The sequence below is a fragment of the Electrophorus electricus genome, chromosome 20 (assembly GCF_013358815.1).
Source record: "Electrophorus electricus isolate fEleEle1 chromosome 20, fEleEle1.pri, whole genome shotgun sequence".
NCBI classification, from domain to species: Eukaryota; Metazoa; Chordata; class Actinopteri; order Gymnotiformes; family Gymnotidae; genus Electrophorus; species Electrophorus electricus.
In genome coordinates, this window is record NC_049554.1 from 9,214,191 (window position 1) to 9,502,548 (window position 288,358).

The following is a 288,358-nucleotide window of genomic DNA, read 5'->3' on the forward strand; positions in this document are numbered from 1 at the left end:
ATTAGAGGGTTTTCAGTTTCCTATGGACCACAAGTTGGGCTTGGGGGTATTGGTGTGTGGATTTAAAGAGTAATAGATGCTTCAGTCCTGTAATACTGAGACAAGCAACCTTATTTTCAACATGCTAAAATCTGAAGTAATAAAAATGATACCTATAGTTAGCTAATTCAGGTGATCATGGAGTTGATCCATTGTTATGCGGTTCTTTAATGGTCTTTTCCATTTTTTTAAAGCAATTCCTTAAATTCAATTGCAAATTTTGCCCAAAATACCCATCCCAATAATAACACTTTGTATCACAGACTTCACATTTCTGTAAATGGCAGTGTGTATGACTAATATCATAGACAGACAGACAATGCTAGCTGCTGCTGCATTTTTTTTTTGCTGTAAATGTTGGTGTGGTATCAATAAGTTGTCATATTTTTGGTCTTATCAATATTTTTATTCTTTGCCCTTTTCAGAGAGGTTACAGATGATCCTTTTTCCTCTCTGATACTTTCCAATGAACAATGCTCTTCATTTATGCCCCCACCCACTTATGTAATGTTTGTTTTAAAAACCATGCCAGCACAACGCAAAAGGAGTAGTGCTTTGCAGTTAAATAAAACCTTATCAAAAGGAACACCCAAATGCTGTTAATTTTAAAACTTATCTGCTTAAAATGTACTACCGTTAAACCCAATCCAGATGTTTATAGAGAATCTAGATACATATACATTTATTTAGCAAGCAAATTTTCCAAGCTCAAGATCAAGATCATTGACTCGTTTCTTAGAACTTGAAGTTGCATATGATTTGCTGAATTTGAGTACAACAAAGTGTAAGAGCCTGGATTAATGGGGGGGGGGGGGGGTGGTGGTGGTGGTAGTAGTAGTAGAGGACCATTCAGATGATCATGTGACTTGAATATGAAGTCTCTTGACTGTCCCTATATTGATTATGCACGCTCACAACACTTTCACTTATGTGCCCTTTCAGAAAGAGGTGGTGGAGGCCATATGCCTTCCTTTTTGCACAATGCGCAAGGTTCATGACGTCACATTATTACAAGCCAGGCCAGTAAAAGTGGGAGGGGGTGTAGTGCCACTTAAGTGTTTTTGTCTTTTTTTTTCTGTGGGAAAGGACTGAATATTTATACACTATGTTGAAATGTTATAGCTTCAAAACACATTGAATTTTGAAGCAAGCTCTTCACACTGAAATTTGTCCCATTTTGATACTTGTGAAAAGAATATTTCTGCAACCAGATTTTTTATGTGGAGAGCACACTTAACATTCAGGAAAACGTCATTGTCTCTTATTGCGAGCCTCAGTGGGTTTTACTCATTAGTTTGAATAATAACTGTCACTAATTCAAACTGCTCTAGAATGGCTTTGTGAATAGACAGCGCAGAGGCCTTGGACGACTCAGAGAGGCCCTGTATTTGGCCCAATATTGTTTGAGGAAGCAAAATGGAAAAACATGATGAGAAAAAAGAGGGTGGGGGGCACAGTGGAGCCAGCAAAATGAACTTGATGATCTTTTGTGGATCAAAACGAGATTGGCTTGCACTGTATCAATACTGTCACTAGAACAGAGCGATGCACTGGGGGAGAGGACCCCCTTCTACCTCCTGAGCATTGGCTGTGTGAAATGTGAAGACCCACAGAGCTTTTCAGCCAAGCTCCTTGCTTAAAGAAATGCAGTCTATTTTGTCATGCTATAAAATGCCTGATTTTTCAAAAAAAGGATATGATGTAATGTTTCCTCTCCAGTAAGAACTAGAGCCCTTCTCCCCTCCCATTTTATTTCATACTGTGTTATGCTAGTTGTCAGGCATAGTTGTTTTACTTTTTAAAAATGTTTTCTCTCATTGCCCTACTCTCAGTATCAAAAAATGTCTTTAATTAAGGAGCACAGTTTCATCCAAGTCAATAATTACTGGTGCTTGAAACTAAATTAATTCTGGAACATGGAGGTGCAGATTATTTTTCCAGAGTGAGCCAACTGGCAGAAAGTCCCATCTGCATACCTGCTATTTTCATATTAAGCATGTTTTTAGCACAGTTGGCAACATTTGGTACCCTGTCTGCCATTAAAGGAATGTTCTTCGCAAAAGGGAATTTGATGTTACAATAAGTAACACCTATTTACTTTAACTGCATATTTGTGTCAATATTATTATTATTATTATTATTATTATTATTATTATTTATTTTTGCTGCTTTTTATTCTTATACATAAAAGCCATGTTGGGAGAAAAAAAAACTTTTTTTTCCACTGATTCATTGTCACAAACATGGAGATTACAATGTTGCTGAGCACTGATTGTGACTGCTTTCTTAAAGGTTGAAGAGGAAGAAAAACTTAAGAAGAGGAAGGAGAGGTTTGGGATTGTGACAAGTGCAGCCTCTGTTGGAGCTGATGATGCAGAGGTATTTAAAATTACAGCGGTAGTGCAACTATTTCTGTGTATATCTCAACATTGTATATCAACAATTGCTGAGATATGCACTGATGTGTTGTAAGTGGTATGACTATTATGCTTAGGAAAAGGGCAAAAAATGACTGCATCTATGTGAATTCCCCAGTCTATATTAAAAACACCCTGATTTATTATTTACATTTTGTCTTTAAATAAGAATTAATTTTGTTCTATTTTAACTTTAAAAAAAAAAAAATTTCATTCAGGTGAAGAAGCGGAAGCGAGCTGAACGGTTTGGAATTGTATGAAGCTGAGCCATTTCTAACTTTTTGTAATTTTTTTAAAAACTTTCATTAAAATGATGTAATTGTTGCTTGGTGTTTTATGTTTGTACAATAAACATCTCCCAAGTTTCTTTCAAATGGCAAGTTATTTTTCATATTTAAAAATCAAGGTAACTTGTCACATGTAGGGGTTACATATTGTCAAGTTAATGAAGGAACAATCCAAAAATAACTTAGCAGTAAGTACACACTGATATTTCAGTGTTTGGGGGTGCATGTCTTTTGGCCATCAAGTCTTTACAGCGGAATTAGGGTTGGATGTGTTTAAAAATATTTGTATTTGTAAATATTTTGTAGAATGTAAAGGATTATAGTTAAAACCAAGAATTTGAGTATGTCCATTCTGCTGTTTATATACATTATATAAATGTGTTATTAGAGAGCATCTTGGTAACATCTGAGACTTTAATTTAAATGAACAAAGAGCAAACTGAGAAGATAGTTTGCTTGATTCCATATTTGTATGGTGCTCAAATCTGTGGTTTGTGTTTCTAACACCTTGTTGGAATTTCAACCACTTTTTGTTACAACATAACAATCTTATAACGTTCCATATTGCCTGATTGCTGACATGCCCTACATGTACAAAAAGAGCTGTTTTGTAGCCAAATCGAGATGCTGTGTTCTGCATCGTTAAGGGAAATCATCTTTGAATGATCTGCCTTACAGCCACAAACAAGTCAGTGAGTAAGTTCATTTTTACCACTGGTTCCTCCACTGTTTTGATTTTAGTGTGTACCTAGCAATTTACCATTGACTACTTCAAAAACCATGTGCAGTTTGATGCTGGATTTTCACATATCTTGCTCCTGAAGAACATGGTAGTTGCAAGTTTGCATGGCCCAATGGAAGATTCCGGTTCATGACCTGTAAGTACGCATTAAAGGTACAAGCACTTTAAAGGTGTGTTTTATACAGAGGGTGAAATGCGATGTACAATGAGAGAAACAATGAAGAATAAATCTCTTCTAGCAGACCCCTAAAATGAAATTATAAACCTTGAAAATTTGTGTATTTAGGTCCCATTTATCTCTGGAGTATGGTTACAAAAGCGGCCCAGTAAAATGATTAAGTTTGAAGGTTACTGAAATAATTGACTATTATGGAATGTTTTCAAAGTGAAAATTGAAGACACCACTTAAACTTGAGATAAAAATTTTTATGTATTGTTCTCTCAAAAGCCCTTATTCCAGGACATATTTAAATGTGATTTTGGACAGGACAAAAACCCTTATATCAAAGTATGAACTATGTAGCCTACAGATGTCTTGGGATTATCAGGATCTGCACAATAATAACAGTAGTAATGAGTTTTATTTGCATACGCCTTTGTAGAAACTAGGACACATTACAGGTAGTGTGAGGTTAACACCAGACCACAAAAGGAACGACTAAGAGCAACCACCAATAACATGGAAAGAAGACATCACAACATCATAAAAAAAAAACATCTTGATGCTCTCGTGGGGAGTGAGTGAAGATTTGAGAATGGGTATTATGCTCACAGGATGGGGAGAGATTGTGCTGCAAACAACAGAATTCTGAACCAGCTACAGTGATCTCAGGAACTTGGAGAGGATACCAAAAAGAAAGCAAACGCAATAGTCAGGATGGGAACTGACCAGGAGAACAAGTATTGTGTGCTGAAAAGTGCAGAATATAAAAAACATTGTTCAATGTTGGGTAAAATTCATGGGAAGGGATGAGTCTTTAAGAATGTTGATGGCTCTACTGAGCCAGTGAAAGAGTTATAAAGGGAAGAAAGTAGTATGTAGTGTTGAGGATTCTATTAAAAAGTGCAATAGCATGGCAGACAATGAAGTAGCCCAGGAAAATGAGACCTGGTGTAAGGAACAGAAGTGCCATGGACACAGAAAAGTCAGTAATAAACCGCCTCTTTCCAGAGTATTTCTGTGTAACAATACCAAGGCAGTTGATTCTGAAGAAAGAGAAAGAAGGACCACTCATAAACCTCAACTACTCTGCAGTCAAAAGGAGACAATGTTGACTCCTGAAAGAAAATGCAGTAAAAAAGTGAGACATGGAAAGAAAACAAGTGTGAGAAGAAAAAGCCCTTTTTGTATTTGTATTACTGCAGGCCTTGAACAAAATGGGGTGGTTATGTATATCACATGCTTAAAGAAGAAAGAGTATCAAATACCAGGAAAGCACATTTTCATGAAGGGAAAGTAAAGCTGATCAGACAACATAGTCTCATGGTTCCAGGGAGTCCCACAAAGGATTGTGGATTTGGAAACATCATAATGATCATAACATCATAATGTAATTGGAAAACCCTGACATGGAGAGGAGCAGGATTAAAAAATTGATCCCTGGTGATTCCCTGATGATTCCCTGATGTAGAGGAACAAGGTCTTATGGATGTCAGTGGCAGCAGGAGCAAATAGAGATGACAGGGGCAGGAATCTCCAGGCAGAGAGCAGTATGGAGATGGGGGAAGGAAGAGTGATGTTAGGTAGGAGCTGCTGTAGCTCACCAGGTCATTAACTAAGGTTATTGGATCGATTCCCAGGGAGCACAGGTACTATCCTACTAACAAATAAGTCACTCTGGATAAGCGTATCTGCCAAATTCTGAAAATATAAAAGTAAAGTGAGTGGGTAAGAGAGATAGGATAGAGCTGGCTAAGGATGGGGAAAAGACAGATGTGTCAGAGAGAGGGACATGAGATGTTTATTGTTTATTGCACTTATTGTTTAAGATAAACCTTATGCAATTTGTGCTTCTAGACATATGTGGTGATCCCTGTATTTCTACAGTATTCTAGATCATTGGTATATTGGACTCTAACCTATTCTACTGGCTAGGATGTATTCTATGAGTAAATGACAAAGCACTTTTGTAAGTCGTTCTGGATAAGAGCGTCTGCTAAATGCCACAAATGTAAATGCTGCTGCTGTCATCCTGTCACTCTCACACATTCACAAAGGTTTGTTGACAGAGGAGCAGAAGGGCAAATACAGTAAATTTAGTTAGGAAGAATAAAGTTTATTGGAATTCTGACTAAACAGAAGTGAAGATATCTCCAATTTCTGTAATAGAAGCTAAACTAAAACCTGTCTCTACCTATGAGTCAGTTGTAACAAAACCTCCAACCATTTAGATTAAGTGTTCATTTATTTGCCAGGAATCACAAAATACAGCACCAGATTTGGACTGGTCCAGGGAAAAGGTAGATTCAATATGGGGCATTCCAGGAGCTACCCAATTTTGTGTGTTGATTGTATAGTCAAGGTTGTCAGGCTGCAGAAAAACAGTACCAACTGTGCTGCAAAATGTAGTATGATGCTAAAGTATGGTGGTGAACACCAAGCTGAACAGTCTTGAGGCCTTTTTGTTTTGGAGAAACTGCTCAGAGACAGACATAAACATTCTCTGCACTGGCCTTCATGTCATGAACCTGGTATACAATTTCAATGAATTTGTCAGAATATGCAAAGTTTGCAATGATCTTTCAAAGACCTTCCTGCTTGATTTTGTCAAATGCTTTTGTGAGATCAATGAAGACAAAATGGAGATCCCAGTCGTCATCTCGAATTTCGTCCTGTAATTCCTGGGCAGCAAAATCCTGTCAACAGCCACTTTTTGTTTCCTGAAGTGAAGAACCGATCTTGAAAATCAATTAGCAGAATACAGTAATTAATCAGATTAGAAAATAAGAGAAACAATATACTTAGCAACATCTTAAAAAGTGTCAACTTAATTATTAATGGGGAAAAATTCCAACACAGGTTAACTACAAACACTAATAAAATATCAGTACTATTCAGTTCAACCACCTTTCTTAACCAGAGTTGCCTTTGGTTCTCAGTGGGCCATAAAAGTTGAAACCCAGTCTAAGCCATGCCCATCCGGTCAGTCCCCCTCCACTGTGTCCACCTATTGGCAGTGATTACAAACCTTACGTCAGTGTTTGCAGGCCAGTGGTGGGTGGCCTCTCTTAATTTGCATTAGTAAAGCACTCCAGACTCATTTGTCCTTTAGATTCACTAAATTAGATTGATGAGAGGCCCTCCTATCAGGTGACACTAATTGGGTCATGCTGCGCTACATACACATGAGTCAAACAAAAGCCATCTAACACCGGTTTGGTCACTGGGCCTCCACTTCTCACTTTTCCCAATTATCCTGGAGAATTAACCAGTTGTATGGTAGTAGTCCTATAAATTGTTTGTTATGGAAAATATGATGTCATTTATGTTATCTGGAAAATAATAGGATATGCACATAATGTCAATGTGCATGATGGACATTATCTGCAGCAATGTATCTGAGCATCTGAGCAGTGGTCACCAGGTCAGAGCACCATTTGTACAATTTGTGTTACCATTCTACACATTCCATTCCCCTGTTTAAATTTTTTAAAAATGATATAGAGTTCAAGAGGTCTAGTACTGTGTGGAAAGAAATCAATGAATTAGATATTTTGTTAAGGGTTTTGCCCTTGCCCAATCATTGGTAGATCAGTTTTAAATCCCAATGACACCACAGGAACTCTAAGAGAGAATCGCTGAATGTGAAGGATGAATTCTTTACCTCTCTTTCTCTCTCTATTATTCAGGGTATAACAGCCAATCATCAGCCTCTTTTAGATCTTGCACACTCCAAGATCCATTTGGATCTGACCATTGGCCCAGCTTTATATACATCAAGTGTTATATATATATATATATATATATATATATACACACACAACAGATAAAATGGTTTCCTTTTTGCAACTGTCTCATCATTCTTGTTTGCTCACTGTTTGCCATTTGTGCTGCATCATCTGCCTCAGTCCATAAAAATAAGAAAAGACCTAGGCATGGGTTTATGGGTTTTGCAAAACTCTCATCCACATTCTATAAATCTCATAAGCATCAAAATAGCTGAATAGTCAGTATGGCTGATTCTGTCAGTTTCATAAGCCTTAGAAAAGATAAAAAATTGTGAATCCAGAGTATGCACTTCAAGCTTTCATTACCAGTATGAAAGGAAGATGTGTGGCCAACCCAGGCATGCTGCCTAGAACGTATATCAATATTGGAGTAACTAACCAGAGGAATAGTTGAGAGTAAACACTGTCCTCTCTCCTTTCTCACTCACAGAGATATACAACACAATGCTACATTGAAGCAGGAAAAGCCATCTATACCGACATGCTAGTGGAGAAATGCAAGGAGTCATGCTGGTAACAAAATACGTGTTTTAGACTTCTTGCTCAGGTTGATAGCACTCTTTAATAGTCTGGGCCTGGCTAACTGAAAGCTGGGAAGATACCAGTAACTCCACCTGAAAATGTCTGAAAAGTGCCATATCAAAAGAAAAGAAAAATAAACTGTGCAATAAACATAGGTATCAGTTTAACCCCATTTAACCTTTATTTGTGTTGTATGCTCTTAAAATGCAATGAATAGATAAATCTGTAATCCAAAGATAAGTAAATATTTCACAGCATGGATTGTATTCTTTTTTCTTTTTTTTGTATTCATTAGGTAGATTAACCTAATGACATTTTCTTTTTGTCCTTTGAAAGGCTATTTGGATATCCAGTAAATTTTTACAGTCAGGAAGTCTACAAATAGTTCTTCTTGTGCACATATAATTTTTTTGACATTACCAACACTAACAGCTGCACAACTCTCTCCTGATGAATGCTTGATGGATCAGAACTGATTACATATTTAACAACTGTGCATGTGTGATTTCACACAGGCAAAGAAGGTATTTATAAGTATAATTTCTATCACCTATCACGAAAGTCAGCAAAATCAATCAAAAAAGCATTGAAGCATTTTTAAGAGATGACTTACTAGGGTGATAACTCTTGCCCCTAAACTATATTTTTATTAAATGCAATTTAGCAATATAGATGAACTATTGTCAGATTCATTTAAACACAGAGACTGCATTAAATTAAAAAAAAATTCTCCAACAGAAAAAGGGGTTTCAGTAAAATGTCAGTTTTCTGAAAATAAAAATAATTTATGACTATTTATTAAATAATTAATATATATATTTTTTAATAAATATATTTTTATCAGTAAAATTGACAGTTTATTTTCTAAAAAGAAGAAAACATGAATTTTATATGCTGCACAAGTGATGCAGGTGGACATGTGATAGCTAAAAATGTATATTTAGTCTACAGATTGAGTTATATGCCTTAAAGAATAACTAATCCATACCCCTTCTTACATCAGAAACAGGTTGGTTAAAGCTATGTGCTACACATACTAAAGTTGTTTCTTTTTAAACGATGTTATTCTTGCCATGAATTTTGCTTCAGCAGGAAATTCCACTGAATTTGGCTAAATGTACTTTAGTTTCAGTTAAGTTTTATTCCAAATGTCTGCATACAGAGAAAGTACATTGATTTACTTTGTTTTCAATACATTTACTTAATTTGATTTAATTTGTTTTATAAGACTGAAATAGCACGAAAAGCAAAATATGTGTACTGTGTTTCGAAAGGTTGACAAATCTCAGTCAACTGGACAGACTTATTTTGTCCTCATCATTGCAATAACATGACATTACCATTTCAGAGATTATATTATTAAAGGCACCATGCATTTTGTAAGCTAAATAAATGATTTATTGTAGAAAAAGAGACCAAACAAACAAAAATGAAGAAAACAATTGATGACCAAGTATTCATTTGCACAAAATTCAAACTACAATTTTATAATTCATTTCTCTACACAACATAAAAAGTGAATGAAACAGCAAGAAAAACAGCAGGTAATTCTTTGAAGCGGAGAACCTGTTCACAGAAAGCAATTTAGAATGTTAATATTGTTTATTTACACTAAGGTAATACCCTCTTTGATATAACTATGTATGACAATGTTCTGTCAAATCATAACAATATACATAAAGAAGTCATCCTCACCCCCTCATGTTCCACTGTCAGTTCCCAGTGTAAAACGTCTCGTATATCAGTACCTACTCACACTTTATCAGATGCTTCAGGAAGCCTGTAACCACATTCAGAGCAGCTCACTTCTCTTGCATCTTCATGAGTAATTCATCAGTACAGACTCAAGCATCAATATGGATATCTGGTTCAAACGACAAACATGCACTGATGTGATAGGGGATTGGATATAAAATATATTGAACCTGTTCCTTACCCTTTCTTAATCTTGTCACAGTTTCATTCAAATCAGCATCTTGATGCCTCAAAGCCATATTTTTGCCTTTGCAGGACATTGATAGAGTAACCCTGTCAGTTGTTATTGCCTTGTGTTCTTTTTTATTGGGTACTTATACATACCCTAATGTATTAAATATGTGAATAGGTATAAACATCAAATATCGTACCATTTAAGAGAATATTGAGTGGATTAGTGTCAATTTTAAAATAAATGGTACACATGAAAGCTAATATGTCAGGAATTGTTTAACACAAGTAAATATAATGAAGAAATATCTCATATTTTGTATTTTGATGATAAATTTAGGTAGCCTTAGTGCCATCCTGGTTATAGGACAATATCGCAATGCAGAGTTTCACCCCATTTGATTTCTATAGCTAGTTCCAGCTGCTTTAAAATGTCCTTTAAAATGAACTTCTACCCCTTAAAGGATGGTCCTTTTTGGAAAACACATTAAATTTGAGTCTCTACACAATTTGCCAAGATGGTGTAAGTTTACAAAAATATACATAAATTGCCCAGTATGCACAACTCTCTTCTTCGTTAGAGTTTAACATATTGTAAACAATGTGTGTATACTGCCACCTGCTGCCAATTACCATACTGCATTGCATTTATTTGTAACTACAATTTTAGTGCCCTAATCTTCTGAATAATAATGTTCCATGAATATAGTTGATGACAAGTTTGGAAGTTTCTTGACAAGTTGGTTTCTTTTTGGTGTTTACTGATCAGATTATAAACATATAAGTGACAGCTCTTCCTCATGGGTCTTAATGATATAATGACCAGGAAGTTTGAAACCCTGCATTGTGTGACACCAGTTCATGGTTGATAGTGTTTGGACTATAACTAAAAGGATAGCTTCAAGGCTAAAAATCAGGTATTGCCATATAACTAGCATCATAACTAATATCAATTATATTCTAGCAGAGGTAGATTTCACTTTCATGCTGACTTACTATTTATATAGTGTAATCAGTCACTTGATATACAGATGACCTATTCGTACTTTATATCAGAAGGAAATGTGTTTACTGCTGTATGTATGTTTCCCACTTTGGTGGCAATGTGCATTTCCTTCCTATTCAAAGCATAGCTACTTCTTTCCACACCACAACGAACAAGGCCAAAAGCTCAACCTCCCAAATCAGGCCAGTCAGCAAAAAGTATTTGGACTTTGACACACACTCAAACTGTGGCCTGAAAATAGAGGAAGTTGGTAGAAAAAGGCATCAACCTTGGAGTCCTATGTCATCCCGCACTCTTAAATACAGTTTCCATGATATGTTGTCCATGCAGGATGAAAGTCTGTTTTCATTTGTTGAGAAAAGTAAAGACAACAGGCCTCCACTTCAGAAGGTGAAAAAGGAACATCAAGGAAGCAATATGGTAAAGAAACATGTGGCAATTTGCCACTCAACACATCTCCATAAATTCAGGTTTTTTCTTTTTTTCTCTCAATTGTTACAATCCATGTACAAGCTCTTGTGCTTGAAAAGGCATAATACAATTACAGACAACAACATGACTCCTCTTGCCATTCCCATAGTGCAAAATTTATTGTTGGTAAGGTAGAGTGCCCAGAAAGGATCTTTTGTACCCCTTTATATATATATATATATATATATATATATATATATATATATATATATATATATATATATAACATTTATATATAATATCAGAAGGCTCCTCCTTTATCCAACAGCATAGTGCTTTCGTTTCCAACAAAGGGATATTCTTATTTGCTTAGACATCTGGTGAGCATAGGACAAACATCCAGCTTCCTAATCTTTTTCTCCTTTTAAGCACTTCCAAAGTTCACCATACCTTTATTGGCTGGTAAGGGGCAGGAGTGATATTTTGTAAAACAATGAAAAATATCAAAACATGTAAATGAGATTTCTCTAGAAATACATACTTTGCCACATGTTGAACTTTAATTAAGCATAACCCACCATCTATGAACGTGATGAACTGGCCTAGTGCATTAACAGCATTAATGATGCTACATCTTATGGCCCTACAACTCAAATTGGGCAAATTCATACCATATTTGCTCGGAGGCATATTGTCCTGTGACTACATCAAATAGTAATGAGCGGTCAATACAGTATGCAGATGGGAACTGGATTGAGAATAGAAATGCGGTATTTCATTAAAGCATTAATAAAACAGAGAAAGACCGCGTAAGCATAAAATATACATCCGAAATTTATAGTCTGCAATACTCTTTTCCTGTAGTACAGTGTAGGACCAGTCCTAGTTCAACAATGATGCTCAGCATGCCATGCTCCATGTGCGAGTCGGTGCTGTGGTCACATGAACAGCCGTAACTCGATTGCCCGGGCAACCCCTTTTCCTGTTCTCATTTAAAAGTACTGAAAAACAGCCTTTCTTTTCTATCCTCTTTTTCTTCTTTTTGTCTTTTACAAGATCATGAGTAAAAAGAAGATCAAAGTAGCCATGAAAGGGTGCCTAGGCTTTGAGAATGTCGCACTGGGGTGCTAGCTGCTTTTGCAGAAGGGAGGAGGCTGCCCTACAGTTTTCAGCACAGTCTCTTTTGGCATAACTTTTGTTTCTCTAATGTACTACATGTCTGAATTTTTAGATTATATATAGAAAATGAAAATTTTGGAATCTGAAAGAAATCAAAAATAACGGAGAAAATTCACGTGGTCTCCTCAGTGCCCGCCATAAGTATTGGGACAATAAGATTTTCTTTTTTTCCAAGCTCTTTGGATTGTTCCTGAAATAAGAACAATGATATGCAACAAAAGTACTAAGTTCTTACTTTTATTTAATGGTATTTTCAGGAATATGTGTTTGATTATTATGGAATTGTAGTACTTTTTGTGTTCAGCCCTCACTCATTTTAGGTGAGCTGGAGTAGTGGGAACATTGAACTTTTGTTTTATTTGGTCTGATGCAGTCAGGTGCAGGGCTTTGAACAGGAATTCTTGGTGTTCTTTGGCAGGAGTCTTTGCTCTTGCACAAAAACATTGAATAAAACAGTAACAATAATCAATTTGATTTCAATGTCCCAATATTTACAGTGAGCACAGGAGGACCAAGATACTACAAAATGATCACTACTCCTTATTGAGTTTCACCCTTTCCACAAGGTAGGATGTATGAAAAGAGCATAAGGCTTAAAAAGCTGGCTTAAACTCTTTGGAGCCAATTTAAAACTCTATTTTACAACTAACAAACAATAAAAAACATTTAAAATGATGGAGAAACACCCACAAAACTAACACATACAAAGAATAAATTTGTATCTCTTTTCCATTAGTTTTGTCTTGCTTTCCTCTCACCAGATGGTCTTCCAACACTCAATCTTCAAAATTCTTTATAGAAATATCTTCCAATTCAGCCTCAGTTTATACTGCTTTACAATTAATTATTCTGTTATCTGTTGAACTACAGTGATAAACTAAAACTGGTATCCTTATCTTTGTGTAGATCTTCCAGAACATGAGTGGAAAGGAAAATAGGTGACACTCCAAGATTCAGGGGCAATGTGGGAGTGGATGCGTTCCTCCCCATGCCCAGACAAGCCATGCTTTTGTCTAAGAGCAGCCACAGCGATCTACCACCATACCAGGAATCTTGCCATGAATGATCTGCTGCTTGTCATTGAAGTAGAGCATGTTTATGGGCGACATCTTGGTAGGGGTGCAGCATGGTCCTGCTGAACCTCTGGGATTGGCGTGCTGCACCAGGTGGGTGTGCGGGTACTTCTGCATGAACATGTACTCACACTGTCCCGAGCAGTAGTTTGCCTTGTAGCGCTTGGGAGCAATGATCCAATCCCAGCCAAAGGCTTCGAAGTCCACTGTGAGCGGGTAGCGACAGCAGCGAGATTCGGTGGAGTGCTCGTCACAGTCCAGGCCCAGGTTCCGTCGTGTGCGCTTTGTTGTCTCGAGAACCTTCACCTCCAGGAACGGCTGCTGGAGATCAGGGGGAGGGAGAGATAGAGAGGGGAGAATGGAGATAGAGAGGTGAAACAATGAGGTGGGTCAATTCATGAGGTGACAGTGAGACGGGTCAAGTCATGAGGTGAAACAGTGAGGTGGGCCAATTTACCATATCTACGGGAGTTCTGCTAGATGATTGTAATGAACATTTGTCCTTGCCAATTTGGCTGCACCAATGTCTAACACTGTACCTGTTAATTTACTGGGCCATGGGTATGTTTTATTGATTACTCCAGCTAAGGTTTCCTGAGACAGGTTAGTCATTTAATCGCTAATTGAACAGTAAGGGATTCTTTCAGACTATGGGTGTGGTTAGTGGTTAGTACTTAAGAAGTTGACATTTTACAGGCTATACTTGACCTTCGACTTCCAGTTTTTGTCCTAACCTTGACCCCTATGTACCAAATGATTCTCAGGAGATTTTAAATCCAGTGTCTCCACATTTCATTGTTCTTCATAAAGCACAGATTTTTTCTTGTGGCAAAGCTGCTGGACATGAAAAAGAGCTGACCATAGCTCTCTGGTGAGGGAACAAATCAAGAGGCCACTGAGGTCAAATCCTGTCAGCTTGTATTCTGCTTTCTTTGTTGGATGAAGAGAAAGAGGAGAAAACCCCAAGAGGTCCAGGGGGAGTTTCATTCTTTCTTTGCTTTTTATGTTGTTTTTGTACTCTTGCTCGACTCTCTGATCTTTTTCTTTCTTCCTCCCTTTTAAAAACAACTTGCTGTACAAAAGGATGGGCTGTTACTCACTGGTAAGGAAGCATACTTGCCCTTTGGAGGGCCAACAATGGGCTGTGGTATGTATGACCATACCTGCCAACAATCCCAATTTGTTCATTTTTCTCTTTATTTTAACCCTTCCACCTGCTCCATGTTTTGCACTTCCTACCATAATTTATTATTTTGGAAATGCTGATTTTACCAGCCATAACAATAATATATGAATTTTTACTTTTGTAGTTTAAGCTACTTTCCTTTGTTGCCTTTGAGCAGTAAATTTAGTATGTCACCATGAAAGTCAGGAGCATGGACTTGGGTTATCTACAGAATCTGGAAAAATCTGCTATGTCACTGGTACATAGTAATGATCCATTTTCCAGTATTTTACTTGAAACAAGGCAGGACCTCTTGTAAGCTGTAGAATAACAGAGGAAGAGGGCGCATAAAAACCATAATTGACAGGGTTCCCCTTCATGCTGAAATTATGCTTTTAACTTGTTACTTGCCAAATTGCTAAATCAGTCCAGCCATTTTTTTTTGTGGTGGTGGTAGGGGGTTTAGAGAGGTTACATGTTAGCACTCATGTACATAACATGATTATAACACTGCTGAAACGAAGGCATATTCTTTAGCATGTTTGCACTTAACAATTTAAATAGTTCTTGAACAAGATAAAACCCAGTATATCATCAATTAATCAAGGTCAGGAGATAGTAGATATTACTGCTTAAGCAGCAGGTCTAAGGGTCCTTACCAGCCCTTCTTCTCCAGGTCTTAGAGAGGTCACAGCGAGGTCATTACCACTTTCATCGAAGGCGTTTATGTCGATCCCCCAATTTGTATGTGGCTGCTTGAACCAGTTTTGCAGGACATGCTTGAAGTCAATGCTCTGCCAGTAGCCTGATCGAGAATTTAGGTCAATCTTGAGCGAGCGGATGCGGATGTGTCGGCTGCCCTGTTCAGTGACAGGCTTAAGCCGGAGGATCTGCAGGTAGACTGTGGAGGTTTGCTGTAAGGGCCGTAGGTACACCCACAGCTGGGCCTTCAACACCTTGGTGAACATCAGCTTGGGACTGAATTTGAAAAAACAGCAGCTGGGCTTCCCATCCACCTGCACTATCGGTTCCGCTGTAGACAAATGAAAAGCACAACATATTTCAATAATTCACTAAAGCTTGACTGGCATGACTGTCCCATCTTTTATCAGTGATATAACTGTTAAATTAAATATTAACAAATATTTCAGAAAGGGTAATAACCAGAAATAGAACAATGAATCATAACAAAATTTTATAATAGTTTTTCTAGCCAATACAATGAACACAGGTAACCACGCCCCTGCTGCCTTGACCATACCCTTGATGCCACATGCTTGTTAGCAAAACAGAAAGCTGTAATGTAATATTGTCAACAGACAATATTGTCACTAACAGATACTGATAGAACTAATTCTCTTCAGCACCTTGGACAGTGACTTTCAACTTTAGGTGCTTCAACTCCACCTTAAACACTACTGTAGTAAAGAGTATACCTTGAAGATACCTTCTAAATTAGCACTCAGTCTCAGTTACATTTACAAGTTTATTCAAACACTGGAAATCATGTGGTCAGAAGAACTTACTCTTTACAAAACAAACTTAGATATAAGCAAAATGACCCCTCATTCCTGACTTCCATATCTGTGATCCAACAAAAACATGCAACAGACAGGGTAAAAGGTAAAATATGTAGCAATTGTATAGCCAGTCTTTAGTCATACTGATAAAGATGCTCTGCTTGGTATTGCTGCTATGGCATTTGGCCAGACCATAGAATTGACAGCACTACAATTAAAGCTTAGTGTTACTACTTTACTTTGAATAGTTGGCCAAAGAGGTGCAGAAGCATTTCTTAGCATGCCCAGGCAAAAGCAAATAACTGAGATGCACCTACTTTTCTTGTGGGGGCTGAAGCCCAGAAGGCAAGCATGGAGCCTCTCACCAATATCCCACTCTGGAAGATGACTCTGGGCCTAATTAGATCCAGCAGATGGGTCACATATCACCAGTATTTGAACCAAACTTGGGTGGCAGTTTGTCTCCATAGCTTTCTGAATAAACCATCTAGGTTCACTGCCTGGGAGAAAATGTTTCTTTTGCATAATCCTGATAAACTGATTTTCTCTCTGTGATCCAACTTTTTTAGTCTGTAGAACAAACAGTTGAGATAAATGCATGCAATATTATTTGGGTGGGCATTGCCCCTGATGTGAAATTTTCATATAGTTATAGTTTTACTTGTACTGTTAAAATGTGAAAAAGGTTGTTGACATTTCTGGCCTTGTTTATTCAGCTTTGCCAACAGTAACTTAATATTTAAGGGAAAATCAAAATATCTCAGTGAGGACAAAATGAAAATCCAGTGATCATCATGATCATCTCAAGTGATTGCAAACATCGAGACCAAGAGAATAGCTAGAAAAGATGTGGAAGGTGAAAGCGACAGTAGTTCAGTGGTTCTCATGATAAATGCAGCTGGGACCCCCAAACTTGGAGAGTGGCTCCAGCAGATCCCAGAACAACACACACACAGACACACACACACACACACACACACACTGTGCAAGCAAAGCCTTTGTGCTCTTCACTACAATTGTAAATATCTGTCATATATATATATATATATATATATATATATATATATATATATATATATATATATATATATATATATATATATATAGGCTTTATAGTATCACAGTAGTACTGCAATAGTAACATTGGTAATAGTAAACAATAGTAAAATTACTGGTTTACTGTGATATATGAAAATGTACAGCTATAAGCACATGAAGCTAATTACAATTTAAATGGCAAATTAAGGGGTTTTAGAAACAGTTTATTAGCTCCCAGACAGTCTCAGATGGACACTCCAGTTATTATTGGTGGGTTTTTTTGTTATCAGAGTGGAAAATGACATAGGAGCAATTGGACACAGTATAATATAGTTGCTCATTCATAGGTTTTCATAAGTAAGTTGGCTAACTTTAAACTAAGTAATAAACTAACAGTTATATTTTTGGTCAAACCACATATAATATGTTAATGTACACTACATCACATGCATGTGCTCCCCCACTAACGCTAAACACCTCTGAAATGTCCTAATTGTGAGGATAATCCTGCAATACCTTAAATGGACACCAGGGACATGTGAACACCATGTAGCTAGTAGTCCTTGTCTATCGCCCAAAAGAGCAATGAGAGGGGACAGGTACAACAGCTGTAAACACTAACTGAGTACTGTAAATACTACTGCAAATACTGGTGCGTATAGTATCACAATAGTACTGCAATAGTAACATTGCTGAAAATAGTGCTGAAGGAGTGCTGAAACATGGCAGTACAGTGGTTAGAGCACGAGGCTCCTGCCCCACACCCAGGGAGCTACAGCAGCTTGTGGGATGAGGGAGGGTAGGTGGAATGCCCCTGGGGCTCCTGGAAAATGGATAACCATTTATGCTGAGATCCAACTGCAAACCATCTCCCTACTGTTATTGTAGCCTTGAGGCATTAGGTGTGCGTGATAAGGCTGACCTACAATGTCCTTGAGATTTTATATTCTGATACATTTAATGTAAGGCATTTAATCCCAGATATGGTCCAAACAGGTTGACACAGACTCTGGCCAAATCCACATGTCAGCATCGTGATAGATGAAAACTGGAGTGTCATGGTTGGCCACTCCCTAGCATCTTCGTTGTTATGGTTTCCCTGTCTTCCCTGCTTTACTTCCTTGTTGTGGTTCCATTCCTTATTTACATTTTCTCCACCCCTCATGAGTTGCACCTGTGTCTTGTTTAGTGCTCAGTAGCCCATGTATTCAATCCCTATGCTTGTGCAGTCTTGTAGCTGGTTATTGTGAATCCATGTCGCTGTGGTGGTCACTGTTCATATTTGTCAGTGCAAGCCTCTGTAAGTATTTTCCTCTGCTCGTGGAAGTTGTGTAACTTTTTGTAGCCTGTTTTCATCTTTTCATTATGTTTTGTTATCTTTTGGTTCGCTATGTATTCCTGGACTCTACATGTTGGCTCTGTGACCCTGGACTGTTCAAACAATTATGATTCTGGATTTGCCCCAAATAAATCTCTTCTCCACACACACAACCACCTCCTAACCACTCAACGTTACAAAGAGTAACCTGAAAAAGAAAAATTACTGGTTTACTGTGATATATAAAAATGTACAGCTATAAGCACATGTAGCTAATTACAATTTAAATGGCAAATTAAGGGGTTTTAGAAACAGTTTATTAGCTCCCAGACAGTCTCAGATGGACACTCCAGTTATTATTGGTGGGTTTTTTGTTATCAGAGTGGAAAATGACATAGGAGCAATTGGACACAGAATAATATAGCTGCTCAATCATATGTTTTCATAAGTAAGTTGGCTAACTTTAAACTAAGTAATAAACTAACAGTTATCTTTTTGGTCAAACCACATATAGTATGTTAATGTACAGTACATCACATGCATGTACTCCCCCACTAACGCTAAACACCTCTGAAATGTCCCAATTGTGAGGACAATCCTGCAATACCTTAAATGGACACCAGGGACATGTGAACACCATGTAGCTAGTAGTCCTTTTCTATCACCCAAAAGAGCAATGAGAGGGGACAGGTACAACAGCTGTAAACACTAACTGAGTACTGTAAATACTGCTGCATGTTGTAGCCTGATGATAAATTCACTTATTTCATGAAGTTCCAAACACAATAAATACATATTTGAATCTAATTTAAAAGTGTACAGCTTGGTAAATACGCTGAGCTCATACGGACCAGAACAAGGAATAAATGTCTTTTCCACTCCTGAGGCCAGTTCAGCTCATACAAGCATAGCTATAAATATAAACAGCTTGTGGGTTCAAAGCAAACTAATGTGCCAGAGATGTGCGTATTTATTCTCTCGTTGTTCTCCACAGGGAAAAGTGTGCCTCTTCCATTTTACATAAACTATGTGTACCTGTCAATCATGCCCACAACTGAGGTTGCTTTGGCAACCCACAAGGGCTTCTTGTGTCAAGAGGTCATTTCAAGAGCTAGGTGCAGTTAAGAAATGTGATTATGGGTCAAAAACCACCACCCTTTTACATCCCTCGTGGTGCCGGGAGGGGTCATGCTTAAGAGCCAAATTGAGTTTGAAGGTCAAGGTCAGCCTTATGGCAATGCTAATATCTTTTTCTCCACAACACTCTTGGGATAAAAGGAGACAGCTGATGTACAGTGACAGATCCTCAACGAATAACGACCATTATTCCTGGAATTTTTAGCAGTCTCTCAGCCAGGTTTCCATAGAATGGGAGAGGAAAAGGGCTTTTTTTTTCTCAAGAGTTACGAGGAGCCATCCAAAGGAGCAGAAGGTATTCAAGCCCAGATCTGCAGGTCCAGTCACTAACAAGTGTAAATCATACAGGGTCTCACGCTAGAGGAACAATACAGCAATGTTCCTCTCCCAGGGTTGGTGAGGTCATAGCAATTAACACTGGTGGTGTTGTAATGTTTATTTACCGGAAATAAAACAGCAAGTGATCCTGCACAGGACCTGGACCTCCGTATGAGAACTAGCAAGAAAGCACCTCTAAGACAGATGTTAACAGCATTTACATATGTAAGGAATACACATCAGAGACAGCTTTATCTTAGACAGTGAATATAAACAGGTATAAATAGGTAGATACTGGAGAAGCTACAGAACTGGAATCAGGATAACAGCAAAACTTTTTAACAAATGCATCGGTAATCAATGCTGTATCACTTTGAGAAATCGTGTGAAAATAAACCTTAGGTGAAAAGGAATCCTAGGGAAACTCTATTTGCTGCCAACAAAACCTACAGTCTGTTCACCACCAGATTTTAAAACAAGCTGTAGCTGAACTGATGTTGTAAAGCTGAACCCAGAAGTTCTTAAATCTTGGTTTTTTATATATTTCACACAATATTGTAAATGGTCTGAATCTAGTGTATGGTTTCTGGCATAATCTCTGCATTGTTTGTAAAGATTGCTTGATTGATTGATAGGGAGAATGTAAATGTTTTGTTTGCATTTTGTGAGAGGCTGTTGATACCTGATGACAGATATATATATATAAGCATACCCCGAGGGACCACGGCAATACAGAGTTCCACTGCAGCACTACTTGCTCTTTCAAATGGTGCACTTGGAAGAGGCAGTTTGGTGAAACCCAGAAAACACAGTTTGGTGCAACCCAGAAGAGGCAGTCTGGTGTAAAACATTCAACCATATATTTTTAGAGGCTGAGTTTACAGTTTTCAGTAATGTGCACATAAATTAGACCAAGGAATGCTTCTTATTTCATGCCTCATGTTATTCCATGTCAGTAAACTGCAGCCATTTTCCAGAGTGACAGAATGGAAAAGACACATGTCTTCATTAAAATCTGCAGAAGTCTGCACTGCACTGAATCCTACTGAATACCATGAGTAATAACAATGTCAGAGATTGACTCAAAGTATTAGGCTCATGTGACAGAGACCACAGCATACACCCGCTGCTGCCTGTCTCTATATAAACACACACATGCACATATGCATACACACATGTACACACACACACACACACACACACACACACACACACACACACACACACACACACACACACAAATGCATACCTGATACCAATGATAAATCCAAGCCTAGTGTCCAGAAAAGGAACCATTCAATAAATGCAATCCAGATTTCAGGGGTCAATATGAAATGGATAAAAGGAAGGAGAAATGGTTTAAAATGATTCAGTCATTTTGTAGATGTTTCTATAGTTGTTTCATAATAACATATTCTTCCAGGGCAAAAGTGCAGCATCTTTTCAATACCTATCAGTCGCTGCAGTTGAAACTTGCAATGGACATTTTAATTGATAAAGTGAGTAGCAAGCTTGATGTTAATGTGATGTCATTGTAAAGCCAGGTGGTATATACACAACAGATCTGCTAACTGATTTTGATATACCACGGATTACTAATTTTGCAACTTTTAAAATATTTATTTAAATAATATTGTCAATCAATATCCATTACCCTCCTGTTAATTCATCACAGGTAATGTTATGAAAACTAATCATATTAAATGCTATCACCTTCTACAACTTGTTCCCAGGTGTTGTTTACCCAATCAGATGGTACCAAATGCCTTGAATTAAACATTTTAATGATCATTTTAATTAATGATGTTAATTAACATCATTTAAATGTTTCTTCATATAATTCATACAAACTCATGTTTCTTGCACTCAAAATTTTCAGAAAACATAATCTATAAAGTTGTCTTATATATCGTCACCTGTCATGTACATGCGCCATATGTGCAAGTGTGTATCATGTTGAAGCATTTGTATCTGCTAGAGTAAATGGACAGAAACCAAAAGGTTTTTTTCTTCGTCAAAAAGCCAAGGAAAAAAATACGGTCATCTGTTAAAAGACAGAAGCACATAATGGTACGGCCCTGGCCAAAAAAAGGGGCAGGATTGTATTTGCATATATATCTATATTTTCTTAATGGGAAATGCAAATGTGGTATTTTGAGGGCAGTGCGTGTTGGAGAGCAGAACTGCGGGATGAATGTGACTCTAGGGTATCCCTATGCACCTCTGGAAATTAATCATCCTGACACGTTCACGACCCCTCTAATAAGACAGGGGCCACGATGCACCCCCTTCCACCGGCCTCGCTTGGGCCGCCTCTGCTCCCTCTTTGTTAGGCCCCCCCTAGTCCCAGGAGGACGGAGAGGAGAAGTGGGGGAGGAACAGGGGGACAGGGGAACGGGTTGGGGGGTGCAAATGCCAAGTGAGACCCCTCATTCAGGGTGTCCCTGGGGGACCAGGCCAGGCACAAGACTCCTATCGGGGCTCGGGCAGAGCAGGGGGGCCCCCCCCAGGAGTGACAAAAGCACTTTCCGTATGCTCCCCTGGAACACAGGTCTCCTTTGAGCCGCCGGACCGCGAAACAAACCCATCCATATTCAGGAGAAGGACGCAAACATTAAATCCACATGTGTCAGGCCATGGGGTGCACACGCACAAACACACACATGGCCACTCTACTTTTGAGCGGTGAATGAATGCAGTGTCATCTGTTTGCACGCAGAGTCATCGGAGGCTGCGATCAAAAATGAGAAAGTAAAGGAAGAACTCTTTCATACAGCAACATGGTGAAGAAAAATACAGATATATATATCTGTATGGAGTTTAACTTCATTATTTATAGAAACATAGAGAAAGGTGAAGGTGTCTAGGACAGAACACTGCGCACGCAACTCTTTGGTTAGAAGATTTATCTATTATATAGAATATAAACTCTTTAAAGCTCTCTAAATGTATTGTTAAATGGGTTTCATAAATGTATGTATGTCTCTATACATCACCTTTACCTCCACAGAAAAATAAACAGTTCAGGATTGTTAGAGAATGAGAATTTACTGTAATTGTGATAAAACTTGTTTCCAAAAAAGTTCTTTCTAATTTATCAGGCACAAGTATAAAACTATTCAATTAGATGATGTAACATCTGCAGTTTAACTTACAAAGATAAATATGCATTTAAAGACAAAAAGGGTTTACATAAACATCAGCTTTTTTGATTAAAGGGATTTAACTCTTAAATGGAAAGACAAATTTCTACTATTACAGTTTATATTATGAATTACAAATTATTTTACAGATGCTCCATCATAACATTAAGTAACTCGGCACTCTTCAAACCAAGATTTTTCAACAATATCATCAAACTATACAGTTTGATAACACCATATCCTTCATGATGGCTGCCTCAAGCTCAGATAAAAATCTGCAAGAATATTTTGACACATTTACAGGTAATCCTGTCTGAGAGCTTTTTGGGGCATTTTGCACAGTCAAATAGGCTAAATCAGAGTTATAAGTTTTATTTGATGATCATCTTTTAATTTAACTTATTTGTTTTAACATGAAAATCAGTGTTTACCAAATGCAAAGTTTTTCTTAATGCCCAAATTAAAGCTAAAGGCAATATGAATCAATTGAACAGTGCATTTATCCCAATATATAAAAATATTCAATAGATATAAAAATATATAATATAAAAACTTGCTTTATACATACACAAAAACATTTTATTCTCTTAAAGCATACATGTATGGAAAGAAGCTATACCCAAAATATCGTCAGCAGTTGTTACCAATGCATCGATTGTTTCTCTCTCCCTTTACTGATTTGTTCCTACATGTTCCTTCTTTCCAAAACAATGATCAGTGTTTTGTGTGCAGCTCCAAACTCCAATATATATATATATATATATATATATATATATATATATATATATATATATATATATATATATATATATATATATATATATATAGCATTCCACTGGGAGGAGGGGAGAAAAACATCTGAGCCCAATTTTTTTTGTCCTCAGTTTGCCTCATGGAGCACTCTAGTGGGCTAATCTTAAATGGCAATCTGTGTCCAGATAAATAATTCATGAAATAAATTAATCTTTATTCATGTCATTACTTTTTTGTCTTTTTTCTGCATTGGGAAAATGAAATGACTGACAATGAGTGAGAGGATATTGTGCGACCTTTGTGTTCCCTGCTTGGCTCTATCCATCTCCTCAATACCTTGCTCACTCTTTATATTCCATACAAGATGCTATATATTTTGCAGCAATTGCTCCATTGCCTGTTTGCCAGATGATAATTACAGGCGATTCTGATCCTGACTGGCCATAAAATGACTGGTCCATGTGGAATTCTCTGAGATTATGAAAGAGGTCCTAATAGCTACTACAGATTTAGAAGGTGTGTGTGCCTATTTTACGAACCTCCTCTGAATCTTTGAGTTTTTTTTTCCCTTTCATTTGTTCTATGTAGCCTGTACTTAACAGAAACGATCTTGGCCCCCATCCAATTATGCTTCTGGCAACTGCCAAACCAGCATCCCTAATGAACTCCACGGCCAACATTAAATAGGAAAGGAAGTCTAAGTTAGCAGCTTTCTTCTTAGTGGGAAGCCACTCTCACAACACTTAAGATCCTTATTAATTTTTCATATGTACATCCAGCCGCAGGACGCAAAATTATTTTCCGGCTTCTCTGGGATCATTAATGGTAGGCCAGAATGATTCAGCTGTGCTCCTCCTGATTGAGCCTTTTAGATCTCATGAATGGACATATTTAAATAAATGCATTCAAGTCTGCAGGCAGCGGCGTTACTGGGTGGTAATAACATGCTCAGTGAAGTTAAGCGCTTTCCTCCCTTGGTTCCGCCCTCATTCCGACAAAGTGCTTAATTAGTGGAGGGCATGGAGTAATTATTTCCTTTATTAGTGAGAGCTGACATCTGTTTTCACTCTTTAACATGGCACTATAAAAGCAGGGCCCCGATAAAAAGCGTCCATGATCTTGGTCCCTTTAGAACAGGCAAGGGCTGCTTGTTGCTTCTGGCACTATCCTGAAGCCTAGCTGCAGAATGGGGTGCCCTGACTGGTACCAGGCACAGATGCCAGTACCTGTGACTAATCCGCACCATTGTCCACACACCCAGATCCCAGACACACTTGTAGTCTTCCTGCTCATTTTTGTTTCAGAGCAGGTATGTTGTAAAAAAAAAAAACTTTTATCATGATAAAAGACTTTTAAATTTATAGACTTGCTGATCATTTTGTTGGACCATCACAATTTGTCATTTTCAGTGCCAAGGCATTTTAGTTGTAATGGACATTGCATTAATAAGATTCATAATAAATTCACAATTAAATTAAAAACAACATCTTTTACAACATGCAGAAAATTCTGCAAAGCACAGAGCAGATATCTCACCATGCATTCAACAAGAGGTCAATAACGATACTTGGAAGACAATTGGTTTGGTTGTCATGGTCTCTTATTAGGAGATCATAACCCTCAGCATGGATCCCAGCAACTAACTGTATAAATGATGCCAACATTTCACTTCATTTCATGCAGTCTGAAATCCCCAGTAGTCAATAACCTAAAAAAGGTAGCACATATCTTGAACAAGAGCATCACACACAACTTACCTACTATACATGCTTTGTTGTCTATGTCATGCAATTGCCATGATATGTTGTGTGCTGTTGAAGTTTCGCATGAACCCAATCTCTGCACCATGCAATCTGGAACACCACATCCAAACTCTCCTCAGTAGCAGCTAGATAATGAGCCAAATCTTCACTGGATGTCTTAACACGCATTCACATGGTTCTCAGTTTGCAAAGAACTGCATGAGCCTTTCTCCCTTGAACAAAAACAGCGCATTCCCCACATGTCCGAAAGGTGCAATTATTTGAGTGTAGTGTTTAATTACATATGTGCATGTTGGTGGCACAGTTTCACATGATGCCCGTTAGGGGTTAAGTGTCCCTCAAGGCATCGGCTCCTTCCTTAAGAGCGTGAGCACTTTGTCAGAAGCAGGGGAAGACAAGCATGAGACCGTGGGAAGAGGAGAGAGAGGGAGGAGAGAGTGAGATTCCTAAGGGGGCTGGTGAAATTTTGCCTCAGGTATTAATGGACTTTGGTCTCTTTGAAAGTTTATTAGCCATAAAATTTGCAGCGTGTTGTGCCATCTCTACAGCCCCGCTGTGTTTGCCGTTTTTTTCTTCTTAAACAAAACAGGTAAATGACAAAAGTGGCCGCACACGTTTGCTGACCTCCCCTTCTCTTATTCTCTTGGATGGACAGGAGTAATTGAAAACAATCTCAGACGCAGGTGTTACCATGCGACGTGTATGCATATACAGTCATCAGCTTCTCACGTACTATTCCCACTGACAAAAAGATAGTCGGACGACTGTCTTGTCTTTTCTGCACTATCCCTCTTAATGTTTATGGTTCCTGCACCTTCAGGAAATGACCCTTTTATAGGGTCAACACTATAAAAGACTTGTGGCTTTTTTTAGGTGGGAGTGGTTGGTGGGTGGATGTTGTGAGTGACTATGTGTGTGTCTATGTGTGTTTGTGTGTGTGTGTGTGTGTGTGTGTGCGCGTGCGTGTGTGTGATTGACATCTTAGGTGTATGTTCTTTGGGGTGGGGGGTGTGTTGTTTAATCTACTACCAGCTCTCTTTTTGCAGCCAAAGAAAGGGACCTGAAGAGGTTAATTGGCTCTCCGTCCGATATATCACATTGCTGTGAACTCTGTGACCCCTCTTGTCAATAGGGGGCTTTTTCTCCACTGTGACTCAGTGAATGTATTAGTTCTTTTTGCTGTGCATGTGTAGTTGTGTGTGTGTGTGTGTGTGTGTGTGTGTGTGTGTGTGTGTGTGTGTGTGTGTGTGTGTGTGTGTGTGTGTGTGTGTGTGTGTGTGTGTGTGTGTGTGTGTATGCATGTGTGAGTGTCTAGTTTGTGTGTGTATGTATGCACACTCATCGGCATGTGTGTATGTAGCAATCTGACAATTTAGACATGCACTGCAAAATGCAATCTTTGCGTAGCAAAACTAAAAATTGTAGCTCAAACCCTGCAAACTCTGTGAAGAAGCTGCCAGCCCCTGCAGTTACTGCCACAGTGCAGAGGGTTTTACTCTTTTATCAAAGCACAATCAAATAGCTGTTGTTTTCAAGCCCATACAAGGCTTGTTTAATAACAGAGCCAAGATGAGAAACTACAGTCCACTTTTAAACCCCACTTTAAGCAGTAACAGTCACCAAAGCATGCACTTCAAACATGCAGTATAAACAAAAAGTATGAACACCTTTACAGTATAAACTAGATGGAAATATCAGAATCCTGAATGGGCAATGCTGTGCAAATGTATTCAAGTAAATTGCAGTAAGATGGACTGATGTCTAAAATGAACAAGAGCAAGGTGGGGGGGGGGGGGGGGCGCTGACAAATTACTGACAATCGTTCTCAAAAGCTAGTGGTTGTTAGCGTGGAACACTGATGAGGGAGGAAGGTCTGGTTTAAATATGTAGACAGGTGACAAATGAGGGCTCTAAGGGGTCAGCACCCTGCTGTGGCCTCATGCACACACTGAGGCACATGCAAGGCATGGAGAGACTCACCCCAGTGCAGTCAAAATCCCACATGGAGAGACTCACCTCAGCACAGTGAAAAGCCCATGTTGAGAGATTCACCACAGCATGGTGAAAAACCCACATGGAGAGACTCATTTCAGTGTGGTCAAAAACCCACATGGAGAGACTCAACTAACTCATTATATTTATCAGCTAAATGCCATAAATACATTTGAGTTAATGCACACCAGGGGCCATAAGCTCATAATCAATCAAAACTAAGATCCAAACAGACCATCAGCACTGACCAACTTGATTTTTACCTGCATGACCTGTTTAGCGTTACTGTACACTGTGTCATTGGACTTGACAACATGGTCGCGAAGTTGTAGAAAGACTGCATATAGCCATGCCTTGTACACTGCTGCCAATACTGCACTGCGATAGTTGGTTTTATATTAGTTCATACGATCTGGGAACAAACCCACTGAACCCTACTCTGCAGCAGCACATGAGTATAAAAAAATAGCAAAATCCGCAGAGTTTGCATGTTCAGAAGGATGCCTCTGGCGGCATCAAAGGCACATGAGAGGGATATCTCAGGCATGGTGAAGATGGAAATAATGTTTGAAGTTTTCTCCCTTCTTTTCTGAGAAACAGAGAGGCGGTTCGTGCTCCCGTGGGACCCATTATGACACCACAGGCGAGAGTGATGCAGTCCTACTCACAGCATGAGAAAAAGAGAGAGAGAGAGAGAGAGAGAGAGAGAGAGAGAGAGAGAGAGAGAGAGAGAGAGAGAGAGAGAGAGAGAGAGAGAGAGAGAGAAGAGGAGAGAGAGAGGCAGAGAGGAGTGAGAGAGAGGAGAGAGAAAGAAAAAAGATAGAGAGAGAGGTGGGGGAGGAGAAAAGATGAAGGAAGGGAGAGAATATGAAAAAGAAAGCAGTGCACTGAAAATGAAGAAAATTTGAGTGACAGAGTGAAGAGGAATATGCAAGAGAAAAGCTAGAGGAATATGAAGAAGGCAGGGGAATAGTGAGGCGAGCCGGCTGGAACGGTTAGGAGAAGGTGAAATGTGAATAAACTGCACAAGAAGATGCAAATATAAATTAAAAAAGCAAAGGTGAAAAGGATGAAATTTCTAAGTCTGAGAAGAGCATTAATTAAGTTAATTAGATAAACATTTCTATAAGGTGCAGATTCGTGACTTAAATTCTTTAGATACATGTATATTCAAGGTGCCCTTTACTACATGCTTTTAAGACAATACAGCAGATGGTGGTCAGATCTGTTGTCTTGTGGGGAGGTATTTTTGCTCTTAGGTTGAGCCCCTTCATATATGCAACCATTTTTTTTCCAATCATATATAGCTTATTCAAATTGCATATATGTCTTATTCAACCTTACCATGAGCACTTATCATTAGCGCTTAGCCCTAAGGTGGTCTTAAATACTGCAAAGTAGCTTTTTAGAATTCAAAGGGGCCATTGTATTTAAATGGTGGAATACAGTAGGCAACGTATGATTTAAAGATGCATGTTAATGCCTTTCTGTAAAGAACATGCAACTTTTGCCCAACCATTTAATACACCACCTTATACTGACCAGATTGTTCTCTCTGATTGTTTTTACATTGCTTTTTGCACATAGGTTCTTATCATGTAAACAGATAAAGGTGTCACATGCTCCATCATGCCACATACACACTGTTTTTGATCACATGGACAAGAGAGGAAACACATTTGGTTGTTCAATACTATTGTTTAATTTGCTATCATATGCCAAACCAACACTACAACACACCATTGTGATATTCCTTAATGCCTTTATCCTTCCTGAGGAAAACATGAGCAAGAGAAACATATGAATAAACTTCAAAAGCAGAACAGGACAATGAGTCTCTCCAGGCTGCTTGATTATAATACTCAACAGAAAACAGGTAACTTTCCCCACTTTAAAGCACAGCCAATCCTAATCATTATATAGCACCATGCTATGCTTTGTTTTAAAGGTAATGGATATATTCTTATAGTTTGGTAGCCAGGTAGATTGAAGAACATAACAAATGGGCTCACCACTTCACCTTAGTAAAGCCATTTCTGTTGTGGATTCTGAATAAGCAGATTTAGTTTAACACATTTAGTTCAATGATTAAATAGCTCATGAACAGTAACATGAAGTTCAGATCATGAATAAATGAAGAAGAGGTTTTGTGACAAACCCTTCAGGATAACAACTAAGGAACTAAAATCTCTGTGAAGAATTACTTACATAAAATGAATTTTTTAGAAAGTTGTAGTGGCACTAGAAGCTTAACATATGACTCAGTTGACTTACAGGTCTTTGTTTCATTTACTTTATCCATGCTGTCTGATGTTACTGTACCCTTGAAAAGGAAGCATGTCCAACAATTTTTATTGCACTTTCATGCAAGCAAGTGCAATAACTTTTCTGCCAGCATTCTGCTATTCTTAGAAAAGGCACAACCATATTACTGTATACCATTTGTTAACCTATAGGAATTTAATCATTGCAGATACCTTGTACATGTCACACCTTACCACTCACTGACACTGCCCCATAAAACCTGTAAGACAATCTTCAAAGTAGAGTATTTTGTAACTACATATTTAAATTTAATTTACTTTTTTGGCTACATGAGCGCATATAGTTTACAAGGTGATAAAGTGTTACTAATGTGATATGTGCTCAGTTTTCATCATCATCACCATCATCATCATCATCATCATCTTTAATGCATCTTTAGTTGGGAGCCTATATACTAGTATATTAAAACATTATATATACTATTTCACAATATGAGATCTTTGCAGCTGTTAAGAAAAATTATCATTGATGGGACTCTGCACCCTCAGAATCACAAGCGGCGGTTTAACTGGTGTTCATTATGCCTGCGGGAATCGCCACGACGTGGGCTGTGTGACAATCAACGAAGAGGTTAGTTAGGGGAACACAAACCTATCTTTGTTCACTCTTGGTCAAAAAACGGATTATTTGCTCGGCTTTTCGTCCGCCTTGTGCGGAATACATTATGTGTGTAAATGTTGTTGAACCCCAGCGATTCTTAGCGAAAAGGTCACACACTCCCCTCGACCCCAACTGTTCCACAGGCTTTGTGTCCCCAGTGAAAAAAACGCGAGCTGTGCCTATAAACTTCGCATTTAAAAGGCAAGTGCGGTCGTGAGGGACTGCTGCAAGGAGGAAACAATAGCATCTTTTTGGACACACTTTTTCTCACTGCGCCTAACAGCAGGGGAGCCGGTTAGGGCCCATTTATAAAGGACTGGTCTAACACAGCTGCCGAGGCTCTGTTTCCAGAATTTTTAGTGCCATTCCATAATTATTGAGGCTATCTGTTGAAATATTGCCTGTTATTTTAAGTATACTAAACAAAAGAAAAGCTTTAATACACGGTGTAAAAGTACAATTTCACAGCCTGCTTTAGTTTTAAACTGCTTTCTTTTTATAATTGTGCCTGAATTTATTGAGTAGACCAGACCGTAGGCTAGATGTGGTTAATTCAAGTGCATCTTCCTGCCAGTTTTAAATTACATTATCATTATTGATTTATGATCCCCCCCCCCAAACTAGCATAAGCGATTAGTGAAAACATAAAGCCTAAACCGTTAAGGGAACCGCAACAACGCAACAACCGCATCTTAATTTGTGATCTGGAGAGCTATTCAGCAAATAGGCTAACCTCAAGGCATCAGTGTGGACAAAGACTTAGGCCTACCATATGTTCACTCATATATATGCGTTAAAAAGCTGAGAAAGTTCACTTATAAAATGACCTCTCATAACTGCAAAATTAACTAAAAGTCATGGATTAGAAGTTGCTCGTGTTGGCTTCTTTAGTCAGAGAAAATGGAACAAGCATATAGCATATATCCTAATATTACGCTAACGTTTAACGGTTTAAACAGTCTAATAACACTATTACTGTTGTTTCTTGAGAAGACATTATTGCATTGTGTTGGTTTTTTTTATTTATCAAGTTCAGAGTCAGCCCGAACAGTTTTGACAGCAAGGCCCATGAACTGACACTACGTCATTTGTCACTTTAAAATGGGTTACTGGTGTTCATCATAATTCCTTAAGCAGGGAGACCTAAATTGTAGCCTGTATTTAACATCGTAAAAATGTTCTATATGTTGTTTTTCTGAGCGAAGCCTTGAGGAAACCACTACTCATTCCGTCGTTATAAATCATTTTAAACAACAATCACTGAAATTGAAGCATCGAAAGTTTGATTACTTACGCTCCGATGCCATTGTGATGACCGATTCCGTGGTGGCGTGATACTCGTCCGCTTCCATAAACTCTTCCTGGGATGAAGCGTCCCCTTGGAAGTCGTGGTGATCCAGGAGCTGCTGCAACGGAGGCGCCTTGGGAAGCAGTTGGTTGACGACTTCACGGCTGATGTTGGGTGCTTGTTTCAATCTCAGTTTGCTAAGGATCTGTGATTTGATAGTCTCCAGCCGCAGTACTTTACTCTGTTCTCGCCAGACGCACGCGGAACACTCACGAGCTCCAACGTCCTCCACTTCGATGAGCGACACGCCAGCATCCATGGGCATCTCGCTCACCGGTGGAAAGAAAAGGTCCGGTTCGTCGCTTCCGGACAGTTCCAAACCAATGAGAACCGTTAAACACAACAAAAAGTTATACCTTGCCATGGTGATACTGCGACTAGTTCTTTCTCTTGGGTGTCCAATATGATAGCAAACTTGTAAACTGCAAGCAGTCAAAAGATCCTCAGACTGATTTAAATGTTCTTTTGCTGAAGTATGAGTTCCATAACAAACGAAAAACTGCGACGAGTCCAAAGGAGTTTAAAATGGAAAAACGTCTCACTGCTTAATGCATCCCAATAGCCGATGTATTTCCTCTTGACGTTTTTTTTGGCCACTTCGACAACTACCTTGTTCACGTTTGGAAAGATATTTTGGTATGTCACTGACAAGTGTACAAATGCTTCTAGAAAGGCCCCTTTATATATCTTCGCTGCCGAGTGTCGTAATCCGCCTCTATTGGCTAAGATTGCAACAAAAGGCTTTCAGGTTTGTCACTAAGTCAAGAGAGAGAGAGAGAGAGAGAGAGAGAGAGAGAGAGAGACTGTGCGCATTACCTAGGAGGCCCAATGCGGTAGGAAGTGCGCCCATTTCATTATCTGATCAACCTATATATACTCATATCTTTATTGGAAAATAATTTTCATTAGCCTCAAGGTGTTTTATGTGATTAAGATGCATTTTTAATTTGCAACAACAAGCAGAGATGACTGTTGTTTCTTTATATAACCTACGTTGTGGAAAAACGCCATAAAGAAAAAAATTAAAATGAGGCTGCAGCATAACCCAGTATAATATATTTATACATTAGTAAAATCGTCAGACTTAATGTCACTCATGTACAGTTAAATACTGTTCTATGAGTTTATTCAACACACTCAAAGGATCTATCCTAAACAGACCGTGCTATGTTTCAGAGCAATGGATATTTGCGAGTACCCTGTTCAAATACAGAACGAGTAGGCTACGTAGTGCGATTCAATATTCACTTATGAAGTTATGAATGAATGACAAAAATATTATCAATCACTTTTTTTCTTGTGGATAATCTTAAAAAAAAAACTCTGTTTAAACTATCATATTATGCATTAATTTACTTATGCGTTAGCTTAGTTAATATATGTGTTACATACGCAGTAATTAATGCATAAGTAAATTAAGGCATAATTTGATGTTAGTAGCAATATTTTGTAGTGAAGAAACAATGATTTTTCCTGTTGGCCATGAAATCTGTAAAACAGAACAGTGGTTGATCATGAAGTCATATTTGATCAGAGCCTGAGTTCTACTCAGTTTAATTGTGTAATAGTTTAATAGTTTTGGCATTAGATGATATCCTGCCAGACTGATTGTGCAGTTAACCAGAAATGCTCCCTCTATTGGCCAGTCTGAGTAATGAATCACGTTTTCAGCTTTTTCTTGGAGGACATGGCCTCGTATTTTGCCTTGTATATTCGTTTCTTTGATACACGAACTTTATGACGCTACGTTCTCTTTGGCTCTTTGTCCGTAGCTGTTCATCGGGTTACTGACCAGTGTTTTGGCCACCCAGGACAGAATTATCCCACTCACGAAAGTCAGAGTTGTATAATGCTATTAAAATGGATAATTCACCTTTTCAAGATGAATGAACAAGCTGAATATTGCTTTTGTACTTATTGCAACTTATGTCCCATCAGTTGTCATGTCATTTTGAGCATTCATGTACTTCAAAGTTGGAATGTGTTGGTAAAATTTCTTCTTCATAAAATTATTGCGGAGACCAATTACATTTGTGAAGAAATCATAATAACAGCATTTTGTAATGCTCTCGAAAGTGTCTGGCTATTTGGAATAAACCGCTGAAATAAATGATGAAACATCTCCTGTGCTATACCGCCACCTACTGTCTGCTGTCGCTGTTGTTATATACATTCTTGACCTTCGGCAGAAAAGTCAAATTTAAACTATTCACATAAACCTTTATTCACGTTATTAATGACATGTAGATTCTTTACACAGATAAAGCCTTTAATTGAGAAGCTTTTGAAGAACAGTCAAGTATCCAGGTTATTCTTTTTGAAATTGATAGTCTGATAAGTGTCTTTGACATCTTGTTTTAGCGCCTAACAAGCTTTCTATGTAATACTTATCACCCCTGTATATAAAATTAATTTTAGCATTGGCTCCTACCTTGCAGTCTGCCATTTATTTGTTAAAAGTACTCTATAATAGCAACCTAGCTCAATTGTACCTCCTGCATTACCTCCTGCATCAGCCTGGTACTTTAAAGTCTGTGATGTCTTATCATGTATTTGTAAGTATGTTTTGTAATAATTTTTGTAAGCCCAAGGCTATTGCTCCTTGAGGACAATTTAAAGTTGATTCAATTAAATTCAACTACATACTTTCTATGGAGACATCTGATAAGGAATGTCCTTGAATGAAAGGAAAAGGCAGTAAATAATTGAAGATATATTTGCACTCAGATACAGGTTGATTCAGTGCCAAGACGTGCAGAGACACATTCAATCTGATTTTTTTTCTATTGTTTTAAACTGGTGCTTAATTTTCTGAAAATTACAAGGTTTGTCAAGAAAAATAAGAACCTTGAGTCACAATTTGGGAAATCTGAAGCAGACCGATAGGCCCAGAAAATTTAATGCCCTGGACTGGGACCTCTTGCCAAAATTCACTCTTGCTGTGTGGGACTACATAATTTAGCCTGCTGTTCCTGTTTTTTTTTTTTTGGTTTTTTGTACTCAAGTGAGAGAGGCCCCAGGAGGCCACCAGGAGGCATAATGAATCACATTTTCTAGAGTTGGGACATAAATAAACATCGTTGGAATGTCTATGTCTGAAACTATGCCCTATTCACTATAAACCTGTTCACTGTTCACTATTATAGGGCACTCTTTGGGGAGTCTTCCATTTTGTGGAGAATATCCAGTGCACCACAATAAGTTGTCAAATGAGGTACCTTGAAGTATTGGATTCAGAATACTTACAATATGTCTGGTTTTGAAGATTTGCATTTACATTTATAGCATTTAGCAAATGCTTTTGTCCAAAAGAGCTTACAGAAACTAAAACTAAGCTTGTCTTCTATGTCTTTTGGTAATTTGAGTCGAGCCATACATTTGGCACAAAAGGTGTGAGATGCAGAAAATGGTTTGGCCTGTGCTTTCAGGTCAGAACTGGTCTACTGTTGGCTTTGTGGACAAGCATGAGGATAAGTATGTTATGTGGAATACAGCAGAGTGATGGAAAAATACATTTACATAATTTACTTTATTTGTTTGATAAAAGCATAATTTCTTTTAACTGTGATAATTGTACCATTCGTGATTTCTAAAAGAAATCTGTTATTTTATGATTTAATTTCCTGTAAACTACATCGTAATAACATCTGGACTTTCAATGTCAGAGAATGAAAAACTTTGAGAAACACAATATTGAATTCCCAACATTAAAAATGTTACATTTGGGCAAGGGTGTAATACCGTATTTATTTATTCACTTTTTCTGAAAATGGTGTTTTATTTTGTGTTCTATTTATCACTGTGATTGTGAACCATCAGTATATAAAGCAAGAACTTAACTGAGCAGTGTAGTTACACTTAGTGGTATGCACAGTGAAAACCCAGGTTTTCTGCCTTTTTGGCCAGTGTGATCAGAGAGTTGTCAAAGAGCCAACAAGATTATGGGCAGGTGTACCCAGGGATATTCAACAGCTCTCTCTTGCTTTGGTGATAGGCTGTCATCCATGACGAGATGTCTGCTGGTCCTTGTCGAGATGTTAGCATGAGAGAAGCAAGGAAAGCTTGAGTTGAGTATTCTCAGCACACCTACGGTATAAAAACCAATGTGAGGATGCAACTTTATCAAGGGAGTAAATACATAGACAAAAGAGGACCAGTCACTAAACCTCATGGGACACCATAGAGAATCTGCATGGAGTGGCCTAAAACTATGTCACCTGATATAAGCATCCCTCAAGGTAGGAGGAAAAGTACTGCCACACTGCAGGCAGTAATGATCATGACCAGTGATGGCACAATTGTCAGCAGGAAGCTTCTCTGTAATGGTGATAATGGCAGTTTCTTTGGAGTGTACTGGTCTGAAGCCAGATGGGATGGGACACTAGAGTTAGCTCTGGGTGAGGAAGAGAAACAAGTGATTGTAAACAACATATTCAAGGTTTTTAGAGAGGAAGATTCACATGCAACTTCTTTCAGGAAGATAGCAAGCTACAACAGCAACAGCATGTCTCAAAACACAAAACACCATGTCTAACACCGAAAGCCAAAATGGGCAATTATGAACACCAGTCATATTAAGTATTTACAGAAATATTATATAATGACATCATTTCGACCAGTTGATTAAATGGCTATTAATGAATTTACAGTTTTTGCTAGCCAAAGAGTTAGCCAACAAAGGGATCTACTCCCTTCCTGGAAAGAATCCCACATCCACCAATCAAACCCTATACCTTTTCCCAAAGCTCTGCCTCCAAAGACACACACTCTTAGTGCTCAACCTTCCTTCTACGTTCCACAGACATATGCAAAATAACTGACAGAGAGAGGACTGCCTCCTTGTATAGACATTTGCTGATTGGTTAATATGGACATTTTTTACATTTTTAGTTGCTGCTAACAGAGCATATGATAATCACTAGGATTTTTTTTGTGTGATTTTTAACAAGGCGCCTTGGTAGGGGAAACAATTAGCGGAAACAACTAGGTTAGGCCTAAAACTAGATCTGAAAAGAATAATAACTTACCATCAGCACTGCAATTTAGTAGAAGACTAAAGCTTAATCAGTGTCAGGGAATTGACCCACAGTGACTACTGTTCACATTGCAGTGAAAAAAAAAACAAAGCAGAGTTTATTGTAAGAAAAAATGTGGGAAATAAATAAATAAATAAAGCATAATTGCCCAAAGGACAAAGGTGGCTTACATCAAGGTGGCTGCACACTGTTTTTACAATTAGTATGATTTAAAAAATTATGTTGATTTTTTTTATGCTTGCTTTTGAGTGTATTGAGCTAGGGGTATCTATCTTGATAGTTTAATATTAATGCAGATTGTGTTGAAGAGAACAAATTGAATTAAAAAGATGATGAAACTGAGATGTGTTTTCTCACATTTACATAAGGGTAAACAAGTGAGCTAAATCAAATCAATGAAAATTAATTAGCATACATGGACCAGAATGTGGTTCATAATTCCATACTATGCATTAGATCCTTTTGCACTAAATGTGCAGTTATTATTCATTAAACACGAATAAGTAATAACTAATAAGATTTTAAAAAAGTAAATTCATAGAAAACTATGGCACAGGTTTGATGCATAATGTGCAAAAAATCAAAAACACAAATGCAGTAAATTGTACAAAATTTATTCTGAAAATAACACATCTGATACATGCTCTGTTAAACTTTCGTGTGAAAATTATTTTTTTGAAAATCCATGCACTGTGATGAAATTGATTACTTAACATTTGAAAGATAACTGACTGGAAGTTATGAAAGTGCAAATCACAAAACTAGATACAAATCCATTTCCACAGAATGTCACTCATACTCTGTGATTTTAAAGGCATCTCTAGCTCGTTCTCTCTCTCTTTGTGCATGCATGCATATGTGTGTGAAAGACCCTGCATAATAATGAGACAAATCTACCCCATGGCCCTGTACGGTGGATGCATCCGAAACTGACTCAGCACATATAATAAAAATAAGAAATTTACAAAGACATAATGAATCTAAATACATTAGCCTCATTTAACTTTTTGGCAGATTTTTGGGAACAGAGAGGATTTAGATCTAGCTACTTAACAACAGACAACTGTAACTTAAATCTGATATTACTAAACAAACTTGTTATTCCACTCAGCTACCTGAGGGACCAAACAATGAAAACACATGAATCACTGGCCTGCAATGTAAAGACAGCTCAAAGCTTCTCCCAGTTCAGTAGGGCAAATCCAGCACATGTTAACACCAAGAGCAAACACTGGCTCTAAAGTATACAGTGGAAAATAACACGGGGCTAAGCTGGGTGAAATTTCAAAGTGTTTTTCCATAGTGTTTATCCTGGACTATACAGCATTGCAAATGCAAAGTTTTCATTAATTATCTTATCCAGCATAAGACACCAGAAAATGTTCTGATATGTAACTACCAGTGATTTGTCAATTTGTGATAAATAATAGCCAGCCATAAGCAGAAATTTATGTATATGTACATAGTACTTGTGTAATGTAATGATAAACATGGCTACCCCTTTGGTCAGTAGTACTAATGAATTGCCATAATTTAACTTGCTTGGCAGTTGTTTAGTAGCATCTTCATCATGTTAAGAGTTACAGCCTTAGCCTAGTATAAGAGTATGACCTAAGATAATGTCTGTCTAATACATATTGTTGATTGCACAATACAGTTGAACATCCAGTTCTTGGAAAGTAAAGATTTTTGTCCTGAAGGCACACATTTTAAATGCCAGTCATAGCAGCATGCCATCATAGTGTTACAGGCTGGTTCTAGAAAATTGAAAGAGTGAAAGATCTTTTAAATTTATAAAAACAGCAAGAAACAGCTCTTATGGAATTTTATAAAGTAAATGGAATTTTGTAAAGCAAGTCTAAATGTTCTCAAAATACCACATTTTTCTATATGATAGCTATATTCAGATTCATTAGAGACATTTCAAATAAGGGAAAGAAGACTGCTTGACTTATCAGGGCATCAGTTCTGCTTGACTACATTATGGCATCTCTCATGCCAGCAGCATTGTTATATCTACATCATAAATACAAAGCCCTGCCATAATTGTGGACTGTACAACAGTCGCAAAGGGTGCTTTCAAGGCAGGGGAAGAAAGCAAAGAATAGCAGTGCATCACTTAAGAAGACCAAAGCAATTTTGGCTAAACGGTTCAGGTTCCAATTCTCTACTACATAAAATTTACTAGAAGATAGTAATTACACCTAATGATGATAATAATTTGCCTCTGCAAAGGCAGTTTAAGTCTAAAGTTTAGAACTGGTTGTTTTTTTGTTTTTGTTTTTTTTGTTTTTTGTAAAAATGGTGTAAAGACAGCATGAGAAAAACTAGACTCTAATCAGTATCTGGTGCTATGTAGGAGAGATACTTCCTTAAGACAAAACACAGGAGTCTTGACTTTTGGGGCTCCTGGGCTCACTGCTATTCTTCAGTTCACACTCGTCGAAGCCCCTTACATGATCCAAGAAGTTTGGATCCAGAAGCTCATCCGGAGTAGAGGAAGCAGCTAGGAACTCTGATCGGGCATCTTCATAGCCACTACTCTCATCATTTTCGTCCCCATCCTGAGCTTGCTGGCCATCTCCACCCTCCAGACCAGCCTGTTGGGACACATGATCCAAGTGGTCCACGTCTGATCTTTGCTCAGGTTCACAGACCTCCTTGTCCACTGAAGTCCCTTCTGGAGCTCCCTGAGGCTGAATGGAACCAGTGTACCTGGAGCAGCTGGGATCTACTTTCATGTTCTGCAAGAAGTAAGCTACTCTTCCAGTGGAAAATCCAGCAGGTCCATCTTTAGTGCCTGGTGACTGCTGGCTTGTGTCTGAGCTAAGAGCACAGACAGGCATTCTTTCGGGTGCATTTCCATCTATTTCTACAGCAGGATTTCCTCCTGGTCCAACAGCATCACCATTGTTCACTTCTGCCCTGATTTTAAGCAGGTTAGATAGAGCTGATTTTTTCTCCTGTTGATAATAAAAGAAGAAGAAACAATAAAAAAACCTCAAAGTTACAATTTGCAGTAAACTTGAAACATTGAAAAATATGACCACACAGTTATTTTTTGTTTGTGAAATTAGATGAGCATTACATCCTCAATACAAAATTTACAATTCAATATGTTATTCCTTAATATGAAGCCCTTTTCAAAGAATTTAGAATATCCTCTACCCCCCTCATAAACTCATAAAGAGTTTGACTTGGTCTTGTGGCACAGTATTCTGGCATAGAGAGGTGAAAACTACTAGTGTGATCTAAATGCAAGGAGAAAAGTATACAAACAAACATCTATCTTTAACACAACACAGGAAAGGTGTCACCATTTCCTAATACATTGCTGTGTGCAGTGCGACCTTTTATAGAGAAATTTTGGCTGCCCAGTTTTGTTTTTTTTTGCCATTCGTCTCCCCATCCTAATTCAATGAATCAAATCCGACTACTAGATTCTTATTATTCTCTGGATAGTCCTCCATCTGCCAACATCAGAACAACAACAGCTGACTGAAGCCACCAGTCTGCTTGTGATTCTTTTGTAACAAGGATATTAAAAGAAAATACAATATTTTTTACACTGAACTATATTCTTGCAAAAAATGTAAGTGACCTAAACAAAAACAAGGAAACATGTGGCTTCACATAAATACAATTAACACATTGATTCCAGCATGCATGATGTGTTAGGGCTCTTGTAAACAAGCCTGATTCAGTGTCATAATCAACCATTGTTTTTACAAAAGAGTCCTGAATTGAACAGGCCGAGGCTAAATTGTAATGGATACTTCAAAGCATGCTACATAAGTCTGGATAAAATTTTTAGAATTGAATTGTTCTTATCCACCATTCTGTTTCCTTTGTTCATCTACACAATATCTGTGCCATTAGAAAAACCTAATTAACAAATCATGTGCTTAAACTACCAACCAATAGCCCACCAAGGAAACGGCCTGCATATGGTTTAGGTACTGAACCTAAATTTTTTTCAGTCTGGCTAGTCACTGGCACAATACAAATGCAACATAATCCCTTTTGTAGACACAAAGTTCAAGTTGGGAATCAGTGTTCTGTGTTGTGATTTTTTTAAACAAAAGCAAAGGTAAGCTAAATAAAGCATTAACTACATTTCACCTGGAAATTGGCAACTTCCACTAGACATCAAAGACTTTATCACCAAAATTAAATCCAAAGAACTACCTAAAAACGGGGACTCTACTTTGCAACATGTGAAATTAGCTAGGCCTTTAGGGACACCAGCAGCAGTAGTTAGTTGTATACTGGGGCCAAGTCGCCATACATTGCAGGTAATCTTAAGGTCTTAGGCAAGCATAGGTTGTCTAAGATAGTCATTCACATAGGAGATAAACACCTTCAACAGTCAGAGATTACTAAAAATAATATTGCAGAGGTGTGTTAATTAGCGAAAGCGATGTCTGATACTGTAGAATTCTCTGGTCTCATCACAAGGTAGAGTGGCGATATAAAGTACAGCTGGTAATCTTCGCTGAACTGCTGGATTTTCAAGTGGTGGTCAAAAAACAATGTGGGGTTTATAGATAATTGGACCACATTTGAGGGCAAGCCTGGCCTTTTACGGTGGGATGTTTTCCATCCTACCAGGGAGAGTGCTGCTCTCCTTTCTTGTAACATAAGACACAGTTTTATGACAGACTTAGTTAATCTATGACAATCCAGAGTGGAGGACAGGCAGCAGACAAAGAGGCTAAACCAACCATCTGCTGGTCGCTACATGACATCACCTGAAGTTCATCATACTGACACCGTGTCTGTTCCCCAAGCTAAGCAGAAATACAGAAAACAATGAAAAACATGTCTTAATAACCTAATTTTTATTAGAGTAACTGATTCACAAAACACTGCCTGCCCCATTTTCATCTAAAGATGGGTTTACTAAATGTTAGATCACTAACATCTGAAGTGCTCATGATAAATGAAATCCTAATAGAACATAGATTTAATGCACTTTGTCTAACAGAAACCTGGATCGAGCCAAATAAGTACATAGCTTTTAATGAAGTGTGTGCTTCTGGCTATAGCTATGTACACCGCCCTCGTCTAACTGGCCGTGAAGGCGGCATTGCAGTTATTTATACCGACACATTAGGCATAGACCGGAAAGCTGGTTCTTTGAAATTATTTTTACTAGCATAAATAATTTAGCCAGTGATAAGAGGCCCACCTAGCCTTTTCCACTAATTGGTATCTACAGGCCACCAGGACCCTACTCAGCATTTATTAATTAATTTGCATATTTCCTCTCTAATCTATTCACTCTAGTAGAAAGAGCCATTATTGTTGGTTATTTCAATATTAATTGTGAAAGTGCCTAAGACCCTCTGAGATCGGCCTTTAATTGAATACTTGAATCAATTGGTTTCACCCAACGTACAAGAGAACCCACACACTCTTGTGGACATACGCTACACTTAGCACTGACATACTGGTGTTGACATAGAGAACATAGTTATACTACTCCAGTCTGATGCCATCTCAAATCATTTCCTCATTTCATTTGAACTACATATAAGCCATAATTTAGTAATCTCACCTCACTACCACACCAAACACACAATCACGTCACCCACTGCATCTAGATGTATTGCAAATCTCCCAGACTTGTCATTTGCGACTAGGATACCCTCAAACCCCATCTCTGACAAAACAGAGATGGTTCTAGTAGGCCCAGAGACAGCAGGGTCCTAGCTCTCTAATTACTCAATGAACCTCAATGGTCTCCCAATCACATCTTCTCTAACAGTCAAAGATCTTGGCTTAATTATGGCTGCCAGTCTCTCCTTCGAAGCTCATGTACAAAATTGTTCTAGGAATGCCTATCTTCTCCTCAGGAACATTGTGCAGATTAGGAGCATACACTCCTTACATGATGCAGAAAAGCTAGTCCATGCATTTATCACTTCAAGATTGGACTACTGTAATGCCTTACTATCTGGCTGTACCACTAAGTGCCTAAACAACCTCAAGCTAGTTCAAAATGCAGCAGCCAGAGTTCTTACTAGAACTAGAAAATGTAATAACATCACTCCTATCTTAGCTGCTTTACATTGGCTCCCAGTAAAATATCTTATTGATTCTAAAATAGTTATAAATACTCACAAAATACATTACAAAATAATGACCTACAAAGCACTGAATGGTCTTGCCCCACAGTACCTTACAGAACGCCTAGTGCATTACGAGCCACCATGTCTGCTTAGGTCAAAAGGTGCAGGCTCTTTACTAGTACCAAGAATAAGAAAATCTACCACAGGGGGCAGAGCCTTTTCTTATAAAGGTCCCTACACTATGGAATAACCTTCCTGTAAATGTTTGAGACTCAGACACAGTCTCAATATTTAAGGCAAGGCTGAACCTCTGTACAGTCAGGCATTTTATTAACTACTTCCCATCTTAGGTAAAGGTGTAGATCTGGAGATCCATGGGCATTGAGAGTTATGGTAAACTGGGATATTATGATGCTGTCACTTCACCTTTCTTTTGTCACTCAAGTTTCTTGACTGAGAGTGGCAGAGTGCTGATGTTCCAGGGTGCCCTCGTGCCTGTGGCTCCTTCTGGTTCTATACTTTTAGCTATGCTGCTATAGCTAGACCTGCTGGAGTCCATCTTTGCACATTATAGTTCCCTAATTTACACACCCTCATACCTGGACATGCCTAATAATCTATTCTCTCTTCATGCTGAGGTACACCTACCCCGATGTCATGATATCACAGAGCCTCAACCTGTCTCATAGCTACTCCAACTACCCCCTGATGTCCCCTGCTGTAGCCTAGTACACCTGCACCCCAGCCAACTACTTCACTGTTGCCCTTGATGGATGTTCTCATGCGCGATGTGTTTCAGACATGTGCACACCTTCAGAACCAGAGTATCATTTTATTATTTGTTTATGTATCTTTAATTTATTTATTTATCTTTCACTAATTTTTCTGCCTCTTATTGTCTATATCATTATTATTTTGGAGGTTGCCCCCCCCCCCCCGGGAAAACTCTAGGGAGTTTTTCCTTGCCACTATCATGCTTGGCTTGCTCACTGGGGGCTTGGACTCAAACATCTGTAAAGCTGCTTTGTGACAACATCTGTTGTAAAAAGCACTATATCAATAAATTTGACTTTGATTTGACTTAATGTTTGCCCAAAAAATGCTGTTATGCAAGTATGGCCTACTCTCACCTCTTTTAACCAGTCCACCTCCTGTGTTAGTGAAGCAACCATGTCCTCCAATGTTCTCCTCCGTTCTCTCTCTCGCTCCAGCTCCTGTGGAGGAGAGGGAGAATCAAAGATAAGGGGGCCAGGAAAAAAAAATGAGAGAAAGAGGAGGACAGAGAGAGTGAGGAAGAGAGAGAGAAAGAGAGTTTCTGTTCAACTTCTATGCTCTTAAACTGTTTGCAGTGTAATTACAAACTGGGACACTGTCATTTATTTTTAGTAATTTTATTCATGATCTCTGATTACTTGTTTTTCCAGAGAAAGAAATGCTAGCTGACTGCAACAGATAAATATAAAAACAGAAATAAGATCTTACTCTACAAAGTGAAATATTCATGTTTATACAATCCATGGCCAAAGGCATGTGGACATCCCTCCAAATTACCAAGATCAATAGCCAGTCTCATTGTTAACTGATGTATAAGCACATAGCCATGCAACCATCATAGATAGGCACTGGCAGGAAAAGGGGCTGTGCTGAAGAGCTCAGTGATTCGGTGGCATGGCACTGCCACCAAGCCACAAGTCCATTTGTAAAATTTCTGCTCTGTTAGATCTGCCCTGGTTAACCGTAAGTGCTATTATTGTGAGATGGAAGTGTTCAAGAGCAACAACAGCTGCCATGGCTACTGCAACCCCCCTGTGATGTCCACTGCTGTATCCCACCACACCTCCACCCCAGCCAACTACTTCTCAATTGCCCTTGATGGACACACTCTTGTGGGATGGGCTTCGGACACCTGCACACCATCCGGGCAAGACTAGGACTTATAGATAAGCGGACTAGAGATTAATTGCTCGTTTTTTCACTTTATTATTATTTATTTATTTTTCTCTTAAAATTGTTATTATTGTGGTGACCGTTGTCAACCAGAGGAGGATGGGCCCCCCCTTTGAGTCTTGGTTCCTCTCAAGGTTTCTTCCTTATGCTCTAGAGAGTTTTACCTTGCCACTGTCAGCCTTGGCTTGCTCAGTGGGGGCTTGAACTTGGACATTTGCTTTGTGACGTTATCTGTTGTAAAAAGCACTATATAAATAAATTTGATTTGATCTAAGATGTTATTTTTATCTGTAATTTTAAAAGTGGCCCTGTTTAATTGATGTGTACATAATAAACAAGTTAACACTAACAAATTTACACATAATTGACCTAAGCTTCTGAATGGCTTTTAATAGTAGGCTTAGAATAGGTGCACTATAAGAAGTAGTGATTTTACCATCCTGATTTCATGAGCCTCCCTTTGTGTTTCAGCAAGCATCTCCTCAGCCCCCAGCAGAGCATCCTGGAGACAGTCCACCTGGAATAACACCACCTCCTGTTTGAGCTCAAGAGTCTGCAGTTCCTGCAAGCAGTCTTCATAGTTTGCCTGGAGCTCCATCTGCACCAAAGCAAAAAAAAAACAACAATACATTGGTGCTGTATTAAACTCAAAATTCATTTTGTGATCACCTGGTCTGTAAGTGAAATGTGAAAGTGTAGGACAGCAAAATTCAGTGGACAGTTGAAAAATGTAGATTATGTAGGGCCAGAATTCATACCCTTCCATGAAGCACATTTTTGCCTTTATAAGATTTGTTGCACTGTTTAATGCTAAGTTACTGACCAATTCCCATGGAATTTGCCTATGACTATAAAGGGAGAAAACAAACTACTAAAAATGTTGTTTACAGACTACTAGAAGTCTATCATCACAGAACTGTTTTAGTCTTTAGCGGGCTGTTAATATCAAGATATGTGCAGCAAGTTGCACAATTATTCATGAATCATTCAGAATTAGATGAAATATGATACCATATTTGTCACAGCATGCTCCTCTTCACTCTGTTGCAAAGAATTAAATAAAAACAGATGAATATCATATTGAGCAAATTATTATGCATACAAGAAAAATACAACTATGCTGAGACTGCAAGAGGTTTTCACTAGATTGTGAACTCATGATTGTATTACATATTAATATGTATTTCTTACATCTGTGACTCTATCATTGGAGGTAATTCAGTCAGTTAGCTGGGTAGACTTTGAGCTGCATTTGGGCGAAGTTGGTGCCAATCACTGCTGCACAGCTTAAATATTCCACTCACAACCTTCTTGAGAATTAACCTGGTCACTTGTTGGCAAGTAGTGGCAACTTAACACAGTAGGTTTCTGCTTTCTTGTTGAAAACTCCAGAATACACCAGTATATATTTCTCCCAAATTTGCTTCCTAAAAAAGGTGTTTTTTTTTTTTTTACAGTATAGTCTTATATTTGGTTCAGTGATGTGGCCCACAAGCAGTGCTGTTGCCAATATTTTTGAAAAGGACTGTACCAGTGGAGAAATTGGGTGAGTTCCCAGTGAGATCTGTCCTGGTTAACATCCGGACAGTGCAAACACTCAGGATTTTTAACTGTTCTAGCTCTAGTATGCCCTTAGACACAAGCTGTATGATAAAGGGCTATGTTAATATGTGTGTTACGGTGATGTAATTTTCACCTGGCTATCTCTCATTTCGCCCCTTTTGCGCAAGCCGTGTCTGCTGTCACTGCGGTTCAGGCGTTTGGGTGTCTGTTCGGCCTAGTGCACAAGCAACACAATCAATACACAGAAATACACAACAAATTCAAAACCATGACAAAATATGATGCCATGTACCTTGTCTATCTGTCTTCACTGTAGTATTTGAACTATTTTGGAATATTACACATATTTTGTATTTTGATGTACTATATAAGTGTTTGAACAAAAATCCAGTTTACGTGACCTTTCTCTTTCTCAAACAAGTCTGGAATCCCATATTTTGCCTTTTTCCATTTTCCAGCTGGAGTGTTTCTAAGCACCAATAAATGTCAGTACTACAAATAACCTGCAAATCATATTTGGCATATTTAAGTGATGTGAGCAACAGATGAACGAGAACAACGGATTCCACCATGTCATTTAACATCATTTAACAACAGATTCCACCATGTTAACAAAACTGAAGCCTAAATAGAGAAGCCATTTATAAAAAATTAAGTACACTACATGAGCATGTAGAACCACCTTTAGTAGCAATAATTTGAAGCAATCATTTTATGTACGACTATCAGTCAGGAGGAATTCTGGCCCACTCTTGTTTACAGTGTTGCTTTAGTTCTTTGAGGTTTGTGGGCATTTGTTTATGCACAGCTCTCTTAAGATTCTGCCATATCATTTCAACTGGGTTGAGATCTGGACTTTGACTGTGCCACTGCAACACATAGATTCTTTTTTTTTCCCAGCCATTCTGTTGTAAATTTGCCAGTGTGCTTGGGATCATTGTTCTGTTGCATGACCCTGTTTCAGCCAAGCTTTAGCTGTTAGATATTATACAGAGTATATTATACAGGAGAGCTCAGTATACAGAGGAGTTCATGGTCAACTCAATGACTGCTAGATGTGCAGTCCTGTGGCTGCAAAAACAAGCCCAAATTATCACCCCTCCACCACCGTGCTTGACAGCTGGTATGATGTGTTTGTGCTGATATGCTGTGTTTGGGTTTTGCCAGATGTGGTACTGTGAATTATGGCCAAACATCTCCACTTTGGCCTCGTCTGTTCATTGGACAATGGTCCAGAAGTCCTGAGGTTTGCTCACATGTAACATGGCAACTCTTCCAAACAAGACATACTTGTTCAGTCATTGTACTTGGAACAGCCATTAATTTGAACATCTAACATGCTAACATGGCCTGTAGAGTCTCAGATATAGCTCGTTTTTTTTTTTTTGTTGCAATGTCTCTGAGCATTGCATCATCTGACCATGGTGTGAATTTGCTGGTACATCCACTCCTAGGAAGATTGGGAACTTTATTGAATGTTTTCAACTTGTGAATAATCTTTCTCAGCCCCCAGCAGAATAATGGACTTCAAACTGTTGGCAAAGGAAATGGCTTTATAACCCTTCCCAGATAGATGGGCAGCAACAATTGCTTCTCTAAGATCATTGCTGATGTCTTTCCTCCTGCTTTAATGAGAGGTGCAAAAAGATCATGCTTGCCAAGTAACTGTACTTGTGCCTAAAGGGTTAGGTTAAGTATATGAGTGATTTGGGGTTTTCTATCAGGGAGGTAATGAGCAATTCAGGGTCATATTATTAGGGAGAGTATGAGTGATTCAAGGTCATCCTATCAAGGTTGTATGAGTGATTCAGGGTTGTTCTATCAGTGAGTGTGTGAGTGATTCAGGGTCATCCTATAAGGGAATGTATGAGTGATTTAGGACCATCCTGTGAGGCAGTATATGAGCGATTCAGTGTTGCCCTATCAAAAACACGGGCTGGCAGAAAGTTTTAAACCCAACCAAGCAGGAGTACATCTTATCCTACCTGCTCAAGCAATTCACAACTGTTTTCCAACAACTGATATCAGGTGTTTGGTAGTGTGAGTAGAATAAAACTAGGACAACAAGTGGAGAATTTACAGCTTGTTTACCAAGATTGAGTGAATGACTGAGTGAGTATGTGAGTGAATTACATTCCAGTTCCATGACGTGCTTCGCATCTTAAAACCTACATCCAGACTGGCACTTGGCAGAGGAGAACAGCACAGAATACATCAATCCAATGCAATCTATACAAAGTCCCTAGCAACCATGCTACTTTTAGAAACATGCACCAATCAGAGGAAGTGGGGAGGTCCTCTTAAACACACCAAAACAAATGTAAATGTTAGCATATACATAGCCTATATGCACCTATATATAGCCTATATATGTGTACACACACTAAGTAGCACCATCTGCTCTTTATCGAGAACAGCTCATTCACAAACAAGGCTTCTGGAAACATGGCATAGTTATGTACAGTCATTCTACTTGCTACCTTCCAGGAGGAAGGTGCCATTATAATTAGAGGTGCACAATATATCAGCAGCTGATATATTATTTGCCATTGAGGACAATTTCAAATTAATTGTTAATGGATAAATATTGGATTTTCAGATGATAATTACAACTGATGGTTTTCATCTATCCAACAGATTAAGCCTTGTTCAATTTAGGCCTCATTTGTATATTATTAGTTACAAAAAAATGCATATAATCAGAGGTGGTTAGGTTTTCTTTTGTGAAATGTAATCTGTGTTCTGTATAATTTCCTATCAGTTTTCTTTTTTCTTTTTTGGTGTTTACTCATTAAGCAAAATGTCTGTTGTCTGTTTTACAGTTGTGTTTTTTTCTGGGGGCTTTCCTGTCAGGTTTTCTGAATCAGTTCAAGGTATAAGATGCAGAAAGAAATAAAATATAATTAAACTATTTTGTTCTCCTTTGTGTTAAGAGCCACATATGTTTACAATAATTGTGATGCCTGATTTACCTGTGGCATGGCTATTTAAAACCAATTAATGACCCATTTTTAGTTTAACATTTCTTACACTCACTGTCCTGATTATAGTTTGAACTTGCTTTAGAATGCATAAATCTGAAATTATTGGTTAATATCAGTATTGGCCACAAGGTACTAATTACCGGTTATTGTATCAGCGTAACATGAAGGCTCTCTGTATACAGAAACAACTGGTGGCTTGGTGGTTAGCATGTTTGCCCCTCAGCACTAGGATCTTGAGTTCAAGTCCTTATCTGGGTGGGGTTCACATGTTCTGTGTGTGTGGGTTTCTTCCCACAATCAAGAAACATGGAGGTTGCTTGGATATGCTGTAGTTTCTGATTAAGAGTATGCTATGTGCAAAATTGGCTGCCACTTCTCATCAGGTTTTTTTTTTTTTTTTTAAAGCAATATTTGTAAAGTGTCCTTGAGCTTGAAATGCAACTAATAATAACTAGATAACATTTATCTTTGTGAACTTTTTGCTAGGTTTTTTTTTTTTTTTTTGGCTGACCTTCCATAATACTGATGAGTGGCCACACAATCTTCCCCTTGCAAAACCTCAAAGGCAACCATAAATGTGAACTTCCCTTCATATTAAAAATGAGAGACATAAGACTAAGTCTGAAGCTCCTGGCAATCTCAAAACAAGTCCAAATTTCATGCTGACATGCAGGGGTACAGCATTGAGATCTGGAAGCAAAAAGATTTCACATTTGGAAAATGTATGGTTGCTTACAGAACAGCCCAGGCTTGTGTATAAATGATTTCCAAATGTTCCTCTCACATCATTCCTCAGAGGCCTATGAACTTGCAGATGATATAAAAAAGAATGCCAGTAATTAAAATAGAATGTATACTACTATAAACAGATAGCTATTTATTAATTTCTAAAGCAAATATTAATTCCGGTCCTGTTGAGAACTGAAAACAGGTGACTGACAGATTATGCACATTATCTGATGGTCTACAGATGGTAATTAAACATTTATAGAATACACTTATAAGATGATCTAATGGAGGGGGCAATTAATTTAATGGTATATATTAGGATATAGTATACTTGGCCTTGCAGGGGCCAGGGATTAACTCTCAGACAGAAGCTGCAGAACTCTGCTCAGTAGAACAACCCCCACCCCACACCAGTCAATTTCAAAATGCCAAACCTTTTTGGAGCAAATACATTTTTCAGGTAGCACACCATGTTCTGGTTCATTTTGTCATGGTATTTTCTGTAGGGTGAATATTTTTAAATAGACCACACTGATATTTGTGCTTTAACATTACAGCCAGATGTGACAAAGAGTATTAGCAACTCTCTTAGCAAATTAGTAAGTTTGATGAGGTGACAAAACCAGTTGTAATGACAAAGCATGCTGGGCAAGACCAGCCAAGGGTTTTGGGGCTGCAAACCACCACTTTCATGTCCCTCTGGAAATGCATGACAGCCATTTTGAATGCCGCCCCATGAGTACCTATTGCTTAGGGTGCCTAGTCATTAAGGCACACGGATTGTAGTCAGGTACCTTGTTAGCCACTGTGTCCAATATTACAAAAATTAATACAAGACTATTATTCCATAAGAGTGCCCAACAGTTTTAAGTTCATCAAAGTTTAAGTCACAACAGCACCCAAATATATGCTGTATGCTGTATCCTTGCAAAAACCATCTGTCTTAGTTTTAAAATCAAGTCTAAAAACCTATTGATACAAACTTTAATTTGAATATTGAAAGAATGTGGTAGTATTATCTGTTTTGGGTCTGAGTTTTATTTCTTGGTACTCATCAGCTTAGTTGTGTTTTATCTATTTTTACTTATTACTCATGCACTCATACTCTTTTTTAAAATCATCTTATATGTTTTACTTGTGTTTTTACCTGTGTTGTATTTTATATGTAGTCATTATGCTGATTCTATGTACAGTACTTTGGTCAACACAAGTTATTAAAAGTGTTCTTTATAAATAAATCTTACCTACAAATTAGAATATTACAAGCGGAAACACCAAGACACCATTTCAAACTATTGTAGCCTTAGACTTTTCAGAAATATAAGGGCAATCCCAGATTCTAACCAGATACTAATTCTAGATTAGTATATGGAGTATGTATTGTTATGCCTAAAATTATACATTAGTTTAACACAATTTATAACGCAATCTAACAGATCTTTTGCGCATCAGTTAGTAACATGCGCCAATGATCCACTTTGGCAAGGTGTGTGAAAGCTCAACGGCCCTGTTGATATGCAAATACGATGATTACGTCATATGCCATGACGAATTCGAGCGACACCTAGCGGCATTTTAGCCTTAACTAGCTACATAATTTCTCTGGAAGATATTTTATAATAATGACTTATCGGCCGGCGTAATTAGGTGAACCAAAGAACAGATCGTACAGAGAGTGATCTAGAAGTGGAACAAGGTTATTCCTATCTGAATTATTCTCAGAGTTTAGTACTAAAATCATATCAAAGTCTCACCAATTACTATCTTTGGGTTTGATAGCTAAACACAACCAGGAATGCAAAAGTAATCACTCTTGGTAGCTGATTATCCCTACTGGTGAATTGCAATACGAAGCTATTCTTGAAATTGCAACTGAATTAACGTTACGCATTTGTATTTTAGTCTCTTACAAAGATATGAGATCAGGACACTGATTCGTAAGTCTCGTCATCAGTCACATCGCCACACAAAAGAGATTGCTTCCATTTCATAACGAATAAAACAGTTACAAAAAACACACCACGCCACCCCTAAAAACGCCCAAGTCAGGACTTTGTTAAATTATAATTTATCGAGTCCTCATAAGGTAGATCGTTAATATTAAACGTAAATCACTTGTAAGTTGTTTCTTTTTAACTAACCTCTTGAATGATGTGTCGAAGCGACTCTTCCTCGCTCATGCCCCGCGAGAGGATTCGTTTCTTTGGCGAATCGGTTTTCTCCAGTGTACCCGAATTCATTCTGAAGACAGGAAGGACAACTTAAACCACGTTCTAAACAGATCACGAGAAAAATACAGTAAAATTCGTTTACTGTTTAATGCGTATTTGACAGAAGGGAGGTGGTTACAGACACAACTTCAACACTGGTAGGAGGAGCCTAAGTAGTCGTCACGGAGGGATCATACAGTGTTGACACTCTTCCCAATGGTCATGCGATTATTTTATTGTGAGAGTAAAGTGGATAATGTGAATGTGCAGACCAGTGGGTCAGGGAAGATCCCACCACTTAGAAGAGAGAGGGGGACCCACTGAGACACATGAAGCCAAAATCCATTAATGGTTATCATTAAAACAGTCCAAAGTCAGTAAAACAGTTAAAAGCTTTTGGATGAATTAATTAAACCAGCAAACAGAGAACATGGATAGGAACAGACAGTAATAAGAAAACTACAATTAGACTATTTGATAACTAATGGGAACACAAGGGATCTACGTACTCAATATACTGAAGAGCCAGCAAGACAATGGGCAAGCTCTCTTCAAATGCACAACTGTATGAGGGGTCATGGGAGTAATTTTGTCATGTAGCATTAAACATACAATTGCTGGCATTATGTTCTAAGTAAGCATCTTTCCTCTGATTAGCTAAATATAAAGAGTGCTGCAAATGGCTAAAGAAAATAAATGAATGAAAATGATAATTAGCAAATTGAAATATGCCACTAATTAGTATTGTGATTAAAAACTGTATGTTGTGCATACAATAGATGCATACAATAGATGATTCTGAATGTTACATTTACATTTATGATTAAAGATTATATCCAACCTATATGTGTCCAAGACACATTCAACGCATAGTACAATATGCAAAAAATGGGAAAATTAGATAAAATTTGGAAGATAAGGATACATTCAAAATAGATCTATAAAGTTTAGATCATAAATTAAATTCTGTATGAAAAAAAAAATCAGTTGTTCATAGCATTTAAACTCAATTTCAACACACTGCTGGACAGATAGTAGTCATTTAATGGCAGTCCATAGTTTCTAATTGTGCCCAGCCTTAGATTCACAGAGATAATTACTGTTACTGTTTAAGTTGCAGGTATTGAGATGGAGGCAGTCTATCCTCTGCCAAAGTCCCAGGCCCTGTTGATCTTGAGCTTCATTTGGACTTGATTAGTAAAGATCTTTTTCTTTTCTTGTCAACAATAGCAAGCGTACAAGGAAAATCTGGTACATAAACTCAGAAAAAAAGCTAAACTGAAACTTAAAAGGAAAGGCAAAATCAAATGCGTAGTGTTCAAGCTTCATTCTGGAAATGTTTTGTGTGCATTTGTGTTTAGGACTAATTGTTTCTCAAACATGAATTATTCCATTTACCTGTTTTCTAATATCTATGTACAGAATTTGTCTGTTTGTTTCTTTTGGTTGGTAGTTAAGACCAGGCTGAGGATTGGCTATTTTAATTTGTGTGAGAATCAACACTATTTTGTACTTAAATAATGTAAGTTAAACCTTTAACCCACAGTGCAAATTTCCTAGACAGACCTAGTCTTCAGATTATTGCACCATTCGTGAATCACTACTGGATCTTTTTGTCTAGGATTAGGCTTAATCTAGGTGCAAATCCTGGGAGTCTGTCATAGGTTTACTACATTGTAGACATGGATAATCTCCTATGGTTGAGAGTTAGAGGTGTCTTCTGGTAGAGCATCAGCAGGCAACTGAATGAGTAGCTTCTATTGCTTTTGAAAGGTCTGCTGTAGAAAAATAAGTAGAATTTAAAAAATTTGTCTACAAGCACAACCGCATGTTCCATTGCTTTAATAAAGAGAAAAAAGGAGCAAGGAGTTTTTGTCTCTTGCTTGACCTATATACACACCATAGTGCTTACTGAGTAAACAATCCTGTCATCACTAACTCTTCTAAGACCTATTTAAAACAAACTGTAAGGAACAAGACCGTATATCCTGAGACTCTAGACCATGTTCAGTGTAAAAACAAATGGACATGAAGCATTAATTCATCTCAAATGATTTAACCAGTTTTTCAAGAGGAAAACGTATGTCTTCAGTACACTCAGTTTTAGATAGTGTAGTGTTTCACCCAGAATTATTAAAAATGTAAAATAAATAAATAAAAAGCACTTCACATGACCAAATAACCAACCAACCAACCAAAATGGAAAGGACAAAATACATTTCTTTCTTGATTCGTTTTTATTTCCGTTTCCGTGCATGCTTTCGCTTAGTTGCATCATTTCCTTTTTTCGGCTTCTTCTTCAGCGTCCGGGTAAAGACCGCCGCGTGTAAGTTATAAGTAAAACTTTTGCAGATATACGTACCTAAAGCATTAGTTACCGCTTATGAATATAGACCTAATTGCATAGCTACCTTTGTTGCTTTCCAGAGCTTGGAATGTGCCGTCCGTCCATACGGATGAAGTGTAAAAGTCAAACTACATTGCGTGTTCTTGTGCAGCAACGTCAAAATACAGCAAGCTAGCTAGCCATCGTTGATGAAAGTTGAGAATTCAGCTATCCCCGTGGAAAATAATTAGCTAGCTAGCAAGACTGCATGTGGAGAACGTCGAAAAAATAATGTAGACACTATGCGGAAGGCTCTGACTGTCCCATTCTTGGTGTAAATACAAATGGTGTTTAACAGACTTTTATTTTGAGATACTGAATGGAAGCGGCAGTGCACAGTTTAGCTAGTGTATGTATTTATCTAATATACCGGGGGGTCAACTGGATAACAAGCCACGAGTGAAGACTAAGAGCGGCATTTGCCTCGATTGGACAGGCTGGACTTTCAGCGCAAACTATTTACATCTAAAGCATTTGGCAGACGATCTTTCCAGAGCAACTTGCGTGCCTAGCTAATTTTATTAGAACTATTCAGTACATTTTTATCTGTTAAACAGTCTTGATGAATTAGTTAAATGATGCCAATGTTGTATGTGTTTACACTCAAATGTACTCCTTGGTGCTCTACTGTAGACGTCATGGTCGAACCAGTTTCTGAGACCATTCACTTTCCCTCTGAGGAAGAGCGCATTCTCCAATTCTGGAAGGACGAGGACTGTTTCCGAGAATGTCTAAACCAGTCCAAAAACAGGCCGAAGTAAGAGAAAGTTTAAGGAATATCATCTTGGAGGCATTTTTTTTTCACATCAGCGTAAAGTTAATCTTATTTCACTGGAATGCCATCTTGTTAGTTCTGCCTGTTCTGCTTCTCTGATCTATGAGTCACAGATTCATTCAAAGGTGTATTTATGTATACGTTAAATTTACAGGTATACTTTTTATGATGGACCACCCTTTGCTACTGGTCTCCCCCACTATGGCCACATCCTTGCTGGTACTATAAAGGACATTGTCACTAGGTTTGCACATCAGAGTGGCTTCCATGTGGACAGAAGATTTGGCTGGGATTGCCATGGCTTGCCTGTGGTAAGACTACAAACTTAAGCAAAGTGTTGCAAATAATAGTCATAGCAATTGTTTTTTCTTTCCGTGCAGTTTGGAATAGAGATTTTTTCCCCCATAGTGTTCTTCCTCTTATGTGATGGTGTAATCTGGGAGGCCAAGGAGTAAGCCTCCTGTCTCATGTCTTTTAGTCTTTTAAAATGGACTGATATGTGGTTATTTATTTATTTATTTTGAGGCCGTGTGCATCCCACAGTTCTGAGAGGCAAAACACCCTGCAGCTATTCTGATTTGAAGCAATACTTGCTGCAGTACCTTATAACAACAGGTTGGGATTCTCTCTGTATTTCCCCAGCTTTTCAGATTTTAACACTTTTCATTTTTTCCAGGAATATGAGATCGATAAGATGCTCAACATTAAAGGACCAGAGGATGTTGCCAAGATGGGTATAGCTGAGTACAACAAGCAGTGTAGGAGTATTGTGATGAGGTACTCCACAGAGTGGGAGGTAAGCAAGCATCTGGGAGCTGGGAATATGAGTCTCCACTGCTTTAATTGTAGTTGGGTGCATTGGAGACAGGCACATTTATTGAGTTAACAGCATAAATTCCTGCAAAAAAGCCTCTCATGTTTAGGATGGGATAATGAGGACCACTGCACAAATTAACCTTTAAAAAAATTACTTGGGTTGCTTAGATTGTCATTACATTGAAGGCTTGCAGAATAAAAAGCATTTAATTAAAAAGTGTAAATGTGATGTGATGACCAACACATGAAGTAATGTAAGTCCAAGGTTGTCTTTTATGAAGAATGTATTTGAGTTCATGTTATCTAGTTTTAGGATAAAATATGCACATAATTTATTGCTCCTGGGTGAGAAAATGTGGACACAGGTTTCAATTGCTAGAAGAACTCAGATTTCATTAACCAACATGTCATTTTCTGAAATGGGCATGTGCCTTTCAGGAACAGCTGCTGGTTTCACAGCATTCTGTGCTCAATCACTGCATTAGTTCTGTATTAAAAGGGGAAAAAAAACCCATTTAAAGGCAAACCTTTCTGTGCATTTCCCCGTTTTACAAGATTTGTCAGTGTCCATCCTCCTCCTCCTCCTCTGGCCAACAACGGTCACCATAATGGTAACAATTTTAAGAGAATAATAAATAAATTAATAATAAAATGGAGGGGAAAACAAAACAAAAAACAATGTCTAGTCTGGTTTTCTCGAATTCCTAGTCTTGTCCCGATGGTATGCAGGTGTCTGAAACCCATCCCATACCTCAAGGGCAACGGAGAGGTAGTTGGCTGGGGTGGAGGTGAGGTGGGTTACAGCAGGGGAAATCGGGGTGGTGCGAGTAGGCATGGCAGCTGAGACGGGTTCAGGCTCAGTAACACCATGATGTCAGGGGTAGGTGTACGAAAGAAAGAATGGATTATTTGGCATGTTCAGGTATGAGGGTGTGCAAATTGGAGAAGTATAATGTGCAACGATGGACTCTGACAGATCTAGCTATGACAGCATAGCTAAAAGGATGGAGCCAGAAGGAACTACAGGCATGAGGGCATCCTAGAACCTCAGCATTCAGTCCACTCTCAGTCCAGAAACTTGAGTAACAAAAGAAAGGTGAAGTGACCACATCATATCCTCCCATATTATGATAACTCCAAATGCCGAGGGACCCTCAGCTCTACACCTTTACCTAAGATGGGAAGTAGTTAATAAAATGCCTGACTGTAGAGAGCCTTTCAGCCTTGCCTTAAATATTGAGACTGTGTGACTCTCAAACATTTACAAGAAGGTTATTATATAGTGTGGGGAGCTTTATAGGAAAAGGCTCTGCCCCCTGCAGTAGATTTTCTTATTTGTGTTACTGGTAAAGAACCTGCACCTTTTTGATCTAAGCAGATGTGGTGGATCGTAATGCACTGAGAGTTCTCTAAGGTACTGTGGGGCAAGACCATTCAGTGCTTTGTAGGTCAATTAAGAGTATTTTAGAGTCAGTACATAATATTACTTCTGAGCCAATGTAAAGTAGTAAGATAGGAGTGATGTGATTTTCTAGTTCTAGTAAGAACTCTGGCTGCTGCATTTTGAACTGGCTCAAGCTTGTTTAGGCAAATAATGGTACAGCCAGGTAGTAAGGCATTGCAGTAGTCCAATCTTGAAGTGATAAATGCATGGACTTTCTTTTCTGCATCATGTGAGGAGCATATATTCCTAATATTTGCAATGTTCCTGAGGTAGAGAAAGGCGGTCCTAGAAATATTACTTAGATGAGCTTCGAACAAGAGATGGGGATACATAATAACTGTAAGATCTTTAACTGTTATAGAAGATATGATTGGGAGACCATTGAGGTTAATTGAGTAATTCGAGAGCGAGGACCTAACTGTCTCTGGGCCTACTAGAAGCATCTCTGTTTTGTCAGGATTAAGTGAGAGAAAGTTCCTCACCATTCAGAATCTGACATCCTTTATACATTTGTCAATGATATGTCATCTGGTTTGACTGAGATGTTGAGAATCATCAGTGTAGCATTTGAAACTAGCACAGTGTTTACACATAATCTCACCTGGAGATGGCATGTATAAAGAAAAAAACAAAGGCCCTAGAACAGACCCTTCTGGGACACCTCAGCATACAACAAGATTAGCTATGAAGTCTCCACTTATGTTAACAAACTATTAGCGACCGGCTAGGTAAGATTTAAGCCAAGAGAGGGTGATTTTCCCCTAATCACAATAACATTTTAGAGTCTATCTAGTAAAATGTGACCTATAGTGTCAAATGCTACACTCAGAGCAAGCAATGTAAGCAAAGAGCTATAACCCTGGTCAAAAGCCAACAACAGGTCAGTAACTACTTTAATTAGTGTTCAGTCCGTATTATACCCTGACTGGTTTTGATTCAGGTATGAGCTTAGCTGCTGAGCTACAACTTTTTCTAGGATCTTTGAGATAAATGTAAAGTTTGAGTTTGGCCTGTAGTTTGACAGCTGACATGGGCTGAGGTTTGAGTTTTTGATAAGTGGTTTTATCACTGTTAATTTGAATGATTTAGGTACGTAGGCATTGTTCAAGGAGGTGTTTATTAAATTTTGTAAAGGTTCACTTTCTACAGGTATATTCCTTTAGAACTTGTGTAGACAGTGAATATAGTAAAAAAAAGTGGAGGATTTTGAGTGTGAGATCAGAGATTTAAGTTCTGGCTGTTGGATAGGTGTAAAGGATTCTAGAGCATTTTTTAGCTTTGTTCTGATCTCTGTGTAGCTGCCCTATGTCACATTAATACTCTGAATCTTATCTCTAATGTGCTTAATTTTGTCATTGAATACATTTATGAACTCATTACTGTGTGATGTTGTAATCTGACCATTGGTGTCAGTTTTAGTCCTAGTTAGATGTGCAAATGTACTATAATGAAATCTAGGATTATTTTAATTTTCTTTAAGGGTCAAAAGATGAGCTGTTCAAGAGGTAATAAGTGCCTTTCTGTACTTGAGAAGGCTCTCCTTCCATGCAAGCTGGAAGACTACAAGTTTAGTGTAGCGCCATTTCCGTTCTATTTTTTGAGTGTTTTGTTTTAAACTGTGAATGTGATCATTATACCAAGGTACTAATTTTTTGTCCCTAATTTTTTTTTATTCATAATTGGAGCAACATCATTGAGTGTGCAGCAGAATACTGATTCTGAGCATTGTTATTTGATCAAGTTCAATGGTGTTTGAGGGTATGCTAATCATAAACAAGTCTGGGAAATTTGCAATAAATCTAGGTGCAGTGGCTCACGTGATTGTGCGCCTGGTATGGTAGCGTGCTTACTATATTGTCTCTCGTGTAGTTCAAATGAAATTAGGGAATGGTCTGAGATGGCATCTGACTGGGGTAGTATAACTACATTCTCTATGTCTACACCAGTAGGTCAGTGCTGAGTCAAGTATAGACCCACCAGAGTGTGTGGGTTCTCTTGTACATTGGGTGAAACCAATTGATTCTAATATAGAACTAAAGGCTGATCTCAGAGGGTCTTGGGCATTATCCGAGTTAATATTGAAATTACCAACAATAATGGCTCTTTCTACTAGAGTGAATGGAGAGGAAATTTGCAAATTTGTTAATAAATGCTGAGTAGGGTCCTGGTGGCCTGTAGATGCCAATTAATGGAAGAGGCTGGGTGGGCGGCTTATCGCTGGCGGCTTATCGCTACATCATTTATGATAGTAACAATTAGTTCAGATTACTCGAATCATGACCGGCTTACTGGTTTATGCCTAATGTGTCAGTATAAATAACTGCAATGCCACCTCCACAACCTGTTAGACGAGGGTGGTGTACATAGCTGTAGCCAGGAGGACACGCTTTGTTGAAAGCTATGTACTCATTTGGCTTGATCCAGGTTTCTGTCAAAGTACATTAAATCTGTGATGAGCTCTCCTGATAAGTGAAATCCTTAGATGTTGAGGATCTGACATTTAGTAAACGCAGGTGAATGGTGCAGGCAGTATTCTGTGAATCAATTCCTTGAATACTAATTGGGTTAAGACTTTTTTTTTTTTTTTCTGTATTTCTGCTTAGCTTGGGGAACAGACACAGTGTCAGTATGATGAACCTCGGGTGACCTCATGTAGCGACAAACAGACTATTGGTTTAACCTCTTTGTCTGCTGCCTGTCCGCTGCTCTGGATTGTCATAGATTAACTAGGTCTGTCATCAGACTAAGGATTATAATACAGGAAAGAAGAGCAGTGCCTTCCCTGGTAGGATGGATTCCATCCCACCCTAAAAGGCCAGTTTTGCCCTCATATGTGTTCGTCATCTATAAACCCCATGTAATTTTGTGAGCATTGCTTGGACATCCTGCAGTTCAGCGAAGATAACAGGCTGTATGTTTTATCCCCGTGCCGCATTGGGATGGGACCAGAGCATGCATACAGCATCGGACATCTGCTTCGCTAATTGACGCACGTCTTCAATATTCTTTTTAGTAATCGCTGACTAGCGAAGGCGTATAATTATTATACAATATCTTAGAGAACCTATGTTTGCCTTAAACCTTAAGATTACCTCCAATGTCTTGCACCCTGGCCCCAGGTGTACAGCTGACTACTGCTGCTGGTGTCCCTAAAGGCTTAGCTAATTTCACGTGTTGCATAAAGGTCCCCTATAACCAGAGCTCCTTCAACAGGTGCCTCACTGAGTGGGGCAAACCTGTTGGACACACAAATTTGCAATGTGTGGTGCTCCCGTGGACGAGCTGACGCTCGGCTATTTCGCTACAATATCACCCCTTTGCCCTACTGCGAGGTCTATAGTTGAGGGCTTGCTAACTTCACCTAGGGCATCCAGAGCTTGTACTTCTAGTTTCTTGATGGGTCTAATGCTTCGTAAGGTCGGTATGTGCACCTCTAGTGCTAGAATCTTCTTTGTCAGACTAGCAATTAATCTACACTTCTCACAGATCATCCGTTGTTAGCGATAGTTTTAAGAATAGCTAAACATGTTGCACTTTGCACTCTGAAGGAGAACAGAAGTGGCCATGGTTGTAAAAGAAAAATGATAATGTTAGTTAAGGTAGTTCTTTGGATGTAGTTTTTGATGATAATGTAGTTTTCAATGTCTAGTGGAAGTTGCAGATTTCCATTTGGAATGTAGATAAGTCCAAGGAAAAAATTGATACACTTGAAGAGCAGTAAGTGCTAGTATGCCTAAACAGTGGTGTTGATGTGAAAAAGAAAAAAGCCTTAAAAAAACATTATGTACATGGAGCTTGGCCTTAATATAAAGTAACTTCATCAGTCTTAGGTTGATTTGTCACTGTATTCTATTTTGTTGCTTAAAACAAAATTGTTACACTAACACTGGGAAATTTGTGTTTTGTGTGTCAGATTTCAGTAATGAGAATGGGTCGTTGGATTGATTTTAAGCATGACTACAAGACTCTGTACCCATGGTTCATGGAGACAGTTTGGTAAGTCTTCCTGCTGTAACTCGAATATCAATGCTTAAAGTATGATGTAAAGTATGCATTACTCCTAAATCCATGCAAACTAGATCATCAGTCTTAGCTTAGACCGTTTTTGGCCTGGTTCTAATATTCCAATGAGCACACTTGATTGACATCCCGCTGTCAGACTCTTAGCCTGCTATGCTAGTCAAGCAGACCTGAATATAATGGTGCAAGCAGGGAAAATCATTATCATACAGTCATGCATGTATGAACTCACTTTTTGCAAATATTTCTGAAATTACTGTAGTATATTTTCAGTTGGGGTGGGAATGAAACTAGACTGGAAAGTGAGCACACTGCATGGATTTCATTAGTATTGATTACCAATGAGATGTCAGTGTAGCTTGCATTGACTGAAGCTTACACAAGATGTACTCATCACTTAACCCTTAGCTCTTCTACTGGTCTTTGGAACAATATTAAGGAAAAACTTTTTAAATGTATGTTGTGTGGGCAGATGAGTAAAAATAACCTAATTAGAAAACACAGATCTAGATTCTCAGTGGAAGTATAGTTAACTGTATGAAAGTATCCTCAAAAGCAAGTGATGCATACACATTTCTATGTAATAAAAAAAAATCCCACACCCACTTGCTTTTTGTCTCCAGTCAAAGAATCGTGGCAAAATCCACAGCGACCTGTCCCCTGGCACCTGTAGAAATGTGGCAGTGTCCGAGTGCAGTCCGCACCTATACAGGCAAATAGGCTGCATGGCTCCTGTGTTTGTCCGTCAAACAGCAGGACCAGCTCAGCGACAGTGTCCCAGAGACCTGCCCTCGTTAGCCATAGCCCCCCACCAAAAAAGGAACACCATGATTTTTTTTGACTCAAAAATTGGTTTGTTTTTGTCCACTTCCTCTGATGTCTCCAAAACAGCCATTCCACACAGGATTTATGAACGGTTTACTCCTATATACATGTCAACAGTAGTAATCACATGTTCATTTTATACATGAATAGTGACTTTTATATAATGTCAACAGTATTGATCACACTGGTAGTTTGGTGTATTTATCATACATATTATCAAACATTTTGCTGCTCAGTTAACTCGTAATACTATCATGACAGATCTGTTTAAGATGCTGTGCTCTGTAACTCTAATTGGATTCAAACATAAACATGTTTTGAAAGTCACATTTCCAGTTAATTTTGCATAACCACTCCTTTGAACTGGTTGTCAGCATTCCCATTTTATCATAAACATGCATACAAAACCTCTGGGGTATACAGAGGATTGCACATCTTCTAGTGTCATATTTCCTTCTTATAAATAGACATTTTCTCTACATCACTTTCATGTGTATACACACTTTATACATATGGCCCTTGGTTTCTCCTGGTTCTGATGTCTTGCCAAGCCATGTCACCCCAGGTTCACAGAAAGGGTCCATAAGCCAATAAAATGTGAAGGGAGAGGAGGTTTCTTATTGTACTTTTACATCCAATTGGACTGCAATCTGGGCTAATATTTTGATCTGCGCTCAAAAGCAACTTTGGCTTACAGCCCGTGAGTATAGGACAGAGCATGCCTTTTTAAGAGCCTTTGACAAAGATTGCACTCAGAGTATGAGTATGTTGAACTCCTTAGAATAGCACGTAATTTGCTGTGAATGACCTCTTCCAGGTGGGTGTTCAAGCAACTGTATGATAAAGGCCTCGTCTACAGAGGAGTGAAGGTCATGCCATTCTCCACTGCCTGCAACACACCTCTGTCCAACTTTGAATCTCACCAGAACTACAAGGTATTGGAGCTAGAATGTCTAAACCCTCAGTATTGTTAGGCAATATAAATATATCTAAAGAGATCTTATGCAGGAGAATCCACAAAGATGTCTGAAGGATCCATAATGTGCTTAGTATAATTTGTTAATTATATGAAAAACTGATTGCTGTCTATGTGCTCCAAATTTCAGCATAGATTTGTTGGCGGATTTTTTTTCCTCTCCCAATAACAGGACGTTCAGGACCCGTCCATCATTGTAAACTTCCCTCTGTTGGAGGACGAGAATGTGTGTCTCATTGCATGGACCACCACGCCCTGGACCCTGCCCAGCAACCTGGCGCTGTGTGTCAACCCTGAATTAATCTATGTCAAGGTCAAAGGTTAGCACCAGGCTCAAGACCTCTGCAATGCTGCTAGATTTCAGATGGCAGGGTGACTTGATAGAAATTTAAATCAAGAATCATGTCTGATCTTTTTTAGGTAGTCTTGAATTGACTTGGTATTAATTGGTAATAATTGGTGGTGTTATTGCTTTGAGTTGTTTTGATGTGCTGCTGTGTGCATGTAGGATGACCAGTAAATAATGAAGGACTAGAAAATTTTTTGGAGGGGTATTAGTAACTGCAGCCTGTTTGCCACCCATTCTTCTTTTGCTCATTGGGGCTGGGTTATCTTCTTTATACATGTATTCAGCACTCATGAATGCTGCTGACAGTGAATCAGCATGTCATATAACAAAACTGATTAAAATAAAACTTCCATCAACATCCCCAGTCCACCCCCCCCCCCCCCTTCGCCTTTCTGTGCTCCTCTGAGAAGTGCAAAGCATTTGAAGATGTGGGTCAAAACAATTTCTCAAATCAGGTCACTTTAAAACAGCCTAGTCCTTGTTCACATATAAAAATAATCCCTTGTCCTTTTTTTAAAAGCGTCATTTCAGATCCCCTATGAAAGCTCCCATAGTAAATGGTTGACCTACTTTGCCTGGGCATGGTGCTCTGACCTTCAGCCACCAACAGGGGGCACTCTAAGCCTGCATCTGGTAATGGTGGTGGTGGTGGCAGGTAGTGCTGCATGAGAGGGATGCACAGAATACTAATACCAGGAAGTTGTCTGCTCTGCGTCGATGCTATCAGGCACCCAGTCCTGCCAGTGGTCTCCTTGGCCTGTGCAATCATTTCATGCCCCGCCTTGGGGAAGCGCAATCTTTTATTTATGCGCTTTTCTCCCCCTTTCTGTCCTTTCTCTCTTTCTGCATCTTTCTCTTCCACTCTTACCCTTCCTCCCAGTTTCTGCTCCAGCTCCGATTCTTCAGGCTCGATTATGTTCCGTGTTTTACAGATTGTTGCAATACATTCTTTGAAGTTGGTGCATTGATGGCTAACTGATGTTTACAGCTGTTGTCTGACTCTAAAGCGCAGATAAAACTTACTGAGCTGCATATTTACCGAATGCTCTTTTAAATTAATGCAGTAATTATCTCTTAGCTACAGCATAATGTCTCACTGATTCACTGGTCGTGTTGGCTTGTGCAGGCTTGTTTACTGAAGAGTGGAAGAATTAGGATGTGTGGTTTCATTTATGATGGCTTACTGCATGCTGACAACTGTGTACACCCTGCTGCGGTGATCCATGGTTTAACTTCAAAGCACTAATTAGAATCTTTGCAATTTTGTGCACTGTGTATTTAAGAGTTGTTGGTCCTTGTGCTATACCTTTTTATAGAACTCAACTTTTTATACGCTTCAGTTTTGCTCGGATGTATGTTGGTACGCTTTTAATTTCTACTTGAATTGCTTCTTTTTTTAAATGCTGACTACTTAAGGGATGAGGTTTGATCTCTTTAATGGCATCTATCTATCTTTCTTTAGAAACTAATCTGGACATTTTAAGCATTTAATTGCTAGTCAAGGAATATTCTTGTGAAAGTCTGTGCTGCTTCAGTACAAAACAGGGTTGTTTTCTGTTTCTTAAGCACTTGTTCTAAATTCTAAACTTTCTGCCCTGATGTGCTACATTTCTCATTTCTCTAATCCAGATTTTTCAAACATGAATTTTTTTTGTTGTTTTGTCCAGTTTTGTTTCCTTGCTCACTTATTTTCCATACACATGCTGCTCTGTTCTGTTTCTAGACAATGCCACTGATAAAATGTACGTCATGATGGAGGCCAGACTTGGAGCACTGTTCAAATCTGAGAGTGAATACACCATACTGGACAAGTAAGTGTTTCAAACACTCGCGTGGCCACAGGCCAAACCCTGGATTATATTGTTGTTGTTGCCTTGAGTGTTAGGGGTAAACCCCACAATGGTAGAATCCTTACAGCATCATATTGCTAACAGAGGTATACAGTATCACATGACAGGAGTAAGCACTGGATATAAAAGCAATGTACATATAATGATGAATGTGACATTAAAATTTCTAGCCACTCCTTTATTAGCAATCTTTGTAGTGGGTTTTTCCATACATTTTTCAATCACAGAAGGTCAAACTTTCACTCTGTGTAAATGAAAGTAAAATTATCTTGGATTTTGTTCTGTTTTGGCAACGAACCAAGGCGCTTTCCTTCATCTTACATCCTTTGACGACTTCTGACATAATAAATGTGCTTTCACAATGCATTCCTTGAGACTATATCTGCAGTCTCTTCTCAAACTGGATTGGCTTCATCTAATGAAAATGGTCCTGTATGTGCTGTGGTGAGAGTATAGAGGAGTTTGGCAGAGTGATATTGATTTAATATCTCTCTGCTTCTGGTTGCTCTTTCAGGCCAGTGCTTTTATTGTTGGAACAGTAATTTGAATGCAAGGAATGTGCATTGAAGTGTCTATATTAGTCATACCAGAACAAGTAGTTGCTTGAGTGAATTTCTATTTGGAAATATCTGCGCTGGATATTGGCAAATTGTCGCATGTCCTAAAAAACAATGATTGTATTGATTATGTCCATTGTATTGATTGTGATCCAACATGGAGCTGAAGTGACAAAGTTTGAATTTGTTGTCATAGTTTGTTTAATGTGGCAGTGAAACCTCCCATATTCAGAGGTTTGAAAAGCTCAGGTGAGTGCCAGTGTGGGGGTAGACAGGTGTGGTAGAAGTGTCCAGGGGCAAGAGGGCAGTCTGGGAGTGAGGTTTAGGCAGTGACGAGCATGTTCCTTCACCATCTATGTATGGGAATACAGATGTGAGCATATGGAAAGCTTGCAGAGTGAGAGCCGGTCCGTTGCGTTGCTTTTTGTGACCTCCCTGATAACTCCTGAGAAATGTCTTTGGCACCAGCTCCAATGCTGTCCACCGCAGGGGTGCTGAAATGTGACCAATGGCTGCTGTCCACGGTGCTGAGATGTCATCCCAGTTGTCAGCTGTCATGCTGGTGGAGCGAAACTGCACACATGGCTCCAGACACACTAGTAATGTTACAGATAAGGTTTTTGGAAATCTCTTTGCAGAAATTTTTCTAGTCTGTTTTGACACCACTGATGACACAAAGGAAGATACATTTTATGCTGCTATTGCTTCCCTGAAACTGATTCAAACCGTCCGGTTATACCTGCCGTTCTGCTGTGTGTGATGGGACAAACTGCCAAAAGCAATAGAACCCTTAAGATGGACACATGGGCAAAAAGGAATGAGAGAGACAGTAGGCTGTACACAGATCAGCGACTTGCCTGACCAAGTGAAGGGACCGAGGAATGAAATGTAGATTATGGACAAATAAAAGGCCAAATTACTGATGATACAGAATATAGCAGTGTTCAGAATGGTTGCAATACTTTAAAATAGATGAATTTAATGTTTTATTTGAATCTTGAAAAGCCTCTCCTTTCAACAGTTTGTCCAGTGGTCACATTTGGTTTTGAGTCTTTTAAATCAGGAATTACATTTATACCTACGCTAGTAGTTTTATGGTGTTCTTCAAACAACTCATGGTCTTGAGTGATCTACCAGTTTAATAGGTTAAAAAGTATTGGCTGACCAGTGTGTAGACTATCCAATATATTGGGCTAATGCTTTTTTGGGATATTGGCATCAGTCAGGGAACTCATAGGTGATGACTTTACTCCAAAGACAATCTCAGTTAAAACAGACAATTGGGAGTACCACCCTTGCATTTACCTGTCAAACTGGTGAAAAGATTTTCTAGTTTCCATGCTTTATTTAGGCTACAGTAACATTTTACGTGAGGATGTCTAAAATGAAATATTGAAATTGTTGTCCACGTCTTTTGCTGAATCTGGTTCACAAATTGTATTACTATTCCCCCCCCCCCCCCTTGCTAATGTTGGGTAAATTAACGATGTTTTTATGATAAATTACCAAAATAATTACTTGTAAACAAAGCAATAGTAGGACACAGCATGTCCATGAGCAGACAAGCAATGTAGACTTGGTTCTATTCATTAAGTTAAATCAGTCAAGTGTTTGCTTTTGAGGTGTTATCTTGGATGAAGTGCATTTTGTATGCCTAAATCTTCAATGTATGGTGAATGTGGCGAGGGAGGTCTGAGGCTGTGATGCTGTAGGCTTCAGACTCTGCTCTGGAGGATAACTACCCTTTTCCCTCAGATTGTTGTTCTGCTTACCTACAGTTGCTTCTCAGCATCATATACATTAAAGGTGTTAATTGCATTGGTGTTGCATTGTTAGATTTTTCTTTTGAAGAATTCCATATTCCCTATCTAGCTTGTCACTTCTGCTTGGCATTGAACTGTTGGTGAACACTTGTCGCGTGGTACACCCTGTTAAAACTGAAAAACTGCAGCAGACCATCACCTTGCAGTAGTCACATAACCCCCTGGATCATCGCTCTCTGGCACCTGTGTGCTTTTATATGAATTCAGTTTGATATTTCATTTAAGCTGCAAACCTGTTTAGCTATGCAAATTAGTGAAGCGAGGTGATATTTTTATAGTGTAAAAGAAAATGCTGGATCCTGAGTGGAAATGTTATGCTTTACACATATACAGTAGTATTTTAAATAACAGGTTGATCATTTTCAGTTGTGTAGGATATTTCAGTAAAGGAGTAGCCTATTCGTAGTGATGTTTTAGAATAGAAAATTGTTAAATGCTGATGGGTAGTCTGGTTTGTTTGACTATTTCAGATAGATGCACCATTTCAGATACCATGTTCCTTATTTCTCACTTGAAAATATCGGTGGCAGTTTGTGTAAACTGTATGCTTAGTTAATCATCAGTAACATTTCATCATTTTGATGTTGGCCCATTGTTATTTCTTTAAATTGCATGTATTGAGTAACAATCTCTTATTGGCCTTATATTGGTCATTAAGAACACCACTCTATAAAAATCAGTATTGACATTGGCCCTTGAAAAAGCATTGTCAGTCAACTACTATTAAAAATGTGCTTGCAGATGGTAGAAGTTTATATATGGAAGTAATATAGTGGATTAGAGAATCTAGTATTTAGAATTACCCTGTAGTTTCTGTAACTACATGATAATGGAGCCATGTTTTAAATGTTGAAGTGGTTTAAAAGCTTTTGTGAATAAAATTTTGTTGAATATTTAGATAAATGCTAAATGTCTTTTAGGTTCCCTGGTAAGACACTGAAGGGGAAGAGATACAAGCCTCTTTTTGAATACTTCAAGGTGAGTGCTTTATTAAACCACACTTCTCATGGTTTGTAAAGCCTGCCATGTCAGCATCCTAGGAAATGCTCCTGGCTGAAGGGATACTTGAAGAGACGACCAAAAAGTTAGCATTGCTAAATATAGTTAGCTAAACATTTTAAAGCATTCGGCTTCCATTTTCTGGGTGAAAAAGGCTCTCTATTTTTCTCTCTTTTTTCCAGTTTAAAGAAAAAGGAGCCTTCTCTATTGTTCTGGACGGTTATGTTCGTGAAGAGGAAGGTACTGGGGTGGTTCATCAGGCACCTTACTTTGGAGCTGTAAGTCTGCAACATTGGCATGATTTCACTGCTTTAAAAGCCTACAGTGTACTATAGGGGGCTTCAAGGGTGTAACCCTTCAAGAGTGCTTACCATTAAAATGTTAGACCCACATTTGCATCTTGAAGCTTAAGCAGTTTGATATCTGTTAAGGAGATGACTGAGAATGACTGACTTTACTGTCTGCTTTGAGCCCTACTGCTTAACTGTACTTCTTCTTTTTTTTCCCCTGTTTTTATAAAGATTAAAAAACCTTTACTAGTGGGATTTTTGCTGATTCTAACAGATGCATGGAAACTTTAATAGTGGTGCATTTTACTGACCAAATTGTATAATGGTTGGCCATGGTCTACTACTCTGTTGCAAGCACAAAGTGCATTTGATATCACCCAAATGTTTGCTCTCTCTCTCTCTCTCTCTCTCTCTCTCTCTCTCTCTCTCTCATATATATATATATATATATATAAAATATAAATCTCTCACCTTCTTAAGAGGAAGCACTGCCAGTAGAGATATCTTGAGTGTATTGGTGCTTAGGATTAGTGTGTGAACTCTTATCTGGAGTGTAGAAGGCTGCCCACATAAACAGCCTAATCTCTTGAAGTGAGAGGGCTTTTGGATGCATGGAATGGGTGTCCTCGCTGACTGTGCCCGAGACCAGTTTAAACTGAAGAGCACGTTACTGTGAGTGTCGGAAGCCATTGGGTTTCAGTAGAATGATTGCGCAATAAAACATGTTGGTCTTCTTAAATCACATGGGTAAAGTGGGGACCTACATTGTTTTCCTTTAATTGCAAAGAAATGTAATCACAGTACCATACCATGAGCAGTGATTGTTGTATAATATTAATAAGCAAACCCTATAAAAAAATGTACCTATGATAGTTTTATTTTTGGTTGTCTTGAAGAAAAAGCTTTAAGAAAAGCTCTGAAATATTTCCCATGTTTAGTGATTCTTCTAAATAAAAAGGGGCCCTGGTTGCAAGTCACAACACACACTAAAAAAAACTCAGTATTTAAAGGTGTCAAAGTCCATCGTGTTCTGGTGAATAAACTTCATGTGAAGCTTCTGATTGTAAATGCACTGTCAAGACCTTAGACACCCACATACATCCACACACATTTTCCTCAGTGTTGTCTGTTTTTCTCAAGCCATGAGGCATGGCAGCATTTCTCCTTGTGGCAAATGGCTGTTTAAAATGTGTTCTTGTATTTGCCCCATTCCTGTCCAGGTTCAGCTTCTATGATGAATGGTCATTTTCGGTTGTTGCTGACCCCCTCCTCTGGAATAAGTGCTGACCTCACAGCTGCTGCATTGTGCCTCTTTCTGCAGGATGATTACCGGGTCTGCATGGAATATGACATCATCCAGAGAGACTCACCACCCATCTGCCCTGTGGACTCATCTGGCTGTTTCACCTCAGAAGTCACTCACTTTGCTGGACAGTATGTGAAGGTACAGTTTTTTTGGGTTTTTTTTGCTTACCTTTCTCTACATTTTTACATAAAAATGTTTACATAAAAATGGTATATATTTTAGTCCTAATCCCAAACAACTAAAGAAAAAATGGCTTTACAGTCAGCTGTAATTTAACCATGTTAGGAATTAAGGATGCAGCATACTCACAAATATAGATATGCCCTGACAGTTATTAACATTATATTTGGGAGGGGGAAATATTCCCACCTCCACTTCTTCCCCAACGATATGTAATTTACCAGCCAGTTAGGACATCAGCCCAAAGTACTTGGTCACTTGTGTTGAAGGGATGAACAAAGCTGTGTCTGCAGTGGTTTGTGGAGATGTCTGCAGTGGTTTATGAATGCTGGAAAGAGATGGGCTTTCAAACCCACAGGCTTGTGGTAGTCTTGTATCATGGGTGAAAAGTGTGCTTCACTAGAACTTGGATCCACTTAAATGTGGAGAAACGCTCCGTGGTGATTCTCAGCAGATGCCCACACAGTGCCCTGGTGTGGTTCAGTGTTACCCGCAGGGTTGTGTTAATTGCTCAGCTGTGTTTGCATGCCCCAGTACACAATTGTCCTTGCTTGGTTTACACGTTGTTCAGTATTAACAGAGAGAGGAGCTATACTGTCCTCCCACACAGTGGACTTCCAGCAATCAAACTGGGCCTCCAGCAGCAGAACTCAACACTTGAATGTAGGAGCATTAACAGTTTCCCATCTCTTACTAAAATTTTATGAACCTGCTGCTTAGGTCATGTCGTATGGGTTCCATTCTCAGTGTTAAAACTATGCATGCTATATTGCATGGTTTGTCAACACAATGCAGATCTATAGACTGCCGGATACAATTGTAGTTTCAGTGAAAATTTAGTGGCCTACTGTTTGGATGGTCCAGGAACATAAAAAGGAAACAGAATCCCAGCTGTATGGTGGATCTTTTTTTTTTTTTTTATATAGAGGGATGCCATTTTATGCAGATAGGCCTACAGTCAACTAGGAACAGCTTGGACCAAAAATGATTTCAGTTTCATTTTAGGACCATTAAGTCTACAAAGATTACACTCATATAGTAGGCACTCTTACTAGCTATGACCACAAGAAATGATTATTTAACGTAAAATACATCAGGCTTTCTATATAGTTGCTTGCAGGAATTGGACAACAAAAGTTGAAAGTTGGCTTTTATTAGTCAGATGGTATAGTGCCTTCTCTGCATTTGGGCAGATGACCATACATACAATCCTAGGCAGGGGGGTCATAAAAAAAAAAAACTGAACCCTTTTCTGACCAAGAAGGGGCTTGAACCAAGTAGTTAAACGGCAGTGTATGAATTGTGGTTGGATTGTTTAAATTCAATACACACGTGTGGTTTTTTTTTTATTATTATTTTTTTTAATCCAGTTATTATAATAGAAATGGATGGTCAGTGCCTGCTTGCAGAAAACTGCATGTCTGTGTGCGGGACTGTGAACAGCTTGGAAACCACAGGACAATGTAATGATTTCTAACATTTTAAACACACCAGTGTATACAGCTGCTCAGGAGAGAAGGGTCTGTCTGCAAACTGCAAAACAGTACTGAACCTGGTAAACATGGCCAAAACAAACTCTAAATGGAACATTTGTTCTTTCCTTCCTGTTCAAAATTTGAACAAAAAAAGCTTATCCTTTTTTGAAGCACAATGAAATCAAATCTGTGCAATAATTCCTGGCTTACAATGCTACAGTTCTTGGCTACAATTCTTAATGCTTAATTAGACTGAAGGACACATGGAAAGGTATATGAGACCTTTCCTTTATATAGAATTTTGCAGTTCCTTCAAATTCAATTCACTGATTTCCTATTAAGTCAGAGGACTGGGATGGCCATGGCAAAACCTTGATCTTGTGGCCATTTAATCATTTTTGTGTTCATTTTGAAGAGTGCTTTGGATCACTGTCCTGCTCGATCCATTGCCCAGTGCATGTTTCTTGGCTGTGTCAGTTAGGTTTTGATTTAATAACAGGTAATTGTTGGATTCCGTGATGCTCTATATATATATATATATATATATATATATATATATATATATATATATATATATATATATATATATATATATATATATATATAATATAAAAATGTCTAGGCCTTTAGAAGATAAACAGCCCCACCACATCAGAAATCTAACATTGTACTTCATAGTGAGCATGAGACACTTTCTGCATGACACTCTGTGTCTTCACCAGACCCACTTCTGGCCATCTGACCATTAATCACGACTCCACTGAAAGCTGCGGTAACATCTGGAAAACTGGTAGATGGATGAGTTTGTGTGTCCTTAACAGCAGAGGCTTTCTCTTGGCAACACTCTCAAACAACTTGTAGTTATGTATGTGATGTGTGATTGTTGTTTGGGAGATGTCCTGACCCCAAGATCTATCTAATGTCCGCAATTCTCGAACTGTTGTTCTTGCAGATTCTTTGGCCAATCAAACTATCCTCCTCAGTGTATGTGGGGTCAATAAACATACATCCTCTTCCAGGCAGTTTGTTTGTTTGTTGGTGTCATATATCTAGTTAATACCATGACAAAGGTAAGGTTGAAGAGCTACTCTATGCAGACAGAAGGGGGAAAAAAAAATCCATGCTGCACAACATACATTAATGTACTTTTTTTCCGGTCTCTCACTTGCACATGCTCTGTCTCTCATGGGATGATCGCTGCCCCCCCCCCCCCCCCCCCATTACATGAACAGTCTTTTTTTTATATGATATACACAATTGGTATCTTCTGACTTTCTTAATGTTTTATTGTGTCATGTGACACAAATGTCTTCTATGGCCAAATGAGCTACAGGTTTGAAAATATCAAGTCACTCATTGAAAAGCAAAGCTTTGGTTACCTAGCATCAATGGGACTGTGTTCCGATTTTAGGTACCATTTTTAAGAGAATACAGAAATTTTGCAATGGCACATAAATTGTGACCTGTGTCTGTTGGATGACTGTTAAATAAACCTGAAATAACAGTTAGACCATCAGTGCTTTAAATTAGTTTACAGTGTAACAGTCCATCGTTAATGATTGTTTATAAGAAAATGTTGAGCTGCAGTGAGTGAATTTGTTCTGGGTGTGGTATCAGACCTTGCCATGAGCGTTGACGTTATTTCTGGTCATGGATCAAAACCTTCAGGTTTGATCTTGCATTCTAGTGTCCAAAATGAGCAACCACCATTGTGCATTTGCTGGTACTGTCTTTGCTATGCAATTCCCTAATTTGATCTATTTATTTTTAAAGTCAACGTGGTTCAGAATTTTTTTTTTTAAATAAATGTGATTAGAAACTGGTAGGGAAAAATTATGGGCAGGACATTGGGAGAGATTTGGAAAATCAAGCAAAACTAACATGGAGTCAGATATGAATGCTAGTCTGCACTGTCATGGAAGATAATTAATCTCTTTGCATTCTGTACTATTGCATTGTACTGCAAAGTCAGTAGTTGGGTGAAGAATACTTGTATGATTTTATAACTTGTTTGAATAAAAAGGCAGCACATTGCTAAAGGGTATCTGCATACAAAATGGTTTTAGCTATATGACAGAATTGCCATATCCATCAGTAGCAGAGTTTATGCAGGCTGCATTCTTGAAACAATAATACCTTGAACATATCCTGGTATTCTCCAGTACCCCACCTTCTTCAAAGTGACAAATTCGAGAAACCTGACCTGTATCCTTGGTATTCAAGGTTTAGGGATCAAAGGGTATAGGCATAGAAGTCACTGCATTTTGTTTTAAAAATCTCAGGGAAAGAAGAATGCATTAATTTATTGTTTTTGCCTCTAAAAACCTTTCTTAATATGACAGGACATAAAGTACATTTTGGATTCAGGTTGTTAATGATCTGCCTTTTTGATCAGTGTGCCGAACTAATGACCTTTTGTCTTTACTGACCAATCTAACTGTTTTGGACCTGATTGGGCTTGTACAGCTAATGCTTTTAATAATGTACTATATAAAACACGGTGGTCAGATTTGTAATTATTTCATTAACCATGTGTGAGCAGCGTCCTTTTAAAAGGTCATTATTGTGGTGGTAGTAGTAGGCAGCTAATGTTCAATGCAGGCAATGTATATAGTGTTTTTTTTAATGACTTGCTACTTTATGTAAGCCATGCCATGAGCAGGAGAAGGGGGGGGGGGGGGGTAAGGGTAATATTACCATTTAATTAAGTATTTTTTAAATACTCTGAGATGGTTTTAAGGTGCATTATTCGTTTTTAAACATTTTCACTCCAACAATACTGCAAACGGTGATAATTTTGGTTACTGATATTATAGAAACATTTCAGTACTATCAGTAATGCCAACTACTGAGCTTTTAAATTAAATTTGAGTGTAAAAATGGTAGTGTTTATGGTGTTACCTAGCCCTTTTTTTAAGCATAAATCAGTTATTTCAAGTGGGAATTTCTTTCTGCCGAATTAGCAGAGCTGATTATATAATATAAGGATTTCCTTAGCTGTACATGTACAGCAGGAGTGTGCTGTATTGCAAGATTTGGTTTCATGATTGCACTAGTGTTAATAAAGCTGTTCGTGTTGCATCGTAGGAAGTTAATGGGTGTTGGACAAAAGTGCATTTTAAATTTTGTTTTTTTTTTCCCATATGTTTGTGTAGTTTAAGCAGTTCTATCTCGCTCCTGACAGGATGCCGACAAAAACATCATCAAGTGGTTGAAGGAGAATGGGCGGCTGGTTAGCGCTGGCTCTTTCAAGCACAGCTACCCCTTCTGCTGGAGGTGAGTAATGGTAAATGACAGAGGGTCTCTGAAAGCAAGAGGACAACTCTCACTTATTTCATCTGGGGCTTCAGTGTTCAGCCACTTAGACTCTTTTTAGCAACAAGATTTTTAGAGTTTTTTACAGCAACTAATCATATGTGCTTGTGTACTTAAAAAATGGCAGATCTTGTCTTCAACATCTCTAAGCTCTCAGAACATGAAAACAAATTTACCCCAGAACAGATCAGAAACGAATAAGGGGCTGTGCTTTGGATCAGCCTTCTCATTTAGTAAAAAGAGACTTTTAAGATCTCTTTATACCAGTGTATCAGATCTGATTGTATTTTTGTGTCTGAACTTAACACACAGATATTTAAGTTTGCCTTTAATTGTTTGCATTTGTAAACAATTATACATAGCATATGTGTGTGTGGGGGGGTTGTTTGTTTTTGTTTTGTTTTTTTTAAACATGATCAAGATTTAATTTTGACTTTGGAAATGACCAAGGGTTCACTCTAAAACTTTAGCTCAGTCCTCAGCATATTTATTGTGCATTGAATTGTAAGCCATGTGCAGTATTTGTTGATAAATTGATTATAACAATATGCTATATTGTTGAAGTTCTTGAATCCCTACTCCTGGTCATTCCGAATATGCAGTTTTTCTTGCTGCTAAGAGCAGGTAATTTCTACCATAACACCAGTTCAAGGCAACGTGCATTTAAGGCTCATGGATCCTACAACAAAATACCTTCGGGCTATAACCAGGCACTGATTATTGGATGGGCTGTTGCTAATGGAAGCAAGGTTGTTAATTAAACCTAGGCTGTATGCAAGCATTATCCTATAAATAGCCATTTATGCCAGTGTCCTTTGAGTGTGCTGCTTACCAGAACAAAGACAGGAGATTAAAAGCAGCTGTTTCTATCTGAAGCCCATGAGCAACTTCTTTGAGTGTTCTGATGGGTAGAAAGTGCTAACCAAAGCCTTGGTGTTGTTGATGGCAAAAAATAAGCATCCCACAGTTGTTGAGGATTTACACTGCAGTGCACAGTGCACTCTTGACGCCACCTAGGCAAGAAGATAATTCTCAATCTCTGGGACACATGGCACAGTCCCAAATGAACTGGCCAACACTTTATGCAGCTCTGTTTTAAAAAAGCCCCTTTTATTGGAGCCCGACAAGTGCCCATTTATCTGAGGCCCTGATAGCGATCGTAACTGGCTGAACTCTGGAGAGGCTCAACATCGCAATCCTGGCAACCACGGCCAGTGCTCACAGTGTAGACTTAAAGAAGCACTTGGTCTGAGTTCACAGGCTGTGAGATTTTTCACGTTTTCAACCTTGCAGCCATAAACACAGTTGCACTCAACCTCTAGTGTAAGGTTCTAAAACTGGATATTTTTTAGAAGCACAACAGATGCTCATGTCTTGAAAACCAAGCAGGAGAAGCTAAATTTACCCATCCACAAGCTCATCCATGATGATGTAACTCTGTGGAACAGCATACAAATTACCTGGAGCAGTCTGTCATCCAGTTCCACTGAGATGGACAAGAGTGTAAAGAGAAATAAGTCAAGGACCTTGGTTCCTTGACTAACAGTGAAATTAAACTGCCAGGGGACCTCCTTCACCTGCAAAAAATTCTAAGACGATAACAATTCTTACAGGCACTGAAAAGACCCATTCAGTATCAGTTCTCCTGAAGGAAATTGTCCATAAATCTAAAGAGCTGAATAGCAGCGCTTGTATCAAGGTGGGTAAGGAATCCAACCTAATGACTTGTCTCTGGGATGTAGATACACGGGTCTTGAACTGCAGGACAGTCTGCACAGGTCCGCAGCCTTTTCCCAACATTTAAATCACTAGTTTTGCTTGATGAAGCCTCCAGAGGACATCTACATGTGCTTTGATCCCAGTATATGCACTGATATCTATCTATTTATTTATATATATATATATATATATATATATATATATATATATATATATATATATATATATATATATATAAATTTAAAAAATCATTATCTAATTAATGTTGCCGTGAATCACAAACATGTTCAACTGAAATGGTGTCCCCTATACCATGATATGAACCAAATCAGGGCATTTGTGTTTCATTTCACCTCTATTTAGTATAGATGAGAAACTGAGAAAATAGTAACAAGATTTAAACTTGCATCTTTACTAGTATGAGTCATGCTGTTGATTTTCAACTAGGATCATCACCTTTGACAGAGCAAGAAAACTTTGAAAGACTGGCTAACCCTTCCATCAATAGGATGAGTCTTCAGCACTTTGTCTACATGGCACATTAACACTGCTTCACCACTTCTCAACATGCTCCAGATGTCTGTGTCCCCTGCACTCTTCGGGTGCTGCTGCTGTCTTGAAACGTCATTAAATCAGCAGCACATGGGGGGAAAAGGAAGCGTGGGTGAGGCGGCGAGCCTCTCAAGCATAAGCATATGGCACTCAATGCCACAGGAATCCCACTGAATGCCCAATGGGATGTCTGGAGAGGTCACTCTCCTTCCTCCCCTGCAGAGCCATACTTAGCCCAGTCACGTATTAACTGTTCTGGGAACTCTGTCACTGTTCCCTCCCTGTTGATAAACTCAATGTATTGTATTCTGATGTATTGTATTCTTGTATTGCATTGTATTCTGTGGTCATTGGTATTGGCTGGTCAGACTGTTTATATATTGTCAATAGTTTGTAGCCTGGGAGAAGAGATATTTGGTATCTTTGCCTCTTTCCCTCTTGCTTTTTTAGAAAGAGAGTGGAACTGTATAAAATAAATCTCCTTAAGCCCTTGCTTAAAATGCTGTTTGTGGTTGAGATGATTGGAAGGGTGACATCAGATGTCGCTAGCTGAAACTTTTAAGCAACAATTAAAGGCATTTAAAAAAAAAAAATTTAAACACAGTATGGGTATGACATTAATTGATATGGAAGATGTGTATCTTGTTTGTATTTGTAATTGAAATTGAAATTGTGTAAATTAAAATAGTCAGTGTTGTGCAGCACGGAGCCTGCAGCATTGAATAATCTTTCTGCATTTAACAGGTCAGACACACCACTCATCTACAAGGCTGTGCCCAGCTGGTTTGTCAGAGTAGAGCACATGGTGAAGAAACTTCTGGACAACAATGCCAAATGTTACTGGTAAGGCCTATCAAATCTGCAGCTTATTTCATTTAAACTGAAATTTTGAGCTGTTTAACTGGAGTATTGAGCTGTCAGGGAATGTCTGCGTCATAGTCCAGTGCTCATGTAGTAGTATAATTTTAAATTCCCTCTCATCAGGGAGACTGGGCAAATCCATGCCCACGCTTCTGCTACCCTACAGGTGCCAGGCCGCGTCCTCCAATTCCCATAGGTCTGCAGTAGGGACGGTTTGCTCCAATGTGCTTGTCAGTCTGAGCCAAATCACATGCAGGCACCAGGGACGGGGGAGGCAGGAGGACTTGTAGGGCATTGTAATGCTGAGACTGTACCGCACATTTGGGCCTCCCCATTTATATTTCATGTACTGTACCTGCTCCACTCTACAGTGGATAAAGAGCAAGTTTGATATGCAGCAGAAGGGGTGTAGAAGGTCCTTGGAAAAGCATACCGTAATTTAACCTTGATACATGATGCTTTTAGCTTAACAATGTTCATTGTTTTTAAGTGTTTTAATTATGTTTCTCTCTTGCTCTCTCAATCTCTTTTTGTTTCTTTGTCTCTTGTTCTGCTTACTGAAATAGTATTACTAAAATTTTGCATACATATAATTTTTTACATACACTAAAAATGTCATGAAGAAAAATGTCTCAAATTTTGCTCTAGAAATATCACTTCCACAGTAAAATGATCATGTTATGATCTATCCAAAGTTAAATGATGCTTGTTAAATGGACACTGCACTGAGTTATCCGCTAAACTTTTTTTTTCACTGGAGAATCATCTCTTTTTGTATGTAGGTGTATAACTTTAACTGCACCTAATGTTTTTGATTAGAATTGCATACTGTTCTAATTGACAATGTATTAGTAATGGAACAATGTGCAATTAGAACTATATAAACACCTTCTTGAATAAATCCCATTATAGAAGTGGGCCTTTTATCTTGTATATCTAGCAGGCTGAACTACTGTGCAGGCTGAAGCAGTCAGCACGGCAAATGGTACTCTGAGAGCAAAATTAAAGTCCTCCGTCAAGATCAGCACAACGGCAGTGCTGCTCTTAGAACATCGTGAGGAACCCGTTGCTCATTTCAGGCTGTGTGGGGGAGTGGGAGACGGCGCCCTCCGGTTCCCACGCTCCGAGCCATTATTTTTAGGCAAGGCTGCCTGCAGCAGCCTCCTGCTGCCCCCAGATAAATGCTGCCTTGTTACAATTTGCGGATCATTTTAAAAATGACATCATTTTGAGTGGTGCGATGGAGGAACATTCACCCTATTGTTGTGGGTTCACTGGTTGGAGACCTGATGATTCTATAGCCATCTGTGATTGGGAGACCTAGGGAACAAAACTGTCTCTGCTTTCTCAGTGGAAAGGATGGAAATACTCTGTTCCCTGTCAGTCACCATGAGAGTTGACGATCATGGATGTCTATGCGCTTGCAATTGCTGATTGGGGCAGTGAGGGCTTTCAGCTGCCCCCTGTTGCAGTGTGGGCAGCAGCTTGTAAAGATGTGGTGCCTGGCTTCACCTGTCTCTGAGAAAGCATGTGCTTGCTTGCACCCTTCACAGTTTGTAGTTGTCATATGACGAGGAGAGTGAACTAGCCAGTTGGTGAGTGGGGAATTATCTTAATGACTAAAGTTGGGAGAACATGGGAGGCAACAAAAAGCTGCTCGCCAAACCCAGAGTGTGGGATCAGTTCCCACACTTTAACACTTTTGATAAATATAAGATAAATAAGTAATAAGTTAAATGAGTAATAAATTGCCAAACCTTTTCATGTTTGTTTGAGATGTTTGTTCATTTGGTAAAATCAAATGTATTTATATAGCGCTTTTTACAACAGACATCGTCACAAATCAGATTTACAAATGTCCATGTCCAAGCCCCGAGTGAGCAAGCCACAATAGCAAGAATTTTAAGAGAAAAATAAATGTAAAAAATAAAAATTAATGTCTAGTCCAGTTTTCTGGTTGTCCTAGTCTGGTGCTGATGTGCCTGTGTCTGTGGGGAAAGACCGTTCAGTGCCATGTATGTCATTAAAAGTATTTTAGAATCGATATGAAATTTTACTGGGAGCCAGTGTATAGTAGCTAAGATAATTTGATGACATCAAAAACTTTGGCTGCTGCATTTTGAACTAGCTGGAGCTTGTTTAGGCAATTAATGGTACAGCCAAATAGTAAGCCATTACAATAGCCTAATCTTGAAGTGATAAATGCATGGACTAGTTTTTCTGCATCATGTGAGGAGACCTAAACCCTGACCGAAAGACTTCATGTATCTGGTTCCTATTTGGATATGAGCTTAGCTGCTGAGCTACAGTGCTGAGCTACAGCTAGAATCTTGGAAATAAATGGAGGTTTGAGATCAGCCTGTAGTTTGACAGCTGACATGGGTCGAGGTTAGATTTTTTTGATAAGTGGTCTCATCACTGCTAATTTAAATGACTTAGGAATGTAGGCAAGCTTCGAGGAGTTTACTAAATTTAGTAAAGGTTCAGTTACTTCAGGTATGATTTCCTTAAAGTGTCTAGGCAGTGAATCTAGTAAGTATGTGGAGGATTTTGAGTGTGAGATCAGAGATGCAAGTTCTGACTCTTGTATAGGTGTAAAGGATTCTAGTCATTTTTGGCTTGGTTGTTCTGATCTCTAACTAGCTGCCTGATGTCACATTAATGCTCTTAATGTTATTTATAATGTGCTTAATTTTCTCATTAAAGAAATCCATGAACTTACTACTGTGTGATTGTAATCTGAGCATTGGTGTCAGTTTTAATCCTAATTAGATGTGCTAAATTGAAGTCAACATTATTTTTGTTGTTTTCTATTAGGGTTCAGAAGCTGTTTGAGAGGTACTAAGTGCTTTTCTATACTTGAGATGGCTCTCCTTCCATGCAAGCTGGAAGACTACAAGCTTAGTGTGCTGCCATTTGTGATCTATTTTTCAAGAGTTTCGTTTTTGTATTGAGTGTGATTTATACCAAGGTACTAATTTTGTGTCCCTAATTTTTTTTTATTCTTTAGTGGAGCAACATCATTGAGTGTGCAGCAGAATACTGATTCTAAGCATTCACTTATTTGATCAAGTTCCACGAGGTTTGAGGGTATCCTAGTCACAAATAAGTCGGGTAGATTTGCAATAAATCTAGGTGCAGTGGCTGACATGATCGTGCGTCTGGTATGATAGCAAGGCAAGGTTATTATATTGTGGCTCGTGTAGTTCAAATGAAATTATGGAATGGTCTGAGATGGTATCCGACTGGGGTAGTATAAATACGTTGTCCATGTCTACGCTGTATGTCCGTACTAAGTCGTGGGTGTGTGGGTGTGTGTGTGTGTGTGTGTGTGGGTGGGTGGGTGGGGGGTTCTCTTGTACATTGGGTGAAATCAGTTGATTCTAATACAGAACTGAAGGCCGATCTCAGCGGGTCTTGGGCACTATCAAAGTGAATATTGAATATTGAACTCATGTCCTTTCTATTGGAGTGAATAGATTAGGGAGGAAATCTGCAAATTCGTTAATAAATTATTAGTAGGGTCCTGGTGGCCTGTCAGTATAAATAACTGTAATGCCACCTCCACGGCCAGTTAGATAAGGGCGGTGTACATAACTATAGCCAGAACAACATGCTTTGTTTAAAACTGTACTCATGTGGCTTGATCCAGGTTTCTGTTAGACAAAGTACATTAAATCTATGATCTGTTAGAATTTCACATATCAGGAGTGATTTAGAGGTTAGGTATTTAACATTTAGTAATCCCAGCGTTGGATGAAGGGTGCAGGCAGTGTTCTGTGAATCAGTTTGTTTAATACTAATTAGGTTAAAACATGTTTTTCTTTGTGTCTGTACCCCAAGCTAAGCAGAAACACATAAAACGGTGTCAATATGATGAACCTTGGGTGATGTCACGTTGCGACCAGCAGTCTGTTGGTTTAGTCTTTTTGTCTGCTGCCTGGCCTCTGCTCTGGATTGTCATAGGTTAAGTAGGTCTGTCATATAAAATTATGGTTTGTTACAGGAAAGGAGAGCAGTGCCCTCCCTATTTCATTGTAACGTCACCGATTCGCCTTGCTGTAAGGGCTGTAGTGCTGTAGTTGAGGGCATGCTAAATTACCTTAAGCTTGTACTTCTAGTTCCTCAATACGTCTAACACTTCCTAGAGTCTGGATGCTTCTCACGCTAGAATCTTCTCCGTCAGGCTAACAATTAATCTAAACTTCTCACAGATAAAACCATCGCTTAGAACGGTTGAAGAATAGCTAAACATGTTCCACTCAGCGTACTGAAGGAGAATGGAAGCGGCCATGATGGAAAAGCAAAATGTTAAGGTTACGTACATTTTTGGTAGTTGTTTGGATGTAGTTTTTGTTGATAAAGGAGTTTTTGATGTCTATTCTAGTTTCCAGGTAGAATAGTTAAGGCCAAGGAAATTGATAAACAGCTAGAGAGCAGTAAGGGCTAGTATGCCAAAAACACTGGTGTTGGTGCAGAAAAATTAAAAAAACAGGAAGCAGCATCACCAGAGTTTCTGCACGGCCTTTGGTCAAGCTATTTACACAGTCCTTTGATAACTTTTATAGCATTTGATGATTCATTATTAATACTATTCAAAATAAAATAAGTTTTATTCATGCTCGGAATCTTGCCTTTTCACCTCATCCTCAGTGGAAAAGACATTCTGATTTAGTGTCTTTGAAATAGAAGTTCCAAAAGCCCATCAAGCAAAGATTTTCTCAGCTTATGTTCACTGGTTGTCCCACTGCATATAACAGGCTAACATGGCTTACATTTCACATTACTTTATTTAATATGTTTTTGAACACCTGCATATTAAGCAATGGAAGATTATGCCTGTCGATTTCTTGTCCTTGTGACTTAACGCATAACACGTCATTGCCCTGTAATTTGTGCATATTTGCTTTATATTTCCCCTCCCATTCCCCGATAGCCAGGTAGGCTAGAGCTAACTCCCAAGTTTTGACCTGAGGTGACCGCACGGCTCGTCTGAGATAAAAGTGTCTTCTGTCAGCAGCCTTCTTCCCTTTGGCTTATAATAGAAGCACGTGGATGTTAAATAGCCCCCCTACATCCAGCACAGGACAGCACACTTAATTCTACATTTAGTCCAGGGAGCAGAGAGAGAGCACGGGCGGGGCGATGATATCATTAAATTGATATATTGGGTGCCTAAATAGAAATGCCTCTCTCAAATGAGAACTGACGAACTTGTTGCTCAGTCCCTGGACCCTAGGTGATGGTTCGCACCAAAGTGCATTCTCCATAGGAGGATGGTTTCAGTGTTTTTGCTGCAACTCCTTAAAGAAAGTGCCACAATTATAAGGGTAATTGGCTTGATAAGAGACAGAGACCTAACTAAATAATGTAATGCAGCACCTGAGCCATCGTTTTAAATGTAACCACAATTATCAGTCATGTGCAGAACAGGTGATGAAATTGTCCATTAAGTATTTGAAGTCACTTCATCCTTTGTTCATTTCAAGTTCTCAGGTATGTTTATCTCAGGAAAGTTGCTACAGCTACTGTGTTTATTGTAGCTGTACTAATATATATTGGATTTACAGCTAGAGTCTTTACAAATGGCATACTTTGCCATGCCATATGCTTCCAAAAGTGATATGCGTGCGAGAAGCACTAATGCATTTCTGGCATAACAGTCATAACTTTGTAATTTGCAGTAGGTGGGTCATGTAATGGTGGAGCTGTAAATGTGATTGCACCACCCACATTGCTATTCATATATCATGCAAGTGCACTAATGTAATGCTGCAATGCTTTCATCATTTGGCACTTCCAGCCGGAGAACAGTTGACATGTCTTCCTTTTTTTTGCTAAGCATGTCAGTCAGCAAATGTCTAGATTTTTGTCTATACACATTGTCTCCAGAAGTATATTTTTGCTAAGGAAAAGTCTTACATACAGGAGTATTTTTAATTCATACTCAATACTGTGCTCAGCCATACAACTGCATAGGATTAAGCCTCCTTCTCCTATGTTATTCAAGCTGTCGGCTAGCTTGAGTCTCTCGATTCTGTTATACAGATTAGGCTAAGTGGCTTTAACGCTTCTGTGAAAGTTGACCGGAAGACTGTGGGGAAGCAGGAAAGAGGTTTCCCTTTGCCAGACACTGAATGCAGATGCTCCAAGGTATCACTTTATTTCAGGGGCCTTCAGCCAATATGCCAGTTGAGTCAAAATGCAGCCTTCTGGTTTTGCAGCTGACCTTTACATTTTTGCAAAAAATCCTCAACCACAGAGGATCTTGAAAGAGATGGCCACATGAGTCAGTAGAAACAATTTAATGTCCCTCCTGCATTCAACCTCCTGACTAAATGGAAAAGATTTTTATTTAAAACACTCATCACCTCTTTTACATTGATTAGGAGGTAGTTAAAAGGGAGACATTTGTATTGCTCCTCCTCCCACTCTCTCCCTCATTGTGTCTGCCCCAGGGTTCCTGAGTTTGTGAGAGAGAAGCGCTTTGGCAACTGGTTACGAGACGCACGTGACTGGGCAATCTCACGGAACCGGTATTGGGGAACACCCATTCCTCTGTGGGTCAGCGATGACTTCGAAGAGGTCAGTGACAAGTTGTTTGCCAGAGAAATAAATACGGGTGAGCATACTAATTAAAAAATTTCTTTTAAAGACTCAAGATCTGTCTTGGCAATGTGACATGACCTTCCAGTTGTTTTGTGAGGTCAGGATGACCTCCCTGAATTTACTGTTCTGTGTAATTGGTTTTGATTGTGTTTGTCCTTGGTGCTTTGAAAAATTAATACTCTCAAAGGTGAACACTGCTGAAGAGGCTCTTGGTTGCATTGTTTTCATCTTCTACGCTGAATTACTATCTTGAGCAGGCCAAATATCTATTTAAGCACAAAGCCTGTTTGCTGGCCCACCGCTCCAGAAAGCACTACTCAACTGGAGTCGGAATTGGGTTGGTGGTGTCTTTGCGGGCTGCGACAAGCCTCTAGAAAATAAGGACAGCGACCTGCTTCCTGAAAATAGCATAATGAGTTGTTTCCAAGCTCCAGTCTCAAGAGTGCCTTCTGACTCCCAGAGCTTTTACTGGGGCCAGAAAGTGGAACTCCCTAGCTCTCTGATGCCCAGGCCCTATCTGGGCCATCTTACCTGTGCCCAGCATGGAACAGGGACGATGGCTCAACCTTGACACTTGAGCTGATGTGCAACACACTTTCGGAGTAAATGTCCTTGTCCACCTGAAGTTGAAGAGTGGCCTGGATTCGCTTTAGCCAGCTGTCTATTCTTCCCCATATGGATTATAGGTGTCAATGTAATGGAAGAGCTGTTTCCCATTGTAATGATGGCTGCTTCAGTCTTGGGTAAAATAAAATGGAAAAAGAGCTGCTATTGATTTGGTTGGTGGAATTTTTAATCTAGAGCTTTATTAGCAAAATCAGGCTTGCGTTCCTATATCTTTCGTTGGTCAGTCTGGGCAAGGGAGTTTCATTTGTCTAAAAAAGACAATTGTTAAGTATGAAGCTTGAGTTTCCATAAAGCCTGCTGGAAAATGTGCTTCTGTGAGCTTTACTATTAGAGCTTTCTCAGTGTTATCCCTCCAGTTTTACGAACAGAAAAATAGACCATATTCCCTGGCTATTTTAGGGGATTTTTTTTTTTCTATGTTCTTTCCAGCCTACCACATGACCATTATGATTTGTCAGGTATGGAGTGATGCCAAAATTGAGTGCTTATTTATTTATTTATTTATTTTATTGTCCCACTTCTCAGGTGGTGTGTGTGGGCTCCATGGCTGAGCTGGAGGAGCTAACAGGAAGCAAGGTGACTGATCTGCACAGGGAGAGGTGAGTCACTGGTTACCACGACCATCCACCACGCTCCTCTGGCTCTTCCAATGCAGCAGGGCTCGCTGTGACTGGCGTTGGCGGATACTAGCGGGATTGCTTTCGGTCCCAGTAGAAGCTGAATAATTTGTGACAACAGTTTCACCAACTGGGGGAAATCTCCCTTGTTGCTGGCACCTCTTAATGCACAGTGTAATTTCACCTAAGGGGTTTTTATGATTTGGCATTAGGAGTCTGTAGCAAATACAATCCAGTGCATCTATAAACTCCTCAGGGTTATTTTTCTTTGATTAGTGTCAGTAAAGTGTTGCGGTGCCTCTGGGGCCAGACTTTGCCTTGTTGTGCAAGCAGGTGAACATTCAGGGGAAACTGTACTGCTTTTAGCCATTGAGTCACCTACTCCATGAATACCTCGGCTGTCCTGTGGTCAGACACTGATAGCTGATGAAAAGCCAGATGATGGTGAATACAAATGATGGTAAATTCATTGTTGAAACTGTAGATGCAAGTGTAGTTTCCACAAACCAGAGCCTTTGGCTTGTCATTATCCTTGTCCACCTCCCTAGCATAGACCAGCTGACGATCCTGTCGCGCTGTGGAAAGGGGAAGCTGAAGAGGGTCTCCGAGGTCTTCGACTGTTGGTTCGAGAGCGGCAGCATGCCCTACGCCCAGGTGCACTATCCCTTCGAGAACAGGCGAGACTTCGAGGACACCTTCCCTGCCGACTTCATCGCAGAGGGCATCGACCAGACCAGAGGCTGGTGAGGGGGGCTGTTTGTGCTCATCCTTGTGACATGCTGGGTGATATGCTCTGAAGTTGGGAATCGTGTATTGGAAATCGATAGGCTTGCACGAATTGAAATGCAGCTTGAGAGCAGTGAGCTGGTGGCATTTGCACAACTGATTCAGCACTAAACTGTTGCCAGTGTTTCTGATTAGCATAGGCTGTCAGAAGTGTTGGAAAATCGTGACATTAAAATTGATAATTCATTACACTGAAAGCTAAATATCCTTCTAATGCGCAAGAGCAGAATATTAAACACTTGAGGTGGTTCTTCCTCAGACCAACCATCTTTGTAATGTTTAGCAGTTTGGCAACTCATCGGAAAAGAGTAGTATGCAAGTTGATGTTTGCAAATCTCATTTTTAAGGTTCTACACGTTGCTTGTGCTTTCCACTGCCCTGTTTGGCAAACCTCCCTTCAAGAATGTGATCGTTAACGGCCTGGTTCTTGCAAGGTAATTGTTTTGCACCACTCATACTCTCACCACATGTGAAGGGCAAAGGGAAGCATCATGTGACCTGTACCAGCTTGAAGTCTTCAGTGAAACATAGAGTGCCGGTCAAACAAATTTTCTTAACCTAGTGACCTCCAAGAACTTGGCATGGCTTAAATTTACATATGTACATATGTCCTCTTGGCAGTGATGGCCAGAAAATGAGCAAACGAAAGAAGAATTACCCAGATCCCAGTCTGATTGTGCAGAACTATGGTGCAGACGCTCTTAGGTAAGCATCTCGAGTGTAATTCAACATGTTTGAAACTCCTCAATGAAACATTTTTAAATCAAAGCCCTTCAAGGTCTGTTGTGCTACAGCCATATGGACAGTGAATAAGGCAATATTGAATTCATCCATATAGTTGAATTTGTTCAAGGAAATGCTTAATTAAGCGTTCTCTGCACTTTTGATATCACTGTTGTTTTTTGGGGGGTGGTGGGGTTGTTTTTAGTTAATTGCAAGAAGCTGGTATTGACTGGAGATCTCAATAAAAAAGTTCCATAGTTCAAGCAGTGTTGACCCTTGAACAGAATTTCCCTTTAGCTATGAAAAATGCTATCTTTCTAATGAGAGGTCAGTGATATTTTGTGGTATTCAGAATCCCATTTTGTCTACCCAATAAACTTTCAATCCATTGTATATCCCAGAAAACTTCATTATCTAGTAATAGTATATAAGTGCTATGCATAAGATGAAAACAAATAGATTTACATTTGTAAAGTGTCCTTGTATTAATTTAAGCATTTGATATCTGAGATGAATGAATGAAAGAACAGTTGTTTTTACAGAGTAAAATATCAAAAAGGACCAACTTTTTTTTTTTTTGTGTATGCCATATAATTTCAGAATACCATTGGCCTCTCGTAAGAAAAAAATTCCACAAGGCCATATTTGCTCTAGCAGCTTCTGATGGCTTCACTTTCATCTGTCCTCTGACCCCTGCCAATTCATCCATGGACACAGGGATAAAAAGGGCTATTTGATGCTTTTCACAAGACGCAGAAGGTGAACTGGTCTTGCTAGGGTGCACAACCCCCTGTTTTGATTACTGTAAGGTGGAAGCATTATCATACTTCTTACCAATGACCTCCCTTTTCTAGAAATACTATGCTTCAAGGGCTGGGCTTATTGACTCAGTTTTCATAGTGTGGATGAGATGGGCTTGTGTAATAGTGACTCAGTAGCTCCAACTCAGCTAGTTTCGATAACCTGTTATCCCCCAGTAAATACACAGTGATTTTATTTGCTATAACTCGGAGGCTGCTATGTAATGTAGAGTAGTAATTGGACGAAGTGAAAGTATTTTCCAGAACCTTAAACTAAACGCATCAATTTGCTCATCAGTTCAATCTTTTTAAGAAAGCCTGAAGATTACCAATAGTAGAAATATATTGCAGATCAAAGTATACTAAATGTATTTGGTCTGTAAATTTGATATAATGTGGTCACACTCTCCATACTCTATATACAGTTAGCATCATGGTAACTAAATTTACCTTAAACTAAACACTGTAAATCTGTTATATCTTGGTCTGTGTAAATGCATGCAGTTGATTCCAAATTGATTGGCTAAAGATTTTCAAGACTCCATACTTTACCATACATTGTCGGAATTAAGTCAATTACTTCATGTACCATATTTCCATAAGAAGGACATCCAGAAGAGATCACTTCCAAGTTTTATTTCCTATATCAGATTGCCAGTGTGTTGAAAGTTCAGTCAGGTTTGTGAGTCTCCTTGCACAAGCATGTCAGTTAATTCCACAAATGTTATATGGGGCTGAGGTCAGGACTTTGTGATGGCCACTGCAATACTTTCACTTTGTGGTCTTTAAACCATTTTCTTATAAATTTGGAGGAATGCTTAAGAACCCAGTCCTTTGCTTAGGATTAGTCCTTTTACACTATTTATCATGTCACCAGTTATCACCAATTAAATGAAAACCAATTAGTTTATCTTCTTTGGTCCATCCAAGTCCAGTGAAAATCTATGTAAAAACCTTGGTGTACTGTCTAATCAGGTAAAACCTGTCAAACCTCAATATGGTTTGACCTTAAGTTTGACAAGCAAGTTTGACAAAAAAATGAAATGGATTGTAGAAACTACTTTTTAATAGAATGAATGCTGTCACTCAAACTTGCACACACATTAAGAAGCTCATAAAAATTTTAGACCCTGACCATTGACTCACTTCATCACTGCATTCAGTTCAAGATTTTGTTTATTTGTCTTTAAGACCCTAAATGGAGCTACACCTTCTTATATTTATAGAATTACTCCAGTCCAGCTCTTCTATATGGTCTCAGAGTTTCAAATCAGCTCCTGTTAGCTATTCCATGATCTTGATTGATGAAAAAGGAAACTGGTCTTTTGCAGTTACAACTTTGAGGCAATGGAAGAGCTTGCCATTATTGTTTTTACATGTTTCTAGTACCTTCAGTTATTTGGAAATTGCTCCTAAGGCGTTGCATATTTTATGACAAGGGCATAAATGCACTGGTTTTAAAGGTAGGCCCTTGAGTACAGCCACAAGTGCATTCCTAATTAACTCCTAATTATGACGGTTAGCCAACCAGCTTCTTAAAGTTATTACATCAATTTCTGAAATCTTCTAGGCTGTTTAAAGAGAGTTTTGATCCAGCCAAAATCTGATATGGTGAATTAAATTTAGGTAAAAGTTTAAATTTAATTGGATGTTGTAAAATGATTTTATTTGAACACTAAAAGGTCCTAACTGACTTTCCAAAGGAAATGTATGGTAAGATATGGAGTGTAAAAATGTTTGAATGTCTTTAGCCTAGTTGCGGGTAATTTGTCCCTGCATAATAAAGGGAGTGCTGTAGGTGCATATGATCTTACTTATGGTCGGTCTTATGTTTTTAAGCACCGTCTTAGTCAATTATAAAGTTATTCCCACCTAAAGGATTATGTATGATCAGTACTAAAAACCATTTAAAAAGACAATTAAATGAACTATATTTCTTGTGTTTTCAGTTTGTCAGTAAAAATGTAATTATCTGTAAAGTGTAATTAATGGCAATCATTGATGGTACAAAATGTGCATAAATGTAAAAAAACAAAAAAATATAATAATGAAAAATTATTTAAAAAAAAGATTAGAGTAAGCAATTAGAGTCTGTATACTGTTTAGAGTCTGCTGCTGCTAGTTTCCTGAGGTGCATGACAAGCCCCAGTCTTGTTTAGATTTTTTGCTGGCCAACTCGAGTAGTGATTCTCATGGATTCTCTTTTGTTAGGCTATACTTGATCAACTCACCTGTGGTGCGCGCTGAAAACCTGCGCTTCAAGGAGGAAGGTGTGAGGGATGTGCTCAAAGATGTCTTCTTGCCGTGGTACAATGCCTACCGTTTCTTAGTGCAGAACGTCCAAAGACTCCATAAGGTGCATGCACACACACCCTGATGAGACATGAAGTAAGTGGAAGACCTTCAGAACAGCACTCTCCGATAGGACAATGCTGGACATCTACCTTTTTGCAGAGTTTGGGTGCAGTGCATGTAACCAGCACTCTTTTGAAGATAAACCTTTTGTATGATTAGTGAGCCCAGGAGCATACTAACACTGCAATGCACAAGCATCAAATTTTGATGGTCTTCTAAATGCATCAGCAAACCCACATTTGCTTCATGACGTTTAGATGAGCATGGGAATACTGAAAACCAAGCAGCCTCCTACCAAGCCAAGTCCATGAATGCAGCACTGTGAGACATCCTTTGTCTGACATCCTTTGCTCATATTTGCTTGCATGTGTGAACAGAGAAGGCACCTGGGGGGCTTTTAGATACATGCTTGAGTGCATCATGTTCATACATGAGCCTGTTTTGCTGTAGGAACCCTGGAAGACAGTGAGACATGTCAGGGATCCCTCCAGTGGCTCACACAGGGACTGTAATGCATGAGGAGCTGAATGCAGGATATGAAATGCAGCATAGGCTGCACTACAAAGTCTCAGGTGACACAGAGCCTGCCTATTGTCAGCGAACAGTTTTCTGTATATATCCTGAAACTGGGACATTTCAGGAAAAAAATGATCGTGCAAACAGCAGCCTTGGTTGACTGTAGAGTTAGCCAGGGCTTTGCTTGTCGATATGGTAGCATACAGAATCTTATATCTACATGCAGGCCCAATGTGTCAAAGTGGTGCGCTGTCATCAGATAAGGCTGGCTGACATTAAATGAAACTAGTGGCTTTTTCCAGGATTTGGGGTAGGGTGAGTGGGTGAATAGCCATACCATTTGACCTATTTGGAGGTCAAAATTTGCTTGCCTGGTTTTGCTCTTCTTTAGTACACCTTTTCCCCTTTGAGTAGTTGTTTGATTTCCTCACTGTTCAGTAGCAGTTTTTTATGAATTATGAGCCTTAATGTTGTTGTGACTTGCGTGCTGATTTGGTACATCCTAGTGGCCTAGCAGAAAACCCCTTACTGTGTACTATTTATATTATCCTATGGGCCACGTTGTTCCGCTTTAAATGAGCAGGGCGATGTTTGTTTGTGAATGCCGCAGGTAGAAATGCGATGCTGTCGTCTCTTACTTGGCTCATTGGCCCTGCCTGTTTTGTTTGTCTGCCAATTAGGAGGAGAACATTCAGTTCTTGTACAATGAAAGCACAGCCAAGCTGAGCGGCAACATCATGGACAAGTGGATCCAGTCTTTCACCCAGTCCCTCATTCAGTTCTTCAAGGTGGAGATGGCTGGTGAGGCATGCTAGTGACGTCAAAGGGTTAATATGATGAAAGTGCCTGCGAGTGTTGTGAAAGCACCTGCAGAAGATGCCCGGGATCCAGAGCTATACATACTTTGAGCTAGCCAATTAGCCATTTGAAGTTTAAGCACTTGAGCTGTGGCACTGTCACGTTGTGGCAGTCAAAGACAGTTGGGTGTCTGGAAGGGATCCTTCCCTGTCGCCACCTTCCTGACCTGAAGGAAAATTTGTGTGTTCTTCTCTCAGCCTATAGGCTATATACAGTGGTCCCCAAGCTTGTCAAATTTGTGGACATGCTCACCAACTGGTATGTGAGGACAAACCGCAGGCGTCTGAAGGTAGGCCGAAGTATGATTCATGCACCACTTCCCTGTAAATACAGCCAGTGGTGGCCTATTTACACCCACTCGCTTGATTTGAAGGATCTTATGTAAAGCTTTTGCAACCCTTTCCTGAATGGTACCTTTACCCTACATATAAGGATTGTTTGTTTGTTCACTACAAGTGTGTAACCTGTAAGCAAGTTTTATGCTTGTGTGCGTATTTATAGAAGTGCTGCAGAAAGAGGAATGTATTTTTGTTCCCCCTTGTGTTGTCATAGAGCTAAATATTTGGCTTAAAGTAACAGCATTTTTATTTTCTTATGTGTCATCTGCTCACCCTTGTTATTTTTAAGGACATTTCATTTGTTTGTTTATTTGTTTTGCATGTTAGCATGTTTGTGGCTCAGCAGAGAGAACCATGCTAGCAGCTGTATGTGGTGCTAGCATGAGTTGTTTGTTTATATATTCTTGTTCTGACTCTCAGGGTGAGAGCGGAATGGAAGACTGTGTCTGGGCCCTAGAGACCCTCTTCAGTGTGCTCTTCTCAATGTGCAGACTGATGGTGAGTCCCACCGCCTGCGCACAAGGAGCAAGCAGTGTCCTAGTACTCTCGCCGAGTCATAGTGCAAGTCGCTTGGCTTTGCTGTACGAGTAGGCATCTGTGCCATACTTGAATGCAGTTCTTAAAGTGGAGAAATGTGAAACACGGTGCAAGCTTGATTCCTCCCTGGCATGTTGGCCTTTTACAGAAAATATTTTGCTGAATTTGTGTACCATTTACTCACATGACAGTCAGTAGCGCGTCACCCAACAGGCACTACATGCAAGCAGCGGGCAGAACTGAAAGTAATTTTTACCCAGCTGAAGACTGTTTGTGTCCTCTACAGGCTCCCTTTACTCCATTCATTACTGAGATGATGTACCAGAACCTGCGTCACCTCATTGACCCTGCCTCGGTGGAGGAGAAGGACCCAGGCAGCATCCATTATCTAATGCTCCCTCAAGTTAGGTACAGTACTTTGCTTGCACTTCTGCATTATCTTGCTGTGCTTTGAACCTTAGAGGCACCAGAGTGGCAAGTTGGAGGATGCCAAAGTATGCAGAGGAGCATATGATGCCTGGGACTGAATCCAGGCCTCTCCACTTGCGCCATATCCTGATGCTTAGCGGGCAGGGCAGGGTGCTGGGAATCACTCTGCTTCCACTGTTGAGTGACATTTCGATTCAGACCAATGCTACAAGGCTAACAGTGAGCGAAGAGGGGTGGGGGCAGGGCCCCAGCGGCCATATGGACATTGACGTGCTCTGTCTAATTAAGGGTAATTCAGTTTGTTTGCCAGCACTGGTCCTGAAGTAGCATTGCACTGCACGGCTTGTTGTTTAAACTGCACTCAGTACACCTAACTCAGTTAATCGCTTAATCATCAATCATCTCAGTGAAGCATTCACTCGCTTGTCTCTCCATTTCAGCTTGTGATATTTGTCAATAGAATTTAGCCTTACTATTATCTTCTAGTTTGTGTTCATTTTATGTTGGCTTTGGCACTCACAGTAAATAAAGTTCCCATAAATCAGCAATGGGACAGAATCTCACAAAAAGACAAAAGGAACATAAGTGCACACAATAAAATGAGAGCAAATGGTATATGGAATATATGAATAGCATGTAGACTTTTTAAATATCCTTCTCACATATTTTCATCTTGTTTTGTGTTGTGAATGCATGGCTTCCTTAGAAAATCAAGTAGCATGCCGATGCATGTAAAGGTGTTAATGTCTTTCTGATGCATTGGATAGCAAACAGGGTAAGGTGCCAACAACACCAAGGTCATGGGATTTGTTTCCAGGGAGCACAGATGCAGTCATACTGACAAATATGTAAATCACAGCAGATAAGAGCATCTGCCAAATGCACATTTTCTCTATGGAAAGGCAGGAAGACGCCTTCTGGACCTGCTGGTTCACACATGGTCTATGCACCCAGGTAGAGCAGTCAGCTGGTTTCCCTGAAGTAGACATGTCAGTGACTCGGCATCCTTCATCTTTTAAAGTTCCTGGTGTGTCAGGATATAGCTCTAATAAAAAGAACTTGGGGCCTAGGGACAACTGTATGTCAATCATGAATTTTTCATGTGATATTTCAGGCCAAAATTCTGTAATCTTGCTGCAGTGTCATTTTGTGTGTTCACATTTTACACTGGTGCATGGGATTGCTGTTAACTAAGGTCATTTTTCACTGCACATTTGTGGACTTTGGGGGTGTGGGGTGTCTCCTTCCAGACATCTAACCACTCTACAAAGGAGTCAGTATGACAAAAAAAGGGGCATGCCTTATAAAGTAGAAATTCTCCCTTCGCTAAAATAGTCATAAGTACTGAGCTTGCATGTGTGGGTTGGGAGTTGTACTGTTTGGGAGCCCATATTTAGTTTCTAGCTCTTCTGCCTTAATTGGTCCCCCTTTTGCATATTATTATAAGACTACATCAAAACAAGATTTCTCTGATCTAGTATTCTTGGCACCTTGTTGCAGACATGACCGTTCAGTGCAAATGGATTTGGATTTGAAGTTACACACACACACACATCAGTTGGCCATAATCTTGGACTTGATGGTGATTCAGTGTTTGTCCAGGAGGAGAAATAAAACAGGATAATTGCTCATAATCGGAATCTAACACATCTGTTTCTTTAAATAATATTAAAACAAAAAAAAATCTCGTGTACTCAAACAATTTTACATTAGGTGATACAATTTTTTTAAAGAGATGTTAACATGCTTTGTGATAACCTAAGCATATTTCTATTAAACTGTGTGCAGTCGGCTGCCCCTTGAAGTCCATGGTATAGTCATGAGTTGTATGATTATCAGGTGCATCTGACTATCTTATTGATTCCTCTTTCAGCCCCCAGAACAGTGTGAATCCTCCAGAGAATGGATTCCACAAGATGATGGCTGCAGGAATATTGTACTATCCCATACAAGCTTTGCTTGCTGTGAATTGGACAGGTGCACAGTGTCGTAAACTGCCTTTTCCACCTCATCCAAAGAATTGCTAGATAGCCGTACGGTCTGGCCACAGTGCAGGCCACTGAAGCAGTGAAAATTGAATATCAGGTTCCTGGAACAGTTCAATGTAGTTCCTTCATTCATTTTCATGTCTTTCCAACATAAGTGCAGAGAACCAACTAAAAGCTTATTCACAAACACCTCTTCCTGTACACAACGGCACACATACGTCAACCTTCCAATAATGTCTTTAGTGTAATAAGTGTAAACACGAAAAATGTTGCTGGAAGCATCTTTACAAGTACAGCTGCACAGTAGTGAATCAGGCCCTCTGGTCTACTGCTGTGAATCGAGCCCTCTGGTTTAGAGTAGTGAATCAGGCCATCCAATCTAGAGCACTGAATCATGTATCCAGAATGTGCACATCCCGCCAACCTTGGACATCAGTTATTTCTGAAGCTACACTGGAAAACACTTTAAGCCCCTCAGGCACTGCAGTTCAGATGGAAAACACTGCTATAATCAATGCTGAAGAACCTCACACAGCCTGCACTACTGTACTGTAATCCCTTCAGAAGCGCCCCACATGGCTGGCACTACTGAACTGTATTCCTTGAAGTACCTAGCACATCCTGCTCTGTAACTCATGTTTACACAACTGCACTTTACATTTTTAAATTCACTTAATGCACACTGAAATCTGTGTACTATGAACCTATATACTGTATGTTGATTCTTATTCACCCCCACCTATTATATTTATATAGGATGAGGATGAAACTCATGATATAAATAACTTATTACAGTGGACAGGGCTCTAGATAAAAGTGGTGGGAAAATGGCATCCTGATTCCATCTCTGATGATATTTCAGATGGCTTCCTCTGCAAATATTTAAAGGCTCCAATTGGACATTTATTGGTCAGATAGAACTAAATCCTTTTTGGAATCTAAACATGGGAGACAATGAGGATCAAATTCTGAAGAATTCCCCCCAAAACGTTAGAACTGAAAATGACACATGCAGCATACTATTCTCAAGAACTGATATTATGGAAGCGTTAGCTTCAGTATTATTGGGCTAAGAATGCAGTTATTAAAAAAAAACAAGGGCTTCCTCTTGAATGAAATGAAATGTGAAACATTTCAACTTGACCCATATTTACAGGTAATCCAAAAACATAGTTTTGAGGAGAGTTGGGGCAGTTCTACATTCTATATACCTCTCATATGTCCTTACTTTAGGAATTTGCATGCTGCTGAAGCACTGTTAAGAAACTATGGTGAGATGTTGATCCACTGACAGTTAAGGGTCAAATTTAAATAAATATACTTGGAAAAAGCATACATAATCCCTGCATAGTTCTTCAGAATCAGAATGTAAATTAAATTATTAGTAATTTAATTATTACGATTATTAAAATAAGACTAATACCCAACAATTTTATTCCAAAATTCACCGTGTACAGCTTGCATCACTTTGACATCAACTTTCGTCTGTTATTTTCAGGTGTCTGTCAGTCATTCCTCTAATTGAAGAAAAACAAAACCTTTTGTTCTTATCTGCCCATTGTGGCTCAGAAGATAGATTAGTGTGTTTCAGAGCACTTTCGATCTGTGTGTGTGTGCTGGAAAAGTAATGTCAACTATCTCAGTGCAGTCTTGGGTAGTTAATATGGACTGAATATGAACCCATAAATCTCCCGAAATGTTTGGGGAAAAGTATGATATGGAAATATGTAGGAATATGTTACCTTCCGTGTATCGCTGTATGTAATTATGCTCTTTAAGACTGATTAGGCTTATTGGCACACAAAATGAAATGAGCCATTTGTATTCATACCCACTGCCCTTTGATGGATGCAGTGCAGTCTGAAAATAAACTCTTAGGACGAGTTACATCGTCCTTGCGCACCTTTTGGAATGATTCCAAATGTCCTTTGTCATCGGGCTGTAAGCACTTTTAATGGATATTGGCTAATTTGTATGGTCTTTGCAGGGCCATAGACTTCCATTCAGCCTAACCATGCCAGGTTTTTGGGCATTTGTGAAGAGTTCCACATTAGTTCAGGAGTGAACATTATTAAGGAAAACTCCTACTGGAGTTTTGGGTGTTCCATCGAGGAGACCCACTGTCAGCAACAATGGCCAAAGAGATGGGACTGAACTTACTAACTGATTGGCTGCCCTCTCTTTTTTTTTTTTTTTTTTTTTTTTTTTTTTTTTTTTTTTCCTCCCTTCCCTTACTCTCTCTCTCTGTCTCTCTCTCTCTGTGTTCCAATGCCACTGCCCCCAGATAATTGCAGCAGTTAAAACTTTAAGACCTAATGCCTGAAGCATGAAACAGGAGATGTAAACATTTTTCAAACATTTTTGCCTGCATTACCCATTGCAAAGAAGCACTTCTTGTGGGATTTTGGTCATGAAATCGAATTGATGAAGAGGTCCTGCTTTGTTTGAGGAACATTTAAAGGCAGAGCAGTAATTTAATAATTAGTAGAATATCTCCCTCACCCACTTCATTTTATATGTTGTTTTGCCAGCCTCTCAGACCATGATGCTTTCCTTTATTTACAGAGAGGCACTGATTGATAGCCGCATCGAGAGCGCCGTATCGCGGATGCAGTCTGTCATTGAGCTGGGCCGCGTGATCCGTGACAGGAAAACCCTGCCTGTCAAGGTCTGTCCCTCCTGATTGCTGCTTCCTCTATCAACACACAACTCTCGCACTGCAGAGGTTTTCTTGATGCGTGTACACTTTTTTTTTGTGTGTGTGTGTTGCTTTTTGCAAGTTCAGAGGGAAGTGGGGGAAAAAGTATTGACATTTTATAGTGGCATCCAAATGTCACTACCAGGAACTAATTTATCACTGATCAAAATCTAATGCAGTTATAATTTGGGAAAGGTGTTAGCATATATATGAATTCATTTTCAAAACGCACACAATTTTAGATGCACCCTTGGCCAATAGCTTACTTTAGTACCTCACCCTACAAGTGCTCTGCATATATGATCATTTCAAGACTTGATGGAAAAACATAGGTGGATGCTTCATGAAGCTGGTTAAGAAAACACCAAGAGCGTGCAAAGCTACCATCAAAGTATAGGATTGTTACATTTTAGATTCTTCAAAGTAACTCATTATTTATCACAGCATAATCACATTTTCATTGCTTTGATTATAAATAGTAGGGTGTGTGTGTGTGTGTGAGAGAGTGAGTATATATACAGTTTTATTCATCAGTGCTGTATTGGATGCTTGATGTTGCTGGGTATTCTTAGTATCCCCTTAGGGAGGTAGTGGTCATCCATCAGGACTCAGAGGCTCTACAAGACATCCAGTCTCTGCAAAAGTACATTGTTGAGGTAACAACAGAATTCTTTCCATTTAGTCCACACAGATATCTGACACATCTTGCAGTTATGCCTCAGTGCCTGTCTGTTATATAGATATTATGTGCCCAGTTACTGAAACTGGCTAAAACAAAAAGTGCGGTGTTTTTGATTTTTCAGTGAAATTTCAGTAATCCTTCCTCAGTATATACACGGAGATGAGTCAGCACCTTGAGACAAGGAATTTCAGCTTTCTTTGAACGTTTTTATTACCTCTTGAGCGACACCAGCTTTGGAAAATTATAAGATACACTTTTAAAACCTTTTGTTCTCATTCTTGCTTAAAGGTTAGTTTAGCTATAGTTCCAATTTCTATACCTTATTAAAATGGGTTGTTTTCCCAACATTTATAATGTATACTAGCAAAGCTTCATGGATGACATTAGAGAAGGCAATCCTCTGCAGCTTCCCACTGGGTATTTAAACCAGAAAGTCTTCAGAAGCCTGAAGGAAAATGAAAAACCTGAGAATCTCCTTTGAAATCAGCAAACTCACAAAATAGTCCCTTGGGCGTAATACTTTCATTCAGGGCAAAGTAGTATTATAATGATTTACATTAAGTCTGCTCTTAGTGATGTAATTCTATGTTATGTAGCGAATTACTTCAGTCTGCTGAAACATTGGAACGAAAATTATTTCTCGACCACATACAGGGAGAGACCTTAAGGCTTTGAAATGCGGTTAATTGTGCTATTTTCAAATGCTAACCTTGGTGTTTTTTGACAAATTGCCTGCTTTTCAAAAAGTGTGAAGTGGAGCGCCCCTGCTTATGTATTTACTTGCACATGATGGAGCATAAGACGCAGCCCGGCAGTGTGAGGCCAGCGTACTGGCACCCAACCTGTTGTCCTTCATCTCCCATCCATTGGTGGCATGATTGATAGGGAGGGTAGGGCCCTAGAACTTAAATTAGCAGCCCTGTGAATGAGATTCCCATGGTCAGTCCTCCACCTCTGTAAAGCACGCAATGGAGCATGGAGTACCACTCACTAGCCAGTGATCTGTTCCAAAACATCACTGTGTGAATGTGTTGTGCCCATGTGGCTGTGTTGTGCTTGTATGCCGGTGAGACATCGACTGTTCTGGATGATGCGGTTTGACCCAATGCCCAACGATGCAGTCACAGTCGATAGAAAAAATTTTGCTGTCATTTGGAAACGTGCCGGTGAACCCAGTCGAAATGAGTGCAGCGTCTTTGAGCACGTAAATTTGGGTTGCCCGCTAATTCCAAGTATCTCTAAGCCACCAGGAGTTTGGCATTGTCTGGTAATGGGTGATGTTTCTAGACAGTTTAGCATGCTGGTTACCCACAGCATGGATCCGGGAATCAGGCCAGCCTGTGAAGCTGCTTGATAATATCGATGCCAGCGGCTTCTCAGCACCAGTATGGAGATGTGACCTTTTTTCAGATCCTCTCTCAAAGCGCCTCTCGCAATGTGCTCAGGGCCTTTCTCAGCCATAGACAGACACACATCCAAGTAGTAAAGCTTTCACTGCATCCAAAATTTGATGGTCACAGCATAGCATCATGTCTTCAGAGAAAGAAGGGAGGGTCTGTGGTTGAGACCAAGCCCCTTTTTGTCACACAAGTTTTAATTGTAATACAAAGTCTACATGTATTTTTCCATCCTTTGCTAGGATTCCATTGCTTTCTCATTCTACTGCACTATTGAGTGACAGTAACTCCTGCATTTGGCACGAGGCAGAACTGGGTTAGTCACGTTTCTTTTTTTCCTCCACGTCGCTGCTGTCTGGAAGGATAATGGACCTGCCGATGGACACATCATTTGTGTGATTCAGGAAGATGAATGCTGGTCTTCTGGAGACTATGCCATGCATCCATCATGGGAGGGGCTTGTTAGTACCCATGTTTTATTCAAGCTACTTGGACAGCGCCTCTGTCGATCCTGCTTTTGAACAGCGGCGTGTTTCTGTGCAAGTGCTAATGTGACGAGCTGATCATTCCGAGCGCAAGCACACTGAATGGTATGACAATAGTGTAGCATATATACACGACATGTGAAGAAAAGCCCAGTGAATTTCATAACAGAGCACCACATTTGTTTGCATCTTCCTGGTTCAAATGGGCATATCACCACACGCCCAGTACTGTTTTATTACTGGCATACAGCATCCTCCTCCTGAGTGATATCGACGTGCCATCGTAAGTGCAAGCATTTTAAATGCACATTGATGCATATGCTCTGCTGCATCAGCCAAATTAGCCAGTGTGCTTATTATTCTAATGTATCATGCTCCGTTGTTATGGGTGAGCTAGTGCACTTCAGCACAAAATCAATATGTTGTAATACTACATCTAAAGTCCCTGCCTACACAACATGCACTCTTTCCGCCTGCTCCACCCTGACTTCGCCCTGCCCTTGACCGGCTGCTTCCCCTTCACCCAGGAGCTGAACGTGCGCCAGCTTACATTGTCCACCGAGAAAGACAAGTACGGCATCCGGCTACGGGCTGAGCCCGACCACGTAATCCTGGGCAGGCGTCTGAAGGGGGCGTTCAAGGCTGTCACGGCATCCATCAAAGAGTTGAGGAGTGAGCAGCTGGAGACCTTCCAGAGGACTGGTGCGTATCAGCCCTTCGGATGCAAATACATTAGATGTGGAAAATGGAGGGCAAAAATTGACAAAGTGGTAGAGATTAGGGGAAAACCCCATCCAAATGCCAAAGTGAATAACCAAGATGCAGTGTTACTCTTTGAGATCTTAAGACTGCACACACCTGCAACCATTTAGACCTGTAAAAAAAAAAACAACAACCCAGTATCTTCTATACATTATGAAGAAATATGAATTAATTGTTAATCTCAGATTATTACACTATGACCCATTCTCATGCATTTTAGATTTGTCCTTTATTTTGGAAAAGACTTTGTTTTATTGCAGCCTCATTACTGGCAGAGAGAGGCACGCAACCTCTGATGTTCTCCAGACTGCCAGGTGGGAGGCGGCTTTCTTGGCCCTGTGCCGAGGACCGCAGAGCTCCCAGGCTGAAGTGAGCAGTATCATAACTGCAAGTAACCTGATGCTGCACTCCATATAGCCTAGTGCAGTGGATGGAAAGAGTGGGTGGAGCCAAGCGAGCAAATCTCAGATTAACATGCTTACATCCGATGGGCGTGTTTCGATGCTCACACTTAAAGCCTCTTTATGCCACTTGAAAAAGTTTTGCCACCATAATCAGCCGGAATGCTGGAAAATGTAGACCTGAATAACGGCACAGATCTGGGAAAACTGTAGACCAAGATGAAAGCATGGACCAGGGAAACTGATTTAGTTAAATAACTGAAATGGGCAGTGCTGTCGCATCAAACATAATCTGGTGAAGCGTATAAAGTGCAGGTGCATGGACATGATCTAAAAAAATTTTTTTATAAATCATTAATATTTTTACATATAAAATATGTTTCAGTCCAGAATGGACACAGAGACCTTCTATAATGTGCTGGTGTGTACATCACACAAACACCCATATGTGATTGTTTCACAGGCTCTATCATGGTGGATGGGCATGAACTGCATGAGGAGGACTTGCGTCTTATGTACACATTTGATCAGACATCGGGCATGGGGACACAGTATGAAGCACATTCAGACGCCCAGGTAATGTATATTATGCCTGAATGGTCCTGTTTTTAACTTGCCATGTAAACTAGAATGACTTTTCTACTGGAGATGTCTAGGAACATCAAACAGATTAGGGGCTCACAATAAAATATCAGTGTCTAAGGGCCTAGGCATCTGACATCATTTATTTTAAGGTTAGATTGTCCATTTGTTCCCATTTTTTTTCCTCATCGGATTAGCAGATAAAATGCATTTGTCTTTATGGTGTTTGTGCCAACTCCAGCATTTGAAGATAAAAGATTCCAAACCAATATATATCCTTTAGCCCCAATGTTTCCTCAACCCATTTAGATATAGTGCGGTCTTGTCGCCATTCAGAGTATCCTCATATTATGAATATGTATTAATAGGGAAAATACTTGTAGGCTGAGCTAGACCCTGATTTTGTAATCCATTTCCTTAGGTGCTGGTGCTCTTAGACATTACCCCTGACCAGTCCATGGTGGATGAAGGCGTGGCTCGGGAAGTAATCAACCGCATTCAGAAGCTACGCAAGAAGGTAAGCGACTACGGCAGCGACTCTTTGGCAGACCCTTAGGCATCAGGGTGCCGCCTTTTAGAATGAGCTTCACTGATGGAGGACGTCATCCCTCAAATGGCATGAGCAGGAAATTGGGCCTCTCCTTTGGTGGACTCTTGCCATGTGGCTCTGACTCCTCCATTTACTTACACTTTTTCTTCGGTTCTCAGGTCCAGCTGTGTTGCCTTTCCCAGGTGAGAGGCTCTGCTAGTTGAAAGGGTGGGGAGGTGAGGGTGCATGGATGGAGGGTACAAGTTCGTGGATCAGGGCAGCAGTGCAATCATGACAGTTTGGCTTTACTAAGCAGAAGAATTACCCTGCTACCATACCATGGTATTATGAGGTGTTATAGAAATCAAGAAAATAGGAGGGATTTCCTTCTGCCTTTCTTAATAAACAACCCTTTTTCTACTTTAGACTGTTGCCTGGTGTGCGTGTATATATGTACATGGGAAGGGAAGGGGGTCGGTGGGAGCCTGCCAAGCTCGAATTCCTCTCTTATTGAAACTCTGAAAAACGGGAGGAATTTTCCATGGGAGGGAATTAGGTTCTTTTCCCCCCCCCCCCCCCCCTTTTTCTTTCATTGTTTCCCTAGATGAGAGGAGGTAACTGAGGGTATCAAGTGTTCAAGGAAAATGGAGAAAGCTTCTTTATGGTTTGGAGCCAGTTCCAGTGAAGATCCAAGATTGCGAAGTTGAAAAACAAACTCTCTTACAAAGTTGAAAAACTGTTTGCCCAGTTTTTTTAGGGGTCTTACCTAAACTGAGTATTTAGACAGGACCATAATCTGTTTGTAAAGGAAAATGCAAGATGAGTTTGATTTATGCCTTACATGGGATTCAGAATTTTTCGTGCCTTGAAGATGTGTATAATTAGCACCTATGCATATTTAGTGATTTGTGGTTTTTTTTGTTTTTTTTCCTCTCTCTCTCTCTCTCTCTCTCTCTCTCTCTCTGTCGCTTGCTCTTGCTCTTTCTCGCGTGCTCGCGTGCACTCTAGGGTCATCTGGTCCCATCCGATGAGATCGCTGTTTACTACAGCTCTGAGCCTGCAGGGGACTATCTAGACAAAGTCATCCAGGCGCATACAGATTTTATCCTAGCAACTACTAAAGCCCCACTCAAGCCCTATCCAGTACCTAAGAATGCCAGCATAATTGTCCAAGAGAGAACTCAGGTGAATGCTGGTTAAATCTTGATCTTCATACTTGTGATATGGATTTACAGTGCAATCTGTAAGCAAAGGTAACATCTGAAATCCACGGTGGCTGTCTTTTTTATAAACTAACAATATATTGAGAGACAGTTGTTCATGAAAGAATTAAGAAACCATTGGTTAATAGTCATTTTCACTTCAAAGCAATCCAAATTACTAGCAGTCCAATACAAAAACTGTTAATGTTTAGTTATTTGCAGAGTGCACTCTATTTTTCCCCCCTTTTGTTTCTTAATTGTAGAATGCATTGAAATGTCATGACCCATTAATTGACTGGGTATACTTGGCTGCAGTTAAAGGGTTCCGACCTGGACCTCACTATTGTTAGGGGAGTGGAGATCTGCACAGCGCCTCTCACTGGTCCCGTCTGTGCTTATGTCAACCTCAAAGTCAACCTCAGCAACAAGCAGCAAGGTAAGTAGATATGTAGATGGATGTTGAATGACTGACTGTTTCCATTTGATACTATGCTCTCTGCCGTGGTTATTGTTACAGGCCGACCTAATCACACCTCAGTGACTAAACAATGTCTACTAAATGGATGTGTCTGGTTCGCGTTTTCCATCTGTTGATCTGTCAAACGTCATTATGTAGCTGACGAAGCCATTGTAACCGGCTTTGTTTCCTAGAGGGCATGATTCTTCTGGAGAATCCAAAGGGAGACAACAAGTTGGACTTGGAGAAGCTTAAAATGGTTTGCCGTAGTATTTTCCGACTCAACAATGGCCCTTTGGCAGTGTTCAGTGGGACCACAGGTGAGACTTGGTTTTATGGGAAGAGACTCTCCCTGCCCTTTTTTGGAGGCATGTAAATGTTATACTTTTTTACACACAAATTTACTACTACGAAATGTAACACTTAAAGCTTTACTAATGTAATTTACCTCTGTTGCCTTGTGATATTTTGAATGAGAACAAGGCTCATCCTATCCCACTAATTGTCACATTTTACAGAATGGGCAGAGTAATTGTGCTGAACATATGGCATCCATACCGAGTTTGCATTCTCATTTATCACAGAGGTTGCCATCAAATGTAAACTTCCCAGGACCCTGGTTTAATCTGGAGAGGGCTATGTTCCTGAAGCAGACACAACTAAATTTTCCTTCTTGTGTGATGCAGACAGTGCACTTAGAAGGCTGTGAGATTAAAGTACAGCAAGGTCTCCAGAGATGCAGACAACTCTACAGTTGTCCGGCCGTCCTCTCAAATTGGGCCCGCGCCATACACATCCAAATTAGAGAGAGCTTGCCTCTGACTGGAATGCACCTTTTATTCTCTTGTCCTTGCCTTCCATCAACCACCCCTCCACCCCTTTTATTTATTTATTTTTATTTTTTTGGCACCTTCTCCCTTCTGGGCCTATGTTACTGTCCATCATCTCTTTTCAGGCATAATGTCCTCTTGCAGGCCTCTTGGGGAGAACGGGTGCCTGCCAATGGGGTTCTGCTCCACTGAAGGGAGCCTCTGCCAACAAGGGTCTGAGGAGAAGGGAATGTAGGATCTCGGGAGATGTGGAAGCTCCAATCTGTCACCGCACTACCTTCCAAAAAATTCTTTTCATCTACACTTCTTAAGGCACAGAGTATAATGGGATACTACATTAGTTTGGCACTAGCCAGCGGTTCTGAATGACCCTAGTTGTGGAATTGAGCAGATATTCACAGAAAATCCCCAAGAACCCATAAAAGAAGCTAGTGTTATTGATGTACAAGAACTTTGCTTGTTGGCTAAAATTTTGTTGGTGGATCCCCATAATTGCATATTAAGTGACACAAATCTAATTGTTGTATTATTAGTGTGCTTAAACTAATACACATGCTCAAGGTGTGTTTTTTAAATAATTTGCTAATGGATGATTTTATAGAAATGATCAGAAATCAGCTGTTTTAGAGAGTATTACTGATTCAAATGAACCTGGTGTGATTGTTCTGTTAGTGTGGTTTGTTATAGCAAGTTGGTTAGAGAATGCTGCCTTTCAGACTCTGGTGCAAATCAATGAGTATCATTTTCTGCTTTGGTCCAGACAAATTGAATCAAATTACAAATATAAATGTGACCTGAAGTGACCCAAATGTTTGTACAATGCTACACTGTTTTCCTCATTGACTTGCTAATGAAATGGGAAGAAAAATCTCATGGATTAAAAATAATCTAGTCAGAACTCCTACTGCCAGCACAACAGATGTGAACCTATGACTGACTGGCTACAACGAGGAGGCATTAATGAGATGAGCTTGCAAAGATGAGGAGCTGCGGTGAGAAGGACTGGACTCTAGAGCTCGAGAAACTGCCATCATCTCTGCCATTAATTAGCAGTAAAAGATTAGGCACAGCAGTGCACCGCATCCCGCACCCCTGCCATCGGATGTTTGACTTACTGCCCCGGGGCACGCAAACCTGGAACCGAGCACGTCACTGTCAGTCAGGCAGCTCTTGGGGCACGGCTCCTCTCAGAGCTGCCACAGCCAAGAAACACCACAGCGTCAGGGTGTGGGTTTACTTCAGAGGAGTGAACGTGATAATGTCATACCGTTTCAGATTCGGCGCTCAGTCAATGGCTTTGTCATTACGCCATACTGCATAAAACGGCTTCCTTTGAAACACTATCCTCCAGCATCATTTGTCATTTTAACTCTGGCTTGGAAAGAAAGATTAAATTATTACTTTTGGAGGTTTTGCTTGCCCTTTTCTGTCTAATCTTTGCTCCTTGGTCTCTGTGAGCTAGATGAACTCTCCCCTTCTCTACCCTCTAAAAGCCTACAGGAGTCTATTATAAAGTTTTGTTAACTTTATTTTAAACTGCCTGCTGTCACACAATTCAGTTAAAAACAAGATTAAAAGAGTGAGATGCAGTTGTGCTATAAATGAACATGTTTTATTCTTTACAGAGTTAACAGGCAACAGTGATCTGCTGGCACTGAGTGGGAAGACCTTGTTGGTAAACTCAGGTGCCAGTCCTACAGAAATGAATGCTCCAGACGCTCTTATGTGCCCATACATCAACTTGCAACTTATCAATGCTAGTCCTGCAGGTATACCTTCCATTAGCTGTTTCCCTTGTCTAATCTTTCTTTTTGTTTTTAACCATAGATAAAGAAGGTAAACTATATAAACAAGAACAAAACTTCCTTAAACATAATGAATCAAAAAAGGGGGAAAAAAAAGAGAGCATGCCCCCTGAGAACCATGCAGCAAAAGAAATAGACTATTATGGTTCTTAAAGTGGTTATCATCACTTCTGTAGTTTTGCCACTGAATCAGGTGTGGGCTTTAGTTGTTTAACAGTGTGATTTGCCTTCTTGCAGAATGCCATAGTGGAGGTATGGGCACTCTCTTGCTCGCTAATCCAGTTGGCCAGAATGGGCTCCATTACCCTGGGCTGCTCACCGAGACTGCTAAAATGTTTGGCCTCAGGGGAAGGAGACTTAAGGTCTACATGGATGAGGATTTCACAGAAGGTATGTCAGATCTTGTCTAAACTGTCTAACCATCATATGGTAAATTTAAATTAAATTAATCTCTACCTCACCCCTGCATAAACCATACAGCAGTCTAGATTATCTATATCTATAAGCAGTGTTGAACAGTTTCTAGACCATTTTAAGGAGCCATTTTCTGTACAGATCACATGTTTCCAAGTCAGACTGTCTAAACTATATATCCCTCTTTTGAGATCTTGGTCATCCCCTTCATCTGCATGCAATTGTCCAATTACATTTAAAGCCGATCTTAACCCGTTAGGCACCGATGACCGAATGTGTTGAAAAAATGAAATGAAGTCGAGGCTTAGGTTCATGCTAAGGGCATCGTGCCGCCTCTTCCATTAACCTTCGCTTTGGTTCTCCCAGTATAGCCAGTGAGTCTTTTGTTGCAGTGTGAACCTGTTCCTTGACTCCTAATCTTTGGGCAGAGGTTCAGCCCAGACCTTGAATGTAAGATCACTATGGCATGTGCAGAAACTAATCCCGCCACAGTTAGGTGGGACAGAGTGTTGGAAGTGCACTTTTCATGTTGTCCCTTCCTCTGCTTCTATGGTGCCCCTTTAGCAAGTGGAAACATCTTAAATCTAGTGTAAATATGTAATATTTATCATTTTGAGATGTAAAAATGAGATTATTAAAATGTTGATTTTACTTAAAAAAATATATTTTCAGAAAATGTTGCTTCTTTTAAGATTTTTGTATCTGCCAATACAGTGATCTTATTTTACCTTGTAAAATTGAAGCTAACGGGTAAAACCATCTTGAAATAAGTTGAGCTTTAAAATTTGATCTTTTGGATATTTACACTTTTATTTAAGACGTTTTCACTTGCTAATATCACTTTTTCGTAGTGAAGGTGAAACAGCATCATGCAGTGTCATTTTGAGGTAGCCACAATGTAGTATAAAATTATTATAAAAGGATACCGAGTCAATTACAAAGTGATAGCATACTGAAATTGAAGATATGAATAATAATTAACATTACATGATGATAAAAGTCATAGTGGTGATTAAAGGTCATGGTGTCTGTGTAGTTTGTGACCTGAGGAAGTGTCTCTGTTTTGGCTTGTTGTGCTATAGTACATGGTTTCTTAAGTTCAGAATCAGGGGAATTGTGCTTTTTAGGACTATTCCTTTTATGAAAGTTATACTGCTAAAAAAAAATTTAAGTGAACACTTAATCATCACAGTATAAAACCTAGTCAGTTAACTTCAGGGCTATCAGTTGGTCCTGTTAAGCAGGAGGAGTACTGACACAGCTCTACAAACTGGTCTCCATTGGGCTACTGATGTGCATGTTTCTGACCAAGTGATCAGAAACAGACTCCATGTGGGTGACATGAGGGCCCGACATCCTCTAATGGGATGTGTGCTCACAGCCCAGCACCATGCAGATCGATTGGCATTCACAAGGGAACACCAGAATTGGCAATTTTGGCATTTTTGAGAAACTCAAAAATGTATAAGTGCATCTGGCACCACCAAGTAGCACCATAGACTATCCAGGAGCTCAATGATATCCTGATCCAGGTCTGGGAGGAGATCCCCAGGATACCATTGTTGGGAATGCAAACTGTCATGTGGGGGGCCATACACACTACTGAGTCATGTTGAGTTGATGTGTTGAAATTGACACACATTGAATCATCCTGTGATTTCACTTTGATTTTTCAGTGTGATTTTAATGATTTTGATGATTTTGGTTTCCATTGACCATTATGCAATTTTGTTCTCAACAAAGTGCGATGTATATCATTTAAAGATTTTCAGCTTTAATCTTTTGTGTACTAACAAATGTGTTTGACCACTGTAATTTACGAACTTCAAATTCCATGCACACCATGAATTATAATTGGTGGCGGTGGTAGTGGCAGCAGTAGTAGAAGCGTTTTTCTTTCTCATATCTTTTCAGATATATATTTGAATAGCTTGATCACAGGCATCTGAGCCAGGGAGACACATTCCTATATTAAGGTTTTCAAACTTTCTTTTCTGAGTCTACAATAAGCCTTGTGGGGCCTGTACTGCATTGAGCCCAGCCTTTCAATAAGATTGCTGTACCAAAGTTCTCTCAGGCAATCAGATGAGGGAGAACTTTTTAACATCTCACTAGGTTCTTTATTATTTTGATTACAGCAGAATATTAATGTCTCATGTTAATGTTGTTTAAAAGGGACAGACAATTTTTAATTAGTTTGAGTGAGGTTTTTTTTTTTTTAAGGGTAATAGTGTTTGGTACAGTGTAAACATGTCTGATTCAGATTTATTTAGGTAAGGTTAGCAATTGCTCATACTTGGTCTGAGTTTTAAGCACTGGTGACACTTATCTGGTAGCCAGAGTTTGAAGAGGGGATTACCTGTCTAATGCTACACTACGTTAATCTAACGTTATATTCTCACTGTCAGAGCTAAGGTGAGCTGCTACTACTTTTGTGCTGAAAACATGGTTCTGGCTATAGTAGCATAGAATCGTTTGCTTGTCAGCATTCTTCAAAGCACACTGTCTCAACCTCTGCAACAGCTCTTGTCCTTAAGCTGCATTGTTGTGATGAGCCCAAGTAAATGAAGACAAGAAAGTTGTGACTGACCTTAGTGGGATCAGCCAGCATTTGTTTTGAAGCTTATCAGGATGCATGTGGGCCAATTTGGTGGGGCATGAATAATCGCTTCTAATTTACCAATATTGAAAGGGATCTTCACCATAATCTCCAGCACTGCCATGTCCCCTGGGTATGTCTGTGTGTGCTGGGCTTTAAAATGTGTCCTAATTATTTGGGCAAGCCTAATAAGGGTCTCAGTTGCTGTTTATTTTAGGGGTAGCAAAATTACATTGTTAACTTCCTCTTATGTGGGGTGGTGGTGGTTGTTTGAAGGACATTCTGACTAGCCAATTCTTGAGTCTAATTGTAATTTTGGTAGTTTTTTTTATAGAGCATATTTGAAGATCACAACCACCACCTGCTTTTTCTGAATCGCATAAAAGATCTGTTCTGAATCTCATAGACGAATTAATGATACTGAGACCCGAGATGAATAGTGGAATTCTGCTCAGAGCCATGGGCTTTCAAGAGTTAGGTAAAAAGACGTTGTCCATTGCCATATATGGGGAAATGTGCATTCATTTTTGGTGTCTTAGAGAAAATGGGTCATAACCCCATGCTTTTCCGACAGCCCTGTCAGACATGAGACTTGGCTGATGTAGAGATACATATGGCCTCATGTCCTCAAACATTCATCATCAATCTTATTTTTAACTTGGGCTGTGGATGTGTGCGTTCTCATAATGTGTTCCTGTGGTCTGTAAAGCTGCTTTGTGACATCTGTTGTAAAAAGTGCTATATATAAATAAATTTTGATTTGATTTAAATGTTTTTTGGTTTTATTTCAGAAATCACGGAGATCCCTTTGAAGACTCTGAACACGAAGATGTTGTATGTACGAGTTCTGCCAACAACTGCAGAAGCATAGTGACTCAGAAAAGAGTAGGCATGCTTTGCGAACCCCACTAAAGTGGTATCAGAGCAGTGTATGTACTTCTGTTTCCTGCCTAAAACAAAATTACCTGGCAACATCTTAGTCCCCATAGATATGAAAGGCTTCTTGTCAAATTAAGATGTCTAATAAATGCATTCTGAGCTAACAAAGATGGACTGCTTTATTTTCTCTCTGGCAAAACCTTTGCTTTTCGCATTGTAAAGCTAAAGCTCACTTATTCAATTATAAGGTCAATAATGTTCAGTTTTCTTTATTAAATTGGTAACTTGGAAAAACAGTCAGCACTTAGTTCATGTTATTTAATTACTGATCATAATTTCAATAACCTTAGATCACCTATCAACTCCTAAATTTCCTTTAGTAGTGGTTTGGTTATTCTGTTTCATGTGGTGGACAGAAGGCCACAACAAATAAGGAACATCTACTATTTAAAAAAACAAAACAAACAAACAAAAAAAAAACTTTGGGAAGGAAAAACATAGTGGTCCAGTCTGCCCTCTGGACAAACAGTGTACAGTATTATTTCAATCAGTCCACTGCTTTTTCACTGTCAAACTGTACTTAGCCTTCATCTGTCTGAGAGCCATCTCTCCCTTTATAATTGTAAAGTGGTGTCATAATGTATACAGTTACCTCACAAAAATATAGCTCATTTTGTTATTATTAGTAGCTTTGACTGTGTCCTTTAATTGCAGATATAAGGGAACAATACTTGCCTTTGACCTTGAGTGGCATAGCAATACTGTCATTCACCTCTTCTACAACTAGGGACACTGTTACAAAGTCACCAGAAAGACCTAAAGAAAACATTGAGCAGAAAGGCTTTCCCCATTTTTTATCTATTTATCTAAAATGCTATATTGCCAAAAGTATTCACTCACCCATCCAAATAATTGAATTCAGGTTTTTAATACACCCGTGGAAGTGATTGGAACATCTAACACCTAGGCATGCAGACTGCTTCTACAAACATTTCTGAAAGAATTGGTCTCACTCAGGAGCTCAGTGAATTCCAGCCTGGTACCGTTATAGGATGCCACCTGTGTACCAAGTCCAGATGTGAAATATCCTCGCTACTAAATATTCCACAGTCAACCGTCAGTGGTATAACAAAGTGGAAGTGATTGGGAATGACAACAACTCAGCCATGATGTGGTAGGTCATGTAAAATGACAGAGCGGGGTCAGCGGATGCCGAGGCGCATAGTGTGCAGAGGTCGCCAACTTTCTGTAGTCAATCACTACAGATCTCAACTTCAGGTGGCCTTCAGATTAACTCAGAATAGTGTGTAGAGAGCTTCATAGAATGGATTTCCATGGCCAAGCAGCTGCATCCAAGCCTTGCATCACCAAGCACAATGCAAAGTTGGATACAGTTGTGTAAAGCATGCCGCCACTGGATGGTACTTGTCTAACTGCATTTTGCCAAGTGTAAAGTTTGGTGGAGGGGGGATTATGTTGTTGGGTGGTTTTTCTGGAGTTGGGCTCAGCCCCTTAATTCCAGTGAAAGGAACTTAATGCTTCAGCATACCAAGAAGATTTTGAACAGCTCTCAATGTGGGAACAGTTTGGGGATGGGCCCCTTCCTGTTCCAACATGAATGCACACCAGTGCACAAAGCAAGGTCCATATAGACATGGATAAGCGAGTTTGGTGTGGAAGAACTTGACTGGCCTGCACAGAGTCCTGACCTCAACGTGATGGAACACCTCTGGGATGAATTGGAGCGGAGACTGTGAGCCAGGCCTTCTTGTCCAACATCAGTGTATGACCTCACAAATGCACTTCTGGAAGAATGGTCAGAAATTCCCATAAACACTCCTCAACCTTGTGGAAAGCCTTCCAAGAAGAGTTGAAGCTGTTATAGCTGCAAAGGGTGGGCCAACATCATATTAAACCCTATGGATTAAGATTGGGATGTCACTCAAATTCATATACGTGCGAAGGCAGACGAGCGAATACTTTTACCAATATAGTGTGTGTGTGTATGTGTATATATATATATGTATGTGAGTGTGTGTGTGTGTGTGTGTATATAAATAAAAATACACACTTAAAATGGTATAAAAGTGTCAATTCTATTTCTGTGTAAATACCTCTCAACTACCCATCACCTTTTGGAGCTCTGCAAGGTTATGTTTGGGTACTTTTGGAGAGACCCTCACTGCTCCATGGGAGCCTTGCCGAGTAGTGATGACTTGGCCTTTTGCTGCCACTGTTGCAGGGTTCTGCCAAGTGAATGCTAAACACACCTTGGGCCATCTGCTCACTCTCCATACACTCCCTCTGAAGTTGTTGGAGCAGGGCAGAGTGCAGCCAGTCAGCCATCTGCTGACACGCGTTCCCTCACGCACACAGCTCATCACGTTCTCACTTTGCCCATGTCAACTGTTTAGGCATCAGAAATAATTAAGCTATTATTGAGAGAACATTGGGAAGACAGGGATTAGGAACTGGTCTTTCTTTAAACCTTTGCTTTGATCTCATTGTTAGTCTGTTCTACTTGCCTTCTGTGCAAGCAGGGGGACACATTGGTCATAGCATTTAAAATGTGTTGAAACTAGAAAGTTAAATTTACGCATACAAAGATCTGCACCCCATGTCTGGGAGAAAGCACAACTGGACTAGAATATCTAAGGCTTTTAAACTCAAAAAAATACGTTTACACTTATGGGTTTTTTACATTCTCAAAAAAAAAAAAATTATACTTGCAGTTTACACTTGCACCCCTCCCCCCATACTAACGTGTCAGGTATTAGGATTAGACCTGCAATGTAATTGTATGTTTTTTTACCATCAAGATATATCAAAAATGTCATCTTGTTTTGAAACCTCAAAATCAAGGAATCTAGAAATGTTTTTTTAAACAAATTCATTTTGATCATGAATCTGAATGTGTTCTTGCAAGAAAAAGATGGAGAAAAAAAGAATACTACTATTGAAAGTATATGTGTGATAATTAGGTAGACATAAAATTCCTGTCATATAAAGCTATTTTTCTTGAATAAAAAAAACATTACCTTTAATGCATTACATTACAAAAGGATGTATATGCATTTGATGCCCTGAATTCAAGTTTTAGGTACCATTGCTTACAGCTATGAGAAAGGTATAATTGATTTTTTTTTTGCAAGATAGAAAAACAGTTTGCAGAAAATTGAAAGGCTTGCTTTGAATGCATGTGTGCAGTGTTTGAAATCTTAAGGTATGTGCTAATAAGTTGCAGTGAGGCATGTGATCACAACGTACAGATGACTAGAGGCCTGTTTATGAAGAACCCCAAAGAGGATGCCCTTGTGGAGGGATTAGTACACCGATTAACAAAGAAAGGAAAGTCAGTGATCGGCTTGCTCAGCCTTAGTGGACTGGGAGGCTGACCATTTCCTTTCCCTTCAGGCACAACTATTAGCCACTGCAGCTTAAAGGGGCAAGTTTGGGAGATAGTTGTAGAAGGTACAGATAGGAGTTAAAAAAGTAAAACAAATTATTCCCCTTTTATGGTACATGCATCCAGTCACAATAGCAGCCCTCTGTTCCTCAGTGAAAATCCAGAGGATCCAGATGAAGACATGACGTTTGGGCCTTGATGACACTTAAGTACTTAACCCTACTGAATGGTTTTTAGTCATTCAGGCATTTGTGCTACCATAATATGGCTGCCAAGGGGTTCAGATTGAAAGAGTCTTTGGTGCCCCACTTTAGATGTATTTAGCCAGTTCGTAGCACCTTATCCAGCAGAGGTGATAACCATCGCAATTGCATGATGTGTATTTACATAACTCCCCAAGGAGCCAGACAACAAATCCATCAAGTAGATCTGCCAAATCCCTTTTTAGAAAATGACTACCAGGTAATGGGCAAAATAATTAATGGACTTTACGTAAAAGAACCTGAAACCTCTTGCTCAAATTTCACTTGTCCATGACTGGCACTGATCAAGGCCAATTCTGACCAGAAGCAGCGGTGCACAAAGATGTTCCCTGTCTGGCTATGGCAGTGAGCGGGCAGTATAGGAGAATGAAGAACATACTGCAACAATAGGACAATGCAGCAGGTGATAAAATGGTTTTCTAGAGTTGGAATAAGTAGCAATGTCTTGTTGTGGTTCTTCATCCTTAGTCTTTTAATTTTATTCATCACTTCAACTTGATAGAAAACCATTATGATGCTCTTTACATTTTCAAATTGTAGCCTTCATACCTGGTATAAAGATTCAATTACTGTTCTAAAGAACAAAACTGCACTTTAGACAGCTTGTCAAAGTTTTTCCAACTTTCATCTTATAAAAACACTTTGTTTTTAATACATATATCTATAGCTGGATATAGTGATTATATGCAAGGTTTCCAAAGAAACAGGACATTTTGGACAGAAGTCCTTCATCAGCTGAGCAAGCAAAATGCTTCTGAAGTTCTAGGAGGTGGAGCCAGAAGCAATTTGTTTGCTCAGCTGATGAAGGACCGCTGTCTGAAACATCTTGTTTCTTAATAGAGAATGCAGTCTTAATACAGTTTTTACTACCTTGACAGCTTTATTACAGTACACTGCAGTTTCTGCACTACCATTCTGGTGGGTTGTTGTACCTTTTTCTCACACGTCTACCAGTATTTTTACTGTTCATAGGATTGCACTCTTTTAGACGGAGATCAATGATGTCATTAATGAGATCTGTTGGTGTCACTCCAACAGTTTAGGGGTCATGGCCCCAAGTGCCCCTATCACCACTGGGAAGACATTGGATTTAACCTTCTATATTATCTCTATTTCCTCTTTTAGTCTGTGTTATTATTTTTCCAGCATCTCATATTCCTTTCTTTAGCTTTTTATCACTTGAAACTGCCAAATCTATTACTAATCCAGTTTTCTGCATCTTATCTACCATCACTATGTCGGGCTGGTTTGCCGTTACTTGCTTGTCTGTGTGGATCTGGAAGTACCACAGAACCTTTTTGTTCTCCACAACTGTCCATGGTTTCTCCCATTTGGATTTGCCAGCTCATTTGCCTTTCATGTGTTCCTCTATATGATCCACTTGGTTGTGTCACTCAGTGTATACTGTCCCATGTGCATCTTGCAACCTGTTACTAGATGATCGATTGTCTTAAGGATCTTAAAAGTCACAGTCTACACCTTGAGTGTTGTCTGGTGTGATATACCCTAATTGATGTACATGCATGTATGCATATATTTGTATATATACACATACACAGCCATAACATTAAAACCACTGACAGGTGAAATAAATAACATTATCTCATTATGATGGCACTTATCAGTTCTTGAAGTTGAAGAGTTGGAAACAGGAAAAATGAGAATGAGCAAACGTAAGGATCTGAGTGACTTTGACAAGGGCTAATTTGTGATGGCTAGGTGACTGGGTCAGAGCATCTCCAAAGCGGCAGGTCTTGTGGGATTATCCCTGTATACAGTGGTTAGTATCTACCAAAATTGACACAAAGAAGGGCAAGCAGTAAATCAGTGATAGGGTTATGGGTTCCTAAGGCTCACTGATACACTTCAGGAGTGAATGTTAGCCTGTCTGGTCCAATCCCAGACTGCTGAAAAAGTTAATGCTGGCTATGATGCACTGTGTCTTCTGACACCTTTATCATAGGTTTCCATGTATGGGGCTGCATAGCTGCAGACCAGTCAGAGTAACTAAGCTGACTGTTGACTTCCACCAAAAACATTTGGCACCAGAGCATTAGAACTGGACTACAGAACAATGAAACAAGGTGGATTGGTCTAAAGAATTTTCTTTTACATGGTGTGTGTGTATCTCTTACCTGGGGAAGATATGACACCAAGATGCACAACCTGTGCAAATATAGAGGTTTTTCTTGGAAGAGGGCAAGCTGGTAGAGGCAATGTGATGCTCTGGGCAATGTCCTGGGTCCTTGCATTCATGTGGATGTTACTTTGACATGTACCACCTACCCAAACATGGGTGGAGATGAAGTACAACCCTTTACTGGTAACAGTATTCCTTAATGGCAGTGGCCTCTTTCAGCAAGATGATGTGCCATGCCACACTGCCAAAAAATGTTCAGGAATGGTTTGAGGTACATGACAGAGTTCAAGGTGTTGACTTGGTCCTCAAATTCCCCAGATTGAGCAAAAACAGTCATACCCCCCCCCCCCCCCCCCCCCCCCCCCCCACCTCCTAATTTATAGGACACAAAGGATTTGCTGGTAATGTCTTGTTGCCAGATACCGCAGGATCAGAGCTGGGTCATGCCTGATTTGTTGGCACAAGGGTGACATCTGTGTGTGTGTGTGTGTGTGTGTGTGTGTGTGTGTGTGTGTGTGTGTGTGTGAGTGTGAATAACATCAAATACATGCTCATCAAGATTGAGATAAATGACCTTTTACATAATAACTATGGTACTGTAGCCTGGAACCACTCTAGATGTACTATTTGTACATTTATTAACACATCCATTAAATAACTGGCACAAAAAGATCAATTGTATTCACCAATTCCTCTTCATGTATTACTGCAGGAGTTATCTATTGTGTTACTTGCAAAATATGTCATAAGCTTTATATTGGAGAAACCAAGAGAAGGATTGTTGATTTGTTTGTTGAAACACCTTTGGACATCAGAGTCCATGAGAGTTGTTTGTCATTTCCAGTGGCAAGGCATTTTAGTGTTAATGGACATTGTATTAATGACATCTGTTAGCACTGCCAATTGTTGCTATGGCAGCAATGGAATTAACAGCTAATGATTTAACTCAAAGAAAAAGTACTGATCTACAGTTCTGTAGAACCCCATGGAATCAATGTTTGATTTAAACATGTGCTTTTTCAAATAAAAACTCATTCCTCCTACAAATTCAGAAGCACTTTGCTTGCACAGCTGAGGAAGGATCTCTGTTTGTGTACTTCCTTACAGTTTTGAATATCTTTACATCTCTAAATACAGCACACTGCAGTTACTCACATGGAATCTTCTATGGATTTCTCTTTCTCTTTCTCTCTCTCATATATATATATATATATATATATATATATATATATATATATATATATATATATATATATATATATATATATATATATATATATGAGAGAGAGAGAGAGAGAGATGTTGTCAATTCAACTTTGATTAATATTAAAACCTCATGTTATTAAATCCTCTGGATGTTTAAATAAAACGATTACTTAAAAATTAAGATTTTCAGGGCAACTGTAATTTTTTTTAGTGCATCTGCCATCAGCAAATGCATATGATCACGGGGTCAAGAGCACTTTGTAGAAGTTTCAATGCCTTATGTGTACAGCATCCACTGCCACCTCTACCTTATTATTGTTTGTGCATATGTCCTTTAGCTTGAGGCTACAGTGTAGTGGTCATTAGGGACTGTGACGCTTGGAAAGGGTGGAACATTCAAGTGCTGAGGGAGCTAGTGTTAGGCATGTTGCGAGAACAGGCGCTGTGCTAACAACGACGACGAAGATTAGTCAACTTCGCGTCTTGAGCACGTGCACGAACAAGCAAAACGACGTCCTTTATTTCTTCCCCTTGAATTGTCTTTATAGTGACGAGAGCTGGGGGGGAGGGGAGTTCCTTTATTATTCAATTGTCATGTTTCTTTACAGAAAAAAAAATACAGGTAAACTAGGCTTCTTCACATGGCAATGTTCTTGTCAAATGAAATGACAACCCTGGACTGTGACTAATAAACTGGAGACAAAAGTTTGTTCTTGTCGTTTTCTTTATGGATTTAAATACATCCAACACACAGCAGTTTTTCCTGGACAGTTTTTCATGGACTTCCATAACTAATGTTTTCGATAATGCATGTGATTCATTTTTACAACACTTACTTCTCCCTGAAAGCCTCCGTCTGTTGTTAGAGCTTCCTTTTCGGTGTCCCCCTCCCGAGGCTCGCATATAAGATACGTAATGGAAAAATCTCAGTCACTTAAATCGTATTCAGGCCCCTATGCACTTTGTCAGGATCTTACAACTGAATGCCCCTTGGAGAACAAAAACGCGCACAGAAAAAAAGGATAAAATAGGTAAGCGACATCTTGGCAACATTTGCAGCGAATTGCGAGGCTCTGTCACTTGATATGTTTCATGCACTTTTCGAGAACATACTATGTTCTTTTCGTGTAAGCTAAAGCGGGCTATACGAACAAGGTGATGGTGAAGTTAGGCTGGAAGAGACTCATCGCATACTGCGACAAAAAAAGCATAAAAAATAAACTCCCATAGGTGAAAAAAAACGTTATATACAGCACACAAAAGCTAAAGCTAAACTTTGATATGTCGTAAAATAACTGCACTGAAAAGGAATTAACATTTAAATGCCCCCATGAAGACTCGCATCGTAATCCATAGCTGACCCCCAATTCCTCGAAACATGTTGGTTACTAAATGAAACAGTTCTCTTTCAGTAGGCTGACTTTGCAAACTGTCTGGCAAAAATAGAAACCGCAGTCGACACTCTTGTAAATCATGCATATTTGCCCTAACTCTTTGTGATTTCGAATTTGACAATGTGAGAGAATCGCGTAACAGATTTTATTCAATCAACCCCGTTGCACTCAACTTCACGCGACAGGAGCTGGGTTATTTTTGGTGAACGAGTCGTCATAGCTGGGAATGGGAAATGCTTGAGTATCAAGTCTCAAGAGCAGATGTGTGCAAACATCGTCTTCATGCATCTGAGCTCGCCGAACACAGGTAAGGGGATGAAACGAGTCCATGTCAGCAAACCAGTTTATGACATCGGGCCCGTGAACATTAACTTATCTGAACATAGATAGTGATCTGAATACGGATAGATACCGACATTGAATTGATCCGGTTAACATAAAGATAGAGGTTACGTGACATTCAGTCTTTCTGCCGCCGCCGGTGACTGAACGTGTTGTATGGCTTTCAGCATGCCGATAGCTTCAGTGGTGAGTCTTGATATTACACGAAAGTATTTAATGAAAAGTATTAGCTCTTATTTGCAAGAGGTGCAACATTTTGCATAATTTCATAACATGACACTTCTGATGCACCACTGCATCGGGTCTGTCAACCGAAATTTGAGACTTTACTGTTAATATGTTTGCATTCTGTTGAGATGTTGGCAAAAATGATTTAATTTGTGATTCTTGTGCTTCGAGCGCAAAGATGTTAGACCTCATGCCTTGAAATCCGTGGCAACCGACAGGCTAGTGCGTCGTTAGCTGGAGAAAGGCCTATCTTTTGTGTTTGCTTTTTAAATAATTTCTTTCCCATATTGCATCATATTTTGTTAAGAGTAGACTTCAGACAAACATCTTTAAAATCTAAATAATTGTTGTCTCACTCGTCTTGACGATCGTGATGAAATTATTTAATATGGTTGGTAAATCTCAGAAATAAATGGAATCATATTTGTTGTATTGTCAGTGTAGGTCCACTTAATTAATGTTAGAGACAAAAAATGTATTGGAAAAATATGTAAACTTAATGTTTCGATGTGTAAGTTTGTCACTGGATGTTATATGAAGCATGTTAACGTGTGCTGTATTAGTATTACAGTTATTACAGGTTTGGGCTGTTGACTGAATTTAGTTGAGTTGCAGAGTTATGCTTTGTAACTGGTTGTAAAGCTCTTTCAATTGTTAACCTAGTTGCAATCCACCTACACTATAAATTGCATAGAAATGTTATTTCAGCCGTTCATCAAATAGGGAGTGTTGCAATCTAAAGCATTTCTAACATTTTCTTAATTATTCAGCTGTGTTAAATAAAGTATTCAAAAATGGCTTTGTAAAAGATGGATTAAATGCAGCATTTCCTGCAGTGCATTGGCATGATTCTGCATGCCCTTTTTGAAATGGCACATCTGTTGGCCCTAGTAGTCCTGCTGCAAATCATTAGTTTAACATTATAGACTGTCATCATATGTGAGCAGTGGTAAATAACCATAACAAACAGATGAAGCAAGATGCCAGTGTGGAGTGTGACAAGCATTCAGAGGAAGAGAGAGCCCAGAGGTTATGAAATACAACACTTTTTATCAGATTCTTACAGCCTGTTCAGGGCTCCGATGCTCTAATATCTTTGTTCTGTCCATATGCATAACTTGGGATTTGGTATCTTCATTGCATACTTTGTCCATCTGATGTTGAATTATAGCAATTATTGTGATTTTCATTGCAGTCTAACACTTGGTGCATGGATTAAAAGCCACGCTCCATCAAGACTACTTGAAACACAACACAAAGGCCATGTATTGGGATATATTTGCTGTGTGATCCATAAAAATACTTTAGCTGTTTGTGCTGAGACCTTTGGATGTCTCAAAGGTTATGAACTGCTGAGAATAATTTGGCAAATATGCCAAATTAGATAGATCATTTTTTGTTAAGAGTAGACTTCATACAAGCATCTTTAAAATCTAAATAATTGTAGTCTCACTTGTCTTGATGATCATGATGAAATTATTTAATATGGTTGGTAAGTCTCAGAACCAAATGGAATCAAATTTGTTGTATTATCCGTGTAAGTCCACTTAATTAATGTTAGAGACAAAAAAAAATGTCTTGGAAAAATATGTAATCTTAATAATGTTTCGATGTGTAAGTTTGTCACTGGATGTTATATGAAGCATGTTAACCTGTGCTGTGTTAGTATTACAGTTATTACAGGTTTGGGCTGTTGACTGAATTTAGTTGAGTTGCAGAGTTATTCTTTGTAACTGGTTGTAAAGCTCTTTCCATTGTTAACCTAGTTGCAATCCACCTACACTATAAATTGCATAGAAATGTTATTTCAACCGTTCATCAAATAGGGAGTGTTGCAGTCTAAAGCATTTCTAACATTTTCTTAATTAATCAGCTGTGTTAAATAAAGTATTCGAAAATGGCTTTGTAAAAGGTGGATTAAACGCAGCATTTCCTGCAGTGCATTGGCATGATTCTGCATGCGCTTTCTGAAATGACACATCTGTTGGCCCTAGTAGTCCTGCTGCAAATCATTAGTTTAACATTATAGACTGTCATCATATGTGAGCAGTGGTAAATAACCATAACAAACAGATGAAGCAAGATGCCAGTGCGGAATGTGACAAGCATTCAGAGGAAGAGAGAGCCCAGAGGTTATGAAATACAACACTTTTTATCAGATTCTTACAGCCTGTTCAGGGCTCCGCTGTTCTATTATCTTTGTTCTGTCCATATGCATAACTTAGGATTTGGTATCTTCATTGCATACTTTGTCCATTTGATGTTAAATTATAGCAATTATTGTGATTTTCATTGCAGTCTAACACTTGGTGCATGGATTAAAAGCCAAGATCCATCAAGACTGCATGAAACAACACAAAGGCCATGTATTGGGATATATTTGCTGTGTGATCCATAAAAATACTTTAGCTGTTTGTGCTGAGACCTTTGGATGTCTCAAAGGTTATGAACTGCTGAGAATAATTTGGCAAATATGCATATACTACTACAAAACAAATTTTTGCACCCAGCAATTCCTTCATTCGCACTTTGTTTTACCATGTTTTCTTCCCTTTGAATTTGATTTCTCACACACACACACACACACACACACACACACACACACACACACACACACACACACACACACACACACACACACACACACACACACACATTTATATATCAAATTTCTTAAGCCTGTTGGGTTGGCACTGAAACCTAAAGAATGCGCTAAAGAAATAACTAAAGAAAAAACTTGCCCTAGAATTATCAACATTAGCCCAATAGTTTCATACATGTACAATATTTTGCAACTCAACACCTAGTTTATTCATCTTATGGCAGTTACACTTGCACTGTCTGCTGAAGTTAATGGAGCATCTTGTTCTCACTTTTACTGTACACTGTCAGGTTGTGGTCTAAAGCCAAGGACAGTGTGTGTGTGTGTGTGTGTGTGTGTGTGTGTGTGTGTGTGTGTGTGTGTGTGTGTGTGTGTGTGTGTCTGACATTTGTATTTGTTTGTAATGTACATTAATGTACATGTTCTATAGTTTATATTCTTAAGTGAATATGCTGGCTAGAAGAAGTTGTTCTGTCAAGTCTGAGGTTACGGTCCAAGTTGGTAATGGGATATGTTGATGGTTTAGCTGAATGTTTCTTACTGAGTTTCTCATCTGGTCCATGCACTTCATCATCTTCCATAATGGATATGATTTGTCTAGATGCCATTGTTGAGGACTTTTTTGTGACTCAAGGTTCTAATGCTAAGACAATGACTTCAGTGGTCTTGTGTCCTTAACTTAAAAGAGAATAAACATGACACTGATGGTGCTGTGTAGGCTTGCCCTGTTAGCCTTTAAGTAAGTAAGTAAGTTTTTTATTTATAAAGCACATTTCAAACCTAAGAATTGTACATGGCTGATCCATAAACTGTATAAAATGTATCAATAACAGCACAACAATGAACAATCAATCCAATCCATCAAAAATGCAGACTTCAGAAAGCTAACTGGCATACATAGGCTTTCATTTTTAAAAGGAATAGTCTTGTTTTAAAAGTGGAGACAAATGGGGCAGGGCTGAAATCTAATAGCCAACTGTTTCATAGCTATAGTGCTGCAACTTCAAAAGCTGTCGCCTTTTAGCTTCAGCTGAGACGATGGAAATTCCAAGAGCGGCTAATTGGAAGATCTCAGGGACCTGGATGAAGAGTTGGGTTGGAATAATTATGTAATGGAAGATGGCACAGCTCCATTAAGGGCCTTAGAGACAAATAAAAGAAACAGGGAGCCAATGAATGTGGCTAAAATCAGGGTGATATGATCCTTTTTCTTTGTGTTCATGAGTAACATTCTTAACCAACTGTAAATGAGCCAGGAAGGTCTTATTGACACCTATGTTAATGTCATTAAAGTAGTCTAAGCAAGCTGCAACCGCCAAATTCTATGATGTTAGCATTGACTTAATTTTTGCGTTTGACTAAAGATGGTCAAAACTACTTTTAACAACATAATTAATTTTTATGTCAAACTTGAGATCACCTGATTTGACTGTGCAACCCTTTTTACATAGACTGTCAGTGGACTTTGCTGGGCTAAAGAAAATAACTGATAGTTTGTTTTCATTTAACTGGAGAAAATTGTTTGCCATCCAGAGTTTGATTTAGTAGAGGCAGTCATAAAAATGCCTAAGTGAGTACAAGTCAATAGGCCTCAGTGAGAGAAGACAGTAAGACTGACTGCTATACTTCCTCACAATACTGGCCAACAGAAGCATATATACTAAGAATTGTACTGGCCTTAATACATTTGCCCTGTTTATCCTCAGCATTAGTAGTATGTTAGATAGTGGCACAATATTTTCATTTGGCTGTATTACCCCACGCTGAATTTGAAATTAAGTAACCGCTATGAGTTTGGCATGAAGGAAGCATGGCCTCTTATACCCAATAACCCCAAAATAACCTAAAATAATTGTACAAAATAACAATCTTATGTCATTTGGTCATGTTTTAATAATTGATTGCAAAACATTTGCTATTGATGATGTGAAGTCCTTTCATAGACATCAACAGATGCTAGTTGTCTTTCCTGTTCTGCACTGCGAAACCTGTAATGCAGCCAGTTTCAGTTCCTGCTTGTTTTGAAAACTTATTGTCTTGTCGAACTTATTGTCTTGTCAGTAAAATAAATGAATGCTTAGTGGTATTCTGGTTGGGAAATTAAACTTCTGGACATGAAAAACACTTTAGCTGCTTTAGCAGTGCTTGGGGCTGTTTTACAGAAGCAGGGTAAATCCATCCAGTTTTAAGGTATTGTGGGATCTCAGGACTTAAGATGCTTTATTACATTAACTCCTTAGATGCTTTCAAACCAGTCCTGCTATTGCTGTCGGTAGACACAATCTGCAAAACAAAGAATGACCCCTGACCTTCAGGCCCAAGCCATGACACTACCGCCACCATATTTCAGATATTTCAGCTATGAGGTGATATGCTTTGATATGATGATCAGTATGATGAGCAGTAATGTGTTTTTTCTTCACACAGTCTTCTTTCCATAGCATTGATGGAGGCTAATATAATTGTCTCATCTGTCTTTAAGAATTTGTTCCAGAGCCTTTCTGGCTTTTTAATGTGCTTTTTAGCAAACTGTAACTTGGTGTCTTTGTTAGGGAGGCTTCTTGTGATGAAACCCCTGTGCTTAAGATGGCATGGTCTTCTCTTTGATATATCTATGCTTACACTCTGGAGAGTATTCTAGATCTGGAGAGTGTTCTAGATTCAACAGTCAAAAAAGTATTTTTTCCACACTTCATTATTGAAAGTATTCTTCCATTAGCCACTACTGTGGTCTTTAGTGTTCTAGGTTCTAGGTTGTTTGCTAATCCTAAACTCTTACTTAACAATGCACCAGGTAGTTGAGTCTGTGACTGAATCTTTCAACTTCATGGTTGGTCTGATTTATTGGCATTAACATTTCTTTGATGTTCTGATATAAAAGCAGCAGACTCGAGACACAAATGCTGTACTGAAAAATCAAAACTAGAACTCTTGTGCAGTGAACAGACACAGATGTGACACAGTTAGTTAAGAAAGCAGCCAATAGTCAAGTTACTTTTGGTCTCCTTAAATGAGATGACTACATAACGGCTCCAATTCATACAGTCTTTACTCAATTGAAATGTATACTTCTACTAATTAAAGCTGACAGTCTGCACTTTAATTCTGTATGCATTGTTTCATTTGCAATTCGGTGTGCAGAGGCAAAACAATTAAAACTGTGTCACTGTTTGATTAGTGTGGCATGTTGACTCTACTGGATGTGTGTGTGTGTGCTTTATTGTAACGCTCACTGGGCACTGTTGCTAGGACCACATAATCTCCCTAAGAATTCCACACACACAGCTGTAGAGTAAAAAACTGTTAATAAGGGTGCATGTTATAAGCTCTGATGACATTTCACTGCTGGTGAGTTGTTAAAGAGAACCTTTTTTGTGTGTTAATGTTTTTGGTGCATTTAGCCAAGTTCAGTACAGATGGATAGAATATTGGCTTGGAATTGTAATCTAATTTGAATAAGCATCAATATAAGCACTTGTCACACATTACAAGTTGCAATGTATATAGTTATTGTAACTCATGTATTTATGCCAACACTCTGAGGTTACGAGGATTGCTGTAGGTTCACGAAAGCTGCATTTGGTGTGCCCTGACAACATTTACAGCAGAGTCTTAACTTACTGCTGAATTCATTAAACTCTGTCAACTGTAATTAAACGTCTGGTGAATTCTGGTTGCCTATGCTCTCTCAAAGCTGTGTGAAGGCCTGCCCCATTTGCCCTTGTTGATTCCCTGTTGTTACATTTGTCTGGTACCACGATGACTTATAAAAGAAGAAAATAGTCGCAAATACAATTTTCGTACATTTTCCATCATTAAGGATTTGCCTAATGGAAATGGTTAGTTGCAGTGTCGATTATGCCAAGACCCTCTCCTATTGATTCTGACTAGGTTAATGTGTTCAGAAAATATTGCATAATGCAGAAGTCTAAATAGAACATAAATGATTGAGGACCCAATGGGCAAAATGCATTTGAGTGGGAATGCATGACCCCACTGATACCATACTGGTGTGACATGCTTAGAATGCCATGTCGAAGTAGACATTGGGGTTTAGCTGATATTTAGAGCAGACATTACAAATGTTTTTTTAATTACATTTTTTTTTTTTTTGCATGTAAATCAAATAACTTGGTATTTTCTGTTATTTACAGACGTGCTGCCCTCCCTCGTTCTCGCTCTCTGTAGTTCTTCCTCCTGCTATCATTTGTGTTAGAAGGCGATGGGAACAGGATATAACTGAACATAAACCCCATTTCACTTTATCTTGTAACACCAAAACATATTTAAGGATTTGTTCTAGCGAGTGATATTTTTCTAAATGAGACACGCTTTTATGAGTATCTCTGTAACAGACAATCTGGGTTACATATTCCACAAAAGCACCAAGTTTGGGGATTTTGCATGTATGCGTTGGTGTGATGTTGTACAGCTTGTAATCTGAACTCTTTAACCTTGAGTCAGTCACACTGAAGACTATGCGTCATCTGGCTGTGCCATCTGAACCAAACTGAATGACTGATGTGATAGAATCCTGATACTACCTTGTTTTTGCTTCATGCTTTACCCACTGTAGCATATAATGTCAGAAGAGCTCACTTTACATGTTACATGTCTCTTTCCAAAAATGTTACATTTTAGATCAGAGTTACACTGTTATGCTCTGTGAGGTTTCAGAAGCAAGTCCAATCAGTACCTGTTCAAAATAATCTATTGTGAGAAGGTTTGTTTTATTTCATCATTTAACTTGGTCAAACTGTCCGAAATTCACACAGTCCTCCTGATGTCATGGCCAGCTATTTTAACTTTCATATATTATGTGCTTTACATAAATTATTTGATAGAATAAATCACATTTTTCTGTGCATCACCTCTGTGTCTACCTGTGTGTTTACATACACATCATTATCCCATAAAGTGGCAGCAATTACTGGTGCAGTGATTATGCAAACGCAACAAAGGGGGCAAAAACCCCAGTTTACATGAGCTCAAAGAAATACTTATCAGGTTTCTCTCCATAAAAAACAACTGGCATCAAAACCAAACTTCCAGATGAGTGATTGTAGCTGCAGCTAAGACTCTTGGTGACTGTTACCTCATTACCTTTTATTGTTGTGCCAGATGCACCTGCAGAATGCATTTGCAAACTCATTCTTGTGTTGCTCAACCCAATAAAGCTATTTACATGCACAGACTAATCAAAGTATCGGACAGAAATCTAAATATGTTTTGCATGTCAGGGTTTGCAGAATGTGACTGAGTTTACCTTAATTTTAAAAAGTTCTTGCATGACTTTCTGCAAAGCCTATAGTCACGGTAAGACTGGAGCATTGATGTACACAAACACAGCTTGTCATTCTGAATGGTTACTGTCCAGCATGTATAAGCTATGTATTACCAATAAGGAAATAATGAAAGTGCACTGTGAATGATCAATTAGGATAAGGAATAAGTAAAAAGGGGAAACTTTGATGGTAGGGTTGCATGATGTGCCAAGGTTTGCCCTGTATATTTTCCTACATTATTTTGACCAGAATCATTTGCGATTGTTTTATCACGTGTAATGCTATAATTCATCAGAAAGTCCTAGAACGTTAATGTGCAGTGTCTGAGATTGGTCAGGATGTTCACAGAGCACAATAAAAAGCTGTGACTTTTTAAAGGACTCATTTGCATATTGCATTCCTCTGAGCCATCATTACTGCCAAGATTAAGATAACAAATGATATTGTACAACCCTTTCATGGCAGCTAGAACTGACCCCCACTATGATTCATTTCATCAAGCACATTTAATCCAATCTTTACTTTACGAATATATATCAAACATCTGTGGCAGAAACCCAAAATGTTACATCTGGTTCTTCTTCATCACTAAGTGCTTGTTTGATGCCATTGGGTTCTGTAGCCTGACCAGTAGATGAAACAGAATCTAATGCTGATGCTATGTGCTGATCGTGTTCAGGTATTATTTTAGGCTGGCCTATTTCTACGAGCCCTCATCAATTATCAATCAGTTTGAGTAAATTATTCACACTTGACACTACGAGGAACTGACTTTTGTGGTAGTGGTATTCAACCTTGATCATTGAAGGAATTGACCTTCTGTTATGTGCCAGCATGTTGCAAACGTACCATCTTTTTTCTTCAAAAGAATAGACTTACATTTTGGCAGTTATCCCTATTTGTCTTATTCCCTATTTGTCTTAGTCTGATTAACCTATTGATATCATTTTATCTTTGTAAGTGATTTGTAGATGATGCTGTAGTCCGTCAACATAAGCAAAGGTCTTTATAGAGAGTATTTCTCACAGTTCTTCTCAAAAAGAAGGGGAACAGATCTGGTAGCAGCTGGAGGACTGGACATTGGATCACTTGCAGTGTATTTTATGTTTAGAAAAATTCCATGAACAGCCATTTCCTCTGTGCCTTCTTCAAGCTCCCACTTACTTGTTGAAGGTGCTATAAGAAGGTATTTGTGTTATTTTTTGTAGAATACACCAGCTCCTATCTACCCTGCCTCACTATACTCCCCAGAAACATAAACTGGCAAAATTGTAATTACAAGCTTAAAGCCTTCCTTTCCTTTCAAAGGAGAAAAAAACAAAACAAAACAGATTCTTCTTCACATTATGCAATAGCCATTATAGTGACACCTAGTGGCCTGAATGTTTCTAAGATTCTGTATTAAATATATTTAAAACATGGCTCACTCCATGTGGAGGACTTGCTCTGTGGTGCATACACTGGTTCATATGAGAACTACAATGCAATTTGATTATACATGTATAATAATCAGCTTCAGAAATATTTGCTACTTTTGGTGGTAAAAATGACTTATTACACCTTTAACTTGACAAACATCCATTTAGGAACATATATTCTTTATCATGATTAGCACTTAGCCCCAATGATTTCATCCATGTATGGAAGTGTTAGTAGTGTTATTAAACATCACATTTAGTGCCATGTATGCAGTGTCAAGAGTTGGGGGGGGGCATTAATGATGTCACAACTTTGAAATGCAGCTATTAGTTTTTACAGACTTTCGTAGTCATAAGAAACAAGTCCTGTACATTAAATACAAATTTCAATACTTCAATACTGTCTATTCACCTTCTTTTTAAAAAGAGATGGACTGCATTTGCATCCATTTGTACACTAAACAGTTTTTGTACATCTTAAAAATGCTCAATTTTATTTAATTTTCTGGGTACAATGACAGTAATCTTTCCATTTATTTATCCAAGATGTTTTGGACAAGACATGTTTACATAACTATTGGTGATACACCAACTACCTTTTGGCTGCTGTGATGGTTGACTGCTTTAGACACACACACAAACACTCAAACACATTTTTCATATTGCGTATTGAATCTGCAGGTAATGTAAGGGATACCTGCAGCATCATAGAGTCTACATTGTTGTATTTAACCAAATGTCTGTAACACTGTCATACATCCTGCAGGATGAGTTGCAAGGTAACTCTGATTACCCCATCACAGCTTAAAATGTTCTAAACACACTTTAAATTTACAAATTTACTGTAATTTGGCAGTACTGAAAACCATTAGTCTACGTGGAGTGGAGATATATATATATGGGCAAATGCTGAGGAACAATAATAAATGTGTGTGTGTATGTATATATATATATATATATATATTTTATTTATTATTGTTCCTCAACATTTGCCCATATATATATATATGTGTGTGTGTGTGTGTGTGTGTGTGTGTGTGTGTGTGTGTGTGTGTGTGCGCCATATTGTTATAATGAATTAAGTAAGTGCTAAAGATATTTTGTTAATGGTTATATAATATTCCTCTCTGCTACAATGGAATTTCTTGCTAATTTCTCTTTTTACTGATTAAAGTGTTTTTGGTAGAGGAATAACGGATGCCACATCAGTTACCAACCATTGGTATGTGTGTCCTGTTTGCAGGTTGTCGTAGTTATATGCTTTGATAGTTTCAGAGTAAGATTTTTCTAGCATTTTCCATTAGTCCATTATGAGACTGAATGAGATATATTTGTTTTCAAATGGCACTTACCTTGCTGGCATGGATTGGCTTTTAATTAGCTAACACTATCTTAAGCTGCAGCCACACTTTTTGTTGTCAGATGAATGATGACTTGAGATTTATTTTTGACAGAGAGTGATGTTTGGAAACCCACATGAGCACACATTGGTAGAGCACTTAATTGGTATTCATGGCTTTTATGGGTATGAAATGGACTTGAAAAAACTACTGCAGAGACTACTGCATTATGGGCCTCTGGACTATCTAGCATTGTGAGTGTTATCCTAAGGTTCAATGTGGAGAGTCAACATAGCTAATCTCTGCATTTTGCAGGTTTTCTCTGCAGCTGGCTTTAGTTTGCCTGGTTTCTTATTTAGCCTGATCAGTCTGGCAGCTTTGGTCTTTAACGCTTTGCTGTGCATTATTTTCTCCATAAAACTAGAAGTTGAACCTTTTATCTTGTAGATGAATTGAGATTTTAGGTTTCACATACTGCAGTATTTTCCCCTCTACAGTCAAAATTTTAATGTTTTTTTTCTCAATTTGAGTATTATTGCTCTTTGTCAGGAGCAGTATCACAACCCTGCCATGACAATCCTCTCCAGCTCTATTGATAGCACATCAGCGCAATGTGCAATCACTTAATTAAATACCCCCACATACTTGTATGATTGCAACTCTTTCCTATTCTCCGACTGCGAGAGTCTATTCTTAGGCTCTCAATGTCGAGTGAATGACAAGGTACAAATCAGTTTGACAGGCTCCTCTCCTTTGCCAGGTGCACTGCACAACAATGAGGAGAAAAATAGGAGCATTTAGTTCATGCCCGACTGAGGTGTGGAATTTAAGGAGATTATATCAATCAAACAAAGGGCATGCAGCTACAGTTCACTTACGTGAGGTTGACTGCAGGTTCACCAAGGTGAGCAGACTATTTTGGCATGATTGGGCCACTGGGCAAGGAGAGTAGACTACTTGAGTATGTTTGGGCCACTAGCTGAGGAGAGTAGACTACTTCGGTGTGACTGGGTCACTGGCATGGCTGCTATGCATTAACAGTGTGCGATTTCTATCTCAGCCCACACAGAGCCCAAATGAACATGGCTCTTGTCGGACTTAGTTCATACTCAAAGCCTAGTGTAGCCTACATCACAAACCATGCTGGGGGTAGAAACGACAGGGAGCAGAGTACATCTAAAAATCTGCTGTGAGCTGTAAGGAAAAGAGTGTATTGTATTGTACCCTTGAGCCCATTTAAAATTTCTTTTCATCACAGCAGGGAAAGATTTTTTTCTTTCTACCACTGTTTTTTTTTTTCCTCTTTAGCTTGAGAGGTTAAAGTGCGTGTGGAGTGTATGCACTGCAGGTAAGGCAGCATGGTGCGGCTCTCGTGGGGTGGGTTTGATTTGGTACATCCGCTAATTAAATGGAACATCTGAGGGCCAAGACGGATGTAGCAGGTGCTTGAGCTCCACCATAATGGCTTTTTCCGATGGTGGGGGAGGAGTTGTGGGGGGACAGCTGGCACCCATCACACCTGATGAATAGTTAAAGTGAGAGGCAAGTTTGTTAGTACAGAGAGAGTCCAGCAGCTATAGAGTTAGAGACCTTGGCCCCTTCCCATTCTTGCCAGTTAGTCCAGTGAAAGATTAAAGGCACAGTCTGCTGGACACCATGCAAGCTTCCTCTTTCTCAGATGCAGCTCACTGGCAAATGGCCCAGTGGAAGTTGTCCACTACATTCGAGCAGAGCTGTCATAACAAGTCCTTTGGCGTCTCTGTTTGAGGATTAGCCTACTTTGAGCTCCTGGTGGTTTAAGACCTCCCTTTGTTTTTGCTTGGTTGCCCAGTAGCATTTTATTTTGACCAATAATCACTCCAGTGGCCTGCAGAGACTTCATTTCAACAGGCAACAGGAGTCCACCAGCAAAGCAGTCAGCTAATGGAGTTTTACAGTAGGGTAGTGGGGGGAGGTAGGGCTGCGGTTCTCAGGGAACTACATTCAGGCTTTCAGAAGAAGGCAGTATGAAGCCGTGGCCTGAAGGCCTGAAGACAGGATGGTGGAATGGCTTTAGTTTTACTGTGCTGTTGCCAGCTAATCCAGGGTCAAATTTCTTTCCTGTCTGCCCTCAGAACTCTGTACTGTGGAAAACAGACTTCAGGTCACTTATTTGAAGCTTAAAAAAGACAATGTTTGCTTTTTTTTTTTTTTCTTTCTTTTTTTTATTCATTGCTTTCACCCCTCATTCCTTGGTTAAAAAGCCCTGGTATGTTTTACATGCATGCACTCTGTTGTTAGTATTAGTAACACTGCTTGATTTTCTTGTGAGGATATATCTGGGGATATGTCTCTCATCCCAGAAAAGAAATGGTTAAATAAGGTCATCTTTTTATAAAATGTTTAAGAATGCATAATAACGGCATAATGAAGTGCCACCATAGATGATCTACAGCGCCAACTGTTACTGTGATTTTATGCTTACAACGGATGGAGCAAAACAAGAATAATTAAAAGGGGAACCTTAGCACATACAGTGCTGTGCACTTTATTTTTGGTCGTGTGTATATATATTCTACTGTAAGAATCCCTAAAACACACCTGCATATTGAATCAATTTGCTGGCTAGAATAGCAGCCTGCTTATATGGTGCAAAGCTTACAATATCAGCCTCCTGCTCATTTTACCAATATGATGAATGGCCATTGGGCCACTAGCCCACTGACGTACAAATCACAGAGTTTGGCATTAGCTAGCTCTGCTGTGGGGCAATCGCCCTTCGCTGAGTTGGGTGGCGGTGGCTTCTCTGGCTTTGGGGCACATGCCTTAGGAAGCGCACCAGTGGTTTTGCATGTCTCTGGGGTGGGCACTGGTGACGCCTCCTTTTTGTCTCTTTGAGGCTTGCGTGCAGGTACACGAGCCCTGGGGCTGTGTGCCCCAGGTGAGGGAGTGTCCTCAGACGATGACGGCACCGCCTCTTTGTGAGTCACGCGGGGCAGCTTGCTGATTCGAGTGCGACGTGCCTTGGGCGGAACCTTGGGCACTGGAGGCTCGTTGCTCTCCAAATCTGCTGACCATGTGTCCATCACAGATGGGGAATCCTCATGGAGGGCCTCCTCTACCTCCATTACGGGATTCTCCAAACGGTCGACCTCCGAGTCTGACCGGAGGCTGATGTCTTGACACTCCTCACTCCGCTCATACTCCCCGTAGTCCTCCTGGTAGTCCCAGTACAAATGGTAGGACCCCGCGGTGTCTGACCCCGGAAACTGGTGGCCATCATACCCGTTCTGGTACTCCAACAAGTACGACCTCGTACTACACTTAGGGCCCCCCAAAAATTTCCCAGGAGCACTCTCCCCTGTTGTACCAGTGTGGAAGGTTCCCAAGAACATGGGGGGTTTCCCCACAAGGGCTGGGGAGGAAGGATTATGCGCCTTCTTCCCCTTCTTTTCTTGCTCCTCTTCCCTGACATCCTTTGGCGGTCAATGTTTGTGTGAGGTTGGGAGGCTTAGCAGGATGCGAAGAGGAGCCGTGATGCACACGACGTTTATTTAGATACACGGTAGACAACGTAGCTCTAAGGCCATCGGGAGAGCAAACACTGACAATACTAACGTTTACACAAACAACTTATATACGCTCACATTAACAACATGACGAGGAGCAGGTGTGAAACACATGGGGGCGTGGCCACACACACACACACACACACACACACACACACACACACACACACACACACACACACACACACACACACACACACACACACACACACACACAGGTAGACGCTTGGGAGGAGGGGCCATACTGTGACAAATATACTGCAGTGTTTTTCATGCATGCATCTTGAGATAAATCATTGCTTACTAGTTGGATCACTGTTCCTTAAATATCTAATGTTAAATCGTAGAAAATACAACATGCTAGAAGGTTGCTTGTCCTGTAGTAATTTTAATATCTGGATGCAGATATGTTTCATGCAGGAGATGTGTAAAATGTTTAATCGCAAACATCCCCTGTTAAACTAATCCAATCTGAACATGGCTCATGGTGTCCGGTACAAATAATGGTGACGGAGATACTGCCATATAACCGCAGAGAGACTTTTTGATCATGCATATGCACCAAGCTAGCAAGCAAGTCATCAAAATATCCCCTGTTTACACAACAGAAATGAATTAATGCACAGGTGTATCTCTATGTCACAAAGTCACAAATGTGATTTTATACAGAGAGATTTGGCCATTGCCCGTGTAATGTATGAAGACTGCACTGGAACTCTTATTTTCTTTTTTGTGAAGTATTAGCCTACACTATGATATAACCTAGAACTAGATTATGATATCTAATAAGAAAAACTAACTAGACCCTCTGCTATGACAAATATATCACCATAACCTATTTTTTATTGTAATAAAGAAAAGCTGTTCATAATTAAGATAACGCACAATGGCTGAGTTGATAATAGTTTGGAACCAAGAAAAAAAAAAGATTAAAAACAGCCAAGACTAAGGGTATCTTAGATTTAACTGAACAGTTTGAGATTATGCTGTTATTTTAGTTAACATGGATTAGGTTATTATCATTTTATCTTATCATTTTACTTGTTTTAATTAATTCTAGTCATCATTTTCATTGTACTAAAAGATTGCATTTTGACTGAAAATGTCTAGGTTCTGAAATAAAGCAAAGTAATGATATTTGAGAATGTTTCCCCTTTTTAGGAAATGTAGGGAAATTCATGAATTTGAATCAGTATTGAAATAAAAATGTTGGTATTGTGACAACACTAATCATGTCTTATCTCATCATCATCTCATGACTGATGCATTGCCTCACAGCCATGGGCAGCATTTATGTTCCTCTAGAACACAGCTGTGTCCTAAAGGTCTCTGAGTAAAACAGGTTTTACGTTGAACAGCACTGGGTAAATGTACCATGCATGCCTCATTGCTATAGATGCAGCATAGTAACCCTATAGACAAAATTTGAAGGAATACTGAGTGTTGAGGTTTTTTTTTTTTTGGCCAGTTCTTATTTTCCATGAGTTATTCAAGAAATTCAATAAACACTAATAGCAAACGAAAGCTTTTAATCTACTATGTGAAGTGTTTTGTTTTTAAAGGTAAATGAGGACCAGAAACAGTGTCATATTGAAAAGTCATTTAGAGTTTTGTATTACCCATTTATAGTCTCTCTCCTTTTTTTGGGGGGGGGGGGGGGTAGCTGGGAAGGGGTTTTTCCTCTTGCAGTAACCAGAACTTGACAAAAGGGTAGCAGTTTACAATTGCAAGTTTGTTTGGCAGGCATTTAAATGGATGTTCCATTCATTTCAATGGATGTTCCAATATAAATGCAAACAAATGGATAGAACAAACAAACCTGTGTCGTCTGAAGATCACGTTTGTCATTCCGTCTTCATTGTTGTCCTCAGCACAAGAGGTGCAAAAGTACTAAATGTATCTTTCACAGCCTGATGTCTAATACATACCAGCCTGTCCTTTTAATGATATTCAAATTTCATAACACTTTCAGAAGATGAAATGGACAATGTGTGAGATTTTGGGACCTCATTTTAATATTGACATGCACAGAGCACACACACACACACACACACACACACACAGACATGACAAACACACATGTACAGTGTACGATATAAGTATTTAAATGCTAGTCTTTTAATAAGCACACCACACATCATTGTCTGTTGTTTGTAATTGTACTTTGACAAACCTCAGGAACAACAATATGCATAAATGATTACAGCATGTTGCAGGGAACTGTAATGCACAAATAAATATGAGGCTGTGGTTTTGCATTCGCACCTTTTCTGAAAGCATACTGGCTTTAGTGCAAGATTTCATATCATCACCTGGTGCTGGAGCTGATTAATCTCCATAGGCAGCAGTAGGGTAACAAAGGCCTATGAGAAAACCACAAATCTTCTGTTTGCTTGTTTAAAACTGCAGGATGCATATGCCAGTGGCTATTAATACTTCCAGTGGGAGGTCAAGTTATTTACAGGCCACACAGCCTGTGGGAGATGTCCAGTCCAAACCCAAAGGCCATGGGAAGTCCTTGTCTCCAGCCAGCTTCACATGTCTCATTCATTAAGATCGCAAGCTCTGACCACAGGATAACCATACTGGTACTCCAAGCACCCCCTCCAAGAAAAAGTTAGTTATGCTTCCAGAGGCCAGAACATGAGTGCGGCCTGAGGTGATGGTGAGGACCTGAATCCCTTTAATGTGGTTAGCGGATGTCCTGTTTGCCAAGCACAAGGCCTGTGGGTGTATTGCTCCATAGGAAGTACTGAGATTTAGATGAGTTTTGTGGGGACATTTTGATGTGGAGTCCGGAGAGGAAGCCAGTGTTGCACGCTGACAGAAAATCTGTGCCCAGTGAGAGTTCATAGCAATTCATGACGTATTGGGTTTCTCCTATGCCTCAAATAAGGACAATTTATTCCCAAACCCAAGAAAGCGGACGTTCATAAATACTTGAAACCCTTACATATGACAGAAAACATCCTTTAGTGACCCCCAAAGTGGATACGCAAGCTTAGCTTTGAATCTGCCCCGCACCTCTGCAAATCCACTTTGCTCAATAGTTACGGCGTAATTACTTTCGAGGCAACAGATTATGGCGGATTGTCTGAGGATAATACAAAGAGCCGCATGGGCCAGTGCTGACACTGAAAGCTGGGATGCGCACACACTCCCCCCTCCCCCTCGTATATCTCACTCTCTCTGATTTTTTCTTTCTCTCTTTACCTCTCACACTCTCTCTTTCTCCTCTCTCTCTAGAGTGCGATTGAGCATGGGGTTGAGGATGTTGGTCTTGCAGTCACCTGTCAGTTGAACCCCACACAGCTGTTCTCTCTCTCTCTCTCTCTCTCTCTCTCTCTCTCTCTCTCTCTCTCTCTCACACACACACACACACACACACACACGCTCTCTATCTCTATCTCACACGTGTCTCTTTCAGTCTCTCTCAATCCGGCTGTGAACCTCCCCACCCACCCGGGCATGGGCCTTAGCTCTATCCGCTGCTGGGGAGCGTTGCCATTTTGCCTGACATGTCATGAGCTGGGCCGTGGCACAGAGCTGCTCCCACCACACACAGCCTGGGCCTCCATGACACTCCTCTCTCCTGATGAATGCACTGCCTGCGTGGAAAGGCAGCACCTACCGCCGCCACGTTATTTTTAATCCCCTCCATTGCCGTGAGATGTTCACATAGAAGGTACCATGGGCTGCAGTTGCTCCATAGTAAGTGCTTTTCTTTCTTTTTACAGATCAGTTTGGTCTTGCAATGATGATGAAAGTGACAAGATGGTGCCGAGATTAGACTTAACTAATTTGCTCTTCCACAACTTGTTTGTTCTTGTTGTCTGTTGGCACTGTGTTTTACGTTTCACATGCATATCCGTTTATGGCAATCGAGCAGAGCTGTGGGAAATCCTGCTACAGTGATGTAAATGTATCAAAAAACCCATTTCTGCACTAAGCAGAAATTTAATAGAATAAGTAAAATCAAGTAAAATTGTACATAGTTAAAACTATACAGAGTGAACTTAATTGTGATTAAACTTTGGCAAGATATTTTTGAAACAAACTCAATCAGCCTTAGTTTAGTTTTTTTCACCGTTAAATGCACCTCACTGGTGCATTTAACATGGCTTGAAGCTGATGGTACTGTATGCCCTTCTTTGTTTGTTTTTTTAGTTTCTTGGAAAGCCCTCAATTATATAAGTCAGAAACACATTCATTATAGCTCATATTACGAAACAAAACCAAAGCGCAGTCTTGTATGGGCAGGTTACAGGATGAGCTGTGTGGCTTGAGTGTTGGAAAGTCTGTGTGAAATCTGAATTCAGACCCAGATCTGAATATGAGTCCTAAACCTAATCTGAGACTGCAGTAGCCGATTCTCTGGACATTTTGGAGTACCGAGTGTATCTAGACCTGCTGGACTGAGCTTGGAAGTTAGTACAAAGGCTAAACATGCATAAAGATGGAGGAGCTCAGCTTCATTTGCAGTCCCAAATGAGGAGCCACCTCCCACCCTCCATTTTACATTTTGATGTAGCGATGCCAAAGAACTTTCAGAGGTTGCTTATCATTCTTTCATACAGAAATTCAAATGTTCATAGAAACCTCATTTTGTGCAGCTGTGTAGGGAAACTTGATCTGAACACCATAAATATGTATTAATTGCTGACTAAGTATGATAAATTAAAACCCAAATTAATTTCATTTATTTGTTAAATATAGCAATTTTCAAACTAAATTATCCAGATGAATAAAAAGAACAGCTGGTAGTGTTAAATCTACTGATCTTAAATACATCAGCATGTTTTAATGATATAGTCTGTGTACTTCAGGGATCATATATTGATTTATCATTGTATTCAAGATAAGTTTTTGTTACTTTTTCTTTCATAGAAGTGAAAAAAAAAACTATCCATTATCAAACATTTCACTGAAGATAGGTATTTCTATATATTATACTCTACTATCATACCAATCTACTGATTCTTCAGTAAAATACAGCATGGCATTTAGATACTGTTTGAAGATACATTGTGTGACTTCTAAGAGGCATTTGGTACAAATAAGACCAAATTTGTGAATTATAAGTGTAGACACAGGAACCAAGGAATGATCTAGCAATGTTAATTAAATACAATGAATGTGAGATCATATTACTTGGAGGCTTAAGGAGGAACCCTTGCCCACCCCCAAGTCATAAATAAAATCTTCTAAATTCCTCCAAAATGATTTCAGAATAAGGAATCACATCAAAGGATTGCGCTTCACCTTAAAGCCACAAACAGCAACTCTGAGACTCTGGAGGATCCCTGGCACTCAATCTATCTTAAGAAAATGGCTTCGTACATACTTCCTGCCAGAGGTTTGTAGAAGTACCTCTGAATGCCATACCCAACAGCCAATCATTCATATTTAAGTGATTTTTTAAATATATATTAGAAACCTGTAATATCTTGGGTTACAGTTAGCTGGGACATAGTATTTGGACAGGTGAATGTTTGCACAATGTATGTATTGACACTCCATTTGCAAAAATGAAGATGGCTTTTTACATTGCTGAATTTGGCTTTAAAGCCCCTGCTCTGGTCCTGGGGATCCAGTTAATCAAAGCCATCTATAGCATCTCTACTTTAGAGCCAGGTGCATTACATTGCAACTGGTCTCTGCAGATCTACAGAATGAAACATGGTCTTATGTGCCTTAAGGAACAACAATCAGTGGTTAACAAGGGGATGGAAATATTAAAGCTGAAAAAGCATACTTAAGCTCCTAAGTCCTGATATTTTTGAGTTATTGAGGAATTTTTCACAGAATTCTCCATTCTTTACAGGCAATGCACACTAGAGCTCATTGTTCAGGTAACTCGCAGAAAGGGAGCAAGCCAAACATAGTGCACACTGGCGTCTAGCTCCCTCAAAGGCACCTCGCAGCCTGTTTATTCTGTTTAGTATTGTCTGTAATGTGCAAAACAAAGGCCAGGGCTCTTCCCTGTGGTCACTAGTTGAAGAGATTTGGATTTCATTTGATGCTTGTCCTTGCTAGGCATGGCAGTGGTAGGCATAGCCGGTTGGGTCTTGTGGAGTCCCCTGGGAAATCTCCTGTGTCACTATGGTGATGATCAAGCTAACATGTAAGGTCACCAGAGGTACAATCAATATTTCCTCTCTAGCAGTTGAGGGGGTCCTGGGCATGGAGTCAGAAAAAAGTGTTGCAATGCTGCTGTAACATACCACAGGCCCATGGAGACTGCCTGCACTTCACTCGTCCTACAGGTGACATTGTGCTGATACACTTCCTGTAGTGAAATGAAGATCCTGAGCAATGCATGAATTAAGGATGCTCTTGCCCAGCCCTGTCAGCCCTGTTTGTGCCACGTGTAACGGTAGGGAGTGTGGGCATATTCTGGTACCAGTTAGTGTTGTTGCCTGTAGGCATGCGTTCATGACCTGCGCTGCTTGGCATGCTTTTAAAACAGATGGACTCGACTGTACAGCAAAAAACACATAACCTTCAGAACATGTGACACTAAGACAATGGAATACAGAATGGTGAGGACTGTGAAAACCACATTTGCTCAGTTCATGATGCTAATGTTTTCTTGATGTAAATCATAAAAGACTGCCATTGGCTTTTGTATGCACAGTAGCACTTTTGTTAATTGTGTATGAAATATCCAGCTGTTGCCAAGACGTTATATAGAAGCATAGCAATTTTTGAATGTTTCTTTCAGTTTGCATTGTACTTTTCTGTGGGAGATAGGAATGAAAATGACCCATTTAGTAATCAAATCAGTTTCCTCAGCTGAGGGACTGTGTGGGGAGAGTATTCATTGCATTTGGACAGTCGAGAGTTACTGCACACTTAGCTTGTGAGTGTCAAGAATAATGGAAAATCACAGCCAGCGGTTTCTGACATTCGGAGCAATGGAAAATGCGGCCTAGTGGAAAAGAGCCTTGGAAAGTAAATAACTTGATAATGCTAATGCCCGACTGAAAAGAACAGCTTAGAAAGCCATTAAAGTGCTAGATGCTATCAGTGCAAACCAGGCAGACAGAACTGTGGACATAGGAGCAAACTCATTGGGCCCCTGAGTGGTGCAACACAAAAGCATTCATCTTATCATTGTGAGCTTGCTGGTTCAAGCCCCAGTGATGCCACAGCTATGCATAGCTGGGAGTTTAAGGGAGATCAGGGGAGTCTAAAGGAGCAAATTGGTGCTGCCCTCTGGGTGGCAGGGATGGCATTACTCAGCCCTGTTACTCACTGCAGCACTAGCCAATTGTGGATGTGTGATGTAGACAGTGAGTACCATCCTCCAAGTGTGTCATGCCTGTTGGAGGAAGAATGCTCGATGCATGTGCTCCAATTGTTGTATGATGGGGAGGTTAGCTAGTTGGTGAAAAATGGGGTAAAATTTGGAAAAAATGTAAATAACAAAAGAAGGCTACGTCCTAATAATAGGAACACAGCCAGCCCACAAACAGGGTTACTTGATTCAGTGTGAGCATATAATTAATTGGCAATAATAATTACATAAGCCCTGAAGAGGCACCCTTGGGAAAGAGTAACATCCTACAAAATTAGTTTATGAGCCATTTGGGGCTGCCCTGATGCACACTATGATTATATTTCATGAATAGGTTTAGATCTTCAATTGGGGATTCATATTAATTATTGTATTATTGCATTATTATGTGACATTTGTAATAAAGTTGTACACACACTCTTATTATGTAGTTTATCTGAGATTCCTCATAGCCAATATCTTTATGAGCTGGAGAGGAAGGCATGAGTGAATTCTTGGAGATTTGCTCCTTCATCGACTGCACACACTTACAATTATTTATCAAGTAACATGTGATTGGGTGGCTCAGGTCTGTCACCTTTAACATCATTCTGTCCTCATGTGCTCTCTAAAAACTTCTGGCACTTTCTCTCTGGTTCTATCATTTTCTTTTTTTATATTGCTATAGTCTGTGCTGGGCAAAACATCATGTGTTAAACCTAATCGCACTGTGCACCTGGAATAGTGAGAAGCCTTTGAGTATGTGAGGATACTGATCCCCTGCTGTTCTTGTGATGCCTGAGTTGTAGGCCTTATATACTGGACAGTGATGTCTTTTATAAGTCCCATCTTTTTCTGAGGGAAAAAAGTGATACTCATGCAGTTAGATTATCTATTTTCTAGGATATACAAGTTTTTCTGCACTCCTGTTTGCAGTTCCAAATCCATGTGGATCTGTTGGGTCTCTGTGAAGGATGACCACTGCAAGGAAAACACCAGCTAGCCATTCATTCCAATTAAAAACCATCCACTTCAAACCAAAAAGTGGTGGGCATGAGACAAATGTGTAATTACCTTTATGTTGCCTCCACACACCCAGGGGGAGCCATTAAGATTTAAACTCTAGATGGATTGCTGGGTTGTAATAAGTCTCCGCGGTGTGTGTACAGTAGGAAATGGCATGTCTTACTGTTTGTGATGACAGAGCAATTTTGGAGAGCTCTTGAGAATATGAAACACAACCTCCTTCTAGAGGCCACAATTTTACCAATAACCAGTCCACTCCAGGCCACAGTCACAGATGAGCACACAGCAGTTTTCACAAATATGAAATAATCCCAAGTGTATGAACTACTAATAGCTAACCCCTATATATCACTATAACTGGTAGTAGAGAAGAGATGTGGACATGTTGATGTTGAATCAGTGTCAGGTATGAGCAGGTTTTGTTGTTGAAATCAATTCAAATAGCAGAGTAACAGCTTTGATTTAATCTTCATGTACCTAAACATTTCTCGTGAGGGCTATGCTGGGATTCATGTCATATATTGTAAGTGTCCCTGAGTTAACTGAATTAAAAACCATTTTTTCAGTATGCCAGCTCAGTTTAGAATAGGCATAACTAAGGTTAAGAAAGTCTGAGGAGGAGCACTTTTGGAAAAAGGTTTATGGGGACCTTATGAAAACTTGTGGTTCATGTGAGTGCAAATTTGTTCTTTTTTCCTGTTTTGTGAAATGCATTTACAGTAGTTTTGTGTGTGTATGAGTGAGTGTTTTTAGATTGGTAGTGTTAAAAAGAGATGATATTTTTAGATCACATCCTTGGATTTACTTTCTAGGAACAGTGTGAATAAACACTTTAACAAGCAGAAAACTGCCAGACTGATAGTGTTGTATGTGATGAAACATGTCTAAATATGTGACAATGATAATGTGTATTCCAATTGGTTCTTCTCATTCTAATCAATTGCTTATCTAATTAGCTTACATGAAAAGCTTCACAGATGTGACAGGTAGAAGACAAGATCAATTTCTGATCAGAACAGGCAAAGGTGATATTACATTATTTTGGAATATAAACTTATTAGCCCAGCAAAAGGTGATCTTATGAATAGAGTAATGTGAGTATTTTTGAGTCACTGCATTTTAATCACTAATTGCTGATATTTTCTGCTGTTCCTTATATATAATGAAACAATGACTTCTACCTTATGTACCCTGGAATGGAAAGGATGGAAAGGTAATAGATGCAGGGTTTTGTACTGAGTCATGCACTGTTTTGTTTGAATTAGAAATGTTGGTTTTTGAATATGCTGAAATGTATATATTTGTGTGTGTGTGTGTGTGTGTGAGTGTGTGTGTGTGTGAGAGAGAGAGAGAGAGAGAGAGAGAGAGAGAGAGAGAGTGAAAGGGGGTGTTTTTAGGTAATTGGGTTGGCAATGTTAAAAAGAGACATTAGGGTGACGGGAGATTCATATTCCTCTGAAATGTCCCATGGTGTTAACAGCATTAGCTCTTTATGTGCAATACAACTAATTATGTCATTATTACACTATCAAGTGACTACAAACAGTGTTTAATAAAGAACACTGATGGTGTCCTAAGAAACTGCTTATGACAATCTTCAGTCATCCTATAAATGTTTAAAATTAAATACATAGTAGTGTTTTTACGTTTGTCTTTTGTTTTAGAACAGTGTCCGACACTCAGCCCAGAAACACACCACTACTACTACCAGCCAATAATAATAATAATAATAATAATATGCTTCCAAATTATTTCATTTTTAATTGAACGACCTTAATTAGCCCTTTAAAGTATGTTCCCAAGAAAGGATCCAAATGCTTCTATTCCCCAAACTCAGCGTGAACCAACGGCGCTGGAAATCACAAGCATGCTCCCGGGGGAGATATCGATTGAGTTAAGGATGACACAGCTGACAGTGTGTCATATATCCAGCTGTCTGCACAGGTGCCTTGTGCCTAGCGCTATGGAAGTCCCTGCAGGTGGTGCCTTTCAGTCTTTACCCATGTAGGGTTTTATTATTTTTTTAAAACTAAGTACGAAGTGACCTCCCATTCTACAGCTGTCGCCCCTGACGTGTGACCCCGTCGGAGCATGGCTCGGCTAAATATAGAATTATACTTGACGCGTTGTCTCTGGTGCGAAAAAAATGGCGAGGTGCGGTTTTTCCGGCCGTGCGCGTTGCGTGGCGTCACATCGCGTGGTTGGGTAAATTTTGTCTCTTGGCGCTGACGGCGAGCACGGCTCTACAGACTCTGGTTGATTTTAATTGCTTTTTCAGAAGTATGTCTTTGCACTGCCATCTGTAGTTTCGGAGAATTCTGCACATATTAAAGCGCTAGAATAAATCCATATGTGTTCCTGTCAGATTCGCGCTCAGCCCTGCGAGTGTCTATGCCGCGAAAGTATAACTCATGCTTAATACGTTAGGTGCTTCTTCCCGCAGTGTCTATTCTTTCCCTCCACTAATCAATCACAAGGCCCGTTATCATCTAGACCGCTGCGTCGCAGACTCTACTCGACCCCAGGCAGCCACGCGAGAGCAGGGAGCAAAAAAGCTGCGAGTCGAATCTTAGTTCCCTTTTGATCGACAGGTCGCTCTGTTAAGAAGTTTAAACAAACTTAGTGGGAGATATGAAGATCAGCCATGCGAGGAACATTAGTTTGCGTAAATTTTGGGAATGATGACTTACGTAATTTTGACATGCACTAATCCAGGATGAGTGGTATGACGAGAGTGGAACTAGGCAATAGGCCTTGGTAACATCTTGAGTTGCATGACATTTACATAACGAAAGTGTAGCGGGTTCATATAATAGGTAAATAGTTTTCAAAGAGTCTAAACGTGAAGGTAACAATAACAGTTGTACCCTAGTGAGTTTACATAACTGTACCTTGAAATCTACCCTGGTCCTATAATAAATCATAAAAGTTGAACGCTGGGTTTTTATGAGTTTTTAAGTGGAGTGCAGTGAAGTAGGGATGAAGTGCAGTGTAGTATTACAGAAATGCTTACTGCATTAGAAAATATACTTATGCATTATTCATCAAAAATGTGAATACAAATGATAAACAAAAACAAAAATGGACTTTCCAAGTTCCATGATAGGCTACCATGAATAAAAACATTTATATACTGGTTACTGGGTACTCAATCCATCTTGGCTTTAAATTAATAACAGTTTAAGTTTCAATTACTGAAACTGAATTACATCAAAACTGAAAATTTTATGACTTATGACCATCTCTTTTGCAACAACTTTGTGACTCAGAAGTCTCTCTTCAGATTTAAACCAGAACCCAAATTTTAGGAGACACAGCAAGAACTTAAAGTGTACTTAAAAAGTAAAAAAAAAAAATAAAAAATCAAATACCCTGAGATTATGGTGAACTTTCACAGGGCCAACACTTCACTACAGTGGCTGAAGTGTTAATACCATTTGCCACCGAGAGGCTTAGGGTCATTGTGACCTCAGGTCCACTGAGGATATGTCGTGCAATGCAAATGTCCCACACTGCAAAACAATATCAAGGAAAGCCCATTATATAGGAGCAGATCTGCCTTGAAGAATGCTGAATAGCCATCTACAGTTGTCCAAAATTGATTCAAAGCCTGTTATGAAAAAAAACCCTTTACCCCACTCTGAGAGGTGAATACTTATGGGTTGAGTGCAATTAGCATAATTCATCTTAACACAGTTTTCTTTGTTAGTTAATTACTAACTTGAAACTTCAGTCTGCCTTTTTTACGTGCATATTATCAATGTTCAAATCAATGTGCAAAATGTATAGCATAATTAAATTTACGGCATAATTTAGGTGTAATGCCTAGGGCACTGAATGAATTTGAACCTGGCTCTACACTGGGGGAGACAGTTAATCATGATTGTTATGCTGGGTGTTACTGCGAATTCTTTTATAAACAATGTTAGACAATCCTCGTGTGATTTTGAATTTAGTTTCCAAAAACCTTGCAAAAGATCTTTATGGCTGGCAGAATGGTAGAAATCTGCGGTTAGAAGATTATTATCTTTGTGTGAACTTGTATTAATTATTAGCTCAGTCTACCATTCACAAGGTTGGAGTGCTTTATTTAAAATTTAAAAAAAGGCCCAGCAAAGATCTTTTGAGCTGTGTACAAGCAACATTCACAATACTGGGACTGCCTTGTTGCTTAGCAACTGGATGTTTTTTTTTTGTTTTTTTTTAATCCAAAGATCTGAACCTCTCACCAGCAAAATGTGTCAAACAGACACATACAAGAAGTATGAAAATCCCTGCGAATTTGGACTCTTTGTTAAGTGATGCTATGTCAGGTGTCTTCTCTCTACCGTCTTCCTGTTTCTGAATTGAACATAAGCAACACTGCTGGTATTGTGAACACCTATGAATGCTGTTAAGGCCCTTCATGCGACACTGTATAAATGTATTACCTCTTTTTAATATCATTAGTTTGCTATTCAGACTGCATCATGAGCCAATGACTTGGATTTAGTTTTTTGTTTGTTTGTTTATTTGAAAGTCAGAACTCAAATAAAGAGCAATGCATGGAGAAATTCCAAGGTGAAATTCCATACCCACATCTTATAAAATGATCTGTGCACCTGGTGAAGCCTGCAAGCTTTGTGCAAGTTGGAAGGGGAAGCTGGAATGATAGGATGTTTTCAGAAGTGCTCCTGCAATAAAGACCCAGCTTTGCAGTCTCAATAGAGGTTGCATTTTAACACCTGATACTGGATTGAGTGGGTTATAGTGCCAAACAAATTAATCTAAATAACCAGGCAAACAATGCCTTTGACCAGAACTATCAGATGTTTATTGCAGAGATGGGAAGTGGTCTTACAAGTAATGGGATTTCTTCCATTTCTCCTTGTAGGACACATGTAGTAGAAGTTTTAGTAGAAGAAAATTTGTTATGGGTACCCTGTGCACAGTGTTGTGTTTATAAAATAGTGTCACCCAATAACTAAAACGTATGTATGTTGTTTGTTTTACAGGGACCACAGGAATAAAGAAACACAAGGAAATACACAATATGTATAAAGCTGCACATAGCTAGTCAAAACTAAGGCAGAGGATCTGGAACTGGGTGTATTTTCAGATTAAATATTTGCTGTGTGGTATTAGTGGAATTTCTTTTTGTAAGAAGTGAGGAAGACATTCATGGCCAGAGGAAAGAAAGACTCCTTTTTGATCAGCAGCAAACATGATATATATGGTGAGAATCTGATAAGAATAAGAAGTTCACAACATTAGGTCAGGATCTCGGCGTGGGTGGATCCGCCGCATTGGTTTCTGAGACTGAGGTTAAACTCTGGTTTCAGATTAGGGCCCCACTTGGGGGAGCAGATGATCTGTGTATTGAACCATGCAGATGCCTTAAGTGTTTTCTCAGTGTATGCACAGAGCCTTCATCCTGCAGCCGAGCTCCACACTCAGGCTAATGAGCTCCTCAGGCAGCAGACTTCCATGTGTGCATCTCCTCTGTGTGATCAGGAGATCAAGGTGACTTCACACTGGAGTCAGAAGGGGAAATACTAGTCATCATTTTGTGGTCATCACTTCTGCCATGATAATCACAGGAGCAATCTGTTGAAAGTGCTTTGAAGTATATTGAAGCAGATTGCAAGGAGAGGTCAGGATTAATGGTGCAGACTTGGAAATATTTTGCTGACACAGCATTGTTGATGTGCCATTATAGTCTTTTTGGTTCCATTAAAATATTTTTAATTTCAGTTCTTTCTTGATTTAAAGTATTGCTTCATGTTCTAGGCTTTTAGTTCCAGTTACAATCAGTCTATGAGTTACCCTTTTTATAGTTAAGCTTTTCATATGTAATCAGTAAATATGTAAGTTATGAGTTGTTGTGTTATGTGCTACCTCCCTGCTGTGTTCCCTTCACTGGCTCCCTGTAGTGCTTTGCACAAGATTGAAAATATTAATGCTCGCCTACCAAGCCATAACTGGACCAGCTCTCACGTACCTAAAAGCTCTAATCAAACCCTGTTCTGCACCACACTGTCTTTGAGAGCCTAGAAAGTCACAAAGAAGATATGCATTAAGACTTTTCTCTGTCCTGGCACCCAGGTGGTGGAATGATCATCCCCTGGCTGTCTGTACAGTTGAGATACTGACTGAACACTGAAGGTTTACTGCTTCACTGAATCACTAAGCACTTAAAAACAACAAATAAAAAGACCCTTTACTCTCTTTTACTGTCCTCTTTTTCTCTTTAGCCAAAGCCATAGCCTTAGTTCTTGACTTTAACCTATTTATGATAGCATGAGAATGTTTTTGACAGACTACTGCGCAGTCTGTAAGCCAATCTGGACAAGAGAATCTGGTGAATGCTATAAATGTAAAGCTAAAATGTGTGAAGGATTTCATGGACAGTTGAATTTAGCTGGAGAAGGAGAGAATGCAAACTATTTCGTATACACAGAATTATGCTGAGTGGCCTGTCCAAAACAGCTTCCGTCCACAACCTCAAACCAACAGGTGTAAATGTGTTGTTGTTACATTGTGATTAAACCTAAAAGTTTGTGATGTTCTCTTGTTGAAGAGTGCTTGAAGAGGTTGTCTTCATTATTCACCGGCCACTGATTGTGACACGATTAGCGTCAAGAAAGCAACTGAATGTAATGCCTGTACTTTGGCTGCCAAGTTGTTCTTGGAAACGTACCCAGTCATGTGGACTCTGATCATTGCAAATAACAGAGTCTTCGTAGGGTGAAATTAGCCACACTGCAAGGTTTGCAGAGGAGATTTTGGGAAATGAGCCTTGCTAAGAGATTAATAGGTACATGTTCTTGTCACTGATACCATCTTTTCTTCCTGATACATTGAGCTTACTTTCAAAAGCACCACTGACGTCCTGAGCGTTGTGGAACGTCTGCTGGCATTTGAATGTTTTTGGTCTCTTGCTAGACACTGCTGCCAGCAAACAGAGATGCTGTGAAATAAGACCTGACCAAAGGCATTGAGCTAGCGCACATGCCATCAGCGCATGGAAAATATCACAGACACATCAACTCTTGTAGCTCTCAGTCATGACCCATGTGCCATCAAAACTGTGTTCACACAATTGCATGAAAGTGAGTGAGTAAGAGAAAGACTGACTGAGAGAGTTAATGAGTTTGAGAGGGTGAGACTAAAGTTGTTGACAACCAAAATTTGCCACCTGTATTTCCACCCATTGTCTGAGTTTTGAAATCAGAGTGCTCTCCTATTCCAGCCACTGATTCTGAAAAAAATAAAAATAAAAATCAGATGTTGGCAGACTCCTTGCTTATTAAATGCATGTGATCCCCAATTCTGGATTTCTCATTTTCTATTTGCATTAGGTAGAAGGATGCTGGTCATGGTGCTGGTACGCAGTTGTCAGGATGAGGCCCCTGTCATTCTCCAGCGGGGCGTTTGGTTCATGGATGGCAGATAAAGTGGGCAATTGCAGTGGCGCTTGTGTCCTCCTGCCTGTCTTTCCTCTGTCCCTCCATTCAGCTGCAAGGTCACTGGGAGCTCTGCGGAGGGGTGGGGAGGGGTAACCCTGTCCACTGAGCTTTCTGCACTCCACTGCAGTCGGCACTCTGCAAGTTTACCCAGGCAGGATGAAGACTGTGCACAGTTAGCTATTTTTGGTTTTGTTTCATTTAGTAATTGAAAAAAACAGTCTACATACACCTATGGCAGACTGTTCTCACTTGTGTCCCTTGCCTTGGTGATGGTAAGATCAACCTGCTGCCCTGTAAGTTTAGCGCCTGTTACTCAATGACTGTCCTGGGACACAAACATGATGGGATTCGTATGATTGCCCAAATCAAAAATAATTTTGTGTTGCAATTGCTGTCCCTACAAGCTTGTATTCCACCGTCTGTCCCTTAATTAAAGTTGACACAGAGGCCGCTGCTGTTTCAGGATGAATCATGCGGTTGATTATATCTTACTGTGCACAATGCTATCACTGCAGAGGACACCGGAGGCGGTTTAGATCTCGTTAGTCATGGTTGTTGTGCTGTGAAGCTGAATCAACAAGAAAACAGCACCACATTATCAACATTCAGAATCGAACTACGTCCACTGCAATAACATCATGGTGCTTGTCTACTTGTCTGCAGTATGTCTTTACACAGAGTACATACTCTTAGTGAGAATGGGCTAGGTGGATATAATTGTGCTGCATGGCCAGTTTATATTGTTAGAAAAAGGTAAGGAGTGGGCACTTGTCAGTATTCCTTCTTCAGATACTAGCTTGTTTATTCATGGAATATCTTTAGACTTAACACCTTAAACCTTACTTTAAACATTATTGTACGTATCGCACATATTAGAGAGCAGTTTGCAATTGATAAGCATTGGATTATGTTTTCCCTGTCTGTTCCTACTATACTGACACCTTTTGAAGGGTACGACTAAAAAATTGAAAGCACTATGCAAAGTGAATTGTCCCAAACTGCCATGCTTACTGGGATGGATGTGAAAGAAACAATGAAAGCTATAATGGATAACCTAATGCAATAACAATACTGGAAGCTAGCAACAACTCAGTTCTGGTCACAAACATGAGTATAAGAAGATCCCAGTTCTATTTATTTATTTATTTGTTTGTTTGTTTGTTTATTTTTTCCCATAGCCAGATGCCCTGAAGGTGAAAGTTAGGTTCAACCTGCCCACCATATTGCTAATCCAGCATGCTAAGGATCCAGAGTACAGAAAGATTAGTCAGGATTTACCATTTTGTGAAGGGGAAAAATGACTTTATGAAAAGCAGTTCATTGGGATTACTGTGCCCCATGGATAGCAGCAGAGTCAGGCTATATTGCCATTCCACACTGTTGCTTTCACTTTTTGAGCACAGTAGTGAGCCTCTAAAAACTTGCAGTCTTTTAGGAACCTTCTGAACACAGTTCAGTGTGATCATGTAAAAGCCTCCAAAAACATACAGGATTTTAGGAATCCACTGAACTTAGGTCAGTGCGATATTGGTAAAAGCCTCCCAAAACTCGCAGGCTTTTAAAAATCTGTTTAACTCAGATCAGTGTGATGATGCTAAAAGATATATGCCCCCGCTCCTGAGGACCTTCTTCATAAGCTGTCAAAGCTATTGAAAGACACAATAAGGAGTGTCAAGTGTAAGCTGATGGGCTAATGACAGACAGGCCATTCCAAAAAATATTGCAGGCATGTATCTTGCAAGTTAACACCAAACAGTAATCAGTACTTTAGTCATCACTAACAGTTAACAAGAGATATTCATTGTAAACTTTTGTTTTTTGTCCATTGGCCATAATAATTTCATATAAAAGACAATGACATATAAAAGACAATGATATATGAAAGAGAATGATACATAAAATATCTCTATTACCTTGTCATTTGAAAGTTATTCAGAACCTAAAATTGATAATACTTCTTCAGTAAATAATTCTTTGGTAAAACTGCACAGACCCTGTTGTAACATTTGTTGTTAGAGGAGGTCTTTCTGCACCTCATGTTCTAGAGGAACACACTTATCAATACTGGCAATTTTTATGTCAGGAGTCACACCTACTGTATTCTAGCATGCCTCCTCGAAACCTGGTTTGTGTTTATTTGAGATCATATTCTAAGAACTGAGTATTAGACCATGCTTTTTGTGTGTCCTTGTAACAGTGAAGCCATTCATCATGCAGTGATGGTGCCGTAGACCTTGAAGTGCCATCGACCCCTAGAGTGGAATCTTCCCTGTAAAATCTTCCCTGTAGGTGAAGAGGCAAATGCTTGCCAGAGTAGCTACTGATAGACACCTTGCACTTCCAGCTTGGGAACACTTCCCATTATTTTGGCTATATTTAATTTAATTTCAGTCTTTGTAACCATTTAGGGTTTGTGATTATATTGCAAAATGATTGTTTTTTTTATGGTGCTCCATAAGGATTTTTTCTTGAGCCACTTTTGTGGATCTCCTAAAATAAATGGGTTCACATCATGTCAGGTCACCCTAAGGAGGAACTATTGACACCATCACAAATCTTGCAGTCTCTGTGTATGAAGATAAGAAGTGATGCAAGTTTGCTTGCGAAAATGTTTACTTGAGGCAAGGAAAATGTCACTATATAGAATATTCAACCATTTTTACCCTGACCTTAGCTCAGGTTGGGACCAAATTTAGTTCAACAAGTGGTGGTCAGGGGAATCCTAAATAACAAAACCCTTTAAAAAATCAGCTGAATATCACTTTAAACATTTAACTAAGTAGCCAAGGATGTCACATCCTGTTGCTGAAGCGATTTACAGGTCTTTCATCATGAATGAATATTTGCCATCATAACTAATGATGGATGAAGAAAACTTAAGATGCTACTAGGTTAGATAATTTAATATACAAGTACAAGTATACATAGATATACTTTAGATATACATTTATATTTTTTCTGAGCCCAATGTCTCTAGCCTGTCTAATCTAGTGTTTGACTTTAGCTATTACCCAAGTCTCTTTTGGATCACCCCTTTTTGGATTTTTGCTTGGTTTGCCATTTCTTTTTTTTTTTTTACCGCTTTTTTTTGGGGGGGGGGGGGTTGTTTACTCCATTGCGTTTGAGTGGTTCTTTGAATGGTTGCGTTTCTGTGTTTGGTGAATGTTTTTGAAATCCATATATGTACGTATTTAAGTTTGTAATCCGTGTCTTTGTGTTTATCCTAGCTTTCATGTTTCCTAGCCTTTGTTATAGCCTGCTTCCCCTGTTTGCCTTCGTGTTTTGTTTGTTTGATAATGCATCCTCGTACGCTCCGTATAGGCTCTATGACCCTGGACCGTTATAACGACTCTGATTTTGGATTTGCCCATAATAAATCTCGCTCTTCTCCGCACATGCGTCCGCCTCCTCACTGTTATCAGCTCAGTGTAAAAATCAAAGTATCAGGAAAATGTACCCTAATTTACCAGTCTAAGTAGAAAAATCTTGTGGCGAAGGATTCTAAATGTAGTTACCCACAAACAAATACACTCAGAGCACCGTGACCAAATGCAGCATTAATTGCATTATCCCATGCATTTGTTATCTGAAGTTTTGTTAATCTGAAATTCATTCTTGTACTTGTAATTGTAATTAGCAGCACGTTACAGTATTATTTCTACCACTTTTTACAGGTAATGCAGTTGACACGATAAATGCAGGCCTTAGTAGTGTTTCTCAAAGTAGCTAAGGAATTGTAGGCATTTTCAGTTTTTTGTTTGTTTGTGTTTTCTTAACATATTCATCCAATTCTGATTTCTGTCTTGCACCATTTTTGATATTCCCTTTGGTGCAATTCATGAAACTAAAATACCTGTTCCAAAACAAGAGGAGTTTCATTCCTTCATAAACTAACCAGTGTTGACTACATTAAATGTTCATGTACATACATTTTATGTTGTTATAGTAACCTTGTGGCAGACCTTTTTGTCAATGGATCATTTTGTGACCCAAGCTTTACACAAATACGCACATTAATCTTTTGAGGAAATATTTAGTAAAGAGAGGGAGATTCACAATAAATACCTATGCATTTTAAGATGACAATTTAAATCTCTCTGTCTCAAACACACACACAGAAAACCTAATTCACCCTTAGGAAATACTTAGTAAATAAGGCCAGGATGTCTGTGTACTGTGGGTCATATGATCAAAATAATGAAAGGGTTCAGTGGCATTGAAGAGGTGAGAAGACAGAGGGTGTGGCATTACATGCATTATACACACTGCTCCATTTTAAATTTAGAATTACTGCATCAACAGTTCACAACTGACACATTGAAAGGATGAAGGTAGAGAAACTACAAAGAAACTGTATTGACAGAAAATCTCATTCTGGTCATTTTTTCATTGTAATTTATTCAGTACAGCTAAAAAGTAAAAAAAGCATTCACTCCATCACCAGGAGATCACAAGCATGCTCCCTGATGATGTCACAGCATAATTTTCCCAAAAACTCTTAAATGCACCACTGTGGCCACGTGAAAGATAGTCCATCATAACCTTGGTTCAAACACATCATTTTGGCCTATGGTACATCGCTGTCATCATCTAGTATTTGAAAATGGAAAGTTTATCTATTTCAACTGTTGCCTGTATTTCACCAATTATGGTGAAATTTAATAATTGTGCGAATGTATAACTGATCTCAAATAATGGCAACAAGGTGATTGTATAATAACTATTGCTGGTTTAGTGATACAGTCTGTGAAAAGGAATTAAAACTTCAGATACATGGAATCAGTTTGGTTTATGTGTTAAGCCTATCTGTGGTAAATACCTTGATAGAATTAAAAAAAAAAGATACTCATGCAACTCTACTGAACAAGCTTTGAACAAACACTGAGAGATCATAACACTTTGACACTGTCATGCTTTTAGCTTACTGAGATTTTACTGTTTAACCAGTAGTTAATTGAGGATTCCCATACATTAAAATTAGGTCTTTAGTGTTTCCCCAATATTTTTTTCTTGGGTTTAGTTGCCATGGTGACATAGGGGAAGATGACTCACAGCATGGGCAGTTATAGACAGCAAGGGGACAGAAAGAAAGTAAAGTTGTTAAGAACTAGTGGCCTGACATCTTCCCTGAGCAGTCCACAGATCTAGCTCTCCATGACCTACATGGGCTCAGAGGAAATCCTGCTTAGTTTACTGTCTGACAGGCAGAGACATTACACCCTGGCATGGTCGTAATGCAAGCAGATCATTTTGAAAGAAATGCTGCAATCTGAATATAAGACAGTGGCATATCTAACTCATTTGGACCCATTCGGCTGGTTGGCCTCTGGGGATGGATTTGATGTGTCGTTGCTATTAAAATCTCGGAGTCGGAGCCCGACTCTCATTTACACATTAGAACTGATATAAATGCATTGAAGCAGAACTTACATACATTAAGGCCAGTGGAGTTAGCACATTTTTCCTGCAGTCCTCCATACGGCTCCTTTGGATGTGGGTGAACAGGAGAGCTCAGTGGATCTTTTCTGCCCCTTTCCTCTGGCTTCCTGGGCTCGTTCAGCTACCTGGGGTTTGTGGTGCACTGCAGCTGCATTGATATGCAGGCGCTGCTTCAGATCCCCATCACTGCTCTCCACATCCACAAGCGCAGTCCTTCTGGCCTTGCGATGATCCGCGCAAACTGCATTTCTAGCTAAAAGTGTAGAGCTATTTATATGTGCTTAACTCTGGCTATACAGCTGTGTTTGCTTTGTGTTACATGATATATGCGGGAAAGGATGTTGAACATTTGACAGATGTGGGTTGTTACTTCTGGCTATTAGTTGGTGCATGCTTGAATAATTTAATTAATTCAGGCCCAAGTCAGCAGATGTACAGTAAATAGAAAAACTAGGCAGTGGCATGGAGACCTCAATTGTATTTCATGATTCATGACATTTCTGTTCAAACTGTACATCAAGCTATCAGTCATTCACTCCATTGCTTTGGCTGTAACTTCAAAAAAACGTGTAGTTATTGCTTATAGATTATATTTAGTTTACTGATTTGGTCATTCAAAGAGCTTGAATGGCTGTGTGTATGTGGTGTGCCTTAGTGTGTCTATACATGTTTGATGAATGGGCATTTTGTGCTTCATATACTGTATTAAGGTTATGGGAATCATTTCAGAGGGTACTGTGAGGTGACCATGTGATGAGGTGATGAGGTGACTGCTGTGCTCTCAGTTCTTTAGCACTAACAGCAGGCAGCAGGTGCTAACCAGTCTGAGAGAGCATGTCCTTGAAAGTCCCTCAGTTTCCACCCCCTACCCCACAAAAAATGAAGTGGCATCTTCCTGACAGTGTCCCTCCTACTAGCATGCCCTGTCTCTGGGGAGGCTTTATCACTGGGGGTGGGGGTGGGAATTGATGGGTTGGGTGCTGGCGTGAGAGGACGTGGCTGGCCGAGCGTCCTCACTTCCATATCATCTCCTTGTCTCACTTTTTGTTGTTTTTCTCACCCTGTTTTCCTCTTTGTCTCTGTCTCTCTCTCGCCATCCCACCCTGAGGCATCTGCTCTAAGATGCTGTGATTTTCTCAAGTATTTTGTTTTGTTGTCTTTTAATTAAGACATATTAAACCCCTACCCCCTTAACTTTAATATGCCTCTCTCCATTCCGCAGGACTGCTCCCCCCCCCCCCCCCCATCTTGTTCCCCCATCGCTGTCTAACATGGTACAGGCTGCGTGTGCAGTGCCTCCTGCAATCTAGCAAGGTTTACTGAGTCTGTACAGATGCTGAACAGTGATTACTCCTCTCCATGATATGATCAAAATCTTTTTGGATTTGACATGATTGCCTAGTAAGTGAAACCTTCATATGTTTAATGTTTGTTGTCTAGTAGCAGGTCTTCTATCTTTTCTTTCTATATTTTTTTCTTTAGGTGTTTACTGTCGATTTGTTTAGAGGTTTAGTCAAAGGAAAAGACATGCTCTTCGTCTGTGTTGGTATTTGTGTCAGCGCATGTGTGTCAGTGTGCGAGTCACCGTGTCTGTGTGTGTGTGTGTGTGTGTGTGTGTGTGTGTGTAGCCAGGGATAGTGCCATGGCAAGTAGGAACAACAGACTATCAAGGAATGTGCGCTGGCTGTGGCAGTGCACGTCCTGACGGCAGTGATGCGCTAGGATCTCGCCTCCTGCTGCACTTTGCTTACCTAAAAATAATTCCCCCGTCGTTTAGCCCCTCATGCCCTATGGAGTAGAATCAGGAGTGTGCAGAGAACAGTGTGTGGCGGGGGCCTTTAAGGCGAGTGGCGCACTGCCGTAGAGCAAGCTCAACAGGACCCACGCTGCGTCCTCTTCCTCAACCCCCTCTCTCACTGGAAGCTCTGATTACAGTTGAATGGGATTATGCCAAAGTCCACCCCCACTTCACTGAAAACTCAGATTACAGTCGAATGGGATTATTCCAAAGCCTTTTAAAATGCAGAAGCACCCTATCATGGGTGTCCTTAGATGTGCCTGAGTGGAGACAGAGTTGCTTGACGAGTGACAGCAGGGACAGTCCTCCGGCATGAGGACAGAAGCGCATCTGAGCCAAGCCGGGGTGTTTCAAGGTGCACAAGGTCACGGTGTTTCAGCATGGGCCAGGATGACTGTCCTTCAGGGATGAATGGCTGTGACCCTCAGGACTGTAGCTCTGATACGGTAAAACTTTGGGGCTTTTTGGGAACCTTTGCTGTGTGAGGTAAGGATGACATGCCCTCAGGGAAAAACAGAGCTCTAGGCAATGCCATGCCACATTTTACATTTTTTTCACAAACGATTTCTTGCCTTTGATATTTGGTGTTCAGCAATAACATGTTCGGATAATATAAATTCATGGCAGAATAATGTTTTTTAAATTCTTTCAACCAGTTAGTATTGAGGCTAGCACTGAGGTCAAGTCATTTTAGACAAAGTAATCATATGGTAGACTACTGGAAGGCTTTTGCCTTGAAAATGGTGTTATGGTGTGTAACTGTCAGTGTAGACATTGTGTAACACCAGTAACAATGTCTAACGTAGACCTTCCTGCTACAAGGCAGACCCACCCCTGCTCATCTCGTTTCTGAGAGAGCTCAGCACTGCTGTCTCTGTTGGTGGCTCGGGACATGAGGACAGTACCTTTCACATCACTTGGGCCAACCAACCAACACATGCTTGCATCATTTGGAGTCACGTGCTGCTTTCTGCGAGCGTCATTCGTAACATGTTGCATGTGCATCAGCCATCCGTGAAACCTCTGCTGCTCTGCTACAGTTATTAGCATAACCCTACAGTTTGGTGTTGCATGTCACATAGGATATCACTCCAGGGCCGAGGCTCAGGGTTCTCTCTGCTGTACAGGGATATTCGGGATTGTGAAATACTCCTTCCCTTTATGCTGTGCCTGCAGAAGCATTATAATTATAAGAGGAAAAGGATTGCAATTCATTGCAATTGATTTAATTATACAATTCTAACTTTAAGGGCATCTATAGATTAAGCTTGGTGCATTAGGTCTGGACCAAGCAATGGAATGCTAGTGACTCTGTTGATCTAGATATGTTTTACATGCATTTTCCTTGGACCTCTGCAGGTGGATGTCACTGATCTCATCAGTGGCATGTGAAAAGCAGTGCAAGAAAAGAAAAAAAGTTGATTTGAACCTCAGACACTAACTTCTTTGCTGCTCAGTCTCAGTGTTGAGTTGATGATGAGATGCATGCTTCAGGCCATGTAAATTGCTTCTATACTTAAGAACATTGTTTTTAAATGCTTGCAGTGTTTTGTATGACATTCTTAAGTGCCACACAGCTGTTTACGTACCTTATCCCCTTGTTCTCTAGAGTTGACACCAATGCCCAAGATGAATGTACTTGGGTTACTCATACAAAATTAGCAAGTGTGACTTTTGTGTCCTTATTGTATCAGTTGTGTAACTGGGTAAATTAACATTAGGTAGTCTCAAACCTTGCATGTGCTATAAATTTCTCATTTTACTCATGTTTTACTCAGCTGTCATGTTTAATGCTATTCAATATTATGTATAAAAGAAATACCTCTTAAAAATGCAGAGATGCAATATAATGGCGAGATACAAAGGAATGGGGCATATTGTTGCTTGCTAGCTAGATTGCTATTTTAAATAAAAGATTCATCGCTAAAAATATATCAAATTTAATAATTAATCAAATAAAGGGTGAGTTTCATGAAAGCATATTGGCAGACAAATAATTAGGGGATGATCCAGTATTAGACTATGTATCAGGGTGGTTCTCTGTAATTGTGATTAGCTAACATTGTCTTTCACAGTGCCAACAATGGCTGCTGTTACTTTGTTCTGAACTCATGTCCTGGGTTTGTACAACTGATAACAAATCCCTGCTAGACCACTATATTATTGCACAAAGCAAACCTACTGGAGCTAGATGAGATTTGATTTTTTCTGTAAGCTAACCACATATTAATTGCTCATTTCAGTATATGAAAATGGGGGAATAAAATGTCAATTTTAAAGCCATGGCTGTTTAATTAGTGTAGTGGAGCTAAAGTGAAGATGCTTATGAGCATGGGTTCACTAAGTTGTGGGCCAGAGACAGGACCCACCCCAAAAATAAAACTTGATCATGGAATAACCTATTACAATGCTCGTGGAAGCCACAGAGCAAATGGTAAATGTTGCTCATTTCCATGTGCTAGGCATGACTCATGTCCCTGAAACCCTCTCCCCATTAGCTATTGGAGACTTGTCAGCATCTCAAGTCAGAGCTGTCAAGCAAATGGCTCAAGAATTAGTCATGGCCCACTCGTGCCTTTGCTAAATTCCGAGTAATCGTGGAGTGCCATTTAAATGTAGGGGATTGATTGGAGGAGGCGGGGGGAGGGGGTGTTAAGTAACTGAAACCTGTTTTCGCCTTGTGACTCTCACCTCCGTCGCTCCATCAGTGTTAAGACCTGATGTACACTTTGACTGATGGGTGTGGGCCATGTTTAGTTCTACCACGTTTCTTAGATTTACAGAAGGATCTGGCATATCTTGGTTATCTGCACTAATTAATCCAGAGACTGGCCAGTGATACAAAAATCTGATTCAGTTTCCAGATTTAATTGAACAGGGCTTTTACGTTATCACCTCATATCAAAAAGTTGGTTATGAATCCTGTCAATTTGCCTTAACCATCAGTTCACTGATACTACTTATAGATTTAGGCAATTCATTAAATAGGAGACTATATAATTGCAATTAGATATACGGTATGTCCCAGATAGCACATTAACTACGTGACTCACAAATTCATTGCATCTGAAAGCATTGTAAGCCACTTTGATTTAAACTGCCATAAATCACAATTATTGGACTTGCTGTATGCTATACAGTTTGGGACACTCATTTGTGTTTGCACTCAAGCACTGATTCCAGTTGAGAAATGGAACATATCATTTCACAGTACTGAGGCATATCATGGATACCTGCTCCTGTATATCCAGAATTACAGCTTTTCCAGATCCTTAACAAGAGTCCAAGGCACTGGTTCTTATTCAGACTGACACAGCGGCATTTAAAAAAGCTCCACATCCGTTGCTTTTCTGGAATACACAATTATGAACTTAATAATATGAACTGAATAAAAATTCCATTAGTCTTATAGCTAGTCAAATTAAATTCATGTGTACTAGCCCCTATGCATGCATTTCATATCGCTCAAAGCTACCAGCTACAAACACTTCTCCCCAAGCTTATTAACCAGTAGCAACCGGTTTCTATGGCGTCACGTCTGGGCTGTAGACCCTCTCACTGTGCAATGCCTTCACAGCGTAAATACCTGGCAGCGCATACGATTGCAACACTCAGGGCATGTCCTCCCTGGATACATTTATTTTTGCACAGGGGTGTGCGCATCACTAACCCTGGGGCCTGATCAACTGCCTCACTCCACCCACCCCACCGCCAGCAACCTGAGCGCAAAGGATTTAATTAGAACAAGAGCTCCCTGATGAATTTTAACACAGTGATATGGAGCAAAGACAGAGCAGCTCCTTGCCTGTTTTGCTCTCTCTTGCCTTTTTTCCATGTGCACTCTTTTAATGACCAAACATTTGACAAAACAGGTTTTGTTCTCCCTTGCTCCCTCACTTAGTTGTCATTCTCCTCCAGTTGTGTATGTGTATTGTGTATTTCCAAGTGAAATGCTTTATATTGAACTATGCATCCCTTTGCGGCCCAGGCATCGTAAATGTCTCCTTGTTTATCTGTGAGCATAAATGAGACTAAGCAAAAATCACTATGTCAGTGCTGCTTGGGAAAGTAAAGGATTAAGAGGGGAACCTTGGGAACTGTAGGCTGCCAGCAGCCTTTGAGGAGTTAGCCATACATAGTCTCATACTTAGCCAGAGCACAGCCCCTTTGAGTGTAGGAACCGCTTTTGACTGAGGGGGGCTAAGTAGCAGACTGCTGCTTGTTGTCCCTGTCTAGCGTTTAGTGATGGACACCCAAACATACATGCAAGGGCCTAGTGCTCCGGCCCACAAGTATGTGCTTTCACATGGGCACATTCAAGCACAGGTCTGTCATTCATAGTGCAAACACTCGCTTATGAACAAATGAAAACATGCATGCACTTGCTGGTTCACATAGACACACTGCACATACAGTAAACGCACACACACTGACCCAAGACATATACACAGGCAGATATGTCTCAGCCTCCAAACAGCTATCCTCAGGTGCCATGCTGATTCTGCTCTTCTCATCGCACTTGTTAGCAGCCCATAGACATAGTGAGCCTGCAGGCGCACTTGTGACTGTACATATGCTTTGCCAACACACACACACACATACAAACATGTTCATGCCAGTCTCTCGCTACCACACACACACAAACATCCTCACACACACACACACACACACACACACACACACACACACACACACACACACACACAGTCAAAGTTTTACCCACAACTTTCAAAGTTCCTGTTTCCTGCATTGTCATCTAGCTTGGAACTCAAATATAACAATATAACTTTAATTAAACAACATACACGTACAGTGCATATAATTTGCACGTACAGTGCATATAATTTAAAAAGGTTACAGCCACTGCAGCGGATCAGTATGCATAGTCCACATGTATGGCACCCTGGGGGCATGCATGGCCATGCTGCAGAGCATGGTCCTCACCCCAGGCCTCTCCAGAGGGCCCCTCCAGGAGGGGCAGACATCAGCCAGGAGAGATCTGCTTGTCCAGTTGCTGGAACAGAAAGCACTATGGCATCCGTTCCTTCGGAAATGGAACGCAAAGCGTTACTCCATGAAAGTCCTGCTGTTTCAGACTTTTTTGACAATCAGATTCATGCACTCAACCCCAGTGCATTTCTACAGGAACTGTAAATATAGTCATTACATGTGTTTTGATGCGAATAGAACAAGTTCTTATACATATTTTCAAAAAGTATGTTGAGTGAGGTTCTAAACGAAAGATCTGCTTGCACAGAAAATATTACACAGCCGTCAATGACTAGCACAGCCTTTCATACTTCAGTAGACAGCACAGTAAATCACAGAAAGCTCATATTTTGCAAAAATGCTCATATCTTTACTGCGCAGAATGAGGAGATATGTTACAGTAGACTTATTTATTTTTTTAAATCTTAGACTTGTTTCTTTAACAGACTGATGTTGTCAGTGTCTCTACCACTAGGGGGCATGTGCAAATTAAAGAATCTTTTAGTTACATCATAACAAATTGCAATGCACATTTGCTGAACCAGGTGTGAATGTCAAAGTATAAACTGTGCATTTCTACTGGAGAATTGCATTAAGTAAAAGTTGTTTATTATGTAAAGACAAGTGAACATTGAAGTTTGTGTAATGTAAATACAGTTTTAGTTTGAAGACATAAATGGCAACTTTTAAAACTTAAGAATATTGGCCATGCTAGAATGTTTTTTTTTTTAATGTAAACATGCAAATGCCTGCATCCAAACTGTAATGTTTAGATTTATTCAACTTAACATAGCTTTACTACTATTCAACTTGGTCAGTCAGTAGTACTACTGTGTTCAGCATTCTTTAGTAAACTAAATTCCAGGTCCATCTGTGATGAACCTCTACTTTTAATGGGTTGTTATTATAGACTTTTGATCACAATTTTTGGAAATTTGTCATACACAATTATTTTTTCTTAATTTATAATTGCATAGCGACCATCCAGTTGGACGCTCACAGCTGCTCACAGCTAAGCACATACAGTGAACAAGTATACTTTGCAATTTAACCCCAACAATACAAAAGGCCCGTTAGACTGAACGTAACCTAAAACGGTGCATCCCTGTGTATCATTGGACCACTCTGAGCATGGAGGAGTTACGTGGCGTTACGCATAGACCACTTGCTGGTCACATTTTGAACCGACTGACTATTCCCAGGGCGTGGCGGATGTTGAAAGGCAGGATGCATTAGGACCCCAGTGGTGACAAAGGCCGAGTGCTAGAGCCGTCCGCGATCAGCCATGTTAGAGATGTGGCGTGTAATCTAGCACTCCCTGCCAAAGCCATTCGTGCTGCCGTTCTTCAATTCTTTGTGGTCAAAAGCAGGGCTCACAGTAAGGTGGGAAGAGAGTGGCCTGTGGAATCTTTACCTTTCTTTACCACTTCATGTGCACATGTTCAGCACATCGCTGACCAATAGTGGATTGTCAGGGGTTTTTTTTAGTCTGAAACATGTAGTGTATGGATAATGTTTCAAGGAAATACATATTATAGAACTCAATGTGTGGGACAATTTGTACTATTTAAATGTACATAACATGGCTTTGCTCATTTTCTCATCTCTCTGAGCTAATTACTTAAATGTGGTAATTACAAGATTGCAACAGCAAATTGGCCGACCAAGTTAGCCAATTTGGAGTTGATAGAGTCTAACATACCATTACTATAGTCTTGTCTTCTTTGTGAGTGACTCACTGCCTGAGCCTCACACCCGGTGGGGGGAGGGTATACACATTTCATGCAACATAGAATTGTATTTATCGACATGGGTCTGATCTTGATGTAGCCTGCTTTGGGGCATGGGTATAGAGACTGCCCGGGTAGCCTCTTCAGCACCATTAAATGAGCTCTAGTGGGGCCAATCAGCACTTTGTCATTTTGCCACTGAGCTGCATAAAGAGGAGAATAAAAGCAAGAGACTGCAGGCGGAGCAGCCCGCCTCACGCGTTTGGAGAATCCTGCCGTTGCGTAACTGGTAGGGGATGTGAGAGCTCCAGCACGCGCTAGTCCAAGAACAGGCAAGTACTGTGTTTCAGATCTGGAGCTGATGCTCACATCACATACAGGAAATACATTTAGATGGCCAAGTAATAGAAAGTGGGAAGGTGTGCTGGGATTATTATTATTCGGTTATTTATTAAAACGCTTTTACTGTTGGTCTGGTGCGCTTGTTTGTCAGCTAGTTGCCAGACTGCGATGTCTGCATACCGGTACAGTTCATAATGGCGTCGTTAATACTGTCAGAAATGCTTGGGGGTTAGAGTGAGTTTTACATTTTCCTCATCCATTTTGTCTCATTAGAGAGCAGTTAGTTTATGCTGAGAATAGGGTTCGTGGAATCCTCTTCATAAAGAAAAACAAAAAACAGAATGTTGCCAGAGTGGCAATAGAATGATCAGTAACAAACGATAGTAGGCTGCCTCCTTCAAAGCTGGGTTAGATATTATATGTACCACTACCACAAAACAAAAGGTCTGCTGGCTAATGAGAATTCTCTTAACTACAGTGGTTCTGCAGATAAGGCAGGAGCGCAGCATGCGGCCAGCGATGGATACACCAGCAATAATCCGCAAATCACTTTCACACGGGCATCAATGATGCCATTGACTTTTATGTTGCAATACACTTCTGAATGTAGTGATATACTGCAGCTATTCGCTGTGCTTTCTGGTAACTGAACTGATGTCCGGTCGTGTTATTGCACATTCGATTATAGTCTTGTTCCAGGCATTTATCTGTAAATCCACACGATGTAATATAACCAGATGTTATGAGAGACGTGTGTATTGTGTTGGGATTAGAATATTGCCTTTTGTAGGATGAACTGTGAGCTTTATTGTCTTATTTATTTAGGATGATCGACTTCCATGGTGCGTGAGTGCCAGACACAAAAAAGGGGAGTTAAGTTCCCTTTTCATTCAGAATGCCCACGATAAACGATTGCTCTGGAGCCTTAGCATTACCGCCATTATCAGAAGCTAATGTAGCAGTATGAATTATGCCATTCAGGAAGATACGTTTGACGTTTGTATGGAGTATCCAGAAGTTACTGATAGAATTACTCAAACCACATATGCCCCACTCATATACTGTAATATTTTGTGAAATGGACTTGCTGTGAACCTGTTCACTTCTCGCATACTGCTAGCTATAATAAAGTTTAATCCTTCAGGCACAACTCCCATACTGTCAACTCGAGAGGCAGCGTTCTTCCCCTTGAGAGCTACTTCAGCTATTAAACGTTGCCGGCCAGCCAAAAAGGACCATCTGCGAATGTATTATTAGCCACATTACCTGCAGCATGGCAGACTCCTCGCTGAGATGATTAGCCCTCCCGTGAGCCATTACGTTAGCTTTCATTCGACACACTGGCACAGCTGGTGGATCTGGAAGTGGGTGTGCGATTGGCGTGTGTATTGATCGATCCTGAAGGCCTGTGGGGCTGGGTTGGTTGCCGAGGTCTCAGCTCCGCCAGCGCCAACCACTGGGATACCACTCCACCACAGCTGATGGGGTGGCGGAAGGGGTCCTTCAACACGGAATTGACTTTCATAAATTACATTTGTCAGAGCAATAGGGTCTTGCCAGTACATGCTTGGGGATAGGGACCAACAAACAGAATGAAGGTCTTCAAGTTCTCATGTTCACAGAAGTGCCATGTCTTGCTGGAGTCACATAGAGAAACATTTTGAAGTGTTGTCAGACCTGGAATTGCTTGGCTTGGATCTTTGGCTTTGTGTGCAAAATTCAAACAAAAAATGTCAAAAATGAACAAAAAAAGTTTATAATCTCAGTCTCATGTCTTGATAATATGACGTTAAATCGGAAGTTGAGTAAATTTGCCAGGCACATAGCATCTACTGGCTGCATTATTATTGTTATTATTATTATTATTATTGTTGTCGTTGTTCTTTTACTTGAAGTACCCCGGAACCACCCTCTCTTTGGTTCTTTTGTCCAGTCTTTACAGCTGAGCTGCATCCACCTGCTCATATTACATAATCTCTGTAACATTTATCTCCCCTTATGTCCCCTCCAGCTACCCCCAACGTAGCATGCCGTGCGCTGGCCTGCCACGCTTTTGATGTCGGGGCCTGTTCAGTTTTTTTTTTTACATTTTTTTTATGGGGCTCGTTTGATGCTGGCTGCGAGCAGTGCCCTCGCCCCGTTCCCCTGCCTGAGCGTGCCGCCAGGCCTTTTAATATGCATGGGGCTCCACATTTATCCGCGGGACACAGGCTGCAGCCACAGGGCGCCGTGGGACACACGTGACAGCGATTGACGGCCAGCAAGCGATTCCCCTGCCCAGGCGAGATGGCTGGACGCACAGACTTGCCTCTCAACCCTTCCAACCCTCCACCCCCTTCTCGGGGTGAGCGGCTGTGTACTGTTGCACAGCTGTCAGCATGGTGAAATGCAGACAACGCAACACAACAATGCAGCTTGTCTCAGCTGCCCTGCGCTATTTCGTGCTCGCTTTCTCTTTTGCACTCTCTCTCCACCTCCCGTTCTCTCCCTCCCTCTCCGCGCTCCCTTCTGTACTACTCGTGCTTCCGAGATACACTCACACTTACCTCTCTCTCTCCCCCCCACTCTCCCCTTCTACTTTCTCTCTTTCTCTCCCTCCCTCTCCTTCCTTGCTCCCCCTCTCTGTCTCTGTCTCTGTCTCTGAAGGAGTAACAGAGAGGATCACCATGTAGACGGCAGCCGGGAGCCTGGCAGAATGGGAATTGACATGTGGCACGAGTCCGGTCTGCAGCCGTGGTGAGTGCGGGCATCCTCAGGACCTCGGCCGGACTTTCCTGGACGGCTGGTGTGCCGTTCCACTCGCTCCCCTGAAGACTCGGAGCGTCTCCTCCATCACACACACTGGACTGGATTTTTGTTTCTGGGATTTTCCCCCCACCTTTTTTTTTCTTCTTTCATTTTCCTCATCTCCCTTCCTCCCCTTCTCTGTTGTCCTGCCATCGTTCAGCATTTTTAAATCTTTTTTTTGGCTTCAGGTTTTTTTATTTTACTACCTGTGTGTTCAGATAATTATTTGCCCTAGCCACCCCTAAGACGCTCGAGCATCGCGTGGCAATCTCCCGACTTCTGACACCGACTCCACTCCGCTCGGTGCCACACTAGTGAGCAATACTCAGCCACCATGGGGGACATGAGGAACAGCGATTTTTACGCCAAGAACCAAAGAAATGAAGGATTCGGCTGCTCGCTCATGGAGCTGCGAGGGCTCATGGAGCTCCGTGGCTCGGAAGCGGTGGTCAAAATTCAGGAGGAGTACGGAGCTATCGAGGGTCTTTGCCACAGACTGAAGACATCTCAGACAGAGGGTGAGTGTAGGGGCTCTTTCTTTCCCGCTTCTTATTAAACAAATGCCGTCTTACCCCTAACCTTCCCCACATACTCTTTCAAACACTTTCAAATGTCACATGAGTCATTCTGATGATTCTGATGATTTTTTGATTTTGTGTGTGTGTGTGTGTGTGTGTGTGATTTGCTGTGCTTGTATTTGTGCATAACAACAATAGAGGTCTTTTTGTCTTTTCTTTCATTTTCCCCACAAACCTGCAGCTTGACCCGGTTAGTTGTCTTGCCGAGTTCTGAACTAGAATGTGTCTCCCAGGCAACAGTGCCGAGGTCATACTAAATTTGCTGCTCTTTAAATCAGCAATGCTGCTGAGTGAGACTTGCTTTTCACACCCTCTGATAGGTATGTCATTTCATAAGTTGGAATTCAAAAATGTTGCTTTGTGTAAGATCCCATGGGTTACTGTAACAGTTGGGGGGTGGTAAAGCTCGAGCCCATGCCTTAGTGGAAAATGATGCGATTGGCATGCTTGTGACGTCATGGAGTCTCTGTTATTTGATAGGACAGTGGTCGATTTTCTGGGATCCTCATCACAGGCCCTCTATGGGTTCATGGGATCAGTGGTAGAGAGTGGTGCTCTCTATGATCTCATATATGGAAACAAAACAAAAAAACCCCCACAGCATTCAGCCTTTGCCAATGTAAAGTGATACATCTGTAATATGCCCACTGTCAATCACTCTGGTACATCTTTAATATGTGTAAACCCCTCCAGGGAAGGTTTGATTTCTTAAGTTCAGACCTCAGATAGCTGAGCATTTTTACAGACTAAAACAATGGAACTGGGTTGATTAATCCAAGGATCGTGATCTGTTTTAAAACAAAAGGCACAGTGTGTCCTGTCTTAGCAAAGGTTTCCTCCACTGAAGCCCTCAAGAGGCAGCAGCATCTGAGCCAGAAGGCACCCGAGCCTTTACTTCATCTCTTTGATAACATGACCGTCTGTGCAGTTCTGGAGGGGTGGGGGGGTGCATCAAGGATCACACTGTAGCTTCGGTCTGCTAGCGTGAGCCTGGCCGACACTCTAGGTGCGAGATGATAACGAAGACAAATGATCACATCCAGTCTTGTTAATGAGTACAGTTCTGCATTCCTCCATGCGGGACAAAATAATCTCTGTAGGCACGGACACCTCCGTGTACCCAGCAACCAGCCATGTGGAGCAACATCATTCCAATGATACACCTGCTTGTACTAATTAAGGGCTATGTGAAGGAATTGAAGAAACTTCAGCAGTTGCAGCATCAGTCAGAAGGATTCAGTAGAACGCATCAGGAGAGCAGTAAGTTTCCTCTACAGTATCAAGCTAACCAAATACACTTGAATTCTTTTGTGCTTCAATTCACTGGATTACTTTTACAAGTTGGTTAACTTTATGGAACCCTTACATAGTCCAAGGGGTACTGAAAACATACCAGAAGTAGGCTGAGTGTAGAGGCTGTCTGTTAGAAGAGGATCAGTCCTGTTCTCCGATTACCTCAATCCCGAGTGGTTGCCATATTGGTGACATTCAGTCACCAACCCCAACTGCCCCTCCCCCTCACCCCTCATCCCCCCACCTAACCCTAACCCTAACCCCCTTACCCTTGAAGGTTCCTGGCAGTGAGGAGTCGAGCAGAACGTACTTGAGAACATAGCAACCTGCTATTGCAGGCAGCTGTCATGTTTCTTTACGAGCGCATGCATCCGGAAAAGGCACCCTGTGACGTCTGAAACAAACACCTTGGTTCTACAGAATAATATGGAAAGGACTATAAAAAAAGAAAAATCAACTACAACAAAAAAAAACAAGCCCTATTTTTACTCTACGTGCTGAGGTGGCATCACCAACCGGGCTGCAGAATTAGGTGAAGAGAAAGACATCTCTGTTATGGGTTCAACCACAGTAAACAATTTGCCCGAGAAGGGCCCTGGAGGGAGGGCTCTGTGAGCTGGCTATTGTATGCTAATGAAACCAATGTGCTGTATCCTGGCACCAGCTATGAGCCGGCAAGAAGTGTCTGTTCCCACGTCGCGGCTGTCCTCCCCCATGACTCCCTCCATTTCCATTTCTATTTCTGTCTGATGGCCCACCTCACTCCAACCATCCACCACAACCACCAGCACTTTGCACCACCACCCCCAACCCCTTGTAACCCACCACCCCCATCCATGAGCCTGGATGAGCATGGAAAAGTAACCAAAATTTTCCATTGTCTTCTGAAGACCACTGCTCTGTTTAGCACTTCCTGTGCATGCCAGCTTCTTTGTAATTGGGCCAGAGGGCTGAAAATGGCTTCAGGCCCTCCTTCTTGTGGGAAGCTAGAGCTAAATGCAGACATGCAAGGCTTACTAAAGGGCTTTAGCCTTTGCATAGGTTAGGGGTACAACGCAGTCTCCTGTGAAGCGACCAACAGAGGCAGATGTACATCCGTCAAAGGGCACAAATCAACAGATCCACTGTGTACAGTGGAAATGCACCTCCCGGCATTATTTGCTGCCACAGTAAAAGCGAACAAGGGCTAAAGGTCATAAAGAGCTGGTCGCAATGAGGCTGAGAATCAGGCACAGGTGGCACACGCAACCATGGTGGTGTGCAGCTTGCTTGTGAGCATGCTGTTCAGGGATGGCGCTCTGGAATACTTGAGTCCCTGGGCTATGTCAGGCTGGATCTGCTGTGAAGAATGCGACTCAGGAGTAAGGAAGTGAACACCGGATGCAATGAACTCCACTGCGTCATCTCCGCCACTCACATCAGCTCTGTTACACATAGCTAGCTAAGCAGTGTCCCACTTCGGCAATGCCATGGCTCCAGCTCCCAAAACCTCCATCTGCTTTGTCGGTTCTGTTTCACAGGGCTAGCAATTGTTCCACCTCAGCAAGGCCGCAAACCTGCCCCCAAAACCCACCCTCAATGAGCATGCTAATCTAGTCCTCCAGCCCAGTGCTCATTTCCCTCTGACACATCCCATTTAATCTCAGGCTCCACTAGGAATTGTTCGGTATGAGCACAATCTCCTCTAATAAGGACACTTCTTTACTCGCCCGTAATTCTGCCCTTATTCCAGCAGTTGTTCTTAAAAGGAGAAAGCATTCCCTTTGAGGCTAGATTATAAATGATATGTTACAGTTTTCTGGCCCCTCCGAGAGGTAGACACTCCCGAATGGATGACCTTGGAATAGAGCATGAGTCAGTGCTGTCAGTTGCTAACACAGAAAAGTATGAACAGTATATAGAAGGTTCAGACAATTTAAGCCGAGGTTACAATGTTGTATACCTTTTCAAAGTGTTCATAAACGAGTGGTGCAGCACACTTTGCCAAATGCACAATGTGTTTACCCAGTTTATCCCATTGTGAGCTTGTGTAAAACACCGTGACTTATTTGTGTTCCTAACACTCAAGTTCTAATCTCCAGACAAGCCAGAATATGCGCTGCTACCCAGGTGTTCATCTACATGAGATGCTTGCTGCTGAAGACGTGCTGCTTTGTAGTTTTGCCGCTGCTCCGACCCCCTCAACCCGCCAGTATGTGTATTGCTGTAATGTGAGGGTATGTGTGGTGCCACGTCATGCATTGACAATGTATCATCAAATTCCTTTGAAAACACAGTCTATGAGTACGTGCCTTACATATTGCTGGCAGTCTCCCAGGGTTGGGTCATAGAATTTCAGTCTGAGCAATCTTACAAACAGTAAGAAAAACTGCTGTAAATATGTGCGATTAAGGACAATGACATTTGCTGTATGTCAGGGTTGGTCAAGTCAAGTCAAGAATTGACTTAGCTATAATGAGTCTTAAATCTGACTAATTTTTACACATATTCTACATCATGGTTATATCACAATTTAAACAAAAAACAGAGAAAGGACTTTGTGAGGTTATTAAGTAACTATTTTAGCATTCTACTGACATAAAGTAACATGATAATCAACAGCTTGTTTACAGCTCACAGTGTTGAAACAGAATTTGTGCTAAAACACACTTCAAGCTAGCTGGCTCACAAAAAATATCCCTGAGTTTTAGTAAATGTTTTATATTCCACTAATACCTGATGGGTATGTGCTTTCTGGGTTTGCAATGTTTATGATCACATGCCTTCTTACCATAATCATATTTTATTCATGCGTTAAAGTAGCACTTTTTCAGTGGAAGCACATCTCACTGCAGTAGTAACATTAAAACACCTCTGTTTTGAATTGAACCTTTGTTGAAACCCAGAACTTGTAACCATGTCAGATTCCACTTCTTTAGAAAAACCTACCTTGCACACACACTCACTAGTCTTTTGATTAGGAGCTTTTTGTTGGTGTATAATTACGGACTGTTGCACATCTGTTGCCATGCATAATTTGACAGACATCCTCTACCTCCATCATCATTGGTGTCTGATCACATGACCACTGCTGACCGGATATTATTTGGTTGGGGGAGCATTCTCAACACAGCAGTGACACTGATGGTATTGTAGTGTATGATATGCTGGTATGAGTGTTGATATGCTGGTATCAGGCACAGCTGTGTTGCTGGGAGTTTATATCAAGCCTGAAAAAGTACTGAGGTCACAAACTGACCACTGATAAAGAGATGAGGTGAATACAAACTGGGACATACATGAGTAATAATCTTTAACTATGTACTTCATGGGTGATTCTAATAAAATGATTGTCTGTATAGCAGAATACCCAGCTTAGCAAAGTCATATTTCTTCTCCTATGACATCAATTTAACAAACACAAGCACAATTCTCCATTTGTCATCTTTTCTCTGTAGATGTGAGCATTGTCCCAATGAATCAGACCCTACCAAATAAAGCTTTTGGCCTCTGTTGTGCAAGAGCATATTTTTCTGTCATATCTGTATTTTAGTCTCAAGCAATCAAGTGAATTTGCCCTTGGGGAGCTGATGACCTCACCAATTGTGTTTATTCTTTAGCCCATCCAATAATAGCCACATGGTCATTTATGGCCACACAGCTATATGAATCAGGACTCAAATAACTGTATTGGCCTTTGCCAATACTGATCTTAAAGTCTTCCATTTAATGCCATTGTATAAGCATAATGATGATATAATTTTTAGCCCTATTATCATTTTTCCTTATGATTCTATTACGGTCATGAAGATGTAATTTTACTAGAATACAAGTAAATTCCCTGTGGGCTGTAAAGATTTCATATTGTGAGTTGTGAAGGAGTCTTCTTCTGGTGCCTAGTAACATAAGTATTTTGCAGTAATACTTTAATATTTTTCTGTGGACTATTGCTTGTTGAATTTAGCAATCTCAAAACACTTGATAAGGGAGTGAAACATCATTAGGGTTGATCTTTACACCGCACAAGGTTAGCCATTCTGCAGCCTGGGTCTTGATGACTAGCATTAAAACTCACTCATGGCAGGTTGGGAGAGAGAAAGGTTATACAGTGGTTGAGATCACCTTCCTACAGTTTCCTTGAAAATACCTTACCAAATAAAGCTCACATTTTCAAACATGCAAGCATTATGCTATGTAGTTTCATGTGAGGCTGTGGGATCTGTCGACTAGAGCAGTTGGGGTCCTAAGCTGTATTATAAAATGTGTTCTAAAAACATATGCAAACTGGTCAAAGTGAAGAACCAGCACTGTGGCGCTGGAGGTGGAGGTACCATCTATGTGGAGCAGCTTTTGGAGGATTCATGAAACCACACCAGGACTTCCATTTTTCTTATATCATGTTGTCAGCCCTGATTTCAACTTTCTCCACCCTACTCTGCTGTCAGCCCTGATTTCATCATGCTTCACCCTACTCTGCTGTCAGCCCTGACTTCATCCTGCTTCATGCTACTCTGTGGGGAACTCCTCTGATGCTTGTCTGCAAACCATGGTGTTGATTTGGTAGACTTCACATTTCTACACCTGGGTTTTAATGTCCCACCTGTCAGGTTACACAAGTAATGGCCTTTCCCTCCAAAATTTGCCATTTTTGTCTAATAATTCAGGATTTTTGTAGTGGAGATCTTAGTGAAGACCGATTTATGAAGATCTCTGATAGACGTTAAGTTGATTGAAATAATAATAAAAAAAAACCTTACTGTTAGGGTGTTTCAAATGTAAAGATGAAAAGGCAGTATTACATTGCTTAAAGCAAGTGTTTAAAAGTGTTCAAAATAATTTTACCCCTCAAAAAGTACTCATCATGCCACTTCATAACTCTTTGACGAGGTTCGCGGGGGGGGGGGGGGGGGACACAATTTTGGCTGGCATACATTTGAGCCCTCTTTCAGTAACGTGAGACTGACATCTCAGCTGTGAGAGAGAGGATATCCACTGTCATTCGCCCTTTCGCATAGAACTCCGTAGTCCTGCTTTCCAAGAAAACACGCACAGACACTTGCACATAAATTTCCCAAGTGCAGTATATCGGTGCTGTGATTACACGACTTTACCTGCTGCAGTATTGCGTGGGTGGATATGTGCATATTTTTGTGTGTGCGTGTGTGTGTGCATTTGTGTGTGCGTGTGTGTGTGCGTGTTTATGTGTTTGTGGGTGTGTGGACACTTGTTCTTCACAAGTGGAGATGAGGAGCAGTTAACGTTTGAAGGGTCATAGTTGCCGCAGTCCCATGGCCAAGAGCAATCCTGACAAGGACGTGGACTGGAAGGTTCTCTTCCCACCATCTGTATAAATTCAAACAGCAGGCATGCCCACTTCCACTTCAGAATTTTAACAGATATCAAGTGCCTCTAATGAAGACTTAGACACTTGTGCTAGGTGCTGACCACTGCTAACATATCAATTTGTTTTAAAACAATTTTTAAAAAAGTAATTAGATTGCCAGTGCTTGCACACGCACATGGCCATCACTGCACTGGATTGTAGACACTGTAACGTTGGAAGGATGGAATTGAGATAAGGGTACTCATTATAGTAATTTGTGGGCTCCTTGTCAAGTCTACCCTTCTTAAAGTGGTTCTTTGTTTTGCCTTGGTTACAGTGTTATATTGCAGAACACTTGCTGGATGTTATGTCAAAAAAATGCATGTAGCATACTCCTGTAATCTAACTTTTGTAATTATCTTCCATATCTCTGAACCACCAACAGTTCAACAGTGAAAGTCAGAGGGGAAAGTGAAAGCAGAGTAGTCTGAGCTTGTATAGCACTTAAGACTTACAGAGTATCAAAATTTGAATACGTTATTCAAATAGCATTATTACTGTTGTTATTGATGATGGTGTTTACTAGCTTTAGTTATTAATTGTTTATTCATTAAATAAAAAAATGTTTTTTATTTCAAACCTCATGCTTGACCTGTACATCAATATTCCAACTACCCCAATTAAATATCCTGGATGATCCTACCACAATTTTACCATGAGGCCCAGTGATTTATTTTCTAAACCTGGTTTTGTAAACCAGATAGGGCATGCTTGAGGTTTTGTACAACATATGCTTTCCTCGGGTGACAAACAAGCTGACTCCAATTAGGGCGGGTAGGAATCAGGTTATTGGTTTGAATGCTGTGAGGAATTCCCCATAGTGTTGAATGTGTTATGGAAAACATCGAGTGTCAGGTTCCATGAGCTATCTACCTGGAGAGAGCTCTGCGCGCCTGTATGTATGAATTCAGGCCTGTCCTCAGAGAGCCATGAGCTGGGCACTTCTGACAGCAGTGCAGTTCTGATGGGAGTGCTCAGTCGGCCGCATACACATCATTTCTGCGCTAAGAGGCTCTTGTGAAAGGCCAATGCATCAGGAACTCGTGTAGCATGATATATCTGTCAAGAAAAATTTCGGATTAAATTAATATCCCAGAAATCTTGTCCACAGTAATATGCATAAATGCATTTTTCTCAATTTAGATTTTTTTAAAACAGCTGGAACCATAGTGAAAGCAAGAACCGTCTGAAGAGCACTCGTACACTGCTTACACTGGTTTGATTCCGTCCAGTTGTGCAGCACGGGTTAAAAATGAACAGTGTTATGTTAACTTTACAAAGTCACATGGACACATTTGCTAACCAAATGTGCACCATTACAAGTTTCCCCCAGATATAATTTTCTTGCTTGTTGCTAGCTCTGCACTTAGTATTACAACCACACTTTTTGTCCAGGTTTGGACATGGACATGGACATGGATTTGACATAAGCACAGACTGAGAAGCAGCAATTGGCAATACTTTGAGTATGTCCTAAAGGACCCTGACATACACTGTTCTCTCTGGGATGTTGATTCAGAAGACCATCAGTATGGCGGAGGGCCCATCACACGACGTTGCCATGGAAACTACTTTTGGACACGTCACTGCATGATGACAAAGGATTGTCAGATACGTTGTGTTGGCGGGTTCTTCTGGCAAAAAAAACGGGCAGCGATTTGTCAATCTGAGTTAATATTTATTTCTAGTGTACAGCGTGTTCATGTTTATAAGGGACTGGGGGATTTGTCAAATGACTGTTTCCCGCAGAGTCATCTGCGGAGCACGAGCTTAACATTCAGACGAATCCTTTCAGAACAAACAGCTCTGGCCACGAGAGCTCGTCATCGAACGTGCCTGCTAACTCTGCACAAATGATCAGCATCGGACAGTTAAACTTGCCAGTACCATAAGTTAAAAAGGAAAGGTGGACTTTTATCCCAGTTCGATCGGTGTCACTTAAAATAACTGGACCCTTACTTTCCGTTGCAGATGTAGCGTCATGTGCTGAAAAAAAAAAATCCATAGCAACAAGGCAGCTCTGACGTTGCATCTAGGTGACATATGTCGATAGAGCGTTTACATAATGGGGGCCTGCGGAAGGCAGTTGCGGTGATACGCATCAGCGTTGGCGCGCGGCGCATCTGCATGCAGAAAATAACTGCGTAGTAGGCTCCTCTTCGGCAGTGGTAGAATTCACCGCGGTGTTCACCCGGAGCCTGGGCGCGCGCATCATGTGTAGGGTTTCCATGGCGACCTATTTTTAGCAACAGAAAGAAAAAAAAGGAGAAATGAAAAAAGCACCAACTGTTAAAATATGCAATATCGCTGTCTTCATCTCTACCCCTACCGCCGTCGATTTCTTTTTTTTTTTTTTGGGGGGGGGGGTTGTCCGCGATAAAGGGAAAATTATTTAATATTATATTGATCTGAATAAGGATACATGTAAGCAAATGACCTAGTTTAAGGAAGCCACTAATGTTAATTACAAGACAAGTAAATAGAGAGGGATGTGGGAAAGGCTGTCTGCCTTACTAAATACGGCCCCCCCAAATTAATTGATCACTAACCACTGATCTGGGTAAAAAGATATATATATTCTCCGTCTTACGTATGACACTTTATTATTGGTATTTAGTGTCCTGGTTTTACACAAGAATTAATGAGTTATAGGTCTACAGTCATCACACAAGTCCCTTGAGCACTTAGTGTCTCTCACTGAACTAACAACTTCTGTGTCTCACATTTGATCCAAGGACAAAAGTGCAGAATCTTTCTCTCTTTCCTTACCTCTTTGTACACACACATGCACACACATGCATGCACGCACACACACACACACACACACACACACACACACAAGTATGCAAGTATGTTTTGTTTACCTTTAATTTTTTTCTTCAATAGGCCCATTAGTGACAGAATTTTCATGTCAATGCAGTCAAGCAAAAGTGAAGCCATAATAATCTATATAAATATTTTCTGGAACCCTGGTGAGGTTCTGCAGCAATATTGTATATTCTTAACAGCCTAATGAAAAGAGTCATCAAACATGAAATGGACATTGGGAATTTTACTATCTGTTTGTCCTCTTGTTAAATGAGAATCGAAGGCATTTTTTCCTTTGCAAAGTCTTGTTTATGATTGGGCCCCCTTTCGTATATTAAGCTGACAGCCTTTTAATGACCACTCTGTTCAGAGTAATCCATGGCTCCATGTTAAAAACACAACTCCCAGGACTGCCTCATTTGTACCTCCTGTGGCCCTCTAGCCATTTCTGTTGAAGATGTGCTGTGCACACGGGAGTTGTTGCAGCACACTTGTTTGTGTGTGTGCGTTTGTGTGTGTATGTGTGTATGGTGGGGAGGGGGATTGATGAGGAACAGAAGCAGGCATAGGGCCTCCCACGCTGAGGCACAATTAAAAGGGAATGTTTAATGAGGCTATTTTTAGCCTTCTGTGCTATTTGTAACCTGGGCATTCTTTCCTCGCAGTTGGAATAATTTGAAGCCTTTCTATTTTGTACAGTTCTCTTTTCCTCCCTCTCTCCCACCCTCTCTCCCTCTCTCTCTCTCTCTCTCTCTCTCTCTCTCTCTCTCTCTCTCTCTCTCTCTCTCACTAGGAAGCAAATATGTATTAGTGAGTGCACAGTTATTATGAACAGTGTCCTCACTTCACACACCTCTCTCTCCCTGTCTTTAGTTCACATTGTGATCCCATGAAATCAGACACCATTTTATCTTTCCGTACATTATCTTAAATGATACTCTCTGTGTCAGGTGGATAATGCATTCATTACATTCCAGCTTCAATTTGAGGTGTCAGATTGAATCTAAATATGAATTAATGAATTTTAAAAAATTAAAAAATCAGTGTATGATGTGGTGCAGAAAATGCCAGGGTCATGTACAAAATTGGATAATAGTTTTTTTGTTTGTTTCTTTTTTTGCTGATGTCATTATTAAGAGTGATATAAGTCTGCTGACGTTTGGTTGTCTCTTCTGCCACTTCTGAAATTAACGTTAAATGGTGGTGGAGACTGCACTGCACGTCACTCTGCACTGTGCCATAATGAAATGTCCAACACATAAACACAGCACCTGGCTTGTCCAAGTAATGGTGGCGCAAAGGGTGGTTCAGACGGATGTCTGGCTTTCCAAGACTGCACAACTCGGGGTCAGTGTCTGTGTCAGGCAACTGAACTGGCACAATGTTTACTGTAGGCTCTGGAAAACAAGAGCTCTGCCCTATCACATTCGGCCTGACTGCTGCCAGGAGCTGCTTGCACCGCTCCTCATGTCCCCACCATTGCACATTCCTCCTAGGATGCTGTCCAACAATGTACCAGTCCTATGGAATGCCATCATTTCCAGTACTTCAGCAGATTGTGAGTTGTTTTCAGCAGTTCAGCAGGTACTGTTATGCTGGGATCACTCAAGAGTCGAGATACAGGATGAAGGCCACAATTGTAGGGTCCGACTTGGCAGACAGACCTGCTCATGAAATTGTGTCTTGTAGTATCTATCAATTACTTTGATGTGAATTTGATTGTTAAATTAATCAAATTAAGAGTGAGGCATTCCTGCCTTAGTATTTACAGTAATATATCATTGAAAATGAATGAATCAGTAATATATCATACTGCAAATGAATGAATCAGTCATACGGAATACCTCAGTGCTGTGGTTGCCACAAAACTAAATGAGCAGAGGATATGGAACTCTATTGAACATTTCAGTGCGAGACATTTGCTGTGCTGTGACACTGTTGTAATCACAATATCTTAAAACTGTAGAGCTTTTGGCATCAAATCCTAATAAGGGCTGAAGTTTCACAAACAGAGGATTGTTCTTAACTATTCTTTTCTATAAAGTGACAAAAAGTGATTTATTTCATTGTCAAAGCCAATTCTTCATTCTTCCCCAGTGCATGTTGCTCCTTGCTTTCTCCAAAAAAGCCCTGCCAGTTGCAATATGGAAAACAGCATAGGCACGACTGCCTGAATCATCCTGCTTAGATCTGCCTACGCAAAGTGTACCCTCTCCAGACCCTCCTGCCAGTTGCAGTCATCATTGTTAATTCCACGGTTGATTTTTCAAGTGACCATTTGAAATAAGGTGTTTCTTTGTAACTGGCTAGTACATTGCAGTTCTCTTATTCATTGGGGAGGAAAATGTGGTGTAATTGGCCATTGTCACTTAAAATACCTGCTTTGTAGTTCAGTGTGTTTCTGTATGGAGCCTGGGGAAGAACATGGGTATTTCATGTAGAAATCAACTTAATGAGGCCCTTTCAGGCACTGCTTGCCTTTGCAGTACCAAACAAGTGTGACATTAAAATATCTAGTTAATTGTAGCTTGCTAATATTAGCAAAGCCTGGCTCAGATGAAGCCAGTTCCAAGGGACCCCTATTCTAAATATGTAGCTGAATATTAGTGGTGTAGAAAATGGTGTAAAAATATATCTTCTTTGATTTGCTCTAGGGGGTCATTAGTGGGAATTCCCTTCTCTTGGTATGAGTGGTTTCCTTCTTTCCCCCTGCACTGTTCTGTCCATGTGTTTTGTTTAGCTACTTCCTAGAGATGCTCATAGACATAACTTTGCTTTGAAATGTTCTGGTGACAATTCAGCTGCCCCTCAAATTTGCATTCCCTTCAAGAAATCAAGTTCTCAGGCACATGCATTCACTGAAGGGAAATCAGTGCTGGGACTGAAAGGCTGTGTTTGTTAAGCTTATTGGTGTGGAAAAAATACAATAAGCACAATTATTTAAAATCTATTTATTGTACAATTGTTTTCTATTTATTTTGAGTAAAAATAATTAGTTTTGTTGGAATGTTTATTTTGACAGAAAGTCATATGACTTTTCAGCAGCTGTTTTTCAGTCAACAGTCATCAGTCATGTCATATTAGAGGTGTTTGCTGACCAAAAACACTTTTCCACATGATCTTAGTGCTATTTTCACAGTCTGTTTGGACAGGTATCTGCAGCATGCTGTTATATAAAATATTTTCAGACTATACTTTCAAAAAGCAGTGTGGACAAAGTCAGCCATTTCAGAAAGTCATGGATTCATGACCTCAGGGACCCCAGCATCGATTACACCTATACAGATGCTAATGTATCTTTGATATGTCTTGGTTTTCTGGTCTACAGTTTCCTCTGTGGTGAAAGGAAGTCTGTGCCATTTAACGGTAGAGATACTTCTGTGGATCATGTGTCATGTGTCATGGCTATCGGCCGGATTTGTAAAATGCAAAAAAGTCATTGAAGCAAGGCTGTAACACACTATTCTAACAGGCTGTGATTTCTTATACACACATGCTGATCTATTCTCCCTGCAGCTGATTTGTGTTTGTTTTGGTATTTATTGATTTTACTTTGCACCTGTCTCAGTAAATTTTGGGAACTGGAACTGGAACCGCCTTAATATCAAGAAGATATTCTCAGGACTACTTTGTTTATTGCCTGCCATTTGCAGTCTAATGTAACCTTTTGATTTGGTTAAAATAACAATGATAAACCCATTTATGTTGAAAACAATTAGCAAATACCAGTCACAGTAATTTCTGCCACGTCAGTGTGCCGTCACTAACATCAATCAAATGCATGCGACAGGTGGGACAGGTTTTTCAGCACCCAGCAACATTCTGAAGCAGCTCGAGGAACGGTGGGATGATTTGAGAAGAGGGCCGGCGGTTGCTGGGGAGGGAGGTGCAGCGAGTCAGGGGCCTACTCTCATGCAGGGAGTTATGTAAGCATGCAGCGCGAGCTGTGCTATGAGTCAGCACCGTAACTGGCGGCGGGGATGACACAGAGGCTCAGTTTTGTGCGGGTATTGCTCATTTCTAATATGCGGGCCTCGGGATGGGGTACTGTTTCTGGAGCCATTGAATTAAGCATTAACCTTTCGTGACCACAGCCAGAGGGATAATCTCACCAGACATTGTCATAAGAACAGACCACAAATTACAATGTGTGATGAATTGTAGAGGCTTGATTACTGCCTTTTCTCACGTCCTGTTAATTTGGACACAATAAAATAAAATTGGCAATCTGACCTTGAAAGAGTAGTGATATGAGGAACCCTGTCTATAAAGATTGGCCACAACTCAGATAAAGTGTAATTCTTGCCACAGTGCAATTCTCAATACATCACAGAAATTACAGTACATCACAACGTTATTACATATGCATCTGTTTTTGGTGTTTTTTTTTTTTTAGGTTTGACAGGCGATGAAGTTGACCTTACAAAGAGGAGAGAAGTCTTCGGGAAAAACCTTATACCTCCAAAGAAGCCAAAAACGTTCATAGAGTTAGTGTGGGAAGCACTACAAGATGTGACCCTTATCATCCTCGAAATCGCAGCCATAATCTCCCTGGGACTCTCGTTTTATCGGCCGCCTGGAGGCAACAACCAAAGTAAGTGTGGCTGCTTGTTTACTTATAACTTCTGCTCATGCTCCGTTGGCCTTTGGTGACCTTGAAGAGCCTGTTTTTGTGTGTGTGTGTGTGTGTGTGTGTGTGTGTGTGTGTGTGTGTATGTGTGTGTGTGTGTGTGTGTGCGTGTACGTGTGTGTGTGTGTTTTACTTTTTCCTTTAGGCATCATAGTCATTTTTTTGTTGCTCAGTTAATAATCAGTTTAGTCTAAGTGAACACACATGAACACGTCACTTTTTCTCTGTTAGAAAAGGCCCTTTATTTTACTTTATTTTACTATTTTACTTTATTTTACTATTTTTTAAAATGTACTATTCTACTGAAGCTTTATATTTCTGCTCTTTATGAAAAATTCACTCTGTTTAAACATGTTACAGAATTTTGAAGGACCAGGGACTATGAAATCTTAGTGTTGGCTATGGAAAATTATAGAATATAGCATTATGCAAACCTCATGACATTTCAGAAATAATCGGATTAACCTGTAAATGTAAATATCCCACGGATCAGATTAGTTATATGAGCTCTAGCAACATTTGGTTGCACGCCACTATTTTCCCTTGGGGTATCTGTGTCTCGTGCATCACCCCTTTGCAGTATCTCTGCGTGGGAAATCAGAAAAGTTCTAGGGCCACTGCACTGCTCAGCCTGTATTTTTTTTCCCCTCTGCCTTCAATAATCAAGAAACGGTTCCACTGGAGCCCTTGCTAACGAGTATGACTGTGCATTCTGGAGCTCTCTCAAACAAGTAAGGGCAGTGAGGGTTTCCAAGGACCCTGAGTTAATGAAGTGTGCGTGGGAGAAATAACCTTTGGGTGAAGGCCGTACATCAAGCCACGCGGCCATAAAACGCGCTGCTAAGACTAAGACATTAAGCGCATGTCCTAGAGAAGGCTGAGTAAGTAATATCAATCATCAAAATGGTCCGGAATTCAATTACACCTGGTATAAAAAATTATTGTTCATTTGAACGCATTCCAAGCACCAAAGCCGACTAGATTTACCCCCTGGAACATGAGCATTTTTAAGGAACTTTTGCGTTATGCATTATGTATAATTGTGTGTTTTTATATATATATATATATATATAATTTGAAAGGAAGGCAGTCTAATAATTAATATTCATGTAATAATGAATTATAATATTGTAATAATATTAATATACATGACTGAGTCCATTTTCAGTGGAGCATTCATAATCACTGCTCTCGTTTAAAGATGGCAGATGTGCTACCTTTATAGCAAAGATTATAGCAAAGACTGCAAAGATTTTTGAACACTTTAATGGTGGCATGGTCATTTACTTCTCTTTCATTGATTATAATTATGCTGTTAGCGCACCATGACCCTGAAAAAGCAATGAAAAATGCTACTTTTTTAAGAAGCACTTTATGAAAAAGGTAATAGTAAAAATGTGTTGCATTGTTAGGTGGCATTTCAACTTTAGTGAATTCAAAGCTGTTCATTGTCCCTCTCAAATGAACAGGGCCTATAAAAAACATGATTCTGACCAGTCCCTACAGTCCCTACTATATTTCATTTACCGTTTGCCATATTGTCAGTCCAGCTTGTTTGTTGGGATGAAAGCATATTTATATCAGGCATGAAAACAAACCAGCAAAGACAGTTAGTTCTCTGTTTTTGTTTATGCCACAGTACCCTCTGTGGTTCCAAAAGTCTTGTGCCATCCATACCAAGGTCCAGCATTTGTAAAACATTACATTCTGCTTGTAAACTTCCACCTCCCTTTTTAAGAAATACCTAATCATTAAAATAACAAGGAAGGATGAATCTTGCAGCTGCTCTGGACTACCCATACTTTAATTTAGACTGTAAGCACTCTGCTTTCATTCTTTAACAATCATGAAGTGTCTGTGAGACTTACAGCCCCATATAATGTTTTGGCCCCAAAATATAGGTAACATTTTGGCTCCAAAGTACTAATTTTGTCACCTTGATATATAGTATACAACTTAAGGTGAAAATAGAAAGGACCTGCAAGTGTGTGTGTGTGTGTGTGTGTGTGTGTGTGTGTGTGTGTGTGTGTGTGTGTGTGTGTGTGTCTGTGTGTGTGTGTGCGTGTGTGTGTATGTGTGCATGTGTGTGCATGTGTGTGCATGTGCTTGTGTAAATGTGAGTATCATTGTTGGTGTGCATCTACTATAGGCTGAGTCACGAAGACTGAGCTATAACTGGGTGCACACTGCTCCTGTGCTGGACACATGGGGCAGGTGCTCTTTTTTTGAGGAGGAGGAGGAAGAGGATGACATTGTCTATGTCTCTGAAGGAAGATTAATTGCCTGTCTCTGTGCCCAGACAGCTCAGTGTTCAGATTAAATTATGCTATTACAGTTTTTCAGGCCACAGCCCTGCTCTGCTAAGTAAGCACAGGGATCAATAGAGAAAAATCTCACTTTTCATTCACCAGGGAGCCCAATGGAAACCTTGCCAAAGTAACTGTAGGTCAAAAAAGGGTACCAGTGTATAGTCCATTTACAGTATGTTACCACATAATTGAGAAAAGATGACTCTTTGGCACTTTGTAGATCAGACCTAATATGAAACCAAAATTGCAAGCCATACAAAACCCACTCCTAGTGAAAGTGAAAAGAAATTTAAAGACATCCTATTTACATTTCAATGGTCAGTAACAGCATACATTAGCACACACAGGCACCTCAATAGCTTAATAGTGAAATGTCCTGTCAGGCAGGCTAATTATGTATGGTGATTCCAAACTCCTGGGTACAGATATCACAATCGCATGTTGCAGTACTTTCTGGTCTGCTGTAATGTGCAGCTCAGAGTGTCACGAGCAGTTATCTAACACTAGAAGTCTGCACTTCAGGACCACGGACAGCACCTAACAAGCACTGTGACATTTTGCACCCTGAAGTGGGATATAGTACAAAAGCGCCATGCCACAGTGGACGTGTGTGTGTGTGTGTGTGTGTGTGTGTGTGTGTGTGTGTGTGTGTGTATAAGAAATTAAGAAATCTTGTTAAACTGACACATTACTAATTAATGAAATAGCAAAGAGTAATAATTAGTATATGTAAATTGGGCTCTATGCTTCAGTGTTTAAAATCCCTGTTTATAAAAGATATGCCAAACACTGAACAGTCATTCATTATCTGGACCGCAGTATTTTTCTCCATCCATTTTTATGGCGATCTCTTTTAAGTTTGAAATGGTTCATGATTAGTGATGATGTATTTTGCTTTCTAGTACAGTCAACCCACTGCGGGGGATTGATTCCAGGAACCCCCGCAGATATCAAAATCTGTGGCTGTTCAAGCTGCTTATATAAAATCATATTTGCATATAACCTACAAATATCCTCCTGTATACTTTACAGAATTAGATGGTACTTTTATCCAAAAAATGACTGAGAACAGCTTGAGCAGTCAAGGGTTCTCAGTTGCTAAGGGACGCACCAGTAGCAACTTTGCAGTGGTGGGGCTTGAACTAGCAACCTTCTATTTACAAGTCAAGTACCTTAAACAACTGAGCTACCACTGCCATTTTGAGAGTTATACTGTCCTCAATAGCTATACTGTGTTGTTTAGCAAATAATGAAAAAAATTGATGCAGCTGTCATAGGCCTAACTATACAGTACAGTAGGTATCTGCAACCACATATGTCAGCAACCACATGCATTTTTTTTTTTTGCAGCATTTAACAGATTGCTTGCATTTAATGATCTGAAAGAGAAATAAACTAAAACACAGAATATTTAAAATACAGATACATATAGAAAATAAATGATTTAATATATTCTAATCTCTCTCACTCACTCACTCTCTCTGTCTGAAGTGAGGATCTGTTTAGTGCTTAGTGTGTGGCAAATTCAGGTTTTGCTTTATGATACTTTCCTGGGGTTTTTCTCCAGTATGCAGGTGGTTGAACCCACAGATAAAAAAGGCTGACTGTATTTTTCATCACATAAAGTATATATTCTGTAATACCATGTTATTATGGAATTGTTGTCAAAGATGACTACATAATCACCAGTGATAATTGTTTTAGTTCCTTTAAATACCAGTGCACACCACTGTTTTGTTTAATAGGGAAGAATCTCCTCTGTGTTATGGTGCATTCAGCAGTGGCAGGATCAATGTCACAGTTGCAGATGTAGTTGTGTTCAATACGATGCATTATGGCTCAGACCATTTTTCCATTATGTCAGTGACAGTTAACAGTGCAGTTGTGACTGTTAGTTAACCGCACAGAGCCTGGCCAAAACTGGGGCACTGTAACATGCCAAGAGCTCCCACCAAATTTGTGTGCTGAGAAGTAGCTCATTTACTTGGAGGGTTTTTGCAGGAAAGTTGAAAAACCATAATGTCTAGTCATGAGGGCACAGTCCATAGTCGTCGAGGGCACAGTACATAATAGTCAAGGGCAATGGTCCTGCCCAGATTAGCGTTTTCCCTGCTCAGATATATCATTGGCTAATTATCAAGCCAAATGTGAGTTCTGTCAGGTGTCTTAATAGTAGCGTAAACAACAAACTGCAGTGCTGTGTTTAGTTCGGGTGCGCTAGGACCCAGGAGCATCAGTGATGCAGTGTAGTGTAATTCTCAGTAAAGAGTGAGATTTACTCTGCATTCAAATGTCTTAGGATAATTAAACCACATTAAGGTACAAAAGGGCTCTTTAAATAGAATTCTTGTCTGTTTCAGTAAGACTTTCCATCCCTGCCTGCATCTTTGATGTTTTCAGCCTGATATGTTGTTTTGGGCAGTCTGGCTCTGACGTTTGGTCCACCAATCTGGGTCGCTCACACTTTTCACAACGAATAGCAGAAATGTGCTATAGAACCCAGACTGGTTGTCAAAGCATGCTTGCTTTATTTTGTCAGTTGGGCTTTTGCCTCTAAAAATATCATCAAAAGTATATGTTACAGACAGCTAGTGCTATATGCATATATGGATAAGTCTCTTAGAACTATTCAAATGCCTCTTGCAGTGAAAGAGCCTGCTAACATTGAGGTGATGAACTGTTGCTCACATGATATTTTCAAACTCCCTACATTTGTTAGTAAACCTAGTGGAAATACGTAGCTATTAAGTCTGCAATGTGAGTCAGTAGAAACTAGTACTCAACTGGTATGAAAATTTAGCCTGCAGTGATAAAAGTACCTATTTTGAAGCACTAAAAATTACAGTTATCTCAGCCAATATAATTTTATTCATTCATAATTTAAATAGTCTTCGAAAGTTTTAGTTAAACAGTGCTAAATAATATGATTATTATTAATATGTAACTTATTATGAGTATCAGATTTCAGATGTTAATTTTCTTAAAGGCAAATATTTTATTATACTGCATTTATTATTTTTATTATTTATATTATACAGTTTGACTTGACTTTAACTTATAAAACAGGTTCAACAGCAGCTGTCTTGATGGGACACATGACTTCCATATCTTCATGTGATGGTCAAGCAAGGTCCAGTGTGCATATATCTACAACTTTAATTAGTTAAATGGTAAATCAGTCAGATCATAGTGGAAACCTAAATAGAATTCTTCTCATGCCAGTTACAGTTTGCTTCAGATGACATGTGGCACGATTGGGATTCAGTCATGGATGGCTTCACTGCCCTTTTGATGCTGTGCTTGCTGCTTGTATGGTTTGCACTTAATTCACATCAACCAAGCAATCAGGCTGTGATAATGAATAAATTAATGTAATAAAAAGTACCACATATGTCTTGGAACCAGCCCAGTCTAACTATGCTATTGCTTTTTTACTAGTTCAAATGCTAAAGCTAACGGTGATTTTCTGTTTTTTGCTATCAGCATCTTAGCTGTGTGTGGCCATGCACAATGGCATATTTCCTTTTAACTTCTGCTTGAAGGCACCAGAGAAAAAGTTTCCATAGCCATTGCCTATGCAATCAAAAGCTCATCCAGTCTTCCACTAAATAGGCATCATATTGAAATTCTATGCAAATATATATATAGCCATGGGCACATACATTGGAAAGCAATTTTGCCCTCTATCTGCCCACTCCATGCAGTCTGTCCAAGTGCTAAATGGATATACAGCTGAGAGATTAATATGCTTGTGTGTGTAAAAGAACATATGTGATGATAAGTACTTGTGTGCAAACACCCACTGTGGGCTACAGTTCGGAACCCTTCCCATGTCTCCTGTGTCTTGCTGCAGGCTGTGGGACAGCAAACGCTGGTGCGGAAGATGAGGGAGAGGCAGAGGCTGGCTGGATTGAAGGCGCTGCAATCCTGCTCTCCGTGGTGTGCGTGGTCCTCGTCACAGCCTTCAATGACTGGAGCAAGGAGAAGCAGTTTCGGGGCCTACAGAGCCGCATCGAGCAGGAGCAGAAGTTCCAGGTGGTGCGTGGAGGACAGGTCATCCAGCTCCCTGTGGCTGACATCGTGGTTGGCGACATTGCCCAAGTCAAGTACGGTACGTATCAGTTCAGGTCGAAAGTGTTCATGAAGGGCTCTCTGTAAGAGACATTGTCACCAAGTAGCGTAACAGAGCCTGGGTAGACACAGACAGTGACCAAGGGCAACAGTGAATTTTTTTTAACCCCTGACCTCTGATTTACTACTGACTCTGTATTTCCAAATATAGACATTCAAAAGAGCTCGCTTCATTTCACATTTCAAGTTTGGTTTATTTGTCACATACATAGTCATACACAGTATATATTTCATCCAGATATATAGGGTAAAGAAACTTATAAATCTAACATCAGATTTTGGAACTAGATGAGCAGACACAAGGCCATTTGACTAAGTAAGCAAGACCGCTATTTGATTATCTAATTATGAACAATGGGAGGACAAATTCAGAGTTTTATCACCCTGTCACCAGTGTTTGAATGAGATATGAGAATTGTATTAAACTAAGCAGGGTTATAACAAAGAGAGATTCAATTTTATTGGGGCTTTTTTAAAGCTAAAAAATGGATTCCTTCTGACACACTGGCAAAGATGGTAACCATATGTGGGATCCTAGTGTAGAGGGATAATGAAAATGTCTGGAGACTATAGAGTTTCACATGGCTGGCAATGACACATGCTGCCTGTGGAAGAAGACTTTGTACAGTGGAAAACGAACCCATCATGGCTAGTTGGAGCCCAAACTTGAGGGCTACCAATCTATGGCCTGTCATTATTCTGAACTTTCAGCTGGAATGGGGATAATGGTAGTGTGCAAGGCAGCTTAGGGAAAGTTGGACAGCCACGAATGTTCTGGACAGCCATGTTTAGTTCTGTTGAGCCATGTGAAGCTCTGTTCAGCCATGTAAAGCTCTGTTCAACCATATTCAACCATGTTTAGCCAGTTCTGTGCATGTTCTTCCAGGGAGGGAAAGCCAATATTGATGGCATGATACAAACCAAGAGAGTGAGGCTAATATCTTTTATATTGAGAAATCAGTTTGAAAAATCAGAGTTTCTCTTATGTTTGCCCATATAAACATTGGTGCAGATAACTTTCAAAGCATATGTAACAATTACACTCACAAATGAGGGAGAGTATCCAATCAAAAGAGGTTTTATTTGATAAATCAAACAGATCTGTGAGGTCAGGCAGGTATTCATAGTCAGGTTGTTGCAAGGTCAATAACATGGGGCAGAGTCTGGGGAGTGTCCAGGTGTCGGGCAGGAGGCAAGGTCTGAAACACAGGCAGGAGTTGAAAACCAGGAAGACAAAACTGTACCTGAACCGCTTGGTACGCAACATAAGGTTGGCAATACTTCGCAATGTGAGTCTGAGGGAGGGGAGCTTAAGTAAGGGAGCAGTAATGAGGGAAACAATGATCAAGTGTGTGCTAGTATTCCGGCGAACCAGATCGGAGGCGCGTGTGGGAAAAGTCAGGCGTGGCAGTGTGGGATTGAGCGTGATTCCTGGCATTCGTAACACCATAAATTAAGCAAAAGTACCCTTACATGTGTGGTATGCCACTAGAATTAATGCTTGTCTTGTGGGATATGGTTGTTCTACTAATTCTAAAATCAGTAACTAGTTTTCCATGAAACTTAGTCTTGGGCTGAATTACACTCTTAAGGGTTAAGTAAAAGTCTAAGTAGCATGTGAAACCTGGCCATATTAAACCAAGTATCATGGGGGTCGGCTGTGCTCAGATCATTGTTCCCATATATCTTCATACTTCCTTGTCCAGGTGATCTGCTTCCAGCTGATGGAGTCTTGATACAAGGCAATGACCTGAAGATTGATGAGAGCTCCCTAACAGGAGAATCGGATCATGTCCGGAAATCTGCAGACAAGGATCCCATGCTCCTCTCTGGTTAGATCCTGTTTTCTTACTACACATCTACACTGATAGTTTAAAACCAACAGTGACAGGATATTGAGAATACCAAAGTAACAATATTTGTGTTTATGTATCTTTTAATGTGTATTAATAGTATAACAACTGAGGGTTTAAACTGGATAAATGTCACACCCTCTGTTGCACTACTCCACCTACCCTGTCACAGGGCTTTTACTTCTGTCCACCAAATTAAGAAATGGTGACAAATGCACAATAAAATAGTAAAATGTCAGGCAGCTTTGATGCCCCAGCCCAGCCACAAAATGTGTGGCATCACTTAATTCATGCATCTGTCCAAAACATCGCACCATGCAATTGCTTCACTTGTCTCAGGACTACTGCGTCAAGGTCAAACTGCTGCATCCCTCCAACTATCTCTGAGACACCCTGCTTCCAATACTTACTGCAACTGCACTTCCTCAATCCACAGGTACCCATGTGATGGAGGGCTCGGGTCGAATGGTGGTCACGGCTGTTGGCGTAAACTCTCAGAGCGGGATCATCTTCACCCTGCTTGGTGCTGGTGGAGAAGAGGAAGAGAAGAAAGAGAAGAAAGGTATAGTGTGTAATGAAGGCTTCGTCTGTCAGAAACTCAATAGCAGGCTGTGGGTATGAGTGTCTACCTGTATTGTTTTCCGTAGATAGGTTCGATTGAGTTTTTAACATGCTTTTCCACTTTGCAGTTGGTGTCTTTATAGCTCTACAATGCAATATAATCTGGGTGAAATAATGAAACAATAATAGGTGATGGTCAAATAGAACTATATTTTGGTAATAAAAGAGGGGTTGTGAGATAGGGCTCCAGTGCACCCATTACCTTGCTCCTTTAGTAGTTGTTGATGTAGCACATGTCTGCAAACTAATGTCATTGCTCTCAATACAATTAACACAGCCATCATTACTGAATGTATGCTTAAGTGAACAATAAAATTGACAGCCCAATAGAGAATTGTTTATACTTCCAATAATATCTCTATTTAGAAAACTAGCGTGTGTGTCAGAAGTTTGAAAATGATTCATATGAGATTATTTGTCCTGTTTTAGCTCTGGATTGAAAATGATAAAATAATCTTATTTTATGTACTCTATTTCAAGCAAATTTGTATGTCTGTGCTAAACATGTACATTTGAATTACAAGTGCAAAACTCTTGCACTTAATATATTGGAAAGAATATTAATGTTTACCTGTTGCAGTAAACAGTGTGTGTGAGTGAATGCTGGCATGTGTGTATGTGTGTGGGGGGCATACATATCATGAAATTCTAAGTTTGTATATTTTTAACATTAAAACAATTTAATGTTTTAATGTGGGTAGAAATGTACACTGTCACACAATGCAGAAATGTGACAAAACATATTACCTTCATTCTATTAATCATTACAAGTATTGCAATAGCTTTGTTTGGACATCAACAGTCAGAATCAGCTTAACCTTTACCAGGGTCTTGATTGCCCCAGCTGCAGGTCTTCGACCTGTCATCTGCAGGCTCATAAGTAATATTTCACGTGAGTGAAACTGAGATTGAGCCAACTACAGCTTTCAAATTAGCCATGTGGCCACTGGCCACATTTTTTCACCCAAATTATCATATCATGAATCAGTATCATGAATAGGACTGAATCAAAAGCTGTATCATGAATAGGACTGAATCGAAAGCTATTGTTACACCCCTAGACTATGATTTTTACATGAATTTGTTTTTCTTGGGTACCCCCTTGTGTAATACCACTGCAATAAAGCATAATTTATGACACTGCTCATAAGGTAATAACCTGAAATGCAATATCGGAAATCAGTGGGACACCCTTGTATCCAAGTTACATGTTTTGGTTGTAATTTTGCTTTAAACTGGTGAGAGACAGACTAAAGTTCAACAATTATTGGCTTAGCAACTAACAGGATTACTATCATGTGTGTAAGGTGCACCCCCCTCTGTTTGCTTTACACAGAATGGTGCAGATGTTTGAAATAGCTAGGACTTAGTACTGCATAATGCATACGCTTGCTGGTTTCTCTCACAACCAAAACATGCTGGTACTCTCAGGTGGGGGGTGGGAGGGGGAGGTGAGTGGAGTGCGGATGTAGAAAGCCAGTCTAACACTGAGGAGTGTAACTGGACTGTTGCTGTGAAAGTCTGAGTTTTCTGGCAAGTGCATAAGTCGTGTCTGCACATTTAAATTTAGCTAGCCCATAGTGACTGAATACCATGAAAATGTTTAATGGTTTGCTTATAGGCTACTGTTACCTACTCATGGGTTCTGGTAGCTGTGTTAAAGGAATGTGAGAGCACTGACCTTAGCAGAAATTGAGAAAAAAAAATGGTTTCTTCTATTAAACTGATGTCATAATATTTAAAATTTAGTTGAATCTCCAGTCAAAAAAAAGTATGATATATAAGAAGGAGACTGGTGCTTGTATTGTCTAATCTTATACATCAACAGAGTCTCTGAACATGTGTTTCAAAGCCAATTAACAGTTTACATGGAGACAGTTTCTAGCTGTTGAATATGTGAAATTGTATCAATGTGGCATGAATATAAATCAATTAGAGGAGGTTTCATATTGTTTCAGTCTTGACTTGCTGTAGTATATTAATATTTATATCATCTCCTGTATGTTGACTATTGCAATTTTGTTCCAAAGATTTGTGTTTTAATTCCACCTGGGAATTACTGAACTCACTTTATTAATTTACCCACCTATTGTACATGATGATTTATAACAGTTTCTTTACTTACCGCCAAGGGTGCAGTAAAATCATTGCCTAGCAGTGCAGTAATGCATTATACAACTGGAATTTTGGTTTGATATCCAGTTGTGCAATGTCCCTCAGTGGTCAGGGGCCCTCAGGGACCTGATTGGCCCTGTACTTGTCAGGACGAAAGGATGACAGGGTCACTCACTTCCCTTATTTTGACCCGCAAGGAAAATTGGGTGTTTGATTAGCTCTGGTGCGAAGTTGAGCGCTCGGCGGCCTTTTCCGAGTCCACAAAAGTTCCGGACGACGCTTTGTGGCCAGTGAGTTGAACACTGTGATGGCAGGCTTTCATCATGTCAGAGGCAGCATTGTGCCGGCCTTTCCACCATCCTCATCAGTTGAACCCTTGTCACGAGGAAGAGGAGCAGCTCAACTTATCTGTTATCTGAATGCATACCAAAATAGTGTGGCAGTTTTCTGTGAATTATGCTAATGCTGTCTGCTAGTACAAGGCCTTACATTCTTGTTATTCTACAAACCACAATACAGGTCAGGCAGACAAGGATGGCCAGCAGCTAGCAGGTAGAGTATTCCCCTTTATGTCCGCCCCCAGACCCTGCTTTCCCCGACGGATGTACCGTAGTGCAGTTATCCCTTGGCCTGTTTAAAACCCTACTAAACTCCCTCTCCCATCCTTAACCCAGCTTCAAGCACAGTGACTCTTCACTTAAAAAGAGATGCACACCCACTACATTTTTTAAAGTATGCAGAATAAGTACATTAGTGCATTCCATCCATCCCCTTGCATAGATGTGCTGATCAATGGGTTGACCGAATACGAAACCATCAATGCTAGTTTATGATTTATTAATATTTGGAGTGTAAGGGAATTCAGTAGTCTTTTAAAAACCTGTTTCCTCTATGTTTTAAAGGACATTCAGTCCTATTTTTTGGACTGTGGTTAGTTTTTGATATTACTTCCATACCATGTTAATGCCCAGAGGATGTCCATGATTTCTGAAAGCATTCATAAATGCACATCATTGGTTTAAAAGTGTGTTGCCTGTATTTTTCTTTTGCTGAGTCATTAAAGGCTATAATACTATAGAATAGACTAGTGTATAGAATGCTTTACTCAAAGTGCCTGCAAAATATATATAGTTATTTCACACTGGCCACTTTTGATTAAATGTAGTATGAAAGGTGTAGCTTCCTAGAAATGTAATTGCTTAACAAGATGTAATTTGTAAGTGAGGCGACTGATGCATATCTGCTCTATGTCAAATTTTTAAAATAACTTTAATCACTCCTTATAATGATTTTTAATTATCTAGCTACCCATCTACTCTCTATTATCTACCTGCCTAACAAGTACTTGATTTACATAAAGCTGGAAGATTCCATTTTTTTTTCCCTTTTTCTTTCTTTTTTTGGTAGTAGTTTTGCAAAATGTTGAAAACTGGCCAATCCTCACTCTGTTATTCCATTGATCATTGTGTTGTTGTGTGCTTCAGTTTCATTTACATCTGCCTATGTTCTGTGTAACCTGTCTTATGTTGCATTTTGAATGTTTTGCTCATTGACACCATTCCCTGAATCAATTGAAAGCCACATATTTGATCTACACTAATTGTGGTGAAGATGCTCTTTGCCATACTGTTTTTGTTCACTGTTATCCTTTGATTATTTATTTATGTGTTTATTTTGTTTGCTCATTATTACTTGCTAGACTCCCATCCCTCCTCCCACCCCATTGCAACTATAGCAACCGATGGTGCTGCAGCCGTAAATTGCCCTGGTAACACCAGCCTAGTCAATGGTAGGTTGACAAGACCTCCGTTGTTCCTCTCTCATGGCTCCACCCCCTTTTCCTCTCTTTCTCTCCAGTTGTGCTGACTCTCCTCTCCTGCCAGCAGTCCTCCCACTGCATGTCACCTGACTCTGTGGCCTTCCCCTCCCACCCCACCCCTTTTAGTTAGCACAGCTGTAAGTAAGTTTCTGGGTAGGAATGCTACAGTATGGAAGCAGTTCAGGCCTTTGGATGGTTTTGGCTGTGACAGGGAAGAAGGTGGGCTGAGAACTCGTGGGCCAAGTGTGCTTTGGGTGTAATATAAGGGGTCAACCCACAAGTCACGTAGCTCAACATTAGCCTGTAGATCACATAGTCCTTTATGGTGCATTGTGAAAAAGTTCTAAGGTAGGTTATTCTGCTGAGCTTGCCATCTCACTGCTCTCTCTCTTAAGAAAAGAATGTTAGAATTTCCCCAAACATTTCTTAGGATTGTTCAACCATTTTTCTCTATACATAATTTTCCTCAAATTGCTCTGTTGGGATTGTCTTTATGTCTTGAGCTAGTCAGATTCGAGATGCACTGGAAGGTCTACTGAAGCCTTAAAAATGACCTCTTAATGCAGATTCAATACAGTTCACTTTACCAGTAAGGACTTTTTTTGATCATCAATATTTATTTATATTACACTTAGTGCATTAAGCTAATGTTTCTTTCTATTAAAGTTACTTTTTTTTTTTACTTCTGTTCACATGATTTACAATATGGTATTTACATATTTACAATATGGTGCAGAGTTTTTTGTTTGTTTGTTTGTTTTGCTGTTGTTGCTGCTACCTTGGGACTGTTTGATAAGTTAAACTTGAAGGCAGTATATCTTAACATGACAGCTCGAAGTAGTGGCCTCCATACTGAGTTTGTATGAGACATGTTTTTAGCTAAGTTTTAGGGTTTATCCAGGAAGTCTTTAGTGGTATGACTGCTAGGCCTCTCCCCCTCCTGTCATCTGTGGTGCTGCATGTGCACCTTAGTGTCAGACTCTCCCCTGCATGTCCTGTGTGGTTGTGAACTTTTCCTCTCTCCCTTCTTGTTTGTGTCCTGTTCGTCCTATCCCATGGAATATCCGAATGGCTGTTCATGTATTGTTGATGTGTCAAACTCTTGGTCATTACAGGAGCAGCACTTCTGTTCATTTTTAGCACCAAATCATAACACATAATCAGAAACAATTCAATATAGTATTTATCATATTGTTTGTCTCAGGAGAACAGTCTTTGTATCTTATTTATTTCTGACATTTTCCATATGTGGCAAAAAAAAAAATGAATTGGGAGACTTAAACAGCTATACTGTGACAATTCACATTCTGTGGTATTTACTTCAAACCACTGAAAATTAAGTCACTAAAACATATGTACTGTTGCCACTGGAAATTTGATAACATATCTGAGATTCATATGAACATATATTAAGCACATATGAAGAGTAATAATAACAGCTTTTAGCAAATTATCAAATTATGCACCAAGGTTTACTGCTAATAGAATAGACACGGTTGCCCAAAATTAACTTTTGGGGCATTAGCTCACTCTTTCTGAATCACAAATGCCAGACATTCAGCACCTTCACCCAAACCCATACTCTACTTCAGTACATGTCATTATGATACAACTATGTGTTATATATGTTACTGTCACTGAGATGTTGATGAAATACTCATTTTTCTGTCTTCCTTTTTTATTTTGGTTTCACTGTCACGTCTTTGTGATCAATGTTTTATCGTCTGCTTTCTGTTATTTTCGTTCCGTGTCTTGTATGTCTCCATCATAGGTAAAATGCAGGATGGAAATATGGAGAACAACCAGACCAAAGGTAACCTACTTTTATCTTACCACCTGGTTTGAGCTCTCTTTCTCTTCCATGATGTAGTGCAGGTCCCAGCCCCGTCCATTAAACTTGATGTCTGTTTGCAGTGTTGTCGTTTCTTGTTCTAGCTGTCTACAGCTTCTTGCAAGTGTGCCAGGGTCTCTCGATGATCTCTTGGTCTCTCTCTCTCACTCTCTCACTCTCTCTCTCTCTCTCTCTCTCTCTCTCTGTCTAAAGCTTGTCATTTATTCCCCACTTTTATCGGGTTTTTCAAATGTAGTTTCAGTAGTCGTGACCGGGTCTTTGACTGCATTTCAGGCTTTTGTGACTCAGAGCAAGGATTGTCATGGGAATACTATTCACTTCAAGTAAAGGTCAAAAATTAAACGGGTCTAACAAATCACAAGCTTCTGAGCCAGAAATCCATAGAAATTCTGTATCCATTTACAGGGAAAACAAGATATTGAATATTAAATTACCAGTCATGCAGATTATACGTTTTGTACTTAACATAAGATTGCATATGTTCTTAAGTACTGGCATTACACTACAGTTAATATTTTGTACCAAGCATGGTACTGCTCATGTTAGTGCACACAACACTTACAAATTCATCTCAAGAAACCTCCTGACACTTTGGTAAAGGTCTTCATGGCTGTCTTTTGTATTCTGCTGTTTCTGAGCATATTTTTTAAAACTGCAAGATGTTTTCTTACATGTCCACAGAGCATCTTTGAGAGCTGTGGTGTATAGTTTCTTTACCAGGCGTTGTTACCAATATAGAGTCTGTTCTGTTTCTGGGGACAGTTTGACCTTCATTTAATTGACGTCTATACCACAGTTCTTTCAGATCAGTGAACTAAAGTCACCGTCTGTATTCTGCTTATTGTCTTAGTTGCCTGATGAAAGAGCTGACAATAACCTTCTTTTACTCTGGGTTGTTATATGAATTTACCTGATAAATAAACAAGTGTCCTGAGCTCAGAAACTAGAACTCACACTATAGTGTGGTTGATACTGTCATCAGCCACCCCAAAACTAAGCACAATGCATTGGCTGAGAGTAGCTGGAAAGTCCTGCCCCAGGAGTTGGGCAGAGTGGTCAGGCTTCCTATCGTCAAAGTCTGCCCCCTCTGACCATTGCAGTGAAGAAGCAAGATGGAGCTGCTGCCATGGAGATGCAGCCGCTGAAGAGCGCAGAGGGTGGTGAAACCGACGATAAGGAGAAGAAGAAGTCTGGCGGCTCGAAAAAAGAGAAGTCTGTCCTACAAGGCAAGCTGACAAAGCTGGCAGTACAGATTGGCAAAGCAGGTAAACCCCCAACCTCCCCAACATTTGCTTCATGATTTTGTTGCTCTTGCTATTTGCCATGATGTTTTTTCTCAGTGTTCTACACAACTAAACAAACATGGACTTTTGGAGTTGACTAGTTTTTGCTTAACTTAAAAGAACAAGATTTAATTGATTTTGATTTTTTTTTTTTTGGCTCCAGATCCACTCTGGTTTTAAGTGTGTTTATAAGGCATTAAGGAAGTACAATTACAAAGCATTGCCTGTCCTCCCTGTCCATTTGCAGGTTTAGGAATGTCCGCCCTTACGGTCATCATCCTGGTGCTCTACTTTGCCATTGACAACTTTGTGCTCCAGAAGAGACAATGGCTGCCAGAATGCACTCCAATCTACATTCAGTACTTTGTCAAGTTTTTTATCATTGGCGTCACTGTCCTGGTGGTTGCTGTCCCCGAGGGACTGCCGTTGGCCGTCACCATCTCCCTGGCTTACTCTGTCAAGGTAAAGCCCATGTTTTAGTGCTCATAGGACCACATGGTAATGATAGCCAAGTCTTCATATCACTATCTGTGATGAAGGCTGAGGTCTCGAGCCCAGCTCCTACCTACAGATACACTGACCACCGAACCAAAAATCCAGCTCTCAGGCACAACAGCCAGAACAGCTATTTCACCTTCAGGAGTGATCGTCTCCTTCTCACCAACCTGTCCTTCAGGGAATGACAGTCTCCGTCACACTGTTTCTGACTCATTTTCCTCCACTGTCACAACAAACCTGTTTTAGATGCAAATTACACCTGTAAATGAACGCATGTAAAAACGGTCTATGTAAGACAACTATGGCAATATTTTATGGGTTGTTTTTTCCTGTAATGTAATCAATGTATCAATGTGCATTTGCAGAAAATGATGAAGGATAATAACTTGGTGCGCCATCTGGATGCCTGTGAGACCATGGGCAATGCTACAGCAATCTGTTCGGACAAGACTGGTACACTGACCACTAACAGGATGACAGCAGTGCAATGTTATGTGGGAGATATTCACTACAAGGTGATCCCAGATCCAAGCTCCATCCCTCCCAAAACTCTGGACTTCCTGGTCAACTCTATATCCATTAATAGTGCCTACACATCAAAAATTCTGGTAAGAGGTCATTCTGTCCTTCAGCTGTTTAAAGAGAAGTCCCTGTGCTACTATGAATAAAAAGCAATGTGAACAGTTGGCAGTAATACGCTCAGAACACCAGACCATCCAGATTAGCTAGTGTGAATGAGGGAGGACATTTTAAAGACTTCTTACACAATAAAGGTTTTTGTTTTTGTTTTTTTTAGCTCAGAGAGCACTTCATAGACGCTTGAATGTAGCAGAATAATGAACACAGTCAGTAATCAAATTTCTAGAAATAACATCATAATGAAATAATAAATTAATAATTAAATTATATTTACCATTTGCATAAGTTGCAAAATCGATCTTGTTTCCATTGATCTTTGGTTCCATGTCACATACACTGTGGCCCAATATGAACTGGCATATTGTCCAGTGGTAAATCTTATCATAGCTGGACGTTAGTAGGAGGATTAATGCTCTCTTAATAAGGCAACACTGGTTAAATACCTGAGGGCATGAACGCTGGAACAGAAATGAAACAGCTAATTTAAACCACCATCCCTTGATATACTGCAAATTAAGCTGTACATTAATTACAACAATCTTTCTCAAAATCACATTAGAAAATCAATATGAAATAGACGAATTCAAAATTAGAAATGGTCCCAGGCTTAAGAGGCTAAAATAGATGTAACCTAACATCCAAGCAGTTGCTCTGAATATGTGGAAACCAGTTCTAACAAGGGAGATGTCCTACATTTGATAGCCTTTAAATGAAATTTGATAATTGGAATAATAACTTTCTGGCCATCTGCTTTGGAATTTAGAGCTGCATGTTTTGTCATGGGAGACAGATTCATTAAATGGATTTATTTTCTTTTTTTATGGTTACATTTTAATCTGAAATTACCATCTGTGTGTGCTATCAGCATGTGTTTGTGTCATTCATATGATGAATTGTCAAAGAGTAATATTTAAATGTGCAGTGTGTTGTCATATCAGGGTCATTTGATTTGATTAAATTATTCTGAAGTCTAAAAAGCTATAGAAAAAAATAACAGTGAATTTTAGTATTGCAGATTTTTAAAAAATCAATTACCAATTGTCATAAAAAATACAACTGTATTTAATTAAACTTGTTCATTATCCACTAGACTTTAAAATAATAATACAGAATGAATGTCTAAGTATAGCAGTCTGATTAATCTTGTAAACTGTTCAGCAGACGCTAGGAGTAACCTTGAATAGCCTTCGTAATGTTCCAGGGTTTCTATAGAATGTCTCAGTGTCTTGCATTCAAGAGGATTCAGAGCCTCTGGTATCCCCCTCCCAACAGGGTAGGACAACTTATATAATTCAGCTGTGGAAACAGGGCAGAGGAAGCTTTGATAACTGTACAAAGGAAGCCTTTGATATCTACATCATTTCAGCTGTGTGCTTAATTGAGACTGTAGTCAGCAGAAGCCTCTCCACTTTATCCTTGGAGAGGCTCCCAAAGGCAGCACAGTGCCCCTCTGTAATGTTTTTAATGCAGCGTTATGTAATCGATGCGTGCCCTGCTCTTCCCCCAGCAGCCTCCATTCCTTTTTATAAACTTTCTGCTCGATCCAGCACCGCTTCTGTTTTTTCTCCTGTGATAAAACCAGCACCCCATAAAGACAGAAATACTCAGTCACCTGACATAGAAAAAGGAACTGTGATTCGCAGGGTGAGGGTGCACAGAACATGCAGCACACTTCACAGATTTGTGCACAGACTTCCACTGACTGTAATCTGTAATCCAGCTGCCCATATAAATTGCACAGAAGCATTTCTGGCACACACGATGCAGATGATGGCTGTCGGTTGGAAAGGTAATTAAGAAACAGTGAAGTGTAGGGTTCTCCTGGGACCTTTGCCAAAAAGCACCCACCCCACCCCCCCCTCCTTAAAAAATCATAACTTCAGACTATGAATACTCATCTTATTTCTTGTTTACTCCAAGATTTATCAGACGCTTAGATTTAGGGATGGGTTTTTCTTGTACAAATGGTTTATTCTTTCTGCACTTACTGGCAGTGTTGTAATATCTTTATATTATCGGGAAGGCATTACCAGGAATTCAGCAATAGAAGCCTTTTTGGTATCCTGTAATGAAAGCTCTGCTTGAGGGTGGAAGTGTGGCTTCTGTGTACAGCGATACCCCAAGCTGTAGTCTGAGCTGAGGGCCAGTTTTCTGGGATTCCACTCTCAGGTTGCCCTGACCACCTGTACTGCATGACTGCCGGGACCTGAGGTAGGAGATGTCAGCTTGAACACTGGTGTCAGTTTGACTAAGGCCCATTAATCTTTGATCGAGGGTTAGGTGTACGTACGTGGCAACCCTGTGTTTTAGAGACGACAGTTGTCTAGGTCAGGGACTGAGGTGTGTACTTAAATGGCCATATGTTTCTGGTATGTTCCCTTAGATCCTTCTTGAGCCAAGATCAATGATATCTTTTACCTGTTCAGCAAGATTTGTGCCAGGAGATTTGCGTGAACCTGTATGCATCAGAAACCTTCATAAATTCGTAGGATTACCATCTTAATTTCCAGAGGAATCACATTTAGTTGGTAGATCTTAGTATAATGTCATCTGCTGTAAGGCTTCATTTTATATGGTGATGTAAACCACAGTATAACTATTAGACATGGGTTCTAGGAAGGGGTCAATGACCTTAGTTTGCTTTTCTCTGCATATTTCTTTACTTCCCAAACTTGCTGAGATTCCAACATCTGAATTTCTCATACCTTTATGCACAGAACCTTTTAGGTAGTGCATGCTGCAGTCAAAATCACCAGCAATTGGAAACATTGCTTTATCCTATTTAAAGTAGCGCAACCCTATAGATAAGTTTTAATTATTACATACAGAAATACAGAATACATTTTAAATGTTGGTCTTTTTAAAAAACTCCACATTACTATTGGCTCCAATAAAGAGGAATTAGAGCTCTGCACTTAACAATGTGACTCATCATTTCCACTTACGAGGACATTTTAGAAATTGGCTTTACTGTGCCTTGTGTTCAAGGTTACATTAATGGAGTGTAATGAGTATGCCAACAACTAAAAATAGTGAATCCTTGTTGCCAGTTAAAAAAGGAGACACATGTATGGTGGTAGGATTGTTATTTCATACCATGGAATTCTGTTGGGGCCACATTTCACACTACCCTGTGTCAAGGTGAAATATCTTGCTGAGTAGCCTGAAGTGTGTCTTATATTTTGGACAAAGTTGCCTATCCAGCTGCAGCAGCACCACGGGGCCCAAGACCCTTGCCAAACACTCTCTCAGGCGCCATAGGCTCACCCTTCTTTGCTCCAGCCAATCAGGCTTTGGTCAGGCATTTCAGTTCATCTCATGAACAAGAGCTGTGTGGGTAAAATCAAAGCGATGTCATGAAAATGACCTTTTCAGGGACCTGGTGGTGGTGGGGGGGTACGGATAGGTGGAGTGTTGAATGGAGGCGTGTGGAGCCGAGGGGGAATGGCACTGGAAAGAGGAAGTAGCCATGCCAGCTCTTGGGCTGCCATATGCCAGGGCTCGCAGGAGTGTGTGCTGACCAGGGAGAGGCCAGCCGCTCATCCGGGCGTCGTGAGGCAGCCACTCTCTCTGGCAGCACCTCAGGTGGCCACACCCTTACGTATGACCCAACAAGACTCAGATGGTCACAATGGTGTGCAATGGCAGTATAAGAAATTTTAGAATCTAAATAGAGTTGAAAGGTGATGACTCCTCTGAATGTAGCAGTGTTCTGTTAATTTGAAAACTCTAAAAGGCTCCCCTCCAATTGTTCACACAGACTTGCACTAAAATGTGTTCATTATGCTGGCCTATATCAATGACCTTGACCTTTAGAATTATTATACAGTGCATCCAGAAAGTATTCACAGTACACAGTTCACTTTTTCCACATTTTGTTATGTCACAGCCTTATTCCAAAATGGATTTAATTCATTTTTTCCAGTCAAAATTCTACACACAATACCCCATAATGACAAAGTGAAAAAAGTTTATTTGGAATTTTTACAAATGTATTCAAAATAAAAAAAAACCAAAATCTCATGTACATAAGTATTCAATACTATTCAATACTTTGTTGAAGCACCGTTGGCAGCAATTATAGCCACAAGGCTGTATGAGTATGATGCTACAAGCTTGGCACACCTATTTTTGGGCAGTTTCTCCCATTCTTTGCAGAACCTCTCAAGCTCCATCAGGTTGGATGGGGAGCGTCAGGCCACAGCCATTTTCAGGTCTCTGCAGAGATGTTCAGTTGGGTTCAAGTCTGTGCTCTGGCTGGGCCACACAAGAACATTCACAGAGTTGTCCCAAAGCCACTCCTTTGTTATCTTAGCTGTGTGCTTACGGTCGTTTTCCTGTCGGAAGATGAACCTTCGCCCCAGTCCAGAGCACTCTGGAGCAGGTTTTCTTTAAGGATGTCTCTGTACATTGCTGCCTTCAACTTTCCCTAGTCAACTTTACCCTGACTAGTCTCCCAGTTCCTGCTGCTGAAAAACAACCCCACAGCATCATGATGCTGCCACCACCATGCTTTCACTGTAGGGATGGTATTGGTCAGTTGAAGAGCGGTGCCTGGTTTCCTCCAGACATGCCGCTTGGCATTCAGGCCAAAGAGTTCAATCTTTGTTTCAACAGACCAGAGAATTTGGTCTGTTTCTCATGGTCTGAGAGTCCTTCAGGTGCCTTTTGGCAAACTCCAAGCGGGCTGTCTTTTGCCTTTTAGTGAAGAGTGGCTTCCGTCTGGCCACTCTACCATACAGGCCTGATTTGTGGAGTGCTACAGAAATGGTTTTCCTTCTGGAAGATTCTCCTCTCTCCACAGAGCAACGCTGAAGCTCTGTCAGAGTTACCCTTGGGTTCTTGGTCACCTCCCTGACTAAGGCCCTTCTACCCCGATCACTCAGATTGGCCGGGAGGCCAGCTCTAGGAAGAGTCCTGGTGGTTCCAAACTTCTTTTATTTACGGATGATGGAGGCCACTCCATCAATGGGACCTTCAATGCGGCAGAACTTTTTCTGTACCCTTCCCCCAATCTGTGCCTCGATACAATCCTGTCTCGGAGGTCTACAGACAATCCCTTGGACTTCATGACTTGGTTTGTGCTCTGACATGCACTGTCAACTATAGGAGGTGTGTGCCTTTCCAAATCACATCCAATCAACTGGATTTACCACAGGTGGACTCCAATCAAGTTGTTGAAACAACTGAAGGATGATCAGTGGAAACAGGATGCACCTGAGCTCAATTTTGAGTGTCATAGCAAAGGCTGTGAATACTTATGTACATGTGATTTTTTGGGTTTTTTATTTTTAATAAATTTGCAAAAATTCCAAACAAACTTTTTTCACTTTGTCATTATGGGGAATTGTGTGCAGAATTTTGAGGGAAAAAAATGTATTTAACAAAATATGGAAAAAGTGAAGCGCTGTGAATACTTTCCGGATTCACTGTAATAGAAGTCAGAATATCTGTCTGACATTTTTTTTCGCTATGTGTGCAGATAGGGTCACTTTGTTTCAGATAGTAGCACTTAATATTATTGCATAACAATAATATTAATATGAGCTTTGCATGACAGGGAAGCAGACATTATTGCTCAAAGATTTATAGACATTTATAGCTACAGACATTTATAGCTCACAAATGAGTTTTTGAGGCAGTGGTAGCTCTGTGGTTAAGGTACTTCACTGGTAATCAGAAGGTTGCAAGTTCAAAATTGTCAGCCATTTGCCATAAATGTGCAATATAGCTAGTGTAATATATTTCTGTAGTACTCACATGTAGAAGGGAGTAAATTGTCTCTGGTAGTCCTGCTTTTTGCCCAAAATGTTTATTATAGGAAACTATTGTACGCACTTTAGTTAGTGACAGCATTTGTGTTTCACACTACGTGTCATTACAGCAAATGTAACCAACCAGTATAGGCAAATGTAAGCACACAATTTTGACTTTTAAAAGTGTGAGCATGCGAATGTATGTGTAAATGATTAACAGAAATGATAATTGTATGCAATATTTTACCAATTGCATATGCTACATACATCTCTTTGCTCAAAATCAGAAATCCTACAGTCTTTTCCTTACTGATGTTCTAACATGCAAACTAATAAAATTAATAGTTCACCATTTTTATGTTTGTATGAATTGATAGCATTGTATCTAATGTTTATGAAGTAGCTAACTGCCTTTTGACATTCCCAGCAATGAACCTTGAGTAACATCTCAAAAATATCTTCTTTATTAATTGGGTCTGTTGTCTGCCTTTGTCTTTCAGCCTCCAGATAAAGATGGAGGTCTCCCCAAGCAAGTGGGCAACAAAACTGAATGTGGCCTATTAGGATTGATTATTGACCTGAAGCGGGACTACCAGACCATCCGGAACCAGATCCCAGAGGAGAAGCTTTATAAGGTGTATACATTCAACTCAGTGAGGAAGTCGATGAGCACTGTAATTAAACTTCCAGATGGCAACTTCAGGATGTACAGCAAAGGAGCCTCTGAGATCATCCTCAAGAAGTAAGATCCTTTTGGTTTTCATGTGTTGATTTGGATTTGGCATAGCTTTGCCTACCTCTGTGGCATCCAGCAAATGTATAGAACTTATTATAAGTACACACAGAATAATGCTGTATATGCAGGTAGACAGTTGCATTTGGCCTCTTTTCAACTCATGTGAGAAGGTTACATATTTGAAGTGGAGATCTGAGAACTAAAAAGTTGTGCACTAAGTGCAAAAGCATTATTTTCTCATCAAAGTTAGTATGGGTTATGCAATTATACACTGTAAATGATTTGAAATAAATACACTCTGAGGTCAATGACTAATGGTGCCCCTGGTCTAGGTGCAATCGTATTCTGAATGAGGTGGGTGAGCCAAGAGTGTTCCGACCTCGAGACAGGGATGAGATGGTGAAGAAAGTGATAGAACCCATGGCCTCAGATGGACTCAGGACCATTTGTGTGGCATACCGTGACTTTCCTGGAAACCCGGAGCCCAACTGGGAAGATGAAAACAACATTCTAACTGATCTGACTGCAATCTGCGTGGTTGGAATCGAAGATCCGGTCAGACCTGAGGTGGGGAGCCTGGTCATTTTGAATTTTCAGTAACTGCAGAATGGTTGGTCGACTTATGAGAGCTTATAGCAATTAGTGAAATCTTCCAAGAAGTAATGTTAATGTTGCAAGACAATATTGCAGTGATGAGTTACTTTAGACTATATACTGTTCATATTTTCTGACTTTATTAGCTAAATGCATCAGTATATTTACTTATGGAAGATCTCACTCCTCAGTCACAGAAATCCCACGCCGGTAAGAGGTGTAGGCATAAGGAATAGCTGTATGAAATGTAATGTTAGATAGAACACACAGTTTCTTGCTCCAAAAAAGACTTTGGTCATCTGCCCTTGACACATACTTTCTCTGCTCTGAAATGAATTCATTTCAATGTTGTACTATTCAGCTTATTTGGTTTAGCTCTTGCCACCCCCATGTCCAGGACCAGACTCTGAAATTGTCTGTTTTCTGATGCACTATTAGAGAAAGCAGCGTTGGGAGGAATAAAATCAGAATTGTAAGAAACAACAAAGCACAACATGTGATACCTTGAATATGCAGCTCTCATATCTTTTGTGAATTTAATGCCATTTGTTATGGTCTGGAAATCACTCTAACAGATGCATATGTAAGTGTGGTGAAATTATTTGTTGGTATTAGTGTACTGTATCTTGAGTATCCATCTTGGCAACTGGTAGCATAACACTCAGTGAGGAGTCACTATTGATAGGATTTATTATAGCAAATGAAACTGTAGAAGTTCCTTTCAGAAATAACTCTTAGTGAATTACCTGCTAGTCTCATATAGCTGAATGAACTGTTATTGTACAGCAGTAGTCAGAGGTCTTAGTTCCTGGCTTCAGGCTCACCTCCATTGTTTGCTAATACATCAGTAGACACCTGAGAATCTGTAAATAAATTTATTTGTGTTAAATGTCTAAGGTTACCAGTCACCTTCCTCTGACCTAGTCCATTATTAATGAAGCTTTCCTCTTCTACTTGTCCCCAATAAGTTAAGTGGAACTTAACTGTAGTTTTCAAAGTACCCCAAATGACTTGGTGTCTGCCCAACATGACAGTGTCTTAGGTCTTGATTAAGTGTCTAGACATAATTTCTCTTTTCCTGCACAGTTGTATGTGACATAATGAATATTTCCTTATATACTCATCTCTGCCTCAAATAACTGAGCAGATATGATTTGCATTGTCAAATGCACAATGTGCATAATAGTGCATAAAAATCTTTACCTCATTCACGGTTGTTAATTAAAATGCACAAACCAAGGTGTATACTCTGACGTGCAACATGACTCTGACTGACTCCAGCAGTAGGGAAGACATTTTGTGCAATTTGCCCTTGTGCAAATATTGTAAAAAAAAAAAAAAAAAATCCTCATTCAGATCCAGATTTTCACTCCTGTGTTGCAGATTCCTGTGTTTTTCTCTGTGAATTGTGGACATTGTTACACTTATATTCTCTATTCTGTTATGTTCTGACCCCTATGCCTTTGTTGCGATTCCAATTCTAGTCTTGCAGCTTTGGTCTTTTTTTATTGGCGACAGTCAGCCTTGGCTTATTTTAATGACTCTGACATTGGACAGCAGATTCACTAAAATATTGCACCCTGGACTCATGCCTAGTTTCTGACATGAGCCTTGAAAAAGGTTGGCGTTACAGTATGACATGAACTGTAAAAAAGTGCTGTCATTACAGACATTTATGCATTATCTCATGTAAGTTTTTTAATCAAATCTTTATTTAACAGAAGTACAGTTTTGCACGACGAGTACCTGGGCATTAAACTAATGATTAAGCATGTTACTTCTAGTATCCAATTTCAGAGTATAATGATTAAAGTTTTCAGGCCCACTGTAAATATTACCTGTAGGATATCACCGAAACCTCCTTGTGCTGGTAAAAAAAAGTCCAAAAAATCATTTACTGATCTGCTCAGTAAATCTAGTTTGATCACAAGCATAAAAGAAGCATGGTACTTCATGCCACAGTATTGTGCTGCAGAGCTAAATTACGAGAGTTAGTGTGCAATGCAGAGAGTGTGAGAATGTTACATTAAGGTACAGAGGAAGCTCTGAAGAGGCTTTTTATTGCATGTGTATGCACTGGTGTACTGGGGCCTGCACTTGCCATAGCCTTTTAAGTTGACCAGGTTGGCATCTGCAGGTGCCTGAGGCTATCCGGAAGTGCCAGCGCGCGGGCATCACAGTGCGAATGGTGACCGGAGACAACATCAACACAGCCAGAGCCATCGCCATCAAGTGTGGCATCATCCACCCCGGAGAGGACTTCTTGTGCATTGAAGGCAAAGAATTTAACCGGCGAATCAGGAACGAAAAGGGAGAGGTACTGCACATTAAAACTAAGCTTCCTGGAACACATTTGTTTTAGAGCTGTTGCCAGTGGCCATTTGCATTCCCATTCACCAAAATGACTGTTGCAGTCCAAGAGGTTAGGTTTCAAATTTATCCACAAAACTGGACCCCTGTGTGCTATTACTATATTCACTAACCTACTAGAGTCAAGTATTTTTCTCTAAAAATACATGGATCTGTTTGGGTGCTAACTATGATAAAGCGGAACTGGGGGAATGTTTGACTACAATGCAAGCAGGCTACATGTTTTTATTATGACCAATGTCTCTTATGAGAGCTTACATGTTGTCTGTAGGTTGAACAAGAACGCATTGATAAAGTTTGGCCCAAACTGCGAGTGCTTGCCCGATCCTCTCCAACAGACAAACACACACTGGTTAAAGGTAAGGCTTCTGACAACACAGAAAATTTGTTATAACCTGTCATTAATTATACTGGATTGGCTGGATACTGTCAAATATTACTAAATATAAAGACATCGTGCTATACGCGTAATTGATGCACATCCAAGGTAGCTCACTATAGCAAGTCTACTACGGCTGAGGAACACCTACCTGCTCACAACATGGTATATCCTGCAGTTTGTGATTTGACATGAAGTTACACTTATATAGCACCTTTTTCAGTACCCAAGGTTGCTTTACAATCAGCACACTACACAATGCTTTTACATCCAGTCAACACACCAGTGAGAAGCAGCCAACTGTGCATAGCATACTCTCAACCAGAAACCGCAGCCCCCTGGGGGATTTCAAAGAGCGCAGAAAGTGGAGAGAAGATAACAGCTAGGACAGAGCACCATCCATCAGTGGGCATACAGTCATTCACAAGCACACCAGGACAATTTTAGGGAAGCCAATTTTTTGCTAACCTGGACTGTTTTTGGACTGTGGGAGAAAACCAGATAACCCAGAGGAAATCCATGCACACAGTGAGAACATGGAAATTCAACTCAGATAGGGACATGAATGTGATGAACTGAACTTCTGCCATTCCCTGCTCTTTAAGTGTTGCACCTTTTCAACCTTTTTGTGTTTTTTGAAATACTGGTCATTCCACCATATTTTTTTTTGAATAAGCCTTATCTAAATAGATATGATTATTATTAAGCAATAAAGTAAAATTGCCCCATGCAACCCATTTTTGTGCACTGTCTGTGATAGAGAGTGTGTGAATGTGTGTGTGTGTGTGTGTGTGTGTGTATATATATATATATATATATATATATATATATATATATATATATATATATATATATATATATATATAAAATGTTACATAACTCTGGCAAAGGCACTGCAGAACTGCTACGAAGCTGTAACAATGCCATGGTGATGTATCATTATCACAGGTATCATTGACAGCACCATGGTGGAGCAAAGGCAGGTGGTCGCTGTAACCGGGGACGGGACCAATGATGGACCTGCTCTGAAGAAAGCAGATGTGGGCTTTGCCATGGTAGGTGACCCTGCAGCTCTGAATCCTTTTAGACGTGCTCGTCTCAGATGCTGAGCTTTCTCGTCTTAGAGCAGAAAAGGAGGCCGTGATGTTGTAATTCCACCCTCGAAGTCTGTACCTGTTCCTCCTGCGCTACCCAAATTCAGGCTGTCCTCATTTCCCAGCTAGCGTCACTCTGACACGCACCATCACGCCATCGCTTACAGTTTTTTTTTTCTTCTTAAAGCGCAGGATTGCCCCCTAGTGTGAGTTTTGGGTAATGGCTCACCTCAAATATGCACATAGCGTAAATATTGGTCCTTTAGCATCTTTGTTCTGATTTTGGTCAATTTTGCAGTTTTGTATTTGTTACGTTCTCCTTCCATCAGTGATTCATAAATAATATCATAAACAAATAACACATCATAAATAAAGGTCCCACATCTTCTGAAAATTATTACTTTTGTCAGCACTTACTTCAGAGTTCACCGCCTTCGAATCTGATCCTTGGGCCAAAGGGAGCTAGAGTATGTTCTCTGTTCCATGGGCAATGGAAAGACCTATCACTGTCAGCCTTGTCTTCAGGGAGAGCAAACCCCCAGGCTAGTCTCTGAAAAACATAAATACGTTACAGGCACAGAGAAGAGCAACCATACAAAAAGGAACACTCAGTCACTGTGTCAACATCCATGGCACTGAGGTGAAACACATTGTTTCCTCTGTCATGTCTGTTGGCTTTGTTTTATGCCATTTCTTTCTTTTTTTTTGGCAGATTCTGCTTACTCTCCCCACATCCCCCCTCACGCCCCCAATTCCCCACTTTATTATTTCAGTCCATTGTACTTTTTATTCCATCTATTGCCTGTTCCTTTTGTCCAAATGTCTGTTTCTCTGTTCCGGATGTCACAATCCTTTAATCTCATGGATTTGAGGATCTGCACCTAAATGACTTGGTAGCATTGCAAAATAACGGCGCCCTTCTGTGACAGGGAATTGCTGGCACAGATGTGGCAAAGGAGGCCTCTGATATCATCTTGACAGATGACAACTTCTCCAGTATTGTGAAAGCTGTGATGTGGGGCCGCAATGTCTACGACAGCATCTCCAAGTTCCTGCAGTTCCAGCTGACCGTCAATGTGGTAGCCGTGATTGTGGCCTTCACCGGGGCCTGCATCACGCAGGTTAGTCATATCTCTCTAATAGACCCATCGGTAGCTAATCACACACCTAGTCTTGCTGTGCTAGCAGTGTCTTAAAACATATCCATATCTACCAGTGTTCACTAAAACTGGACCAGATCTGTAGTTCAAATAAAACACATGTACACCTGTGTTCTTAATATGGCCTTAGGTACAGAAGGCACAATATATTAAGGCCAGTGGCCCAATTCTAGTTCTCTAAGACAACTTTCTTTAATTTCCTTGAGGAACACTGGCCTAAAAAAAAATCGATGTTCATCCTGAAAGCAGATTATCTGCTTGAAGAAGCACTTATGTGACTAAATTTCTATGATGTTTAGATGTTGTCACATATTGATTAGGAGTTAGGAGTGTTAAATCATGCGTTTGAATATGTAGTCTTGATTTCCAGGATAATGTATTTTCTTGGCATCAAACCACAAAATGAACCTTCATATTTAGGAACAGAAGAGGTAACTGCAAATGCAAACCAAATTGTTTATGTTGATCCAACTGATTTCAGATGATGGACAAATGCATCTTTTAATCCAATCTTGACCTTGCTGATTTAGACTTTTTAATTATGAAGCATGTATCTCTTCTAGCAAATGGTTTCAGAATGACCTAACACATTGGTAGAAAATGCAGGTGTGTCCATGAACTAAAAAATTAATTTATGTATGGAATCAGCCTAAATCTTTATAAATCTGTAAGAGCTGAAGACCATCTAAATATTAATTGGTTAATTTCTTTTAGCTTTGGAACTACATTCCTAGATGCTGTTATATGGTTTTAGTTTCTCTAAATGTTTGGACATCATGGCTAAACGAAATGATGGGACAGTTTATAAAACTAAACCAGAACTAAGTTATTCCCTGTGGGCAACTGCTAACATCCAACGCTACAACTCCACTTCACTGTCTCACGAGTGGATTGCCCTTGTAGGATTCACCCTTGAAAGCTGTTCAGATGCTGTGGGTCAACCTGATTATGGATACCTTCGCATCTCTGGCACTGGCCACGGAGCCGCCCACCGAATCGCTGCTCATGCGAAAACCCTATGGCCGCAATAAGCCACTCATCTCCAGCACCATGACTAAGAACATTTTGGGCCATGCCGTCTATCAGCTCGTCATCATTTTCACTTTACTGTTTGTTGGTATGTGATTCCTATAGAAAATTATAAATATTTAGTTATTTCAACAGTACCCATTTGGTGTATATTTATTCTTGAGTTCTTATGTCATTCTTAGAAAGTAGGGAAAATGTACAGAAGTCTTTATTTTAATTGTAGTCATATCATTTGTAATGAAAAAAAATTTGGACGACAATACATGTTCCTTTTGAGCACAATAATCGTACCATGCAAAAAGGAATGTCATTGTGTGTAGGCTACTGACTGTGTGTCTTTTCTGTGATGTTTGTGTAGGTGAACGTTTGTTTGACATAGACAGTGGCAGGAATGCTCCACTGCACGCACCTCCATCCGAGCACTACACTATCATCTTCAACACATTCGTCATGATGCAGCTGTTTAATGAGATCAATGCCCGCAAGATCCATGGCGAAAGGAACGTCTTTGAGGGCATCTACAGGAATCCCATCTTCTGCTCTATTGTTTTGGGGACGTTTGGAATTCAGGTACTGGCGTGTGCCACGCCGACAGCCATACAGTGATTCTCTTTGCAAGATTTCGTCACTAGCTTACGTATACTTTCCTTTGCTCTATACTGTTTCAGCGGTGCAATTCAAAACAAACTAGGTGACAACTTTGCTTCAAACTTCAGCGACTGAAGATTTTAATTGTGGTCTGCCTGCTGTGATTATTTGTTATGAGCTCTTATAACCATGTTAGTACCCACCTGGTGAAAATTAACCAAGTATGTCATTTGGACTGATTTTATTTATTTCAATGTTTTAGATTGTGATTGTGCAGTTTGGAGGGAAACCATTCAGTTGCTCTCCTCTTGATGCGGAAAAATGGATGTGGTGTGTGTTCCTAGGGCTCGGAGAACTGGTCTGGGGACAGGTAACTTGCCACCTGCACCTATTAGCATCATTTGAGGGCCCTAGAGAATCTTAGATAGAGGCCCCTAGAGAATCTAAGATAGAAGGTTTGAATGTTCCCAATATGTGATCATGTACTCTGTTTCAGGTGATCTCATCTATCCCAAATAACAAGCTCAGGTTTTTGAAAGCGGCAGGTCAGCTGTCGCAAAAGGACGACATGCCAGAGGAGGAGCTAAACGAGGACCAGGAGGAGATTGACCATGCTGAGCGAGAGCTAAGGCGAGGCCAAATCCTCTGGTTCCGTGGCCTCAGTAGAATCCAGACTCAGGTAAGCGCCGTTGGCCAAGACATTGCCTTGAGGTTGTGACTTAACAAGTGCATTGCCTACATGCTTTACTGAACTATTGTTTTTAGTAAAAGTAAGAGTGAAGTTTTAATTAACTTCACATTGTGCAAATTGGATGCAAATGAATTCAATGCTAGTAGTAATTCCATGGTCTTTATTTATAAAGAACTTTTAATTAAGTGCAAAACCTAAAAAAGCTAAAGTACATGAATGAAATAATATTACTGCAAATCATGAAATAGTAAAATAAAAATGGAAAGACCAAATGCATGTAGGCCAGCCTGAAAAAGTAACATTTAATATGGATTCCTGACATTCTTTAATATAGATACATCTACTGAGTTGCAAGCAAATAACCATAGGCCTCCCTGAGATGAGCAAAGTGATCAGAATTGGCTAAATTACATCGAGAGGTGTGCAAGACATCCCAGAACTAAGCCATTAAAGACTTAAACTGTCAAAAAAAGCAAAATGTTTTTGGAAGCCAGTGTAAACTAAACACTGATTTCAGTGAGAAAGTAACTAGGGACTTGTTATGCCAAGCAAATATTCTACTCTTTAAAAAGCCTTAAAATGATTAAAAGCTGCTTAAACTCTAATAGCACACAGACAGACAAAGACTATTGTCACTAATGCATAGTTAACCAGCACCAGCTGTGTGACTCTGATGTGTCCTTTCACCGTGAAGCACTAAAATAGAATGACTGATGATAAAAATATAGGATTTCTTTTAATCTCAATCTTATAATTTGTTCTTTGAATCTAATCCTAAACTAAATCTTAAATAATTTTAAAGAAAATGTATATAAAACCAGCATATAAAAAAGATTTTATCCAAATTGGCATGCAAATTACTCAAATGCATGGACTATAGGGTGATACATATTTGCATGATGTGGACAGTGCATGCAGCTGTACTTTTGAGAATCCCCCATGTTAGCAGTGCTTTATAAAATCCTGCAGTGAGGTCTACCTCCAGAGGACACCAATCGGAGACGTCTGGACAGACATTCCTCTGTCACCAACACACCACCTGCAGAAAATGGACTTCAACTCGATTTAAAGCATCAGCGCTCCAGTTCTATTTTGAGACTAAGCCCTTTAAATTTATGACAACAGCCTGTCATAGCTTCTAGCCAATGTCATGCTTCCTCGCGCGAAAGGCAGGCCTGCCCCCTCCCCCCACCACCATGTCATTACCACGTACAATCCTGAGCGCCGTGCCCTCAGGCTTTCTCTCAACCAAAATGTGGTGTACTCTCTTTACCCTTCTTGCAGATCGAGGTTGTGAACACGTTCAAGAGTGGGACTTCCTTTCAGGGGTCGCTGAGGCGCCAGTCCTCCACCACCAGCCAGAATCAGGATGTAACCAATGTTTCTAGTCCTAGTCACTTGTCCTTGTCCAATGCCCTTTCCTCTCCTACCAGCACTGCTGCTGTTCCTGCTGGCCGTGAGTGAGAACTTTCTGTGTGCATGTCAGAGATGCCCTCTGAGAACAGATCCCTCGAACTCCACATCTACAATCTCTAAACGAATTATAGAGATATGCAGTAGCCAACAACAAACTACTAACAGGTGATTTACATATAGATAGATAGATAGATAGATAGATAGATAGATAGATAGATAGATAGATAGATAGATAGAGTGTGTGTGTGTGTGTGTGTGTGTGTGTGTGTGTGTGTGTGTGTGTGTGTGTGTGTGTGTGTGTGTGTGTGCGCTTTGTTAACTTGGCTTCAATTTTTGCCAAGTTTAATAGTGGTTCAGTAGTGTTTTTAAAAAGAAACCCTAAAATGTAATTAATCATGTGAATCAGAAAAAGTTTTTTAGCATTGGAAAAGTGTGTACACTCATTCACCTTAACACCAGAGGGCATCTTTGACCCTATTTTATGCTTCTGGCTATTTTCTGATGTTCTGCTCTTGCACTTCTTTTATCTATATATCTATTAATGGCTTACCCCCTTTCTCAGAGGAACTCAGTGTCCCATGTGTTTGTCTCCCTCAGAATGCTAAGAACCCAGGAGTAAACATTCATCCCACGGCGTGAATTTCAGGTTGTGAGTCCCTCTCCACTGTCCGTCGCAACAACAACAACAACAACAAAATAATAATAATATCGATGTAAACTAATATTCCACGACCAAACTCACGAGGCTGAGTAAACATTCAAGTATAAGCCAACTGTATCACCTTGCTGAGCTGCAGCCAGACCTATTTACCAAAAAAAGTTTGGCTGCATTGTTTGAGTTGCACCTATGTTTATTTATTTAGCTTTTTTTGTGTGTGTAACTGGAGGTTGTTTTATGGTATTACTCTTTTCTGCACAGCTATGAAGACGAGAAGAGAGTGGCAACGCCCCTCATAGTCTTGTCTTTTATGTTGTCTGTGTGGTGTAGAGCCAGGTCCTCAGGAGGCCCACAGTGACCCATTCTGTCTTGTGGCTTCACGCTGTCGGTCATGTAGTCCACTGTGCGTGGTGCAGACTGCAGTTGAGTCCCATCAGGGCCAGTTTCCCGTCAGTGTGATCCGTCCTGATATTTGTTCTCATGTCATTCAGATCAGTCTCAACATTTTTCTTCTTCTTTTTTTTTTTTTTTTTTTGCCTGTGCTAGTGTGATTTTCCCTTTGCAATTTCTGGGTCTAAGTTGATACTAAAGGAAAGTGGCTTAATTTACCAATATATGCAATGTGCATTTCTTGTGCAAGCTAGCAGATTAATATGCATTAAATATATTTTATTAAATCATTAAATATATATTATTAAATCACTAAATATATATTATTGTAGTATATGTAGTTGTCGCAGTACAAGGTTTGCAGTCATGATACTTGCTGTTAAAACTCAGTGTTAAATGAGTGGGTTTCTAAACAATTTTGAAGATTAATATTTATGATGATGTATATCTTGTCTTTGGAAATAGAAAGGCAAACCTTTTAAAGGGCTGTTTCATTCAGTTCTTTAGAGTCATTAATTCTAATATTAATATTGTGCATTTCCACTTAACAGCACACTTTTAGTTTTGGTCTGTTGGCCATGCTTGTAACCTTGGTGAAAGCAAATGCGAATGAGAACTTTATGGCCTATACTTGAGTGTTTACACAGAGACGCATGGAGTTGTTAAAAGAACAGACCTCTGTCTTTTCTTATTCTGCAGTCTGTGTATGCCTGTGTTCAGTTGAAACGTCTCCACACGGTGTTGTCTCAAGCTGCATGTTTTTGTCGTGTTGTCTGACTGAATTTTTTTTTAAGCTTCGGTCTGCCATCGTCGTGTTGTGACACTATGCTTCGTAAAGCATAGAACTCATTCCTCCATCTTGTTATCCCTGCCATTTCAGCATACTCACTGCTTGAGCTGACTCGGTGGATGCTTTTCTTTTTTTTTCTTCCCTTTCTCTTTTAATTTTTCTCCTCAAAATTCATCCTGGATCTGAAAACTTATCTTTTCCTCTTTCCAAAAAAACTTTTCAACTTGCATGTGTTTTTTTTCCTTTGGAAATTAACATGAATTGTCTCTAGGTATACAACATACTGGATTTTACTGTATACTGTATACTGTGGTATTCAAAGAAAAGAACACTGCCCGTGTCTCTTCTTCTGTGGCTTTTTCCTTTTTTCTTGCCGTTCTTTTAATAAGTGAGTTAGCCTTTGGAGTCCTTTGTTTTCAAGTGTGGTGCCCACAGTGTTTTGGTGCACGGTAGATTAGTGAATTGTGAATGCCTCCCAGGTTCTGGGGCTACACGGCTGAGCACGGTGGTTCCATGACCTCTTACTTTTCCAGTTATCTTCTCAGAGTTAAGCTTTCCAATAATGTGCAGTAGCAATTCCTTTGATCTTGATCTCATCCTTCCGCAGATTCGCGTTGTGAACGCATTCCGTAGCTCTCTCTACGAAGGCCTGGAGAAACCGGATTCCAGAACCTCTATCCACAATTTCATGACTCATCCTGAGTTTAGAATAGAGGACTCCACACCCCACATCCCCCTCATAGATGACACAGACATCGATGATGAGAGAGCCAGGAAGAATTATAGTCAGCCCTCATCTCCTAACAAGAACAACAATGCCATCGATAGCGGTATAAACCTAACTACTGACACAAGTAAATCTGCTGCTTCCTCCAGTCCTGGGAGCCCCCTTCATAGCCTGGAGACATCCCTCTAGCCCCGATCTTTCGGGCGAATTGAATGAATCACTACACAGGACGTTACGTTTAAAAACCAGACGGAGCCAGCACACACGAAAATGGAATGTCTGCTGCTGACTGAACACGTGGTCAGGACCACGTCTTTTTTTTTTTTTTTCCTTTTTTTCCTCTGCTGATAAGTTCAGGAGAAAGAGACTGATTTAGGATGTTTCTGGATTGACTTGAAAGACAGTATCCAGTGTAAACACCCCACTCCCCCCCCCGCCCCCCCGCCGAAAACGACGGACTATAATGAGAATTATTTAAATCGAATTCAGATATTATAATTGCTCCTGCATGAATGTACATTACCCGAGTTTTTATTTTGAAATAATTTTATTTGGATTCTATGATTTGATTTGGTGGGAAGTGCCGTGGACTGATATTTTAAGACAGCTTATCTGATTCACTGATCTTTGAGTAATGTGTGTGGCATGTACCTAACTGTATAGATTTATTTGGTTAATGAATAAAGTGTATGAAGGTTGCAGGGCTCAACTTGCACAGTAGATTTGCACCTGGTGGAAAAGAGGAACCTATGGAAAATAGCATTTATTAAAAATACTATATATAATATACATAAATATATAAATATATACAGAGTTTATCTTTGTTGGCATGTTGCCTTGTTTTCTGCTTCAACAACTCTAACTACTTTAACTTATTTATGTCCTAAAGAGAATGTAATTTGTTTACAAAACCCATAGATACGTCCTGGTTTCTTTGTAGGGTTCAAAACCATACAGCAGACGTAGTTGGAAAAACTCAAGCTGTTGAGTACTCCTGTAATATTGGACTGTAGGTGTTTTATTACAAACTGTGCTGGACTTGCCTGCTATTTTGTCAAATAATGTAGATATTTTTAGAGGATTACAAAAGATACCAAAATATAATTAATGTGGGATTATATTATTAATGTGGCATCTTAGTATTATATGATTGTTGGGATGAAGTCTGAACGGCTCCCATTTTTTTCCAAACTCAGTTCTTAAGATGAAGGGTTTAATTCTATACTTGCTCCTTTAATTTTTTAATTCAATGCTTGACATGAACTTTTGGTCAGTCTCGAATATGAGCATACATTTCAGGTTGGATTTAAATATCTTCTTTAGGATCACTGCTTATTTAAACAAGAAAGAAAAAATATATTTTACGATTCTGTGTGACCATCAAAGGCTGCAATGCATTTTATGTTTGAAAACATGTAAATTAAGTTATATTTGGCTCAGCTGTATGGAAATCAAAGTTGTGTTGAAAATCTTGTGATATATTGTGTTGAATCTTCTTTTCTGAAAGTTTTCATTTCTAGATTTATTTCTTTTAAAGAAAGAAACCAGCTCCTGAGCTGTCAACACTTTGAACAACTGAAAACGTAACAAAAAACAAACAAAAAAAAACCAATACAAAATGGAATGATGCTTTTGAATCTTTTTCTAAAAAGAAAAATTACATATATGATCATTTTCTGCACTATCCAGATATGAATGAATTTCTGTGGTGTAACTTTAGATGTGCTTCTGTGTGTTAAAATCAAGCTTGTCTTCCTGCGGTCAGTAAATATACTCTAGCATCTCAACAGTATTCACTAGTTGTTAACTATTTATTGTGCTATAGAGAGGACAAACTGATGGTCATTTCAGAAGGCACACTTAAAATGGAACCAATATAACCAAGATCCCTGAAAATCTATCATATTATTATCATATTTCCTAAAAATTGGAACCATGGGGGAAGCATGATATCTTATGCTTAATATGCAAGTTGATCTCACTTTCCTTTGTCAGTCCATGGTCCTGATTTTTGTGTTTTGTCAGTTCACTTGCTCATCTTGAGATGGTGCACAAGCTTTAACTGTTTATCTCAGGCATGCGAAAACGTTCTACGTCAGAAAATCATCAGTCCCCTACGGTAAATCCTGTTATTCCTGCTCACATTTTGCTCTTTTCACTTTTAACTCATTTCAAAGCAACATCTGCCAACAATTTTCCTGCAGAACAGTTTTACAACAAAATGCTTCATCTGTGACGTTTTAAGTGGTGAGTGAGTGGTGAGTAGTTTGTACACAGGGAGGACTGTAGTGAAGATGCAACTCCAAATATTTTTCATGGACACGGCCTCTACAATACTTCTGCAGTGCAACTGGCCTTGTTTGATTAGAACGTTTTCCCAAATATCAGCAGGTCAAGTCAACTGCACAGTGCCTGGTGTTGCTGGGCCAATACGTGGATACAGTTAAAAACATGTATCGGTCAACCTAAATGCAGACATTCAAGCAGTCTAATAATTATGAATAATAATATTTCTTGCAATACATCAGCTTCAATGTACTGTACTTAGCAGCATGCGTTTTGTGGAACAAGAAGATATACGCCACTGGTACTTTGGCACTCTAGCAATTTATGGGTAAATGATAAATGTTCATCCATCTTGTTTTATGATTTTTTTTAAATCTATACAATAATTGTAAATAAAGAATTCAATGTCTTTGTTCATTTAATACTATGCAAAAAGTCATGCTTTCTGATTGTCATCCACCTACTCTAGAGTGTGTTTCTGGAATGTCTGTGGTCTCCAAAAGTCAGTACATGATGTGATGTAAATGATTTTCTAGCCTGAAAAAAAGTTATGAACTGTGACTCTTGCCGCTTCACTTGTCCGTAACCCAACTCCAGACAGGAGCGCAAGTAAAAAAAAAAGAGAAAAAAAAAAAAGAAAAAAGACAAGAAAAGAAAAAAAAAACCAGCACTTAATAAATTCACAGAGCAGCATGAACAAGAGTTATGTCTAATCAACGGTGTGGAGTCTTGTTTTCCTCCATATGTATGCGTTGCACTGAGTTGCACTGGGATATAGTGGAACCTCATGAACCACTATAAGAATTAAGAAAATCAACTGGAGTTTGCTTACCATGACTGTAATAAAAAGAACTTTTGATTTTGGCTTCATTTACAGCTCAACATTTTATATTTATCAATGTTTGAGAAATAAAAAGTCACATAACTTTTTAGGAAAAATGCACATATACACGTTGACATATATATTGTGCTATTATGTATGGTCAGAAAGGTCTGGTCTGAAGAAGCAACAGCTCTATATAAATCATTTCAAGGTTGATGGGCAGATTATTTTCTTAGGTTTTTTTTTCCCATTTGTTTTTGTGGTCTCAGGATATAAACTTTAAATAACCATTTGTATTGCTGGCATTCAGTTAATATATTTCACGATTTGGTAATGTAGCTTAAAGAACGTTTTTCCATCCTGATAGCTATCACTAAAATACTTGCTCTGGAAAGGAAATATTCGCTGTGCTCGATAATCAGGAACTAAACATGTACTGGCCAAGATCTGGATGTAGTGGCCAATCAAGAATCCCCCTGCCTGTCATTTATTTTGTGTGCGCATTGGTTAGGATATGCACTAAACAGAAATTCATGGGAAATTGTATGAACTAGATGTGCGCATTAAAAGTAATAGTTAAAGTTAGCTCTGCAGAAGATTTAGTCATCATTTCTATTTGTATATGATGATAACCTTATGATTCATGTGAATTCTTTTTTTTTTTTTCAGATAAATGCAAATAAAAGCACCATATTCCAAAATGTCTTTAAAGCAGAAACTATGAAGTTCAAATGACATTGTTGGTTTAATTAATACGGCAATCACATGCATCGGACATTTATATTCCATTTATATTTCATATAATATTTTCTGTATGTTGTGAAAACTGTAACTGATACTGGATGATACTGGATGTTTGATATACTGACAAAAGCTAGCACTTAAATGGATAAGAACATGTCCAAAAGTGAAATTATTAGTCTAAAATGAAAAGACTGTGTTTCATGTACAATTGCACTGGTCACTTGCACTGGTCACTATCTGTTCTTGGAGATCTATAGCACCTTCTTGCAGAATTTAGTTTCATCCCTAATCTAAGATGTCTGAGCAAACAAAGCAATACATTTTCTAAAGGCATTGACCAACATGGGAGGCGAGTGCTGGACCAGTTCTGATCAGTGTCATAGGTCTGGGAGCCAAGCATCACAGAAAGATAGATCTCCAGGAGAAAATTGGGTGGCCCTGGTTGGCTAGCTGTCAAATATCCTGGTGCAGTTAATCTGCTTTCCTGGAACACCACCTCTCACACCTGAATATAAACTGTAAGTGATGCGTAATTATGTTTGACAGCTATGAACTGGTGTCATGGAGAATCAATATTACATAGACCAACCTTTAAAGTAGCTGGTTGAGGACTTGAGGACTGTGATTTAAATACCTCTGCATGAAACCTTTTGTGAAGAGATAAAGAAAAATTTTTGTCAAGAAGCTATTCTCCAAATGCAACACCAGAGGGTGGTGTGGAGTCAGAAATGTAAATGCTGAAAACTGTTAAGGCAAATCTTTCAGCGGCCTATCAATAGAACTATCTCTGGAGGTACCTGTACACACACTATTCTCTGCTTCTTGATCAAACATTAGCAGAATGAAATACGGAAATGGTTGTGTTCTTATTCTCTCAGTACTGATGTAGTAAAGCAGCGGTTTCTGCATTTCTTTTTCCTGAGAGTGTGCTAAAAAAAAAAAAAAGGGTATGTGTACGATGTTTTAATTTGTACAGCATTTTCCTCCCATCCCTTTTTGCTTTTTATAAAAAACAACAGTGGCATATGCTCATTGGGTAATTGTTTTGTCCAAATGCATCATGCCAGACAGTAGAAAATATTCAGCACAATTGATGCTGATCTCCCAGGAATAAGGCACATGGTTGTCTTCTATTCTGCTTACTTGGATCCCACAGGCAAGGTAAGGTTCCTATGTCAGTATGTATTTAACACATACTGAGCAAGCGACAGGGTTACATTCATGATCTCTTAATCTTCAGTGTACAATATAATAATATATCTGTCAGTCATAGTTAAAATACATTGGTTTGATTCTCTGTAATCCAAATCCTCTGTAGGTGAGACTTTGTGTCTAATCAGTACTGATGATAGATGGCATAGCAGGGTATATGGAAAATAAGATGCAATCAAATTTTCTTGTGACGATAAAAATATTTCAAATGTAAGGAATAGAACTACCCCAAGCCCTAAATCACACCCAAATATATATATAATCATAAAATATCAGCATGTATAATAAACATTAATTATAGTTTGCATTTCTAATTGCATTTGTTATGCTACTATATAACAAGTTCATTTTGAAATAAAGAGAGAGAGAGAGACAGAAAATAGAATTCAGTGATGGGAGTGCAAATATTTAGCCAACAATTAAGACTGCCTGGGCCTCCTGCTTGCAAGAAAAGATATGCTCTGCATCAGAATGAGATTGGGAAGCCCAAACGCTTTTGATCCAGTTCAGTTTGAACAACAACACACTGATTGATTCTTTCTCTCCATTAGTGACAAATTGTACTCATGTTCATACATTGCATTGCTCCAGCATGACACAGCATATGCAGTGACAGTTGCCATGGAATGTAATTAATCATACAAGGTAAAAATGTCACTGCTTATGGACACTTTATTCAATGTGTTGAGACTTCCTGGGGTCACTGTGAGGAGTATTGGCTTTGCATCAAATGTATAAACATACTGATGCTTTTTAACTCCTCAAACCTTGCATAGGGGGAAAACATTTGTAAGTTGTGGGAAAGTTCTCCTGGCAAGAAGATAGCTTCTAGATAGCTTTTGTCCATGATTTTTATTCAGTGAAAATTAGCCAACTACATATAATCCAGACTGTTAACAAAGCTATTGTCTCTATGTAGGGAATTAGGGTAACGAGAGGGATATTAGCCTTCTTGTCATGCTGTGCTGCTTGTCGCTTAGTTAAACAGCTTTTAGTCACTGGAGATCTCAGGATGGCTCTGCTAACTATGTCTAGTCTTATAGAAATAAGGGTAGGGTGGGGCAGTGCGGTATCAAACCTCATAGGGTTTCCTGCCATATTTTGCAGTGGTTAAAAATTGAAGAATGCCGACAAGCTCAAACAGATAAAGCTTCTCCACGTCAGGAATGCTCCATTTGCATGCAGTGTTGGGTCTGGCACAGCCGATGAATATTTAGTGGGCTCCCACAGGCGGGCTGAGATTAATGCAGGATGAATTCAAGTCCATGCGCAGGCTCATTTCGCCGAAGAATGGGCCTTTATTGAGGCTTGCTTGAATCATGCTGCTTTCCCTTTGCCCAGTGGAGGTAGAGGTAATTGACAGTCCTTTAGAAAGTGCCAACACTAGTGCTTTTTGGAAGCGGATTGATTTTGAAATTACATTGCCTTGGGGTCTTTAAAGGCTGGACTGGAAAATGCAGGCCTTTGGTAATTGTTCTAATGAGATCAGCGTACCTTATGGTTCCTGTTAGGGAAGCCCATTTGTGGGAATGACATGGGAAACGAAGAGAGTGGCCCAACAACCCCCCCCTCCTATGAACCACCAACACCACCACAACCACAAGAAAAAGAGAGGGTGAAAAAAAGATTTAGTCCCAGTTGAGGAAAAGCTTCCATTGTCCAGGCTTGTTCACTGTTTTCATTGTAGTTGCTCCTGGTTGTGGTTTTAGCATAACCTTTGAAACCCATGCCATGAACTCGCTTTTGCTCTAAACCCAAAGCAGACTAGCCTGGCAAGAAGTTGCAAACCACTTCCTTAAGTCAGCACAGAGTTCCACAGTTGAGGAACAGTAATCACAACAAAATTAGTTGTAATGATAATTCTGAATGTTGCCATGAGAAATGTGAAAAGTAAGCTGTGATTTAGTCACAGTGAATTGTTTGGTCAGCTGTGTGGCATAAATGATCACATAAACATTGCTGTTGGCATGAAGTGTTAGGTTAAGTCTGGCCCACTTCCAATACAAAGCTAATAAGTGACACATTTTCCCCACATGATTTAGCATTTATGCCTAAATAAAAAGAGATGAGTCATTTACTTATCAGTCTGTGAAGCTGACAGTTGCACAAGAAGTATAAAAACACCAATTTTTTGATGCCATTTCATAGTGCACGTGACCACCCCACAACACCTTCACCTGAGAATGAGTCTGAACATTTTTATCATTTCCAAACTACCTCTAAAGGACTTGGGAGGAGAGCTCCAGTGACTTAACACAGGCCATCTTGTGGCAGACACTGCCAGTCATGAAGTAAGATGCAAACCTCTCACATTAGCATGTATTGCTCCCATCATAAAACAGTAATGATTAGTCTCCCTCAGTGGGGGTAATTAAGTGACAATTCTACAGGAGTAACCTCAACCTCATGGAGGATGCAGCTTGACAGCTGACTTGCCGGTCACCTGCTGGGCTCAAGCTGTTCCTCTCGCTCGCCCCAGACTGTGCGCAGTGGAATGGACATACTCCATTTCCTGCCTTTCCATGTCTTTTTTCTTCTATCTATGCATCCATCCATATACTTATCTATTCTTTCCTCATAGGAGTGTGATTGCATCTGGGAAAAATGTCTAACAAAGACAACACAGTATGAGATTCCAGCACTAGGGTATGGGATGATTCTTTGACTAAAATAAGCTGTTTTTGTTGTAGTTAATATATTTTTGTTGAAAATTCCTACCCCATTCTTTAACAGAGATTCCTATTTCTATAACATGGGCCATTGTATTATAATTATTGGTACTGATTTAAATTTTGGAAGAGCATTGGTTAACAAATATAAATCAGTTTTGACAGATCTAATCCAATGGAGGTTTAGGTTTATACAATGCAATTTTAAAAAATCACTAATAAAACACTGTTTGATTCTCTGCCAAAGAAAGAAGCAGAACAGTGTCCTGTTCCATAAATAGAAAATCTCATTGCAAAGCTTCCAAGAAATCATCCAGCCAGATGACATGAGGCACACATATCGGCAGGTGATCATGGAAAATAAGTCATGCAACAATGCACACGCAAAAAGTAAAAATAATGGGTGATAGATTTTCATTCAGGGTCACGGCTGCAGCTTCCATACCTCAGAGAATCCTATAGCTGCATCTTAATGACACACTGCACTGATCATAAGATGTTTAAAATATGAACTTATGAACTTAATATGAAAATATGAACTTCAGTACAAAGAACTAGAGAATGCTGGCATAAATAACTTTTAAAACATTTAAATTAACTGAATTTGGTCCAGAACAACCTATTAGAGTGCTTTGTTGTCTACATTGACATACGTTATCCTTAATACTGTTCCATATAAGTCTAAGTCTAAATATACTTGTCCCAAAACCTCTGCTCGACCAAAAGGTCCTATAATTTGAAATCGATAAAGCACGTTTATTAGAATCACCTGGGGACATTTCATTCTCCAGCATCATATTCTAGCTTTCCTTGTTAAGTGCTTGAGTATTTTTTAGGATACAATTTGGACTTCAGTGTTTAATACCTTTAATCTCTGACCTTCATTGTTTAAAATCTTTTGCTGCAGTGTGTGTGTGTGTGTGTGTGTGTGTGTGTGTGTGTGTGTGTGTGTGTGTGTATATATATATATATATATATATATATATATATATATATATATATATATATATATATTTATATATATTTATATATATATATATATATATATATATATATATATATATATATATATATATATATATATATATATATATATATACATGTGTGTGTGTGTATCTCAGTCACAGTATATTCTACCCCTAGCAGAATACTTACTTTTGTCACAGACAGCTCCCAGTCCCACTGGTCACATGGTGCGACCACACCTGCACCGTCTTCCGTGTCTAATGTCTGCATGTATTTAAACTGTTGCAGAAGAGTACGGGGTTGTCGGCCTTTGTTCATTTTCGACAATATGTTCATGTTCTTGATAGTATCGTGTGCTATGTTTGTAACCTGTTGTCTGTTTTCACCTACCTGGTTTTCTGTGAGTGCCGATAGGTTTGTCCTTCGTGTGTGTATAATAAATGTCTGTTTTCGTCAAGAGAGCCTGTGTGTCCGAATCCTCGCCCTGCAGCACTTGGGGCATTACAACTTTACAATACTTTTGGCATGCAGTCACAGGAATCACACACACAAACACACACACACTACACTGAGATAATATTAGTATATTAGTAACATCTAGGCGACAGCTAAGAGACAGGCTTCTGATTGCCATAAAAACAATTGAGCTAATTGTTATGGTCTCAGTGGCAATACATCTTGCATCCCTAGTCCCATGAATCCGTGAGGGGCATTAAAGTACACATTTGGCAATACCTCATTCCTAATAGAGAGTCAGACTGCAGAGAGCCTGCATTGAGCCTGCAGGAGAAGATGGAAGCTCCCAAAGTGACCTAGAAGAGAAACAGTTGCCATAAATCAGCATGTTTTTTCTTGATCACATTCCACGGCACCAAGGTTAAGTTTGTAGCTGTTTCCTAATCCATGCTTAACAAGACAATGGTTGTATTCAGGAATCAGTTTTTTGCATGACATATTGTAAACAACACAAAAGTGTAGACTGAGTGTAGACTTGACAGTAGATGATCTAATGCTGCTATGTAAGAAACAGCCCGTCCACCCTAGACCCACTAGAGAACCCGAGGCTCCAACATCTACATTTAAGTGGCTACTTGGATTAAACATAATGTAACAAAGCACAGACTGGTTACTAGCTGGGCTGCCCAATGGAGGATGGGTCTCTTCTTGAGTTTTGGTCCTACCAAGATTTCTTCCTTAATTTTGCCCAGGGAATTTTTCCTTGGAATGCACCTTCATATAAATTTAGATGCTAAAATTATATTAGTTTATAAAAAAATACATTTTAAATATTTCAGATGTAATTACAAACTCCAGTCCCTCAACCTATTACACAGTCCTATGTTCCTGAAATTATATTTACAAGAGGAAAATCTCTGCACTTGAAAGGTGCAGTACAACCTTAAAACAAACCAAGGAATCATGGAAGAAACACGAGTGGATGTGCTACGGGTAGGGCACTAGGACCCAGCACAAATGAATAGGTCAACAGGTGAAAGCAGGTGATTCCTGCAGCATTTCACACTACCACTTCTATGCATGGGACCTCTGAGACAGCATGGGAGAATGAAGGTAGCATATTCAAGTTCATCACACAGGAGGATTGCTAGTGGTCATGAATTATGGTGCTAGCAGTGCAGGTAATCTTATGTGGTTCTTAAATTCATGCTTTTTCAGGCATATGACATCTTGTAGGCTGTTTGTGTTGATATGGTAAATTCATGTTGATGTGCTTTTTTGGTTGAGATGCATTAAAATAAGATGCTTTTTCCTCCCTTTGCTGTATTTGCTTACTTTCTGCTATGATCAGGTGATATGAAGGCATGCTGGGACAGCACTTAGAAGGCCCGTGTATTCCATTAAGAATAGGGTGCTTTATGGGATTATGATATAAACATTTTGTTTTTTAGCGTTGTATCTTCTAACTCTTAATTGAAAAACTGTGCTCACAAATTGCTGTTTAGTTACTAGTCCAGTACTATGGGAGAGAGAAAAATTCAAAGCAATTTCAGGCATGACTATTTGCTTAACACATCTGAGAATCTTTTGGATTTGAAACAATTAATTGTGGAGCAAACTGTTAGATTTACATGGAAGCATTTGTGTATATATTTAATACTTAACAGTTATATTCAGTATGTTTTGATATTACAATTTCCACTATATTGTAATTATGTTTAGATTCTTATTAATATTGTAGATACTGAATTTATTACACCATAACAAATGAATGATAAAATACTTAAAGTGTCGTAATTAAAAGGTTCCTGCAAATAATTATAGATAGCTGTAATTTAAACACACTGTTTTTTCACTTAGGCCAAAGGTAGTTAATCTGAAGAAGATCTTATTTATCTGGTGACCAATTAAATTTTGCATTTATACTACAGTTCATCAATAATACAGAAAGGCACAGAGTTTGATAACCTCACCTCAAAAATATATTAGGCTGGTGAACGTTCCTTGAAAGTAATTTAAACATTAAAATTTACTGATGTATTTTGGATTACTGCTGCCATGCGTTTCATATGCCTTTTAGCCAATAAAGACATAAAAACAAAGACATGCAAATAAAAATATTAAGAAATTACAATGTTAACCCATTAAATCAACCTAAATAAATACTACAGAACATCCTACACTTTCTAATTCAAAACATCAATGTCAAAAGCCAGTGGTTGAAGAACATTAAGTTATTCATGCAAGTTATATTGACACCCTCTTACCCACCTTTAACTGATTTTTAATTTTAATCTTTCTCTCTCTCTCTCTCTCTCTCTCTCTCTCTCTCTCTCTCTCTCTCTCTCTCTCTCTCTCCTGCTCATACCTCTTCAGTCTGTGCCCTTACTTCCCACACCATCCTTTTGTCTTAATTTCCCCACACATTGTTTGTTAGAATAAATGGACACATGGGGTAATTATCCTCCCCCTTGAAGATGAGATTGCCAAATAAACATAGGGGTTGTATTGTTTCATTTTGTTTCTATCATTGTGGCTTTCTAAAGCCTTTAAAAGGGCTATTTTGAATACTTAGCAAGGGGCCACCTTTCATATGTCACCATCCACAAGCATGTATGTGTGCTTTCTCCCCATCCAATTGAGTGGTGAAGTTTCAAAGTAGAGGAAGAAGTCAAACATATTTAACCTGAATTATACCCTCCAGAGGAGTTTTGTCGAGATGATGGGTTTTCTAATTTGTTGTCTATGGGTATCTCAGCAGCATTTATAGAGAGCCTTCATGTAGCCAATTGAGACTTTATCAGAGAATGTAATAAAAAGGATTTATTACATATAGGTATACTCTGTGTTTCAGAAAACTTTAATTTCATGTGTAATGTCAAAAAATATTATTTAGTCTTCTTCTGCAATACAGCATTTGGTATATATTGAACCACTGTTTCACATGACAAGTACCTATGTTAAGATATGCCGCAAAATAAAACCTAAAACCAATTTCTTCTTTGAAATTTGAGCAGTGTTACTGAGTGCTACTCAGTGTTATTAAGCTTGTTTGATCTGGTAGCTAAATGCGTAAAACAGTGGCATGTGGGGCATTTATGTGAAGGCAGCTGGCGAGGATTTGGGAGACTTCCTGTTGTAAGGCATTATAATGGCTCATGGGGTCAGTTCCACTGAAAGCCAAGCTAGTAATCAAGCTAACAAATCTGACTCTAAACCTGAACAGGCAGAGTGCTGGTGAGAGATCCGAAGTCCAGGATTTAAGCACAAGATGTTTTCTGTTCTTTTGTTGTATACAGATTGTTTTGGGCTCTGATGTTAGGAGTGGGACAGTGCCTCCCACTGGGGAGCTTGAAATGCATGTCTGGAGCTGGGTAGGGGCAGTGAATGCAAACAGCACCTCCAGTAGGTGACAAATATGTAGTATGTATTTTGTGTGTGTGTGTGTGTGTGTGTGTGTGTGTGTGTGTGTGTGTGTGTGTGTGTGTGTGTGTGTGTGTGTGTGTGCATGTGTATGTCTGTGCATATGCATGTGCACACGTGTGCATAAGTGCTTGCAATATGTATACATGAAAACATGAATATTGTTATTTAGATTTTATGACTATCTTATAACATTGACTACTTGCCACCTTTACATTGTGCATATGAGAAATTACTATTTGGGATTTTATTGAAGATTAATGTATCTGCCCATTCTGGTCAACACACAAAAGCAAAGGCAAGTGAGAGCACATCTATTTACCCTTTGCAGTAGCAGAACAGCATTCAAGGAAAAAAAAAAGCTTGTATCCTAGCAACCTCTCCATCCTGACTTGACTCACATCTCTCTGCAATGGTAGTGTTAAGCCCCTAAGTACTATCACACATTGGTCAAACAACAAAGGAAAGCCCTTTTACCTTTTTGTGTGTTTGTGCGTGTGTAGCATTCATCTTGGTAAAGGGCTAAGAATAGGCTAAGAATATACACAGCTTAGTTTAGCAATAGAATCTTAAAAACAAAGAGTCTATTTCCATGTATATAGTCTATTATCTACTTTTATGACTGCACAATTATATAGTAATTATATAGGCTTGAGCTGTTAGCACTTTAGGTTTAAATGATATCATATCAATTTGCTGGCAAATACTCTTATGTTCACATTAGCTGTATTGATTCATATACAAAAACTCAAATGCAGACTCATATTAGGTGACATTAAGGCAGACATCAACATGGTTAGACTCAAAAGAGCACAAAGTATTTGTCAGCATCTTTGGTGGCCACTCTCTATGCAGTGTCCTACTTCTTTCAAGTTAAAATGACAACTGACCCTTAATTGAGCAGTGCATAGTGAGTAGGTCACCCTTTTCCATGGCACATGGAACACTGGGGGAGCTAGGGGTTTCCTGCCATCCACGCAAGTCTTCCTGCTGAGAGAAGCAATCAAGTGTGAACTAATCCATGAGACTCATTAAGCTGTATGCAAGAAACATTTGTTGACTAGCTGTTTGAAGCTGTTATCCAAAGTTACCAGTGTGTTTCAGAATGATGTAAAAGGCTGTGGAGATTAATGAAATGTGTTGTATGTATTAATCCATATGTAACTTCTGATAGATTAGAAACAGAGTCTTTGTATATACAGTCAGAGTTTAGTCCTTATTAGTTTCATACATTTATTTCAATATACATATGGAATATTTTACATAAAAATAAATTCTACATGTCTAGTCAAATTCCAGGACACATTTAAAAAGAAAACAACAAATCATGAAAACACAAGGTTCAATAAAATATAGATATGAAGTTGTTATAAAATTTTATTCATGTGTCTTTTGGGGATAAGCAAAAATATTTTTGAGTGATCAAATTTGGGTTTTGGTACAAAGGATTGCAAAACTAGGCAATGGTTTTCTCAATATTCAGCCTTGTCTGCAACTAAATTGCATTTTTAAAGGATTTAAAATTGAAAAGACTAGATTTATTCTGACCAAATGTATGTGCATGTATGGTTTAGAGACATTACATTTTCAATAAACATAAGGGGGGCAATTTGCGCTAATGTTCGACTGGAAAAACATCTTGTTGACACTGTCTCAAATTTTAACCCAATGCCATAGCTAAAGGTTAAATGCTTAAACAAAACCCTACTTACACAGCACTGAGGCAGCATCCACCTCTAGCGTGATGGGTCTAGCTGAGCTTAAGTGTGAGGTAAATTACAGAGGACGCAAGTGTAGTTACCACATGGCTCTTTTCCAGTGAGAGGCGTTTGAGATCAAATCGCTGAGTCTGAAGCACAGCAGTAGCAAGTTATCCATCGTCTGGTAACTAGCAGAATCACACCGAAGACTGCTTCATATAACGAATCTGATCACCATTCTTTCATTCAGAACGGATCTAGACTTTTCTTCTTTTTTCTCATTTTTACAAACGGGATACAATTTAACCTACCCTTGTCGCGTAAGATCAATAGCAGGTGATCATCTCGTGAGCCAAGGAGGCATTACTGCACAACCTATACTGGTGAGTAATGACTCTTCATCTTGTCCAGTTCAGCTTTCATCTGGTATGGGGAGTACCCGTGAATCTTGGTTTTATCAGAGGTGAGTCTGGCGGTCTTCTGGCTGTAAGTGTTATGTCACACCCTGTTTAATTGAATTTGCAGCTTGAGGCGCTTTACTTTTGTCTCGCGCTCGGTTGTTGGTGGCACCTCAGACTTCGTTTATCTTGAGGCTCTCTGTGCAGTATGCGCGCTGCTGCACTTTTTTCGTTTAATCCAACTAGTAATGCGTTTATACAACCAGCTCAAGAAATTCGAAGTAAGATTAATTTGCTTCCAGTATAGGCATGCAGCTCAACGAAAGGTCTAATCGATTTGTTTCAGGCTGTTAGGACGTCATGACAGCCGAAAAGACTATTCCGATTATAAATGGAAAACCAGACGATACAATGGACGCTGAAGCTTCGAATACCAACCTTGTACGCAGCAACGACAAAAAAGTGGTGAACGAAAGGGGACAGTGGAACAATAAGATTGAGTTTGTGCTGTCAGTCGCTGGAGAGATTATCGGTCTTGGCAACGTTTGGAGGTTTCCATATCTTTGTTACAAGAATGGAGGAGGTAAGAGTGCAGACACTTGTCCATTCATTAATCTTTAACAATGACTTGAATGCTTTTACTAGAGTTGATACCACTCTGAACCTTCCGTCATTAAATGCTCCTCCGGTCTACCTACCAAATGAATGAGGCAGCAAATTTCCTTTCTAGCACAACAATCGTTCTCCTGAGTTGCAACCACCCCTGCTATTTCATCGCTAACATAGTTTCTAAGGATACCTCAATAGCTATCCTTACCTTTTCACAGTGCTACCAATATTGTTACCAATATCTCTTTGTTCCACCTGTGTTATAAGTAAGATTATGCCTAAAACACTCACAAAAGCAAACACTTTGCTTTATAGTATAAGTAGATGTTGACAGGTTTACTAGTCCATGAGATGTTCATATAATATATGCATAAAGTACAGAACTTCAAAACAAGGGAAACTAATCCAGTGTAAAAAATATTTACCTTAGTGTAAACTAGGTAATTCTAAAAAAATCTTTAGTAAAGGGAGGAGGGTGTTTTAATAGCCAAGTGAATAAGTGAGTATAAGTGAGCAGGTTTTATAATTGTCCCATTAATAACAAGAACTTTAAGGTTTATATCAAAATAAGGTTCCTGCAATGAGTCAAAGGGCAGCAGATAGTGCTGCCCTTTGACTCATCACATAATGAGTCAAAAACCAGCAATATCTGCAAGTGTCACATCTTGGTTAAACTATTTCTTTACAAAATTCAAATTATGTCAAATGACCAAGACCACAGAAGCATTATTGTTGTAATGAAAGATATCTTCCCACAGAGCTGCGTTACACCTGAGTGATTACCTTCTATTTGTAGGTGCATTTTTTGTGCCCTATGTCATCTTCTTCGTCTGCTGTGGGATTCCTGTGTTCTTCTTGGAGACAGCACTCGGCCAGTTCACCAGTGAGGGTGGAATCACATGTTGGCGAAAAGTATGTCCGCTCTTTGAAGGCAAGTCAACATCATATGTTTTGGCAGACTGCGTATTCCCTTAACCTATGCAATATATGTACTCATAATTAAAGCCAACCATGGTTAAGAACTGAATCTGTAAGTGAACTTCTTTAAACGTCTCTCTTAAGGTATTGGCTATGCGACTCAAGTGATTGAGGCTCACCTGAATGTGTATTATGTGGTTATTTTGGCGTGGGCTATCTTCTACCTGTTCAACTGCTTCACAACAGAGCTACCGTGGGCCTCCTGTGGCCATTACTGGAACACAGGTGGGTTCAATTGTCATGCAACCATACACAACTCTTATTACATGAAAACAGCTTTTGATGGTTTTTACACAGAGTGGAGTGGAAGCCAGAAATCAATGACTAGTAGAGAAGTTGATGTTTTTTGCCTGCTAGTGTCATAGCTCCTGCCAAACAATATAAAACACCTAAGCTGCAAAATCTGAATTGTCCATGTAACGAAACTAACAAGATTGTGACATGAATACAAGATAACATCATATTGATCCCAGATGGCAAATGTATTTATTATGAACAGCAGTATAACATGAACAAAAATAAATACATACTATAAACAGAGAAATAAATCTAAAGTGCAGAAAATAAGTATGAGCATAAATAACTATAAAATATATATATATAGTTTCCAAAAAGGATGCTAATGTACTGATTATCAAGAATTTGAAATGTATCAGATGTACAGCTATGAGGATATGCAAATATACAGATTAGAGTGGGCCAGATGTACTCAAAATATACTGTGCGAGTATATTTATATGCTGAAGAATACAGATGTCACCTCAGTGTCCTGCATGTGCTGATGTACGGACAGTACATCAGTACTGTGCAAATGTACAAGGTATGAGACAGCTGGATATGAGAAAATATAGCAGTGATAGTAACAATAATTATAACCAGTGAGAGCAGTTGTTTAGAAGAACCTGATGAAAGTACTTGAGTTAGTGGAGAAATGAACTGTCCATAGACAAGGTAAGGATGGTGTTATACAGACAGGTAGTTACAGAAGCAGGCAGGAGGAGTCTGTTTTGGCCACTGTGTTCTACTGTCCACTGATTCCTTTTTGGAAGGGGTGTGTGGGTTTGCTCATGATGACTGACAGCCTGGCCAGCATTTGTCTCTCTAACACCCTTTCCGGCCCAATGACAAGCTACTGTTAGTGTCCTCAGACTACCTTGTTATAAATAACTAGTTTGATTTCTCTCTCTCTTTCTCTCTCCCAGAGGTCCTTCATCAGCTGTGCAAGTAAAGTACTTTGCTTGTACAACTGATAAAAGACCTCTGTTCAATGCATCACTGCATTTTTTAATATCTTTAATATATCTACATCTTTTACTAGAGTACATTGCAGTTATTCACCTGGAATTAGATTTATATATATATATATATATATATATATATATATATATATATATATATATATATAGAGAGAGAGACATCAGTGGCTAGTAGTGCTTTTAGTTATTAAAAAGGTTTTAGTTACCAAAAAGTTATTATTTATTATTGTTAAAATCTTTCTACTTAGTGCTGCTCACATGAGATGAAGAATCATATTGCTTTGTCGTCCTCGAGTGAACCAGTTTATGTTCCATAGAGGGGTCCCAAGACATTCAGTACAGAATCCCCGAAACATCCAGGCCACTAGGTGTCAGAATAATGGCTGTTTCATAACGTGAAGAAGAATCATTGCAGTTGCACTTTTAAATTATTGTTTGGATTCCAAAATGCAGATCAGTAGTCCTTAAAATGCAACTACAGTTCACAAAACAAAAGCAGTGTGTACTCTGCTGGCTAGTGGTTAGGCAGACATACAGCCCATTTACACAACGATATAAAAAGGCAATATGCTCCTGTATTAAACAATGTAACTTTTTACACTGGGTGTAAAAAGCGTGGGTGTGGGACAAGGCACCTTATTAGTAATGTTCGCGGCAAACGCAAAAATACGTAGCAAGCCATACAAAATTAAGCATTCTTGCTATATCGTACAAGCTATAATAAAACAGAAATCAACTAGCCTAGGCTAGATTTTTACTCAGCAACATTAATACGAACCTCGAAAAGGGTCTAGACTAGAGGTAACATTTTATTTTTTACTGGTTCATTATTTGAACATTTCGAAGGATAACCATGACAAAACTACTCAGAGCAAAAGCTGTTTTAAACTAAACCATGCGAAGAAAACGCACCATTACTGCGCAGTTACGATATGTTTTATTATCGTGTCACTGTGTCCCTAAACACACGGATTACCGGAGTGAGTCGTGTGCCCGGTGTGAGATAGCAATCCTTGCGGAGTAGCTGCGATTTGCCGGGCTCGCCACGGTGCTTGTGGTGTAAACAGAAACACGTAAAGTTACCCCAGATTGGACTGACTGCACACCACTGACATACACACACATACATATATATATTCGCAAATTATCCTTTTCTATATATGCCTACATAATGTGACGTAATCTTATGTAATTCTCTCTCAGAAAACTGTGTGGATTTCAACAATGCTAGCATTGCAAACCTCACCAATCCCTATGCCACCTCACCAGTCATGGAATTTTGGGAGTGAGTATATTTAAAATTCCTTCTGTAGAGCAATACCGAAAATAATTGTCAAAATAAAATGGCAAATGTCAGAAGTGGGTGACTATATATGCGGAAATAATGTTTATTTATACAATACTGTTTTCTAATAATCTCACACTCCTAGAGAAAGCCCTATTGCAAGACTATTAGCAACTTCCACTTACAATATATCTGGTGTCATCAGCATAAAAGCAAAGGGAGTTACAAAGCACAGAGACATGCAAGCTTGCCAGACAGTTTTTGGCACAGCACATCTGTTGAGCAATTGGCCACTGCTTACTATTCCATGCAACTACGTAACCTTTTTCACTGATAATTTGTCATTCTTTTTGCATTGCCGTTGTCAACAAGCATCAAAAGGGCACTCGCACAGCTAGAAATGGTATAGACACAAATTTGGCCCCACTCAATCTGTTTTTTAGCACAGTATTCCTGTATGGCTGCCAAGGCCATGCACAGGCTAGGCCTTAGCAGTCAGATGGCTCCTGCATGGTGGAAAACCCAGACTGAGTAGTCAGAACCTTAGTACTAGGAGGCACAGGAGCTGTCAGTTTGGCCACTGAATGGAGAGGTTGGTTCGATAGGGGCCTTGGATCTCACCCAAGGACATGTCAAAGATGATGAATGGCATCAGCATGGTTGGGACTGAAACAAAATCATGGCTTTTATTCACCTAGCATATGCTTCATCAAAATTAGATGAGCATTTTATTTTAACCAGAATCTTCACAGGCAAGTGGTGTGGTAATTGAAAAAAAAAAAAAAAGCCAACATAGGATGAACATGTTGGTTTAATTTTGATCCACCTAGTAAATGATAAAGCTATACACTTCTTTTCATATGTACCAGTAATATTAACACATCTTTGGATATTATATTTTTCTTTTCAGACGCCGTGTCCTTAGCATATCTGGTGGAATTGAACAGGTGGGGAAGCTTCGCTGGGAACTTGCTCTGTGTCTTCTTGTGGCTTGGATCATTTGTTATTTCTGCATATGGAAAGGCCCGAAGTCAACTGGCAAGGTACAAATGATTGTTATTGTTTGAAACCTGCCTTGTAATGGAATGGTGGTGTGTGAGGGGGAGAGAAAGAGATAAAAAGATATTAAATTAAACGGTGGGGACTTCAATCTCCATGCAGAGTAAATTATTAAACAAAACTGGAACTTGCATGGTTAAATGTATCACCTTGTGTCTGTTTGCTATTAGTTTGGAACTATTTCAGCATTCAACAAGTATTTACTTTCCTTTTCAACTCTTGTGATTTAAACCCAAGTGTATGTTTAGTTGGCTATATTCCAATTTAGGGTAATGAATGAATAATGATTAACCAATACCTAAAGCATAACACCAGGTAAAATCCAAACAACACACTTCTATTATAAAACTCTATTTCTTTAGCAAAAAACATGAATGCACGATCCCTGTGTCTGGAACAAACATACAAGTTTGGCCTTCCTCTCCCTTCACCTTGTACTCCTGATCCACTGCATTATGAGGGCTTTCATGCCTCTGCCAGTCGTCGAAACCCAGTCACTATAGCCTTCCTCTGCATGCTATTCTTTTAGCAGCCTTTAAGAATGTCTAACAGACTCAATGAGCTAGAAAGAAAGCGAGGAGAAAGGAAGAGGGATGTGTGGGGAAAAATAAATGGGTTCACATTGTACAGGTCCAGGAGAAAAGAGCTCGGCAGCGAGGCCTGTATCTCCTGAAGTGGCTTTTTGTTTGGCCATGAAGTAACGGGGAAGAATGCGTCTTCACGGTGAGGCTTTAGCAGCCAGTCCAAGATTGATTTCTGTATTCACTGAGGGGAAAGTAGAGCGTTCATGAGGAGCATGCAGAAGCTCTTCACTCCCCTCTTTCCTTCTGGAGGAATTATGGCGGCTAGTGCGAGGCCTTCTTCCCTCCGTTTGACGGCCATACAGAGTGAAGCATTCAGGGGGCTTTGCTAAGCTGTGCGCCACAGGCCTTTTGTGGCTGTTTGTGAACGCGGGCGATTCTCACATAAGCCAGCAGCAGATTTATGGCGTGGGGTTGACCTGTGAATTTGGGGGCTTAAATGTTCACCCTGGGGGAGAACTGGGAGAATGCCGGCATGTTTCAGAGGCTCATGGCGAGTTCAAGCATTGTCCTATTCATTCTTTGGGGGGGAGGAAACCCCACACGTGTATTTAGGAGCCAAGCAAAGGATTTGCTTAGTGCAGTGGCCATGGTTTTATACATGTAATCATATTATTAGTCTAATTGTAAAGGATATGAATTAAAAGGTGGGCAGGCTTTCCCAGTCTCATGCTGAGAGGTACATCTGGATTAAAGGATATTCCTTTTGCTTATGTGACAGCCTCCCGGCTTTCTGTTTCTTGTTCACACCTTGTGCATCCCATTCTTTCTTTTAATCTGGTGCACTCTTTACTTCTATGGTGCAAGAATAGTATTAACCCAAACTGATGCTACAATTAAATGTGCACTGGTCTAAACAGGATGTAGGAGGGATAGTTATTTGTTTGCACAAAACTTTAATGTTTCTTTAACAAGCAACCAAGATATTGTAAATGACGTAGATAATCAACATTGATTATGCACTTGTGTGGACAGTATACTTGTTAAATCGCAAAAATCATACTTCTTATCCTTCTTTTTGTGTAAAAGTAATCTAAAAGTACAGTAAATGGCCCAGGTCAAAGTGAAGGCACTGGTAATTGTAAGTTGCTTTGCCACAATTTTCCCACACTGCCAACACATCCCAGTTGGGCTTTTCTGGGAGGAAACAGGGCAGAAGGCTTTTTTGTTCAGACCCTGTCTTGTCCTCGCATGGTCTTGACTGAGCGCCAGTAGAACAAGAACCTAGTGCCGCCCCCAAGGGTGGTTTTGTTCATGAAACTGAAAGAGCTTCAATATGCTGAACTCATTTTCTGAGAACCTTGAATAGGTTTCTGCAGTAGCATTAGCTACCAAAGCTAGGAAACCCCAAGCCTAATGGCTCAGACATATATTTGAGCCCAAAACCATGACCCGATGTTCAGCCACTGCTTGTACAATGCCCTGTTTCACTCACAAGAATCAAATCCATTTGGCTCTTCAGAAGACAGAACTCTTGCAGTGGTTGGTGGAGACATGGCAATGATATAGACTATGAATATCATGTTGACAAGTTGCAACCTGGTAGCCACTTGGGCATTCTATTTCTGTCCTTTTTGTGCACAGACTTGTGAGAGACATGGTGCTGAGTGCTTTTTCCATTAAAACCTCTGGCTTCAAGCTGAACCTCTTCGCTTCCCCTGAGAATGAGTCTTTCAGTCAGCTCTCAATTAGGCTTTTCAGAACAGAACCTGTCTGCTTGGCATGATCTCAGAGAATTCCTTAACCCCTTCTTATCACCTCAAGAGCATGGCTCCCACCACTCATGCCCCCTCATTCATTTAAATCCCATTCACTAAAATTTGGTTGAAATTTTGTGAAAGAAACCCTCTCTCTGTATTAATTTGTTCCTTCATCCTTGTTTTATCTTGTAAAACATCCAACAAACCACTTCTTCCAGTTAATATGACATATATTAGAAAAATGTATTATATATGGTAAAAAGTGTTTTCTTTAAACATGAATGCTTATATCTATATTTTCATGAAACTGATCATTTCATAACTTTTCATTCATCTAAAAGTGCTGCAAATCAATCATCCCTTATCTTTTGCAGGTGGTATATGTCACTGCAACCTTCCCATATTTCATGCTGGTAATCCTGCTTATTCGAGGGATCACACTGCCTGGTGCAGCAGATGGGATTAAGTTCTACCTTTACCCTGACATCTCTCGGCTTTCGGACCCACAGGTAAAAACCATCCTCAGCCTACTTGCCTTTTTATCAGTGTGCTCCTAAGTGGCTTTGACATCCACTTCTGTGTTAAAATGTTCGAAGCAGTGGTGCCTTATACAGATATTTGCACTTGCAAAGTCCAGTAGATGCTCCTTTGCTACAGTTTTCACTGGTTTTCAATCCAACAGCTCCCTGGTTTACATCTAAGCAGGACCAGCAGTTTAAAATTATGTTGATTGTTGAAAGGTAGTACTTGGATCACTAGTACTTGGTAGTATTTTGACTATGGTGTTGCATTTGTTGTCACTGTACACTGAAAGGCCTGGGGATATTAGTAGGTATCCTTGCTTAGCAATGGTATTAGTCTTTGAGATAACTGATCCCTGCTTCAGAAGAAACTGATGACTCTAGAAAAACACAGAGGACAGACATCTTTAAGGTACAAGGACCATAGAAATGCCGCCAGTTATAGATACACAATAGTCCCTGAAAAATGTCCATTATTTACGTACAACTTCATGAAAAGCCATATTATAATTTCATATAATTTCCATTCATTTTTAATGGCATATCTTATTTCTTATAACTAACCATGTCTGCTGTCAGGCATGTAATAGGAACTGCCCAGGTTTTGTACAGAAGCATCTCTTAATAGCATCATGGTAACCACGCTCTGAGTCCAAACTGTATGAAGCTAGCTATTGCGCTAGCAAATCCTTTTTGATTGCTCTCAGTGGGCCCATCACATCAGAGACCACGCTCGCTAATCTGTTGAGATGGCGGCAAAAAATCAATGCGTTAAAGGCACTCAAAATGTTGTGTGCTCACAATGGTTAGCCATGATGAAACTCACTGCGTCAGTGCCAAGCTGCATTTTCTGTTAGAGACTGCTCATTTCACTAAATATCTACATGTACAGTCATAAAAGAAACAAATTGGATGCTTCATGGAGTGCCATAGAGATTTACCTTAACATTTGGTTAGAGACAGATTTGACCCTGCCTTGAAAAGTGATGCTCTCCAATAACATATTCTGGTAAATAGAGTACATGTTTTGGCCTGTTCCTGATAGTATTATTTTGTTTCTGAGAGGACTACATTTGCTGTCTAGCAAAAAATGAGATGCAGAGACTCAAGCCTTTAAGTCAGTGTGTCATTAGCAATTACAGTTTCACCACTACAGACAAACATAAGTGAGAGGGAGGTAAAATGCTGGTCAACATGCAGAAGGGAAAAGGGGGTGTCAGAAAAAGAAGGGTGGAGAGGACAGCCATTTGCATGGAAGTGTCCCGGACACCAATATTTAGGTTTCAATGCAAACAATAAGCAGTCTGTTCCTACCCTGTAAGGTCTGCTGTGCACCATCCATCAACTCTCCTTCCCACAGTATCCAATTCTCTTCGCCTGTCTTCTTGTTTCTCATTTAGAAATCTTGTGTTGGTATTGGATGCTGGGCCAGAGGGCAGTGGAATACCTTAGGGAAAATGACATTATGTTAGGCCAAACACAGTTATAATCTGGTTGGCATCAGCTGGAAGAGAACACACACACTGATTTGAGTGGAAAATGAAACAGATGTTAACAGATCTTGAAAATATTGTCTGTATCTCAGTTCTTCTTTAGCATGGCTTGTAGGCTCCAGCATGCTTGTGTCATTTGTTGCATAAAGTGTACTTACATAAAATGCACATGATCCCCAGTCCCATTAGCTGCTGGTAAATGTTCCTTTTGCTTTCTAGCATATACACAGCAGCGATTTCAATTTTGAAATGCTGTTGATGTAGCTGAATGTTATATTTTTGCACTCCTTTGCCAAATTGCTATGAAAACTTGATGCAAGGGTTTAATCTAGTGACTTCCAATTTAACTTGAAAGCAAAAAACAGTGGTGACATTGTAGCTTGTTTGCAGGAAGTGCCAGTGTAAGTAGCATGATTGCACTCATTTACACAGGATGCTCAGTTTAGTACCCCAAAAAGCTTCTTTTCTTAAGAAAAAGAAGGAAAACATTTCTTTCACTTCAGATCGCACCTGCGAACCCAAACAAAACATAACAAACCTGAAAATTAGGCACAACTTCAATAAGCAACTTCTACATAATGTAGCGTAATGCCCAAGTAAAGCCAAACTAGCACATCCACAGAGACCTAGTGTGAAACAGAAGGGATGTAAATGACTATCCCCATAGAATTGATGTTTTTGGAGGGAAGCTGCTCTGTGTTTGTGGGGTCAGAAGGGTTGCCCTGGTTACCCGCTGGAGGAAGCAAATACTGTGAGTTGTCAATTGTTTTCCCAGTAAAAGAGATTAGCGGCTCAATGGTTATGTGAGGGCATTTTAAAGAGGTACTGGCATATTTGCCATCGACGGACAAACTATGGCCAACTTTTTACACCCTCCTCACACAGGAGCATAATCACTTAATTCAAGGCATGTCAACTCTGCATATGGCATTTCAAAGGATATGATGCACATTTCAAAATATCCTATGAATTTGCCAAGCAGTGTTGCATTCAATGCTTGTCAGTGTACACTTACATACACGCAGTAATCTCGTTATTGTTAGGCACCAGAAAAAGCTTCAATTGTGTTTACATGTGTTTTTAATAAAGCACTTCCTTCAGTAACTCAGTCTTATGTGACTCATTTGATAGGCAGGTTAAGGTGAGAGGAAGTGTGTACATTTTACTCTTTGTCTCATAGCGGCAACATTTATACAGCTGCCCTATTAAAATGTTGAGTTAACATATATTTTAGCCTTTTTTCAAAAATGTCTCCATTCCTCTTTTTGAGCCTGTTCAAATTGACATTATACACTGCCTGTCCAAAAAAAAAAGGTCACACACACTAATATTTCGTTGGACTACCTTTAGCTTTGATTATGGTATGCATTCGCTGTGGCATCGTTTCCACAAGCTTCTGCAATGTCATAACATTTATTTCTGTCCAGAGTTGCATTAATTTTTCCCCAAGATCTTGTATTGATGATGGAATATTTGGACCACTGCGCAAAGTCTTCTCCAGCACATCCCAAAGATTCTCAATGGGGTTCAGGTCTGGACTCTGTGGTGGCCAATCCATGTGTGAAAACGATCTCTCATGCTCCCTGAACCACTCTTTCACAATTATAGCCCGATGAATCATGGCATTGTCATCTTGGAATATGCTCGTGCCATCAGGGAAGAAAAAATACATTGATGGAATAACCTGGTTGTTCAGTATATTCAGCTGACCTCATTCTTTGGGCACATAACAGTGCTGAATCTAGACTTGACCAACTGCAGCAACCCCAGATCATAGCACTGCCCCCAAAGGCTTGTATGGTAGGCACTAGGCATGATCGGTGCGTCACTTCAGCCGCCTCTCTTCTTACCCTGATGTGCCCATCACTCTGGAACAGGGTAAATCTGGACTCATCAGACCACATGACCTTCTTCCATTGCTCCAGAGTCCAATCTTTATGCTCCTTAGCAATTTGAAGCCATTTTTGCCAGTTAGCCTCACTGACAAGTGGTTTTCTTTAGGCTAGACAGATGTTTAGTCCCAGTCCCTTGAGTTCCCTTCGCATTGTGCGTCTGGAAATGCTCATACTTTCACTGTTAAACATATCCCCGAGTTCTGCTGTTGTTTTTCTATGATTTGATTTCACCACATGTTTAAGTGATCGCCTATCACGATAATTCAAGATTTTTTCTGACATTCCTTCCTCAAAGATGATGTTTCCCCACTGTCCTTCCACTTTTTAATAATGCGTTGGACAGTTCTTAACCCAATTTTAGTAGTTTCAGCAATCTCCTTAGATGTTTTCTCTGCTTGATATATATGCCAATAATTTGACCCTTCTGAAACAGATTCACATCTTTTCCATGACCACAGGATGTCTTTTGACATGGTTGTTTAACAAATGAGAAGCTACTCACGGCATCGGTTAGGGTTAAATAACTTGTTGCCAGCTGAAACAGTCACCCATGCAGTAATTATCCAATGGGAGGCTCTTACCCATTTACTTAGTTAAATCCAGGTGGTGATCTTTTTTGGCCAGGAAGTGTATTTAGAATTTAATTTCTCTTACCATGCTGAACTGTGTTTATATACTGAAACAGTTGTTTCTGGATCAGATATATGTGGTGCAAATCTCTAAATCTCTAAACATTCTAGTGAATGCACAGAGTCAAAACAGTCTATCAATGTGAATAGATTGAAAGACTAACGAAAAATCTAGAACTGTTTATAAAGTTAATCTTACATAGATTTTGACCTTAAAACAGTTGCAATAACATGAGAATTATCTTAATCTATCCGTAACAGTTTCTAACAGATTAAACACACTGATTATCTCTAAAAATACTGCATCCCATTTATCAAAACTACTTAATACATTTTTATAATAGTAGTAATAATAATAATAATAATATTAATAATAATAATAATAATTATTATTATTATTAGTAGTAGTAGTAGTAGTAGTAGTAGTAGTAGTAGTAACAGTAGTAGTAGCAGTAGTGGTAGTGATAGTACTGTTCTGGTTTCTGGTGTTAAGCATAAAATCTTAAAGTGTACAATTGGCCAAAATTATAAAAATAAGATATATTTATGCAAGCAGTAATCATTTTTGTAAATAATTTCCAAAGATCAGACTAGCATGTAAAGTAATATCATAATATCTTTATTCTCTCATAGGTGTGGGTGGATGCTGGAACTCAGATCTTTTTTTCCTATGCCATCTGTCTGGGTTGTCTGACTGCTCTTGGTAGTTACAACAGCTACAACAATAACTGCTACAGGTGGGCTTTGTGTTTGGTAAAACTGGCTATGTGGACATGACACATGATGGTGGCACCAAAGGTGGCACCAAATAGTGTCCAGAGAAATCTAAAGAACATTTTAATTTGAGAGACATAAATTATGTTAAGCACACTGATTTAGTAGCTGCACATGTGTGAGGGAGCCATTGCAAAGACTAATTAAAAGACTGTCAAAACAAAATTCAGAATTCTTGATTTTTGACAATTTTCCAAGTCACACCCCTAGGATATAAGGTAGACTGTAAATCACACACACTCCCACACACACACACGGAGAAGGTCTGTGTGAAACTACAGGGAGGACCCGGTTGTACATATTCCAGTAATGTAAGCAGTTCTTAGTGTTTTGCAGCTCATGTTGAATCCTCTGTCCTTGTTATAGGGATTGCATCATGCTGTGCTGCTTGAACAGTGGCACAAGCTTCGTAGCAGGCTTTGCAATCTTCTCTGTCTTGGGATTCATGGCCTATGAACAGAATGTGCCGATCGAGGTTGTGGCAGAGTCGGGTGAGTGGGAGCGTGTGTGTGTATGTGTGGGTGTGTATCATTTTACTGACTACTGGCATCATAATGCATTGTGTCTGATAGAAGGCCTGCTGTATACTTGATATGTGTACAAAACACTTTCTTATTGTATGATTTACATTACTTATTTACTATGTTATTTACCACACAGATGAATCAGTGCATTTGAGGGACCCCATTTGGCTTTCAAAAATCATTTATTTATAGGTGTGCAATGGTTGTATTTGTGTTACATATGTAAGACTAACATACGACACTGTTACTGTTCCACAAATAAAAAAGTAGAATATGAAGGGCTGGGGATGTATACAAAACACTGTTATTTTAAAAGAGAAGAAATCACGTTTAGTTCATGCTGATTACAATAACCATGCAACACACTATGTGAAACCACCATATAAAACATGTAAACTTGGACCATATTTAAAAAGTCTGGACCATCTTTAAAATGCAGAATTATAACATCTAAAGCATTAAATATTACATAGATTCAGTACAAAACATAAGTAACACATGTTACGTGTAAATATTCAAATGTTGACATTTAAAATGGTCTGAGAACCTATGCTTCAGATATCACTAATCTCGTGAGATTCAATTGCAAAGCTATTCTGGAAGTGTTCCTGTGGTAACTTGCTTAACATCACCCACACAGTGTCCATGTTAGGACTTTATATAACTTTTTTTGGGGGGGGGGGGAAGGTGATATTATAGTGAAGGAGCTATATGGGACTGGCATGCATTCAATTAAATTCAGTTGTATTTTGAAAATACACATTGCCATAAAACAGCTTTACAAAAATCCAGAGAGCCACTACCAGGGTGAAGTTTGGTAGGAAATACTCCCTGAGATGGTATGAGGAAAAAATATTGAGACTCAAAAAACCCCATCCTCCTCTGGGGAGCACTGAACAGTTAGCATTAACTGGATCACACAGAGGAAAGACCCATGAACTTTGGGTAACAACAATGTCAGTCTGAGATATGGCTTTGAATGGAAATAGCCAGCAGAGCACAGGTTGCATCTTCCTTTGTGTAGAATTAAAAATTAATTAGAATTAAACTGTTGAGAGGTGCTGAGGCTACCCTTTTAGCCCCAACCTTGAACCTTGTGCTTTAATACTGTAATACTGGCATGGTTCCAGGGCTGGTATTTGGTTCACATGTTCACATAATTTCCTCTCAGTCTCACTCTTCGGGAGCTTGCTCTGCTTCTCATGGCACAGATTGATTTTGGTGACAGAAATCAGTCCATGTTTGCTTGGACAACAGTCTCTAGGGAAGCTGACACCCGAAGACAAAAGATCCATGTTAGAGACTGTGCTTTAGCAGCTTCGCTGAATGCACTAGTCGGCATATCCCAAAAGGATCATAGTGTTAAGATCATCTTCAGTGAGAGAGGATGTGTTCAGTGTTATACTTGCTCTACCATTTAACCATTATATTTGCATCCAAATGCTTTTGTTGGAACTTGTTCTGCTAGTCTGTTCAAAATGGCAAAATTTATTTGAGCAGTGGATTCTCCTCTGACAGCAAAAATGATGTTGAAGGAGGTCCTCAGACAAGAAAAGCCAGTCAGACTCAACACAGCAGAAGCTCACTCTTGTCATTCACCTCCAGATCCATTGTGAGCTCACTAATCCAGCATGATTGTAGAACCTCCATGATCTTAATATCCTGTTCTTCTCTTTTTTGTACCTGGGCAGAAATGGGTTCAGTGAACTCATGACATCAGCCACAGTGTTCTATAGAGATTTTTTAAATTGCAAAAAATGTACTGGAGATCCGGCTTACAATGGTATTTACTTTGTTGTTTTTTCTTTTCTAATTTAATACCTTTTGACCTAAAATCAGGGAGTCCTTTATCTGTTTCTCCCATGAGCCCATTCAAAATTTATTCATCTCTTTATTTCAAGCAGAATTCTCCCCAAATAACAGTCTACTAGGGTTGTTTGGCAAAAGGTTTCTTATCAGTAGAATCCACTCATAAAATCAGAGAAACTACACAAAGAGCCTTTTGAAAGATGTTTTGTAAAGAACATAGCAATGGTTCTGCCTCTCATTAAGTATGGGCATGAGAAAGTATGGTGGCAAGGCACCTGTAGATCTCAAAGATCTAATGTTTGAGTCTTGTATGTACTGTGAAGGACCTAGAACCTGCAACTTTAGGCTTTGAGTTAGAGGCCTATGAATCAACCTATTATGTCAGAGCACATTCCAAACATGGTTAGATTAATCGGGTGATAATTAAACTGCTTGTTTCTAAGCCAGAAATGTGAAACACTAAAGATGTATGTAATTATAATTTAACAGACAGTTCAGTCTTTTTAATGAAGTCTCTGTGATATATCTAGGTAGACAGAGGATATCCTAACAAGGCCATTCATTCTGACAGGAACAACCACTGAAACCAATCCTGTGTTGGCTTCACGCTTTTTTCATTGCTATTGGCACTACTAGAGAGGGCTAACTAAACTAAACTAACAATTCTTATGTGCTGATTGATCGATATCTTACTTAAGTGAAAATGAGATTTTCTGTATTCCTGGCTCTGTAGAACCTTGTTTCAGCTATAAGCAGCATTAAACTTCCTCTTGCATATTTACTGACATTAATTGCTTAGTGTCCTTCATTCTGTTCAGAACAACTATATCTTGGATGTCAGCTGAGCTGTGCAGTGATGTTTATTTATGAGCATGTAAAAATAATAATTCTCTGTATTGAAATCCACACAAACCTTTTATTTTCTTCAAACTGAATCCTTATCGAATCTATAAATTAATTTTTCCTTCAGACTGGGATTTGAACCTGTGAAAAGCCTTAAATGTACATCCTAATACATACAGTACTTTAATTCACCTTTCAACAATGCTTTAGCTGTATAGACTGTAGGCTAGCATGCTAATATCTGATGAGCTTGGATAGTAACACATTTTTTATATAGCTACTGATGGTAACATTTGGTTCTTTATATTTACTGACATTAATTTTTGGAAAATTTGTTTCCTTTGGCTTATAAAACTGAGACTTTCCTCCCCTATAATTGTGTGTGTGTGTGTGTGTGTGTGTGTGTGTGTGTGTGTGTGTGTGTGTGTGTGTGTGTGTGTGTGTGTAAATAAATATTTATTATCTTGCTTTTTAAAGTTCATTTTTGGATATTCCTTGTAATACACTGGGTGTAAATTTCAGGCCCTGGTCTTGCGTTCATTGCATACCCTAAAGCTGTGACCATGATGCCTTGGTCTCCATTGTGGGCCTGCCTCTTCTTCATGATGCTCATCTTTCTGGGGCTGGACAGTCAGGTGAGGTATCACTTTGCCCTCCAATTTGCAGTCTGACTGTCACTTAACAATTATGCACCATATTTACAGAATTTCTTATTTCAGTTTCTTGACCTTGACAGAGCATGCCGTATGTTATTTTATGACACAAATGACATATTTAATGATGTAACCTGTATATTATATAATATAAATTTGCCAGCAAGGCCAACTGGATGGCATGTTCTAAATGTAACACATGGACAGTAGGAAAGACATGACGCAAACATATCACAGTATGATCTTATTCTGAGATATCAAATTAATAACCCTGAGATTATACTGTATCTTAGATCTTAAGGGGCGCACATGTCTTTGAATACATCTGAATTGTATTGCATACCTTAACCACTACACACACACTGCCTGGTGGCAATGATGTTTTGTTCAAGCAGCACATTTTAGTGTTTCGTGCTTACTCTGTGCTTAAACACAAGCACACACCAAAATATGGATTTTTGTTTTTTACATGGTAAAAAGGTATCTGCATGCAAACACAATTTAATGATGCACTTGTACTTATATACCAAACTGCATGATTACCATTCTTTCTGTCTGTAGTTTGTGTGTGTGGAGAGCCTTGTGACTGCAGTGGTGGACATGTACCCAAAAACCTTCAGAGTGGGCTATCGCCGAGAAATTCTCATCTTAGGAATGTCTGTGGCTTCGTTTATAATGGGTCTAACCATGTTGACAGAGGTAATAATTCTTTTTAAAAAATAAGGCTTTGACGACAAGGCTCTCTGTCACTGATGGCAAGGCTCTCCTTACTCTTGCTTTCTATGACTTCCATCATGACCTACAACTTTGATGACTGGCCTCTCACACAGTCTTCTACAAGCTATGCTTTTTATTTCAGTTAAGATCTGTCACCCATAATGCAGCTCATGAAATAATCATCAAGTCCCTTGATGAAACAAATTAGGTATGTCAGTCATTGAGGAAATTGCTGCTGTCAAGGGCAGGGGGTGAAGAGAGGTGTTCAAATAAGTATAGAGCTTTTACTCAAAGGACTGACTCATAAAATTCCCTGAAGATATATTTGAATACATTTCAGTATGTCAGTACAGAGAGATAATCACTCTTCACCCAAAGCATATATTAGCCCTGATTCACTTTCGAATCTGACAATGAAGAAAAGTGGGAAGAAATCTGGTACAATTTTTAATTAAAACCCAAGAGGATTTGCTGTTGCTGCACTGTGTTACTTACTCTGTGCTTTTAAGGCTGAGTCCAAAAATAGAGTTGGATGCAGCAGGAGCTCTCTGTCTGAAGCATGTGCAGTCAGATGGATGTTTCGCTGTGATAAAACCTCACATGGCTTCAACTGTAAAATAGATGATACTTCTAGAGGTGTTTAGGGCTGAAGGGTAAAAATGATCTGCCACTATAGTGAGGTAGCAGGGGTGTTTCTGTCTTTAAATTAAAGGCATAGCTCTTTAACATGATGGCAAAACTCTTAACACATATTGTTTAGGTATAATGTTATCTAAAAGTTCATTTTAAAATCTGTTTACCCAAGCTACCACTTTTAAGAAGTTAAACTTAGAGAATTGTTTAAGCTGATGAGCAACACTGCTGACTGCACACAGATGACCATGGAGTGCTTTAAGAGATATAAGTGCATGATGTAGAAACCTTTTTTCTCTGTAATTTGCCCAATAGCATTTTCTTTCTCTACTAGGGTGGAATGTATGTGTTCCAGTTGTTTGACTACTATGCTGCTAGTGGTATGTGTTTGCTGTTTGTGGCCATCTTTGAGTCCATCTGCATTGGCTGGATCTATGGTAAGGTGTTTTTCTGCTTTATTTACATATGCATTCATTTCTATACTTTATCTTTCATACTGTAGTCACTATATAAACAGTATATATAACATATGTAATCATTCTGTGTTTGAAAAAGGCAGTACCTTATGTATTCAACCCCTTAACCAATTATTAACTATAAAAGGACAATAGAGTCATATTTACACTGTGAAGCCATATTTTTGCTGCTCCTATGCCACCTGCTGGAATGTATCATGTATTGCATATAATAATACATTTCAGCAGAACTGACAGTTCAAGGATAAATATACTCTGTGGAGTTTGAATAAGAGTTTCAGATTGTATAAGATGCTTTTTTGCATATGCAAGGAACCACCAGTCTTAGAAAGGGATCTGAATGGTTTGATCAAAATATGGAGCTTTGCCTGATTACAAATACTTGTAATACTTTAGGCAGTGACAAGTTTTATTTGAACATTGAGGACATGATTGGTTACAAGCCCATATTTTTCATCAAGTGGTGTTGGAAGCTCCTTACCCCCGGCATCTGTACTGTGAGTTTAAGACTAACCAAGACCTATTTTTCAGATTGTCATTGTTTTGTTTTTAATTTTTTACACAATTACTTGTCTTTGCATATGCTTATATTATACAGGCCTTGTGCTATTAGAGAAAATGAATGTAACAAAAATATTAAAGATTGCAGTGATTGTCTAGGTCATATGGCTCTGGGATAACTGTGTCATCTTGCTCTTTTAGGGGATATTCCTCTTCTTCTTGATCAAGTACAAGCCTCTGAAATATAACAATGTGTACACATATCCAGACTGGGGCTATGGTATTGGGTGGACGATGGCCTTATCCTCGATGATCTGTATCCCTCTGGGTATTGCAGTCCAGATATGGAAAGCAGAAGGAACCATTTTGGAGGTAATTTTTTTCTGGAGGCCTTTTTTTCTCTCCAACCAACATTTATGAGTTTTTTTCTTCTCACTGGATCTATTAAATCCATTAAATAACATTACTCTAGATTATATGTGTGCGTGTTAGAGCTATTTAGCTTGGTCAACAGCACAGGCATAAATTACCTTGATTAAAGAAATACTTCCACCCAAAATGCTAATGCAGCATTTGCTATGATTTCTGAAATCATAGCAAATATAGTTGCTATATAATGGAGATATTTATCTGTATATACATAAAATTATGCTGCGCTTGCAAGCAGTTTTGATTTTCACTTAGTAAGTTATGCTATAACTATGTTTGCGTTTTTGTGTATTTTCAATAATTATGCGTACCTTTCTGCACTTTATGTCAAGGAAATGCAAAACTATTATTTGATACTGATTTTGTATGTGACTGTATTTTCCTATGGTCTCAATTCTACTGACATGTTTACTGAGGAAATGCCATTTATGTGCCCTTTGCTCACCTAGTAGCACTTCTAAAGTTTAGAGTAATGGGTTTTGGCATCATATTTGACAGTGTCAACCACACACATAAACTACTTTGAGAAAACTATATCTTGTGGTGCCATTACAAACTGAAGATGGAAGTTGCTGCAGCACCTCAGAGTGCAGTGCAGAGCAGATGTCACACTGTGTCTGTGTAACTCAGACTTTGCCCTCGACTGTCCCTGTTGTGCCATGACTCGTTGGTTAAGCAAGCTTCAAGAAGCATGCAGAGTTCCCTGGTTGTTGGTGGTGCAGTATCCAACCAGTCTTAGTGTACCAGGACCGATTTTTGCTCAAAAATTGTGAATTTCATTAGAGGTAATAGCCTCATCTATATAACTTCTGCAAAGGTCCTGATTAACAGTGAGGGTTTGTGACACAAGTGTGCATAGTTTGAAACACGCAACATTCACTGTTTATAAATGGCCTTTCGCCATCGGATTTGTTCATGATTGCAGAGAATCAAGAAGCTGACCACCCCTAGCCCCGATCTGAGGATGAGGGGGCAGCTCGGTGCCAAGAGTCCCTATGCTATAAATGATGGTGATGCCAAATTGAAGTCTGATGGCAAGATCTCCACCATTACAGAGAAGGAGACACATTTCTAAACCAGTACCTACCAAGACACGTCCATGACCACCAAGAAAGAAAAGAAAAATGAACTTAATGTTTGCCTTTATTTTTGGAGAGAGAAAATTATCATATTCTTAGTCTTGCCCTTTTGCACAAATGATTAACACATCCATCACATTAACATCATCACTTAAAATATGTTTTATTTTGGAATATATATTGAAATTTAGGCTGTTAAAGGTGATCTTGTACTTTGTTGCTGTTTGTGATACTAGCGATTACTGTACTTAGACTGAAGCCAAGGTAAAATGTACTGTAAAATGTTTCTGCATTTTGTTTCTTGGCAACAGCATTATTTTGTAGAGAATGTTTCTAATGTGTAGGAGAACCACTTTGGACCATTCCAAATTTTACAGGTATGCTAGTGGAAGATGCTTGATTTAATGAGGCCAAGAGTGGGTGAATATTAACCCTGGTTATGGTATGCTCCTCTGTCCTTTGGCTAGCACTGCCTCGCAGGGCGAGCGTGACTCAGCAAACCCATTATCCATGGTGTTGTCTTATATGGCACGGGGTTTGCCGCCATTTCACAGCGATTAAACTGAGTTTAATCGAAGGTGACAGACGAAACGCAGATCATCACTTTTGCTTTTTGGTCTTATTTGGTTGTACAGAGAGCCATTTTCACACTCACATGCGTTGTCCTTTTGCTGTTATTTTGTAGTGGTGACTTCACACATTTGCAGTGTTATAACAGCAGTCCACAGATAAGCTTGTGGCCCAGGGATGGTGGTAGAGTTTTGTTTTTTCCTTTAAGTGCCAATAAAGGTCAGGGCCTTAAGACAGGGAACAGCCATGTGTAGGAGGAATGTAACTGGAATATGCAGTAGATGGGATTAAACCATACTTTACTGAACTGGCTACCACTAGCAGCTTTGATACAAAAATAATTTACTACTTTTTGTTTACCCTATACCATCTTTATTGAGGAACTGGAGGGTAAAACTGCACTGTTTACCATTAGACTGACAAAACATAGTAAATAGAATTACATGATACGTACATGATTGTTAATGCATCTAGTTTATTTTTCCTCATTTTGCAGACTAATACCAGAGTAATCCCAGTGTTGTTTAATTGAGGGAAGCAGGATATAATTATGTCATGGCACCCAGTCTGGGACCCAGCAGTCTAAACACTGTACAAGGACTTTTATCCAGTTGTTTTGGATCCACTGTGAGCCCTGTGCCCATGCGTGTGATTTTTGGTATGGTCTATTTCATCATGATATTGTCACCTCAGTTTGTGCAAGTAAAAGTAAAGTTTTTACATTTTAATAGCCAGTTAACTTTTGAGATTGATGTATATTTTTACATCTGGTTAGTTTTTGAGATGAACAAAAAAAAACCCATGTTTCTCAGAAGACTTTTGATATGTCATTCAACATTGTGATCTTATAAAGTTTTAGAGCTATAATGCAAATGTTATACGTGTTGTTTACACAGATTTTGGTATCCACAGGACATAAGAATGATCTGCTTACTCATTTTTAAAAATAAAATTTAAAAAGAAATATTTGTTTTGTGTAATGATGTAATGACCCAAGGCAAGTATGAGCCAGTGGGTGGCAAGACAGGTAAAGCTGGCAGACCATGTTTGACATGTAGCAAAGCTCTGTTTACCATGATGCTTGATTCAGTGCGTCTGTCAGTAGCTGGCTATACCCATGCTGGGCAGAAGAGAGCTTGGAGAGCTTTTGACAGTTTTTCTTGACCTCTCCCTGTCCTCTTTCCTAATTGAATGTGCCAGACAACTAGGTGAACCTAGATCCTAAAAGACACTGGTCGATGTGGGACACCAAAAGGGAAAAGTTGGGACGTACATATAGCCTCTAGTCACAGTGGGGCTACCCTAGAAATCACCGTTGTGTACTTGAATGTTCTTCCTGCCTTAAGTGTTACTAGAATGGTGGTCATCTTCCCATTCTCCTTTCGATCCAGACGTGCACTCAATACATGCCTGCCAAGTTTCTTCGGTCAACCCTGTCATGGTGGTATATTGTTGATCCTCAGTTCAATCAAGAGAGCTTATGTTTTGCTAAATCAATAGCTCATGACCTAGCAGTTCATTCCTGCAGCTCTTGCAGCTGACAGTGATCCTGGCTTCCTGATCCTAAGGTTCATCTCCTCTCAAAACATTCTTAAACTTAAACTTATGCTTGTGAACAGCTCTTAATGTTGTATAAATGAGCACACTGGAAGGAAAAGTCCTGCATTTTTTTTCCTCAAACAACGGACCCTCTCCATGATGAGTTTTAACGATACGAAAGGTTTTTCGGCACCTTACCATGTATTTGTATGTATTTGTATCACTCAAACTTGAACATTTGACCTAATATTTTGTGATATCTATATGTACAGTCTGTTCAAAAGCTTCTCTTGATATAAAAAACAAAAGTTTATCTCTTGAGGTGATTTGTTGCAAAATGTAACCTGGTGGTATTTCTTCACCAGTGTTACTTGTGACATAGTGAGTGATATGTAACAAATCTGTGATACATACATATCACTTACCTATTCTGTGTTGTTTGAGCTGCTGTTAGAGTTCTGGACAGGTTATTAGGAGTGAGCTTATACATTTTATAACCTGTAGTTGGCTGATGGCTAAACACTGTAGGTAAGGGGCAGGTGCCAACCCTTATATTTGTTTTTTGTGTGTAAATAACAAACAAATAAGTGATTACACAGGATTTCATTTTAGTTATTTTTAATGGTTTCCTTTCTTTAGTACTGTCCATAGTCCAGACTCCTCATGCCCAACACTGAACTACTTTCTCTCTAGCATATGCATATTATAAACACTGAAAAGATGGTTTGGTGTAAATTTTGTGGTATTTTCAATTTTGTGTTAAAATAAATAGGGTGAGTTACATTTCTACTGTCACCTCTTGACTTGCTTCCTTTCTGAATTATCCAATATTATCAGCCCCGTTTAGACCTAGACCTACCAATGGGTCATAACATTTGGGGGATCTTCCAGAATATAAACCAAATCCCTGGATGGATGTGAGAGGGGAGTAAATTTTGGAAAGGTTTGGTTTTGGCTCCTTGGCGCTTTTTGATCGTGATCCTCTCAACAGTGCTGCTGTGGATACATTGTCCGTACTGTTACTATGAATCACTATGAGGTTTGAAGCACAGACATGCTTAACCACACCTTCACTCAAGTTAATTGTGATTCTTAGAAAGGACGATTTGGTCACATGAAGTGTGCACTTTGATCTCTTGATTTCTCACCAGCTGATCAAAAGCAAAATTAGACTTTTTTTGATTAGCTAGTTGAGGTGGATATATTTCAGCCTACTTTTGGCACAGTAGCCACAAGTGACTAAAATATCACTACCAAATCATGCATGCACTTTCTGCACATCATGTTACTTATATATATATATATATATATATATATATATAGTCCTATCTCTTGCCAAACTTACTGAAACCCAAATAGCAATCTTCTTTGTTGTTTACAGTTGACACAAAACTGTTACACCAGTGTCAGAAACCCCTTCAGACATATCAGACAGCCACAAGAACCATTAGGCATGTAAAACGCATGGTTTATAGTCTGGTAAATCTAACAGTGGTAACTACAATAATAATAGTAACAAAACATCCTGGCAGTTTGCAAACTGAACATGTTATTCATTGTGAGATAATCATCTTTACTGCACACTTCCATTTGCCAACAGACTTCGATATAAATTCCACTGACTCCTACTTGTCACGGTACGGCCCCTCCTCCCAAGTTTCTCCCCGTGTTTGTGTGTGTGTGTGTGTGTGTGTGTGTGTGTGTGTGTGTGGCCACGCCCCCCATGTGTCACACCTGTTTGTAATTGCTTGTCATTTATGTGTGTGTATATAAACTCATATGGCGCTGTCGTCGGTGTTTGATGTTACGTTAGCGGCTTTGTTACGGAGTATTTGTGAATAAACGTATGTGTTTGTTTAACGTGCCTGGTCCCCGCATCCTGCTTAGCCTCCACTCGTTACAGAAACACCGACCGACGAAGGATGGCTGGGAAAGGTAAGAAGGGAAGTAAACGCATCCTACAGCCTTTGCAGCCCCCCGTGTTCTGGGGCACCCTCCTGACTCCCTCAATAGGGGAGTGTGGTCTAGTTGTGGAAGCGGGGGAGTCGTGCAGAACCACGTGTGGCTAGCAGGACTGGTATAATGACTTCTAGTCTTCGGAGTTGGACTCCTCCCGTCCCGCGGAGAGACCTTCGCTCATCCTTCCCTCGTTCAATGGGCCCACAACGGGGGAAGAACCCACAGGATTGGGGTGAGGGGGCCCTCTGTGTATGGTTTGGGGTCGGACTCTGAGTCCTACGGAGACCAGCCGGACTACGATTACCGGCACTCGGAAGTGGATTCTGCTGGGTCCTACGACCCCTACTTGGACTTTCCTGGGGGATATGCCGAGTATGGAGAGAGAGAGCGAGAGAGGAGTACAGCTACGTCAGTCTGCGGTCGGACTTGGGGTCCGATTTTGGGAAGGATCCACCGATGGAAGTGGAGGAGGTCCTCCATAGGGATCCTCTCGCGGACAGTGACGTTCTCTGTCGTCTCCGGGATCGGCGAGCCTCCGGCACGCAAGACGCCGCCCAAGCAAGCCAGCACGCGCAAAACGCCTAGAGGCGATCTCGTCCGAGGCGGAGACTCCCTCTACCAGGGCATACAATCCCGGAACTCGTGCGCTTGTACCTAAGCCTTGTAGAGGAAAGGGGGAGGCGACACCAGTGCCCACCCCAGAGACTGGCAAAGTAACTGCTGCGCCTCCTGAAATGCGTGCGCGGAACGCACTTCTCTCCCCCCCCCCAATCGGTGAGGGGCGATCCCCCAGAGACGGGTAGGACTCAAGCCCCGCCGACGACTGGGGTACGCACTGGAGTTCCTGCCGGCTTGCCTGGACTCCACCGGTGGAGTCGGTGGACTCCATCGGTGATGTGTCCGTCCTAGTCGCTCTGTGACTGTACTTCAGTGTGTGCGTTCCTGTCTGTCCTGGTCCCTGTCCCCCCCCCCCGGTCCCTTGTCGGGATGCCTGGTCCTTGGGCTTCGCATTTGGCGTTGGCTTCGGGATCGTTGCCCGATAGGCTGTCGCGCCCTTGAAGGAGGGGGCTCTGTCACGGTACGGCTCCTCCTCCCAAGTCTCCCCGTGTCTGTGTTCATCCGTGTGGCCACGCCCCCATGCCACGTGTGTAACGTGCCTTGTCCCTGCAACCTCCTTAGCCTCCACTCGTTACACTACTTAACTGCAAGTGAATTGATACTTGGTTTGTGCTGGATACAAGTTGAGTAATATTTAACATGTATCCCCATTCTCATGTCACCTGTTGTGGTTTTAAAGGCAGTTCTTAAAAGGTTCTCCATAACCTCTGGTATTACTGGGGTATAAACTAAAGTGACATTGCAGGTCCAGCACCTTTTTAGTCTCATTTCTTATTCTAAAAATTTGTCAGACAACTAAGTCAGACCATGGCTTTAAAAATGGGTTCACACCTGAAAATACCCATGTCACCTACTGGAATGCTAATTGGTAATTTCAAACAACTGGAAGTGGACAAGCAAATTTTCCCCCCATGAACTGTGAAGGGATGCATAAGTGTATAGGATTTGGTTACAGTCTTGCCTCACTAAGTCTTCACAACTACAATTAGATGCCACCTCTAACAAATTATTTAAAATCAGCTTTTATTGGGCTACATATGCAAGTGCTTACATAGTGAAAGTTCCATTACAGAACTATGGCTTAAGGGTCTGAGACAGACTTTTTCATGGTAGTTCTGTTATGGTAGATTTGTACTGGTGGATCTTTTCATGGAGGCTCTAATGTTGGATGTTTTCATGGTAGTTCTGTAATGGATCTATACGGGTGGATCTTTTTGTGGTGGCTCTCTAATGGTGGATATTTTCATGCTGTATCTGCAATGCTGTCATGTTTGTCATACAAAGGCTTTGGGAATCATGGTCTCCATCAAATGCTAAATTGTAGATCGAAACTCCCAGGAGCATATAACGGAGTTCATACTGTGTTTTAGCAGGACATGGAATACTGCAATATTGACACATCTAATGAATTAAATATTTTTCAAGGCTCTGTTAGAATATATGCCATAGTTTGTGTTTTTTAAAAGAATGGAAAGGCACTGCTTTGAAATGAGAGAAATGGCAAAAGGAATAAGGTGTGTGACATGTCAAACATTCCTTTTATCCTGCTCAGTTTTATGAGCACTTCACACACTGGACCACCTCAAATGCCTGAGGCCTAGCCTATGGCTTATCAGCTTACTCAAATTCAAATGTGTACAAAAACATTGCCTAGTGTCGAGGCCTAAAGACAACACAAACCTAGATTCAGTTTTGAATATTTTAGCTGAACTTCAAGGATGGGCATTTTCCCCATAGAATCCAAATGGAAAGAAATTGTCATTTTAAGGGAAGTTCTTTATACTGCTCTCAATCTAGTTGAAGGACATGAAAATATTGTGCAGTTCACATGAAATTCTATACATGTCCTTTTGGAAGGCATCCAAAAATAGAACATCCTGGCTCAGTCATAGATAATTGCTAATCAGACCATTTCCACTCTTTTTTTTTTTTTTTTTTTTTTTTTTTTTTTTTTTCCTCCCTTCGGAAATTTGCACTTGGTTTGGAAGCACTGGATATCCGGAATAGCTGGCATGTGCAAAGGCATCAGAAGGTTTTGCTGTGTGATGAGGCTCTGGCAGTGGAGGCAGCATGAGTGAATTCCAAAGGAATGAAATGTAACATCGAACAGAGGGAGGTCAAAGGGAGTGGAGACTGGAGTGGAAAGAGCAGTGTGGTGTTGAGCCAGCCTGACTGCCGCGTGGTGTGCCTCAAGCTCAGCAAAGATTGGCAAGTAGGTGGGGGAAGAACAGTGGGAGGGCGGTGAGCGGTATACAGGAAAAGGGAGAGAGATGGGGAGGGGGCTAATTGTGAAAGATGCTATTTCTGGACAAGGGTTTCAGTGTAGTTATTGGAAATTTAGTATTATTAAATGCTGACTCATGCAGTCCATTGGTTTTTAGCTATACAAAGGCAAATGTCATGAATGCACTCCATTAGAATAAAAAAAAAAATCATATTGCTCCATTCTGTGCATTGAAAAAGGTGTACTTTTAAGGTGTCCATCATAATTATGCTGATTATGATTTTTATAAGGTAGCAAGTAAGGAAATACTATACCATACACTAATAAAACAGATCACATCACAGTCTCAAATACTTCACATAATATTGAGGCTGTAGATACTATCTTGTTTTTCTCATTCATTGATTTTGCTTATAAGAAGAATTGCTTCAAAATTGCTTCACGTTTTGACCATGTTTTTCTGTCTGTTGGAATTCAGTCCCTGAAGTGAATGCAGACTATAGGGTTTCTTAAAGCAATGATTGTTTAAAACGAACCTGATGTCCATTCATTCAAATGGCTGAGTCTATTATCTTAAGAAATGGGGTCAGCTCTTCCACACAGGAAAAAGGTGGTGGGTAGGGGGTGTGGGTGGTATAATGCAGTGCTCAAGATTAACTAATTAAAGAACTGAAAGAGAATATTAATCACCATTCCAGTGCCTGTCCTGTTCCAGAAAATCCACAAAATTATGCTTGATTCCTTAGCTTTTTCTACCATAATGTTGGCTCATTGTGGTTAGTCTGGATGCATATAGTGTTTAAGTAACCAGACAGCAACACATTTTGGTATTATGACAGTTAATCTGTTTATTGGTACATCCTTAGCCAGCAGAGGTCAGCAAACACAAAAAATCTATTTAACATCACATGGCTGGTTCAAGCAAGGAATAGCAACGTCAAAGGCTTGAAGGCAATGTTGTTATTATTATTTTTTTTTTCTCCAGTGGCATCTTGAGTGTTCAATTTTACGTTAAAGAGCTTTGAATGTTTGTACCTCTAGAATTATAAATGAATTTCAAACCTACATCACAGTCTATTATTTGGATTCTAGGCGATGTTGCTTCAGGGGATGGAGATGCGTTGAAAACAAAACCTTAAGCTTCCCTCCAAAAACAACTTAAAATTTAGCCTCCAGAGCTATTTATATCACCATCCCCACTCAGACAAAACACCCAAGTACAAATCTAACCCTCATCTGCTGATCTGATGACAGAACTGAACTTAAGGGCACATCCTGTACAGCTGATGTGCAATTCTTCTAATCCAAAAGCATTATTAGGCTTTGTCTTTGCACAAGTTGCCTGATAACCTTCCGCTTAACAGAACTGATTTGTAAGCAGTGGTTTCGATAGAAACAAAGCAATGGCAACATTTCCTCTATAAATTGTATAAGAGACACTAAGTAAATAGAGGAAGAAAGTTATGGGGTTGTTTGGTTCTTCAGCACAGGAATAAAAGAAAAGTATTTCCATGTTTAGATAAGTATTATGAATTGGTTAATAAAACACCATAATTTGATTGTAGGCCAATCGCTGGTGTTATTGAAGCACAAGTAGAAGGCTGTAGATCCTTGTTTGGGGCCAGTTTGTATCTGCTTTTTTTGCAAGCTGTATTCTGCACTAACCTGCCTCTTTTATTTATTCCTTCTAAGGAATTTCTCCTTCAGTCTTGCATAAGGCTCAGGTGGCCTATTTTTTTACTGAATAAAAAGACCTCAAAGAAATGGCACGATTGTCTGAAGAGTGAATTTAAACTCAATTATGCAAAAAACCAAAACATAACAAAGCAATTTTAACTGGGAGAGACAAGTGATTATTTTACTGCTGGAAGATGGGCTAGGAAACAAAAGTTTGGGGTTGTGCATTAAGGGAAGTCTGTACTTGCTTGGTTTTTGGTTGTTTATTAAATCAAAGGCAGGATGTCAGTCATGGTATTTTATATAAATTAAATACATTAAAGAAAGGTGTACACAGCTTCTGTGAAAATATATTCCACTTGTAAATAAGAATTCTACATGTGTAAATCTGTCTCAAAATGTAGAGTGCACACATTTTTAGTTGCTAGTTACAAATGAATAAAAACAAGATGGTTATAATTTACAATATGACAAAAGTTTAAAAAGCTATCAGACTGTCAGTCCATACCATGCTGTAGAACCCCTGTCAGATATGTCATAAATGTTTTTTAAAAAAAGGAAAAGTGCCATCAGTTTGTAAATCACTTGCAAGAGTCCTTTCTGAAAGATCTTGACGATGAATTCTACCCATCAGTCCCAAATTATCAAACTTTTACCCAGATCTTGATAAATAACCAGACTTTATAGAATAGATATTCTTAGACCTTGATAGGATGACCCCCCCCCCCCCCCCAAAAAAAAACAAGCAAAAAACTAGAATAGCATAAAATGTTTAAAATGGTCCTGAAAAAAAATGCATAGCAAATTTGACACAATGTATAAACTAGACATTGTTCACAATTAAATCATTAGAAATACCTAAGTGAATTGTAATGCATGCCTAAAAAAAAAAATAAAATTAGATGGGTTACCTTTCAAGAATAGAAATATGATTTTGTTAACAGAATTTCATCATCTGTGGTATCTGTTTTTCTGTTCTGATATGCTGCATTCTAGCTGTAGTCACAACACTCTTTAAGATAGCAAACCTAGTAGCTTTCTTGGTAATTCATATTAGTTTTGTGACCTGCCACTGGTTTCTATGAAGAAGTAGTTATCTTTATTCCTCTAGGCTAATGTTAGTCTGGTTTTGTAATAAGTCACTAGAATTACAACTTTGAGAACTACTCTTCCTGTTGAGCCTATGGTGGGTTTGTCTTCCTCCCCCTGAGGATACCTATTGCAATCTGTGAGCTCTCCAGTGTACTGGATGACCCTGCCCACCCCTTACACAGATTTGTTGTCTGCCATGCATCTGGCAGAGGATGCCACTGCATCTTGTACAGTTTTGCCAGACATTGTAACAGCTTCTTACTGCAAGCTGTCAAGATCCTCAACGCATGCCCCCACCACATGCCTCTCAACTTAACAAACTCAGTTTAAACACTCCCTCATTGCGCTCGTCAATTCATCACACAGCAAGGTCTTTTTTGGAATGTCTGCATTTATCACTCAGTGACTGCTGTTGCTCTTACATAGTCAGTTATGTTGCTGCTTATGATGACTTGCCTGTGACATGCAGTATGCTATCATATAGTTTACCATCATCGCGTTTAATTTGTAAAGTCAATTTTTTGGGTCCGTTTACAGTTTTGCCTTGTGTAATGTTTTCTTTTCTACTGGCAGTCTCCTGCATATTTATTGTATTGCTCCCCATCTTAGAATTTGTAAGAGGGAATGTGGATTTGCAGTAAGCTATTCTGCATCTTAGAATTTGAAAGGAGGAAATGGATGTTTGCAATAGACTGCATATGTAGAGCTGTTCCTGGAGAAATAACCTCCTGCAGAATTAAGATCCTGTGCCAATTTAATGATGCATGAGAAGAAGCCAATATCTGATTCATGAGATGACACATGAAAGGCTAATAACACCTTACTCTCTCTTTTAAGTGTGTTAGTTAGTGGTTAGTAGGCTAACGTTACATTGCCAAAAATGCCAGTATGAATGAGTTTGTTCTCTATTGTCTGAATAGCCTCAAAATCTACCAGATGCCAACCCTTTTTCATTTATCAATCAACAATGTCTAATTTACTCTTCCATTGTCTTCTCTTGGCTGCTGTTGTCTCCAAAAAACAAATAAGCAAGGATGTACAAGAAGTGTGAAAAATGTCATTTTGTGGGTTAAAGACCAGGTTGAATATCATTCTAAAATATTTGTTTATTTAATTAATACTGGGCAAGCAAATTGTCAGTTAGCTTGCACAATTGCATCCAATTGAATCATTATATAGCAAATTACTGGACACAATAACGATAATTGTTATTGTGTATTGTCTGTATGTGTGATCAAACATTCATCATAATCTTGTTGATAACCCTAACAGGTGATTATCCCTTACCTTAAATCTTTTTGTTCCTTTCTTCTTGGAAAGTTTCACATTCTCATTTATTATGGATCAATCTATCAATGGTGGTTTTTAAAATAGCTTTTTTTTTTAATGATAGCTTTTTTTCTCCTGGTGGTTGAAGTTTTCCAGTGATTGTTCTATTCAGAATGGATTCTCCTTGAGGTAATGATCAGCTGATCGATGGTGAAGGATTGAGGTTATATGGGAAACTGGAGAACAAAGGACTCCAACCTAGAATCATGCACTATGTGGGGGAATAAAAGGACTGCATAAGCTGCTACTAAGCCTTTCTTCTAACTTGTACATCCTGCTCTTGCTATATTTATAGAACACAACATGTACATCATAAGCATGTCTTTTTTACAACTCTGGTTCAAATGCAATAAAATGAGGTATGCTCAAAGTGTTTTATTGGTAAACATATACAGAGGCATTTTCACACCACATGATCTACCCATCCCAGGTTGCTTTGCTCTCCTTTACTGAATGTGTTTCTGGAAAACAAAATGCAAATTCTCATTACCTTTGGCTGTATGTGTGTATTGGTGTGTTTGTGAGTGGGTGGGTGTGTGTGTGTGTAACATATTTACCTAATAACAGGCTTTGGCAGCTGTGTAATTTCTTCTGATTTACTCTTGACCTATAACGACGACTCCTTTCACTTTCTGCCTACACCCTCCCCCCACACCTCAAGCCCACAACCCATATATTAAATGTCCAAAAAAAACTGAACTGAAGCCAGTGTCTAAGGTGTCAGTTTAGCTGGTTGATAGCCACATCAGAAGCTGGCCTCTATGATAATGTTGTCTCTCTCTAGGGGCCATTCTGTCACGTGCGATAAGGGCCAAACCGGAGCAGCATACGTACTGGCCTCTGACAGAATGAGAGAATTATGCGCCAGCAATTAGAGGGTTCCAGTACATAATGCAAAATGCCAGAGACAAAACGGACTGAAAAAAAAGAGCAGATGAGGGAGGATGTACAGAGACCACAGCTTGAATGTTTTATATAGATGCAGCACAAAGCACAGAAAACAAACATGGAATCTCTAGATTTCATGATTTTATCATATAATTTAATTAGGTTCATGTAATCATCTCTTGTCTTTCTTTTCTTTTCTTTTTTTCATAATTAGTTTATCACCTTCTTCTAACCATAAGCCACAACTACACAACATGTATACGTAGACTGGCTGGAGGGGCTATTGGCAATATGGTTACATAACAAGAAGAATACATAAACATACAAATACCACGAAAAAGACTGCCAATGCAGGCAGACACGCAGTTGTTAAAATATTTACACAATGGTTCTTAGAGGGATTCCCTCATAATTGAACATTAAAAAAAAACAACAACTGAGCACCCAACACACAGAGCCTGTGTACACCCTGAATTACTTTGCGTTTTTGATGATCGAATCCCTTGACCGCATGAAAAACCAGGTGTAAACACACTCAAGACGCATTATGATCGGATCACTCAAACTACATGTCAGAGACGGATCCTGACCGCGTTTAACACAAATGTATAGGTAAATCGTCTTCTGTGCCTGCATACATTTATGCAAACGTAAATGCGTTTGCTGGCTGACTGCACTTTGAGCTTTTGCCAAACAAAGGCTGACAATGATTTTTAACTGACAACTAAGTATTAAGCTAGCTAGTCTAACTAATGGTAAACATCAATCGCAACAGCGTTTTTTATTTTATTTTATTTTATCGATAACACCAGTAGCTCACGCTAGACAGGGTTAGTTAATTTGCCAGTTTCAAATAATTTTAAGTCCATTTGTTGTCTGTGGAACAACTAGACGTCTCTGCCTAATGTAAACAGTTTCTGCCTGTATTTAACATATTTGAAAGTCAAATTTGAAAGTAAATCCAGATGTGAAACACGTTCCTGCAAAGTATAAACAGGCTAATACTTTATTCAATGAGGACTTCTAGAAATAATTTAATTAAGATGAAGACATTTTTTTGAAAGGCTTCAAGTGTGATAGTTCATCAAGCAAGGTATTGTACGATTTTGTGTTTGACAACATTGTTTGGGGGCAATAGTTCATGCACACAGCATTTGCTCGGTTCCATGAAATGTTTAGGACAGAGATGTCACCGAATCACCAGATGGCAAAATGATGGTTTATGGCTAGTACTAAGCTAACACATTGATTGCTCACAGCAACAATAACCTTGCAAGGAAAAACAAATGAGGTCTCACTGAAATGCAGGAAAGCAGGAAGCTTTCCTGTCTAAATCATAACAAATTCTACAATTAAAAATATTTTGCTCCTCATGTTCTGTGTGAAGTGCATAATACTAAATAAACTTCATTTTAAAATATGAACAAATGGCCTTATTGTTAATTTGCCATGAGGTTTTGAAGCATAACAAGCCCAGCTGAAATGTAACAATCACCCTTTCTGCCTAAAAATGTGTGGGACAGATGTGTTTGTACACCAGATATGTGTTTGTGTATGCACACCAAATATTTATTGTATGCCTAAGTATAATGGCTACTCATTATGTGGAATAGGATAATCAGCACTAACCTTATATCTCATAATTATTCTCTGCAAAAATCAATGGAAAGGCAATATGTGCTTGTGCTAATGATAAAAGAGAACAGGGCAAGTGACGAACGGTTCAACTAATGATTTAATAGATCTTGAGTCACACTGAAACTGCTGGGCACAGCAAATGCACCGGACCCATATTTGCTTTAAAAACATGCTGTGATGATGACAAAAACAAAACAACATTCTTTGTCTTCTGATAAACCTAACAAAAGATACACTTTGAGCCAGTATTCCGGACATGTATTAAGCCATGTGTTGGACTTCTGTTGTTGAACTGCAGCTGTCTTGATGAAGCAGAAGTGTAAACACTTTTGTAGTGTTAACTTGGGCTTAATTTGGGTCTAGGAGACTGACCCTTCGTCTTCTGCTGTAGGTCACCTCATTCAACTAGAAAACTTTAAATCGGCACAGTCTGGTATGTTCTGTTGCATACAGAGCAGTAAATAGATTTTGATTGTAACCTATATTCAGTATAAAGGATTCCTCAGGTTTATTACAAATATATAATATGGTACAGACAAGATAATCTAAATTAGACATATTAAGATAGATTAAACTACATATGTTTAAAACATCATCCACTGAAAGGATCTTAATGTAGTTCTAGCATGTAATGAAAATTACCATAAGAATATCAAAATACATGCATACTGTAGGCATTGCTTCATTCATTTTTAACCATGCAATGTTATGAAAAAGATTTTGTAGTAAAGTATCTCATATTTGTTTATCCAACTCCATGTAGCTTGTGGGGTGTATGCACTCTAATCTTGAAGTGCTTCACTTCTCCACTGACACTCTCTCTTGCTCAAGTGTGAAATGTTATTAATCTGCAGCACATTCCACAGAGGAATAAGAGAATAATGTAACAGAAGCAGACTATATGCAATTAATTCACTTCTGAAAGCTTCTCTGAAAGCTTGTGGCACCCCATGAAGTTTTAGGAAATGGATACTTGATTTACTTTGAATTATTTAAATAAATACACAAGCTGTCTGCTTTTATTAGTCAACACACTTGTCAATCATATGAGGTACACATTACACGTATTGTAGTCCTTTTCAAGTTAACCTTTAAATGTAGTTTTGCATTTGACAAACAATAGCTGGTTCAGAATGTTAGTGCTGTATTCAAAACCATAGACTGTAATTACAAACACTACTCAAAATGTTCTAAAAGCAAAACTACTACAGTTTTTACATAATGCATCTTGACTGCTGCTAAAACTTAAAATCTCTTCTCCGCCTCCCCTCTTGCAGTGAAACCTCTGAGAGAAACAGCCCTGGGTAACAAGCATCTTACTGTTGGCTGGGCGTGGATGGCTACCATAAGAGACAGGCCTGCATCTTCAGCTTCTCTTTCTAGCTCCAGGCACAAGGCTGCACTCCCTGAAAGGTTAATGCATCGGGCACCTTTTACCACTTACTGTAACCTGACTTAACATGAAAACCTGTTGAGATTTCCCAAACCTTACTTTTATCTTTTTATAACTCCATAATTCTAATTCTTACTGGCATTACAGCATGGTCTTATTTACCATGTATCATGTAAACAACAAATTCAGTCAACACACATTTTATAATGCTTCAATGTTTAGAACTTTTATAAACTTAATTACAAGCCTGCATAAGGAGAAAACAGATAAAATAGTACTGTACCAGCCATTTTGTAGTGACCTTTGTACACACTGACTTTCTGTAGCCTCCAGGGACATGAGATGGCCAATAAACATGGGCTAGCATTTACAAAATAACCTTTTCCCTTATGTATGAATCTCAAGCCATCATCTAACTATCTACAGATTGGTCATTACATTATGGAATTTGCAAACTTGGAGAGTGTGAAAAGGCTGTTAGACTGTAACAAAGGCCTACACACAAAAAACAAAAACCTGACCCTGCATACTTCTCAATACATACCTAGTGTACTTGACATCAGTTTAATTAAGTTAGTCTACATTTGACATTAAGCCAAGCTAGCATAACTGCATAACCCATTACATTTCACAGAATTTTACTGATTAAAAAAAGCTTACCATATTTCTCTTCATGCTTTTGGAAACCTAACTTTTTTATCAACATCCTCAGTTTGATAGTTAATGTGCTTTCTTGGCAGAATTGGGCTGTAAATAGCCTATAGTTGTGACGCTGGCGGCACAGATGAAGCAAGAGGCAAGCACGAGCTGAAGTGTTCTTTATTTTCCATTCTAACAATAACGAACGAAAACGCAAACAAAAGATGCTGGTAGCAGTGTGATACGAAGTTAGTCCCACGGCAGTAGTCCATCAATGTGCAGCATCCTCTCTCGGGACCTGCAGGATTAAATAGTGGAGTTATGTTAGAACAGGTGAAATGCATTAATATGTTGAACAGAACAGAAGTACTGCCCTCTCAGGAGTGGTTGTGTCCTTCCTGGCTGATGGCCAGCCAACCGTGACAATAGTAGTGGTCAGTAGCCTATATGTAGGACTAGCTATAGCCTATTTAGGACAAAAAGTGAAGTAATTAAATTTAAAATTCAAATTTATTTATATAGCACTTTTTACAACAGTTGTCACAAAGCAGCCTTACAAATAATCTGAGTCCAAGCCCCCAGTGAGCAAGCCAAGGGCGACAGTGGCAAGGAAAAACTTGGCAACGTGGCAGAACAGACGTATGGCCCCTCTCAGGAGTGGGTGTGTCCTTCCTGGCTGCTGGCCAGTCAACTGTGACAGACCCCCCCCAAAAAGACTCTGCCAGCCTCCTAGAGCGCAGCCTCCCCAGCCGCCGTGGAGTGGGTTTATGCAGGTGTTCTGTGGAAAGAGGCGACAAGGTCGGGGTCCAGTGCCTGAGAGGCCGATATCCAGGATCGCTCTTCCGGGCCATACCCCTCCCAATCTACCAGGTACTACAAGTTCCTACCTCTTCTTGAGTCCATCAGGGTCCTTACCCTGTACGCCGGGCCTCCTTCCACCTACAGGGGCGGTGGTGGGGAGCAGGATGACATGCCTTCCTCTGCAAGGGGACCCTCTACCACTGGCTTTAATGCCGATACATGGAATGCCCTTGATGCCCGACTGCTTCCTGGTAATCCGATTCAGTACATGACGTCGTTAATCCTCCCTGTGATGGTGTATGGACCTTCGTATTTCACCGCTAGTTTACCTGTTGGACCTGCTCTCCTGTCTTTAGTGGCTAAACATACCTTTTGCCCAAGTCCATACTGTGGAGTCTCTCCCCCTTTTTTATGTATGCGGCGATTGCCTTGTGCAGTCGCTGGTGTATCTCCTCCCGTATCCGTTCATTGTGTCTGCATCACTCCGCTACTGCCGGTTGGTCTGAGACAGGGGGGTTCCATGGGTAGAGAGGTGGTTGGTATCCTAAAACACACTCGAATGGGGTCAGCCCAGTGCCTGTGTGATGCAGGGAATTCTGCGCTTATTCAGCCCAGGCTAGGTAAGTGCTCCAAGTTTCTGGGTTTTGTTGACTGTATAAGCACAGACATTTATCCAATTCTTGGTTCTTCCTCTCCACCTGACCTTTAGCCTGTGGATGGTAGCCAGTCATTTGACAGTTTCCAAAGTAGTTCTTTCCATACCCTAGAAAGTGTCAGAAACATCCCTCAGTAAACCAAACTGTCGGAAGATATGATGGAATAGTAAATCTGCCATCTCCAGCGCTGTGGGTAGACCTAGTAATGGAAAATAACCTTACCATTTTTGAAATATGATCTACTAGTTAGGATCACCGTATTGCCCTCGGATACAGGTAGATCAGTGATGAAATCTACAGCGAGGTGAGACCTCGGTCTAAGGGGGCTAGGTAGAGGGAGCATCTTATCAGCGAGTGGAGTGTGCGGTGTCTTGCTATGGGTGCACTCCGAACAAAAAGACACGTACCTCACCACCTGGCCATGAATAACGTGCGCTCAAGCGTTGTGCCATACGCGTGGATCGTGGGTGGCCTGTTCCCATCGACGTATGAACCCTTGCCATGAGGGGACCACAATGTGTGGGTGGCCCGTAAAGGCGGTTAGGTGGACAGTGTGGATATGGGTTAGCAGCTTCTATTACTCAGTCCATCTCCCAGCTCAGAGATGCCAGGAAGCAGGAGGGGAAGAACAGGCTCTGAACAAGTAGTTTGGGCTTCCGCATTGTATTGACGAGATAGGAACATCTGGGCGAATGCACTCTCCTGGTCTATAGGTTACGCTAAAGTTGAACCTAGAAAAAGAAAGTGACTACTGTGCTTGTCTGGCATTCAGTCTTTTCGAGGTCTGTAGATATTCCAAGTTCTTGTGATCTGTGATTATTTTAAAGGGATGCCAAGACCCCTCTAGCCAGTGTCTCCACTCCTTGAAAGAGTTTCATGGCTAATAGTTCGCAGTCTCCAACCCCATAATTTCTTTCTGCAGGACTTAACTTTCTGGAAAAGTAGGCTATGGGGTACAGTTTACCCCCTTTCTCCTTGTGCTGAGACAGCACCGCTCCCACATTGGATGCGTCTACCTCCACCACAAAAGCCTTCATGGGGTCTGGCTGTTGCAGTACAGGTGCGGTGGCAAACGTGGTTTTTAACTCCTTGAATGACCTCTCCGCATCAAGGTTCCAACTCAAACATTCTCACCCTTTAGCATGTCTGTGAGTGGTTGTGCGATTGTGCTAAAAGATCTAATGAAGCAGCAAACCCTAAGAAGCGCTGCAGAGCCCTATGTGTGGTTGAGCGGGTTTGTTCCATTGGGTACCAGCAGCTAGCGTTCGAAACTCCATAGCGTATTCGGTAGCTGGTTTTAATCCTTGCTTCAGGCGTAGCAAGGCTTGTCCACAAAGTTTGTACTGACGAGGGTGGTGAAACACCGATCTTATTCCTCTACAAAACTGCTGCAGTCATCAAAGGTGATGAATTCACCTCTAATGCTGTGCCCCAGAGGCATGCTTTTCCTGTGAGCCAGGAGATCACGAATGCCAACTTAGCGTGATCCAGCATGCAGGGTTGATATCCGAAAAAGAGCTCACATTGTACGATAAAGCCCTCACATCCTTCGGGGTCTCCTCCGCAAGTTTCAGGAGTGGCGATTACACCTCATATCCCTTCCTGGATAGGCAAGGTAACTGGAGAGGTTGCTCACTGATTGTGGCCAAGCGATTCACGCATTGACCAAGGCTTTGCACCATTGAACATATCTCTCCCATCTCCTGTTTCTGATGCTCCAGTGCCACCATCTGGGTAGCCAGCAGGTGAGTCCAATCAGGGCTGATTGCATCGCTTCCGGGTGGCTGCACATTCTGTGACGCTGGTGGCACAGATGAAACGAGAGGCAAGTCTGAGCTGAAGTGTTCTTTATTTTTCATTCTGACAATAACGAATGAAAATCCTCAAACAACAAAAGATGCTGGTAGCAGTGCGATACGCAGCTAGCCCCATGGCAGTAGTCCGTCAATGTTCAGCATCCTGTCTCGGGACCTGCAGGATTAAATAGTGGAGTCATGTTAGAACAGGTGTAATGCATTCATATATTGGTTATTGGTGATTGACATGTCCTTCCTGGCTGATGGCCAGCCAACCATGACAATAGTAGTGGTCGGTAGCCTATATGTAGGACTAGCTATATCCTATTTAGGACGAAAAGTGAAGTAATTAAATTTAAAATTAAAATTAATTTATATAGCACTTTTTACAACAGTTGTCACAAAGCAGCCTTACAAATAATCTGAGTCCAAGCCCCCAGTGAGCAAGCCAAGGGCGACAGTGGCAAGGAAAAACTCCCTACAGCATAAGGAAGAAACCTTGAGAGGAACCAAGACTCAAAGGGGGTGTCCATCCTCCTCTGGCCAGTGTCTGTTATTCATGTTTTAAAAATGTACAGTATTACAGAATATAGGTAGTGCATGTTAATTTTGGACAATCATTAGAATACTTAATTTATAAAACATTAAAACGTACACCATAAATGCCTTTTAATAACCATTTCATAATAGTGCATTACAATGAATTGCATAAATTATGCTATTTACATAATTATGTCTAACTCAAGCACTAATCATAATTTTGTACTGATTCTTGTAAGTCTGACCAAACTGAACTTTATGTAGCATCTACCTAAGTATACTTATTTAAGAATGTCACCGTATTTCTAACAACCTAACATTTTAACCAAATAAATGTGACACATTCACACTAGTGTTAGTAAATACAAACTTGACTGAATTTGGTGTAGCTGTGCTAGGATACCAGGCTACAGTAACCTATGATGCATATAAATATACAGTCACATTTCCTATTTATTCTTTATTTTTATTTTTTGCTATGAGAACTGGAGACACCTATATTCATGAACATGGCCCACTATAGGAAAGCTCACTAGTTTATTATTCCTTAGAGGAGCTGCACAACATTTTCACCATCATGTCAGACCTGACAGTGAAAATGGTATGTAGTATTAGATGTTTACTTTGTTTTGGCTTTGGAAAATTATTAAACATCCCTTAGAAGAGGATGGGTACAAACTGTTAATCTATGTAAAATATGCTGCTATATGGGTTTCAACACATACTGTACACAACACAGTCAAAAGCTTTATGTGGAATTCATTCTTCCCCAGGGGAAAATTAATTGATGGAATTCAATAAAAAATACGCTTCAAGAAACTGAATCAAGCCTCCAATACTATTGAAAAGGCAATGATTGACATGGTTAAAGTGATGGAACACTGCTGGGGCAAATGTATAACATATCACTGTTATTGCACTGTTCATTCTTTACTAAGCAAGTTAGCTAACTAGATAATGTTATATTTCACATAATCTGTCAATATTTATAAGGACAATGTTGAGACATTGTTGAAGGGTAAACAAGGTGAAATCTTTGGCAATAAACAGTCCTCAGTTGTACTGATAAATTACTAAGAAAGGATTCTGATTAAAATTACTGTGAAAGAGCAATACAAGATAGAAGATACTCAAAAATACAATCAGTAGGATGGGGTTTTTAATAAAGGATAAATCCAGATCCAAACTAAAATATCTAAAATAGCAAAGGTCAATAGGCAGAAGGAATGCAAATAAAACATATGAAGTAGGCACAAGAGTAAACATGAGAACAGTCCAAACTTACAAAGCCAGAGAGCAGTCCATGAGCAAACTAACCAGACAGTGAATAACCAGGATGTAAATCAGGTTGGTAACCAGAAAGACAGACAAAGACAATGCTTGAAAAAAACATAGCAATATTTTGCTAAGACTGAGTGTTAACAAACCCATTTAAATACACAGGCTCATAATGAGAAACAGGTGACAAGTTATTTAATAAACAGGAGAGGCAGATTTGATGAGAGTGTGGCAATTGTTGAAACTGTGTGAAGTGACAGATGAGCTGCTAATGGGTGTATACTGGGAAATGGAGTCAGGGCTAGGAATGATGACAGTGACTGTGGCCAACTATGACACTGGAAGAAAACTACTAAAAGTTAACTGAAAAAAATGTAGTCAAAATATACCCCACCATGCTACTACTACTAATATTACTACTACTAACCAGGGAAAATTTTAGGGGTTAGAATATCTTGCAGAATCCCCCACATCCTTTAACTTGACCTGGGACATGATTCTTACAGCATACCACTCCTGCATGTCATTGAGCTCAGTGTATCTGTACAACCTCCAGGTATCTCTATGCCACTATTTTAATGGTCTGGAAATGTTCTTGATGTGTTCGGTCCCTTTCTTCCACTGTCTGGGAATGAGCAGACACTTATCTACTGCTAAGCATTACTTACAAATGGTGGATAGGGTTGACAACCAAAAATCAGCTCATAATGGAATAATTTGTAGACTGATGAACAGTGATGCTATATGCAAAAAGCAACTGTGGAAGAAGTTGAGGCCATTTTCTGGGGGAAGCATACAAAGGAGATTGTGAAGGATGCAACTGAAGCATTCATGCTGTCCATTGCTGTCTCTTATCAACACCATAAATCTTGTACAAACCCGCCAAAAGTTCTCCCTCAAAGTTACAACCCTGATCTGTATGCAGGTTGTGGGGAACCCCAAACAGATAGAACCATATCTCTGTCAAAATGTGTGCCCCAGTTAAGGCTCTCTGATCCCTTGTGGAATACACTTGATTAAAGTTTTTAAAAAACATCAGTGATAGTGGACACTTTTTTTTTTTCTCTTGCATCAGAAGCAAATTCCCTGAAGGTGAAATCTAGGGCCAAGAAAAGAAGCCTTTAAATGTCCCAATGGTACTTTGACTTTAGGCCAAACTGCCTTACACAGCATTCACAGTTGTGGCACCACTTCTCAATATCTTATCTCATGTTGGGCCAATAATAAGAGTCCAACCAGGTTCACAGTGTGCTCAAACACCTGATGCCCATAGTTATCATGGAGAGCCTGAAGCACTTCTGGGGCTCTCAGTAGGGTAGACCTGTACAACACACTGTTAAGGTCTCAAATTTTCCTCTACTACCTCACCAGCTCCAGCATTGTAACCTAATCCCCTCTCTCTCCGTTATGCCACACTTGGGGGTTCTCCCCTGTGCCAATAATGCAAAAATGGCCCTAGCATTGGATCAGTTCTTTGTAATGCCTGAAGGTCCTAAGCAGAATGCATCAACCAGGAAACTTAATGGTACTTGAGGACAAATTGCACAGGGACCACTAACTTGCACATGACAGAACTCTCACTCCCAGGGCAACATCATCCATAGACTGGATCATGGGTATCAGACCAGATTGGCCAGAAAGGGTATCTGCATTCCAGTTCATGGCCATCAGACAATACTTGACCTCAAAGTCAAAGTGAGAGACCTATTGTTGTTCTACAGCTCCTAACATTGTTGTTCTACAGGCCCTAAGGGGGCTATCTGTATACTGTACACTATGAACTTAGCTGCCATTCGATAAACTTCTCTAAATTTACAAGTAATTCACTTTTAATAGCGGTATAACTTATTGTGCTCTGTTTGATGCAATCATCAGCTGGCAAAATCTACTGGTCTCTTCTTCCTCTCTGGTTGCTGGCACAGGATAGCTCCTAAACCTGTTAGACTTGCATCTATCTCCAAAATAAAAGGCCTGGTAAAATCTTCAAATACCAAGACATGGGAGCTAGTTACCTTCTCAAAGTGGTAAATGATGTCTCACAAACCTCCCATAGTTTCCAATGCCATAGCTTTCCTATTTTCTTCTGGCCTCGAGTCTTCTGGCCATTATGGAGGATACCCACTAGCTTTTGCAAGGGATCAGCATGCTTGACAAAGCCATCCACAAAATGTCAGTAATATGAGGCAAAGAAAGAACCTCAGAGCTTTCACAGTCCTTGGATGCTCCCACTCCCACAGACTTACTCTGGATCAATATTTATCTTCCTTCTGAGAGAAATAACATTTTTGCTACTTGAGTTTTAAATTTTGCTGCTGTAATCTCTTCCATACCATTTCCAACTGGTCTTTCTGTATGGTCCAGATGGGACTCAAAGGATTTTTTTCTTTGGAGGACTACTTTATTTTTATTAAGTACAAATAACAAATGAACAAAAATGTTAATCACAAATAATGGATGACTGAGGAATGTGGTTAGGTGACCAGTGAAGGTGTATATGTGTGTATATGTAGTAATGTGTCTAATTATGTGTATGTGGATGAATGTGCAGAAGTGTGTTTGTTAGTGTAATGTACACAAACAAAAAAGTAGACACACAAATAGACCAACAAGCAGACAAACAAATGATGTTGCTTTCACTGAAAAAAAACAAACATAAAAATATTGATTGTACCCACTGGAAAGCTCAAGAGTAAAAAAACAACTTTTCACCAGCCAGAGCATCCAAAGACTCCACTATTATTGACATTGGGAAAACGCCCTAGTCCTGAACAAAGGTAAAACAAACCGAAATACTAGTTAATTGAAACGATGCTAACGAGGAATTCAACTGAAGCGGATTGGACAATTCACCTAAACAATATCCCATGGGAGCCATACATCCTGAGTTTCAACATTAACAGGGCAAAGCACGAGACAACCGAACACCCCCTTGAAGTTCCTTAATAGCAGATGCAAATAAAGCAGACTGAAGAGCAGAATAGATAACGTAGAGTCTTAACAGTACTCCTGGTGCTCAGGTCTCCGCACCTTTGGGTATTAGTATTCCTGTTGTGCAGAATGACTAACTGCAGTATTCTGGCGTCTATTATGGGGTTTTCCTGTATTGTAGTGTAGTTCTTGTTTTCCTGTCCTTGTACTCATTTTACACAACTGTGCTATGTGATTACATTGTGTACAAATGCACCTTTGCATCAAATTGATGGGACTTGTATTGAGTACTATCACCTTTATCCAAACTGCTCAGCAAGGCCCAAGAATATTTTTTTAAAGGCAGCCTCAAGCTTGGCTTGCTGCATACAAAAAAGACTCTTTAGCCTCTGCCAGCTCATCACATTGTTGATGTACTGCCACCCTGCTACTAGATGAAGATCAGATGAAGAATCACAAAAAAAATCCCCTTCTACTGACTTGAGATGTTCACTATGGTTCTGTAAAAAGGACAAATCAGAGTTATTCCTAACAGCAAATTTAAGTTCTCTACCAAACATCCCACCCCTATGCTTTCAATAAACTGATCATGCAACAGTTTTTCTGAATCTGGAATATTTCTGGGATCTCTAGGCTTCAGCCTCTAGTAGATATAAAGCATGGGAATACTTCCTGATGGAATCCCCCTCCAATTGTCTACATTGGAAAGACTCTTTATGCAGACCTACATAAGACTGGGACCACCCATAAAGATCAAGCAAAATGTAAAATTCTCTCAAGGATATTTCTATCTGCTGCAGGATGGAATATAATTTCTTACTTAGCCTTAACATCTAAATGATCACATAAAATAGTGCCTGCTCCTCAAAGGACATGTGGTAGACTCACACTAATCTTGGAGCTTTTACCCAATCTTCACAATCTTAACAATGGATCAGTTATGTTATCAGAATACCTAGGACATTATTTTCTTACATAAATATAACATTCAGCTACATTAACACTTGCTGGGGGGGATGGGACAGATTTACTGTAGTCACATGGGCATTACCAGAACCCCCTATTTCACAGCATTATCAGCCTGCAGTTGTTGGACATTTTCAGTTAATCTCAACTGACTGTAACAGACAAAGAATGCGCAAAAAGGAAGGAAGCAAATGTGAGTCTCCAAATAAAGAGTTTAATGAAGCAAAGCTAAATATAAGCATGCATAAAAAGAAAGTCAATGTAACATTAATAACATTATACAGGAACAACATAATGAAATAACAACGCACATATTACCTCGCAAATGAGACTCAATATGCACCACAAGGGTGGGGCATGACACAAAACCAAAACATACAACATGAGCAGAAGAATAGCGCAACATAAACAAAAGGCCACATGGACACCACCACTGCCAGGTGGAGGCTGCTGGCAGGGAGGCACTGTCATACTGAACGTATGCAGTAGGCTCCTAAGACATGAGTATCAAAAACAGAACAGGCAAAACAAGGAAAAAGAAACTCCCAAAAATGAAAAAAACCCCCAAAAAAACCCAACACAATCACTCACACGTATGTAATACTAGTGGTGATTTAATTTGCCACAGCCACCGGAAATCAGTAATGCAGCTTGGTTGCACCTGTCACTTAGCTAGAATACAAAAATAATATTTCAATTACCAGCAGTTCTACTCTAAACTATAAGCCACATAGAGCATCTTAATAGCTACACTAAAACTGCATATAATGACAATTCCTATTACTATTGCCCATATTAATAGGAGGAAATATTAATGGTAGGAAATTTTAATATTGGTAACAAAGGCAAATACCTTTTCTTCCACAACAATACTGTACCACTAATGGGGAAAAATGGAACCACCAGATTGTTCAATTTTGTTTATGTTGGTAAAGCACCACACCTTGTACTGTCAAATAAGAGCTAATGACTGTGCTGTGGCTGTGAACCTAATAGCACTCCAGTGCTTTCATTAGTTACCAAATTAATCTCCTTAAATGTACAGTCTAACGTACAGTTTTACAGCTAGCTTCAAATCTTGCTGACTTGTTTATCTAGCTAGTTGAATTGATGCCAACATAGTAGCTATATTTTACACCTATGGATAATCATTGTCAGTTGTATTAGCTAATGCAGGTTAATAGCTAATTCATAGCTTAACTTCTATATTAGTAAATATCAATGTTCACCCAGCACATAAAACAAAAATGGAAAGGTTTAGAGACTTACCAATGGCCTTATCAATGGCCTGATCTAACTCTAAGTCAAGGATCACTCTAGGTTGGGGATTTTAGAAGCTTCTTCAACAAGCATTTTTGTAAAATTTCATAATAAAGTATGATAGCCAATTACACTTACTATTATTAAACAAGCTTCACAGATATTTCTGCTTCATTTTTTTTTATTGGGCTACCTAACATTCTGGGAATTTACCTTTCAGTAAGTAGACCTAGTTGACAGGGCTGTTATGGAAGGAAAGATAAGTGTGAAAAGTGGATATGAAGCAGATATCAAGCAAATCCAAATCTGTGACTCCAGGAGCATTGATAAGGAATAATATATATTATGAGGTCAATTTTATTTATTGGCATATTTACCCAGCATTTCAGGGACCTAACACTGATTTTCAACTGATTTTGTGTAAAGATTATAAGTAGCCTTTTGTATAATTATAAGTGCTTTGTAAAAACTATAACCACTTTAAACCTTTTCAACTTTTAGTTCATTACTGAAAGCAAACAATAATAACACGGCAAGAGCATGTAATAACCACATTCAGTCTACTAAAATGTATCCATGAGTCAAATTGTATAATTCTGTGTGATACCCTGGGATCTACTGGTCTATAAAAGGGGCCTAATATTACTTCAGTCTGATGCTATGGTCAGATGCAGTGTGACAGATTCTGGCACTTTTATTATAGTGCGTTCAGAATATAATTCAGATATTTTACTCCTTGTATAACAGAAATATGAATTCCCATTTCAATCTTGAGAGATAAACAGCTTAAACAAAATGCATAGGACCAAATGCAGAAGTAGCCGTTTTTTACTGTAAATAAGCTACCTTCCCTTTAACATTTGGTATAATGCATGGAAAAGGCCAATATCAATTCAGAAAGTTCAAAAATTCATGCAGGCATTAATTCAGAGGGATCTAGAGGACAAAAGAGAATTTTTCTGTTTTTCTTTTTTTACAATTTAATTTCAGTATTTTTAGATTTGGAAAGCTTCAATCAAACGTGTGTGTGTGCGTGTGCGTGTGCGTGCGTGTGTGTGCATGCATGTGCGCGCGTTGTCATTCACGCTTTTACCCTCAGGCTTGGAGAACTCATTTCCTGGTTTAGTGTAGCAAAAGATTATTATCGGTTTTCTGTTCAACTCAGGCTTGCATTTAATGACATTCTGAAGTAGTCTCGATAATAGGTTTTTGTGTGTTTCAATGCCACAGCCAATTGCAGAGAGACATAAATGTGTATATATAATGGACAGAAACTAAAGATAACAGTTTGTGCATTTCAACTAAAATATCAAAATGGCTTATTGATCTTATAGAGAAATGCATATTTATTCTTTATTTTTGTAGGGTATCACAAATATTAAAATCCACCTTAAATATGAGTTAAATGTGCCTTAAAATAATAAACTTAATAAATGATAAAGCGTAAAACCTCTGGGAACCATATGTGCAAAGGATAAATACATTGTTGTAATGTAATGTATTTTCTGCACCTATAAACATTTACGCAATGTCCGACTTGGTTCCCTGGATCCAAAATGTATAGTGTATACAGATACACATGGGTGAAAGTCCTGTGAACTCACCTCTCCCCCCTTTTTTGAATTCAAATCCTTTCTGAATTTCAGAAGGTGAGGCAGCGCTACTGATTCAGCACATGCCCTCGTCTGTCCACAACCTACAAATATTTGTCTTTGTCCTTTTTTGGTTTCCTGTTTGTGAGGGAGCCATGTGTGAGCATAGCAGGCAGGCTTGTCAGAACTCTGAAGTGAACCTTTTCAGTAGTGTGAATATGCGATGGGTGAGCCACCAGCATCACCATTCTGTCATCGCTCATCTCCTACCACCTTGTCATTCATGTTTGCCTTTTGCCACTTAAGCAATCCTTAGCAGTGGATGCATTCCAAAGCCTGTCTGGATTCTTCAAAGGTTATGACATTTGTGTTATTAGCTATCTGAACTGAAATCCGAATGATCTAAATAAGTTAATAGAGGTTGTAGTTCCAAAAACAGAATTATTGTGCAACATAACTGAAGGCTAGTGCTTGACATTAATTACCTTCATCAATCTTACCCATCATGACTTGAGTGAGAAAATGTCTCTGTTAAAGAGCAGAATGATCCTTACAGTTTGGTGTAACATTTTATCACAGCAAATTAACTTGCTCAAACCTGGGTCAATCAGGGAATTCAAATAAAATCACTTAAATATTAAAATGCATATATGAACTGCTGGCATTTACATCCAATATACGTTAAAGCTAAATATCTTCATTTGTCAACATATCAATATAACAATGTTTGAAACGCACAAAAAAAAAAACAGTTTCTGACCATAATATACAAGTGAATTTGCCAAAACCCTATTTTTCATTTAGTAGGGTTTGCAAATACACAATCTTTGGTTGAGTATTTGCATATTTTTACTGAGATTAAGCATTCATTATATTTTCTTTGCTGTGAAGTCTTGAGGGATCATGCTCTGAATACACTTAAATGTGTATGCATCTATAAAGTATGATTTTGAGACTTTATATCTTCTAGTGCTGCAGTAAACTGACCATGCCATATGGAACCATGCAGGTTTTATAAAAAGATTATGCTTATTCTTCGGTGTGTCTAGTAACATAACAATGATGGCTGTCCAATATTGGCACTGATAACCATCCTGCATAAATTACAGTCTTTGCTGACAGACAGTTACTGACGGTCCTCTAATTACCGATTAGAGCAGTGTCTAGAGTCCTTTATCTAACTAACAAATGCCATTAACATCATTCGCTAGTTACTTATTATTCCTACTTTTGCCATGAGTACATCTTTTTGTATATACATCTTTTTGCCATATCTGACAGAGCTGATTTTTAATTTAAAACACTGAGGACCATAGTGCTCTAAATGTTTAGCTCTGATGATTGTGGGGTCAGTGTATACTGCCCTATGTAATTTGACATCTGGTAGAAGAGACGTATCCTGTGGCAGATGCTATAAGTTGTTACTGACAGTGTCATTACCATTTAATTACTAGTGTTGGGGATGATGCTTTACATCTGTAGGTCACTATACTAATAACCACTTCCTTTTAACAAAAAGCTTGGCAAGTAGATTGCCAAACATCAATTACATTTGAAAGGATGATACCAGTCTATTATGAAGAAGTACATGAAATATTGCACCTAAGTCAAAAACAGAGGGAATATTTACAACGCCACTCTAAATACCTACATTCATATACACTGAAAACTAAAAAATACCCTTCAGTGAGACTGCGTCTACAAAGGGGTGCTGGAATGTTCAAGGCAGCTTCTAACCTTTTCTTTCAGGTCAGCTACATTTTTCATTTGTCTGCAGGTGACACTTTGCATTACAGTGAGGCCAGCAAGCTGAAAGAAATGTCAGTTTAAATTTATTCAATAATCAAAGTCTCTATACATAGTGCCTCAAAATCTGTTCAACCACAGTCTGAAAGCCATGAAACATAAAATAAATTTCTCTCTCTGTCTCTCTTGCGCTCTTTCTATTTTTCTCTTCCAAAAAGTAATATTTTCACATTCAAATATATATTGGCTGCTGCTGGATGATTTCATTTGAGGGTCTGACCATGTCAGTTTTTCTATGAATATTGCTCCTCTATAAATCTGCGAACTATTAAAATCCTTAAAGCAGTGTCACAAAAGCAGTAATGCCTACTGTGCACTGAACATATGAAATATGGCAAAATGGCAGGAAACAACTATTTCTTAATAAACTGCATTTTTTTTACCTGCCAAGCCACATATAATTACTATGCTTTTTAATTATTCAAATTATTATTATATCATTATGATATTGTAATTATTAAACAATCTCATTGATTAATCATTCTCAAAATTTCTTAGCCCCAATTTATCAGCCTCATGTAATGAAATCACAATCACCATAAGTCCTAATTTTTTTCTGAGGAATTTCAGAAAATGGAATGATAACACAACAACTTGATAAGAACAAATCATTCACAGACTACTGTAAGCATTGAGTCTATATATATATATATATATATATATATATATATATATATATATATATATATATATGTGTATATATATATATATATATATATATGTGTGTATATATATATATATATATAATATGAAGGAAAATGGCTATTTTAGTTTGTTCATAAGTGGGTTTGTGTATGGAAAAGGGGAGGAGAGTGAATGTGTACATGTAGATATGCACACATTCACGTGAGCATGTCTGCTTGATGTAAGAGAGAGACGGGATTTGCTATAGAGAACAAAGAAAAAATTCCAGCAAGTTTGAACAGCAGAGAAACGTGGCTGTATGTTTGTTCTCAGCTGGTTTGTTCTAGCATGATCAAAGAGAAGAGGACTGGTGCAGGTTTTAAGAACTATCAGTGGAGTCAGTGGTGTGTCTGGGGAACGTGAGATAATAACGAGATGGCACATATGTTTGTTAGTGAAGAAAGAAAGAGAGATCACAGAGGAGACATAACTTCCAGTGTGCACAAGTCTTGAGTTTAAGATTGTCCAAACAAAAATGGTTTGAACAGAGAGCACAAGTGAATTAAAATAGCAATTAACCATTTGAAAAAGGTAAAAAAAAAAAAAAAAAAACCTTTGATTTTAATGAGGGTGTTAATTTGGTGCATGGTTCATTACTGCACTTACCTAGCATTGAGGAAATGCTAAAAGACCACTTATCTCTCCTTACTGAGGAGCCACAAAGGAGAGAAACCTGACTGAAGCCCTAAAGTGCACAGTAGGGAGTTCGACACTAAACCAGAGTTCTCTGTCTTCCAGACATTTTTCATTCATGTTCAGTCTTCTGCCACCAGTGTCATTCCTGAGGTGCTGGGATAGGCACCTGGCCTGTTTGGATGCCAGCAATGAAAGTCCACTTTCATAAGGGGATTCATTGTCTTCATCTGGCAACCATGACCTCTTGTCTGGACCATAACCTTCCCAGTCAATGAGGTAATGGAGTGAAACCCTCTGGGACTCTAGAAACACCTTCACAGCATGCGTCATGGGACCATTCACCATATGAACTAGACATGGGGTGTCAAAAGGTTCAGCTTGGGACCTAGGAGAACCAACCTGAGGAAAAATGAGAAAATTATGATAAAAAGCTTCATGTGGGTGGCAATTTGAATTTGTATGTTACTGTTTACTCCAGCATATGATCTGTAATTGTCCAATGTAACACCTATCATGGAAGGAGAAAGTTAACATTCTTTATGGAAAGCCACACTCTCATGGGCAGTACATAAGAGCCTCTGTTTGTGGTGGGAATCAGCCTGTTTCTTATATGTTGCAGTGCATTGTTATCAATCATTCACTACCAGGTCCTTCTTTCTGGGAATGTTCCAAGGAAACAAAGGAAGCTGTTAACCAAGTACACCCTAAATGGGAATCAAAACAGACGTGGAGTGAAGTTCTGGTCATCCTCAGCCTTCAAGAGAAACCTACACCAGACTACCTGCTGGTCCTCACAATGGCTTTGGAGGAACTGGCCAAGATCCCACTTTAGCTTTCCCCTAGCCATTAGATTTAGGCTCATGTCATGTTCATACTGACACCTAACCACTCTGTGAAGGCTGAAAACTAAAGCCACTTTTTGTGCATAACAGTGGATGTATAATATCTCTTCATGGTTGATCTGAAATTAGGTTTGTATAGTCATTGCTTCATTCATAACTCAGACCCTGATCAAATGCCTGCACAACTCAAAGATGGCATTCCTTGCTAATGTGTCCTCTAATGATTGCATTATATCAAAGCCTTGCGGATCACTAAAATCAAGAAACTGCTTTTCTTGGAGAGACAAAGCAAACACTAACTCACTCTGAAATAAGGCCTCTGTAAACAGCCATTATAGCATACATAGCCCACTCTTTCAGTCACTGCTTACTCAATATCTATCTTAGCACAACTCTGGATCACTGTATTCTGTAATCTGTTTGAAGCCTTTTGAGGGCATATGGTCCTTCTGCAGAAAGGGAGCATTTCTGTAAAGAAGGTCTGTCTCTATGAGTTGTCTTCTGTTCTCACTTTCTTCAGTTTCACTAAGAGTACTTAATGGCAGAAAATGTATTTTATGACAGCAAAACATTAGCTACAATCATTTTGAAAACTGTCTAACTCAATTTAAAATTGGCTATTTTGCCTCGATAACTCCCTTTATATCAAAACATGTTGTTGTGTACTTTTCTACAAAAAGAAAAGTTTGATAAAACAAAACTGAACCTTGTCCTAGGTTACTGATGACTGCCATTTATTTAGCTTGCTGTTTTCCTTGATATGTTTGTGTCCCCAAACACATGAATAGTAGCTTAGTATCCCACGCAGCACAAAAGTTTATATCAAATAGTGCAATATCAGATATTCCTGAAAAAGTCCTTGTGTAACTGAATCAATAACATATGAAGCATTAATATCTAGGCTGTTTGATGCACAGCACAGTAAGGTAGATAAACTCTTCATTTCTTGACATACTCACAGTAACTTTTGTTACTTTGTCCTTTGGCTGTTACTCTTTACCATGGGTGTGATCCTCTGCCTGTGATATCCTTGACATTGGTCTTAAAATCACACTGGAATGCACTGGGCACACTGGAACATACTGGGCACACTGGAAGTCAGTAGCAGCAATGATTGAGGGATGTAGTCATGCTTTTGACAGATGTAAGGTTTTAGCCAGCTAGCAACTTACAGTCATGGCCATATGTTTTGAGACTACCACAAATTTTGGTTTTCACAAAGTTTGCTGCTTCAGTTTTTATGGTGGCAATTTGCATAAACTCTAGATTGTGAAGAGTGACCAGATGAATTTCAGTTAATTACAAAGTCAATTCCTTGCTGATCCAGGAGAAATTTGGTGATGAACAATGCTTTTTCCAACATGACGGAGCACCATGTCACAAGTCAAAAGTAATAACCAAGTTGGTCGGTGAACGAAACATTGAAATTTTGGGTCCATGGCCAGGAAACTCCCAAGATCTCAATCCCATTGAGAAACTGTTCAATCGCAAAATAAAAGGGTACACAAACAAAAACACAGAAACTGTGATAAACTCCAAGTACTAGTTAGGCAAGAATGAGTTGCCATCAGTCAAGATTTTGCCCAGAAGCTGATATCCAGCATGCCAAAGCGAATTGCAGAAGTCTTAAAAAGGGTCAACACTGTAAATATTAAGTGTTAAACTGGATGTATTTGTCAATAAAAAAGTTTTTAAAAACTTGTACTTCACTATACCATATAAACATCTGACAAAAAACTGAGGCAATAAACTCTGTGAAAATCAAAATTTGTCTCAGACTCCAAACCTTTGGACATAACTGTACATAAAATGAGGCAAAACATAATGATTGACAAGCAAAACATGGTAGCTATCCACCTCGTAATAACATATAAACTGAAAAAAATGTTACCATTTATGTACATAGCGGTTAAAAAAAAAAAAAAAGTTGTTACCTCAGTTTTGATGCCTAGCTCTTTCCTGTTCACATTTGTACACAATATATTTTCCAGCTTCAGATCTCTGACAGATGATATAATGGCTCTTCTTTGATAAGACCCCCATGCACATTGCATTATGATTTACACTAGGAAATGAAGCATACATAATCCATATGTTACAGCTTGTGTATTGTGGGTATTTGACAGTGAATTATATAGGAAATCAAATTTACTGTTGAGATTTTGAAAACCTCTGAAAAATGGCTGTCATGCACTGGTTGGTGTTGCCCTATATGTTGTTATTGGTCCAGTTTTTCTGTATTTAATCCTCTTGACTCATGACATGACTTGATATGCTTTGTAGTGCACATTTGTATAAATGGGAACAATATGTATGTAGGAATGGGGGTGGAGGGAGGAGCTGGCGTTGAGCCCTCTGCATGAGACTGGGTGCAATAATTGCATAAGGCAGAGGGATTTCTGACTTGGCAGTTGTTTCTGCTTTAGGGTTAGAAATGGTTGGGGCTGCCTGATGTCTTAATTGTGTTTTACTCTTTTTTATGAGGTTGGGATGTGTGTGTGTGTGTGTGTGTGTATGTATGTATGTATGTGTGTGTGTGTGTGTGTGTGTGTGTGTGTGTGTGTGTGTGTGTGTGTGTGTGTGTGAAATAACAGTAGTATTTACAGTTTTATTCTTAGTGTCAGTGTGTTCTACTATGTCATCCCGGCTAACCTTTTAACACATCACTTGGCATGTTCTTGTTTCCCCCTTCATACATGTCCATGTACCTGTACAAATAAATAGAAGTTTTAACCTGTCCACCTGCTGTGTGTCACCATTACAGTTGGCTAAAGCTTTTTAATTTTATCCTATATCACATTCATCTCTGTTTAGTAGTGCGGAGTTTACACATTTTTCACTTTTCTTGCTCTTTCTGTTTTTTACTTAAACATGGTGGATATAATTTATTCAAAGTGGTAGTTATGTTTTACTCAACAAGGTGGTGACTTCTCAATGAGTTAAAAAAAAACTAGGAAGCTTTATAAAGGGTTTAGCTCTTCAGAGGTGTAATGAGTGGGTGGGGCCTGCAGCTAATAAGTAGGTGAAGTAGATAGGCAGACTCCACCGAAGGGTGCAGCTGGAGGAGTGACACATTGGCAATTGGTGATATGGCAGCAATGAAGTTAGGAAACTCAAAGAAAACACCTGATCTATACTGTCAGAACTTTAAAACCCCATGGAATTCTATAATTTAAACATTTACTTTTCCTAACATAAACTTGTTTCGTATCCTAGAACATTGATTGCACAGCTGATGAAGGATTTTCTGATTGTCTAGAAACTTTGTGCACTTCACTGCCATTTTGACAACTGCAGTTGTATATAGTATAGATATATACAACTTTGTTTCCTTCATCAGATCATCAAAGAGCTCTTTCTCTCTCTATCTATATATGTGTTCTACATAGACTCTTTCAGTAACGCCACACCTTCCACACTATTGGCTTGATACAGCAGAGTTGTAGGGAGGTGAGACTGAAGCCCATTTTACACCAGAAGCAATGTGGCAAGCATGGCAAAATGCAACTACTCTGTGATGCTTGCTATCTCACACCGGACACACAACTCACTGCGGTAATCTGTGTATAAGGACCCTTTAGGACAGTCCACTCCAGTGGGAATGGTAATAAAATATCTGCTAACCTGATAACAGGGTTCTTCCCTGCATTTCCTTACTTTTAATCTAAAACACGTTCTTTCGAAAAGTTCAAATACTGATGAATACTAAAATAAATTAAGAAAAGTAAATATAGTCTAGCCTTTTCTCAAGGTTTGACTTAGGGCCCCTGA

The 288,358-nt window shown here is 39.5% G+C and overlaps 7 protein-coding genes and 1 long non-coding RNA gene across 20 annotated transcripts in view; 5 read left to right on the forward strand and 3 right to left on the reverse strand.

The window, feature by feature from the left end:
• The window catches only part of sarnp (SAP domain containing ribonucleoprotein), an 18,400-nt gene extending 15,570 nt beyond the window's left edge, over positions 1-2,830 (forward strand). Inside the window, exons 10-11 of the mRNA XM_035520123.1 lie at positions 2,332-2,418; positions 2,675-2,830. Coding sequence (XP_035376016.1) covers positions 2,332-2,418; positions 2,675-2,716 — 129 coding nt within the window. The 3' untranslated portion in view covers positions 2,717-2,830. The remainder of the gene's footprint in view (positions 1-2,331; positions 2,419-2,674) is intronic.
• Positions 2,831-11,603: 8,773 nt separating this feature from the next.
• gdf11 (growth differentiation factor 11) lies at positions 11,604-32,609 on the reverse strand. 2 transcript variants are annotated; one of them, XM_027020357.2, is made up of 3 exons: positions 31,917-32,609; positions 15,375-15,748; positions 11,604-13,868 (listed from the first exon to the last, which is right to left on the reverse strand). In XM_027020357.2, the coding sequence occupies exons 1-3, from the start codon at positions 32,332-32,334 to the stop codon at positions 13,491-13,493; spliced, it is 1,170 nt and encodes a 389-aa protein (XP_026876158.2). In that variant the 5' UTR covers positions 32,335-32,609; the 3' UTR covers positions 11,604-13,490. The 2 variants fall into 2 exon arrangements, with proteins under 2 accessions (XP_026876158.2, XP_026876157.2); XM_027020356.2 differs by having other exon boundaries at positions 11,604-13,871.
• A 4,995-nt stretch (positions 32,610-37,604) lies between these two features.
• Positions 37,605-52,666, reverse strand: si:ch1073-456m8.1. The gene is made up of 6 exons (XM_027020334.2): positions 52,445-52,666; positions 46,724-46,804; positions 46,039-46,068; positions 45,464-45,625; positions 44,211-44,294; positions 37,605-39,969 (listed from the first exon to the last, which is right to left on the reverse strand). The coding sequence occupies exons 1-6, from the start codon at positions 52,541-52,543 to the stop codon at positions 39,379-39,381; spliced, it is 1,047 nt and encodes a 348-aa protein (XP_026876135.2). The 5' UTR covers positions 52,544-52,666; the 3' UTR covers positions 37,605-39,378.
• A 2,106-nt stretch (positions 52,667-54,772) lies between these two features.
• iars1 (isoleucyl-tRNA synthetase 1) lies at positions 54,773-112,104 on the forward strand. The gene is made up of 34 exons (XM_027020349.2): positions 54,773-54,839; positions 55,533-55,656; positions 55,829-55,985; positions 56,351-56,470; positions 61,848-61,930; positions 63,597-63,714; positions 63,928-64,075; positions 65,828-65,915; positions 69,255-69,312; positions 69,516-69,611; positions 70,945-71,067; positions 75,769-75,860; positions 78,915-79,013; positions 85,490-85,616; positions 86,793-86,866; positions 87,433-87,627; positions 88,018-88,104; positions 88,292-88,375; positions 91,405-91,549; positions 92,745-92,865; positions 93,120-93,211; positions 93,681-93,758; positions 94,084-94,205; positions 98,780-98,882; positions 99,485-99,568; positions 102,004-102,178; positions 103,103-103,215; positions 103,643-103,738; positions 104,759-104,935; positions 105,268-105,388; positions 105,604-105,729; positions 107,865-108,008; positions 108,282-108,434; positions 111,849-112,104. Exons 2-34 carry the CDS (start codon positions 55,538-55,540, stop codon positions 111,926-111,928), a joined length of 3,798 nt encoding a protein of 1,265 aa, XP_026876150.2. The 5' UTR covers positions 54,773-54,839; positions 55,533-55,537; the 3' UTR covers positions 111,929-112,104.
• A 7,797-nt stretch (positions 112,105-119,901) lies between these two features.
• atp2b2 (ATPase plasma membrane Ca2+ transporting 2) lies at positions 119,902-221,271 on the forward strand. 11 transcript variants are annotated; one of them, XM_027020344.2, is made up of 25 exons: positions 120,568-120,652; positions 167,806-168,464; positions 182,384-182,581; positions 188,780-189,037; positions 190,764-190,889; positions 191,347-191,472; positions 194,166-194,198; positions 195,346-195,435; positions 197,237-197,278; positions 198,418-198,582; positions 198,848-199,062; positions 199,464-199,706; positions 205,994-206,235; positions 206,562-206,796; positions 208,961-209,140; positions 209,465-209,552; positions 210,521-210,627; positions 211,596-211,787; positions 212,730-212,943; positions 213,214-213,425; positions 213,706-213,813; positions 213,940-214,122; positions 215,419-215,590; positions 216,148-216,199; positions 217,996-218,082. In XM_027020344.2, exons 2-24 carry the CDS (start codon positions 168,281-168,283, stop codon positions 216,153-216,155), a joined length of 3,621 nt encoding a protein of 1,206 aa, XP_026876145.1. In that variant the 5' UTR covers positions 120,568-120,652; positions 167,806-168,280; the 3' UTR covers positions 216,156-216,199; positions 217,996-218,082. The 11 variants fall into 11 exon arrangements, with proteins under 11 accessions (XP_026876140.1, XP_026876145.1, XP_026876144.1 ...); XM_027020343.2 differs by having other exon boundaries at positions 216,148-216,196; positions 217,996-218,078; XM_027020339.2 differs by lacking the exons at positions 120,568-120,652; positions 215,419-215,590; positions 216,148-216,199 and adding an exon at positions 119,902-119,982 and having other exon boundaries at positions 217,996-221,271.
• A 2,316-nt stretch (positions 221,272-223,587) lies between these two features.
• LOC113583800 lies at positions 223,588-232,571 on the reverse strand. Its single transcript, XR_003411339.2, has 5 exons — positions 232,496-232,571; positions 231,585-231,684; positions 227,206-227,627; positions 227,005-227,094; positions 223,588-225,788 (listed from the first exon to the last, which is right to left on the reverse strand). It is a non-coding gene; the product is annotated as an uncharacterized LOC113583800 (long non-coding RNA).
• slc6a11b (solute carrier family 6 member 11b) lies at positions 232,553-254,772 on the forward strand. 2 transcript variants are annotated; one of them, XM_027020350.2, is made up of 15 exons: positions 232,553-232,777; positions 233,139-233,375; positions 234,198-234,332; positions 234,464-234,604; positions 236,839-236,920; positions 237,831-237,963; positions 240,635-240,769; positions 245,432-245,535; positions 245,939-246,063; positions 249,271-249,383; positions 249,963-250,100; positions 251,086-251,188; positions 251,624-251,724; positions 251,930-252,100; positions 253,083-254,770. In XM_027020350.2, the coding sequence occupies exons 2-15, from the start codon at positions 233,153-233,155 to the stop codon at positions 253,230-253,232; spliced, it is 1,854 nt and encodes a 617-aa protein (XP_026876151.2). In that variant the 5' UTR covers positions 232,553-232,777; positions 233,139-233,152; the 3' UTR covers positions 253,233-254,770. The 2 variants fall into 2 exon arrangements, with proteins under 2 accessions (XP_026876151.2, XP_026876152.2); XM_027020351.2 differs by lacking the exon at positions 232,553-232,777 and adding an exon at positions 232,790-232,857 and having other exon boundaries at positions 253,083-254,772.
• Positions 254,773-268,146: 13,374 nt separating this feature from the next.
• The window catches only part of slc6a1b (solute carrier family 6 member 1b), a 51,237-nt gene continuing 31,025 nt past the window's right edge, over positions 268,147-288,358 (forward strand). The window contains exon 1 of the mRNA XM_027020355.2: positions 268,147-268,183. The gene's annotated coding sequence lies outside the window, so the exon portion shown is untranslated. The remainder of the gene's footprint in view (positions 268,184-288,358) is intronic.

Bases quoted from the DNA above. Each gene is read 5' to 3' on its own strand.
- gdf11 (XM_027020356.2), bottom strand. From the start codon at position 32,334: ATGGCAAGGTATAACTTTTTGTTGTGTTTAACGGTTCTCATTGGTTTG. The intron at 15,749-31,916 runs GTAAGTAATCAA...ATTTGTCTACAG, and splicing joins CATCACAATGGCATCGGAGC to CGGAACCGATAGTGCAGGTG. The intron at 13,872-15,374 runs GTAAGGACCCTT...CCTGATCTCCAG, and splicing joins GACCTGGAGAAGAAGGGCTG to CAGCCGTTCCTGGAGGTGAA.
- si:ch1073-456m8.1 (XM_027020334.2), bottom strand. From the start codon at position 52,543: ATGAATTCGGGTACACTGGAGAAAACCGATTCGCCAAAGAAACGAATC. The intron at 46,805-52,444 runs GTTAGTTAAAAA...CTTGTGCACTAG, and splicing joins TTCGACACATCATTCAAGAG to GCCGAACAGACACCCAAACG. The intron at 46,069-46,723 runs GTGAAAATTACA...TCTTTGCAACAG, and splicing joins GCGAAATGAGAGATAGCCAG to AGTGAAGAGGAGCATGCTGT.
- iars1 (XM_027020349.2), top strand. From the start codon at position 55,538: ATGGTCGAACCAGTTTCTGAGACCATTCACTTTCCCTCTGAGGAAGAG. The intron at 69,313-69,515 runs GTGAGTGCTTTA...TCTTTTTTCCAG, and splicing joins CTCTTTTTGAATACTTCAAG to TTTAAAGAAAAAGGAGCCTT. The intron at 86,867-87,432 runs GTGAGTCACTGG...CCACCTCCCTAG, and splicing joins ACTGATCTGCACAGGGAGAG to CATAGACCAGCTGACGATCC.
- atp2b2 (XM_027020339.2), top strand. From the start codon at position 168,281: ATGGGGGACATGAGGAACAGCGATTTTTACGCCAAGAACCAAAGAAAT. The intron at 168,465-182,383 runs GTGAGTGTAGGG...TTTTTTTTTTAG, and splicing joins GAAGACATCTCAGACAGAGG to GTTTGACAGGCGATGAAGTT. The intron at 194,199-195,345 runs GTAGAGTATTCC...ATTACTTGCTAG, and splicing joins GGATGGCCAGCAGCTAGCAG to ACTCCCATCCCTCCTCCCAC.
- slc6a11b (XM_027020350.2), top strand. From the start codon at position 233,153: ATGACAGCCGAAAAGACTATTCCGATTATAAATGGAAAACCAGACGAT. The intron at 251,189-251,623 runs GTAAGGTGTTTT...GTAATACTTTAG, and splicing joins CTGCATTGGCTGGATCTATG to GCAGTGACAAGTTTTATTTG. The intron at 251,725-251,929 runs GTGAGTTTAAGA...TTGCTCTTTTAG, and splicing joins TTACCCCCGGCATCTGTACT to GGGATATTCCTCTTCTTCTT.